The sequence below is a fragment of the Dama dama genome, chromosome 11 (assembly GCF_033118175.1).
Source record: "Dama dama isolate Ldn47 chromosome 11, ASM3311817v1, whole genome shotgun sequence".
Lineage (NCBI taxonomy): Eukaryota > Metazoa > Chordata > Mammalia > Artiodactyla > Cervidae > Dama > Dama dama.
Genome location: NC_083691.1, coordinates 102182710 through 102471067, shown reverse-complemented (window position 1 = coordinate 102471067; position 288358 = coordinate 102182710). Strand labels below are relative to the sequence as shown.

Sequence of the window (288358 nt, the reverse complement as noted above, 5' to 3'; positions counted from 1 at the left end):
CTTCTCAATCCTTGTCTCCAGGCTATCTATCTGTAACTCCATTTTGTTTTCAAGACTTTGGATGATTTTTATTAACATTATTCTAAATTCTTTTTCAGGTAGATTCCCTATCTCCTCCTCTTTTGTTTGAATTGGTGGGCATTTTTCATGTTCTTTTACCTGCTGGGTATTTCTCTGCCTTTTTGTCTTGTTTAGATTGCTGTGTTTGGATTGGCCTTTCTGTATTCTGGTGGTCTGTGGTTCCTTTTTATTGTGGAGGTTTCTCCCAGTGGGTGGGGTTGGACAATTGGCTTGTCAAGGTTTCCTGGTCAGGGAAGCTTGTGTTGGTGTTCTGGTGCGTGGAACTGGATTTCTTCTCTCTGGAGTGCAATGGAGTGCCCAGTAATGAGTTTTGAGATGGGTCTATGGATTTGGTGTGACTTTGGGCAGCCTGTATATTGACACTCAGGGCTATGTTCCTGCATTGCTGTAGAATTTGCATGGTGTGTCTTGCTCTGGAACTTATTGGCTCTTGGGTGGTGGTTGGTTTCAGTGTAGGTATGGAGGCTTTTGGATGATCTCTTATTACTTAATGTTCCCTGTAGTCAGGAGTTTTCTGGTGTTCTCAGGTTTTGGGCTTAAGTCTCCTGCCTTGTATTTCAGTCTTATTCTTCCAGTAGCCTCAAGACTTCTCCAACTATACAGCACTGATAATAAAACTTCTAGGTTAATGGTGAAAAGATTCTCCACAGTGAGGGACACCCAGAGAAGTTCACAGAGTTACATGAAGAAGAGGAGAGGGAGGAAGGAGACAGATGAGCAGGAGGAGAAAAAGAGGGACTCAAGAGGAGAGAGAGAGATCTACACAGTACTCTCTTCCCTAAGTGTTCTCCATAGACCAGAACACCCACAAAGATTCACAGAATTGGATTGAGAAGAGAAGGGGGGAGAAAATAGAGGTGATCTGGGGGAGAAAAAGGAGAGTCAAAGGGGGAGAGAGTAGTCATCACACTCCTGAGTAAAAATGGGTACTGAATATTGGATTCTTAAATGTCCAAAATTGATATCAAATTCTGAAAAACAAAGATTAAAAATCTAGAGTAGAGGTTTGACTGTTAAAAATACAATATTAAAAACAAAACAAAAACACAAAAAAATTAAGAAATATATATGAAGTTTGCTTTAAAAATAGGGTTTTGTTTTTTTTTTTTGCAAGGTTATAGTAAAATGAAAATGAAAAATAAGGGGTAATAGAGGAGTAATAGAGGACTTTAAAATAAAATGAAAGAAAAAATTTTTTAAAAATAAAAATAATTTTTTTTAATTAAAAAATAGTAAAAATACATGAAGATGAAATTAAGAAGTAATAGAGGGGTAATAGAGGACTTTAAAAGAAAATAAAAAGATTAAAATTTTTTTAATTAAAAAAGTAAAAATATACGAAAATGAAAATTAGCGAGTAATAGTGGAGTAATAGGAGACTTTAAAAGAAAGTAAAAGAAAATGAAAGTGAAGGAGTTATAGAGGAGTAATAGGGAATTTTAAAAGAAAATCAAAGAAAACATTAAAAAATAAAAATAAAAAAGAACACAATTTTTTTGTTTTGCTTCGTTTAAAAAAAAAAAAGTAAAAATATATCTAGGAATTTCTCTGGAGCTGTTGTGGGCAGTGTGGGTTCAGTTCAGTTTCAGATAGCTCCTTGTTCCAGCTTACACTTCTCAATATCTATAGACCCCTTCCGGTGTAGTCGGTATCAACTACAGGTATTTTAATCTGTTGCCCCTGTCACTTCTGAAGCACTTCCCTTTGTTTATTTGGCTTCTGTTTTCTGGTCTCTTCAGTGTCTAATTTCCACCCTGACACAAGCGAGTAGAGGTGGTCTCTTGTTTAGGTTCGTTTGTTCTGTGGGGAGGGAGGGGCCCTGCAGACAAATGTCACTGGCCTGTGTGGGGGGCACGCGCAGTGTTCCGGCCACAGGGGGTGTGCCCCGGCTCGCGGCATGTGTGTTTTCCCCGTCTACACTGCTCAGGCTCCAGGCTGCTCTATAGGGAGCAGGCCCTGCATTGCATGCGGTTCCAGTTTTTGGGTACTCCACAGAAGCGCAGACTCGGTTGGGCCTGCCTTTTGTGCCTTCCCCGGCCCAAGCAGCTCAGGCAGCCAGGAGCTTGACAAGCACACTCTCCTCCAGTGCAGTGCGCCTTATCCCCTCCGCGGTCCCAGCCTCAGTTTCCGTGGGCGCCGGTGGGGTGCGCCTTGTGTCTGTTCTGGGCAGCTGGTCTCTAGCCGTGACCCTCCTGGTGGATGTCAACCATCCAGAATCTCAGAGAGTCTTTGGTTAGAAACTGGAAGCCTGTTTGCAGTTTGGTAGGGGATGCTGTCTCTGGGGCCGCGTTTGCCCCTTTCCCCTCCCCCCTGCCTCCGGCGGGGGATGGGCTGGTCCGCAGCTGGCTAGCTCTTCTCTGGAATTGCTCAGTCCTTCCTTTGTTCCTAAGCAATGCCAACGGCTCCTCTCCATTCAGCCCCCACTTGTGGGTGGCAGATGCGAACGTCTGAAGTACTTTTCTGCTGGGAGTTGCTTTTAGGCAAGTAATCTGTGGGTTTTATTTCTTTTTCCTCCCAGTTAGGTTGCCCTCTGAGATTTGAAAACTTCCCCCAGATGCGTCAGTGAAAGGGTTTCCTGGTGTTTGGAAACTTCCTCTATTACTCCCTTCCCGGGATGGGTCTCCGTCCCTAACTCTTATGTCTCTCTTTTTATCTTTTATATTTTGTCCTACCTCCTTTCGAAGACAATGGGCTGCTTTTCTGGGCACCTGATGTCCTCTGCTAGCGATCAGAAGTTGTTTTGTGGAGTTTGCTCAGCGTTCAAATGTTCTTTCGATTAATTTGTAGGGAAGAAAGTGGTCTCCCCGTCCTATTCTTCCACCATCTTCTGATGTTATTCTTAACACTAATTATTTTTAATCCTAATTTAAATATGCATCAATAGGAAAAAAGCAAAATATCTTCATTTCTATATTGGTAGTATTGTAGTTGAGTCTACCTTTCTTGATATTTTGCATACTAAAAAGGGTGCCAATTTTCAGTTAAGTGTGGATAAGGCATGATTATATGATTTGCAAAACCCATTTAAACCTGAGTTTATATGTTTTCCTGAAAATAAAAATCTCACCTATAAATTTGTGTGCTATAGGTCCACAGAGCCCCAGGCAGCTGTTAGTTCATAAACAAAGAAGTTATATCATTAAAACTGTCTGTAAGTATCTTCATTTATTTATAAATTGCACCTTTCTGTAAGGTCTGTCTGTTGACTCTTAAAAGTACAATCAGATGTTCTATTTGTAGGTAAATTTTGTGAAGTTTCTTAACTCTGGCTAATTGGACCCCAAGGGTATTTCATCATCCTTAGCATACCATGCCAACAATTCAGTCATTTCATATAAATTAAATGGACTTTGGAGGATAACTTTTTTAGTACTCATCTTTAATTTTTAACTTCTTCTTAGGTCTACATGAAAACAAAACACTATGACAAGAGAACATAATAAGTTAACCATTCATGAATTTAGGCATTTGACAACAAATGAGATTAATACAGAGTCTGAATATCACTGTTATATAAATTAGTCACTTAAGTGGATAACTATCTGATGTAAATTTTTTTCATGATAATACTTAGTATTTTCCACCTATCTACCATTCATGCAAATCATAATTTTTACTGTTGTTTTCAGATATACCTTAAGTGACAATACAAACTTTATAACAGTATTTGCCACAAAGAGTTGGGCGTGACTTCGCAACTGAGCAACAGCAACAGTAACATTGGCACTTCAAAACAAACAAAGCTCACGATACTTTCTCAACATGGCTATATCTTTAATTTATTCTGGAATTAGATTAACGTGAACCTGATGAAAACAAGTCTATCAAATTATACTCAGAGATGGTAGGACACATATATTTCAGTCATTTAAATTTACCTCATAATAGTCCTGCAAAGAAGGGGGGAAAAGCATAATAAGTCCTACTAAATAGAAAAAAAAAAATAGCCACAATTAATAGCAAGGAAATACAGACACAGAATCAAAACACCATTTGCAAATTCAGAATAAGAAGCCAGGGCACTAAATGCAGGGACAAGATTTCTTTAAACTACTGTTTTTCAACCTAAGTGTCATGAGAAGCTCAGGTTGCCACCTCATGTAGGGTCTATGACAATTATCTACCAAAATAAATACTAATATTTGATATTATATTGAAAATGTATTTATTTCAATTTAATTGAGAAATTTTCTTACATAGAAACACACACTATGTTCAAATATGGTTGTATTAATAGAGGAAAAATAGGTTGTACTTAACTTTTAATTGGCTCCAGAATATGTGTCACTGTGAGCAGCATATGTCATGAAGGAAAAGAAAACTGAAACCACATGATTAAACCTAGTTTGACTAAACACTCCAATATTACAGGGCAGTAATAATTTGAGTGATAGCAGATACCAAAGACAGTCTGAATGAGGATTTGAGACTATCTAACAAACTATAGAAATATGGATTTTTCTGAATGTCACTCTGGAATGAAAGGCAGAATCCTATCAGAAAAACAGCATGTACTGACAAGGGCATCAATTCCAAGCTCATAAAGATTGAACTCCATTCACTATGCTCATTGAGTGGCCATTCAACTTTTACTTAAATAGCTATGGTACAGTGCAAAGAGATTGCTTTACAACTCCTACACCTGTCTAGTCCAGCTGTCTAAGCCCTAGAGTTGCACCAAAATGGAAACAGAGTTAGGTCTAAATCAGTGAAGAGTGTCCTTTGAAATATATTTTTTTAAAGGAGGTCCTGGAGCAATACCAGGAAAATGTGGTTTCAGATTACAAATCCAAGGACAGAATGGTTGAAAACCGCTAAGAAAGAGCCACACAGATTCTCAAGATTGAAGGCTAAAATAGAATGAAAGCAGAAGAAATTATATATGAATATTCTCATAGTTAATTGTAAAATAGTCGAGGTGTGGTTTGCCTTTTGATAGTTTCAGGGACTAATTTCACAAAAACCGGGCACCCGCCAAATTGTTCTTATGGGCAGTGTTGTGCATTTCCATGGGTAGAGAAGCACAATACCAAAGGCAGAAGGCACTCCAAAGTAGAGCTCATATTACGTTAGTCCAATCCCAAGATACTTTAATCACAGAAAGCATCTCCTAAACTGTTCAGAAATGGAACAGTTTGGGGAAGTATATTGTAGTCTCATAATTCTTCCAATTTTACTTCTAAATGAAGTAGAAGCAACTATGTTTATGGCAGTATCATACTGGCTTGGTCAGAATCACAGAAATTGGAAACAGTTTCCATTTACTTAAGTAAACTACTTGTAGAAATAGGGATGACTGGTTTAAAGTTACAGAAGATGATGACATAATGTGAAATAAAACTCATATCTCCTCATCCTAAAGATAGCGTTCTTACTCTCCATCATAATTTTATAGCAATAACATTTCCTAAAGATTGCTGCACTATAGTGTTGAGTGATTTTGTTTTTTCAATAAAACACATGGACCCTTGAAATTGCAGGCAGGATCTTCTGTCAAAAGAGAAAATGATAAACACATCTATGACATATACACACATTTTTATTTTGAATCAGACTTCATTTATGAAATATTCATATTTAAAAACAAAGTCTTATAATTTATTTGAGTTGTTTAGCTGAGAAATATTTTCTTTGGTCAATAGTGGACTAATGATTCCTGTTTTATTTTTGTATATCCCACTTAAATGATCTCTTAAAGCAGTTTTCAACAAAGATTCCAGATTCAAGGGGCTAAGTGTTAAGCCAACATTCTAATAGTGAATGTTTTCACAGATCTATTTTACTATGTGCCTTTGAAAAATACCTGCACTTTGTTGCTACTAACAGTTGATAATTTAATAATGGGTCACTTCCTTGACATGCAATCAAAAATATTTTTATATTCTAAACCATAATCAAATACCAGCTCCAAGGAATTCTATATAATGTAAAGTTTATAGGATGTGGAGTAAGAGTATTTGGGTTTAAATCTGACTTACCTGTTGTATGGTCTAGTTATTTAACTTTTCTAATCTTCCATTGTTTCTGTAAAATAAGAACAGTAAATTTTAATTTTGTAATGTCCTTCTGACCATTTGAGAACACTCAAAATATTCACATCAGTTTAAATGGAGGACAATTTTTTTTTAGAAGAACTGACAACTTCTTCTCAATGGACTAATAAACCCAACACAATTTTAAATGTTGGGTTTGTTGCATGTATGTCAAGAGAGTATTGGCAGGTGTCTTCTTTATGCTTTATATTCCACACCAACCTAGAACCAGCAGGCCACATAGCTTTCTGAGTGCCAACTTCTTATATACACAGGCACATTATATAACTCTGTAATCAGAAAGGAAAACATTTTGATTACTACAAAACAAGTGAGGCTTTAATGCAATGCTGTCTTTTATTCCAATATCATTTGAAGTGGTTGGAACAGTATCACAATTGGACTTAGAATAATAAAGATGCAAACACTAACTCTGTCTCTAACAATGGACAAATTACTTAACTTTTTTGAATTTCAGTGTTCTTCATTTGAAATATAAGAAGAAGAAGAAGAATAACATCTATCTCACAAATATGCTGTTAGTGCCTGGTGAGGTATGTGAGTGTTTCATAGTAATAAAATATGAAAATGTAAAGATTGTGATAGAAATAAAATCCTCTGACACTGCTCAGAGAATTCAAGTTCTTGGTAGTACAGGGTTGTGTCTGAAGTTACACCCACAGTGGCCACCTACTTTTACTATGGATGATGAGCCACAGCTTTTTATTTGATCATAAAGGCTCTTTTAAATTGGTTGTGCTGGAACTTTTCTTTAAAACCTCAGTCTCAGCTTCTAAAAGGCCTCTTTCTCAGGGCCAGGAAAGCCATGTCAAGTGCCTGTCACAGATTTCATGTTACAAATTTAGGTGAATTCCTCCCATTTTCAGGCCCTGAAATATCACCAGTCAGTCCATGGCCTTCCAGATTTACCTGATAAAGCTGATAGGAACCTAAGAACTTCCATTTCCTGAACAGATGACTTGAGAGAGAAAATAATAAATGTTCTAATTTTATTTACAAAGGTATAATTTACCAAGATATTGCAAATCATTATTTGTTTAAGGAGAAAGTTTCCTCACATCTAAAACAAACGTTAAGTCAGTAATATTTCAGACAGACCAAAAAAATACAACCGTATTTATCAGTTTATTCAATTCTATGTGATTCATATATGTAATATCTAGAATATCTCTACTAATATTTGTCCATGCTGCATAATCTGCAGAATTTATTATTTATTTGACAATGCTTCCTTTGTAATTTAATATACCAAATAATCCTAGTTGGTTTAATATTAATATTTATCTCCAACATCACTCAGGGATCCTCTGAAGCATTCCAGATTTAAGGAGTCAAGAGAGCTTTCATTAGAATTTGATAGGAAGTTTATTAAAAATATCAAGAAGTTTTTAAACCACTTGTTCAGATAGAATCAGGTGAATATTTATTCACTTAATCAAAGTGACAAAATATTTCGAAAGCAAATACAATTCACTTAAAGGCAAGAAAGTTCACATAAGCTTTATCAAAAGCCACATCAAAGTAAACTTGTTCTCTTTATCACGAGTAACCAAATTGAATCCTACACCTGCCTATTTTAATAACAAAATTCCTTTACCCAATTAAATTTAATCTATTCTCAATCCTCCCATACACAAAACTCCTTTTTCAGGGCTCACTTTCTAAAAACCTTTCATAAGTTTTTGAATCCATAATAGTTTGTTCCTTAATATTACTTCAAGAAAACCATTTTTGAGGAAAGAAATCTACCTTTTTGGGGGGATATAAGACATATATGGGACTTCCCTGGTAGCTCAGCTGGTAAAGAATCCACCTGCAATGCAGGAGATCTAGACTTGATTCCTTGGTTGAGAAGATCCCCTAAGAAGGGCTAGGCTACCCACTCCGGTGTTCTTGGATTTCCCTGGTGGTTCAAATGGCACAGAATCCTCCTGTGGTGTGGGAGATCTGGGTTCAGTCTCTGGGTTGGGAAGATCCCCTGAAGGCAGGCATGGCAACCCAGACTAGTGTTTCTGCCTGGAGAATCTCCATGAACAGAGGAGCCAGGTGGACTGCAGTCAGTGGGGTTACAAAGAGTCAGACACAACTGAGTGACTAAGCAAAGTACAGCACAATGCATATATATGTGTGTGTGTGTGTGTGTGTGTGTGTGTGTGCATATATACTATCTATATATAATATTTTCTTTATGTCTTCATCCATCAGTGGATATTTTGGTTGATTTTATGTTGATCATGGATGTTTGAATACCTCTTCAGAATCCTGGTGTCATATTTTTGAATATTTACATGAGCATTGAATTGCTGAATTGTACAGTAGTTTTGCTTTTAATATCTTCAGAAACCTCCATAATGTTCTCCATAGTCACTGAACAAACTTATAGTCCCACCAATAGTATAGTAGGCTTCCATTTTCACTATATCCTCATCAAAGCCTTTTGTTGGTGAATATTTGATATGCCATCCTTACAGGTGTGAGGTGATGATTCATTTGGGTTTTGATTGCATTTCCCTGTTGATTAGCAGTATGAGCACTTTCCAATTTCCTTTTGGCAATTTCTATGTCTTCTTTCAAAAAATATTCAGTTTCTTTGTCCATGTTTAAGTTTGGTTATTTGCAGGGGGGGTTCTTGCTATTTAGTTGTAGAAGTTCCTTATATATTTTATTTATTAACTCATTATGAGAGTCATGTGCTGTGTGTGTATATCCGCTTCAGTCATGTCTGACTTGTGGACTGCAGACCGCTAGGCTCCTCTGTTCATGGGATTCTCTAGGCAATAATACTGGAGTGGGTGTCCATGCCCTCCTCCAAAGGATTTTTCCAACCCAGGGATTGAACCTGAGTCTTCTGCATCTCCTGCACTGCAGGCGGATTCTTTACTGCTGAGCAACTGGAGAAACCCATGAGATACATAATTTGCCCATGTTTTCTCCCATCCCATAGGTTACCTTTTCATTTTGTTGATTGTTTCTTTTGATGAGTAAAAGCAGTCTGAATGTAGAAATTGAGATCCTGAACTTCAAACTGATGTCATGATGGGAAGAGAGTTAATTGACCCAATAGTTAATTTTTTTAATTAAGGTTAAATTTTATAAATGTATTGAAAGAGTATGGAATTTTCCAAGAATGTGTGATAGAATAAATAAAAAAGTAAAAGAATATTAAAAGAACATTTTATAATAAACACTCATAACTGAAACATAAATAACATAAATATTTAAAGCAAACATCAAAGAAGAGTAAATATTTGTAGCAAATATATACATATATTTAATGTAAAAAGCATTCATCAAAATTCATTAGTAGTAATTCTTAATAGGTGAAGAATTCAAGTAACTGACAATCTCTGCAGAGTGAAACTTACTGTCTATATGTTGTGCAAGAAACTGAGAGCACACAGACAATTAAGCAACTTTCTTTGACTTCAGGGTGATTACGGACCGGTAATCACAGACAATTAACAAAGACTTTTAAATCTTCACAGGAAATAGCTACACAAAGTTGAAAATTAACTAAGTTTCTCTCTCTTGGTCCATTTGGGCTATTATAACAGCACACCAGAATATCATTGGAGGGTTTAAACAATGAGCATTTATTTTTCAAAGGTTTTCTGTTTGGAAGTCAAATATTAAACTTCTAGTAGATTCCATGTCTGGTAGGTTCCATGTCTCTCCTAAGTTGATAGTCACCTTTTTCCTGTCTTCACATGGCTGAAAGACCAAGTGAGTTCTTGGGGGTCTCTTTATAAGGTTATTGATTCCATTCATGAGAACCACAACTTTATGATCTAGTCATTTCCTAGGGTCCACCTCCAAGTACCACCACATTATAAAGAAGTTAACTTATGATTTTGGAGAAAGGACACAAATTTCCAGTCTATCAGTTCAGTTCAGTCGCTCAGTCGTGTCCGACTCTTTGCAACTCCATGAATAGCAGCACACCAGGCCTCCCTGTCCATCACAAACTCCCGGAGTTTACTAAAACCCATGCCCATCAAGTCAGTGATGCCATCCAGCCATCTCATCCTCTGTCATCCCCTTCTCCTCCTGCCCCCAATCCCTCCCAGCATCAGGGTCTTTTCCAATGAGTCAACTCTTCGCATGAGGTAGCCAAAGTATTCAGCTTCAGCATCAGTCCTTCCAATGAACACCCAGGACTGATCTCCTTCAGGATGGACTGGTTGGATCTCCCTGCAGTCCAAGGGACTCTCAAGAGTCTTCTCCACCACCACAGTTCAAAAGCATCAATTTTTCAGCACTCAGCTTTCTTCACAGTCCAACTCTCACATCCATACATGACCACTGGAAAAACCATAGCCTTGACCAGATGGACCTTTGTTGGTAAAGTAATATCTCTGCTTTTTAATATGCTGTCTAGGTTGGTCATAACTTTCCTTCTAAGGAGCGTCTTAATTTTATGGCTGCAGTCATCATCTGCAGTGATTTTGGAGCCCAAAAAAAGAGTCTGTCACTGTTTCCATTGTTTCCCCATCTATTTACCATGAAGTGATGGGACCAGATGCCATGATCTTAGTTTTCTGAATGTTGACCTTTAAGCCAACTTTTTCACTCTCCTCTTTCACTTTCATCAAGAGGCTCTTTAGTTCTTCACTTTCTGCCATAAGGGTGGTGTCATCTGCATATCTGAGGTTATTGATATTTCTCCCGGCAATCTTGATTCCAGCTTGTGCTTCTTCCAGCCCAGTGTTTCTCATGATGAACTCTGCATATAAGTTAAATAAGCAGGGTGACAATATACAGCCTTGACATACTCCTTTTCCTATTTGGAACCAGTCTGTTGTTCCATGTCCAATTCTAACTGTTGCTTCCTGACCTGCATACAGGTTTCTCAAGAGGCAGGTCAGGTGGTCTGGTATTCCCATCTCTTTCAGAATTTTCCACAGTTTGTTATGATCCACATAGTCAAAGGCTTTGGCATAGTCAATAAAACAGAAATAGATGTTTTTCTGGAACGCTCTTGCTTTTTCGATGATCCAGCGGATGTTGGCAATTTGATCTCTGGTTCCTCTGCCTTTTCTAAATCCAGCTTGAACATCTATCTGGAAGTTCATGGTTCACGTATTGTTGGAGCCTGGCTTGGAGAATTTTGAGCATAACTTTCCCATGAATAGAAAAGTGCTAAATTTTTTAACTTGAGAGACTGCCTTTATGTTTGAAGTTAAATATTTCGAAGTCTACAAGTGTAAAGTAGGAACCTTTCCAAGAGGAACAAAGGAAAACAAGTCTCAACATTTAAAAACACCAGCACTGATGACAGGCACTCCCATCTGACAAGCAAAATGGCCCCCCTCCTCCCACAAGATGGTGGGATGGCCACTGAAAGTTTCCTCACTTGCCCCCTCATCTCTGATCCATAAAAGAACCTGGCAATCAGGCCCTGACAAGACGGTTATTTCGAGGCACGAGCCTGCCGTCTTCTTGGCCAGCGGGCTCCTCTATTAAAGTCTCTACCTTGCCTCAACCCCAGTTCATTGGCCTGTCTTGCAGTGAGTAGAGCAAGCCAGGACTCAGTAAAAGTTGTGCTGCCCTGTATGTCGGGTGCACGCCTTTTCATCTGTGGTTTTCTCGGCATATAGGCCAAGGTGTGGGGATGTCAGATCCTAGTTTTGATCTCTCTCAGAGTTTTTTCTTCAGGCATTCAGAGACTGTCCATTATGCTGACTGTTGCCAGTGTATATTCCCACAGACAGCTTAGGGGCATTCTTTTTCCTCCAGGCTCCCACCTGCGTTTATTGTTTGTAGATTTGTGCTGATGGTGATTGTGACTGATGGGATTTATTTCCCATTGTTTTGACTGGCATTCAGGCAGGAATTTGGGATCCTTAGTTAGCATCTTGTCCTGTTGTGAAGGTTGGGGTTTTTTTTCCCCTTACAGGGTGTCAGGACACTTTAACAACTGGGTTCCTGAAACTTGGATGTGTTTGGAATTTATTTCCCCAAAACACACCCCCAAGACATTTCCTGAGGGCATCTGTAATTAACAGATGTAACTCACCCTTGTGAACTGAGGTGCCAGTGAACCCGCGTTTTAGTTACAAAAACTGTCCACAAGGCGGCAACAGTGTTCAGTCTACCTTTAGTTCCTGGGATAAGCTGAAAGAAAGTGAAGTCGCTCAGTCGTGTCCAAGACTTTGGGATCCCATGGACTGTAGTCTACCAGGCTTCTCAGTCCGTGGGATTTTCCAGGCAAGAGTACTGGAGTGGGGTGCCATTTCCTTCTCCAGGGGATCTTCCTGACCCAGGGGTCGAACCCAGGTCTCCTGCATTGTAGGCAGACGCTTTACCCTCTGAGCTGCCAGGTTAAGCTGAGCCTTCCCTTATGGCTCAGCAGGTGAAGAATCTGCCTGCAATGCAGGAGACCTGGATTCCATCCCTGGGTTGGGAAGATCCCTCCAAAAAGGGAAAGGCTACCCACTCCAGTATTCTGGCCTAGAGAATTCTATAGACTAGTCCTTGGGGTCGTAAAGAGTCCCACTGAGCGACTTTCACTTTCACTTTAGGGAAAGCTGTGGCAGAAAGAGAAGAGGAACTAAAGAGCCTCTTGATGAAAGTGAAAGAGAGTGAAAAAGCTTGCTTAAAACTCAACATTCAAAAAACTAAGATCATGGCATCTGGTCCCATCACTTCATGGCAAAGAGAAGGGGAAACAATGGAAACCATGGCAGACTTTATTTTTGAGGGCTCCAAAATCACTGCAGATGGTGATTGCAGCCATAAACTGAAAAGATGCTTGTTCCTTGGAAGAAAAGCTATGACCAACCTAGACAGCATATTAAAAAGCAGAGATATTACTTTACCAACAAAGGTCTGTCTAGTCAAAGCTATGGTTTTTCCAGTAGTCATGTGAGATTTGGGCTATAAAGAAAGCTGAGCACCCAAGAATTGATGCCTTTGAGCTGTGGTGTTGGAGAAGACTCTTGAGAGTCCTCTGGACTGCAAGGAGGTCAAACCAGTCAATCCTAAAGGCAGTCAACCCTGAATATTCATTGGAAGGACTGATGCTGAAACTCCAATACTTTGGACACCTGATGCAAAGAACTGTCTCCTTAGAAAAGACCCTGATGCTGGGAAAGATTGAAGGCAGGAGGAGAAGATGACACAGGATGAGATGGCTGGATGGCATCACCGACTGGATGGTTTGAGCAAGCTCCGGGAGTTGGGGATGGACAGGGAAGCCGGGTGTGCTGCAGTCCATGAGGTCGCAAAGTGCTGGACACGACTGAGCGACTGAACTGAACTGAGCAACAGAAGGATACAATATTTTTATGGAATCCACTTTATTGAAATATTACCACAATGTGAGCTTTTTGTTGGTTTTGGAGATGAATTGCTTGTGGGTATCTTGGTTTGCAATATTTCTTTGCATTCCAAGTTGCCTTCTTCATTCCTCAAGGTTTCCTTTATCGGACACCTGCTTTGAAATTGAAGTAGGTCGCATTTTCCTGGTTTTGGTTTATTTCCCATTGCTCTAGGAAATGGATTCCAAAACACCTTGCAATGATGTCATCCAAACCCAAAAAGACCTTGTAGCTTGTAGCCTACGTGTCCTGCCTGTTTTCCTTAAGACTTTCATAGACTCCCTCCCAACCTTTAGATATTTATGATATGGTGTTAGAGAGTATTCTAACCTCATTCTCGTTTTCTTTGTTTTAATAAGCCTCACACAATCCTTCATAGTGTCTCTTACCAATGTCTGTTGCCAGCATCCAGGGAAGAATATTCCCTTTTCTCCACACCGTCTCCATCAGTGTTTGTCAGGTTTCTGACAATGGCCATTCTGAGTGCTCTGAGGTGAGTCCTTCCCGTGGTTTTGATTCGTATTCTCATGTTTAGCGAAACCGACCTCCTCTCGTGTGCTTTCAAGGGTGAGCTCCTCGTACCCCTTGATGCAGCGTCCTGTACCTTGGCCCTATATTAAGTTCTTTTCGGATGACCACCCCTCGGCGGTTTGGTGAGATCAGCTGCTTTTGACTTCCAGACTCTTTGGCCTTGAGAATACCCAATGCCCATCAGCATAGCTTTTCAAGCTGTTGTTACAGAAAATGGCCACAAGACAGCAGCATTACCCAGTCCCACACATTTTCACCCAAACCCTGTCCTTTCAGTGTGATTTTACATCGGAATAGATGTGACTTCTGATTTTATGTGTTTCAGGAATACAGAAACTTGATACATTCATGGATGAGCATTTATCTATTCTCTCCCAAGTTCTTGTTCCCATCTAGGTGATTTCAGGGTGTTCAGTAAGCTTCCACCTGCTATTCAGCAGGTCGTTTTTGGATCATCCATTGGATACATATATGTGTGCATACGTTAATTCAAATCTGTTCACTTACCTCCCCTGGACCGAAGACTGAGGGCTCCTGCAGAGGGCAAGAGGCACTCTAGGAACGTCACGGGGTCACACTGCCTGCCACATCCTCCCAGGACCCTGAGCCCCAAAACAGTCCAGCCTGAGACTCAAGCCTGCCCAGTCTCCAGAGAGATTATACCAGCCAAGGTAGCCATGGGATAAGGGAAATAGAGTCAGCATATATTTCTATATTTATTGTGTTTATCCAGTTATTTAAACTTGAGTATATAGGTGAATTACAAGGCAGTGAGTGGTTTTTTGTTTTTGTTTTTTTTTATTCATAGTCACTTGATTCACTCACACACTGATGTGTACATGCAGTATTTCAGGGACTGGTCCTGTATAGATTATGACAGAAAGTGGAGTATCATTCCTAGTGTTATGGAGTAGGTCCTTGGGGCTTATTTTCCAAATAGTAGTGTGCACATGTCAGACAAGTAGCTTATTTCTATGTGCCCAACACCTTTCTTCTCTGCTAACTGTAAGAGAGATGAGTTTTTTCTAAGTCTGTGAACTGTTTATCTTGGCTCAAAGAGCTCCTATGTATCCAGTTATAGATTCCACCTACAAGAGAGATCATATTCTATTTGTCACTCCCTGTCTCTTACTGCACTTGCTATGATCATCTCTACCTCTGGCCTGTGCCTGGACATGGCGTTGTCTCATTCTTCCTTGTGGCTGATTCACATACCATTATGTACACAGAACCCAGCAACTCGAGCAATCCTCTGGGGGCCTGGGTGCAGCTGCCCAGCGCTGTTAAGGTGGGGATGGCCCTCAGTACCCGGATGCACTTTTAACTGTAGCAAAACATGTGATCTCTTCAGCTCAGAGCATCCGAGAGGGGCTGGATGGGACTAACCACCCAGATATCCTCAGCCCCCTTCAGGACCAAGTCCAGAGGTTTGACATGGCTAAAAGACAGACTTATTTCATTCTCCTCAGCCTCTAGGTCAGCACAATTACTGGACTGAAACACCAAACAGAGCCTGGACTGGGGAAAAGTGACCCAGGTTCCTTTTATTCATCTAGAGACCATATTTTTTGCCCCTCGATTCTTAACACCAGTCCACAGAGTGGAGGTTGCCCACTCCCTGCCATCAGCAGCACCATCTTTGATGATGCAAGCAGGAGCCATCAGTGAAGGACCTCAGCTCCCACCATCCTGTAGGAATGGGATGGAGCTGTGGATGCAGCTCAAGAGGCCCTGGCTGGCAAGGGACCACTGGGGTCAGAGAGGATGACTGGCCTCCAAGAATTCCCATCACCAGCATCTTCTACCATTGCCCTGGGAAGGGAGAGAGAACATTCCACAACTGCTAGAACTGATAGGCTTCTGGAAGTGACTCTCCCAGGGTCTGGGAAAAGCAGAGAAACCAGGCAAGTTCTGACAGCCACAGCCGGTGACGTGTTCTCTGTGTCAACTGTTGTTTTGCAACAACCCTGACCTTCAAGAGAAGTAACAGTGCTCGTGAACCTTCAGCAGAATATAGCCTCAGTGGTTCAACTACCAGCCAAAAGTGGGCCCGTGGATTTGGGAAAAAAGGATTCTGTCTCAACTGGGCATCCAGAAGCAAGTTTACAAGCGTAAGTCAGATTGGAGGAGGCAGAGACCCATGCCAAACAGCTTTTGGACAAAGTCCTGGCCTCTGATGGTTTCCAGGCCCCCAGCTTATGGGAGGAAAGCATCAAGGACGGGTGCCTTCTGTGGTCAGTGGCCGTCCAACACCTGCTCCAGGGCCCAGAGAGGCTCAGCAGGAGACAAGGCCTGTTCCTCTGGCCCCTGAGACAGGCTGTGAAGGACCTGCAGGGGCTGCAAGAAGGGCTGGCTCAGGCAGCAGACGTTTCTCAAAGGCTACAAAAGGCTGCCAGGCTCTCTGGCCTCCTGTGTGCAGATGAGCAGGTCAAGGGCAAGACCTGCTTCCCGTGGGGGAAGTTCATGTGCTCACAGATACTCTGCTGAATGTGGCTCAGATCTTGGCTTTCTCCCCCAGACCATCTCCCAGCCTGGACACATGCTTTGAACTTCTCTGCCTGGAGCTCACCCTGCAAGCCAGGGTCCTGACCGGCCACCTCAGCAGCATCAACGCAGACTATGAACATGCCCTCTGAGATGCCCTCTGGCCAAAGCTCTCTGTCTGCAGAGACCCCCAGACCCAGCCAGAAAGCTCTCTGAAAAGAACGATGTCTGGTATCTAAGCTGTGCAGGGAATTGTGGCAGGAGGCCAGGAGTCGGGGCCCTGCCAGGAAGACTTTCTTATGACTCTGGAGGACACCCTCATCCTCACCAAGGAGGTGGCCCAGCAGGTCCCCGTGCTCCAAGGACACCCAGAGGACTGGTTTCAGCAAGAGTGGGCAGCCCAGGCCCACTATGCTGTGTCCCAGCTCTGGGCCTGGACAGGCAGCCACACCAAGGCCTGGAGATTCCTGGCCCAGTGCTGGAAGCCCAGTGATGAACAAGACCCCATCCAGGTCCATTTCTACCACAGGCCGGTGTGTCCGGAGGCGCTGAAGCCAGCAGTGTAGACTCTCCGGGAGCAGCACCAAGAGACACCACGGAGAGCTCTGCGGGGACCTGCGCTGCCCTTCCAGTCATCGCCAGCACAGTTACAGAGCTGGGCACGGCAGGAGGGTCAGCACATCCTCTCATCTCCCACCTCAGCCTTCGTTCCAGTCCCCAAAACTGCCTGTGCTGTGTGCTACGCTGAGTCGCCTCAGTCGTGTCCAACACTTTGTGACCCCCGTGGACTGCAGCCCGCCAGGCCCCTCTGCCCATGGGATCTCCCAGGCAAGAGTACTGGAGTGGGTTGCCATTTCCTGCTCCAGGGGATTTTCCTAACTCAGGGATCGAACCCATGTCTCTTATGTCTCCTCCATTGACAGGTGGGTTCTTTACCACTAGCACCACCTGGGAAGCCCCCCAAGTCCCCTGTCAAGTTCCAGAAAAAGCTCTCTTGGTGCCCAAGTGTGTAATTCACACCTGGAAGGCACACAGTCTTTGAGAATCCAAGATCAGGAACCAGATCACGGTCTAGGCTGCATCTGCCTCTCCCACCTCTGAGTTCTGAGATCTCACAGGAGCTTCTTAGCTCTTCTGGAAGATTCTAGTCTAGAAAATGGGCACATTGATACTTTCCCGGTGGAGGGCTGATAAAAGCATCACTGTAAATACTTGCCCTGGCCTGGCACATGGTTAGTGCCCTGTGGTATGGCCTAGAATGAGTGACTTGCGTGCAGTTTTTCCCACAGGTGGCTCAGACAGTAAAGAAAACACCTGCAGTGCAGCAGACCTGGGCTGGGTCCCTGGGTCAGGAATATCAACTGGAGAAGGGAATGGCAACCCTCTCCAGAATTCCTGCCTGGAGAATCCCACGGACAGAGGAGTCCCTGGGGTCACAAAGAGCCAGACATGACGAGTGACTAACACTTCCATTTTGCACGAGGGGGGGCCCCACTAGCTGTGACTGACAGCACTCCTCCTGTGGATCCCGACGCTAGGTGCCACCTTGACCTGCACGCTCTTACCTGCCTGCTCCCATAGGGTTCTTTGGTTTGCAAGTGGCAGGAATCCAGCTTGAATCCTCATAGGCAAACAGAAGCACTCGCTGAAAGCCTGCTGGGTCTCTGAACACGGTCCATGCATGGCCATTCCCTTCTGTGGCAGCAGACCGTGCCGGGCAGTGTGGAGCCCAGACATTCGATTCACCCTCACCAACACAGCAGGCGCCGTAGGTCGGCAGTGTCCACCTGAGAAGTTCCCAGGCAGACATGCTCAGCCCCTCATGCTAGACACAGCCTGATCTGCCCCCTTCCTGACCTCGTACTTGGCTGCACAGATGCCCCCACACCTTTCCCTGGGCTTTCTCCCAAGATAAAGCTGACCAGACCATGTGTTTCTCCACCCAATTATTCTCTACTTCATTTTTCTCATGAAAATGTCATTACCGTGCGCATGGCCCTACTCCCAGACCAGCTGGGAGGGTGGCAGGCACAGTTCCCTCACAGCCCACACCTCTTTGCTCACTCCAACTGTCTTCTCAGCTCCCCTGATCCACAGCTCCTGGTCTCACGAATTCAGACATCCTGTAGGCTCCTCCTGATCTGTTTTTCTGTTGAGTCTTTCTGACACGTGCTTTTTTCCCGGTTTCTTTGTACTTACCACTATTTTCTGAATTTAATATTTACATAAATGTCTTTATTGGAGTATAGTTGCTTTACAATATTGTGTTAGTTTCTACTTACAGCCAAGTGAATCAGCTATATGTATATCCCCTCGTTTTCAGATTTCCTTCCTACTTAGGTCGCCACAGAGCATTGAGTAGGGTTCTCTGTGCTATACAGCTGGTTCTCATTAGTCATCTATTTCATAGATAGTATCAGTAGTGCTGGGCTGGGGAAAGCATCATTCTCCTGCATTTTGTGAGGTGTAATCGTGAATTTGTTGTTGTTCAGTCGCTCAGTTGTGTCTGACTCTTTTGTGATTTCATGGACTGTAGCCAGACTGCTCTGTCCATGGGATTTCCCAGGCAAGAATACTGGAGTGGGCTGCCATTTCCTTCTCCAGGAGATCTTCCTCACCCAGAGATCAAACTGACACCTGCATTGGCAGGCGGATTCTTTACCACTGAACCACCTGGGAAGCCCATCGATTTTATACATAGTATCAGTAGTATATATGTCAATCCAAATCTCCCAGTTCCGCCCACTCCTGCTTTCATTACGTTTGTTCTCTATGTCTGTGTCTCTATTTCTACTCTGTGACTAAGATCATCTGTTCCATTTTTCTAGACCCCACATGTATGGGTTAATGTTCAATATCTGTTTTTCTCTTTCTGGCTTACTTCACTCTGTATGATAGTCTCTAACTCCATCCACATCTCTGCAAATGACCCAACTTAGTTCCTTTTTAGAATCTGCCTGCAATGCAGGAGACCAGGGTTTGACTCCTGGGTCGGGAAGATCCCCTGAAGAAGGAAATGGCAACCCACTTCAGTACTCTTGCCTGGAAAATCCCATGGACAGAAGAGCCTGGCAAGATACAATCCTTGGGTCACAAGAGTTGGACACAACTTAGCAACTACACCACCAGCACCAGTATTCCACTACATACATAAACCACATCTTCTTTATCCGTCCCTCTGTGTCACTCACTTCACTGATAACACGTTCTGTTTCTCTGAGTTCACCCGACACAACCCCCCTCTCATCACAGCCTCCGACACAAGCATTTCCCAGAACTGACCTCCCAGGTTGGCCAGCGTCAGACAGCGAGAAGAGCAGGCTCACTCGGCCCCTGTTACTGCTCCTGTCCTCTCTCCTGTTGCAGGCTGCTTTCCCCAGGGTGAAGAGCAAGGCCTCACACGCCACACACACACACACACACGCTCAGTGCATTGGAGACAGGGGCACAGAGGTCCTTCTGGAGAGCTACCCCTGGCAGGATGGCAACTGGAGAATGGAGAGTCACCATCCTTAAATTTCTGCTCCCCTGGCCACTCCCTAGGTCACAGACGCCCTCCACATGGCCCAGAGTATCACTTCAAACAGGGAGCCCCCGAGGCCTTGGAAATGAGCTCGTGCATCTTCTAGACACTTGTCACAACCCAGAAATTATTTTTTCCTTTTTAATTTATTTGGCTGTGCCAGGTCTTAGTTGCAGCACACAAGATCTTTAATGGCAGTGTGTGGAATCGCAGTTCCTCGACCAGGTACTGAACCTGGGCCCCTGCGCTGGAAGTGCAGAGACTTAGCCACTGGACTGCCGGGAGAGTTCCTAACCTGGAAATTCCTTATTCCCGCTGTGGGCTCTCCAACAGAGTCCTCGCCTTCACTCTCACGCAGCCTGGAGACACTTTTGTTTTGGATGCCTACGGTCCCTGAGAGTCGACTATGAGACATGAGTTGAATTTTCGTTTCCTATCCCTTAGCTCAAGGCCCGCGAAATTGCATACTTGCCATTTTTGCCCTTGCTTTTAGTCACGGTGGTTGACTCTTAGTTGCCTTCTCTCCTTTCTCTTTGTGTCACCTACTCTGGGACCCATCTGGGCAGCCTGCTGGCCCTCAGTGTATAGGTCTGTCTCCAGGAAGGGCTCTAGCTTGCCCCTCCCAGCATTCAGGGGCACCCCAATCTGTCTAAAACAAGGTCAACAGTTTTCAGAGGGTGGGGAAAGACGAAACACAAAAAAAGCCAGGTGACTTCCCAGTATGCACTGGCACAGAAAGTCTAAACTGTTAGCCATGCAAGTTCCAGGACTTCATCTTACTCATCTTTAGATCCTCAAGACAAGCACGGTGTTTGGGGCATCACAGGTGCACAGTAAGTGATTTAGATTGCTTGTTAAGATGCTAGAAAAGCCGAGAAGTGCTGGCAACATTCAAATTTGGGGTGAAATGGTCATGGGAAGGATGGAGCAAATATGCTAAAAATGTCCTGAAAGGAGTGTGGTCTTGAGTTGAGCTTCAAAGAAAGTTGGGATGTGCATTTTCCAGGAAGGATAGGAAAGACATTCCAGGCAATAATAGCTCCAAATGGCTCTGGTTTGCGTGAGTCTGAGGGTGGCGGGGTGGCAGGGGCAGCGGTGTGCATGCCTGTGCTCATCTTTGCTCTCAGTGTAGAAATTAATACTTAATCGTCGGAGAGGAAAACAGTCTATAGTTAATCCATCCCTATGGATACCCTGCACTGCCTCTAGCCATCCACCCACCTGGCTGGTTGCTTTTCTCGGCCTCTGGACAACTTCTGAGTTGAACCTGAGTGATCAGGACTCTCCCGCCATGCTTGGCAGCTGTTGCCTCTGCTTGCTCCAGGGCCAAGCTTGGGGACCCACGTCCCAGGCGGGTCACCGAGATCCCAGCCTCCATGGTCTCCTGGCCCCAGACTCACACATGTCCCCTCGTCTGTTACACGGCAAAAGCTCACATAAACACCCAACTGAGCTCTACAGCTAGAGCCATGGATGCAACTCACCCAACTCTTCTTGGGCCATTGGTCTCCTGATTCTGCACTGTTAGCCCAGTGACCTTCCCGCATGTTTGGCAGTGAGAAGAGCATGACGAAGACTGAACAGAGTGGCCAACAAGTTGGGGGTGAAGGGGGCGTACGCCTGGAGCAGTTACCCTTTGATTTCCATTCTCCTCCTGCTGAAATATTTGCTACATATACAGCCTCAGATCAATGGAATCATGAATGTGTATCTCCCAATTTAAATAGAATTTGCCATCACACTAGCACTTCTCCGACAATTACACTGTGGCCCTCCTGAGGTACTGGTGTGCTATGATGGGGTCTTGCAGGAGAAGCTGGGGCACAGGAAGGCCGAGGTTTTTTCCACCCCTATTCTCCTTCCCATCTGCATCCAGGAGCTCAGGATCTGGTGGCTGAGGCAGAGGGATGATCAAAGCCACTTGCTTTTGGATTTACCTTCCCTGGTGGCTCAGCGGTAAAGAACCCACCTGCCAATGCAGGAGATGCAAGTTCAGTCCCTGGATTGGGAAGATCCCCTGGAGAAGGGCATGGCAACCCACTCCCGTATTCTTATCTGGGTAATCCCATGGACAGAGCAGCCTGGTGGGCTATAGTCCATGGTCCCAAAGAGGTGGACACAGCTGAGGGACTAACATTTTACCTTCAAGTGCAGAACATCTCATCTCAATTCCAGAGTCTGGAAAAGGCTTAGGGGAGGCCCCACTCGGCATCCAAAAAAGAATAACACAGTCTCTTCCACTTCTGGAAGTTTTTCTCACTAGAAAATAACAAGCGAATCTAGAAAGATGGTAACGATAACCCTATATGCAAAACAGAAAAAGAGACACAGAAATACAGAACAGACTTTTGAACTCTATGGGAGAAGGTGAGGGTGGGATGTTTCAAAAGAATAGCATGTATATTATCTATGGTGAAACAGATCACCAGCCCAGGTGGGATGCATGAGACAAGTGCTCGGGCCTGGTGCACTGGGAAGACCCAGAGGAATCGGGTGGAGAGGGAGGTGGGAGGGGGGATCGGGATGGGGAATACGTGTAAATCTATGGCTGATTCATATCAATGTATGACAAAACCCACTGAAATGTTGTGAAGTAATTAGCCTCCAACTAATAATAAAAAAAGAAAAACAGAAAAAAAAAATCAAAAAAAGAAAATAACAAGCAAGTTAATGGGGGAAAAATAATTATTCATATCAGAACTGTAAAATCCTATCACATAGAATAAGTGACAGGAAACTGTCCCAAAGTTGGGACATTCAAGGGTTCCTGAATTTCTTCAAGAAGGTAGAGATTCTCCTTTCTCCCAGGTAAGGCCTGAAAATTCACTGAGGGAAAGAAAACGTGATGTTTTAACTATACTGGGATTCAGTCTGCTGGGTGGCAGTTGATGCAGATTCCAGATGCATGGAGCACAGAATTAATAGGGATTCACTGTTTCCTCTTCTCAGTATTTTCCTAAGTATTTGGAGGAGACTATCAAGAGCCACTGGCATGTGGGGATCAGGATACCCTCTTGATTCCCACTCTTAAAAATGGTGGAGAAGCAGACTTCCCTGGTGGTCCAGGGCTTAAGAATCCGCCTACCAATGCAGGGGTCATGGGTTCCATCCCTGGCCTGGGAAGATCCCGCATGCCAAGGGGCAATTAAGTCAGTGCCCCACTGACTGAGCCTCAGAGCCCTAGAGCCTTGGGCTCTGCAACAAGAGGGGCCACCGCAACGAGAAGCCCACACACTGAGCAGAGAGTAGCCCCTGCTCTTCACAAACAGAGAAAGCCTGAGCACAGCAACAAAGACCCAGCACCGCCAAAAAGTAAAATAACTTTTAAAAAGGATTAAAAGGCCATTAACACCCCCACTGCAGTCCAAAGGTCTGAGTGCCTGGAATGTCCTCAGTCCCACCCTGTCCTCTCTACAGCAGCAGCAGAGTGGCACCCCCGGCTGCCCAGCCTGGCTGCAGGCAGAAATGGACCCACCTCTCCCAGAGGACGGCCACAACCAACAGTGGAAACAGAATCACCCAGATCACCCAGGAGATGGCCAAAGAGGCGCTCCTGGTGGCTCAGAGTCTGAGGAGGAGAGGATGCATCTCAGTACTTGACCTTCAACGGGTGATGGGAGGATGGGGCACTCCTGGGGAGACAGGAGTCCCAGCTGCGGCCCCACAGGAGCCAGGACAGCCAGGCAGCTCCCAGGAAAGGGGGGCGGGCCATGCTCAGGGCTGTGGGGCACATAGCACTTTTAGATGCCATCTTATCTATCTGGGGGTATCATAGAGCTCCCCTCATTTCTCTCTTCCCTCCTCCTGTGGGCTCATTACTAAGACATTGTCTTGGTTCATCAGGGAAGATGATTTGCCAGGAGTTGCAACTTAGTAAAGTCAAGGACTCTTTCATATCCCAGAGGATGAACTGAAGGGACCATTCATGTCTATAAACATTCCCCCAACATAGTGGTAACAGGGCTGCAGGCTTCTGAAGGATGGCCATTCAGCCCAGCACATCCTGGAGGTCAGGGGCTGCTTTCCACCGGCCAACTTCAATCACAAGTCAGCTACTGTCATTCTCTTTAGCCCCCTCCCCCTTTATAAACTTTTTATCCTGTATTGGGGTACAGCTGTTAACAATGTTGTGATAGCTTCAGGTGGACAGCAAAGGGACTCAGTCATACACATACAAGTATTCATTTCCCCAAAAAAGGGCTTCTCAGGCAGCATTAGTGGTAAAGAACCAATCTGCTGATGCAGGAGACACAAAAGACGCAGGTTTGATCTCTAGGCCAGGAAGACCCTCTGGAGGAGGGCATGGCAGCCCGCTCCCATGGATAGAAGAGCATGGTGGGCTACAGTCCCTTGGACCACAAAGAGTCAGACACGAGTGAAGTGACTTAGCATGCACACACATTCTCCCCAAACTCCCCTCCCGTCCAGGCTGCCACATAACCCTGAGCAGAGCTCCCGTGCTGCACAGCAGGTCCTTGTTGGCTATCCACTTTAAATATAGCAGTGTGTGCCTGTCCATCCCAAACTCCCTAACTGTCCCTTCTCTCCATCCCTTTCCCACCGCCTGCAGCCGTAAGTTCACTCTGTAAGTCTGTGAGTCTCTTTCTGTTTTGTAAGTCAGTCCATTTGTATCCTTTCTTTTTAAATTCCACATGTAAGGCGTGTCATATGATATTTCTCCTTCTCAGGCTGACTTACTTCAGTGTGACGGTCTTTAGGTTCATCCATGTTGCTGCAAATGTCTTTAGCCCTTTTCTTGATTCAGTGTAGTTAAGCATCGTTTACCCACCAACAGTGAAAAAAAAAAAAAAGTCCATTTACTGAACGTGAGCACTAGAAGGGAAGAGATAGGATGGCATCAAGAGCCATTTACAAAATGCCTCCCAGCACAGGTCTGCCAGGTTAACTAGAGGTCCCAAAGCCACGGCCAGGCCCAAGGGGTAGAGGAGGGGGCACCTCCAGACTAGGTGACTGCAAAGTGAAACCCAGCAGCTCCCATCCCAGCCTCACCACCACAGACACTGCCCTCACCTTTCTCCAAACTCCTGTCCACCTCGGTTAGTTTCTCATGCGGACAGCTACCCTGAAGGCATTAGGTCAGAAGTGACAGCTGACAGCTTTCCAGCCCCACCCACTCCTCCTTCTCCTTGAGCTCCAAAAGGGCAAGTCAACAAAAAACCCCAGGCATGGTCCCCTTTGGTGCCAGCTGGACATTCAGACCACACGAGCCCTGACTGAGCGTGGAGACCCTCACCCTGGCCCCATCCCCTGCCCACAGCAAAGCCAGGTCAGTCTCCTCTCCTTGTTCTCTCAAGCCTTGTCAGGCTGGTTAGGAGCCTGCCCTTCTCACTCTCCCCTCAAACCTTCATCATCTGTGTAACAAGGCTTTTTTATACCTTCGTGCTTCATGTTTGGCATCATCCAAACCAAATTCTCAGAGGAAGGGTCCATCCTGTCTTTACAGAGTGGCTAAAACAGGACCTCTAACATTTCCTGGGTTTTCCTTTTCCAAGCTACATCTACTTTCCTATGGCTGCTTATCTGCTCATCCCAGACAAGCAGCTGAAGTTTTGGTTCGAGTTTCACATTTGCTGGAATAGCCCATCTTTTATCTGTATTAGTTGCCTCAACATTTACCGTTATACTTAAGATCTTTGTTAAAACCTTTTTAAAAGTATTTATTTACTTATTTTATTTATGTGGGATCTTTCGTTGTTGGTGCAGGGATTCTAGTTGTGGGCCATGGGCTCCGGAGCGCAAGGACCCAGTCATTGCTGCAGCGCATGGGCTTAGCTGCCCTGAGCCATGTGGGATCTTGGTTCCCCCACCAGGGATCAAACCTTCGTCCCCTGCATTACAAGGCAGATTCTTAATCCCTGGACCACCAGGGAAGTGCCTAAGATTTTATTTGAATAAAGTGTTCTGTTGTTGTTGTTGTTTTTTTAAGAAGATAAAGAAAGGAAACTGCTGATATTGTCCAAATTTCTCTTTTCAAGTGAAGAAAAATAAGGTCCAAAATGATCAAAATTTCGAATCAGGTAGGAGGTGGCTTCTGTCACCAACACATTATTTATCAATTCCCAGCTTTATGCATCACTGCTGTCCTTCGCCCCTCTGGTCAAGCCAAGATTTCCTTCGAGCTGCGTTTTCTCCACACCTGGCCTTTCTCAGGGGCCTCACTTCTGCCCTGGGCCTGCTGAGAGCTATCCCTGAGCTCACATAGGCCACAAGTCCTGTGGAGAAAGTCCAGATCAAGACCAGGGGGCTTGGCCAGGCTCCCTTCAGCAGCTCCCCACGGAGAGACGGGCCTGAACCACCTCATTCTGTGGTTTTCAGGAGAATAAGCTTCTTATTAACCCAGAGTGACTGGTCTTAAAAAGCCTGTGGCACAAGTTCAGGAGATCATGGTTATAGACCAAATGCAATATTGGATTGGCCAAGAAGTTCGTTCGGGTTTTCCCAAAACATCCCGTGGATGTTCACCAATGAACAACCCAGTATGTTCATTCTGGGGCTGAAGCCAGTTGTGCCAAGTGAGTTTTGGATGTTTACATTTGTCACCGATTTCTCAGGGAAGACCTGTGAAGGTGTTTACCCGCATTCGTGCTAAGTTACTTCCGTTGTGTCCGACTCTTTGCAACCCCTGGACTGTAGCCCACCAGCCTCCTCTCTCCATGGGTTTTTTCAGGCAAGAATGCTGGAAATGGGTTGTCATTTCCTCCTCCATGTATGGAGAATATACCTCAATTTTTAAAAAAATATGTATGATAAAGGTAGGTGGTGGACTGGCAATCAGAACTCTCTGCCCATACTGTCCTACACACGTTGAAACTCATGTAGGAAGATAGCATTTGGTGGTGTCTTATCTCTGTGTGTGTGTGAGCGCTAAGTCACTTCCATCCTGTCTAACTCTGTGTGATTCCATGGACTGTAGCCCACCAGGCTCCCCTGTCTATGGGATTCTCCAGGTAAGAATACTAGGGTGGGTTGCCACACCCTCCTCCAGCAGATCTTCCCCACCCAAGGATCGAACCCACACCTCTACCTACTTCTAATTCTTTCCCTTCTTTTGGTACAGACCAAAGATCAGCTCATTGCCTCTGCTAGAAAAATTGCAACTTTGGGGCAGACCTTTGCCAAACTTATCCATTTCGTTGCTAAGAACTGTGTAGACCACAGATGTCCCCAGGAGCTCCTGTGTGTGGTAGACCAGATTGAGACAATGAGCAGCCAGCTCCAGATCTTCTCCAGGTAGAAAATGGCTCTGGGGTGGTGGGGGGGGGGGGGGAGGGAGGGAACTGCCCAGGCTAATTAGGGTAAGGGAATAGTGGCCCTGGGGAGTGTAAGAGCTCCATAAAGAAGATGGTTGAGGGTGTGAGCTTGGGATCAATTGGTTTGCATGTTTAAGTGCACTTGTAGCCAAGTGGTTTACTACTTCTGAAAGTGTTAGTTGCTCAGTCATGTCTGACTCTTTGCAACCCCATGGACTGTATAGCCCGTCAGGCTCCTCTGTCCATGGGATTCTCCAGGCAAGAATACTGGAGTGGGTAGCTGTTCCCTTCTCCAGGGGATCTTCCTGACCCAGGGATTGAACCTGTGTGTCCCGCATTGCAGGCAGATTCTTTACTGTCTGAGCCACCTTGGCTAATGTAGAACATCAGAAATACAGAAAATAAAAAGGTGTGATTAACACAGGTATGTTTATCAAGCTCTCAGTACTCTAAAGGATCCGGAAGTTCTGAGATTTTTGCCAAAGCTAGTCGCTTACGTTTCACGACACCTTCATTCTCTTTTTAATTTTTTACTGAGATATAGTTGATTTACAATTTTGTGTGAGTTTCAGGTGTGCAGCAGTGACTCAGTCACATCCATCTATCTCTGTCATATTCTTTTCCACCACTGGTCATCGCAAGATATTGAGCACAGCTCCCTGTTATATAGTAGGTCCTGTTGTTTATATATTTTATAGATAGCATCTTCATTTTCATTGCTGAAAAATCATTTGTCTCACTAAATTTAGTTACACTCAGTTTAAAGCAAATATCACTGAAGTGTGTAATTCAATTAAGAAATAACAGTCTGGGACTTCCCTGGTGGTTCAGTGGTTAAGAGTCTGTGCTCACAATGCAGGGGGCCCTGGTTGGCCAGTTAGACCCTGCATGCTACAACTCAGAGCCCAAGGGCATCAACTAAGATCTGGCACAGTCAAATACATTTAAAAAAACAAGCACATGAAAAGATGCTCAACATCACTCATTATCAGAGAAATACAAATCAAAACCACAATGAGGCACCACTACACACCAGGCAGAATGGCTGCTATCCAAAAGTCTAAAAACAATAAATGCTGGAGACAGTGTGGAGAAAAGGGAACCCTCTTACACTGTTGGTGGGAATGCAAACTAGTACAGCCACTATGGAGAACAGTGTGGAGAGTCCTTAAAAAACGGGAAATAGAACTGCCATATGACCCAGCAATCCCACTCCTGGGCATACACACCGAGGAAACCAGATCTGAAAGAGACACGTGCACCCCAATGTTCATCGCAGCACTGTTTATAATAGCCACGACATGGAAGCAACCCAGATGCCCATCAGCAGACGAATGGATAAGGAAGCTGGGGTACATATACACCATGGAATATTACTCAGCCATTAAAAAGAATACATTTGAATCAGTTCTAATGAGATGGATGAAACTGGAGCCCATTATACAGAGTGAAGTAAGCCAGAAAGATAAAGACCAATACAGCATACTAACGCATATATATGGAATTTAGAAAGATGGTAACGATAACCCTATATGCAAAACAGAAAAAGAGTCACAGAAATACAGAACAGACTTTTGGACTCTGTGGGAGAAGGTGAGGGTGGGATGATCTGAGAGAACAGCATTGAAACATGTATATTATCTGGGGTGAAACAGATCACCAGCCCAGGTTGGATGTATGAGACAAGTGCTCGGGGCTGGTGCACTGGGATGACCCAGAGGGAGGGGATGGGGAGGGAGGTGAGGGGGGTTCAGGATGGGGACCACATGTAAATCCATGGCTGATTCATGTCAGTGTATGGCAAAAACCACTACAATATTGTAAAGTAATCATCCTCCAACTAATAAATGAAAAAAAAAAAAAATAGAACCACCAGGCTTATCTTTGATTACAACTTTTACTTTAAGTCCTGAACGCAATTCTAACAAAATTTCTTGTTCACTTTCATTACATATGGATGTTGGCATTTATTCTTCACATTCTCTTCAGTTATTTTCATTAAAAATACTTCTTAGCAGACACACAGATATAGAAAATAAACTAATGGTTACCAATGGGGAGAGGGAAGGAGGTAAGGGCAATATAAGGGTAGGGGAGTAGAGGTACAAACTATTATGTATAAAATAAACTACGAGGATATACTGTACAACAGGGGGACTCTAGCCAATGTTTTAGAATAACTATAAATGGAGTATAACCTTTAAAAATTATAAATCACTCTACTGTACACCTGTAACATAATACTGTGCATCAACTATACTTGAACAAAAACAAAAAAATACTTCTTGTTAACTTCAAGATATTATAAGTCATACTTTTTTTAGTGTCAAAATAAAAATGTGATGTTAAAATATTAAATCATACCTTTAGAACTTTCTCTGAATAGTCCCCACAAAGGCATCCTAGTCTCCTGAAGAGGCTTCACTTTGTAAATTCTGGTATTTATTTGAGATTATGCCTCTTACCTGGTGTCATGTTAACGCCTTTCCTCCTGCCAACTCCCAAGTGTAGAAGCCTCCCTGACAAGAAGCAAGTCCTCCGAAGAGCTCCTGGTGGAAAATGCACAGCAGCTCCTCTGTGCTGTCTCTAAGCCTGTGAGGGCTACAGAAGCCGCAAGTCTTTAGGTAGGTGGACGTTGGCATAGAGTACACATGCACAGGACCATGAATCAGCTCACAGGCTGAGAGGAACATGGTAAATTGCAGCATTCACTAGGAAACTCTACCAGCTTCCTAGCTACTAAATTCAACTTCATTTCTGACCGAAACCTGTGACCTGATTTCCTGTGTGCTTTAGTTTGGCTAATTTCTATCAACCTACCTTCAGTTTCACTGACTTTTTCTTCAGCTGTGTCCAGTCTACTGATGAGTTATCAAAGCATTCTTCCATTTGTTGCCATCTACTTTTTTTCATTTTAGCATTTCCATTTAATTATTTCTAGTAGTTTTGTGTCTCTGCTAAAATTCTCCATCTGTTTATGCATTTTGTCTACTTTTTCTGCCTAAGTCATTAATATATCAATCCTGTGAAAAGGACTTCCAACTTGTTCCACTGAAGTCATTAATACATTAATCATAGTTATTTTTAATTTCCTATCTGATGGTTTCAACATGTGGCTTATGTCTGAGTCTGATTTTTTTTATTGCTTTGTCTCTTTTTTTGTACCAATTAAAATTAAAGAGTACATAAAATAGACAGTGAAAAGCATTTGAAAAATGTGTTTGAACTACAATTTCCAGAATTTCTTGACTATAAAGAAGGCTGACAGAAAAGCTCAGGACTGGTCATGTGGATCCGTGTCTGTCCTGCCAGCAAGCCAGCACGGCCACAGCCACAGACTCCCACTGATCCAGCAGCATCACCCAGGGCAGGGCCAGACCCCAAGTTCCAGTGCCCACACCATCTGAGCGCAGAACCTGCGAGTGAGGCTGCATACCTGCAGTGTGCACCTGCATCCTGACTCTGCTTAGGCTGCTGGCCAAAGACCATGGATTGTTTGCATAAAGCAGAATGAATAAAGCAAGATCCAGAATGAGGCAGAATTTGGGTCACAGAGAATGTTTTTTAATTGACTACTGTCCCAGAACATTCTATTATGATAGACAAGATCCTTTGCTCTGTTGTGCTGCTGCGTTAAGAATGAGTGGGCTCCGATTCAGAGGACCTCTCCAGTCATGATTCCTTGCTCTCCATTAAATTAGGTCTAGAATATCAGAAAACCAGCCCCAACATCACTCCGAAAAATGGCCCAGGCACTCCAATCGGCCAACACCAGGAAAGAGTACACAGCGTCTCCTAGTACTTAACCATCTTTCTCTCCTCCAGGGTTTCAGACAAACTTCCCCAGACCCAGAGGAACCGGAAGTTGCTGCCTTCTGCGTGCAGTGGAGAAGAAAACTGCTAAGGCACAGACTTCAAGAAACCTCAAACCTGGTCTGTGATGAGCTGATCCTGCAAAAAACCAGCACTAAAGGGCCCCTGACACTCATAGCCCTGGTTTAAAAAGCATTGCAAAAGCTGAATGATATTCTCCAGCTTGTGTGCACTGGCCCCAGGACTCCAGGAGCCCCTGGGAAGTGCCTCTTAGGCCAAATCAGCCTGTAGGGACACAGGGTGACTGGGGGGTTGCGTGGGTGCAGGGTGGCCAGGACCAGGCCTTGAGCAGACCTGTCCAGACAGCACTCTCGGTTAAGGGGACAGCTCTGGGTTCCTGGTGAGACTGCTGTCCTCCTGGGAAGGATATTTAGCTTTCTGGGTTCAAAAGGAACCTCAAATGTAGATTGTGAAGGGATGTAGGAAAAAACATTCAGGCCCCATTATCTGAAGCCTTTATTAAGAAACTTCAATGCAAGAACAGCCACAGTATGTTCTTTAGGGGCCAGGAACTAAAAGATGTATGGATTAGCTTGGCAGTCAGTCAGAGCACACCTAGCTTGAGTAACTTGGCAGTGTTCAGATTCCCAAGGTATGGGAAAACTGAAGATGCGTTGCTTTAGAACAGGAGGCAAGAGCTGCAAATCTGAAGGCCCTGAGCTGTGATCTGGTGAATGTGGGTTTAGCATTTGGGGCAGAGAGGAGGAGCAGGGTGTTATGGTTTTGGACAGCCAGTGGGTATTTTCCAATTCTCAGCGTCTTTCACAAAACCTGTTTGGTAAAGGAGGGAGGAAAAGGAGAGTGAGGAGCCCAGCGACCTTCACCCCAGGGGCTGAGCCGCGCAGGCCAGGGGTGCAGAACCGAGTCTGGAGCAGGGGACCACAGACAGGGACTGCGGACGCAGAAGCAGGGGCGCCCTGGGGGCTGAGGTCCTGCTTGTCTGTGGGACATCATGCCAGCCTCTTAGATTCTGGTGCTGCCCACAGGGAGCAGGGCTAACACTAGATGAGGCTGAATTTCCCATAATCCAGTGGGATCATGGCTCAGATTTACAGTATATAAAGCGATTTCTTTCCATTAAAAAAAAATAGAATATGTTGAGTTTTGCCTTATGTACACCCATTCAACCATCACCACAGTCAGGATAATGAAAATATTTGTTGTTTGCTCAGTCATGTCTGACTCTTTTGCAACCCCATGGACTATAGCCCACCAGGCTCCTCTGTCCATGGGATTCTCCAGGCAAGGATACTGGAGTGGGATGCCATTTCCTTCTCCAGGGGATCTTCCCGACCCAGGGATCAAAGGCAGGTCTCCTGCATTGGCAGGCAGATTCTTTACCGCTGAACCACCAAGGAAGCTCTAATGAATATATCCATAACCCCAGAAATGTCCTTATTCTCTCCTACCCCTCGGTGTCCCCCCTCAGTGTCCCTATAATGACGGATCTGCCTTGTCACTTAAAGATGAGATGGACTGTGCTGTGCTGTGCCGAGTCACTTCAGTTGTGTCCGACTCTGCGACTCCATGGATTGTAGCCTGTCAGGCTCCTCTGTCCATGAAATTCTCCAGGGAAGAATGCTGGGGTGGGTAGCCATTCCCTTCTCCAGGGGACATTCCTGACCCAGGGACTGAAGCTGTGTCTCCTGCACTGCAGGCAGACTCTTTCATCTGAGCCACCAGAGAAGTCACCAAGAAACTATGAGAACTGACACATGAATTCAGTCATTTGCAGAATACAAAATTAATATAACAAATTTGTTGCATTTTCATACACTAACAACAATACATCTGATAAAGGGCTAATATCCAAAATCTACAAAGAACTTAAACAACTCAACATAAAAAAAAATTAAAATGGACAGAGGACCTGAACAGACATTTTTCCAAAGAAGACATATAGATGGCCAACAAGCACGCAAAAAGATGTTCAATATCACTAACTGTCAGGCAAATGCAACTCAAAACCACAAGGATATATATCACCTCCCACCTGTCAAATGGCTATTATCAAAAAAAACCAAAACAACAAATAAGTGTTGGTGAGGATGTGGTGAAAAGAGAACATTCATGCACTGTCAGTGGGAATGAAAGCTGGTACAGCCACTATGGAAAACAATATGGAGGTTCTTCAAAAAATTAAAAATAGAACTAGCAAATGTCCAGCAATTACACTTCTAGGTATTTTTCCAAAGAAAACAAAAACACCAATTTGCAAAGCTATATGCAGCCCTATGTTCACTGCAGTACTACTTACAACAGGCAAGATATGGAAGCAACCTAAGTGTCTATTAACAAATGAATGGATAAATATACGCACACAATGGAGTATTACTCAGTCATAAAAAAAGAATGAAATCTTGCCATTTGCAACAACATGGATGGACCCAGAGGGTATTATGCTAAGGGATATTGAGTCAGATAGAGAAAGATAAACACATACGGTTTCATTTATACATGGAGTCTAAAAAAAAAAAAAAAAACAGACAAATAAACAAAACAAACTGAAAGCAGACTCTCGTAGTTACGGAGAACAAATGGGTGAGGACCAGAGGGGAGGGGTGAGGAGATGAGCAAACCAGGTGATGGGGTCAAGAGGCATAAATTTCTACTGTAAAATAAGTAAACCACAGAGACTTAATGTGCATGATAAGGGATACAGTCCGTAATACTGTGATAACTTTGTATGGTGACAGGTGGACACTAGCCTTACTGTGGTCATCGTTTTGTAACGTATAAAGAAATCGAATCACTACATTGTACATCTGAAACTAATACAATATTATAAATCAATTATACTTCAATTAAAAAGATTAGTTTGCAGTATATAGGACTTGTGCAAAAATAGATTCATACAGTAGGTGTCCTTTTCCCCCCTCAGGCTTCTTTCATTCAGCATAACTATTTTGAGATATCCATAATACAATGTATATCATGATTCATTCTTTTTCATTGCCTAGTAGTATTTCATTATATGGATATAGGACAATTTTTCCATCCACTCACCTATTGATGGACATTTGTACTGCTTACAGTTTGGAGCTGTAACAAATAAACCTTCTATGCTTTCATTTCTTCAGGAAAATTTCTAATAGTTGAATAGTTGGATAGTAGTGTAAGTGAAACAGAAACAGAAACAGCAGTTTATTTAGGTCACTTCTCTCATTCCTGATACTGGTCATTTGTCTTCACTCTTCTTTCCCTGACAAGTCTATATAGAGATTTATCAATTTTATCTTTTTATATAACCAGTTTTTGATTTAGCTGACTTGGTCTAAGATTCATTCTCTATTTCATGAATTCCTTCTTTTTGATATTTCTTTTCTTCTGGTAACTTCTGTTTTAATTTTCTCTTCTTTTTCAAGTTTATGAATGTCAATGGTAAGATCATTATTTTCTGGCATTCTTTTCTAATATAGGCTTTTACTGCTATAGATTTCTAAGCTCTATTTTTGCTTCATCCCACCAATTTTTATTTTTTTCCTTTCTCATTATACACTCTAATTTTCTTATAAAATTGTTTGCTGACTCATGGATTATTTGGAACTGTACTTACTTAGTTTCAAAATATTTGTGTGTGGGGGGTGGAATTTCCAAAGATTTACTTTGTGGTCAAGAAGCATACGTTATAGTTCATAATCCTTTTAAATTTATTGAGCCTTGTGTTGTGGTCTGGATTATAGTCTATCATGACAAGTGTTCTACGTACACTAGAAAAGGAAGTACATTATGCTATTGATGGTTGGAGTGCTCTATAAAAACCAGTTAGGTCAACTTGACTGACACTGTTGCTCAAGTCTTTGAGGTCCTTAGATTTCCCTTCTACCTGTTCTATCAATTTTTAAAGTAGGATATTGAAATTTGCAATTGTAATTGTGAATTTTCTATGTTATAGTTCTATCAGAGTTGCTTCTTTTATTTTTAAAGGTGCATAAACATTTATATCACTTTGATGAATTAAATCTTTCATCATTAATAAAGCAATCTCTTCATTCCTGGAAATATTATTTGCTCTAAAATTTACTTTGGTTTTTAAAATATTTCCTAAGCTTTTACTTATGAATTCGTGGGATACAATTTTAATAATTTTTTAAATATCTTTGTCTCTACAAATTCTTATATCTGTGTCAGTTCTCGATTGCTTTCAATAGATTTCATTTGCCTCCTGACTTTGGGCAATAATTCCTGATTCTTTGCATGCCTGGTGACTTTTTACTGGGTGCCAGACACTTGTCTTGGTTTGCTGGCTATTTCTGTGTTCCTATAAATATTCTTGAATTGGTTCTGGGAGACAGTTACTTGGGAACAGTTTCCTATTTTCTGTCTTGCTTTTAAGATTTGTTAAGTGGGATGAGAGTAGGGTTCAGTCTAAGGTGAAACAGTTCCTTCTGAGGCAGGGCCCTTCTGTGTACTCTGTCCAACACTTTGTGAATCATGAGGTTTTCCATTCTGTCTGGTGAGAACAGGTGCTTTTCTTGGCCCTGTAGTAGCCCTAGACACAATTCTCTCCAACCTTTTCAGCTCCTGGCAGTTTTCTCACAGGTATACACTCATCAGTACTCCCTGAAACCTTTGCAGATCCCCCAAAGTTCTGTGCAGCTTTCTCCTCTCCAGTACTCTGTTCTGCAAAATCCTGTGGTTTCCCAGGTCTTTCAGCTTTGTCTTACTTAAGGAAGCTGCCAGACCCTTCCTGGCACTTCCTGTTTCTTTCCATGTCTGGTAATAGTGATTGGATGCCAGGCATTGTGACTTTTAACTTGAATACGTGCTGGGGGGTTTCATATCCCTGTAAGTATTCTTGAACTCTGGGATGCAGTTAATTTATCTATAAACAGTCTGGTTCTTTCAAGTCTTAATTTTAAGCCTTTTTTTTTTTTTTTTTTTTTGGATAGGATCAATGCTATATTTCTTCTAGGATTTATTTTGCCTCACTACTGAAGCAGTGTGTTTCTGAGTGCCTTATCCAATATCACTTTACTTACATGATTTATCCATTCTGGATGATGGCGAGAAACCTCTGTGGTAAGCTCTGGGGAGTGTCTCCTCTCATCCTCTTCATGACCTCAGGAAAGTTTTCTCATACATATGTGTTGATGAGTACATAGCTGAAGACGTGTGGCTTTCTGAGCTTTCTCTCTCTGTATCTCTCATCTTCTCATTCTCTGCCCTACAGACTAGAGCTCCATTGTGTTCCTTGGACTCCCAACTCGGTCTTCTCATGCTGAGACCGCTGGTTTCTCCCTGGATTCCCCCTCAGCTTACCACAGCTTGGAAACTCTCCAGGAATTAAGCTGGCTTAGTCAAGGGCTCATCTTTTTTGTTTTTCCTGTTAAGACTCGTTGCCCTAGAGAGTGGGACAAACTGAGAGAGTAGCATTGACATATATACACTACCGTGTGTAAAACAGCTAGCTCGTGGGAAGCTGCCGTATTACACAGGCAGCTCAACCTGGTGTTCTGTGACAACCTAGAGGGATGGGATGGGCTGGGGGTGGGTGGGGGGCGCAAGAGGGAGGGGACGTATGCATATTTATGGCTGATCCATGTTGTTGTGCAGCAGAAACCAACACAATATTGTAAAGTGATTGTGCTATGCTTAGTCGCTCACTCATGTCCGACTCTTTGCAACCCCATGGACTGTAACCCGCCAGGCTCCTCTGTCCATGGGGATTCTCCAGGCAAGAATACTGGAGTGGGTTGCCATTCTCTTCTCCAGGGGATCTTTCTAAAAACCCAAGGATCAAACCCAGGTCTCCTGCATTGCAGGCAGATTCTTGACCATCTGAGCCCATAAAGTTATTATCCTCCAATTAAAAAACAAAAATCATTGTCCTATGCTGCCTAATATCCAATATCTGAAGACCGATGTTTTGTATATTTTGTTCAGTCTTGGCCAGCAGAAGTACCTACTCTCTCCTTTTGGACTACCTTCCCTTTGGTTTATGTTCAATTCTCTTTTCTTGGGTAACATTCACTGGACTTTCTCCTTCCAGTTACAACTACGTTTCTATAAGTAGATTTAATCTATCTTTGCAGTTTTATTACCATCCATAAAGTCTTCAAAAATCTGGCTTAGTTTTTCATCTTTTTCCAACTTGTCAGATGAAAAGTGATCTCAGAATTCAGTCTCTTGAGAGTTCTTGACCCATGCAAACCTAATAATTACTCTCTTCTTGACACTCCGTTCTCCATTCGCCTCCCTTCTGCAGTTTTCATCTTTGTGGTTTATGACTTTTGACTCCCTTTTGCTTCATGCCACCTGCACTGCTTATCTCTTCCATGCTGTTGCCATTTTAACCACTCTGATTGGCAACTTTATTCATGCCTCCTTTTGGCTTCAAATCCTTCAGTGACCTTAACTGCATATGAGATACAGTCCAAAACCCTTTGCAGGACTTACCAGACTTGCCATAAAATATCTATGTTATCTACTCTCCATGCCTCCCAGACAGACAGACACACCATTCCACTTAATTTCCATCTGTGCTCTAGCCTTATGAGACCAGTAAGAAAAAGTCACTTGTAGCCATCTGAATAGATATTTCTATTTCATACTTCCATGTTTTTGCTCTCACCCTTTCCTCTTCATAAAATGTCCTGCTCCTTGCTCCAATCCATCTAACAAACTGATATTTATTTTACAGAAATCAGATTAACTGTATCCTTTTCTATTAGGCATTTTTTAAAAAGATACACAACATTTTAATGGGCTTCCCTGGTGGCTCAGCTGGTAAAGAATCCGCATGCAATGCAGGAGACCTGGGTTCAATGCCTGGGTTGGGAAGATCCCCTAGAGAAGAGAAAGGTTACCCACGCCAGTATTCTGGCCTGGAGAATTCCATGAACTGTATAGTCCCTGGGGTCGCAAAGAGTCAGACATGACTGAGCGACTTCCACTTCACTTCACTTCACTTCAACATTTTAATACAGTAGTGTTAAGAATCAAAATGAATGCAAAAATGCATGATGAAAAAGACATCAACATTTTTAATAAAGACAGGATCAGACTCCACCCTTGCATAGCCCTGACTGCTTGTGTCACTCCAATCCTGGCCTTTGTCCCAAAAAACTTTATTTACAAGACTAGGTGACCACTGTAGCTACCAGTTTCTTTCTTGATGATGGCTGCTTTTGCTAAGTGCCAACTGGGCACCCACAAAATGTAGGAATGTAGGAGGTATTTCTCTAACCCAGACACACATTAACGACCCTACTCAAATCAACAAGCCCCTCCTGTATGCTTCCTTTTCCTACACCAATTCCTCCAAATTCTCAACAATATCTGTGAGAAAACATGTTTGATCTCATTCTGGCCTCCTTCTCCACCTTCAGCCTTTCACACCCTTTTCTCTCTTATTCTGATCCAACCACACTAGCCTCATTTCACTTCCTCAGATACAGAAGTCCTGCCTCAGGGTCTTTGCACAAGCTGTTACCATTCCTTAGGATGCATCTCTTCCTGGCCCACGCAGACATCAGATTTCAGTTTAGAAATCACCTTAAATGTGCATATATAATTTACTTATTTGGCTGTCTTGGTGTTAGTTGTGGCACGCAGGACTTTCTGTTAACCCTGACGGGCTTTTCTCTAGTTGTGCTGCATGAGCTCGTGTGTGTGCTCAGCAGTGTAGTGCACGGGCTTAGCTGCCGCACAGCGCGTGGGGTCTTAATTACCCAACCAGGGATCAAGCCCACTTTCCCTGCATTGGAAGATGGATTCCTAACCAATGGACCACGATTCAGTTCAGTTCAGTCACTCAGTCGTGTCTGACTCTTTGGGACCCCATGGACTGCAGCACCCCAGGCTTCCCTGTCCATCACCAATTCCCAGTTTGCTCAAATTCATATCCATCAAGTCGGTGATGCCATTCAACCATCTCATTCTCTGTCATTCCCTTCTCCTGCCTTCAATCTTGCCCACCATCAGGGTCTTTTCCAATGAGTCAGTTCTTCGCATCAGGTGGCCAAAGTATTGGAGTGAACAGCTTCAGTGTCAGTTCTTCCAATGAATATTGAGGACTAATTTCCTTTAGGATGGACTGGTTGGATCTCCTTGCAGTCCAAGGGACTCTCAAGAGTCTTCTCAACACCACAGTTCAAAAGCATCAATTCTTCGGTGCTCAGCTTTCTTTATGGTCCAGCTCTCACATTCACACATGACTACTAGGAAAAACAGAACTTGGACTAGACAGACCTTTGTCAGTAATGTCTCTTCTTTTCAATATACTGTCTAGGTTGGGCATAGCTTTCCATGCAAAGAGCAAGCATCTTTTAATTTCATGGCTGCAGTCACCATCTGCAGTAATTTTAGAGCCCAAGAAAATAAAGTCTGTCACTATTTCCATTGTTTCCCCATCTATTTGTGATGAAGTGATGGGATCAGATGCCATGATCTTTGTTTTTTGAATGTTGAATTTTAAGCCACATTTTTCACGCTCCTCTTTTATCAAGAGGCTCTTTAGTTCCTCCTCGCTGTCTGTGGTGTCGTCTGTGTATCTGAAGTTATTGATATTTCTCCCGGGAATCTTGATTCCAGTTTGTGCTTCATCCAGGCCAGCATTTCGCATGATGTACTTGGCATAGAAGTTAAATAAGTAGGGTGACAACATACAGCCTTGACATACTCCTTTCCCAATTTGGAATGAATCTGTTGTTCCATGTCCAGTTCTAACCGTTGCTTCTTGACCTGCATACAGGTTTCTCAGGAGGCAGATAAGGTGGTCTGGTATTTCCATCTCTTTAAGAATTTTCCAGTTTGTTGTGATCTGCATAGTCAAAGGCTGTGGTGTAGTCAATAAAGCAGAAGTAGATGTTTTTCTGGAATTGTCTAGCTCTTTCAATGATCCAACGGATGTTGACAATTTTACCTCTGGTTCCTTGCCTTTTCTAAATCCAGCTTGAACATCTGGAAGTTCACTGTTGAAGCCTGGCTTAGAGAATTTTGAGCATTACTTTGCTAGCATGTGAGGTGAGTGCAACTGTACGGTAGTTTGAGCATTCTTTGGCATCGCCTTTCTTTGGGATTGGAATGAAAACTGACCTTTCCAGTCCTGTGGCCACTGCTGAGTTTTCCAAATTTGCTGGCATATTGACTGCAGCACTTTTCCAGCACATCATCTTTTAGGATTTGAAATAGCTCAAATGGAATTCCATCACCTCCACTAGCTTTGTTTGTAGTGAAGCTTCCTAAGGCCCACTTGACTTCTCATTCCAGGATGTCTGACTCTAGGTGGCTGATCACACCATGATGGTTATCTGAGTCATGAAAATCTTTTTAGTATAGTTCTTCTGTGTATTCTTGCCACCTCTTCTTAATACCTTCTGCTTCTGTTAGGTCCCTACCATTTCTGTCCTTTACTGTGCTCACCTTTGCATGAAATGTTCCCTTGGTATCTCTAATTTTCTTGAAGAGATCTCTAGTCTTTCCCATTCTATTACTTTCTTCTGTTTCTTTGTGTTGATCACTGAGGTAGGCTTTCTTATCACTTCACCACTAAACGTGGCACGAGGCTGAGGCACTCAGCATTTCCTGAAGATGCACGTGGAACGGCTGCTGGTACTTGGTATTCCATCTATGTCATGGATTCAACACGGTGTCCAGATGGCAGTCTGCAGCAGACAAACTCTCCATCTAGCCAAAGCAATGGTTTTTCTGGTAGTCACATACACATGTCAGAGTTGGACCATAAAGTAAGGCTAAGCACCAAAGTATCAATGCTTTCGAACTGTGGTGCTGGAGAACACTCTTGAGAGTCCCTTGGACTGCAAGGAGATCAAATCAGTCAATCCTAAAGGAATTCAACCCTGCCTGTGCATTAGAAGTACTGAAGCTGAAGTTCCAATACTTTAGCCCTGAGGTGAAGAGCTGACTCACTGGAAAAGCCCCTGATGCTGGGAAAGATTGAAGGCAGAAAGAGAAGGGGGCAACAGAGGATGAGACAGTTGGATGGCATCAGTGATTCAATGTACATGAACTTGGGCAAACTCTGGGAGAGGGTGTGGGACAGGGAAGCCTGGCATGCTTCAGTCCATGGGGTCGCAAAGAGTTAGACATGACTTGGCAACTGGACAACAACAACGAATCTACTTGATTCCCTTAATTCAGAGAGGGAGCCCTTGGCCATTGAACATGTTAGAACAGAAGTCAGAAAACATCTTTTAATGATGTTTCCTGGCCTTTGAGGCAAGTGTGACTAGCCACTTCTTTGTTGCTCCTGCTCTGGAGGGAGGAATGACCAGTTTACTGAGAAAACAATGAAATCCTATTTAGACCGTCAATTCAGTTCAACTCAGTCGTGTCAGCCCCAAAAGACAAAATCTACCACTGTTTCCACTGTTTCCCCATCTGTTTGCCATGAAGTGATGAGACCAGATGCCATGATCTTAGTTTTCTGAATGTTGACCTTTAAGCCAACTTGTTCATTCCCCTCTTTCACTTTCAGCAAGAGGCTCTTTAGTTTTTCTTCACTTTCTGCCATAAGGGTGGTGTCATCTGCATATCTGAGGTTATTGATATTTCTCCCGGCAATCTTGATTCCAGCTTGTGCTTCTTCCAGCCCAGCGTTTCTCATGATGTACTCTGCATATAAGTTAAATAAGCAGGGTGACAATATACAGCCTTGACGTACTCTTTTTCCTATTTGGAACCAGTCTGTAGTTCCATGTCCAATTCTAATTGTTGCTTCCTGACCTGCATACAGGTTTCTCAAGGGGCAGGTCAGGTGGTCTGGTATTCCCATCTCTTTCAGAATTTTCCACAGTTTATTGTGACCCACACAATCAAAGGCTTTGGCATAGTCAATAAAGCAGAAATAGATGTTTTTCTGGAATGCTCTTGCTTTTTCAATGATCCAGCTGAAGTTGGCAATTTGATCTCTGGTTCCTCTCCCTCTTCTAAAACCAGCTTGAACAACTGGAAGTTCATGGTTCACGTATTGCTGAAGCCTAGCTTGGAGAATTTTGAGCATTACTTTACTAACGTGTGAGATGAGTGCAACTGTGCGGTAGTTTGAGCATTCTTTGGCATTGCCTTTCTTTGGGATTGGAATGAAAACTGACCTTTCCAGTCCTGTGGCCACTGCTGAGTTTTCCAAATTTGCTGGCATATTGACTGCAGCACTTTCCCAGCATCATCTTTTAGGATTTGAAACAGCTCAACTGAAATTCCATCACCTCCACTAGCTTTGTTCGTAGTGAAGCTTCCTAAGGCCCACTTGACTTCTCATTCTAGGATGTCTGGCTCTAGGTGAGTGATCACACCATTGTGATTATCTGGGTCATGAAGATCTTTTTTGTACAGTTCTTCTGTGTATTCTTGTCACCTCTTCTTAATATCTTCTGCTTCCGTTAGGTCCATACCATTTCTGTCCTTTATTGAGCCCATCTTTGCATGAAATGTTCCCTTGGTATCTCTAATTTTCTTGAAGAGATCTCTAGTCTTACCCATTCTGTTGTTTTCCTCTTATTTCTTTGCATTGATCGCTGAGGAAGGCTTTCTTATCTCTCCGTGCTATTCTTTGGACCTCTGCAGTCAAATGGGTATATCTCTCCTTTTCTCCTTTGCTTTTTGCTTCTCTTCTTTTCACAGCTATTTTCACCCTAAAGAGTTCTTTTTCTACTCTGAGCATTATATTTGCTAGCAATCTCTCAGATTCAGATCTTTTTAACAGAAAATTAAATTAAGCTAGTGTAAGAGACACTTCCTTACATAGGAGAGGGCCTTAAATGCTGTTAATCTGTGTGATTAAGTAAAGTACAACCTCTGTGCACCAAGGATAAACTGTAGGATGGCTTACTGCTATGTTCTTCCAGGAAGGCCTGGAGGCTTTCCATTTAGAAACTCTCATGAGAACATGGATCCCGGACAGTCCACCTTTAACTACTGAATATTTATTAATATTAAAGCAAAGCAATGCACTGTGAGACAGATATTATTAGAAATATTTTTATTTAAAGTCAGACAATAGAAAGATGTCACAGAAGAAAACTACAGAAACTTGCAACAACAGAATGCAACTTGGAAAAGTTACTAGTAAATGAGAAGGGGGAAAATAAGATATTCCTGATGTTACCAAGGAATTTGTTAGTCCTGGTGTAGAATAATTTATCAGTTCAGCAAAGTATACCCTTTGCTGGTATCTTTTGAACAGACAACAGATTAATGATCTAGTTAATCTACTAAATTAATAGCTACTGAAATCCTCCAAAGTGAAACAGTCAAGAAAGCATTTCCCCAACATTTGAGATATGTGGGGAATTGAAATAATAACTGTAGGAAGTTTTTTTTTTTAATTAAAAAACACTACATCATACCAAATAGGTTTAATCTGGATTTCAGCTTACAGATGGTGCTTATAAATCTCATAGGAAAAGGGTGACCAGGGGTGGACACCCCTCACCAAACACACACTACATCCTTGGACACGAATGCCATCAATGCCCTCACCATGGGCAAGCACAGCAGCCTAGAAATGACAAAAAATGAAATGACCTGGGCACTGGAACCCGGGATCGATACTGAGCCCTTTCTGAATCCTTGGTGGGGGAGCAGTGGGTTTAAGATAAGAAACATAAAAATTTTTTTTAAACTTTGGCAAGTAAGCATAGAGATGACTACTTCTCGATTGTCACTTTTAAAGGAAATATTCTACCTCAGGAAAAGATATTCTCCTATCTTATTTGACTTCTCTCTCAAATATTTGGAGGGCAAATTCCTATAAAATAGAGGTGGACTAAAACCTCTTATCTGCAATAATTAATTTAATTTGTCACCTTCTCTATTTAAAAAGTATATAAAATGAAAAAATAATAAAAAGCATATAAAATGTAGAGTCTATCATTAATGACAAGTCCCCAAGACCATGCTTGTAATGGAAGTTTGGAATAGAGTCTATCATTAATGACAAATCTCCAAGACCTTACTTGTAATGGAAGTTTGGAAACAACGTGATTAATTTTTTAAAAATTGGGCCTCTGTGTATGTAATTCCTTTACAATAATCTATATATCAGATTCCTGACAAAATAATATTACCTAATGCAAATTTCATCACTCCTCTCAACCTTAACACCCTCATAAGTACTCTAAAATTAGTAGAGTACTGAGCCAAGGAGCAAGGAGCTTGATAATTTACAAGGTTTATTTTTTTTCTAAAATGCTATAACTAGCTATATAATAACCTTTTTGTCATAAATTCTAAGTTTAAAAAACAAGAGAGTCAATGATAAACCAAGCTATAATATATTATTTCAAGAACTCACAGTCATTGGGACAAACAGATTTTCTTTTTGCCCACAATGATTTTCCCAACTGTAACACATGACTGTTGTATTCCAAAGGGTAATGAAGGTCAAAACACAAGACTCAAATTTATTCATAGTGTTAGAATAAAATGCTATTGGAAATTCACTAGGTTAGGCATATCTTTGTAATTCTGGTTGAATTTTCAGGAGAATCGGAAGGGGAAAATTAGAGAAACATTTTAAAATGAAAACATGAGACTCTAGTATGCAGTTCTTTCAAAGTACAGAAAGAATCCTTCACAGATCTATGGCGATAAATTATTGATCTAGTCAAGCTTCCAAAATGAAGTAGTTAAATCATCTTGTAAAGCTTGGAGGACTCTTAGAATCATGAATTATTGTAGAAACATGTAACTCTTAATAAAAGCTGCCATAACCCTTCGTTCACATTGTTTGGGTGGGTGGTGGGAAGAAGAGACAAGAAAAGAGAAGGCTGGTGCCCTGTGTCTAATGAAAGAGGCATAATTTAGGACCATACTCTTTCTAATACAATCCAGAAGTCCGCCACATCTATTGTGGCAGATGAAGGCACCTGCAAAATCCAAACTCGGATGGACGCTGGGAAGCAACCAAGAAGCAGTTAACAAACACCTATCGTGTGCACAGAACTGGGCTTGTTCCCACGGGGAAACAGGAGAACAAGGAGACGCAGATGCGTTCAGCCTCAGAAGCATAAATTCTAAGACCTACTTTTCATTTCTTATTTTAAATTCAGAAATCCTCAATGTTATGTTGGCATTAACTTAAAGTCCTTTCTTAGGTCTGTATCCTTTCCATGAAAGCCAGGCTAAATTTGGGTTTTGTTAAAACTGGTAGGTCCTGCTGATAAAACATACTCAGAAACAAAACCCCAGCAGTACAGCACCTGGTAACTACTGAAGCTGGTTCTGCAAATCACAGTAAGTTACTTGGGGGAGAAGGCATTACATAAACACGAAGTCGTAACACATAAGTGAGGAAAACAACTTCAAACACTCAGACACTCCTCAGTTACATTTTGTCAAGGCTTACACTTCCTAAACTAAGCCTTATTTAAACTAAGCAAATTTACTAATGATTACTAAACTTTGAACATAATATTATCAAGTGCTCCCAAACCATTTCTGAAGAGATGATTATAACTCTTCATCCTAGAAATTCCCAGAAAGCCCGATACTGAAGGAGTCAGGGGCACTATCAGTGGACTGCTTGACTGCAGATCAGCCCTCCAAGGTACGGCCTTTCACACAGACAGCCCCTGCGAGGCACAGTCCTCAGCCCAGAAGAGTGAACTCAGGGAGAGTGTCTCTATCACGAGACTCTGTGCTGTGCAAATGGCAATATATTGACAAGCCCTAACATCCAAGTCGCTAGGAATTTCCAAAATTCAAGATGCCATTAACCAAAGGAAAAATGCATTTTTTCCCAACAAGTGATCACTAAGATCTCAATGTCGCAAGGTTGCAGAAATACACATTAAGAGGTGGGAGTAAATATCCTCATTGTTTCTAAAAGCCAACAGCCCCCCATTGAGTTGGCCACTTCACCCACACCACACATGCTATGACTTAAGCAAACACATCAGTCACAAAACACAAAGTCATAACACGTGAGGAAAGCACAACGCAGACCGTCACAGGATTTTCACCTTCTGTCAACATCCAACCTGTCTGAAGTGAGCACAGATGTCAGACCCTGAACAGACACTACAAGCCCACAGAGCTCTAAAGCAGAAAAGTCCTGTGACTCCCTGATACACAAAATGTTCAAGGAAACTGCTAACTTGATGGGTTAATACTCTCTGAAACAACTTCTCAGGCAATTCTACTGTGTCTTACTATCATCTGAAACTTCATAGAATTGATGAACCACACAAACCGTATTATGTTATTTTGGAAACTGTACAACTTAATGCAAACCCAGTGGGAATGTAACGATTATGTGTGTGAAAGTCACAAATCAATTTTATATTTACAAGTACTTTAAAATAATAATTCATTCACTCCTTACATCCAATCTGTGAACAGTCAAAATCATACCCATTTCACAGATAACAAACTAGACACTGAGATAAAACACCTATAAATCAGTTCAGAACAAGGATATGCATTCACTGTCATAAACCTCTAACCATCATAAGTTCTTTCCTCCCTCTCTCTCTTCTAATTAATTCAGCCAGTAGCTTATATGAACATTCATAAAGGATTTTTTTACTAATCAATTATCCTTCAACTTGCTTCCAAAGGACAGCAAGTCAGAAAATACTTTCTATAATAGCTGTAAATTTCGTTTTTTAACCATAAAATGTTATCTAGAACCATTTTAGGCAACAATGTAACCAAAGTATAAATAGTAGGAACTCACATTCCCTTGAACAACTGTCCTTCCACTTAGAACACAATGAACTTCTGAGGTAGACAGGCAGAGTTCTTGTTCACTTAACTGCAACCTCATTTCAGCATGGAATCAGAGCAAGAAAAGCAAAAAGTGAAGAAGGGAATAGGAAAGATATACATTAGTATTAAGCCATGTGCTGAGCTTTAGGTTCCCACATAAATATTTTGCTGTATATTTTAAAAATCACTTCTCAACTGCTGATTTCCTCTACTTCCATCACCTTTTACAATGAAATGCTCCTTTTAAATTACCTATTGGAGCTGTTACTAGCAAACACTGTCAGATACCTCTAGTTGAAGATATTAATATATACACTTAGCCTGAGACTTAAGTGTAATACTTAGTTTTAGTTATAAATAATATATGTATAAAGTAAGTAGGGTTGCCATTATTTATATACTGCAATAAATATACAAGAATGAATACAAATTATTTTTCATAAAAGTACAATTTCTAATCCATTGAGGAGGTTTCCAAACTATGAGGACATTAAATACATTAAAACACCAAGCAGTCTCCTCTGTTATAGAATGCCAGTCAGATGAGATCTGAAAGAGAGTCTTTATTGATAGCCATATACAGTTGACTATACCATCTCTGTGATTTTTCGCTATTTAAGAAAAAATATAGACCCTGCACACTTAAAACATTATCAATGCAATAAATCACTACAGACACACTGGATCTTTTAAAATTTTGTTAAAAACTGCCAAAGTCATGATGAATACAATTATTGCAGCTACACAATTTGAAAAAGTAATATAAATTATGCTGCTAAAGACAAAAGACATCAGAATGCATAAACATCATAACGTAACAGCAATAACTCATAACTATTATTATGAAAAATTAAATTTAAAAAGGTATGTTAGAGAATTTGGAAATTTTTTACTTTAGCAAAACATTCTATTTATATATCTCCAACTTCTATGATACAGTATACCATAAAATACATTTAAAAGATAATGACATTCAAATGCTTCATTTACACAAATAATATTGCCAGTAATAATAAAAGTGATGCCCTTAAACATGAACTGCTCTGCTAATAATGATTAAAAAAATGTTTTCTTTACTTCATTTAAAATTTAAGCTAGCAGTTAGCATTACATATTAGTCAGTTCTGTGTTGACAAATTGAGAGGATCCTAGTCAAAATACTGTTTCTGAAAAGTAATGTACATTATATTGCTTGAAACTAACAACCATATAAAAGTGGTGATCATTTATCTAAACACTGATTATGAAAGACAAGTGGCATATATTCAGGCAGAGTGTTGAGTTCATGATGGTTTATTTACAATAAAAGTACTTTTACTGAAACTAACATGATATATAGGCTTCTATGTCAATGACTACAGTCTCTTAAAATTATAAAAATACTATATAAAATACCACAGGCTTTGGAGGATATAACTTCGTGTGGTTCTGATACTAGCAGCTGAAAAGTGTTTATAATTTAAAAATAAATAAACTATAGAGGTAAAACAGTTACAAAACAGCAGGGGACTGCAACAGTCAGGAGAGAGAAAAGAACTGCTTGGTTACACAACAGCTAACAAAATGGTGAAGCTGTTGGGTCAAAAGTTTTAAAAACCTCCTTCAGAGATTTGTCATCCGTTTCTTTGCTGGGATCATCACCAGGGGTGGGGCTCACCTGTCCCAGATGCTTCGACTGCCTGGGATCGCTGTACTGGGGTCTGATTAAGCCTGTTAATGCCTGAATGGGAAGGCTGTGCACTGCTGGAACCTGAACGGTACCGGAACTCTGGCGAACATCCGTCTGTGGGTCAGCTGGGCGGTCAACAGGGATGTCCACATTCGGAGCGATTTTCTGTGGTAGGATTGCTTCTCCGGGAGGAGGCTCATTTTTGTCACTACATTTTAAACTCCCGCTTTTTTTCTGGTTCTCTGCATTTTCTGTTGCTAGCTCTGATGTAGAGGATGAACCTTGTTCCCTGGGGTCATACAAACTAATACCGCTAAGGACTGAACCCGGAGTGCCCAGGGGAAGGCCAGCTGAAGATGAGAGTTTGGGGGCATATGGAGGTAAAGCCCCAGGACCAGAACTGCTAGGTGCCGCCCCTGAGGGCTGTGATGAGCCTGGGTGTGACCTGGCCCCTGAAGGAGGGGCAGTCTTTGACATATGGGGGTCCTTCATAACTGCTTGATGAGGCTCTGTATTGTGCAGTCTGTGAAGTCTAGGATCAAAATTTTTTTGTAACCTAGGATCTCCTAATTTACTTCCTGAACTATGTGAGTCTCCAAATTGGTCTGGGTAGCCTTCTCTGTTTGCTGTGTTAATTTTGACTTTGGCTGCTAGTTTTGTATCAGTGGGCACTGTATTTTGACAAAGATCACTTTTTGTATTCCATAACCTACTGAGCCTCTGGTCAGCTATAAGAGGGGGCAGAGGTAAATTGATTGAAGAGACTGGATCAGGTTTAGGTAAAGGAACTGGTAGTAAGTCTTCTGGAGCCCACACGATGTGTTTGGCAAAGTTGGGTTTGGTTAGGGTAATATCCATTTTAATGTGACTAAACTGTCTCAGTTGTGACCTTGGGTCCTGCAGCATCGCACCAGGGGAAGAATCCAGAGGTATTAAGAAAGCCTTTTCTCTCAGTTCTCTTTCTGTATCTTCATCGTCATCATCTCCTCTTTTGTGTCTGATGTTAGGACCGGTGTTGCCATGATGTGAATCAAACTTGGCTCCACCAGCAGAAGAACTGACATGACCGCTTCCATTCCCTCTTAATTTCCTTGGATCCCATGCAAGTCTGAGATCCAGTGGGGCAGACTCAGAAGATTTTCTAATGTCTTGCCTTGAGATAGTCCTAAGTCTAGGGTCGACAACTTGGTTTCCCTTATTCTTCTCTCTAGCAAGTCTTGGGTCAGTAGGAGTGCCAAGTTCTGTGGAAGGCTGCTGCTGACTCCTCAAAGTCTCTGTTTGTTTCTGTAATGTTCTCAGTATTGACTTCACACTGCTCCCTTCTTCCTCTTCACTACTGGAGTACCAGTTAACTGTTTCATCTAAATGCAGACAAATACTATTATAAAGAGTGAAGCATTCATATTTGGCTTTAATTAAGATTAAAAAACACATAGACTATTTCTGAAATAAGGGTAGTTTAACTTCAAGACAATGCATCATAGAAATGACAGAGTTTCAACACTGGAACAAGATAAGATGTGATATAACAACCAACAGTTCAGTCACTGCACTCTATAAAGAAAGAAGTATGGCATCAGAACATGTAAAATGTCCTTCCAGTCAGAGCAGAGTCTGGACCTTTCATTCCAGCTGGCCAAAGGGAACTCAGAAATGTGTGGTAAGACAGGGCTGAGGGAAAAGGGAAAATACTCTAAAACAGAAATACCAAAATGTGTTGGCTCTCTTTAATTCAAGCAACCTCTTAAATTTCATACCTCTGGATTTATCAGGTAACAAGGGAGAGCTATTAAAAAAAAAAAAAAAAAAAAAAAAACCTGGAAAGCAAAACACTGACAACGATGGTTAAGAAAGCAAAGGGAACTGAGCATATATGGGCCCCAGGCTTTTCTGTCATATATTTTTAAACGTTTGACCTTGTGAATATATTACTCAAACACTAAATTAAAAGCAACAAATAAAACTAACACCCTAAAATTTACATACTTTAACTTTATGAGAACTTTGGGCCTTACTCTTAAAGCCTATGTAACTTCAGTGTGAGCCATAATGTTAAGAAGCTTAACCGTCAGAGGTCTTCTCTCTAGTAGAGAAGGAAATAAAAACTGATGCCTCCGGAGAGTGGGTCTCCTTCCTCTCCATTAAAACATACATAGATTATCTCTGAATTAGCTGTGTACGTGTATATATGTACACATGTACACACACACACTTATGTATATCATAGAATACCGTGAATCAATAGAACAGCACGCATATTCTCACTTTTATCTCACTGCTCACTGATGCGTTTCTGTCACATTGAAATTTAGCATTATACAGTTAGTTTGAACGAAGAATGCTTACAGAACAAGCACTCCTATTTAGGGGAGGATGTGGCTTTAAAATAGTATACACTGTATCACAACGGCAAAAACTTTAATTCATACCTCAGTGTCCAAAAAAACTACTTCTAGACATTGGATCTCTCTTTTTTCTCTCTGATGTCCAGAAAGTCTAGAGCTAGACCTGTGGTTCACTTTCAACTGTTGTAGTCATTTTAAACATTTCTGTGTAGGAGTTTCACTCCTCATAGAATTTGGTACTTAATCCAAATCCGATCCAAAGTTAAGGTGCTATTTAATTTTCACTTTAATTTCATTTAATCTTAATTTTCATTTTATTTCACATAAAATAAACATATTTTATAAGCAGTCTTAAATTCTTTTTGGAATAAGAATGAACATGGAGCAGAAAGAAAGTAGAACAGCAGAGAGGTGAGTGGAAAGCAGGTATTAGACAGAAAATGATTAAAAGGTTTCTATCAGCTTTTTATCAAAGGACAAATAAATTCACAAAGGCAATAAAATTTGTAAGAATGAACACAAACACAAAAAAATCTGTTTAAGATGTTTTCTGATTCTGAGAAAACAAGCCTTATAAAACATTATCAATTTTATAGTATTATATATAAAATTTTATATCATTTAGAAAAGTTTTAATTTTCTTCTTTATGAAAATATAAGGCTTTGTTACACTTTAAAGAAAGATTACCATTAAAATGATTATTTCTTAAAATTAGCACCTAAAGGAGTAAGTATAAATTATACAGGAAATTAACTTACTGGAAATTCCTCATTTCCCTGTCATGTTAAATAAATGAAGGTTTAAAACTATCTTCTTTGCAAATGTAACAATGTTTATATAATAACTTGTGGCTACTAGTGTTATCCAGTTTTACATAGTCATTCATAAATTTCATGTTTTGCTCATTTTTGGCCATGCCTCGCAGCATGTGAACTTCCCTGACCCCTGCAGTGGAAGTATGGATTCTTAACCACTGGACCACGAGGGAAGTCCTTAATTTCATGTTTAAGAGTGGCCAAACATATCAACTTATTAACTCATAATAACAACTGGTTGATTTCAAGTTTTCTCCCCTTAACTGAATTAACTAATTGCTGTATACTTATCAGCAATACTAAGGGAAATTTAAAATATAATCTTTTATATTAAAAATAATATCCTTTAATAGTATAGCAGAACCTGAAGGAAACAGCCTCTGCCCATAAAAATCTAATAACCAAATAATTTTGAACTTGAGTTACAAGTTAAAATCCCTAAACTCAAGGCTATCTTGTTTCTGCTCTATTTCTCTTCAAAAACAAAGCTTAATAGCAAGTCTGTTTTCAAGGCCTCACACTCCAGTCTGATTTATTGCTTCAGATCAAACCCTGTGCAATTAATTACTAATGCATCAATGGCACTGGAAATGACCATCAATCCCAAGAAGACAGTAGCTGTAAGAGAGCTGGAAATAGAACAGGTAGACCCAAACAGATACAATGCTATCATGACGCCTGACACACACCTTCTTCCTTGCTTGGTGCCCTCTGAGGCTGGGTGCTGCTTGGCTCTTCGTCGTCTTGGTATTTCTGAGTAAGTCTAACGAACAGAGCTCTCTGCACAGCAGGGAGGAGGCCCAGCGCAGGCAGGGGGCCACGGCCCGTCACGTTACCGCTGCTGTCTGACCCACTCCCGCGGTCAGGTGAGCCTGGAACAACTGGAGCCTGGTGCTGGGCAAAGTCGCCGTGCCACGCCCCGTCTACACACACAGCACAAAAAGACAAGACACTGACTGAGCGCACAACTCCAGGAGACAAGCACCACGATGCCTTGTGAGAAACTGAGTTACAATAATGTCCTATTTGATTATCAGATTACTATGTAACGGTAAGCACTGTTTAAAGTTATCTCAAGGTCTACTGTTACAAATATTCAGTTAAACTTAAAACACATTTTAATATTTCAATTTCATCATATTTTCCTTTATTTAAAATACACATGCCTTTCATGTTGCTAAAGAAACATAGGACTCCAGATATTTTAAGTTAGAAATGAGTTATTTAGAAAGGTAAACTTACCACCAGAGCTACTGGGTGGCTGAAAATTATGGACAGCATGCTGTGAATAGTAATGATCATAAAATTCAGCAGGGTTTTGTAAGGACTCATAGCTGGTACTGAGCTGCCTTTCACCAGGCGGGTGCGATGAGCCTGGAGAGCAGTGATTCTCTCGAGGTACTCTCATCGCGTGTTCTGGAAAGCCTGGGCAGTGGTAAGCACCACTCATACTTGGTGGTGTCAAAGGTGTATCCGGCTGACCAAGTACTCCGGCCTGACCGTGAGGGCCCACAGTTCCTGGGGGGGCAGGCAGCAAAGGTGGGCTCTGTGGCACTGGTGGGCCAGGACAGTGTCCGGGGGAGCCGGGGTGCATCACAGGACTGTTGTGTCCCTGAGACATGTTAGGGCCAGGACCTGGACTTGACCCAGAACTGTAGACATGTTGAGGACGTGGGCTGCTTTCCTGAAATTGTGGTCCTGGTGGCGAGGCACTGTTATAAAATGCTGGTGGCCTGTGGACAAAAGAATAATATTTCTTAGTACAAAGAAGAGGCAACCAAGAGCATTACATCTCTAAATAGATATTGGACCTTTGCTGACAAAGGTCCATCTAGTCAAGGCTATGGTTTTTCCAGTAGTCATGTATGGATGTGAGAGTTGGACCATAAAGAAAGCTGAGCACCATAGAACTGATGCCTTCGAACTGTGGTGCTGGAGAAGACTCTTGAGAGTCCCTTGAACAGCAAGGAGATCAAACCAATCAATCCTAAAGGAGATAAACCCTGAATATTCATTGGAAGGAATGAAAAATTTAACTTACTTCTTTCCAATTTTATGTGCTAAATCCACAGTAGGTTTTACAACTATTTCAAAAAGAGATGGAATTTTCTTAAAATCATCAGAGAGATCTGTCTGAAAACCATCTTCAGGATCAGAAAAGGGAAAATGCTCCAGTGGGGTTGGCAGAAGTCCAACTCCTGGAGGTGGTTTGGGAAGAGGAGTTATGCCATGCTTTCTAAGTTCTTCTAATTCTCTTTCGTCTTCATTTGCAGCTTCTTCAGTATTCAACACCTAAAGATAATTGGCCAAGATTTACTATTTCAAAACAAGCTTTCTTCCTCACATTTAAAACTGTGAAGACTTGAATAAACTAGTTTCGTTAACAGAAAAATATAATATTAAAGTTGAAATAGATCAGAGATAGTGAACTAATTTTTTATAAAGAATATGAGGTTCAAAGAGGTAAAGGATATTTCTCAAAGTAAATTAGCTTTTTTAGAGGTCACATTTTGTGGTTCCCAAAGGCAGAGGGTAGGAGGAGTAGGAACTGGATGAAGGTACTAAAAAGGTACAAACTTCAAGTTATAAGACAAGTAAGTACTAGGGATGTGAGGCACAACATGGCAAATATAATTAACAGCACTGTACCGTTATACACGAAATCTGTTAAGGGTGTTAAGTCCTAACAGTTGTCAACACGGAAAAAAAATCTTTTCTGTTTCTTTAATTTTGTATCTATTTGAGATAATGGATGTTTGCTAAGCTTGCGATAATTTCATGATGTATGTAAGTTGAATCATTATGTTGTACATCTTATTCAGTGTTGTATATCAATTATATCTAAATAAAACTGGAAAATAAATGACATTTGAACAAAAGCTCAACCAATAAAAATAAAATTTATGATGGACTGGTTGAAAAAATTTGTGATGGACTGTTTTTTAATGGCAGAACAATGATAAGAACAAAAGATTCTGGGTTTTTTTTTAAGGTTAAGGCAACTATATTATTTGCTATCATTAATAACTAAAGAACTATAATAGGTGCCACTAACTGAGCTTTTACTATTTACTAGGAGTGGCACGAAGTGTTTCCTGTACATCACAATTGAATCTTATAAGAACAAAATATTCTTAATTCTTGGTCCACTATTCCTGCTTTTCTAACATACTACATTAACAGAATAAAACATAAAATAATAAGTCCTTGCTTTCTCAGCAAGAAAGTGAAGTCACTCAGTTGTGTCCGACTCTTTGTGACCCCATGGATTGTAACCTGCCAGACTCCTCTGTCCATGAATTCTCCAGGCATAAAATAACTTATAAAACATAATTAAAGTCTAATGAATCTGTAATCAAGGTGCAAAAATATTACTCACTTTGTCCAAAAGTTTCTTTGTTTCTTTAGTCAGATCATCATGTGAAAATTTACAGTTGTCTCCTTGGTAACATTTTGCTCCACTGTGATAGAACTTACATGGAAATTCATGTAAATAAAAATATTAAGGAACAGACCAAGTAAAATCAAGCTCTCATATTTTTAAAACAAAAAATACAACTGTGAAATCAATATAACTTTATTACCATATAGTATACTAAATTTTCAACAGTAACAGATTATTTAATTTTTAAGATTAAATATTTTAAATGTGCTGTGGCAGATCATTCAAAAATTTTAAGTCTCTCCTACTCTATTAGAACTACAAAACAAGTTTTTTAAGAGCTTAATTTTTTTATTTTAAAAAACTTGACTGTACAAACTCTTATTATTTTTTGTCAGTGATAGACATTTATGTCTTCTATAACAGTAGAGTTAGTAATGTGGGTAATTAACAGAGACTTCCTTAAAAAGAGCTCTCGGTCAAGATTTACAAATCATCTCCCAAATCACCATTGTAAATAAATTATGTCTAAAATTTAGTGAAAAATCTAGCTGCTTTCACCACTGATCAAGAGAGTCATGTTAAGATTTCAATAGTTTGTTCAGAGTACCATGAGAGGAAAACGTTACATATAAACAGAACTTGGATAATCAGCTAACTCCACTAATAACGTATTTATTTATATTTATACTGGCTGCCCCGGGGGCTTCACTGCTGTGTGCAGGCTCCTCTAGCTGTGACTGGGGGCACAGGCTTCCCACTGCGCCGGCCTCTCCTGTGGCTGAGTGTGGGCTCCAGGCTGCGCAGACTTCAGCACTTGCAGAGCGTGGGGCGCAGCAGCCTGGCATACTGGCTTAGCTGCCCCCGCAGCCTGTGGGATCTTCCTGGACCAGGGATTGAACCTGTGTCCCCTGCTTTGGCTGGGGGATTCTTTTTTGTTAGTTACACCAATTTCATTTTTTCAACTGGAGGATAATTGGTTTACAGAACTGTGTTAGTTTCTGCCATACATGAGCATGAATCAGCCACAGGTACACAGTACGCCCCTTCCCTCTTGAGCCTCTCCCCCCACCTCCCCATCGCACCCTCTTGGTCGTCGCAGAGCCCCAGGTTTGAGCTCCCTGTGTCACAGAGCAAATTCCCACTGGCTATCTGTTTTACACATCGTAACGCATATGTTTCTGTGTTATTCTTTCAACTGTCCCTCCCTCTCCTTCCCCTGCTGTGTTTACAATCTGTTCTCTATGTCTGTGTCTCCACTGCCTGGTAAATAGGTTCATCAGTACCGTCTTTCTAGATTCAACAAACATACATATTTGTGTTTCTCTTTCTGATTTACTTTACTCTGTATTCATCCACCTCACTAGAACTGATTCGAATGACTCCCTGTTATGGCTGAGTTATACCCCACTGCATATACATATCACAGCCTCGTTATCCACTCATCTGTCGATGGACATCGGGGCTGCCTTCATGCCCTGGCTATTGTAAGTAGTGCTGCCATGGACACTGAGGTCTCTCCAATAACCATTTTTTAAAAGTTGAAGTATAGTTAATTTATAATGTTGTGTAAGTTTCAGGTATACAGCAAAGTGATTCAGTTATACATATATACATCTACTCTCTTTCAAGAAAACAATTTTTTAAAGTAAAAGTGGCTATAGCTATTTATAATGGCTATAGTGTAATTTAATTATGTAAACTCTGTTACTTTACACAATAAAACAAAATACAGAACAAATAAATTTTGAGCAAATGTTTATATCTGTGAAGAAAATAAAGGGGTCTGATATGTCATGTTAAAGTTAAATATCCCAAAAATCAAAACCACAGGCTAATCTTAAAAATTTGGAGACAAAGAGCTAAACAAAATATTAAATCTAGAAGTATAGTGAAAAATATACCATTTCAGCTGGTATATGTTCCGGGAACTTCTGAGTAGTTTTTGGAAATTTATTACTGAAATCATCACACTGATAAGGTCAAGAAAGAAAAATCATGTGATTACCTTAGCAGATACAAAAGACAACTGAAAAAATTCAAGATTTTTTAATATTACAACCTCTTAGTAAAATAAGGATATATACTAGATGTTGTTGTTTAGTCTCTAAGTCATGCTCAACTCTTTGCAACCCCATGGACTGTAGCCTGCTATGCTCCTCTGTCCATGGAATTTCCCAGGCAAGAATACTGGAGTGGGTTGCCATTTCCTTCTCCAGGAGATCTTCCTGACAGAGGGATCGAACCCCAGTCTCCTGTTTGGCAGGCATATTCTTTACTACTGAGACACGTAGGAAGTCAAAGGATTTACATACTTAACCTGATTTTTTTAAAAATCAATCTTAAAATTGCCAAAGCAAAAGGGCATTACCTTTGAAACATGCTTTATGCTCCACAATTCCTATCATTTAACATTTTTCTGGAAATGTAGCCAATACTATTAAAATTGTCATGCCAGAGATGGCATGACTATGGAGAAAAATATAAGAATAGATGGGAAGAATTCAGAAACAGTTCAATAAGGTGTCTGGTTTCTAAAGAAATACATCAAATCTCAAAAAAAAAAAAAAAACTTGTTTGAATAAGACAAATTTATTATAACATTTTTACACAAAAGGAGTATTTGCCCTTAGTGAGTATCAAACATACTACTGCACAGCAGAATGGTCAGACAGCACAATGTATAATGGTATAGTACAGAAACAAAACTATGCTCGATGAAAACTTAGCATATGGGCAGTGACCACAGATTTAAAATCTGTGAAGAGGAGACAACGAACTAACCATTTGGAAAATAATAAGGTCTTTACTGAAGGAAATGCTTTATATATATATATATTTAAATTAATTTATTTTTAACTGAAGGATAATTGCTTTACAAATTGGTTTTCATACATCAACACAAATCATATATATATATGGACTATATACAGTGAAATGCCACATGGGTAGAGGCAGGAATACAATTTAAATGCATCAGAAGTAGGGAAGAATATATCGGGTAGTACTTACCATTAGGTGGTAAGATTTGACAAGACTTGAATTTTATAATTTCCAACAATAATTTATTACTTATGAACCCAAGTAAATAATAATTAAGTCACAGAATAAATATGTTGTCAACTCCTTCACAAAGCACAGCCTCTTGAAATACTTACAAATATTATTTAAAGTACATTTATTTCAGATTTTTTTTCCAAAGGGAAGTTATTTCATTTCCCTAAAGAAAAAAACTCAGTTGACCTTCTGAAGTGCAAAGGCTGAAGAGATCTGGTTTACATAAAGTGCCATTTTAAATTTAAAACCAAACTAGGCTTTCCAGATTATACGTATCATTTTTAAAGCCTCAATGACACTTGAAAACTGCAATATTTTGGTTAACGTTTTTAATAAAGGATATTATGCATATAAATGCAGTTCTCTCCTTTGGTACAATATCCTTGTAAATAAAATTTGCAAATCTCTTTCCTCTTCTCCAACTCTGCATCATGATCAAATTTACATTGATCTCCCTGTTCACAAAAAAAGAAAAGAAGAGAAAAAAAGAAACCACTGAGTTGAATTTTCTCTGTGGTGTTTCATGGTAGAACCATGGTCATATCTCCAGTCTTTAAATAGTGAGCGTACAGTAATTCAAACAGTCCCTTAGAGTTCTCGCCCAGGACAGTGGATGTGGCTTTGGGTGGAGAGGCCGAACGGTGAGCATGACCTCAGAGGACACTGCTTGGCTCCAGCACTCACCATTTCTGGCTGAGCCGCTCTGCGGACTCACTTAACCTCTTGGTTTGACCATGATTAAAATGAGAATAACAACAGTAACTGAACTTCACTGCATCATTGTAAACATGAAAACATTTAATATTAGTAAGCCACTTTGAACAGTACTTGCCACATAGGATCATGTGTCAGTAAAATAAAATCTGATTTCAACAAGCTATATTATTGTCCCAGAATATAATTATATGAGTTCTGATATACAGTATTCAATGCAAGATCCATTTTGAAGAACTAGTTTTATTCCAACTATATGAGAAAACACTCACCACCCCCAAAAATGACCTTAAATTTTAAAGATTTCAGAAGTTAAAATGATTTATGATACCCCTATAAATGTACCTTAATACATCTCCCTTCCAGAAAGTATTTGCAGATTTGTTTTCCTTTATGTTCCACTGTATGTTGATTAATAAATTCCTGAGTCATAATCTTCCATTTTTTCCCTGGTTTACTATACTGCAAGAAAAAAATTTACTTAAATAAAACATATGAAGTATTAAAAAGACATTAAAATTCATACTCAAATGAATCTAGAAAGCACTACACATTGATTATTAAAAGTGGTGACGATGGAACATTATGATGCTATTTATTTATCTGGAGAGAGGCGATGCATGCAAGCATGCTTTCAGAAAACTGCTTGCTGATACTGGTAGTTGCAAAGAACCCTATCTCTAATTTAATGAAGACATCTAACTACATTTTTCAAAATAAAACTGTGAAAACTTTAAACTTAACAATACTCAGTTTTGGCAAAGACACAATAAAATACGCACTTTCATGTATAGTTGATAGAAAACTTAAAATATAGATATTGTTTGACACAAAATTTGTACTTTTCAGCACAAAATTCTGAAGGAATTATCAGGAAGGCACATGTAAACATGAAAACATTTAATATTAGTAAGCCACTTTGAACAGTGAAGATTTATTCACAAAAATAACCATTGCAGAATTATTTACAGGTAAAACAAACAAAATCTAGAAATACTCTACACATCTGAAACTAGAAGACAAATAAAACACATTATGGTACATTTAGAATATTATAAAGTCATTTAAAAAATCATGAGATGGAAAGACAAATCTGGGGACACAAAATGTTCACAATACCTTACCAAGCGAAAAAGTGATCTGAGTTTATAATAATAAAGACAAAGGAAAAAACAACTAAAAGAATATACCCCCTACCTTTAAGAGTGTGTATCTCTAGATGAATTTCTACAGTTATACATTGCTTGCATGTGTGGTTATTTTGTACTTTCGTTAGGGAAAAAAACTGAGGATATATTACCTTTAACTTTCAAATTTAAGAAAATTAAGAAAAACGAGTATATGATAGGAAACCTCACAGCCCTTCTTGCTTTCCTTAGTTCTCCTCAGGCCCCTATTCAACTTTTGCTTCAAGTATAAGAAGGCTGAGTAACAAGACAGTATGAGCTCTGTAAAACAGACTGCTTTTCAAGCTCCTAGCAGGCACAGTGCCTTGCACACAGTAGGAGGTTCATAACGATTTACTTTTCTGAATTGATATAAGTTTTCCCTTTTCCCTCAATTTGCAAGATGATGAAGAACAAAGCACAATCTACTGAAATCTCTCATAGCAAACACCTGAGAAAATAGGTAAAGTTAAATCTGATCCTCAGCGCTCACAACTGATGAATGCTATAATTCACCAGATTTCTGGGGGGAAAAAAAAGTATCAGAATACCAGGAAAACATAATCTTCGAATTTCTTTTTAAAAAGTATATATAGATACACACATATACACATATATACATATATATACATACATACACACACGCGTGCATCCCATGAAAATGCAAAGAAACATTATACTCCACTCTGATAGGATCGTTTTAAATGTCTTCAGTTCAGTTCAGTCGCTCAGTCATGTCCGACTCTTTGCGACCCCATGAACCGCAGCACGCCAGGCCTCCCTGTCCATCACCAACTCCCAGAGTCCACCTAAACCCATGTCCATTGAGTCGGTGATGCCACCAACCATCTCATCCTCTGTTGTCCCCTTCTCCTGCCCTCAATCTTTCCCAACATCAGGGTCTTTTCAAATGAGTCAGCTCTTCACATCAGGTGGCCAAAGTATGGGAGTTTCAGCTTCAGCATCAGTCCTTCCAATGAACACCCAGGACTGACCTCCTTTAGGATGGACTGGTTGGATCTCCTTGCAGTCCAAGGGACTCTCAAGAGTCTTCTCCAACACCACAGTTCAAGAGCATCAATTCTTCAGCGCTCAGCTTTCTTTATATTCCAACTCTCACATCCATACATGACCAGTGGAAAAACCATAGCCTTGACTAGATGGACCTTTGTTAACAAAGTAATGTCTCTGCTTTTTAATATGCTGTCTAGGTTGGTCATAACTTTCTTTCCAAGGAGTAAGTGTCTTTTCATTTCATGACTGCAATCACCATCTGCAGTGATTTTGGAGCCCAAAAAAATAAAGTCTGACACTGTTTCCACTGTTTCCCCATCTGTTTGCCACGAAGTGACGGGACCAGATGCCATGATCTTAGTTTGCTGAATATTGAGATTTAAGCCAACTTTTTGCTCTTTAGTTCTTCTTTGCTTTCTGTTATAAGGGTGGTGTCATCTGCATATCTGAGGTTATTGATATTTCTCCTGGCAATCTTGATTCCAGCTTGTGCTTCTTCCAGCCCAGCGTTTCTCAGGATGTACTTTGCATAGAAGTTAAATAAGCAGGGTGACAATATACAGCCTTGATGTACTCCTTTTCCTATCTGGACCCAGTCTGTTGTTCCATGTCCAGTTCTAACTGTTGCTTCCTGACCTGCATACAGGTTTTTCAAGAGGCAGGTCAGGTAGTCTGGTATTCCCATCTCTTTCAGAATTTTCCACAGTTTATTGTGATCCACACAGTCAAAGGCTTTAGCATAGTCAATAAAGCAGAAATACATGTCTTAAACCTATGTAAATTTTATTTACAAACATTCTCTATTTCCATAGGAAGCTTCCATTAGCCTCTTATCCTTATCCATCAGGGGGCAGACAGAATGAAAATCACAATCACAGAAAACTAACCAAAATGATCACATGGACCACAGCCTTGTCTAACTTGATGAAACTACAAGTCATGCCATGTAGGGCCTCCGAAGATGGATGGGTCATGGTGGAGAGTTCTGTCAAAACGTGGTCCACTGGAGGAGGGAATGGCAAACTCTTTCAGTATTCCTGCCTTGAGAACCCCATGAACGGTATGAAAAGGCAAAAAGATATGACACCAAAAGATGAACTCACCAGGTCGGCAGGTGCCCAATATGCTCCTGGAGAAGAATGGAGAAATAACTTCAAAAAGAATGAGGCAACGGAGCCAAAGCAAAAACAGTGCTCATTTGTGGATGTGACTGGTGATGGAAGTAAAGTCTGATGCTGTAAAGAACAATATTGCATAGGAACCTGGAATGTTAGGTCCATGAATCAAGGTAAATTGGAAGTGGTCAAACAGGCAATGGCAAGAGTGAACATTGACATTTTAGGAATCAGTGAACTAAAATGGACTGGAATGGGTGAATTTAATTGAGATGGCCATTATAACTAAAACTGTGGCCAAAGATCCCTTACAAGAAAAGGAGTAGCCCTTGTAGTCAAAAAAAAAAAGAGTCTGAAATGCAGTACTTGGATGCAATCTCAAAAACGACAGAATTATCTCTGTTCATTTCCAAGGCAGACCATTCAATATCACAGTAATCCAAGTCTATGCCCCAAACACTAATGCTGAAGAAGCTGAAGTAGAATGGTTCTATGAAGACCTACAAGACCTTCTAGAACTACCACCAAAAAAAAAGCTGTCCTTTCCATCATAGGGGACTGGAATGCAAAAGTAGGAAGTCAAGAGATGCAGGCAAGTTTGCAAAGCCTTAGAGTACAAAATGAAGCAGGGCAAAGGCTAATAGAGTTTTGCCAAGACAATGCACTGGTCATAGCAAACACCCTCTTCCAACAAAGAGAAGACTCTACACACGGACATCACCAGATGGTCAATACTGAAATCAGACTGATTATATTGTTTGCAGCCAAAGATAGAGAAGCTCTCTACAGTCAGCAAAAACAAGATCAGGAGCCGATGGTGGCTCAGATCATGGACTCCTTATTGCCAAATTCAGACTTTAATTGAAGAAAGTAGGGAAAACCACTAGAACATTCCGGTATGACCTAAATCAAATCCCTTATGACTATACAGTGGAAGTGAAAAATAGATTCAAGGAATTAGATCTGACAGAGTGTCTGAAGAACTATGGATGGAGGTTCGTGACACTGTACAGGAGGCAGTCATAAAGACCATCCCCAAAAAAAGAAATGCAAAAAGGCAAAATAGTTGCCTGAGAATGTCTTACAAATACCAGAGAAAAGAAGAGAAGCTAAAGGCAAAGGAGAAAAGGAGAGATATACCCATCTGACTGCAGAGTTCCCAAGAATAGCAAGGAGAGGTAAAAAAGCTGTCCTCAGTGATCAATGCAGAAAAACAGAGGAAAACAATGGAATGGGAAAGACTAGAGATCTCTTAAAGAAAATTAGAGATACCAAGGGAACATTTCATGCCAAGATGGGCTCAATAAAGGTCAGAAACAGTATGGACCTAACAGAAGCAGAAGATATTAAGAAGAGGTGGCAAGAATACACAGAAGAAGAACTATACGAAAAAGATCTTCATGACCCAGATAACCATGATGGCGTGATCACTCACCTAGAGCCACACATCCTAGAGTGTGAAGTCAAGTGGGCCTTAGGAAGCATCACTACGAACAAAGCGAGTGGAGGTGATGGAATTCCAGTTGAGCTATTTCAAATCCTAAAAGATGATGCTGTGAAAGTGCTGCACTCAATATGTCAGCAAATTTGGAAAACTCAGCAGTGGCCACAGGACTGGAAAGGTCAGTTTTCATTCCAGTCCCAAAGAAGGGCAATGCCAAAAATGTTCAAACTACTGCACAATTACACACTTCTCACACGCTAGCAAAGTGATGCTCAAAATTCTTCAAGCCAGGCTTCAACTGTACGTGAACCATGAACTTCCAGATGTTTAAGCTGGATTTAGAAAAGGCAAAGGAACCAGAGATCAAATTGCCAACATCCGTTGGATCATCAAATAAGCTACAGAGTTCCAAGAAAACATCTACCTCTGCTTTATTGACTATGTCAAAGCCTTTGACTGTGTGGATCACAACAAACTGTGGAAAATTCTTAAAGAGCTGGGGATACCAGACCACCTCACCTGCCTCCTGAGAAATGTGTATGCAGGTTAGGAAAAAACAGAACTAGACATGGAACAACAGACTGGTTCCAAATTGGGAAAGGAGTATGTCAAGGCTATATATTGTCACCCTGCTTATTTAACGTCTATGCAGAGTACATCATGAGAAACACTGGGCTGAATGAAGCTGGAATCAAGATTGTCGGGAGGAATATCAATAACCTCAGATACGCAGATGACACTACCCTTATGGAAGAAAGAGAAGAGGAATAAAGAGTCTCTTGATGAAAGTGACAGAGGAGAATGAAAAAGCTGGCTTAAAACTCAACATTTAAAAAACCAAGATCACAGCATCCGGTCCCATCACTTCATGGCAAACAGATGGGGAAACAATGGAAATAGTCACAGACTTTATTTTTGGGGGGCCCCAAAATCACTGCAGATGGTGACTGCAGCCATGAAATTAAAGGACGCTTGCTCCTTGAAGAAAAGCTATGACCAACCTGCAGCTGCTGCTAAGTCGTGTCAGTTGTGTCTTACTCTGTGCACCCCACAGACGGCAGCCCACCAGGCTCCGCCGTCCTGGGATTCTCCAGGCAAGAACACTGCAGTGGGTTGCCATTTCCTTCTCCAATGCTTGAAAGTGAAAAGTGAAAGTCAAGCCACTCAGTTGTGTCCAACTCTTAGTGACCCCATGGACTGCAGCCTACCAGGCCCCTCCATCCATGGGATTTTCCAGGCAAGAGTACTGGAGTGGGTTGCCACTGCCTTCTCCAATAACCAACCTAAACAGCATATTAAAAAGCAGAGACCTTCTTTGCTGACAAAGGTCTGTCTAGCCAAAGCTATGGTTTTGCCAGTAGTCATGTATGAATGTGAGATTTGGACCATAAAGAAAGCTGAGCCCTCTTGAGAGTCCCATGAACAGCAAGGAGATCCAACCAGTTAATCCTCAAGGAAAGTAGTCCTGAATAATCATTGGAAGGACTGATGCTGAAGCTGAAACTCCCAACTCTTTGGCAACCTGATGTGAAGAACTGACTCATTTCAAAAGACCTTGATGCTGGGAAAGATTGAAGGCAGGAGGAAAAGGGGATGACAGAGGAAGAGATGGTTGGATGGCATCACCAACTTGATGGACATGAGTTTGAGCAAGCTCCAGGAGTTGATGATGGACAGGGAATCCTGGCATGCTGCAGTAAGTGGGGTCACAAAGAGTCAGACACGACTGAGCAACTGAACTGAAAAATTTTATAAACATTTTCTATTTCTAGGCTCACTTAGAACAAGTAGATATAAATGACCAGTTCACATATGCCTTCTTAACAAGCACTGTGGCTGTAATGAAATAGGCAGCCAAAGAGAGCAGCATGCGAAGTCAAAGAGCCAACTTGAGGAATATAACTCTGAAATCAAAAAGTAAAAATAGTAGGTAGTGACCGCCCCCCCCCAATAAAACCCACTGAAAAATGTACCAAGTTGTACTCTGTAGCCCAGCAGGTTCCTCTGTCCATGAGATTCTCCAGGCAAGTATACTGGAGTGGGTTGCTGTGCCCTCCTTCAGGGGATCTTCCCGACCCAGGGGTCAAATCCAGGTCTCTTATGTCTACCTGCACTGCCGGGTACATTCTTCACCAGTAGTGGCAACCGGGAACCCCTTTAGTCGCTCAATCATGTTTGACTCTTTGTGACCCATGGACTATGGTCAGCTAGGCTCCCCTGTCTATGGGATATCCCAGGCAAGAATACTGGAGTGGGTTGCCATTTCCTTCTCCAGGGATCTTCCCGACCCAGGGACAGTACCCGTGTCTCCTGCTTGACAGGCAGGTTCTTTAGGAAAGGAAAAATGTCCTAAATATGATAAATGCACAAGAAAGAATTTATTCTGATTTTCTATTACAAGATTAAGAAATTTTTTAGTTGCAGGCTAGATCTGGAAACATCTAAAATGTCAGTGCTTGAAGGGGCCATTAGAGTTAATTTAACACTGTACTGTAATATTACAGGTTACGCAAACTGAAGCGCAGAGATAGGCAGTAACTCACTCAAAACCACACTTTCTTGGAAGCTAATTTTTTCTTCACATATAGGGTATAAGTACCGAATACAGGAGAAGGTTTACTCAGAAAGTATTCAGATTAATCTGGTCCAGTGAAAGCAGCACATCCTAGACAACCACAGGTGCCTAGAAAGATGGAGAGGCAGGTTATAGTTTCCCAGAGATTCTAAGCTTATTTGCACAGAATAGTGAGTTAAGAATTAAGAGTGAATGTTCTCATTATCAGAGAAATGCAAATCAAAACCACAACGAGGTACCATTACACACCAGTCAGGATGGCTGCTATCCAAAAGTCTACAAGCAATAAATGCTGGAGAGGGTGTGGAGAAAAGGGAACCCTCTTACACTGTTGGTGGGAATGCAAACTAGTACAGCCACTATGGAGAACAGTGTGGAGATTCCTTAAAAAACTGGAAATAGAACTGCCATATGACCCAGCAATACCACTCCTGGGCATACACACCGAGGAAACCAGATCTGAAAAGAGACACGTGCACCCCAATGTTCATCACAGCACTGTTTATAATAGCCAGGACATGGAAGCAACCCAAATGCCCATCAACAGATGAATGGATAAGGAAGCTATGGTACATATACACAATGGAATATTACTCAGCCATTAAAAAGAATACATTTGAATCAGTTCTAATGAGATGGATGAAACTGGAGCCCATTATACAGAGTGAAGTAGGCCAGAAAGATAAAGACCAATACAGTATACTAACGCATATATATGGAATTTAAAAAGATGGTAATGATAACCCTATATGCAAAACAGAAAAAGAGACACAGATGTACAGAACAGACTTTTGGACTCTGTGGGAGAAGGTGAGGGTGGGATGTTCTGAGAGAATAGCATTGAAACAAGTATATTATCAAGGGTGAAGCAGATTACCAGCCCAGGTTGGATGCATGAGACAAGTGCTCAGGGCTGGTGCACTGGGAAGACCCAGAGGGATGGGATGGGGAGGGAGGTGGGAAGAGGGATCGGGATGGAGAACACATGTAAATCCATGGCTGATTCATGTCAATGTATGGCAAAAACCACTACAATACTGTAAAGTAATTAGCCTCCAACTAATAAAAATAAATGAAAAAAAAATTGGATGAAAAGTAAAAAAAATAAATAAATCTTTAAAAAAAAGAATTAAGAGTGAATGTGTGTAGGTGTGTGGGGGGAAAGAAAGAGTTCATGGTCAAGTAAATTTTGGAAATGATGGGTTGAACAAAGTCAAACAGACTTCTTTCTGCCTCATCTGCTCAGAGCCTTCCAACATCCATGTTGACTGAGAATCACCAGCAGTAGAGTAGTATGTGCTGGGTTTCACAAGTTTATTTGGTCCTAAACTCTTTTTTTAAGGTCACACTTGTTAGCAACTCCCTAAACAGTAAACTAAGGAGTATATATTAAAAAAATCTTTGCCTGTTATCTTTAAACCCAGAGATTAGAAAACTGAGCATCTTCCAATTTCAATGTTACTATCCCTTTTCTATCAATCAGGGTTATAGCTATTCATAACTCACCAGTGCTCTGCATAATTCAATCAAATCTTACTGGAACAATGGCAGAATACAGAAATTGGATCACTCTTTGCGACCCCGTGGACTTTAGCCTACCAGGCTCCTCCCTCCATGGGATTCTCCAGGCAAGAGTACTGGAGTGGGTTGCCATTTCCTTCTCCAGGGGCTCTTCCCAACTCAAGGTTCGAACCCGGGTCTCTCACATTCCAGGCAGATGCTTTAACCTCTGAGCCACCAGGGAAGCCCACAATCTAGAAAGTCACTACAAGGTTGAAATGTATTTGTTCAGAGTTCAATTCAATTCAACATACATACATTCAGTCTCTACTATACACATGGTTCATAAGTTGATCTTTCCAAACATTAATACCTTCTTTCTTCTCTTTTAAGGATTTCAATTCTAATAAGTAAGAGAATTTACCACTGTTTCCCTTCTGGGTCCTGCCACGTATTGAGCTATCAAGCATTTTATTGCCATTTGCATCTATGGAAGATGACCCCTAGGAAGGAAAAGTACAACAGAGAACCTAGAGAACAAAAGTTTTTGCTTTCAGACATATCAATTTTATTCTGAAGTGCTTTCGAACTTAGCAATTTTATTTCAATGTCACCTAAATGTGCATCTGTACACTAGTATCATAACTAAGTAAAACAAAACTTTTTTTGGAATTCATCTATATTCATTTGATCTGAACTGGAAATTTTTCATTTACTAGGAAAGTAGCATTAAAATCACAATGCTTTCTTTGCAGCCAAGTAAGTTAAAAGGTAGAATCCTAAATATATATAAATTCTCATTACCTCATGATAGTCATCAGTTCCTGAAAACACATTTGGCCCTTTGTTGACCCTTCCGCCACGGTCTTTGCGTTTGATTTTTTTCAGCAAACCTCGTCCACGAGCAACATTAAAACTTTTAACCCTCTGCTCAGTACCTACAAAAATTAAAATGTACTCTAGATATTATAAATAAAACAGCACACCAACCTACTAGTTTACAGAGAATAGCATATTTTAAGTAGTTTACAATGTATAGTGCATTCTTTTTTCCCTCTAGATTCAATGAAAAAAACTAATTCCATCTTTACATTTTACTTTAAGGTACTGTTTCTTATTGTTTTGTTTCTCAAGTGATGTTAGCAACATAAGGAAGGCAAGGTACATGGCTGGAGAATTCAAATCTAGTTTTATCCTTCTCAATTCTCCTTAGAATACACAATTAAGGAGCTTTTCTGTTTTTTAAGAGAATTAAATATTACATTCCTCTCTAAGGAAGACAATGAAGTATTAGTGATTAATTTGTAGCAAATTGTTTCTACTGATAATTTTGGATATCACATATACTGCCAAGCAAAATTTATACTTGTCTTTTACTTTTGAAAAACTTGATGTTTAAAAGTATCTAAACAGATACTTAAATTACAAAAATTATATATTAGGGTAGTAAGTTACAATACAAAGTGATTTCTCATTTTACCAAAGTCATATTGAACTACTAAGTTTTGCAATGATCTTAAATCTACAAAACAGCCAATAACTGCATGAAAAAAAATTCCACTTCATTAAAAGAAATTAAAAATTAACATACCAATTTTCACCTCAAAGAATAACGGTGGTAGGGATTTGGAGAAACTGGCATTTTTGCACATTGGCAGAAGTGTTATAAATTGCTATATCATCTTTTTGGATATCAGCTTGGTATATGGGTCAAAAATCTTCAAATGCACCTATGCCTTTTGACTCAATTCTATATGTCAGCATTTATTATTAGGAAAAAAATGTTTGCCAAGATGAGATATATGTATAAATATGCAGGGTTAATCACAGAATTTTTAAAAAACGGGTGCAACGTAAACCTCAAATAATTACTAACATATTTAGCAATTTAATAGACAAATTACAGTGCATCTATTAGAATGCAGCCATTAGAATCTACTCATTAACGTAAGAATGACAGAAATACAATTCACAATTAAAGGGAAAAAAAAACAAGTTTTAACAGTGTATAGTTTTTTGTTAAAAATAATTCTCAAAACTTCTAGAAGAACGTTTGCCGAAAATATTAATGGTAATTGTCCCTGAGTGTAGAGATTCAAATTGTTTTTATCTTTGATCTTTGCTGCGTTATCGTTTTTTACACATAGAAAAAGTTTTCTGCATTTGACCATATATTACTTTCTTAATTCTGGGGGAAAAAATGAAATTCAGAATAAAATGCAATACTCAATTCATTAACAGAACGAAAAGAAGGAGTCTGAAAGGAAAAACCCCAGGGAGGAATGGATGAACAAGGACTCCACATTCTCTTTACTCCCCAAGTGGAATGATCCCGGACACCACGAGGCCTGGACTCCAGGAACGAACGTACTAATTACAATAGCACATGCAGAGACAAATTCCTTCCTCTTTAGTTCAACAAAGCCTCGGTTCACATTTTTCAAAGGAATTTTGCTAAGAAGTCAAGAAAAAATAAAGCCATAAAAATAACCAAATTTACTGTTAATGGATTCTTTTTTTCAGTGCTAATTAAAAGTAGTTTGTAGGGTTTGGGTTTCCCTGCTTCACCTCAGCCTCATCTTGCTCCAGTTTTCTTGAAGCAGATGTGCTAACTAGACAATTTTTAAGGCTGATTTGACCCTTATGTGACCCATAATTTCTATGGAATCTTGTCCTGGTTTCCCCGGGGATGATGTACCTCAATATAACAGATGAATAGGTTATCTTCCAGAAATTTCTTTAGATTTTGTTCTTATTTCTGATTCAGAAAAATGTGTATAGTCCTTGGTTGGGTGGATGAAAATATGTGCATGTATGCACTTCCATTTACCACACCACTCTGCTTGACTCCCCTCATTCAAACTGTAGTTAATTTATATTGTTAAGTTAATCCATTATGTTCCCATTGTTCCCATTATGGCTTGCAATTGTAATTCTTTTATTTTTTGTATGGCTATTGATTGTGAAAACTGATAAACATCTTTTACTCTTGTGATTATGTAACTATTACTCACTTAATACCACTGTATCATGATTGGTCAACAGAAAAATAATATAAGTCCATATCACCCAAACTAGGATCTAACAGAAAAACCTGTAATCACTTTTTAAATTCCAGATGCATATCAGAATTATCTTGAAACTTTTTGAAAATACAAATGCTCAGGTATTGATTTTTTTCTCCAGAGCTCCAGATAAGTTTCTAATGAGCAGTCATGACCCAGAGGGATGGGATGGAGAGGGAGGCAGGAGGGGGGATCGGGATGAGGGACACATGTAAATCCATGGCTGATTCATGTCAATGTAGGGCAAAAACCACTACAATATTGTAAAGTAATTAGCCTCCAACTAATAAAAATAAATGGGGAAAAAATAAATAAATAAATAAGTTCTGTTTTGCTATTGAAAAATAAATAAATAAATAAATAAAAACGATGCTCTTGAACTGTGGTGTTGGAGAAGACTCTTGAGAGTCCCTTGGACTACAAGGAGATCCAACCAGTCAATCCTAAAGGAAGTCAGTCCTGAATACTCACTGGAAGGACTGATGGTGAAGCTAAAACTCCAATACTTTGGCTACCTGATGTGAAGAATCAACTCATTGGGAAAGACCCTGATGCTTGGAAAGATTGAAGGCGGGAGGAGACGGGGACGACAGAAGATGAGATGGTTGGATGGCATCACCCATGAGACAGACATGAGTTTGAGTAGGCTCTGGGAGTTGGTGATGGACAGGGAGGCCTGGCATGCTGCAGTCCTCCTCTTTGGGGTCGCAAAGAGTTGGACACAACTGAGCGACTGAACTGACTAAACTGGACTATATGATGATCTTTTATTTTTATCTAGTTTGTTTCACTTTTTCTATTTCATATTCAGTGCTCCCATTTCATTTAGTTTATGTTTTCCAATTTCTTGATCTCTTCTTTTTTATTATTATTTTTTGATGTTCTTTCTCAAGACTTTATCAAGTATAGTAGAAAAGTTTTTGTGTACATATGTATAAACATGTATAATACATATATTTTAGAAAAATTATGAATTTTTACCTAACAAAAAAAATTATGACATTTTGATTACACTTGTTTGGCTTAGTATGAATAGAATGCTAGATTTCTAATTAAAAAATAGATACACAACAACAACAAAGGTTTACTGTATAGCATAGGGAACTATAATCAGTATCTTGTAATAACCTATGATGAAAAATAATTTCAAAAATAGTATTTGTGTATTTGTATAACTGAATTGTCTTGCTGTGTACCTGCAACATTTTAAGTCAACTATACTTCAATAAAATACATATATTTTTAAAAAGTCTATAGCATTGAGTATATTTAAACAGCAAAGATGATCACTACATTTTAAACTCTAATAAAAGAATAGCTTTCCAGGATTCTGTCTTTATAGGGTCTAAAATATAAAGTAATACACGGTAATAGTTGAAAAGGATAGGTAATTTTTTTTCAGTATACTGACACCATATAGAAGAGAGGGGAAAAGGCATAACAGGAAAGTTGTTCTACATTGTATACACTTTAAAAATATTAGAAAATCTATTAAATGCAAATTTTAAGATATCATGCAGATTGAAATATCTGTAGATTTTTGTCCTCAAGGTCTACAAAATAAAGAAAAACAAATTCAAGGAACCACAGGAATAAACTGACCATAACAAAGGGCTAAGAAATTTAAGTTTTTACTTCATAGCTACCTGTTTATCTTTAATAAAGTTTTCATAGTCAAAACCAGACAATTTCAAACTTACCTTGCTGAATTCCTTTCAATCTTTGTTTTTTCCCTGGTTCTTTAGAAAAAGACGATCCTAAAGAAGTATTCGAGGTTTCTTTAGCTTGCCTGTATTGTTTCAGCTGACTGGCAAAATCTTCCTCTGTTTCCTGACTGTAGCTACCAAAGTTGTCATCACTGTAGGTACTGTACTCATCATACTCTTTACTTCTAAATTTTCTGTTATGTTGACTCTTCTTTGATGCCATGTAGCTTCCTGACACATGTCCATGCTAAGTGAAAATGAATAACCACTGTCAGGATTCTTCAGTCACATACAGAGGAGTTGATAGTAGCACAGGACATCTTCCCCCACGCCCGCCCCCAGAAAGCTGGGAGAAAGAAGAGGAAAAGCGTTGTTCTGTCTGTGGTTAGAATTTATCTATGGAACTATTTAAAACTAAGTTCGAAAAGCTAAATGGTACTCTGATGTTATTAAACATTGTAATGTTTATAAAACCTTGCTGGTGAGTGTGTCTTGTTCACCTTGTTTTCCATGTCCATGTCTTACATTTCTCATGCTCCATACCTCAATATTTGTATCCACAAGAGTACTTTAAAATCCGTATCAACATACACGAATTCCTTCTCCAAAAAACCAAAGAGGTCTTTTTAAAAATAGAAAAAAATAGTAAAATAGCTTGGAGAAAGAGTAGAAAATATACGTCTCCTTAGGATTGAAAAATTCCCAAATGACATGTTTAAGCACATTATATTTAATAAAAAATATGTAAGGTCAAATTTGTAAAATGTTTGTATATGAGATTTAATAGAAAAAAAATAGAGATGTCCCTAATAATGAAAAACATCTAATGAAATTGCTCATTAGAAACTATTTATTGCATTTATCCATTATGAATTTTATTGCTTTTTATTAAAGCATGTAAAAATAAAAAATACATCGTAGTCCTAGAAGTTTATTTAGTGATAGTATTCAAGTACTTCTCTAATCACTGAAATATTTTCATTACTTCTATCATATCTTGTCAATCTTTTTATAAGAAAGCAAGAAAAAAATTGCACATAATTACAACTTGAGGATCTAGAAAAAGTCAGACCATGACTCATTTTCAGTTTAGTATATTTTAAATGATATAAAATACTACCCTGGCAGAATACCAATGTGAGACTGTGTTTTTAACAAAATACAGAGAAATATTAAGTCCTTTCTAGTAATTATAAAATAGAGAAAAAGCATATAACTGAAGCAATCAAGAAAATCAATTAACATTGATTTTGAATTTTGAAGACATTGTATTAGATTTCCAACATTCTTAAAGCAACGTTTTTAAAGTTTATCAACTGTTCTCAGTCTAGCACTTCAGAAATTCAGAAGGGGATTTAGGATTATAGCCAAAAGGCAGTGTTTCTTACATTTTTTAAAAAGCCACTACTAAAACAAAAAAAAAACTGCTTTGCTTAAGCTGAAGATTAATTCATTGAATGATACTTACATTTCCTTTTATTAAAAATGTGATTATATTAATTCTTCAATGATATATTTCAATGCTTAATGACTAAAGATTACTGTTAACGGGCAACTATGAATTTTTCTCTAGAAATTAGATGCTTTCCACAAAAGCTTTTAAGCGTTAATATTAATCCAGTTCTCTTGATTTTTCACAGCCTTTACAAAAATAATCTCCATAATTCCTACTTTTTCAAGCAGAATTACCCCTAAACTTTCAATTCATCCCTCCCTTGATTTCCCGACTGCAAATAGTCCTACTATCCCTCTAATGATGCAAATCTCCCATCTCAGGGCTGCTTCTGCAGAGACAGACTCTAATGGGCCTGCTGCAGTGCTTGGTGTTTACAGCCGGGCACCACCAAGCTCTCCTGGAAGCGCTGAACGCACTGAGGAGCTACAGAGCAGCCCCGGGTCTCCAGAAGAGAAGCTCCTCGCGCTTTACAAGCTCCTCATCTGGAAGGAGCAAAATGTACTCACCAGCAAGGGTCTAGCAAGTATTTTTAAAAGCCTTCCTAAAGATAAAAGAAACGAAAAAGACTACAAATTCCACCAAAAGATACAGTTTCTGCAGTCACTTTGCTTATTGATTATTAGGCTATACACCTGCTAGAATGTCCTTGGGGGCAGATCGGGTTTCTGTGACACAGACTGTCATTATAAACATGAGATAAGAGTACAGGGGACCCTGAACAAGGATGAGGGAGAAGGAAACACATTAAGTCCTTCAGTTTCATAGTTAGATGCTAATACTACATTCTATTATTGCCTTTTAGAGTAAAAGTTTCATATAGTACCTACTTGTTATCTCATTAAATGAGATTTTTAGGATATACTTTCTAATCTCAGTGAGTCAACCCGAAAGCTTATGTGAAGGAAATGATCCTGAACTTTCTTTTCTAATGCCAGATTAGGTAATTTAATTCAGATCAGCTCTTCTCCTAAAAAAAATGCAGAAAGGGTAGACAAAGTATTTTTTTTCAAACCACTGGAGACATCAGAGAGCTAACAAATTAGTGAAGGATTTCTGGACCATTATTCATGGAATAGATGAAAATCCCCAGAATTGAGCAGTTCTTGGAGCTGTTTCTGCTCTGAAAGCACTAGCCCATCATCAAAAATCATCTGACAGGTTCAACAATACTTTTGACTATCCTTTTAACCTTTGGGAACAAAAGGAGAAGTCCAGATTCTGGAAAAAGTGGAAACCTTCGTAATCCCCAGCTGCAAAAACTCAGAAAGTCTGGGTTTTTAAGGTATATGCACACTGACCTGAATACTCCTCAGGACTCCTGAGAGCGCCAGGATCTTTCCAGTATAAAGTAATATTTATACTGAAGTCTTGCTCATACAATGCAATATACTTAAGGAAGATATAAAGTATATCATGTTTTAATTTTTTTTCTGTTTAAAACACACCAAATAACATTTGCACTTGAAAAGGTAGATGGCACAAAATTCACATATTGAAGCCCTAATCCTCAATACCTCAACATGTGACAGTGTTTGGAGAAAGGGACTTTATTTTTCTTTTTCTTTTTTTTGGGGGGGGAAAGAGACTTTAAAGTGGTGATTAACTTGCCATGAAGATGTTAGGCTGAGTCCTGACCCAACTTGATTGCTCTCTGTCTAAGAGGAAACATGAACACACAGAGGAACCAAGGGCCCACGTGCACAGAGGGATGACCACACGAGGACAAAGCAGCAAGGAGGTCTACAAGCCTGCAAGCCTACAAGCCAAGGAGGAAAGCCAAACAGATCCTTCCTTTGTGGCCCTCAGAGAAAACCAACCCTGCCAGCACCTCAATCCTGGACTCAGATCTAGCCTCTGGACTGTGAGAAAAGTAAATTTCTGCTGTTTAAGCCACCAGTCTGTGGTGTGTTGTTATGGCAGCCCTAGCAAACAAATACATGACGTATTCATTATGTTCAAAGATTTGAAATTGTAGCAGATTTTATAGAATATTTTTTTAAATATCAGAAAGCAAAGAATGAAATTGAAAGCTTAACTTTTCTCTTTAAAAGGCAGTAATTCAAAAAATATCATTTCACAGCTATTAAGAAGGCTCTTGGGCTTTCCAGGCGGCTCAGTGGTAAAGAATCCACCTGCAATGCAGGAGATGTGGATTCAGTCCGTGGGTTGAGAAGGTCCCTTGGAGGAGGAAATGGCAATCTGCTCCAGTATTCCTGCCAGAAAAATCCCATGGAGAGAGAAGCCTGGTGGGCTATAGTTCATGGGGTTGCAAAGGATCAGACACAGCTTAGCAACTGCACACACACGCACAAGAAGGCTCTTATCCAAAACAAAACAAACAAAAAACAGAAAATAACAAGTTTGACAAGGATGTGGAGCAATTAGAAAAGTCTCAAGTATTTGTTGGTGGAAATGTAACACGGTGCAGCCTTTGTGGGAAACAATTGGTAGTTCCTCAGGAAGTTGAATGCAGAAATAACATATCATCAAGCAACTTCACTCCTAGGTCTACACCCCCAAAGACTTGACAGCAGAGTCTCAAAGAGATGCCTATACACCCACATTCACAGCAGCATTATTAACAATAGGCAAAAGGTGGAAGCAACCCAAGTAACCATCAGCAGAGGAGTAAATTAACAAAATGTGGTATATATCTATAATGGAATATTATCCAGCTTCGAAAAGGAAGGAAATTCTGATACATACTATTGCAACATAGATGGACCTTGAAAAAATTACACTAAGTAAAAAAAGTCAGACACAAAAGGACAGTGTATGAAGTGCCCAGAGAGACAAATTCACAGAGACGGAAAGAGTAGTGGTTACCAGGAGTCGGGGAGGCAGCAATGAGACTTTACTGTTTGGCAGACACTGCTTCTTTTTAGGATGACAAAAATGTTCTGGAAACAGATAGATGTGATCATTGCAAAACACGGTAAATACACTTAATGTCACTGAGTAACTGTCTATTTTAAAATGGTGAAAATAGTCAGTTTTTCCAAAGAAGATATACGAGTGGTCAACAGACACATGAAAAGATGCTCAATAGCACTATCACTAATCATCAGGAAAATGCAAATCAAAACCACAAGGATATATCACCTCACACCTGGCAGACTGGCCATCATCAATAAGATAAGAAATAACAGGTATTGGTGAAAATGTGGAGGAAAGGGAACACTTGTACACTGTTGGTGGGAATGTAAATTGGTGCAGCCACTACAGAAAACAGTACGAAGGTTTCTCAAAATATTAAAAAATAGAACTATCATGTGAAAAAAAAAAAAAAAAGAACTATCATATGATCCAGCATTCCACTTCTGGATATTTTACCAGAGAAAATAAAAACATTAATTTGAAAAGATAAATGCACCCCTATGTTCACTGCTGCATTATTTACAGTGGCCAAGATATGGAAACGACCTAAGTGTTCATTAATGGATGAATGGCTAAAGGTATGTAGCACATATACAATGGAATATTACTCGACCATAAAAAAAGAATGAAACCTTGCCATGTGCAACAACATGGATGGACCTAGAGGGCATCATGTTAAGTGAAATAAGTGAAAGTCTGGTAACCAGACTTGTCATGGTATAATTTTGTAATGTACAGAAATAATGAATGCTATTATTATAATACATTGTGTATCTGGAACTAACATAGTGTTGTAGGTCAATTCTACTTCAATTTTTAGAGAAAGAAAAATAGTTAAAACTGTACATTTTTATGCTATGCATATTTTATGACAATAAAAATAAAGAAATACCTGAGAAAATGGAATGTCATAATCTCTGTAGAAACCAGATCTTTTTCTGTGGGCAGTTTCTGTATGTTCGACCTCTGAATCAAGGCTATAGTCTGAACTATCATCACTGGATGGAGAATTATGCTAAAAGAAGGAAAAACCAAAACTGTTACATTTACAAAAGGAAGAAAATTTAACTAGTAACTGAATAAGCTTGTTTCAACCAGAGGGGCCAACCAATAGACGATATTATCCTAGTAGGTTCTGAAGTATTAACTGAAAAATTCTTGCTCCAAAGACCACCTCCACCCCAACTTCTCTAAAATTTTCTGAAGAGAAGTACATACTCCTCTTCTCTCAGAGATTTTACGGCAGTATTTTCTCCATCATCCCTTTGGCCCAAGGACTTCAGACAGAAAATACTGTACCTCTATATGCTCTAAAGGGATCTTAAATTTAAGTTAATCTTAGAGGAAATAAAATTGGTTCCTCATTCCCAAAAAGGTCCTAGAACATGAACTGAGTATGAATTATTATTTTTTTACCTAAAATGGCTTTAGAGTTCTTAATCTATTGTATAAGTACCCTAAATCTAAAAGATACCAAAACATTCCAAATTATAAATATAAAATAAATCCAATCCACAAAATTGAACAAAGATGAAATGCAAACCACAAGTAATTGATAGTGATTGACAAATATCATGAATAAGTTTTTTCAAGTATGAATGCAATTTCATTCATTCAGATCACCAGATCTCCTCCATCTAGTCAAAATAATTACCTTCCCAGGTTGAGCATCCTCTTCAAAAATATTTTTTAAAGTTCTTATCAACAAAGACACTGGCTCTGTATTTTATCGTCCTTGAATTTCCAGCATCAAGGTCTAGAACAAACTCAGTAAAAATGTGCCAAACTAAATTGAGCTCTTGATACTTTGACAGAAGGATCTGTTTTCCTCTATAGTGTTCTTAAATGCTCACTTAAGATGACTAACTGTCTTCCTCTACATTGTTCTCAAATGTTCTTGGGTTTAGTTTTGTGGTGCTGTTCTGTTTCTGTTGATTTGATAGGTGATATGAAGATCTTTTTTATAATTATGCTATGAAACACTTCAAGCTTAACTATCTAATCTTTTTGGGTAAGATTTGAAATAAATATTATTGATTTAAAAGCCAAATTTGCTGTGTTACTAGCAGAAGTCAGCTCTGGCTCAAAAGAACACTTTTCATTTGAAGAACACTAAGACGACTCGCCTAAGAAGTTCAAACAAGGGCCTTGCTTTAGGAAGAGCCATCAGAAAAGAGAAGATTCTGCTGAAAGAAGAAGATTCTTCAGGCTATCCCCCCAAAATGAGTCTAGAATACAGATTTAAGAAGCCATTAGGCAGGCTATTATAAAAAGAAAAAGAAAACATACCATGTGGCTCATATATAATAATAAGTAAGAATAATTATTAACCTGAAATTAGCAACTGGACTACATTAAAAATAGCTAGAAATAGAAGAGAGTAATTAAAATTATTACATTTTTAAGTGAAAAGGATAGTATACTTTTTATTTCAGAATTTTTGTGTTTCTTTTTTTGGGGTATTGTTTAGTATCTGTTTAGTGTTTGAAAGTGCTCCTTTAATTTTGTTATTTTACTTATAATACATTGGTGGATTATTTCTTTCAATCCACTTGGTTACTAAGTACTAAAGTTCAAGTCTAAATGATTATGTTTTCTGTGGAACTCTTTAACAACATGACAGCACATCGTGGTGAGTAAAGAGGGCAAAAGACAGATAGTCGAGAACTAATTAACAGGACGGCCACTTAGTGAACCCTTCAAATATTCAGTGACACAAAGAATTGAGAGACCTCAGTGACTTCCCTGAACACGGCAGCCTTTTCACACCTTTTTGCTTTCGTGTTCTTTGTGTCTCTTCGGTCAAACAACTAATTCCTACCTGTCCTTCAAAATCTACCACAAATGAGGAAAACAGTTTTCTCTTTCACTGTCTATTTTTCCATGTACCAGTATCACACTGCTTTAATGACAGAGGCGTTAATGTGCTTTAATATGTTAGGGTCACACCACATATTCCTCCTTTGGGGGTTTTCCTATCTATTCTTGGATGGTAGTTTGAAAGGTAAAGTCCAAAATTACTCCTGTCCTCAAGAGATAAAGATTAATTCTTCTCCCCGTGAGTGAGGCCTAAACTTAGGAGCTTGTTTCTAGTCTACAGAAGTTGTCCAAAGTGCTTAGGTTAAGAAGACTGTAGCTGTCGCCGTGGGTGCTCTCACTTGCTCTGGAGGAAGTGAGCCAAACCATGAGGACGCTGCTGTGACATGCAGAGGTTCACATGGTGAGGAGCTGAGGCTGCCAAGAGCCTCATGACTGAACTTGGAAGAGGAGATGACTGCAACCTCACAAGAAGTGCTGAGCCAGAATCACCAAGTTAAGACATACCCACGTTTCTGACCCACAGAAACAGAGAGGCAAACTTTCATTGTTTTAAGCTTCTAAGTTTGGAGTAGTCTGTGCAGCAATAGTTAGCTAATACAGATTCTGGAAATGTGGTGCTGCCAGTACAAACACCTAAAAGGCAGGACTGGTTTTGGAATCAGGCAAGGAATAGATACTGGAATGACATTAAGGAAGCACTAGTCAAAGCCTCAGTTCAGTTCAGTTCAGTCGCTCAGTCGTGTCCGACTCTTTGCGACCCCATGAATCGCAGCACGCCAGGCCTCCCTGTCCATCACCAACTCCCGGAGTTTACTCAAACTCATGTCCATCGAGTCGGTGATGCCATCCAGCCATCTCATCCTCTGTCGTTCCCTTCTCCTCCTGCCCCCAATCCCTCCCAACATCAGGGTCTTTCCAATGAGTCAACTCTTCACATGAGGTGGCCAAAGGATTGGAGTTTCAGCCTCAGCATCAGTCCTTCCAATGAACATCCAGGACTGATCTCCTTTAGGATGGACTGGTTGGCTCTCCTTGCAGTCCAAGGGACTCTCAAGAGTCTTCTCCAACTGGACATGGACCAACAGACTGGTTCCAAATCGGAAAAGAAGTACGTCAAGGCTGTATATTGTCACCCTGCTTATTTAACCTATATGTAGAGTACATCATGAGAAACGCTGGGCTAGAAGAAGCACAAGCTGGAATCAAGACTGCTGGGAGAAATATCAATAACCTCAGATATGCAGATGACACCACCCTTATGGCCAAAAGTGAAGAGGAATTAAAAAGCCTCTTGATGAAAGTGAAAGAGGAGAGTGCAAAAGTTGGCTTAATGCGCAGCATTCAGAAAACTAAGATCATGGCATCTGGTCCCATCACTTCATGGGAAATAGATGGGGAAACAGTGGAAACAGTGTCAGATTTTATTTTGGGGGGCTCCAAAATCACTGCAGATGGTGATTGCAGCCATGAAATTAAAAGACGCTTACTCCTTGGAAGGAAAGTTATGACCAACCTACACAGCATATTAAAAAGCAGAGACATTACTTTGCCAACAAAGGTCCGTCTAGTCAAGGCTATTGTTTTTCCAGTGGTCATGTATGGATGTGAGAGTGAAAGCCTAGATCACCCTTAATGATCATTAGTAAAATTTTGAACTTTGGGGTAACTTAAAGGAAAGAGAGAGATATCTTATTAAAAGTGGAGGGGTTTCCCTGGTGGCACAGGGGGTTTGATCCCTGGTCTGGGAAGACTCCACATGCTATAGGGCAATTAAACCGGAGTGCTACAAGTACTGAGCCTGTGCTCTAGAGCCTGGGGGCCACGACTGCTGAGACCGCGCACTCCGGAGCCTGTGCTCCACGAGAGAAGCCACTGCGATGAGAAGCCTGTGTCCTGCAGCCCCGGCCACCACTTGCCAGAACTACAGAAAGCCCACGCAGCCACAGACCCAGCACAGTCAGAAGTAAATAAAGGAGTGGCAAAAGGGAGATCTTCCTTCTACAGTGGCAGAAATCTAGCAACATCGTTACATTCAGTAAAATGCAAAGTAGAAAATAAGCTAATGAACTAGTTAAGACTTTCAAGCAAAATGTTGAAAGTACCTCTCTATGAGGGAAGATGGATAACTTAAAGGAAGAACTGTTAAAAAGGAACCAGGGCATGAAGGTTTTAAAAGTTCTTAGCCTCAAAATATCTAACTTTGTTTTTGCATCTCCTTTTTCTTGACTAGTTTGGCCAATAATTTATATATCTTGCTGATCTTTTTTGTAAAACTGACTTTACATTTTAATTTGTCAAATTCTGCTTGTAACTTTAAGCTCTTCCTTTTTGTTTCTCTCTTTGCTGTTTTCTAGATTTTAATACCATAATAATTTTTCTTCAGATAATTTTTTAGCTATCCTTCCTATGTCAAAGTTTTATCATTATATTCCTGAAATTCTGCAGTTTTCATCTGTGTTCAAAGGCATTTCTGGTTTCTGACTTTGTTATTAATGTCTTACTTTATTGCATTGTGGTTTGAGATTGCTCTTTATACTATTTCTACTCTACTGGATTAACTGGAGTTTGTTGCCTATGACATGGCCTGGTTTTTTTTTTCCCCACGGTTTGTTTTTATGAGTATTCCAAGTATACTTGAGAGGAAGATATATTCTCAGGATTCAGAGCTTAATATATATTTATAATATTTCTTTAATATCCTTATCATCTCTTCATCCATTTGATTGATATCTTTGGGATAAGAGAGGTTACTAGTGCATCTCCTATTATTACTATTCCTATTTCTTCTCATAGTTCCTATAGTTCCTACTTTATGAAAATTGATGTTTAAGGGAATATAAAATATTAACAACATAGCTTCATTGTGAATTATAATCCTTAACATTATAAAATGCCCTTCTTTGTTTCTTTCAATGCCTTTTTTAAAAAAATTTGTTTTTAGTTGGAGAATAAGTGCTTTACAATATTGTGTTGGCTTCTGCCATACAACGTGAATCAACCATTAAGTATACATGTGTCTCCTCCCTCTTGAATCCCCTCCCCTACCCACCTCAACACGGCACTCTGTTCAATGGCTTTTTGACCTAAATTTGACTCTTCTTTTGCCACACCCCTACAGCAGGCAGGATCTTAGTTTTCAGACCAGGGATCAAACCCATGCTCCCTGTATTGGAAGCATGGAGTCTTAACCACTGGACCGCCAGGGAAGTTCCTTGACTTTTTCATATATCAACACTGTGACTTCTGCCTTCTCTTTCTTTGCATTTGCCTGGTATTTCTTTACCCATTTTTAAAAATCTTTCTCTTTTACATAGCTAAGAGTTAGATTTTGCATTGTTGGGGAGTGTATCTTGTGGTATTTGGAAGATTATATTTTTGTTTCAATTACTTCTTTCAGACTGCCTTTTTCCAATAACCTGAGTCCCTATCCCTTCTTTGCATATTATTTGTTTACTAAAAGAACTAATGTGGAAATTAGGCAGTAACCTCTTCTCTTTCCTCTCTTTCATTCTCAGGATAATAATTTGAAGTATATTTTAAAACTCTCAGTTAATAACTATAAAGCTACAAATAAAGTTATCTTGCTTACCATATATTCTTCTGCTTTTCCTGACACCTTCTATAGCCGTAATGTTTCTATACATAATATTCTGCCCTGCTTATGTTCATTATTTATTTTTAGTTTTACAGACAAATATGTAGTGTATATAGATCACTCTTGCTTTATCACTCAGTCATTCTGGATATCTGAACTTGTTCTCTAGTAGATTTTATGCGAAGGTTTATGACACTATTTCCTGATTTCTATTATATACAGTTTTTCTGAGGACATTATATTTGAAATTTGGTATGTACCTGCATATAAAATGCTTGGCTCATATTTTATTCAAATATGTTGCCCCATGATCTTCTGGCACAAAATAGTGACATCAAAAATTTTTTTATAAATCTGGTTTTCCTTTCTTAGTAAGTGACTTGGTCTTTTTGCCTAAATGATCAAAGGATCCCCCTGCAAATTCTACTGATGCTATCTGATCATAGTTTGCATTATTTTCGTAATTTTTAAAAATCATTTTGAAATATTAGGTTACGTTTTTCATGCTTTGGGGGCACTCTTTCTTTTCTGGAAGAATGTTATTCTCTCCATTTTCCTTTTTTTTTTTAATAGTAACTTATATGGAATGTGATCATGGTCCAGTCTTGTTGCTCAGGTATCAAAGGAAGAACGGACCAGGAAAACTGTCCCAGCTTCACTCTCATGTTGTTAGCATGAAGCATGAAAAAATATGGCTGTGTATGTTCTGAGATAAGCCACCCCTGCTCTCTAACCCATTTTTCTTTCCTTAGCCCTATTATTCTCGTCCTCTCAAGCTAGATTCTACTCCCACCAGCTATCTCTTCAGGGTGGGACTCTGTTCTAGAAGAAATTTAGTTGATCAGCATTATGAGTTCATCAGACCCAGACCATTCCAGCACCATCCAATTTTACCTGGTCACCTTATACTCACACGTGAACTGGAAACTAATACAGTACCCTCTCAGTTTCCACTGATGTTCCTCAGTTTGGCCAACAGGCTCTCCACATTCACTGGGGACTCTCTGAGATGAATACCTGTTGGTAATCTGTTTTCTGGAAGGTTCTTTACCTTTTCTCTGCTTCATTTCACACAGCTGCTGATCCTACTCTAGTCTTGGTCTGTGCTTTGGCCTTATCCTTTTGTATTTCTGAGGTCTGTGGAGGTAACTTGTTACTTCATTTTCCAGTAGATGTTGCCAATCCATTCTTGGTTTTGCCATCCTAACTGCTCTGTTTTTATGGGGGAAATTCAGGGAGTTTAGAAAAATCACCCCACCACTACTGCCAACTTCAGTTCTCTGTCAGTACAAGGTCTCTCCGCTCAGCCCTGACCCACACCATGCTGTGTCCAGCACTCAGCTCTTCTCTGGGTAGCATTTGGCCTTCAGTTGTTTCACACCTCTCTCCTCCTCCTTTCAGTATAAGCTCTATAAGAGCAGAGACTGTTTCATTCATTACTGTAACCCCCAGCATACAGCACGAAGATTTCCACAGCAAGCGTGTCGTAATACTTATGAATGAATAAACAAATGAGTAAACAAGGCCGGTGCTGACAATCTACATCTGTGGAGAATGAAATTTTCTTTCCTCAAGCTTTTAGTATTCTTGCACACAATCTTCTATCAGTTTAAAAGGTTTATTCTAATTTGTATTAAAACTACCTTATTTTTAAATCTTTAAGATATTTTATATAATCTTTATATTCAGAAAATCTATTAAGCACATAAATCAAAAGATCTAACTCATATATTTTATAAGAAAATAGGCAATGCTTTATACTTTCTAATTTTCAGTGTAGTGTTTTACATTTCATAAAAATTTACCAAAGAAACAAAAAATAGATTATAACTAACCTTATGCTTCTCACGTTTTCTCCTTTTGGACTTTTTCTTCTCTTTTTCTTTCTTGTGTTTTTTCCTTGATTTTCGGTAGGCTTTCTCATTTTTCTGCTTTTCATCCTCTTTTGCTTCCTGTTCCTGTGTTTCTTCAAATCCTGCATCATCTATTTCACCATCTTCTAATTCACCATCTTCTCTGTAAAAGGCAATGAAAATGTCAATTTTCAAATGTCAACTCAAAAGGGAATATTATAGAAACATTTCCAAATGAAAGGAAAAGTGAGTCAAGATTTTAAGTTATACTCAGTAAGATCAGGGATTGGCCAATTTTCTATAAAGGGTTAGATAGTAAATATTTCAAATCTGCAGGCCACATATAGTTTCTGTTGCAAATCCTCCTTCTTTAAAAACACCCTTCAAGAATGTAAGCAGCAATTTCAGCAGCTATAGTTTGCCAAACTTTGATTTAGATTAAAAGCATTGACTCTCACCAAACAAATGAATGATTGCATAATGCAATACTGTCCAAAAGTAACACTGCAATAATTATTAGGTTGGTGCAAAAGCAATTGCGATTTTGCACTGTTGAAATTCGCCATTTGATATTGGAATACATTCTTAAGTAAATGTGGCTATGTTATACATAATTTTAATGTGCATTTCTCACTTTATGTTTCTTTGCTAATGACTTATTGCTGCTTATTTTATATTTATTTCAGACTATGGAAATGATGTTAGAGAAAAAGCAAATTTGAGTGATTTCCTTCTTTTAGTTCAAAATGGGTCACAAAGCAGCAGAGAAAAGTCGCAACATCAACAATGCATTTGGACCATGAGCTGCTAATGAACGTACATGAAGTGATGGTTCAAGAAGTTTTGCAAAGACGAGACCCTCAAAGATGAAGAGCATGGCCATTGGAAGTTGACTATGACCAACTGAGAGCAACCATCGAAGCTGATTCTCTTAAAACTAATCAAGAAGTTGCCAAAGAACTCAACATAGACCACTGTATGGTCATTTGGCATTTGAAGTAAGTTGGAAAAGTGAAAAAGCTTGATAAGTGGGTGACTCAAATAAAAAAAAAAAATTATCGTTTTGAAGTATCATCTTCTCTTCTTGTATGCAACAACAAACCATTTAAGTGTATTTTATATTACAATCGGCAACCAGTTTCATGGCTGGACCGAGAAGAAACTCCAAAGCATTTCCCAAAGCCAAACTTGCACCAAAAAAAAATGTGATGGTCACTGTTTGGTGGTCCACTACAGCTTTCTGAATCAGGGCAAAACCATTATATCTGAGAAGTATGCTCAGCAAATCGATGAGATGCACTGAAAACTGCAACACCTGCAGACGGCCTTGGTCAACAGAATGGGCCCAACTCTTCTCAGTGACAATGCCCAAACTGACTGCATGTTACACAACCAGCACTCCTAGAGTTAAATGAATTGGGCTATGAAGTTATGCCTCATCTGCCATATTCACCTGACCTCTCACCAACTGACTACCACTTCTTCAAGCACCTAGACAACTTTTTCCAGGGAAAATACCCACAACCAGCAGGATGCAGAAAATGCTTTCTAAGAGTTCATCAAATGCTGAAGCATGGATTTCTATGCTAAAGGAATAAGCAAACTCATTTCTCGTTGGCAAAAACATGTTGACTGTAATGGTTCCCTTTTTAATAAAGATGTGTTGAGTCTACTTATAATGATTTAAAAATCACGGTCCGAAACTGCAATTACATTTGCACCAACCAAATACCATCTACTAAGCTACCATAAAAAAGAAAAGGAAGGACAGAAGGGAGAAATTAAAATACTTTAGGAAGCAAACATTCTAGCTACCGGAAGGAATTTTTAATTTACTGGCCCACAGACAGCTATGTATATTAGTTCTCATCATAAGAGTAAACTTTAGTAAGAAAACAAATTTTAATAGTAGATAAGTAATAAAACCTGAACCACAAAAGCAGAATACCTCAACTTGAACCTGTAAAAGATATTCACAGCAAAAGCAAAAATCTACAAATTTTTATATTATGACATTTTTATAGTTATGGAAGCCCAAATGTTCAGTAACAACATTTTAAAATGCAAATTAATCAACTGACCTACATGGAAGACGCGTGTGTGCTTACTCACTCAGTCACATCTGACTCTTTGCAACCCCAGGGACTGTAGCCCGCCAGGCTCCTCTGTCCATGGAATTCTCCAGGCAAGAACACTGGAGATTGCCATTTCCTTCTCCAGGGGATCCTCCTAACCTGGGAATCGAACTCACCTCTGTGGCTCCTGTTTGCAGGCAGATTCTTTATCGCTGAGACACCGGGAAGCCCTCTATTTTAGGTACTCCCCAACAATTCTCAGTTGTTTATATCTGCACTCTATATATATTTGAATGACTCGCTTACTGTTTGGTGAAAGCAGAGTATGTGACTGTGTCTTTCATAGCTGTATCTCTAGGCTCTGGCACAGTGTCCTTCTGTTTACTGAATGGAAAATATCCATAACCCTTGCCATTTTAGAACAGGCACAAAATATCACCCTAAGATGATTGTGAAGTCAGTGTTATTCTTCCCCAGTTTCTATCATAAAATCAGAGGTATATGTCTAATTTAGGTTGATGCGAAAATTTCATGTGAGACAGGTTCAGCATACTGGCTATTTTAAAAAGTTTTGAGCTTTTATAATACTATAATATCTTATAGCCTAAGAAAAATGAGTGCATATATTCACCAAAGGACAAGTATAAGAAAGTTTTTAACAGTTTTAGTCATAATGGTAGAAAATTGTAAACCCAAATCTCCATGAACAAGCAAGTGGATAAATAGTGCTTTACTTATATAATGGAATACCATAAAGCAAAGAAAAACTTAACTATTGCACCACTAAACACAACATGATGAATCTTGCAGACATAAGCACAAGAAGCTACACCTAAGAGACTATTGGGTGATTCCATTTACATACACTTCAAGAACAGGCAAAACTAATCTATGGTGATGGAAGTTAGAATAGTAATTACCTCTTGGAGGCTTAGAACTAACAAAAAAAAGACTACCAAGGAGATGTTTAGTATGTTAAAATATTCTCTATAGATGGGTAAGGTGATTACTACATACATACGTGTAAAAATTCATCAAGTCTGAAAAATTCATTTAAGAACTGTGTATTTTACTGTCTGTATGTAAACTTCTAAATGCAAATAATAAAACCTAGAGTTGTGCATCCTTTCCTTTACCACTAGTCTCAACCAGCTTAAGCTCCTTAAAGTGTAAGACCTTTTATATCTTAAAACCACTCATTCATATTTAGAATTCTGACTAGAGCTATTGAAAGTATTGAAGAAAGCAGGGAAGAAGGTAGGGAAAACCACCAGACCATTCAGGTATGACCTAAATCAAATCCCTTATGATTATACAGTGGCAATGAAAAATAGTTTCAAGAAATTAGATCTGATAGACAGAGTGCCTGAAGAACTATGGATGGAGGTTCATGACATTGTATAGGAGGCAGTGATCAAGACCATCCCAAAGAAAAAGAAATGCAAAAAGGCAAAATGGTTGTCTGAGGAAGTCTTACAAATACCTGAGAAAAGAAGAGAAGCTAAAGGCAAAGGAGAAAAGGAGAGATATACCCATCTGAATTCAGAGTTCCCAAGAATAGCAAGGAGAGGTAAGAAAGCCTTCCTCAGTGATCAATGCAGAGAAATAGAGGAAAACAATAGCATGGGAAAGACTAGAGATCTCTTAAAGAAAATTAGAGATACCAAGGCAACGTTTCATGCCAAGATGGGCTCAATAAAGGTCAGAAACAGTATAGACCTAACAGAAGCATAAGATATGAAGAAGAGGTGGCAAGAATACACAGAAGAACTATACAAAAAAGATCTTCATGACCCAGATAACCATGATGGTGTGATCACTCACCTAGAGTCACACATCCTGGAATGCCAAGTCAAGTGGGCCTTAGGAAGCATCACTACGAACAAAGCGAGTGGAGGTGATGGAATTCCAGTTGAGCTATTTCAAATCCTAAAAGATGATGCTGTGAAAGTGCTGCACTCAATATGTCAGCAAATTTGGAAAACTCAGTAGTGGCCACAGGACTGGAAAGGTCGGTTTTCATTCCAATCCCAAAGAAAGGCAATGTCAAAAATGTTCAAACTACCACAAAATTACACTCATCTCATATGCTAGCAAAGTAATGATCAAAATTCTTTAAGCCAGGCTTCAACTGTACGTGAACCATGAACTTCCAGATGTTCAAGCTGGTTTTAGAAAAGGCAAAGGAACCAGAGATTAAATTGCCGACATCCATTGGATCATCGAAAAAGCTAGAGTTCCAGAAAAACATCTACTTCTGCTTTATTGACTATGCCAAAGCCTTTGACTGGATCACAACAAACTGTGGAAAATTGTTAAAGAGATGGGAATACCGGACCACCTGACCTACCTCCTGAGAAATCTATATGCAGGTCAGGAAAAAAACAGAACTAGACATGGAACAGACTGGTTCCAAATTGGGAAAGGAGTATGTCAAGGCTGTATATTGTCACCCTGCTTATTTAACTTATATGCACAGTACATCATGAAAAATGCTGGACTGGATGAAGCACAAGGTGGAATCAAGATTTCTGGGAGAAGTATCAGTAACCTCAGACATGCAGATGACACCACCCTGATGGCAGAAAACGAAGAAGAACTAAAGGGCCTCTTAATGAAATTGAAAGAGGAGAGTGAAAAAGCTGGCTTAAAACTCAACATTCAGAAAACTAAGATCATGGCATCTGGTCCCATCACTTCATGGCAAATAGATAGGGAAACAGTGCAAAACAGTGACAGACTTTATTTTGGGGGGCTCCAAAATCACTGCAGATGGTGACTGCAGCCATGAAATTAAAGGATGTTTGCTTCTTGACGAAAAGCTATGACCAACCTATACAGTTTATTAAAAGGCAGAGACACTACTTTGTCAACAAAGGTCCGTCTAGTCAAAGCTGCGGTTTTTCCAGTAGTCATGCATGGATGTGAGAGTTGGACTATAAAGAAAGCTGAGAACCGAAGAGTTGATGCTTTTGAACTGTGGTGTTGGAGAAGACTCTTGAAAGTCCCTTGGACTGCAAGGAGATCCAACAAGTCCATCCTAAAGGAAATCAGTCCTGAATACTCACTGGAAGGACTGATGTAGAAGCTGAAACTCCAATATTTTGGCCACCTGATGTGAAGAAGTGACTCATTTTTTAAAAGACCCTGATGCTGGGAAAGATTGAAGGCAGGAGAAGGGGATGACAGAGCATGAGATGGTTGGATGGCATCACCAACTCAATGGACACGAGTTTGAGTAAGCTCCGGGAGCTGGTGATGGACAGGGAGGCCTGGCATGCTGCAGTCCATGGGGTCGCGAAGAGTCGGACACGACTGAGCGACTAAACTGAACTGAAATGAAAGGTTCCTGCAACTAAGCAGACACACACACAAAGGATCCTGTTACAAGCTACAGGTTAGAAACTAAGTCTTCTGGAAGAAACACAAAAGCCTCAATAAAAGAGTATACAAGTACTCTGGAGGGATGATATGATAAAGATATTGCTCACAAACACAGCTTCTTGGGATAAGCTGTTCACAACAAAAGAGACATTTTTCAGAGTAGACAACTTGACAGAAGTAGACTGCTTATCCTATAACCAAGAGAACACAAATTCTAGACGCTTGAAAACTATTGCCTGCAGCACTTTTCCTGCGTCGTTCTAATTCATTCTGTCACCTCCTCCCTCACCATGGACGACAACGCAGGGAAACTGCTCTGCACCAGCGCCCCCCTGACCACCGTACATGTCTCCACACAGGCCACAGGCAAGGCTTAATCACAGGCTGACGTAAGCCTCAGCAGACGCCCTGTGGTCCTCCCAAGTATGAAAAGGAAAGTGCTGCTGCAAGGCTATTTCTCACCTGCCTCCTTATTTGAGGGGAGGCTGCTGTAAGGCAATTTCTCATCCTCCTTCCCTGGTTTCAGTGAGGGCCTAGATGTTCCACCTTGCCCACCTCTTAGCATACAGCTGTAGACTAAGAAACTGCAAAGCTCCACTACAGAAACTGCTCCTCAGTGACACAGTGCCCTGTCACCCACATTATCCACGCGTCTCTGTCCTCTTCGGTTTCAGCATTACCCTGTTAGACAAGGGAGGTGAGGAGCTGACCCCATGCTACCTGGCATGTGTCGTCTATGTATGAAATAAGCTATCTGAATCTTACTTGCTGAAGCTGTAGCAGGTGTCACAGAAAACTTACTTGAGTCTGGGATTTGCCTGTGCCTACACTGTTTCCTTCAACCTGTATAGCTTACACATGATCCTCTAATGATTAAGCTTTAACCAAAATCCCTACCTTAACCTCCAAAACTAGCTAATTTTCCCTTAGAGAAAATACTGGTTGGCTATACTGGTGTCATGGAAGAGCTCCCTGACCTCAGTTTTTGTGATTTTTTTTGTTTGTTTGTTTGTTTGTTTATAAACGGTTAAGGTCCCAAACTGGACCTTGAACATTTAAAAAATGTTTTAAACATTTAAAAAAACTAGATGGTTTATCTTATGTATTCCAGAAAAAGTTCCTCCTTACAAATTACCAGCGGTAAAATCTGGATATCTACAAACCTTCAAAATAACTTCTATGCTTCTCCTTTACCCAGTACATTCTTACATCCTCTAGAATGTATTTGGCTTGCAGAAACTAGCTTATTCCTTTATGACTATCTACAGCCATGACAATTTTCACTTGGTTTGTTTTTATCTCCAAGTCAGTCTTAGCACTTAGTCAGTCTCAACCAAAATACAAATTCCTTAAGGAATGGGACTTTATACAAACATATGGGCAAAATTACATATTTTAATTAGCCTAATATCCTTCATGGCAACATTTGCAAACTTGGTTTAATTCTATATATGTTATCTGTACTCCAGAGATAACTGAGAATTCCTTCCTTTTGTTATAAGTAACTGCTCTTTTGTTTTTAAAACTATATGTGGTCCTTCTAATCTTTATTTCCCGAATCAACAACATGCTTTATCATATTTACTACATCAAAATCTCACTTGCAGGACTTCCCTTGTGGTCCAGTGGTTAGACTGCACTTCCTGCAGGGAGCACAGGATCGATCCCTGGTTGGGGAACTAAGATCTCGCATGCCAGAGCAGCCAAAAAAAGAAAGAACGAACCTAACTTGTATATATAAATAAAAATATATTTGTAGATAACTGCATAGCCCTGAATTTCTTCCTGGCAAGCCAAGAAAAATATATAATATATAGCTAGCACTTCCTGCTTCTCATGGAATAATTCCATAGGGGAAGTTGATCAATCTATACTCAAACTAAAAGACAACTTGGCTGTCAAAAGTGGACTCAGAAGTGAGTTTTATCATCTGAACTGCTGGTCAAGAGACGCATCTTTGGGCATCATTCTAAAGCACCTTTCAGTTTCTCCTTATGACAGTCATGGCTATTCTTACTCTTCTTTCAGTGCCTTGTCTCCGGAGACAGATGTGCCACTGCACAGCTATTATTTCATCAGATGGTACGAAAATTAATTTTTATAACAGAAGGAAAACAAAGGAATTCAGTTAAACCAAGGCAGAGTTCCCACAAAGATCATAACCTACACAGCAAGAAACATGTAACTTGCTGTTTATCTGAGTAGGAGTAAGGGGAGATTTTTGTTAAAATTTTGCCAAGCTCCCAGCATGTATATACAGAAAAGCTAAACTGTATGCCCCTGAGCCTAACAGATACTTTCATAACCTTCCTAAGACATCTTCATAAAGTAATGCCTGTGCTTTTATGACATAAGGAGAAAAAAAATCAAAAGAACTTCCATTTCCCAAATGAACCAATTAGAACTTAATACCCAGAATTCCTCCCAACATGTAATAAACATTTTATATCCCCCTTTATCCCTTCCACTTTCAGCATGGAGAGACACATTGAACTTGTTTCCTACCCAGCAAGTGGATTAACAGATTAATTTCTCTTTTTAAATAAAGCTCTAATTAAAAAAAATTTTTTAATAAAAATAAAAAAAGAATTTTAAACACTTAGGGGAAAAAAAGAGAAATTCTCCTCTGAGTCCTTAAAAAGACAATATCATTGGATACAATAGGCAGTACTTGATGCAATGGACACTATCCTCAATAGTGTCCATACAACCAATACAACAGTTTATCATTTACAGCATACCCCAATTTGAACCAAGGTCATACTGCCAAAGTTCAACTGAGAAAAAGCAATTATGAGAGGAAATAAAGTAATAGTGTCCAAGTGTTCAAGCACACAACCATCTGATGTTCTGATTTAAGCCAGGGATGACAACTACAACACCTATAGCAACAATTCTCAAAAACTATATGTTTATAAGAATATTTTTCCAAAGAAGACATACAGATGGCTAACAAATACATGAAAAGATACTCAACATCACTCATTATCAGAGAAATGCAAATCAAACCCACAACGAGGTACCATTACACACCAGTGAGGATGGCTGCTATCCAAAAGTCTACAACCAATAAATGCTGGAGAGGGTGTGGAGAAAAGGGAGCCCTCTTACACTGTTGGTGGGAATGCAAACTAGTACAGCCACTGTGGAGAACAGTGCGGAGATTCCTTAAAAAACAGGAAATAAAACTGCCATGTGACCCAGCAATCCCACTCCTGGGCATACACACCAAGGAAACCAGATCTGAAAGAGACATGTGCACCCCAATGTTCATCGCAGCACTGTTTATAATTGCCAGGACATGGAAGTAACATAGATGCCCGTCAACAGACGAATGGATAAGAAAGCTATGGTGTATATATACACAATGGAATATTACTCAGCCATTAGAAAGAATACATTTGAATCAGTTCTAATGAGATGGATGAAACTGGAGCCCATTATACAGAGTGAAGTAAGCCAGAAAGATAAACACCAATACAGTATAGTAACACATATATATGGAATTTAGAAAGATGGTAACAATAACCCTATATGCAAGACAGAAAAAGAGACATAGATGTATAGAACAGACTTTTGGACTCTATGGGAGAAGGCGAGGGTGGGATGATCTGAGAGAACACCATCAAAACATGTATATTATTAAGTGTGAAACAGATCACCAGCTCAGGTTGGATGCATGAGACAAGTGCTCGGGGCTGGTGCACTGGGAAGACCCAGAGGGATGGGATGGGGAGGGAGGTGTAAGGGGGGTTCAGGATGGGGACCACATGTAAATCCATGGCTGATTCATGTCAATGTATGGCAAAAACCACTACAATAATGTAAAGTAATTAGCCTCCAACTAATAAAATTAAATGGAAAAAAAATCTTTTGTCCTCCTAGCAAAAAAAAAAAAAGCACCATTCATTCATTCAACATATTTATTGACTGCTAATTGGGGATACAGTGATAAACAAAAAAGATACGCTTTTCCTCTCTCATGAAGCTTTCAATCTAGTGATTGGGGAGCCAGACATCAATCAAAGAATCACACAAATAAACATAATAGCCAGATATTAACATGAAGGAGATAAAAGTGCTACCAGTAGACACAATAGGAGGAAATCCCTGAGGGAGCCATGAATGAATTGAAAGGAAGAGTCAGCCTAGGAGATAAAGGGTAGGGGAGGGTCTCTGGCTGACAAAGAAAACAGGATAAGCAACATTTCCTTGTAGAACTAAGATAGGAAGGGAGACAAAGCCAGTGTCCCTGGGTCATAGAGGAAAGGGCGGAAGCTGGTTCATTACACTGGAGTGATGGGGTAGCACTAGATCATGCAGGGCTTTGACCATGTTTGGAGTTTATCCTAGAGAAATGAAAACACACTTGGAAGTGCTTCTAGGAAAGGAGGCGATGTAACTAGATTTCTATTCTGAAATATACATTTAATTGAGAGTGAAAAACAGATCTAGAGGAGAGACAAAACAGGTGCAGGAAGAGCAGGATGCCACTGTGACAATCCAGCATAAGTCCAAAAGATTGGAACACATACGGGAATTCTAACACTAGATGCATTCCACTCAGGTATACTCACAGTTACTAATGGGAATGCTGTTTCTCCAACAGTCTTGAGGCCAAAAAAAAAAAAAAAATCACTGAAAACTACTCATATAGAGAAATGAAGAGATTATTATCCTTCAGGCAATCCTCTGTGAATATTGCAAACATTCCCATGAACTATACCTTCAAAATGTCATCTCAGGGAGGGAAGTGGGAGGGGGGTTCAGGATGGGGAATACATGTAAATCCATGGCTGATTCATGTCAGTGTATGGCAAAAACCACTACAATATTGTAGAGTAATTAGCCTCCAACTAATAAAAATAAATGGGAAAAAAAGTAAAATAAAATAAAATGTCATCTCATTATTGCTGAGCCCATTCCTTTGAATAGGATCAAGATTTCCCTTAAATATAGTAAAGGATACGAATAAATAATATGCTTATCTTCTCTATCACAGCAGCACATAATTCCAATCAGTTAAGCCTTAAATTATCCAGAGAAGACATAATTATCCAATGCAGTAATGAATATATCGGTAACATAATAAAGAAACACCTAAATTCAAGCAACTGCCCAGTATAAATTTATACTGTGTATACTACCATTTTACAGAGCATACCACCAAGTCATTAAATTTAAAAACCTGAGCAAAGAAAAGGAGTCCTTAGAGGGAGACTTATGCTTTTATTTAAATATGTTTTCAGGAAATAATAAAGATTAAAAACAAACAGACTCTACATTCAACTCAAGAACTAAAAAAGGGGAAAACTGAAAAGAATAAGAGCGAAAATAATAAATATGAGGACAGAAATCAAAATAGAGAAGAAAAACAATAGAAAATTCAAATAAAGCCTTCTTTAGTCCTGCAGTCTTTCAAATCTAGATATGAACAAACAGAAAATGTAAATGTTTCCATTTTAGCTGTAATAAGTTAACTTTGTTTCCCCTAAAGGCCAAAATATTGCTTAGAACCAGAACGCTTAAAAAGCTTGGGGCTATCAGAGTATAATGGATACATGACTTAAATAAAACTATCTCTCAGCAATTTTTAGTCTACACTTTCTATCATCTAATTATTTCACTATTTGCCTATCTTCAATTCCAGCTGTGTTCATAACAAACTAATATTAATTCTGAAGTAGAATAACATCTCAATCCAAATTTGTAGGAAAAAATAAAATTTTTATATCATCATGTATAATACGATAGTTAACAACCACCGAGCACTTACTAGGCTGCCAGGCATGCTGGATCCGTTCACTTCACCTTCGTATTAACTCTCTAAAGTTGACCCTTAACAACATGTGATTGACCGTCTGCACACAATTTACAGTCAGCCCTCTATATCAGAGGTTCCTTGAAACCTCAAGGTTCACAACTGCAGATTCAACCAACCTAGGTTTGCGTAGTAGTCAGTCTTTATTATTGAAAAAAAAGTAAAAATGTACCCTCACAGTTCAAACCAGGTTTGTTTAAGGTTCAATTGTAACTATTGTTATCCCCACATGAAGAAAGGAGACAAAGAGCTTAACTAACTCTGTTAATATTAAGTTGGCCAAATAAAATACTTAGGAGTGTATCTACCTAAAGAAACAAAGGACCTATACATAGAAAACTATAAAACACTGATGAAAGAAATCAAAGAGGACACAAACAGATGGAGAAACATACCGTGTTCATGGATTGGAAGAATTAATATTGTCAAAATGGCTATTCTACCCAAAGCAGTCTATAGATTCAATGCAATCCCTATCAAGCTACCAACGGTATTTTTCACAGAACTAGACCAAAGAATTTCACAATTTGTATGGAAATACAAAAAACCTCGAATAGCCAAAGTAATCTTGAGAAAGAAGAATGGAGCTGGAGGAATCAACCTGCCTGACTTCAGACTCTACTACAAAGCCACAGTCATCAAGACAGTATGGTACTGGCACAAAGACAGAAATATAGATCAATGGAACAGAATAGAAAGCCCAGAGATAAATCCACGAACCTATGGACACCTTATCTTTGACAAAGGAGGCAAGGATATACAATGGAAAAAAGACAACCTCTTTAACAAGTGGTGCTGGGAAAACTGGTCAACCACTTGTAAAAGAATGAAACTAGAACACTTTCTAACACCATACACAAAAATAAACTCAAAATGGATTAAAGATCTAAATGTAAGACCAGAAACTATAAAACTCCTAGAGGAGAACATAGGCAAAACACTCTCCGACATAAATCAAAGCAAGATCCTCTATGACCCACCTCCCAGAATATTGGAAATAAAAGCAAAACTAAACAAATGGGACCTAATGAAACTTAAAAGCTTTTGCACTACAAAGGAAACTAAAAGTAAGGTGAAAAGACAGCTCTCAGATTGGGAGAAAATAATAGCAAATGAAGAAACAGACAAAGGATTAATCTCAAAAATATACAAGCAACTCCTGCAGCTCAATTCCAGAAAAATAAAGGACCCAATCAAAAAATGGGCCAAAGAACTAAACAGACATTTCTCCAAAGAAGACATACAGATGGCTAACAAACACATGAAAAGATGCTCAACATCACTCATTATTAGAGAAATGCAAATCAAAACCACAATGAGGTACCATTACACGCCAGTCAGGATGGCTGCTATCCAAAACTCTACAAGCAATAAATGCTGGAGAGGGTGTGGAGAAAAGGGAACCCTCTTACACTGTTGGTGGGAATGCAAACTAGTACAGTCGCTATGGAAAACAGTGTGGAGATTCCTTAAAAAACTGGAAATAGAACTGCCATATGACCCAGCAATCCCACTTCTGGGCATACACACTGAGGAAACCAGATCTGAAAGAGACACGTGCACCCCAATGTTCATCGCAGCACTGTTTATAATAGCCAGGACATGGAAGCAACCTAGATGCCCATCAGCAGACAAATGGATAAGGAAGCTGTGGTACATATACACCATGGAATATTACTCAGCCATTAAAAAGAATTCATTTGAACCAGTCCTAATGAGATGGATGAAGCTGGAGCCCATTATACAGAGTGAAGTAAGCCAGAAAGATAAAGAACATTACAGCATACTGACACATGTATATGGAATTTAGAAAGGTGATAATGATAACCCTATATGCAGAACAGAAAAAGAGACACAGAAATACAGAACAGACTTTTGAACTTTGTGGGAGAATGTGAGGGTGGGATATTTCAAAAGAACAGCATGTATACTATCTATGGTGAAACAGATCACCAGCCCAGGTGGGATGCACGAGACAAGTGCTCCGGCCTGGTGCACTGGGAAGACCCAGAGGAATCGGGTGGAGAGGGAGGTGGGAGGGGGGATCGGGATTGGGAATACATGTAAATCCATGGCTGATTCATATCAATGTATGACAAAACCCACTGGAAAAATAATAATAATAATAATAAAAAAAAAAAAGAAAAAAAAAAAAATATTAAGTTGGCCAAAAGGTTTGTTTGGTTTTTTAGGTATGATGGCTCTAGTAATGCTGAGTTGTCATTAACTTCATGAGAAACAATTTCCTTGGACTGCATTGTGACAGCTGACATATCAGCATGCATTAAAAAAAATCAACACCGGTGAATTTTTGTGTAGCCACTTTAATATAGAAGAAAAAAAAGCAGCATTTTGGCATACTATGCTTTATTATTTTAAGAAAAGTAAAAATGCAAGTGAAACACAAAAAAAGGATTTATGCAGTGGATGGAGAAGGTGCTGTGATTCAGCAAACATGCCAAAAGTGGTTTACTAAGTTTCATGCTGGAGATTTCTTGCTGGACAATGTGTCATGGTCAGGCAGACCAGTTGAAGTTGATGATGATCAAATCAAGACATTAACTGAGAACAATCAACGTTATACCATGCAGAAGATAAATTTACATACCGAAAACATCCAAATCAAGTACTGAAAACCATTTGTGCCAGCTAGGTTATGCTAATCACTTTGATATTTGAGTTTCACATAAGTTAAGCAAAAAACACCTTTTTGACTGTATTTCTATTTGTGATTCTCTACTTAAACATAATGAAAATATTCCATTTTTAAAACAAACTGTGATAGGCAATGACAAATGGATACTGTACAATAATATGGAACAGAAGAGATCATGGGACAAGCAAAATAAACTACTACAACCACATCAAAGGCCAGTCTTCATTCAAAGATGATGATGGTGTATATATGGTAGGATTGGGAGCCCTCTGTTATGAGCTCCTTCCGGAAAACGAAATAATTAATTCCAAAAAGTACTGCTTCCAATTCGACCAACTGAAAGCAGCATTCAGCATGAAATGTCCAGAATTAGTCAACAGAAAATGCATAATCTTCCATCAGGATACCGCGAGACCACGTTTCTTTGATGACCAGGCAAAAACTGTTAACAGCTTGGCTGGGAAGTTCTGATTCATCAGCCACATTCACCAGACATTGCACCTCGAATTTCCATTTATTTTTGTCTTTACAAAATTCTCTTAATGGAAAAAACTTACCCTGACTATAAAAGGCACCTAGAACAGTTCTTTCCTCAAGAAATTAAAAACTTTTGGGAAGATGGAATTCTGAAGTCACCTGAAAAATGACAAGGACTCCCAAGTAGCACAGTGGTAAAGAATATGCCGGCCAACCCACAAGATGCAAGAGATGTAGGTTTGATCCCTGGGTTGGGAAGATTCTCTGGAGTTGGAAGTGACAACCCACTCCAGTATTCTTGCCTGGAAAATTCCATGGACAGAAGAGCCTGGTGGGCGATGGTCCACAGGGTTGCAAAGAGTAGGACACGACTGAGTGACTAAGCACTGCACAGCACAGTGGAACAAAACAGTGAATACGTTGTACAATAAAGTTCTTGGTGAAAATGAAAAATGTGTTTTTTATTTTACTTAAAAACTGAAGGAGCTTTTTGGCCGGCCCAACAGATGACAGAACTAGAATCCAGTCTAAGCCATCTGTTTCCCAGATAATATACCAGTTAATATCTTTCCTAACTTTGTTGTGCTAATAGCTACAAATAATGCATAGCATATGAAGGTGTTTACTGTAAAATTCTTTCAACAATTTTGTATGCTTGACATTTTTCATACTAAATTTTAGGAAAAAGAAACTTTATCAATACATGATTTAGGTGGTGTTTTAAGATATGATACAGAGAGACTATTGAGGTCCAGAAGTTGCATTTCTGATATATAAAAGTAAATGTGCTATATTCCAATAAAAATTAACTAAAAAACCAGTAAACATGAGTTACTTCAATTCCACAGGCGTTATTTTAACGGTTGTCAGGAAACAGAGGCACCATGCTATACCAGTCGGAGTGACAGAACAGAGCTTGGAGTTATGAGATGCTATAGGGTTTTCTTTTTATTGAATATTATGTTTTTAAGTGCTCTAAAGGTAACAGTAAAAAAACAAATTTATTGAAACGATTTTTAAAAAGAGGTAAAAAGACTTGATCAAATCATAAGCGCTGGAAAATGGTCTCCCTATTTCATTTCAGGGTCCTCAGCAAGTTGTTAAAAGGGGTGCAGTTCAGGTAACAGCCTCTACATCAGCCTCTACATCCTTTGTGATGTAGTGAAATCCTCTACATCAAAGTCACAAGAAGGGAAGAAAAGAGAGAGATGCTGGAAAAAAAGAAAACTGCTATGTTATTACCAAGGTTACACATTCAATTAAAACAAGAAGGGGCCCAGCACCAACATCCAGAAATGAACATGAAATACTTAAGGTAGTTGGCTTTGACCCAAACCAAAATCAAACAAACAAAAACCTCTCTTATTTAACGAGGACCCAGGACTCTGGCAAAGAGAGATCACCTAAACCTGGAAATTAAATTAGGAGTGTTAAACAAGAAAAATAACCACCAACAGACTTCTTAAAAGGACAATTGAATGCTTTAAATCTCTGGCATGTTAAAACCAAATACTCTAACAAACAAAAAATCATAGTAGTGGAGAAGAAAAGCTCTAGAGCCAGAAGGATGTGGGTTCAAATTCTGCTTCTCAGTTATACACTAGGTATATGAATTTGAACAAATTATCTCAACCCCTAATATTCGTTTCCTCATCATTGACTCAATTGACCTGAGTTTGGGCAAACTCCGAGAGACAGTGAAGGACAAGGAAGCCTAGCATGCTGCAATCCATGGGGTCACAAAGAATCAGACACCACTGAGTGACTGAACATCATCTACAAACTGGGATTAATCAGTTTACCACCAGAGTTAAGGATTAAGTGAGATAAAGTTAGGTAATGACTTACCATTGTACCTTTTAGACAGCCCTCAACACAAGTTCCATTTCTTCTGTGATCTACTTGAAATACAGGCATGTGAATAAAATGGGTATGCTAGACTACAGGTACTTCCACACAAATTGGGAAGGGTTATAAATCCCTGGAGCATGGATCCTAAGGGGACATTTCTTTTATTTTCCTTCAGAGAATAACAATGAAACACTATCCGAAACAAGCAAAAGGGGAAAGGAATCTAAGATAGACCAAGTTTTAAGTCTGTTCCTGAGGGTATTTCTATAATACTTATCCTATCATTAAGCAATAGGTAGCAACAACAGTCTGTGAGAAAGCTTCAGTATTTCCAAAGTCTCCTGAATTCAACAAGATACAAGATGGAGTAGAATACCTAGTATTCAAAGAGATAATGACGACAATACATGTTCATGCTAAGCAACCAAAAAAGAGTTAAATCAGTAACAGTCTGAGTAAGACAGGAAGGCATGCCATGTATTTTTTTAAGAGTTTTGTCAAAAAAAAGGGGGGGGGGGGGTTCCTTCAAAAAAATTCACAAATTTGGTTTCCTATAAAATCTTTATTAATCCTTAATTCCCTGCCCACATCCAGTGCCAGCCAGAAGAGGTACTGCAGTGTATTAATCTATGAAATTAAAATTTTTAACCCATCCTTAAACTTGTATAACTAATATCCTGAGACAAAAACACACCATTCCTCAAACATCCTTTATGCCATGAGCAGAGACTATTACATCATTAAAACTGAATTAGCTTGCCATAGTTTTTTTTTGAGACTGCATTTTTTTAATTCCCCTTTTATTTTTGGCCTTGTCTCGCAACTTCCAGTATCTCAGTTCCCCAACCAGGGATTGAACCTAGGCCACAACACTGAAAGCGTAGAATCCTAACCACTAGGCCTCTCTCTAAAATTTCTTTTTATATTTCATTTCTTATCTTGGCTACTTCACTAAGCTAAAATTCACTTACTTTCATTCCCTTTCAGTTTACCCTCTCTCTAATGTAGATCAGAGAAGCTACAGATTCAACAGAAACAAATCTCAGCAAATAAAATACCCTTAGAATTGGAGCGCCAGAAAACAATTTTCTCAGCATCATGTCAAAACAAAAAATTGAAGAAATTTGGATGAATCTGTAAGATGACCTAGGTAAAACTGCCTATGACCCAATAATATCCAAAAAGGGTACCTGGTGTGTAATTGTCCAATATCCCAAATTGATTGATAACCAGATTAACTATAGTATGGCGTACCAGGGCTCTGGGATTTGGTGAGTGTGGTGGGATCAGATTTTTTTTAAACCCAAAATTAGGCTTTACCTGAAGTATTTTTTCTTCTCTCTCCTTGCTCTTCTTTGGAACTCTGCATTCAAATGGGTATATCTTTCATTTTCTCCTTTGCCTTTCGCTTCTCTTCTTTTCATAGCTGTTTGTAAGGCCTCCTCAGACAATCATTTTGCCTTTTTGCATTTCTTGGGTATGGTCTTGTTCACTGCCTCCTGTACAATGTCACGAACCTTCATCCACAGTTCTTCAGGCACTCTACCAGATCTAATCCCTTGAATCTACTTGTCACTTACGCTGTATAGGCATAAGGGATTTGATTTAGGTCATACCTGAATGGAGTAGTGGTTTTCCCTATTTCTTCAATTTAAGTCTGAATTTGGCAATAAGGAGTTCATGATCTGAGCCACCATCAGCTCCCAGTCTTGTTTTTGCTGACTGTATAGGGCTTCTCCAGTGCTCAATGAGGAAAGCCTCCCTCAGTGATCAATGCAAAGAAATAGAGGAAAACAATAGAATGGGAAAGACTAGAGATCTCTTCAAAAGAAAATTACCAAGGGAATATTTCATGCAAAGATGGGCACAATAAAGGACACAAATTGTACAGACCTAACAGAAGATATTAAGAAGAGGTGGCAAGAATACACAGAAGAAGTATACAAAAAAAGATCTTCAAGAACCAGATAATCACGATGGTGAGATCACTCACCTAGAGCCAGACATCCTGGAGTGTGAAGTCAAGTAGGCCTTAGGAAGCATCACAACGAACAAAGCTAGTGGAAGTGATGGAATTCCAGTTCAGCTTTTTCAAATCCTAAAAGATGATGCTGTGAAAGTGCTGCACTCAATATGCCAGCAAATTTGGAAAACTCAGTAGTGGCCACAGGACTGAAAAGGTCAGTTTTCATTCCAATCCCAAAGAATTCTCAAACTACCGCACAACTGCACTCATCTCACATGCTAGCAAAGTAATGCTCAAAATTCTTCACTCCAGGCTTCAACAGTACATGAACCATGAACTTCCAGATGTTCAAGCTGGTTTTAGAAAAGGCAAAGGAACCAGAGATCAAATTGCCAACATCCGCTGGATCATCGAAAAAGCTAGAGTTCCAGAAAAACATCTACTTCTGCTTTATTGACTATGCCAAAGCCTTTGACTGTGTGGACCACAACAAACTGTGGAAAATTCTTAAAGAGATGGGAATACCGGACCACCTGACCCTCCTTATGAGAAATCTGCATGCAGGCCAAGAAGCAACAGTTAGAACTAGACATGGAACAGACTGGTTCCAAACTGGGAAAGGAGTACGTCAAGGCTGTATATTGTCACCCTGCTTATTTAACTGATATGCAGAGTACATCACAAGAAATGCTGGGCTGGATGAAACACAAGCTGGAATCAAGATTGCTGGGAGAAATATCAGTAACCTCTGATATGCAGATGACACCACCCTGATGGCAGAAAGCAAAGAACTCAAGAGCCTCTTGATGAAAGTTTCTGAAAGAGGAGAGTGAAAAAGTTGGCTTAAAACTCAATATTCAGAAAACTAAGATCATGGCATCTGGTCCCATCACTTCATGGCAAACAGATGGGGAAACAGTGGAAATAGTGACAGACTTTATTTTGAGGGGCTCCAAAATCACTGCAGATGGTGACTGCAGCCATGAAATTAAAAGATACTTGCTCCTTGGAAGAAAAGTTATGACCAACCTAGACAGCTTATTAAAAAGCACAGACAAAAAAAATTAAAAATAAAAAGCAGAGACATTACTTTGCCAACAAAGGTCCATCTAGTCAAAGCTATGGTTTTTCTAGTAGTCATGTATGGATGTGAGAGTTGGACTATAAAGAAAGCTGAGCGCCAAAGAAATGATGCTTTTAAACTGTGGTGTTGGAGAAGACTCTTGGGGTCCCTTGGACAGCAAGGAGATCCAACCAGTCCATCCTAAAGGAAGTCAGTCCTGAATACTCACTGGAAGGACTGATGTTGAAGCTGAAACTCCAATACTTTGGCCACCTGATGAGAAGAACTGACTCATTTGAAAAGACCCTGATGCTGGGAAAGATTGAAGGCGGGAGAAGGGGATGACACAGGATGAGATGGTTGGATGGTCATCACCGACTCAACAGATGAGTTTGAGTAAACTCCAAGAGTTGGTGATGGACAGGTAGGCCTGGCGTGCTGCAGTGCATGGGGTCACAAAGAGACACGACTGAACAACTGAAGTATTTTTTAGCTAAAGAACATTGCTCCATTCTGCCGTGGCCTACTTCAAGTCAGTTCTCATACCCGTGAATATGACATGATCAGGGATTATGGGATCATTAATGTACTAACATACAAGGTCATATACAAATATTAAAAGGCCATGTCAATTGAATTTACTCTTAATATCTGAATATTCATTTTTCAAGGTAAGAAGGTGTTTTAGGTATAGTTTATAATGAGAATCTCCTTGTGTGCTTTACCCACTGACATTTTATCAATTAGATAAAGTACAAATGTACATTAATGCAAGAGGAAAATGTCACAATTAATGATGATTATGAAACCCATTTTATGTACAAAAGAAATTAATTTTCAAAGTCAAATAGAAAAAATAGGATAATAATATTGTAAGAGTGAGTTAGCTGTTGACTTTAGGAAAAATATTACATCTTTTTGAACTGACAATTATAAAAATTTAAATGAAAACTGCAGAGTAGAACAAAATGGGCTTCCCTTGTGGCTCAGAAGATAAAGAATCTGCCTACATTGCGGGAAACCCAGGTTCGCTCCCTGGGTCAGGAAGATCCCCTGGAGAAGCACAAGGCTACCTACTACAGTCGTCTTGCCTGGAGAATTCCACAGAGGAGCTTGGCAGGCTACAGTTCATGTGACTGCAAACAGTTGGACATGACTGAGCAACTAACACTTTCGCTTCCTTTCACTATAATCAAAATTCTAACTTTGTTCAATTATTCAACATAGTAATATCCATAACATTCAACAGAATGACTTCTAAGCACTGTGTTTAATCTTTAATTATTTAATCCCATAAACCTTTCAATAAAAATATCCCATTTGGGGATTCATATCTTTTGTGGATGAAACAAAAACAGGATGTTAACTTTGCTACCTCATAATTTCATGAGGAGAAAAAACTCCAGTTATATGCAACATAATCAATCATGTTTGCCCCAGTTAAATATATATATATATAAAAGAAAATGTTAGAGGAAAATAAAGCTCCCTCAACTATTTTGTATTCCACTAATCTCAGTTGAAAATGATCCTCTATTCACTATCGCGCGCATTACAATAGCAGTCACAGGAGCAACCTAACAACAGGCAGTGCTGAAAATGATTGTTACTGTACTCTCATGTCCTATTTTAAAAGAGAGATCACCAAAATTTCTAATAACAAATTATAATAATTTAAGGGACAATATTTCAGATTTATCCACATATTCCTAAAGTTTAATCTATGGCTTCAGCCCTGCTGCTGCTAAGTCTCTTCAGTCGTGTCCGACTCTGTGCGACCCCATAGACGGCAGCCCACCAGGCTCCGCCGTCCCTGGGATTCTCCAGGCAAGAACACGGGAGTGGGTTGCCATTTCCTTCTCCAATGCATGAAAGTGAAAAGTGAAAGTGAAGCCACTCAGTCGTGTCCGACTCTTAGCGACCCCATGGACTGCAGCCTACCGGGCTCCTCCGTCCATGGGATTTTCTAGGCAAGAGTACTGGAGTGGGTTGCCATTGCCTTCTCCAGGCTTCAGCCCTAGCTTTAGTCAGATACTAGTTTTCGCACTTGAACATTTAGCAACAGAAAAAATAAATAATGTGTGTATGTGCATTTATACTGTCAAATATGTAGGTATTTCTAACTTACATGCATTATTCTACTTCTTTTTCATTTGCTTGCACAAAACATAATTTTAAAACAGACTCCCAAGTACTCCAGGAATACAGAAGTCAACCCGCAACTTCCTTTATAGGCCATGGAGGTTATAAAGACCTTAACCCCAGACACAAGCACCAGCAATCTAACATTTTACTGTTAGCTGCCAGTATCCAAGCAAAGAGGTGTTGGTTCTTCTGACCGCTTACGAATCTTCAATTAATTCCCAAATCTTTAATTAATTCCCTTAACAGTTTGAAACTTGTGTTTTCTAAAGTTAAAAATGTACAAGTTAGTTCATTTAACTGATTTCATAATCTCTTTAAAAATAAGGTGAAAAAACAGTATTCTTTATAAACTCCATTTTTAAAATGTAGAAAAACCCTTAGTTATGGAAGATGAATTTATAATGAACTCAGATGAAAATTATCCATGATCAACTAATACCTCAAAACAAAAACCCTTTTAAGTGTCCCAAACCCAACCCAGCATCTGATATTAGATTTCCTATCTTTATAAGAAAATGGAGGCAGCACAAAGAGTAGTGAGCTGAAAGCTATGAGACACAGGTTGTGCTTCTCATGCAGCTGCTCAGTCACGTGCCCAAGTTCTGTATCCTCTAAACCTGTTTCCTAAATTATAAAATGAAGACATGAATATATGTTCTGTCTATACAGTCCAAATGAATGTTCATTATGAACAGCAATATATGTATAAGATTGAGTAACATGAGTCCTAAATCTAGGTTTTTTATTTTTGTAACACTTTCATAAACAGATTGTTATTTTTATGTAGTTTTATAATTTTAATGATTAACTTGGGACTCCTTTTGTCTAATAGCTAACTGGCATTCTTTTATATATATACATATTTTCTTGTGGTGAAGATGTCTACTCAACCACAAAAGAGCAGGCTCTGGAGTCAGATTATTTGAGCTCCCAGTGATTTACTCTGCTTATTTGGGATATTTACCAATCTCTTGTTATCTGTTTCCTCATTTGTAAAAAGAGGGACTACTCCTCAAGGTTGTTGTGAAGATTAAATTCATGAAAAGCACACGGAACAGAATCTGTCACACAGTAAGCACCAAATAAATGCTGGCCACTGTTAATATTTTTGAGCATGAATTAACATCCCCACATCTAATGTGCTCTGAGACTCATCAATTTCTGAATCTGAAAACCTATAGCTGGGCCACAGTGTTATACACCTCCAAGGGGCATCTATGCACAAAAAAATATCCCGGCAGCCCCAGACTGAAGGACTGACCTGGCAAATTCAGATGCACCCACCCACCTCTTAAGTTTTGTGGTGGTTAGACCGCCAGTCTTTTCTGGTGAACATTTCACTGCATAACAAGGTCGCAAACGCAAATCTCTTACGCGGCCAGGCAGCTCACCAACTGAGGAAAGCAGACCTCATGTGCCGAGTACAAGTGATGCGACTATGCAGGGTGGAGAACAAGAGTCAAGCCTAACGAAATTTATCTCCAGTTCTGTCAACTCTTAAAAAATATCTCATGAATGTTGCCTTTTATCTGCTTTCTCATTGCCAATGATTTTGATCATGTCTTCATTGACCAATTCCTGAATTTCCACATTTTCATAGTAGCTTTGCCTTCTTTCTTCTTTCATGCTACACATCCATCCATCAGCAGATCCTATTGGTTCTACCTCCAAACCGTACCAAAATCCAACCATTTTCACCTCCCTGGCATCACTGCAGCAGCTTCTTTTTTTTTTTTTAAACCACTCTTTTACCACAGTGCTACCCTGTCCCTCTCTGCTCAAATCCTCTAGTGACCCCCAAACTATTTAGAGGGATGTCTAAGTTTCTTACAATGGTTTACAAGGCCCCACACAACTGCCCTTTTTGCCCATCTAGCTTTGTCTCTTATTACCCATGCTCAAGGGCTTCCCTGGTGGCTCAGTGGTAAAGAATCTGACTGCAAGGCAGGAGACCCAGGTTCAATCCCTGGGTCAAGAAGATCCCCTGGAGGAGGGCATAGCAACTCACTCCAGTATTCTTGCCTGAAGAATCCCATGGACAGAGGAGCCTGGTGGGCTACAGTCCAAGGGGTTGCAAAGAGCTGGACACAACCAATTCAGCACGCATGCTCAAAATTTCTCTAGCCACAATGCTCCCTTGATTTTTCCTTAATTACATGAAGCTCATTCCTGGCTCCAATCTCTGTTCCCTTTATCGGGAGGGTTCTTCCCCGAGATGTACTACACTTGGATTGCTTTAATTTGAAGGCTCTGCTCAAATGCTTCTTTTTTATTAAGTGCTTCCCTGAATACTCTATTTAAAATAGAAATATCCTTCCTAAATGCAAAGGATGCCCCATCTCCCTTTCTGCTTATCTAACACATTTGTTTTTCATGTTTAGTGTCTTTCTCTGTCTCCAAAGAAAATGTAAGCTCCACTAGGTAAAGAATTTTTTCTTTACTGTTGCTGTCCAGAATAATACATATTAAATACAGGGTGCTTAATATTTAATAAGAATGACTGAGAGCTACCTAACTTCTCCTTTTACTGATCTCCCCTTCCACACTTTCTTCTATCCCCCAGGTATCATATCATCTGATCATTTTCCTGCTTACAAAGCTGTGATGAGATCTTTACATCCCTGATGACCTGACTCCTAATCATTTCACCCTTTTCCTCATTCCCCAAAGTATGTTGTACACATTTCACATACTAACACTTTTACCATCCCCGACCCTACCATGCCATTTCATTTCTTCAAGCTTCTCTTGTATTTCTGCCTCCGCTTAGCCAAACTTTTACTCATCCTCCAGACCCAGGTATTTCATGCCTCCTGAAGCCCCATCTATGCCACCACTGCACTCAGTCTATACCTCCATTTTGGTGCTAAAAATAACTACGTATTTATCAATCTGTTTCTCCTACTAGATTATAAGATCCTGAAGAGCAAGATCAGGGATACTACATTCAGATTTTTTCCCACCAATGCTTAACACTATATTTGGCATAGAAGTCTTTTCAATGAAAATTTAATGAACAAAAAGTGAATTAAACAACTCATGAGGGGCTAGAAGAAAAATGTCTTCATAAAAGTCAAAGTGCTTTCCAACATCAAACCTGAATATGATGTATACCTTGAGTGCTTTACATTTGCTAAAGAAAAACTCACTCTGACAGTTTTGATGGTAAATTAGTAGATTCGGGAATCAAAAATAATAATAGTGTTTCAGTTTTGCAAGATGAACAGTTCTGGAAATTGGCTGTACCACAATGTGAATATACTTAACACTACTGAACAGTACACTTAAAAATGGTTAAGACGGTAAGTTTTATGTTGTATTTTTAACACAATTAAAAATAAACAGAAGAGAGAGGAGGAATTGGATGAAGGCAGGTATAAGATAAATAAGTACTAAGGCTGTTATGTAGGAAATGGCAACTCACTACAGTATTCCTGCCTGGGAAACCCCAGCGAAGCCTGACAGGCCACAGTCCATGGGGTCATAACGAGTCAGATACGACTGAATGACTGAGCATCCATGCACACGCACAGGGATGTAACGTACAATAAATGTAATTAACACTGCTGTATGTTATATAGGAAAGTTAAGGGTAAACTCTAAGAGTAAACTCGGAAGGAAAAGAACATTTTTTTCTATTTCTTTAACTTTGTATTTATATGATGGATGGTCACTGAACTTACTGCCATAATAACTTCATCATGTATATACAGTCAAATCATTACGCTGTGCTGCTTAAACTTATAGTGCTGCATGTCAATCACACTCAATAAAACTGGAAGAATTATAAATTAATTAATTGCCTGCTGAGGGGAGACATTTACTCCAGTAAACATATTTGCAAACCAGATGATGTGTAGGGCATCAAAGTGAATTCCAATGTAAGAAAGTGATGTTGCTCAGTCGTGTCCGACTCTGCGACCCCCTGGACTGTAGCCCACCAGGCTCCTCCCTCCATGGGATTCTCCAAGCAAGAATACTGGAGTGGGTTGCCATTTCCTTCTCCAGAATGTAAGAAAAGGCATCTGCAATTTTTTTTTAATTAAAATTACTGACAAAGTAGAAGGGAGTTTAGAAGTAATTCAGTTCAACCACCTTATTTCACAAACAAGAAAACTAATCATGGAAAAGAAAAGAGCATTAACCAAGCTAGAGGAAAAACTAGGGTCAAAACCAAGGTTTTATTCAGAATACAGGGCTGTCTTAAATATACCACATTACAATCCCAAACAATTCAAGAACTAAAGGCTAGAATTTATTGGATTAATTCCCCATGCTTAACTTAATGAAGAGTTAAAAATAACATTGCAAGTAGGAGTTTATAGTCCTGAATTCTCACCAGGGCTCTATCTGTGGGATCGCAGACAAATCACTGAGCATTGCAATACTGTATTACCTCATGGGATTGTGAGAATCAAAGGAAAGCCCAGTTACAAAAGAAAAGTGTAACCATCTTCACCCTCATCCCTTCACACTCTCTGATGTCAGGTTTCAATCTCTATGTGGGGGAGGGAAAGGAACAGTTAATATAAACTAGTACAGTTCTGACTAGCTGGAGTTTTGCTATTCTGGGTTTACATGAGGAAGGAAGGAAGGAAGGGAGAGAGTGGGAAGGTGGGAAGGTTGTTCCTAATGGGCAAATAACCCCCTTCCAAAGGAAAATACTGGTAATCCCTGGTGGCTCAGCAGTGAAGAAATCTGCCTGCAATGCAGGAGATGCAGGTTGGATCCCTGAGTCAGGAAGATCCCCTGGAGTAGGAAATGGCAACCCAGTCTTCTTGTCTGGAGAACCCATGGACAGAGGAGCCTGGCGGCCTACAGTTCATGGGGTCGAAGTCAGACACAACCCAGCACGAGAACAACGGAAAGTATTACCCATACCTCCTATCAACTAAAGACTCTCAGATGCACAAGCTTTCATACAATTCATGTTAAAATTATCTTTTTTCCCAGTGTAGGGCCAATAAAACTTTTTACCTTTAGCATATTTCAAAAAATTATGTAAGTTACTTGGGTGTATATTTTATCTTTCCTTCTCAACTGCAGATGTGTCAGCAGGGACTCACAGTATTAAGCCTTTAAGAGTTATTTCTGAGTAGTTTTGATTAGGTCAACATTCAGCTGAAATATAAAGATAGGCACCTGGAGTTGTGATTAAAAGAACTGGATGAAAGGGAAGACCCTGAATGCAAAGAGAGACAAGAACTTTATCTCCCTTTGTCTTGCGCAACTCCTTCTCAACCTCTATGATTTAATTCTAAGCAGACATCCTCTACTAACAGTCTACAGAGCCACAAGTTTATTTATAGGTATTTTTATATTCATAACACTTTATAAAAATACAATGTTTTCACTCCAGGAATGAAATTATTTAAAGGAAAGTACAAATGGGTATTTTTTAGTAAATTAACTCACTGGGCAAACAAATTTTATGTAAAATGTTTACCATATAAAACAATTTTTTAAAAGAAAAAAATTGCACATTCTGTGAATTTCCACTTACATGTAGAATCTCATGTAAACTATCAGTAATATTTTAATTTGTATAATTATAGCAATTGAAAATAAAAATCACAGATTTAACATTTTTCCTGGCACTCACACAATATACCTTCATTTTCAAAATATCAGAAAAAGAACATCCTTGAGACAAAAGCCAAGCTCCAAATACCAGAATTCATATATCTTTTCCAAACTAACTCATGGAAATTTTTACTACAGTATAAAGTAACTATAACATGGAAACAGAGAATATTTGGGGATTCCACAGATTAGTCCATTTTTTCCACAAATTTCTTAAGTACTACCCAGGGAGCTTATAAAAACTGCAGATTACCACAATCCTTCCCTAGAGATTCTGATTCAGTTGCTCTGGACAGGACAAAAATTTTTATTTCTCAAAGTGATTCGGAAGATTAGCTAAGGTTAATATTGATCTCATAGACTGGTTTTCAATTTGGTACATACTACACCTACCTGAGAAGCTTTAAGAAATCTTAAAGCTCAGACGAATGGAAATGACTTCAATACTTTTTAAAAAGCTCCCCAGAGAAGGATGAGAACCTCTAACCCTTCTGCACAATTAAGAAACTAAGCTTGCTCAAGTTCACAAAGCCAATGATAGCAAAGTTGGAAGTTAGAACCATTTCTCCCAACTGCTAGTTCCCTTTGTTTTCAGATAGTTATTCTTCATACCCGTTGACCAAAACAGGTGTGAAAAAGAAAAATCTATCTTCTTGCCTCAGAAAAATACTATCACTTAACAAATGGATAAATTAAAACTGAGCTAATCTTACTGCTTCAGAAATCACCAGAAAATAGTTTTCTTAATCCTAATATAAAGCAATAAAAAAAAAAAAGACTACACTACTGCTTAATCTTTAGTTCCTACTACTAATCTAGTTACATATATCTTACAAAGAACTGTTTAAAATTTAATTTTTAACTTCTGATTCAGTAATTTATTTTTTTGATTCGTATTTTAAAACAAATTACTTTTAAACTCTGGCATCACAGGTCCTTACTAGCAAATTAAATCAAGATCTGTAAATTTGGCAACATGACTTCTTCCTTATGTAGAATACATAACTCTACATTATATTAAAGTTGCTCTGTGAACTAACAGAGAACAGCGTTCCTTCTTCCACACACAAGAATGAATTTTAGGCTGCATTAGCAAAACTCCCATCATCGGTTTGTCCACAGATCCTCGGAGTGGAAAACTTCTGAAAGTATTAGTTAACCCCTTTCAAGAATTTTCTCATTTTAGTAACAGGATAATGGAAAATAATTATGAAAAATGTGTCAAGTGCAAGCTTACCTGCCCATAATTTTTCTAAGAGCATTCTGACTTGCTAAAAATTACATGTTTACTTGACTTGCTTTCTGGTGACCTACATTGATTATTACAGCACCAAAACTGTTAAAATAACATTTTTATCCCTCTCAAAGTTGTCAAATGTTTTGATATTTCAAACTTCAGGATTGTTTGTGATTTCTGCTTTTAGATTTAAAAGTGTTTGGTATACTTTACCAAAAGCAGGTCACATTACTCCACAGGTAAAATTTCAGCAATTTGTATAGAGCCTAGAGCACAATGTACACTTTTGATTAATTCATTCGCAAAGGAGTAATTTGCCAGGTTCTGGATCTTTTAAATATTCTAAACAAGAATCAGATGCAATGGATTTTGTTCCAGCAGTTTTAATGAATGAAAGTACACCCTTTCTTTTTTATTAAGTTGGATAGCAACAGAAATTAAAAACCTAACCAAAAGTTAAGTACGCTATTTAAAATATGTAAACACCCCCCAAACCGTTCCTTGGAACCAAGAATGGGTCTCTTAAGTCATAGTAAAAACTAAAAAAACACCAAAAGCTCAGATAAATGTTCAAATGATACATAGTATTTAGAAAATTGGGCTAGACTGGACGATCCATGGAGCTCGCACAGTAGGAGAAAACTGTGCTACAAGAGCAGGTTTGCAAAATCTGAACTGTTTTGTATTAAACGTCTGAAACTCGCCATGTCCGATTGCGAAAGCTAAGCCTGTAACAGATACACGGCTTTAGGGATTGCTTAAAATTTTTCCTAAAAAGAGACCAAAAAAAAAAAAAAAAACACCCACGCATGTTTATTTTCAGGAGCTAGGGTCGAAGTCAAAAGAAATCACCAGTTACTGACAATTCTTGACGGGTCCTCGTTGCGCAGGGAGGCCGGACCCCCACCGGGTGCCGCCTCCTCCGAGCGCGGGCTGGACCGCAGCCCCGAGCCGCGCGCAGCAGCCGCCCGGCGCCGCCGCCGAGCCCGCCCGGGGGCGGGGGGCTCGCACGTGCGACCGGGGGCGGGGCCGGCCGGGAAGGCCCCCGCGCGGGAAGGCGGGCGCGGCCGGGCCGGCCTCCCCGCGGCCGCGAGCCCGGGCTTTCCGTCCGGGCGCATGTCACGGGAACGGATGGAGCCACACAGAGACGTCTAAGTCATGCAGGAGGCGCGCGGCCCCGGCCCGCTCCCGCCGCCCCAGACCCCTCCTCTCCGCCGACAGAAAGACAGACAAGAAGGGTTCCCGACCTGTCGTGCCCTGCATGTTCAGAGTCTGTCATGTTTGGTCAAGAACGGGGCGGGGCTGGAGGGCAGGTCTGCGAGGCCGGCGGCGGCGGGGCGCGGGGAGAATCCCTGCGCCTCCTGCGGGTGCCTGTCCCCGGCCGCCGCCGGGAGGTGACGAAGTGGTAAAAACTCACGGTTACTAGTGAGCGACACAGACACAGACTTTCCAGTCTATTAACAACCACGCCAGAGAGGTGGGGCTCTAACTGCCAACACTGGGCCACGGCCCCGCGCTGCCGGCGCTGCCGCTTTAGTCTCTATTCGCCGCCGGTGGCTGAGGCTTGGGAGCGGGCGGGCGGCGCGCAGCGACGCGGGGATTTGGACAGTGGCCGTAACGGTGATTTCTCCTCACCAACATGGCGGCACCCGAGACAGGCGGCTCGATAAAATGGCGCCTGCCGCAACACCTAGCCCGGGACTAAAGGGCAGGAGAGATTCCTCCGCGTGCCGCGGCCCTTGCCCAGCCCGCCGGGGCCGAGCGCGCCGGCCATTGGAGGACGCGTCCCGTCAATCACCTTCGAGAGCGAACTCTCCCGCTTCCCCGGCGAAGTGGCGGAGGAGGCAGTCTCTTATGGCGGGGCCGGGCGGCGCCTGGAGTAGTCAGGCTGGGGGAGGCGTCCCGGAGGATCCGCTGTCCTTCCGCGCCTCCCGGGCCGTTCCGCGGCGATTCGCGGTTTTCTCTGCGAGACTTCGCCTGCAGAAGACGGGGAGTTACAGACGTGCCCTACCAAACGGGCCCCATAAAGCCATTATCCGCCGTAGGCTAATAACACGCGGCTGCCGAGTCGTCATTAAAAAAAGAAAAACCTTCGTTGCTAAGTAATGGGGAAATGTACTTTCTCCTTCAGGGTTGTAATGAATATCTCTTCTGGTACAACAACAACGATTCCTGGGTCGGGAAGATCCCCTGGAGAAGGGCATGGCACCCACTCCAGTGTTCTTGCCTGGAGAACCCCATGGGCAGAGGAGCCTGGCCGGCAGAGTCTGACAACCAGAACACAACCGCAACAACGTTTAATACGCAGAATCAAAAGGAAAGACGAAATTTAAATAAAAAATAATCATTTTTTGAGGAAAAAATAGCTTGACATGTAGCTTTTTCTGATATTTAATTCTAAATTTACCTCTCCGGTTATTAGTTAATAATGACAGAACTGTCGCTAAAAGAATCAAAACCATTACTATTTCATATGCAAAACACATACGAATAGTTTATAAATAAAACAGCTATCATATTTCTTTACACTTCCGAACGGACAGTTAATGAAATTCTCTAGGCCAGAATACTGGAGTGTGCATCCTTTCCCTTCAGGGGATCTTCCCGACCCAGAAATCCAACTGGGGTCTCCTGAATTGCAGGGGGATTCTTTACCAACTGAGCTATCAGGGAAGTCCCCATCTTTAGAAAAGGAATTTTTAAATGACCATATTTTGGCCTAGTTAGTGTGCTACTTAGTTTTGAGGGAATGTCCTTGGTTTTTTTATTAACATGATGGATTGCTAGATCCTCTCAGATATCTGACTTCCTTTGGGTTAAATGTGTTTTGTAATGCACTTAGAAGTAATTTCAATTAGATTTTAAAATTTGAAATGTGAATGTACATATTGAAAAATAAATCACATTTCTTTTTTTCTAAATTGAATGAAGCCATGATCAGGAGTTGTACTGGTGGGTTATTCTGCAGGCACTCCCCATCTTTGGATGGGATACGTTTCTAGGAATCTTTAAAAAGCAGATACATTTTGTCTGGAGTAACAATAATTAGCATTGTAGAGTTACATTAGAATCCGTTTGAGTGCTCAGTCCAGCAGTCCTGTCTGACTCTTCTGTGACCCCATGGACTCTAGCCCACCAGGCTCATCTGTCCATGGAATTCTCCAGGCAAGAATACTGGAGTGGGTTGCCATGCCTTCTCCAGAGGATCTTCATCTTTTCCAGGGATTAACCTCTTGTCTCTTGGGTCTCCTGCATTGGCAGGCAAATTCATTACCCCTGGCCGGGCTGGAAATCCCTTAGAATCTCTACTTTGTCTCTATTCTAACGTTGTTATTTAGATCTTGTGCTGTGCTGTGCTTAGTCGCTCAGTCATGTCCAATTCTGTGTGACCCCATGAGCTGTAGCCTGCCAGGCTCCTCTGTCCATGGGGTTTCTCCAGGAAGAATACTGGAGTGGGTTGCTATGCCGTCCTCCAGGTGCTCTTCCTGACCCAGGGATGGAACCCAGGTCTCCTGCATTGCAGGTAGATGCCTTGCCACCTTAGATCTTACTGTAGCTAAAGGGAGTGACCATGTGGGTGGTAGGCAGGGTAGGAGGCATGCTCCTTTAAGCTCTGTGTTTGGAATCTAGAGGCGCTCAGAGATGTCAGATAAAGTATTTAAGTTGAAGGCTAAACCAAGCTCAGCTTTCCTTCCTCTTTTTTTAAAAAATTGTTTATTCGTGGCTGTGCTTGGGGTCTTCGTTGCTGCGCAGGCTTTTCTCTAGTCACGGTGAGTGGGAGCTACTTTCTGACCCCTGTTCCTTTGGTTCTCCCACAATATAAGTGTGTCTTTCTCAGGGACCTAAAAGCCATTCATTTGAAATGTAATCATCAGGAAAATAAGCCTTTGCTACCGAGTCTCTGTAGGAAGAGAGGTCTAACCTCCATCATGGCCAGCAGGCAGATACAGCTAGATTAAAAGAATTGACACTGCCCAACCCAATCACTGTAGATGGTGACTGCAGCCATGGAACTAAAAGACACTTGCTCCTTGGAAGAAAAGTTATGACCAACCTAGACAGCATATTAAAAAGTAGAGACATTACTTTGCCAACAAAGGTCCATCTAGTCAAGGGTATGGTTTTTCCAGTAGTCATGTGTGGATGTGAGAGTTGGACTATAAAGACAGCTGAGCACCGAAGAATTGATGCCTTTGAACTGTGGTGTTGGAGAAGACTCTTGAGAGTCCCTTGGACAGCAAGGAGATCCAACCAGTCCATCCTGAAGGAGATCAGTCCTGGGTGTTCATTGGAAGGACTGATGCTGAAGCTAAAACTCTTAATACTTTGGCCACCTGATGTGAAGAGCTGACTTATTTGAAAAGACCCTGATGTTGGGAAAGATTGAGGGTGGGAGAAGAAGGGGACGACAGAGGATGAGAATGGTTGGATGGCATCACCGACTCAATGGACATGAGTTTAAGTAAGCTCCAGGAGTTGGTGATAGACGAGGAGGCCTGGCATGCTGCAGTCCATCGGGTCGCAAAGAGTCGGACACAACTGAGCGACTGAACTGAACCCTTTGTAATTTTGCACTTTTGCCTTGCCCCTGCCGCTGCCACTTAGTTTTGTTTTCTTTAAAAAAAAAAAAAAACAGCTTTCTGGATGGGTAAAGTATATACCATAAAATCCACCCATTCTTAAATGTACAATTAAGTGATTTTCAGTAAATTTACCAAGTTGTGCAGCCATTTCGAGCATTCAGTTTTAGAACATTCCATCAACCCAAGTGCCTATGTACTGTCTTGCCACCCCTGCCCCCAGGCAGACACTACTCTACTTTCTGTCTCCACAGATTTGCCTTTTCTAAACATTCAATCTAAATTGAATTATACAATATATGTTTCTTCAGCCTACATTCTTCCTTTAACGTGCCCAGTCCCTTCTGCACAAGTTGAAATGGAGCTCATTTCTTTCCTCTCTGGTCAGTAGTTACTGAATAAAGTCTGTTTTCACTGCTTTAACTAGTATCTGGCTTTGTTTATTTTTTACAATAATGCCCATCACCAATACACACACACACACACACACACACACACACACAGACGAAAATGGTAATTGACTTAAAGGGGTCAATATTTTGCCAAATAAAGACTTTAACAAACCTTATTATGGTTATTTTGTAAAGGAAAGGACATTTTAACACCAAGAATATGTTTAAGAAAAATTCAGTTTGTCTTTGTTTTGCCCCAGGGCAGTAAGAACAAGCTCTGTAAACCATATTCCCAATTATGGCAAAAATTTCAGTTGTCTAATGTGACCTGGGCTTCCCAAGTGCTCAGTGGTAAAGAATCTGCCTGCCAATACAAGAGACCTGGGTTTGATCCCTAGGTTTGGAAGATTCCCTGGAGGAGGAAATGGCAACCCACTCCAGTATTCTTGCCTTGAGAATCCCATGGATAGAGGAGCCTGGTGGGCTACAGTTCATGGGGTTGCGAAAGATTCAGACACGACTTAGATTCCATAACAAAAATGATATGACTGAAAGAGACTAGTCAACCTTGGACAAAAATGATCTCCGAGGTCATCATTCTAGGTGGAGGATTAGGGGGCCTTTTCCTCAGTCTTCCTGTGAGCTTGTAAAGTTCCTAACTGTTTGTGGGGCTCAAGGTAATGGTGGGGGGGACCCCATTACAACTATGATTGTTGCCTATCTAGCAGGATGGGGACTTCACGTTAGAGTTAATTTGGGGGTGGGGAGATTTCCTATACAGTACACTTTGAGGTTAGAAATAAATACCTGTTTTATTCACATTCTGTGGAAATTTTCCCAAAAAAACCCCCAAGCACCTGGATATCAGCTCGAGCTTTGCAGAAGTGCTTTCAAAATGTTGCTTCCAAGTGAGAAGAAGATACTGATGCACACGGCAGGCTCCGTCTTCTCTGGTTCATGCTCTCTGACAGCCTCAGATGGTAAAGGTTGGGATTGGTCCATAGTACACTTCAGGTGTATGTCTCAAAGGTAGAATTCAGAAGTCGCTAAGTCATATTAGAGGAGTTCCCTGGTGGCCCAGTGATTAGGACTCTGTGCTTTCACTGCCAAGAACAAGGGTTCAACCCCTGGTCAGGGGACTAAGATCACTATGCTCCACAGGGCGGCCAAAAAAAAAAAAAAAGTCATTTCAGAATATCAGATCTTCCTTACACCTGCTTAACTATTTTTGTTGTTTAGTCACTAAGTCATGTGACCCCCCATGGCCTGTAGCCCACCAGGCTCCTCTATCCATGGATTTCCCAGGCAAGAATACTGGAGGGGTTGCCATTTCCTTCTGCAGGGGATCTTTCTGACCTGAGGATAGAACCCTCATCTGCTGCACTGGCAGGCAGATTCTTTACTACTGAGCCACCAGGGAAGCCTGTTCCTTAAATACTTTTCTCCAAATTCTTTATTATTATTCTGCAAAGATAAAGAACTCAATGGCAGCTCTCAACAGTTATGAAAGCATTTTCTGATGCAAAAAACCCCAAAATAGTCTTTATTTTAAGATATCACTTATGTTTATCTGCACTAGAAATGTGATGTTTATTTTTCCAGTAGTGAAAGTATGTACTGAGCTCTATCTATCCCCACCCCCAGCATCTTAATCTTGGGAGCATTGATTCACTCATTTGTTTATTCAGGAAAGATTTATGATCGTGATGCTTGACATATCATGCTATCTTCTGAGCAGAGTTATAGATATACTACCTGGGATGTCTATTCTCATGGATCTTAGAGTCTAATAATGTGTACTTGTGAAGCCTGCACTTATCAAAATGCTAAGTGGGGTCAAGGATACCTACTCCGTTGAAATTGAATTTGACTGCATGTAATGAAAACTCAACTATACGGCTTAACTAAAAACAGATTTTAAGTTTCTTTAATAACGAGATAGCTGTTAGTAGGGGTCCAAGACTAAACACAGGCTCTGGTTAGCTTCTTGCTCTGCAATTCAGTCTGAAGTTTCCATCCTTAACTTCTTGCTCAACTACCATGTGATCTAGGCCATGGTCTGCATAATATCTGTCTTTAAAATTTGTTGATGCTTTATATACATGATTAATTTTTATAAATATTCCATGTGTGCTTAAGAAAATAAAATTTTCTCATTGTTGGATGCAGAACTTTAATACCTGTCCATTAGGTCTAGTCTATTAACTTCAAAATGTTTATCAGCTATATCCTTGCCAATTTTTCTCTGTCCACTTAATAAATCAATCAAGTAAAAGATGTTAAAATTCCTTACTATGATGTTGGGATTACCAGTTCTTCTACTTCATATACTATAAGGATATTTTATTAGGTACATAGACATTGTTTTCCTAGTTAATTATTGAGTAACATTCCATCAAGCCATCTAGGTTTTGGACACATTTACTTCTTTTTCTGTGGCTACTTTAAAACTTTTCTCTGCTTTTCTGCAGTTTTATTGTGATGTGGCTGGGTGTAAATTTCATTTAGTTATCTCGCTTGGTATTTGTTGAGTGATGTATACACATTTCTTGATGTAAAAATTGATGTGTTTCATCAATTCTTAAAAATGTTAGCCTTTTCTCTTGAAATATTTCATCCACCTTTTTCTCTTTCTCTTCTTGTCTTGTGGTTAAAGTTAATTATATTTTGACATTTTGACTTATTGTTTTTATTTCTAATAGTCTCTTTTGTAGATTCCTTTCTTAAAGGAGGAGTATCTCGGGATAATTTCTTCTGACTTGTCTTCTGCTTCACCCACTTTCCCCTTCAGTCCTGTCTAGTTTTCTACAGAAGACCATCTTCTTAACCAAGTTTCTCTCAGAGAAGCAGAATCACTAGGAGACAGATTTACAGGCAATTGAGCATATGCAATTGTAGGAGCTGTTAAAAATAATCTGTGTAAAGCTTTTCTCTGAGTCTAGAACTTAGGATCTTCAAGGCAAGGACTAAGGAAGGGGAGTTGGATGTAAAGAGGGAGAGTAGAAATGAGCTAGAATCCCTAGGAGACAAACCAGAACCTATCTTCATCTCTTACCACACCCAACTTTTGTGATGTGGGTGCTCTGAAGAAAAATCTTGTGCCCTTTATTTTGAAGTTAAACATACCTTGCCCAGAATTTGGAGAAGCTGAAGGAAGATCTGTGGCAAGGTGAGTCAGCTAAAGGTCTGGTTGTTGCCCCATAGCAAGAAGGTGAACTAGCAGATAAATGATAATGTGCATGTATTGCACCAACATCTGTCACCCCGTCACTGACTTTCTTAACATAAAAACAATATGACTGCTATTTCACTTCCACCTTCCGAATTTTGTGCAAAATCTCTCTTATAGCCCACTCTAACTGGAGATATGCAAGAATAGGAATCCTGCACAACATATAGCAGCCCAGCCAAGACAAAACACTTTTCAACTAGGCACCCACGTGTACCTCTTTCACTGGTACTTAACTTCCATCCAGAATAAAGACAATAGCGGGGACTTCCTTGGTGGTCCAGTGGTTAAGAATCTGCTGTCTATGTATACTATCTATGGTGAAACAGATCACCAGCCCAGGTGGGATGCATGAGACAAGTGCTCGGGCCTGGTGCACTGGGAAGACCCAGAGGAATCGGGTGGAGAGGGAGGTGGGAGGGGGGATCGGGATGGGGAATACGTGTAAATCTATGGCTGATTCATATCAATGTGTGACAAAACCCACTGAAATGTTGTGAAGTAATTAGCCTCCAACTAATAAAAAAAAGAAAAAAAAAAAGAATCCGCTGTCTTCCAGTGCAACGAACACAGGTTTGATCCCTGGTTGGGGAACTAGGAGTAGGAAATGGCAACCCGCTCACTCATTGGCAACCCGAAACATGGACAGAGGAGCCTGGTGGGCTACAGTCCATGGGGTTGAATAAAGTCTGACACAACTGAGCGACTGAACATGAATGGATAGATGGGAAACTAAGATTCCCCCATGCCATGGGGCAACTAAGCTTGCCTGCCACAGCTACTGAGCCCTCACATCACAACTAGAGAGAAGCCCAGTTGCCACAGCAAAGACCCAGTATGGCCAAAAAAAGAAAAGACAAGAGCAAAATCATGCTTTGACCTACTATGGTCCTATTACACGATGTTCAGCCAAGAACATGTTAACCCTCTTCCCTAAAAAAGATAAAAAGTCTCTTTTCTTTCTGTGGGTTATGTTTATTCTTCCAATTTTTCTTTTAGTTCAGTCACACTCCTCCTTTCATATCAAATAACTTGAGTAAAGAGATATAAAGTTGACTACTATTAAAACATTATGTGTTAGTAGGGAAATGGGAGGGGGAAGATTTCATATATTTTTTATAATTATATTTATAATTATATTTCACATTTATGTGTACACATGCACATTTATCCCTGGAGAAAGAACTGGCAACCACTCCAGTATTATCTCCTGGAGAATCCCATGGACAGAGGAGCCTAGTGGGCTACCGTTCATGGGGTCACAAAGAGTCAGACACGACTGAGCGACTAACACTATACACATTTATATGACATCGAGGATGAAATATCCATAACCATTACAACCATTTTTGCTACTGGTCACGCGATTGTGTTGTTTAATAACTACCTTCTCCCTTTACTTTTTGTTGCATTCCCTTTGCCCTGAGCTGTTGTTCTTGGCTCCTTCTTGGTGAATAACTCAGATCTTCATCCCTAAAGGGTTTGGGCCATTAATAGTACTGCTTATGGGTTTTTGTTTTCTACTGACTTTAATAATAGGACATAGAATTAATTAGAATACCTCCAAGAATTCTCCTGAGTTTCTTTAACCTCATTGTACAAACAGGATGACTTGATCATTACAATTAATCACCCCAGCCAGTATAATAAGCTCTTTATCTGTTGATTCACTGGCCTAAGAAGTTCTAAGTGGCCAAATGGCTGTCTCAAGTTTAATTAAACTATCATCATGTCCCTTGAGGTAGCCTTCCTGCTTTGGGAATTAATCACTCTAGACCAGTGGTTCTCAACATGGGGATGATTTGCCTTCCAGAGGACATTTGGTGATGTCTGGACACATTTTTGGTTTCACAGCTGTGGAAGGAGTGCTACTGGCATCTACTGGGGAGAGGCCAGGCATGTTGCTAAACACCTTATTATGCACAAGACTGTTCCTCACAACAAGGGATTTATTGCCCAGTGCAAAATTCCCTATACAGTACATTATAAACCTGTGACTTACCTATTTTTGAACTGGAAGTTTGTACGTCTTTTTCCTTCCCTTACTTCACTCCCTTCCCCTCTGGCAACCACCTATTTGTTCTTTGTATCTATGAGTATGTTTCTGTTTTGTTATGTTTGTTCATTTCTTTTGTTTTTCTAGTTTCCACATATAAATAAAACCAGGTGGTATTTGTCTTTCTCTGTCTAACACTTCATTTAGTGTGATACTTTTAGGCCCATCTATGTTGCTGCAAATGACATTTCTTCATTCTTTTTAATGACTGAGTAGTATTCCATTGTATATGTACCCCATCTTCTTTTTTTTTTTTTAATGTTTCTTTTTTTTTTTTCATTTATTTTTATTAGTTGGAGGCTAATTACTTTACAATATTGTAGTAGTTTTTGCCATACTTTGACATGAATCAGCCATGGATTTACATGTGTTCCCCATCCCGATCCTCCCTCCCGCCTCCCTCCCCATCCCATCCCTCTGGGTCTTCCCAGTGCACCAGCCCTGAGCACTTGTCTCATGCATTCAACCTGGGCTGGTGATCTGCTTCACCCTTGATAGTATACTTGTTTCAATGCTATTCTCTCAGAACATCCCACCCTCACCTTCTCCCACAGAGTCCAAAAGTCTGTTCTGTACATCTGTGTCTCTTTTTCTGTTTTGCATATAGGGTTATCGTTACCATCTTTCTAAATTCCATATATATGCATTAGTATACTGCATTGGTCTTTATCTTTCTGGCTTACTTCACTCTGTATAATGGGCTCCAGTTTCATCCATCTCATTAGAGCTGATTTAAATGAATTCTTTTTAATGTCTGAGTAATATTCCATGGTGTATATGTACCACAGCTTCCTTATCCATTTGTCTGCTGATGGGCATCTAGGTTGCTTCCATGTCCTGGCTATTATAAACAGTGCTGCGATGAACATTGGGGTGCATGTGTCTCTTTCAGATCTGGTTTCCTCAGTGTGTATGCCCGGGAGTGGGATTGCTGGGTCCTATGGCAGTTCTATTTCCAATTTTTTAAGAAATCTCCACACTGTTCTCCATAGTGGCTGTACTAGTTTGCATTCCCACCAACAGTGTAAGAGGGTTCCCTTTTCTCCACACCCTCTCCAGCATTTATTGCTTGTAGACTTTTGGATAGCAGTCATCCTGACTGGCGTGTAATGGTGCCTCATTGTGGTTTTGATTTGCATTTCTCTGATAATGAGTGATGTTGAGCATCTTTTCACGTGTTTGTTAGCCATCTGTATGTCTTCTTTGGAGAAATGTCTGTTTAGTTCTTTGGCCCATTTTTTGATTGGGTCATTTATTTTTCTGGAATTGAGCTGCAGGAGTTGCTTGTATATTTTTGAGATTAATCCTTTGCCTTTTGCTTCATTTGCTATTATTTTTTCCCATTCTGAAGGCTGTCTTTTCACCTTGCTTATAGTTTCCTTTGTTGTGCAAAAGCTTTGAAGTTTAATTAGGTTCCATTTGTTTATTTTTTATTTTATTTCCAATATTCTGGGAGGTTACCCGATCTTCTTTATTCATCCATCTGTCATTGGACATTTAGGTTGTTTCCATGTCTTGGCTATTGTAAGTAGTGCCACTATGAACATAGGGGTGCGTGTATCTTTTCAAATTACAGCTTTCATCTTTTCCAAATATCTTCCCTGGAGTGGGATTTCTGGATCATAGGGTAACTCTAGTTTTAGCTTTTAAGGGACCTCCATCATGTTTTTCATAGTGTGGCATGCTATTTTTGCTGCACACTATTAGTTAGTCTTAAGTCCAACTCAGATTAAGGAGGATTAAATAAGAAATGAAATACAGTCCATTTCTGGATGGGAGGAGCAGCATAGTCATATTGTAAAGGATGCAGATATAGGGAAAGGTAGAGAATGGGGGCCGTTGGGGGAAATCGACCTACCACAAACATATGTAGCCTTTTATAGTCTTTATCTGAAAAAACTAGTATCTGATAACTTTTCAGGTCAGTTTTTCCTGTTTCCTGATTTTGCTAATTTCTTTTTGGCCATGCCCTGAGGCATGTGGGATCTTAGTTCCCCCACCAGAGATCAAACCCACACCCCCTGCATTGGAAGCTTGGAGTCTTAATCACTGCACTGCCAGGGAAGTCCCTTATCTATCATTTTAATTTCCTTTTGCTCCCTGATTATCTTTTGCTATACACTGGACATTTTATGTGAAAAAGTATGCATGGTAATACTTTGAGTTTTGTAAGAGCAGCCCTTTCCTCCAATGAAAGGTTACCATCTTAATTCAATTTTCCCCTTAGTAATGCTTCATGTGTAAAAGAAAGTGACTGCCAACAGCATGACCAACAGGGGAAGGTACAACTTCCCTGGGAAAATGTCTGGCTTCAGAGAACTTCCCTTGGCTTGTCTGTGAAGTAGACCCTGATTTGGGCCAGGAGTCAAACAGTCCTTCCCTAAAAGAAGAAGCAAGCGAGGCTATCGTAGGGTGGGCCAATCTACCTTTTGAGATTTCTTTTTCATGATTAACCTTATACTGGCATCATATTAAGCAAAACTAAAAAATTTCCAGTTCCCTGTTTTTCAAGTGTGCTTTATTTTCCTGACTTGATACATTTCTGTCTGCATATGATGCCCGTTTACCTCTAACTTCATCTGTTCCAGTGGAAATTACCTCAAGACAAAGCTCAAATAATACCCCTTTCCAGAAGTCTTCCCAACCAATGTGCTTTTTTCTCTTCTGTATCCTCTTAGCACTTAATACCCACCCCTTTTTTCCCCTCCAACTAACCCTGGGCATCTTCATTTCACAAAAGCCCCCTATCAACAGTCTTTTTAAAATAGACTTTGTTTTAGAGCAGTTTTAGGTCTACACAAAAACTAGGAAGTACGAATTGCCCTTGCCCCCCAACACGGTTTACCCCATTCTTTACATCTTAGGTTAGTGTGGTACATTTGTTATACCTGATGAACCAATACCAACACATCAACATCCATAGTTTACATTGGATTCACTCTGTGTTGTATTCAATGGGACAAATATACAATAGTATGTGTCCCTCATCACTGTGAACAGAATAGTTTCACTACCCTAAAAATCTGCTGTGCTCTACCTAATCATTCTTCCTTCCCTACCCCACCCCCAGCCCCACCCTTGACAATTGCTGATTCCAAATAATTGACCAAAAATCCTGGAACTAACAAACAATTAAAGCAAAGTTGCAGCAATACAAGGTTAATATACAAAAATCAATTGCTTTCATACATACTAGTCATGAATAATTGAAATTTGAAATTTAAAAAGTTACATGAAGACCAAAAAAAAAAAAAAACCTCAGGTATAAATCTAACAAAATATGTACATGAATCTGTATGAGGAAAGCTACAAACCTCTGATGAAAGAAAATTAAATAAATGGGCATTCTTTCATTTTTTTAAATTTTAAAAGCCAACTCTCCACTTGTTGAGAATCAGTGACCAGCAGAACAGAGGGGCAACCATTCATTATAGCCTTTGATAGACTTGGGCTGGCTACATAAGACCCCCCCCCCGCCCCCGCCTTTCAAATCAGAGATTCAGAAACTCCTTCCTTCTCAATCATGGTTAACAAAAAATTCTTCAAAACAAAGGTAGCCCCACAGATATGCAGTTACAGATGAAAAGCTCAGGGCCCCAATCCCTGTCCGCTGAAGCAAGAAAAGGTGCCAAAATAAAATATAAATAAGTGTTTAGTATATGTAGTTCCTAAATATTGCATGGGATGTGCTTGAGTTTGTGCTTAGTCGCTGAGTCGTGTCTGACTGACTCTTTGCGACCCAGTGGACTGTAACCCGCCAGGCTCCTCTGTCCATGGTATTCTCCAGGCAAGAATATTGGAGTGGGTTGCCATTCCCTTCTCCAGAGGATCTTCCTGACCCCAGGATCAAACCCAGGTGGCCTACGTTGCAGGGGGATTCTTTACTGTCCGAGCCACCAAGGAAGTCTGCTGTAGAATCTACCAGTCACAAAATCTGTCCACAGCTGTTTACTCAAGTGTGGAAGGTAACAGTATATTCCTTAGAGGGCTGTTTTGAGGATGAGGTGATCGAAAATGTGAACTGATGCTTGGTACAAAGTGAGTACTCAAATAAATATCAGCTAGAAGCGCGGAAGCAATTTTGCCTCTCCTACCATCTTGCTAGGGCTTCTCCTTTGCCCTTGGACGTGGGGTATCTCCTTAAAGTCGCTCCAGCGCCATACAGCCTCAGCTCCAGCTGGGAATACCAGACCACCTGACCTGCCTCCTGAGAAATATGTATGCGGGTCAAGAAGCAACAGTTAGAACTGGACATGGAACAACCGGTTCCTAATCAGGAAAGGAGTACATCAAGGCTGCATATTGTCACCCTGCTTATTTAACTTATACGCAGAGTATATCATGAGAAACACTGGGCTGGGAGAAGCACAAGGTGGAATCAAGATTGCCGGGAGAAATATCAATAACCTCAGGTATGCAGATGATACCACCCTGATGGCAGAAAGTGAAGAACTAAAAAGCCTCTTGATGAAGGTGAAAGAGGACAGTGAAAAAGTTGGTTTAAAACTCAACATTCAGAAAACTAAGATCATGGCATCTGGTCCCATTGCTTCATGGTAAACAGATGGGAAAACAGTGGAAATAGTGATAGACTTTATTTTGGGGGGCTCCAAAATCACTGCAGATGGTGACTGCAGCCATGAAATAAAAAGACACTTACCCCTTGGAAGAAAAGTTATGACCAACCTAGACAGCATATTAAAAAGCAGAGACATTGCTTTGCCAACAAAGGTCTGTCTAGTCAAAGCTATGGTTTTTCCAGTAGTCATGTACAAATGGGAGAGTTGAACTATAAAGAAAGCTGAGCGCTGAAGACTTGATGTTTTGAACTGTGGTGTTGGAGAAGACCCTTGAGAGTCCCTTGGACTGCAAGGAGATCCAACCAGTCCATCCTAAAGGAGATCAGTCCTGGGTGTTCATTGGAAGGACTGATGCTGAAGCTGAAACTCCAATACTTTGGACACCTGAGGGGAAGAACTGACTGCTTTGAAAAGACCCTGATGCTGGGAAAGATTGGGGGCAGGAGGAGAAGGGGACGACAGAGGATGAGATGGCTGGATGGCTTCACTCACTCAATGGACATGAGTTTGAGTAAACTCCGGGAGCTGGTGATGGACAGGGAGGCCTCGCGTGCCGCGGTTCATGGGATCGCCAAGAGTTGGACACGGCTGAGCAACTGAACTGACTGAGGAGCGCGCACGCATAATTGGTATCATTCCTTAGAAACACTGTGACTTGGGTCGAACAGTTTACACCAACGTAGAGTCTCAAGGACTAAGTTTTAAAATTCTACTAACGATTTGAGATAACGTATTTTTTAAATACGTTTTTAATACCTGTTAGTACAGGTAACTGAACAGAATGAGCACAGCGCCTGCGCAGAGCGGCGGGGGCGGGGAGAGCCGGCTTGCGCAGCGCGGAGATTGAACGGCGCATGCGCGGTGTGACCTACGGCGGCGAGCAGCGTGGTGTGGGACCTCCTCGCGCCGGGCTTGTTTCTCTGTAGCTCCCCTGCGCCGGCGCCGAAGAGAATGATGGACTTTGAGAATCTTTTCTCCAAACCCCCAAACCCGGCTCTTGGCAAGAAGTCCGCCACGGATTCTGACCAAAGGTGACGTCTAGTCTTTTCATGCTTTGAACGCAGGGGCTGCAGCCGGGTTCCGCCTCTTAGTTGCTCCAGGAGTCCGCGGGGGCGGCGCCGTGAGGTCCGGCGTGGAGCGCGTGGGTCGACCCGGCGCCCAGAGGTCGTTCGGGGGCAGGAGTTAAAGCCGGGGTTGGGTCCCGATTCGCAGACCGCCGCGGCCAGAGGCGCGGGGAACCTGGGCCCGGGGAGCGGCGGGGTTCAGGCGGCGAGCGGGGTGGGGGTGGGGGAGGGTCAGGATGCTCCCCTTTCTCCGCGCCCAGGTCTTCCTGGCTGGGAGGGAGCCCGCCTGCGGTCCCAGTAGCCTTCCAGACCGTCAGCTCCCGGAGGGACAGAGATCATTTGTGGTTCTCACTACACGTGCTGGGCGTTCTTCGGTAGAAAGAAATGAGTCGTGAAGGATAAACAGCGAGTAGTCATTGAAAAAGCCTAAGTGAAGTGAAGTTGCTCAGTCGTGTCCGACTCTTTGCGACCCCATGGACTGTAGCCCACCAGGCTCCTCTGTTCATGGAGTTTTCCAGGCAAGAGTACTTGAGAGGGTTGCCATTTCCTTCTCCAGGTGATCTTCCCAACCCAGGGATCGAACCTGGGTCTCCCGCACTGCAGGCAGACGCTTTAACATCTGAGCTACCAGGGAAGCCCGAAAAAGCCTAAAGACCATAATAAAGCAGCGAACTCCATTGGGGTGTATTATTTCCTTTATGTTTAAAGAGGTAGAGACTGCCATGGAGAAAGTGAAAGCTGGGTAGTGGGTAAGGGAGGATGAGATGGTAGGGAAGATGTAGGTCTTTTAAAGAAGGTAGTTAAGGAACGTTTACTAATAACATTGATGAGGAATATTTGAGTAGGGGCTGGAAGGAGGCGAGAGAGGTTGATCATATAGTGGGAAGAGTATTCATGTAAAGGTCCTGAGCTGGAGTAGGCTTGCTGTGATGGAAGCAGAGTGGCCAGAATGACAACTGCAGTGGTGAGGAAGAATGGTGGGACTGGAAGAGAAGAACCTGAGAGGTACTGGAATGGAGGGCGGATGGGGAGGGACAAATTGTGTAGGGACTTGCAGTTACCATAATGAGAACTTTGGCTTTTACCTGGAGTGAGGTGAGAAGTAAGTATAGGAGGGTTTTTAGCTGAGACCTACACATTAGCAGGACCATCTGGTTGTTGAGAGTAGACTGCAGTGGCCAGGAGTAGTTGGGATCGTAGAGTTCGTAGCAAGAAGTGGTCAGGTCTGGGGCGTCTCTGGTGATCCAGTGGTTAGGAGTCTGCCTTGTAATGTGTGGGAAACCGGTTCAATCCCTGGTCAGGGAAGATCCCACATGCCCCAGAGCAACTTTCTGTGCACCACAGTTACTGAAGCCTTTGTGTCCTTCAGCCCATGCTCCGCAGCCAGAGAAGTCACTGCAGTGAGATCCTGGAGCTCCAAAACTAGAGAAAGCATATGCTGTAGCAAGGGAGACCCAGCAAAGCCAAAAATAATTAAAAATAAATAAATAAATTTTTCAAGTGCGTGTTCAGTCGCTCAGTTATGTCCAACTCTTTGAAACCCCATGGACTGTAGCCCTCCAGGCTCCGCTGTCCGTGGAATTTTCCAGGCAAGAGTACTGGAGTGGGTTGCCATTTCCTTCTCCAGGATCTTCCTTGACCCAGAGATTGAACCCGGGGTCTCCTGCATTGTCAGGTGAATTCTTTACTACTGAGCAATTGGGGCAAAGCTCAATAAAGGGCACATGGCTAGATTTTTTTAAAAAAGTGATCAGGTAAGGATGTATTTTGAAGACTGGATGGGGAATATGAGAGAGGAATTATGGTCGACTTCAAGATTTTTGGTTTGTATCATTAGGTTAGAGTTGCTGTTTTAAGATTGCAGGGGGATTGTATCAAGAGTTCAGTTTTGGATATAAGATTTTGTCTAGTAGATACTTCGGGCTTCCCTGGTGGCTCGCATGGTAAAAAATCTGCCTGCAATGCAGGAGACCTGTGTTCAGTCCCTGGGTCAGGAAGATCCCCTGGAGAAGGGAATGGCTACCCACTCCAGTATTTTTGCCTGGAGAATCCCATAGACAGAGGAGCCTGGTGAGCTACAATCCATGGGGTCGTAAAGAGTCGGGCCTGACTGAGTGACTAACACTGCTACTGCTAGTAAATATTTTAATTGCCTCTTCTTTTTTCTTTTGGCCAAGTGACATTCAAGATCTTAATTCCTTGACCAGACCAGGGATGGAACCCGTGCCCCCCACAGAGGCAGTGTGAAGTCTTAACCACTGGACTGCCAGGAAAGTCCCTAGTAGATGTTTTGAATAGGAAGTTGGTTCTGCCTGCCTGAACTCAAATCTCAGTTCTGCTCTGCTAGATTTCTGATATGTTTTGTAAACATTCCGTATTCAGTTTTCTCATCTGTAAAATGGGCTTTTTAACAGCAGTATGTATGTGGAGGGCTGTTGTGGTGTGTCTAATGTGCATGGAACAGCACCCGGCACAGAGTAGGCATAAAGCGTGTCAGATGCTTTGCCTAAGGAGAGTTTGCTTCCTAAAAAATACAGTTCATGACTAGAAACTACACCAGTGCTAGTCCACAGCATTTGGTTTATTGGCTCTCGTAACAATGGGCTTGGGCCCTCATGTGATGGATGTGACGCAGGACAGATGAGTGTAGTAACTGTTGGACTGGATGAAACTAACGTCCCAGCTCCTCCTGTAACTCTGAAAGAGGTGCAGAGTCACTATTCACAGTTCTGTGCTGGCAGTACTTTCTACTTGCAGCATGTTCTTTTGAAATTTTCTAGTCTTTGCCCTTGTAACTCAGACCTTAAGCTTTTATCACATGGTCACTACTTGGCTTCAGCCCCCTGTGTCTATGTGTGTGTTAATCGTTTAGTCGTGTCTGATTCCTTGCAACCCCATGGACTGTAGCCCACTAGTCTCCTCTGTCCATGGAGTTCTCCAGGCAAGAATACTGGAGTGGGTTGCCATTCCCTTCTCCACTCTGTGTCTACAGCATCTACCATTATTTAGGTTTACCTGTATATTTTATTGGCCTCTTTGTTTCTTATAGTTCCCATTTTCATCTTTCTTAGGTTTGTTTTTAGTTTTGTTGGCATATCCTCTAGTAGTCATCTAAGACGGTCTCTGCTTGTTCATCTTCTCAGTTCTAGTGACCCTGAGAACAACTTTTCTTTCTTTTTTTAAAAAATATATTCTTAGCCATGCCACACAGCATATGGGATCATAGTTCCCCAGCCAGGGATCCAACTGCATTGAAAGCAGAGTCTTAACCACCAGACCGCTGGGGAAGTCCCAACAACATTCCTTTTTGATCTTCTCGCTTGAATATAAGTTTGGCTCTCTTCTGACCTCAGAAGGTACCCTGAATTCTACCTGAAATATTCTTCTCCCTGACATTCTTCTTTGTTTTCAATTCTTACATATCTTTTAGGTTCAGAAAACCTTTGGTCCCCATGCTAAGTCACTTCAGTCATGTCTGACTCTGTGTGACCCTATAGATGGCAGCCCATTAGGCTCTGCCGTCCCTGGGATTCTCCAGGCAAAAACACTGGAGTGGGTTGCCATTTCCTTCTCCAATGCGTGAAAGTGAAGTCGCTCAATCGTATATGATTGTTAGCGACCCCATGAACCGCAGCCTACCAGGCTCCTCCATGGGATTTTCCAGGCAAGAGTACTGGAGTGGGGTGCCATTGCCTTCTCCGTTGGTCCCCATATCTTAGGTTTAAAAATGTTCCTCATATATACACCAGTTCTTTTTTTTTTTTTTCCCATTTATTTTTATTAGTTGGAAGCTAATTACTTTACAATATTGTGGTTTTTGCCATACATCGACATGAATCAGCCATGGATTTACATGTGTTCCCCATACTGATCCCCCCTCCCACCTCCCTCGCCATCCCATCCCTCTGGGTCTTCTCAGTGCACCAGCCCTGAGCACTTGTCTCATGCATCCAACCTGGGCTGGCAATCTGTTTCACACTTGATAATATACATGTTTTGATGCTATTCTCTCAGATCATCCCACCCTCGCCTTCTCCCAGAGTCCAAAAGTCTGTTCTATACATCTGTGTCTTTTTTTCTGTCCTGCATATAGGGTTATCATTACCATCTTTTTAAATCCCATATATATGCGTTACCATACTGTATTGGTCTTTTTCTTTCTGGCTTACTTCACTCTGTATAATGGGCTCCAGTTTCATCCATCTCATTAGAACTGATTCAGATGTATTCTTTTTAATGGCTGAGTAATATTCCATTGTATACACCAGTTGTTATCACCCCACATCGAAATGTCTTTCTTTCTTTCTCCCAAGTAGATAGAAAGTTCTCAGTTCTCAGACCTTGGGAACAAGGTCTTTTTCATTGTTATATCCCAGGATTTAAGACCCAGAGCCTGGTATATAGTGGATTCTCAGTATTTTTTGAAAGAATAGATGATTTATTTAGCTGCTAATAGTTGACTATTAAGGTTATGTAATTTAAAGTTTACGCTTTGCAGTTTACTTATAAACATATGTTGACATTTACTGCTTATCATAATTTTGTACATTGCCCTGAAATATTTGGAGTAGAATCTGATTTTGGAATTTCTTTGAGGGCAAGTTGAAGGTAAACCAAAGCAGTGGATATTAATGCTGTGGTATGAGCCCTTTTCAGGTTGAAAACCCTTTTGTGTTAGTTGATATTTTTGCTACAGAATCAGTGGTGAAATAGATGATACAGAAGTTGAAGAAACACAAGAATAGAAAATAAAATGGAAAATAAAACTGGAATGTGAGCAAATTCCCGAAAAAGTAAGATTAAGTTGGTGTATTGGAAAAAACAGACAGGAAAGGGTGTGAGAAATTAATTAGAGATTCTGTTTGTCTCATTTTAGTCAGCATTTGAGACAAGGTTACTTATATCAAAAGGAAACTGGTTACACTTTTTAAAGAGTTAATCATTTAAGAACTTTTTTGTCATTTAACATGAACTGATTTTAGTGCATTGCTTTTACTTTTGTTTTCTCTATCTCTGAAGTGGTTGTAAACAATTTCAAAAGCTTCTTTCTTTCCAAATTAAAGTTTTGATTTACTACCTTAGCTAGCCTTAGTGACTTACAGCTTAAAAATTGTATTAGTTTGCTAGGACTGCCATAACAAAGTACCACATACTGAGTGGTGACTTAAACAACAGAAATTTATTGTCTTGTGGTTCTTGAGGTTGGAAGTCCAAGACCACGCTGTTAGGAGGGTTGGTTCCTTGTTCCTTCATAAGGCTGTGAGGAAGAGTCGGTTCCGTGCCTCTCCCCTAGCTTCTGGTTGGCTTGCTGGTAGTCTTTGGTCCCCCTTGGCTTGGCTTCCAGAAGCATCATCTTGATTTTTACCTTCATGCTCCGAAAAGCTTTCTCCCTGTGTGAATAGGTCTATGTCTAAATTCCCCCCTCTTATAAAGACACAAGACATATTGGATTAAAGCCTATCCTAAAGCCATCTTTAATTATACATATAATGACCCTGTTTCCAAATGTGGTCATGTTCTAAGGTACTGGGCGGTTAGGACTTCAATTTGGGGAGGACACAGCCAACCCACAGCAAAGCCAGTATCTGCTTCTCTCTTGCTTTTTCTCTTTTGGAACTTTTGTTATTGTGAACTTTTAACACACTACAAAAGAATGAGTTCAAATTGGCGGTGAGATCTGCAAGACACACAGGGCTTTTAATATGATACTGTTATACTCAGCTTTATAAAAGGATACAGGGCGGAAAGTTCAGCATTTTCATCTCAGAAAGCCTCTCAGCTACCCAAGTACATAACTTCTTTTGCCCTTTGGGGCATATATGGCTGCTGTAGACAAGAGCCCTAATTGAAACTGAGAAATGATAACTTGAATTTCCCAGACCTTTTTAGTACTTAAAAAAAAATTTTTTTTTGGACTTCCTTGGTGGTGCAATGGATAAGAATCCGCCCACCAAGGCAGAGGACACAGGTTCGATCCCTCCTCAAGGAAGATTCCATATGCTGCAGAGCAACTAAGGCTGTGCTCCACAACCGCTGAGCCTGTGCTGTAGAGCTGGGGAGCTGCAGCTACTGAGCCCCCGCTCCACAACAGGGGAAGCCACTGCACTGAGAAGCCTAAAACTAGAGAAAGGCCTGTGTGGCAACAAAGACACAGCACAGCAAAAAAAGCAAAACACCTCTTTGTGCACCGCCCCTACTGCACCCACGCGCTAGAGCCCACAAGCCACCAGCCGCTGCAGTGAGACGCGCACGCTCTGCAGATGACCCCCACGCGCTGCAGATGACCCCCACGCACTGCAGGTGACCCCCACGCGCCGCAGATGACCCCCACGCGCCGCAGATGACCCCCACGCGCCGCAGATGACCCCCACGCGCCGCAGATGACCCCCACGCACTGCAGGTGACCCCCACGCGCCTCAGATGACCCCCACGCGCCGCAGATGACCCCCACGCGCCGCAGATGACCCCCACGCGCCGCAGATGACCCCCACGCGCTGCAGATGACCCCCCACGCGCTGCAGATAACCCCCACGCACCGCAGGTGACCCCCACGCGCCTCAGATGACCCCCACGCGCCGCAGATGACCCCCACGTGCTGCAGATGACCCCCACGCACCGCAGATGACCCCCACGCACCGCAGATGACCCCCACGCGCCGCAGCTGGAGAGAGCCTGCGCACAGCAGTGAAGACCCAGCACAGCTAAAATAAGTAAATTATATTACTTAAAAAATTTTAATATTAATCACATAAGGCCACTTAAAGGTCCCCACTACATATATAACCCCATACAGGATACAGGCAGATACAACCTTCTATGGTTATCTTAAGGAGTTTCTCAGAAACAATACTGTGAGAGTGTAGACACCTGGATTAGTTGTAACTAGGCTTACTTCAGGCCAGGCTCTTTCCTTACAAGTGTATAAAACCTAAGTGCATCACAGTTAATTAAAAAGTGAACTCAGGTAAACACTGAGTCCAAGAAAGCTCTACCCACAGCGCTTCTCATGCCTCCTTTTCTCAGTCATGTTCCTTTTTTTCCTTCCAGAGATGAGTCCTATCCCAACTTGTGTACTAATCACTTGCTTGTTCTTTGCAGTTTTCCTGCTAATGCTGTCCTCCTTAAGAGTGCCGTTTGCTTGTAGCTGTTTTTTCACTTGATAGAATAGTGTTGTATGTGTCCTTTTGTGTTGTATGTGTCCTTTTTCTTAACGTTATATTTTTAAGACTCATAGTATGCATAATGTATACTTACAGAATATGCATAGTGCACACAAGTGGTGTGTGCATTTGTTCATTTTCTTCACTGTGTAGCACTCCGTCACTGGGTGCTGACGTTTGGCCTCACCTCCAGCTTTGGAGGCTGTGACCAGCGCTGCTCCATCTCAGTCGCCTCCTGCTGTACTTCTCCTCTGCATTACCTTGGAGTAGCACCGCTGGGTCTTAGAGCATGAGCATCTTTCCCTTTGCCATGATGCCAAGCTGTATTCCAAAGTCGTTCTACTGATCTTTATTGCCAAAGGCAGTATATGAGAGTCTGTATTTCTACACAGATATCTCCACACTTTCTTAAATTTTGCCCTCTGGTGAGATACCTTCATTGTCATTTAGTTTGCATTTTATTGGTTACTGTTAAGATGGAGCATCTTAAAAAAAAAAAAGATGGAGTATCTTTTCATATTTGTCCAATTTCGATTTCCCTTTTTTGTGTGTCAGTTTAAGTCTTTTTGCATTTTTTTCTTTTTCCTTTATTCTGGATATAGGGGATTTTTTTTTCCCCCTGTGTGGATTATGTGTTGCAAGTATCAGCTCATATTGTAGCTTTTTTCCCAAGTTAATAGCAATTTTTGATAACAGGTTAATGATTTTAATGTATTCAAATTTATTCATCTTTTCTTCATAGTTAATGCTTTATGTGTTTTTTTTTTTTTACGTATCCTGAGATAATAAAAATATTCCCATACAGTGTCATCTAAAAGTTTTGTTGTTTTTCCTTTTCCATTTAAGTTTAGAATCACAATTAATTTTTGTGTTTAAAAAAAATTTTTTTGTGTTTACTAAGAGGTAGAGGGGACAGATTGTGGATTACTTTTTTTTCCATTATCCTACCCAGTTGTTCCAACACGATTCATTGGGGGGAAAGGCGGTTCTTTTCCCCCCATGAATCTTCAGTGTCACTGTTGTCAAAAATCAAGTGTTTGGGGAAAAAACGTGCTTGTGTTCTGATGGATCTGTTTCTAGAGTCTCTGTTCTCATCAGCTGGTGTATGTGTCTGCCCCTCCCCTCGAGGCCTCCATGCATTGATCAGTGTAGCTCAATGATGATGGTTTGGGTGTCAGGCAAGCACGTCGTCGCACACTGTTTTCTTCTTCAACTGTCTCGGCTGTTCTCAGCCCTTCGTATTTCCATATAACGTTTAGAAATAGTTTGTCAAGTTCCACTGAAAACCCTGGTGGGACTTTCACTTGGGAATGCATTGAGACTGTAGATCATTTGGGAGAGAATTGACATCTTTAGAGTATTGGATTGTCCAGTCTTTAGGTTCTCTTTTAATTGTCTTAGCAGTGTTTTATAAATTTCTTTGTAGATATCTTATATACCTTTTGTTAGACTTAATGCTGGGTGTCTGATGAGGCTTTTGTGAATTACGTCTTTTTTTTTTTAAGCACGATTTCTAACTTATTTTCATTTAGCTGGCATGCTCTGTTATATAGGGAATGCCTGGGATAAAGCTTTTGAGTTCTTGTGAACGTTTCCGAAAATACTGACTTTATCCACATAGCTGATAAGGTATTTTGGCTGAAATAGAATTAAGCTTGAAGTTATTCTCCGCATTTTCTTCTACTGTCCTTGTCGCCAGTGTGACGTCTTGCCAGTCTGGTTCTAGTCATTTTGTAAGCATCCTGTTCTGGGAGCTTTTAGACTCTTCTCTTTATTCTCAGTACTGTTAGAGACTGTGAATCTTCTCATTCATTGTGCTTAAGTATTAGGTGAGACTTCATACCCTTCATACACAGGGAATGTGTTTTATTTTTATTCTTTGTCTTTTATCTTTATATTCTAAGAAACTTCCTCTTTCTGTTTATATTCATTTTCTGAGTCATAATTTAATGATTCAAGGGTTCTTTCTTGTTCTGCTGTCTTGTTATAACTTTCTAGCGTTTAAAGAAAAAATACCATCTTGATATCTTTGTGTATTTGTTTAAAATTTTTGTGTTCTTTTCTTTTCCTGGAATTGTATTTCTTCTTCTGGGCCCGATTTTCTTTTTCCTGCTTTTTTGTTTTCTGCTCTCGATCTCATTTGCTTTGCTCTCAGACTTCTCGTTGCAGTGGCCTCTGTTCAGAGCGTGGGCTCTGGAGCACAGGTCGACAGTTGTGGCTATGGGCCTAGTTGCTCTGTAGCACGTAGGATCTTCCTGGATCAGGGATGCAACCTGTGTCTCCTGCACTGTCTTCACCACTGAGCCACCAGGGAAGCCCTGCTTTTGTTTTTCTTTGTGTCCTTTGAATTAAGAAAGGTCTGGAAAGTCGATGAAAATCCTTTGCTGGTCTGTTGGTGAGTCTCCATAGGCATTTCTTCTCAATGGGAAGCCTGATTGGACGCTTGATGCCTGAGTGGGCTGTGCGCATCTGTAGGCTTCCAGCAACATAGTAGTTCTTAACCCTTTATCTGTCATGTATCCCCTTTGGCAGTCTGGCAAAGCTCTTGGGCCCCTTCTCAGAATAATATTTTTAAGTGAATGAAATAAAATATGTTGGGTTATAATGGAAGTTTATTCTATTGAAACACAGTTATCAAAATATTAAGAAATGAGGTAAGAGTAATATATTCTTTGTTCATGTACTAAATAATTAGATCCAGCAGTAGGTCTCATTATTGTGTTGTAGGTCTAAATATTATGTTGACAGAGTGATGAACATAAAACATAACTTTGAGATCTGCAGTAAGTATAATGTGTAAAAGTCTCTGTGATTTCTGTTAGTGACAGTTGCAGCTACTGCTGATAGTACTGTGGTTTGCAGCCAGTGTTCAAAACAGAAGAAAATGCTAAATGTCAGTTTAAAGGTTGATGAAAATAATATGTGATTTTTATTCCCATCCAAGTCCATTGAATTCTTGTCATTCTGTCCATAGACCCTTGGCCAGGGGCAGGCGGGAGGGGGGCATGCATCTCTGGACAGCAGGTTACGAACCCCTGATAGAGGATAGAGGATGAAGTGTTTTTCTGATGGAAGTTGTTCCCACATGTCGGAATGTGGAGGATTTCATTCTGGGGTCTTAGTACTCATAAAGAAGACTTGGCACTTATCAAACATTTTAATAAATTTCTTTAGAGAATACCCTCTTTTTTGCATGGGGTAAATTTTTGTTTGATTATATTCTGGGTTGAGAGGGGGTGGTCAGAAATAATTTGTTACAATAGCTTTTTTTTTTTTAATGTAGCATTTTAGTTCATTCTTGTTTATAGCCCTATTTCTCACACTGCAACCTAAGCCCAACCTCCAAATTATACCTTGCTTTATGTTTGTCAAAAATTTGCCAGGAATTTGTTGAACCCTTCTTAATTCCTTCCTGACGAATTGTACTTCATTTTCCCGCTCCCTATGCACACACTCTTGAGACTATTAATTTTTACATTTCTATACTTTTATTTCTGTGGAATTTCAGGAGGCCATACTAGTTCTATAAACCATTCTGAATCAAGCACAAGAAAATCTTTTACTTAAAAGAAGAGAAAAATACTTCAGACTTTGTTATGAAACGGGGATAAGTTGTAATATTGTGTTCTTACAGTTTCTAAGTTATATACAGAACAACAGACATCAGAGCAGTGAGTTTATAGCAGCTGCATGAGGACATATTTAAGCAATCCTTGTGTTAATATGTTGTATATCTCAGTGCCCTCTGAAATGAATCATGTCCATTAGAAATGCTTCTCTAATGTATGGGCTTCCCTGGTGGCTCAGATGGTAAAGAACGCACCTGCGAATGCCAGAGATACATAAGAGACGTTGGTTCAATCCCTGGGTCAGGAGGATCCCCTGGAGGAGGGCATGGCAACCCACTCCAGTATTCTTGCCTGGAGAATCCCATGGACAGAGGAGCACATTGGGCTACAGTCCATGGGGTGGCAGAGAGTCGAACACGACTGAGTGACGAGCACTCTCACTTTCCCCAATGTATAATGAAGCGGCATAGCTGATGATTGTCCTGGCTTTATAATGTTACCAAGTCATCTTGTCTGTTCATTTAACACAAGTAAGTCACTTCTGTTGCTGCTTGTAGAGAAAAGGGCTGCTTTGGGACTGCAGGCCCGTGGGTCTTGGAGGGTGGGGTGAGGTGGGGGACATGTGACAGTGCTCACCTGGGTCCTTGTAATGCTTTGATTCAGAGGCACTGACTGGAGCCCCATGGTTGTGCTAAACTTCATGTCCACTGTTGCTCGCTGAATGACTCTTTTTGGTTCTCCCTGTGCCTGCTTCCCTGGTGGCTCAGAGGGTAAAGCATCTGCCTGCAATGTGGGGGACCTGGGTTCAATCCCTGGGTTAGGAAGATCCCCTGGAGAAGGAAATGGTAACCCAGTCCAGTATTCCTGCCTGGAGAATCTCATGGATGGAGGAGCCTGCTGGGCTACAGTCCATAGGGTCGCAAAGGGTCAGACACGACTGAGTGACTTCACTTTCTTAGCCTGCTAAACTATGTGAAAGGCTGAAACCAAGGTAAATTTAGTTATCCTCACAGCCCCACCCATCAACAGATATTTGGATTAAAGACGAACTGAGCATGGCCCTGCCCATCAGAACAGACCCAGATTCCCCCACAGTTGGTCTCTCCCGTCAGGAAGTTTCCACAAACCTCTTGTCCTTCTCCATCAGAGAGCAGACAGAAATGAAAACCACAATCACAGAAAACTAACCAAACTGATCACATGGATCACAGCCTTGTCTAACTCAATGAAACTATGAGCCATGCCGTGTAGGGCCACCCAAGGTCATGGTGGAGAGGTCTGACAGAATGTGGTCCACTGGAGAAGGGAATGGCAAACCACTTCAGTATTCTTGCCTTGAGAACCCCATGAACAGTATGAAAAGGCAAAAAAGACACTGAAAGATGAACTCCCCAGGTCGGTAGGTGCCCAATATGCTACTGGAGAAGAGTGGAGAAATAACTCCAGAAAGAATGAGGCAACAGACCCAAAGTGAAAACAACATGCAGTTGTGGATGTGACTGGTGATGGAAGTAAAACCTGATGCTTTAAAGAAAATATTGCATAGGAACCTGGAATATTAGGTCCATAAATCAAGATAAATTGGAAGTGGTCACACAGGAGATGGCAAGAGTGAACATTGACATTTTAGGAATTGGCGAGTTTAATTCAGATGACCATTATATCTAGTACTGTGGGCAAGAATCCCTTAGAAGAAATGGAGTAGCCCTCATAGTCAACAGAAGAGCCCAAAATGGGTTCAGCACAGTCGCTCCGTCGTGCCCAACGCTTTGTGGGACCCTGTAGGCTGCAGCACGCCAGGCTGCCCTGTCCATCACCAACTCCCGCAGTTTACACAAACTTGATGGACTGGTTGGATCTCCTTGCAGTCTTTCAAGAGTCTTCTCCACACCACAGTTCAAAAGCATCAATTCTTCTCTACTCAGCTTTCTTTATAGTCCAACTCTTAGATCCATACATGACTATTAGAAAAACCATAGCCTTGACTAGATGGACCTTTGTTGGCAGAGTAATGTCTCTGCTTTTTAATATGCTGTCTAGGATGGTCATAACTTTTCTTCCAAGGAGTAAGTGTTTTAATTTCATGGCTGCAGTCACCATCTGCAGTGATTTTGGAGCCCAATAAAAGTCAGCCACTGTTTCCCCATCTGTTTGCCATAAAGTGATGGGACTGGATGCCATGATCTTTGTTTTATGAATGTTGAGTTTTAAGCCAACTTTCTCACTCTCCTCTTTCACTTTCATCAAGAGGTTCTTTAGTTCTTCTTCACTTTCTGCCATAAGGGTGGTGTCATCTGCATATCTGAGATTGTTGATATTTCTCCCGGCAATCTTGATTCCACGTTGTGCTTCCTCCAGCCCAGCATTTCTCATGATGCACTCTGCATATAAGTTAGATAAGCAGGGTGACAGTATACAGCCTTGATGAACTCCTTTTCCTATTTGGAACCAGTCTGTTGTTCCATGTCTAGTTGTAACCGGTGCTTCCTGACCTGCTTACATATTTCTCAAGAGTCAGGTCAGGTGGTCTGGTATTCCCATCTTTTCAGAATTTTCCAGTTTATTGTGATAAACGTGCAGTCTCAAAAATGACAGAATGATATCTGTTAGTTTCCAAGGCAAACCATTCAATATCACAGTAATCCAAGTCTATGCCCCAACCACTAATGCGAAAGAAGCTGAAGTTCAATGGTTCTATGAACACCTACAAGACCTTCTAGAACTAACATCCAAAAAAGATGTCCTTTCACCATAGGGGACTGGAATGCAAAAGTAGGAAGTCAAGAGATACCTGGAGTAACAGGCAAGTTTGGCCTTGGAGTATAAAATGAAGCAGGGCAAAGGCTAACAGTTTTGCCAAGACAGTGCACTGGTCATAGCAAACACCCTCTTCCAACAAACAAGAGACGACTCTACACGCGGACATCACCAGATGGTCGATACTGAAATCAGACTGATTATATTCTTTGCAGCCAAAGATGGAGAGGCTCTATACAGTCAGCAAAAACAAGACCAGGAGCTGATGGTGGCTCAGATCATGAACTCCTTTATTGCAAAATCAGACTTAAATTGAAGAAAGTAGGGAAAACCACTAGACCATTCAGGTATGACCTAAATCAAATCCCTTACAATTAGACAGTGGACATGATAATAGATTCAAGGGATTAGATTTGATAAGAGTGCTTGAAGAACTATGGATGGAGGTTTGTGACATGGTACAGGAGGCTGTGATCAAGACCATCTCCAAGAAGAAGAAATGCAAAAAAAAGGCAAAATGGTTGCCTGAGACCTTACAAATAGCTGAGAAAAGAAGAAAAGTAAAAGGCAAAGGAGAAAAGGAAAGATACACCCATCTGAATGCAGAGTTCCAAAGAATGGCAAGGAGAGATAAGAAAGCCTTCCTCAGTGATCAGTGCAAAGAAATAGAGGAAATCAGTAGAATGGGAAAGACTAGAGATCTCTTCAAGAAAATTAGAGATATGAAGGGAACATTTCATGTAAAAATGGGCACAATAAAGGACAGAAATGGTATGGACCTAACAGAAGCATAAGATATGAAGAAGAAGTGGCAAGAGTACACAGAAGAACTATACAGAAAAGGTCTTCATGACCCAGATAACCACATGGTGTGATCACTCACCTAGAGCCAGACATCCTGGAGTGTGAAGTCAAGTGGACCTTAGGGAATATCACTATGAACAAAGCTAGTGGAGGTGATGGAATTCCAGTTGAGATATTTCAAATCCTAAAAGATGATGTGCTGTGAAAGTGCTGCACTCAATATGCCAGCAAATTTGGAAAACTCAGCAGTGGCCACAGGACTGGAAAAGGTCGTTTTTCATTCCAATCCCAAAGAAAGGCAATGCCAAAGAATGTTCAAACTACCGCACAATTGCACTGATCTCACATGCTCGTAAAGTAGTGCTCAAAATTCTCCAAGCCAGGCTTCAACGGTACGTGAACTATGAACTTCCAGATGTTCAAGCTGGATTGCAAAAAGGCAGAGGAACCAGATATCAAATTGCCAACATCCATTGGAGCATAGAAAACGCAGGAGAATTCCCGAAAAACATGTATTTCTGCTTTATTTACTATGCCACAGCCTTTGACCATGTGGATCACAATAAACTGTGGAAAAGAGATGGGAATACCAGACCACCTTATCTCCCTCCTGAGAAATCTGTGTGCAGGTCAAGAAGCAACAGAACCAGACATGGAACAATGGAGTGGTTCCAAATTGGGAAAGGAGTACGTCAAGGCTATATGTTGTCACCCTGCTTATTTAACTTATATGCAGAGTAGTACATCATGCGAAATGCTGGGCTGGGTGAAACACAAGCTGGAATCAAGTTTGCTGGGAGAAATACCAATAACTTCAGATATGCAGATGACACCACCCTTACGGCAGAAAGAGAAGAGGAACTAAAGAGCCTCCTGGTGAAAGTGAAAAAGCTGGCTTAATACTCAACATTCAGAAAACAAAGATCGTGGCATCTGGTCCCATCACTCATGGCAAATAGATGGGGAAACAATGGAAACAGAGACTTTATTTTCTTGGGCTCTGAAATCACTGCAGATGGTAACTGCAGCCATGGAATTAAAAGATACTTGCTCCTTGGAAGAAAAATCATGACAAACCTAGACAGCATATTAATAAGCAGAGTCATTACTTTGCCAACAAAGGTCCATCTAGTCAAAGCTATGGTCTTCCCAGTAGTCGTGTATGGATGTGAGAGTTAGAGCATAAAGAAAGCTGAACGCCAAAGAATTGATTCTTTTAAACTGTGGTGCTGGAGAAGACTCTTGAGAGTCCCTTGTACCGCAAGAAGATCCAACCAGTCCTTCCTAGAGGAGATCCATCTTGGGTGTTCATTGGAAGGACTGATTCTGAAGCTGAAAGTCCAATACTTTGGCCACCTGATGCAGAGCTGACTCATTGAAGAAGATGGTGATGCTGGGCAGGATTGAAGGCAGAAGGAGAAGGGGATGACAGAGGATGAGATTGTTGGATGACATCACGGACTCGATGGACATGTTTTGAGCAAGCTCCGGGAGTTGGTGATGGACAGGAAAGCCTGGCGTGCTGCAGTCCTTGGTGTTGCAAAGAGTTGGACACAACTGAGCAACTGAACTGAACTTGACAACTGGGCTTTTTACAAATAAACTGTTTAATTGAAACATATCATCCATACCGGTTGTAATAATAAATCTTGATTAACCCTGGTGTCTCCAAGTATAGACACCCGTGTAACCCGTCCTTGGGAGTGTTTCTACACCGAGTGCTGGAAGGTGTCTGCTGCTTGGGCTGCTTGGCGGTTTCTTGTCATTATTGCTGCCGCATCCCCTGCCACCAGTATTCCGGGTTAACGGGAGGAAGTAGACTTTGGTAGCTGGCGTAGTGGATTTCCAGTTGGGCCACTTTAGTTTACTTGCACTTGATGACAAGTTACTGAATTAAACCATGTGAAAGGATAGTCGATGCAAAGGGAGAAATAAAATGTGGACTATAATACTGTAGTTCTTTAATAGCAAATAATTCAGTTGTGGGGCTTTAGTCTTTTAATCTAGTAAAGTACACACAGTGAACAGATTGAGACTTCCCTCAAAACATCTTTTAAGTCTGGATGCATGTGTTTTGTTTTTTTAATTCCAGAAAATTTCATATGCATACAAGCAGAAAGAATAGCATATGAAACTCTTGTGTTCCCATCAGTCAACTTCAACAATGATCAGTTCACAGTCTTTATTTCTCCTTCATGGCCAGATTGTTTCAAATCATACTAGGTTTTTAAATTTTGAAAATTTTAATTTTTACTTAGTTTAGGCACTCTGGAAGCTCTACATCTCCAAAGAATTTGCAACATAGGAAATCAAGAAGTAAGGACTATGATGCATATAGTGATGATGACATATGCAGTCAGGAGCCAGAAGATAATTTCGCTAAGGAGCTTCAGCAGTACATACAAGCTAAAGAGATGGCAAGTGTCACTCAGTCCTTACTGTGTCCTGAAGCATCTGTGAAGAAAGAGACAGCAAAGGGGACCCAGAAAGGTAAGGGTCAAACTGTTTGATCATTTAAAGTTACCTGGAGGCGTAGTCACCGTTGTCCATGGATGGAGTTGGGGGTGGGGTCTGCATTTTATCTCATGATAAGATCAGATTTTCTTGGATCTTGACACCAAATGAGCTGGTCACTTGGTGTACAAATGCTCAGTTTGCAAGAGGAGTGGAGAGTGCAGCAGAGTTTTCAAAGGATGACCACTTTGGGACTCCCCTTGTGGTCCAGTAGCTAAGACTCTGAACTCCCAATACAGGGTGCCCAGGTTCTATCCCTGGGTAGGGAACTAGATCCTATATGTGGCACCTAAAAATCCCCTGTGCACAACAAAGACCTGTAAGGCCATACAAATAAATAAATAATTTTCAAAGGAAAAAAAAAAGCAGAGGACACGACAACTTTGCAGTGCTAGATCCCTGGCCTCAGAGTATGTGAAGGACAGGAAATACCTTCTCGGGTTGCTTTCCTTTGAAGAAGAATAGACTGGGATAATAGTGTATGAGACTAAACTCAGGAATATATTCCTTTTTATAAATATTTATTTTATTTATTTATGTTTGGCTGCTTCAAGTGTTAGTTGCTTCGTGGCATGTGGGATCTTAGTTCCATGACCAAGGGTCAGACCCATGTGCCCCACATTGCAAGGCAGACTCTTAACCACTGGACCACCAGGGAAGTCCCCCAGGAATATATTCTTTTAGATTACTAAAATTAAGCCACAGATATGACAATAAGGGACAATTGTAAGTAAAATTCTTAGTCCTCTCCTTTTTTTCCCTGTTCAAATGTTTTTCTATTTAAAATGGATCTATAGATCAACTTAATCTATGTAAAGTGTTTTCAGTGAATAATCTGGTAGCCATATATGAGGTCCTTTGAAGCTTTTACTATGGTGGCACTATAGCAATTCCTAATGAGATCCATCGTACTTTGAACACTTAAAAAGAATCGGGGCTGGTGGCTCGCAAGAATAATTTTGTTAATTATCTTGCTTTTTTCCTGGCAATGCCTTATATATTTTCACAAGGAATGAATTTGGGATCTAGAGTATATTAATCCCAGAGCTGCTGGAAAGACAGGTCCACATCATCCCAGTTTTTACTTTTTGAATAGTGGAGAACTTCTGCATTATTATAGAATATCCCTCTTAAGAGTAAATTGCTAGTGTCATTTTATATTGTCTTTAAGTTAAATTTTTGTTGTTGTTGTTGTTTTTAGCTGTTAAGCAAAAAAATAAAAACCTTAAAGCGGCTCACAAGAATGGTAAAAAGAAGAAAATGAAGCGAGAGGGGCCTGGCCCTGGAGACAGAGGAGATGCTGCCCTGAGGACCAGTGGTGCACAGGGCCAGGTACGAGAGTCCACGTGTGTCGGAAGGCCCTGCACCTCACGCCTCGGTGGGGTCGCCTCACCCGCAGCGGGCTCCCCACGTGCTTCCTTCTCCCTGTCAGGCGCCCTTCCTCACACTCAAGGCAGTGTTGTACCTGCCGCCCCTGAATACATGCACACAAGCCCCTGATTTCTGAGCTGTGCTGTCTGTGACTGTGGAAGAACAGGTGTGGGAAGCAGGGAAAAGAGAAGATAGCCACGTGTGCATGTGTGCTCAGTCATGTCCAGCTCTTTGTGACCCCATGGGCTGCAGCCTGCCAGCCTCCTCTGTCCATGGGATTTCCCAGGCAAAGATACTGGGCTGGGTGCCATTTCCTTCTCCAGGGAATCTTCCCAACCCAGGGACTGAACCCACATCTCTTGTGTTTCCTACACTGGCAGGTGGACTCTTTACCACTACGCCACCTGGGAAGCCCAAACCACTGGATTGCCAGGAACGTCCCTAGATAGCTGTGAGGGCATTCCAAAGGCCGTTGGTCTATTGGTTTTTGACTCCCCCTGGAAATTAAAAATGAATATTTTTGAGACACCCCCTACCAGATACCAGACCTCCCCACCCCCTGTGGTATTTTTATTTTGCTCTCTAGAAGTTCTTCTTGTTCTGCAGATGTAATCACAGTAGAGCAGTAAGTGACTCCTTTGGACTCTACTTTTCTGAGGGCTTCTGAGCTGGATGGCAGCCATTTGTTAAGCTTGGTTCAGGACACAAGAGTTAGAGCTTGGTAAAATATTACAAGCACCAAATATTATAGACTGAAATGTATTTATATAAAATTTGTTTTACAAAAGGCGAATGTGAAGCCATAGGGTTTAGGTGACTAACTGTCTGTGGTCACCCAGGGCCAGGCAGGGCTGGACTCAGGCGGTGTTCCCTTTCCTTTGGTTTGGATTGACCCAAGCGATTATTCCACCACAACTGACAGCTCTTCTACATGAGGAACACATTGTAAACATGTTTGTTAGAATTTAATCACACGGTCAAATAAAACCGAGAGTTAAAACTGGCATACTTGTTAGGCACATAGTTTTGATAGTGCTGAGTGGAGTTTTGACATTGTTACAGAGCAGCTCACATAAGCATACAGTCAGCTCCCTTCTTTGTACCTGTGGAATTCCTAAGGCCTTACGGAGGAGTACCACACGTAGATGCTGTAAGTTGTACCACAAGTTAACATGCTGAAAAGTGATTTATATTTCTAAAGACCTATAATAAAATTCCCCTTTCGTTTTTATATGAAAGTCCCCTTTTGTTTTCATACCTTTATCATCATCTTTGAGGGTCTGTTTCTAATTATGTGTATTAATTTGAGCTCATCAGTATACTCAGCTCACACCTAGTGAGCCTGTCATTGAAATGAAAGATTACACTACTTTCGGTTTACCTTTTGATTTTGAGGTTTGTCCCCAGTGTTCTAAAGAGCCTTGTTCTTAGACTTCACTGTTTATCACAATGAATGGAACTTACCTTTTAAAAATTTTTTAATTTTTTAAGTGAGGGCATGTACATTATAATCTCAGGTGGTACAGTAAGAAAGAATTGATAGGTAAAGAATGCACCTACCAATATCAGGAGCTGTAGGAAACTCAGGTTCAGTCCCTGGGTGGGGAAGACCCCCTGGAGGAAGAAATGGCACCCCACTCCAGTACTCTTGCCTGGAGAGTCCCATTGACAGAGGAGCTGGCGTGCTGCAGTCCATGGGGTCTCAAAGAGCCAGACACGGTTAGCATGCAGTCAAGATACAATAAAAATTCAGATTGCACAAACACTAATGTTCAGTGACGGAATGATACTGAAACTGACAATCAGTCATTTGTTTTCAAATGATGTATAAAAATCCAAGTCTTACCTGAAGGGCAATTCAGAAGAGTTACTTTTTAGTGTTTTAAAAGGTGGGTTAAGATAATTTTGTACAATGGAATAAAATGTTTAATCTCCTATTTCTCACATTTAGTTTTTTGTTTTTGTTTTCATAGAATGGGAAACCTAAAGAGCAGCAGCAGCCTGTGAGAATGAGTCAGGGGTTCATCAACCAACATACGGTGCAACGCCAGGGAAAGCAAATTTGTAAATATTTTCTTGAAAGGAAGTGTATTAAGGTATAGTGTAAGCAAAAGTACATTAAGATGTAAGGTATAGCAAAAACGTTCTAAAACTAGCTCCTGTTTCTATTAGACACTCCAAAAGCATACTTGTATAATTTTAGAACTGTTTTTCTTTCTGGAAAGGTTTCAAGTAGAAAATTTTACTGAAATATTCTTTTGCATTTAAGAAAGTAGTAATGTAATTCCACAGTGATAAGAGAACAGACTCTGTATGATTTTAATACCTTTAGACCATGAAATTTTTGTACCTTGTTTTATGTCTCTGAAAATAGATAATTTTTTTAAATGCTTTGTGTTAAAAATGCTAAGGACTTGACAAATGGCAAGCCAATGTATGTAATACAATGCGGTTACAATAGCTCTTTAAAAATCAGACTATACTGCTTCTAACTAAGGCTTTGTTTTCTTCTGGAATCATTTGCTTATTCAGAATTAAGTAGGAATTATAATGGCTTAACTGTGAGAAATGGCTTTTCCTTGTTTCTTCCTTTGGCCCAGGGAGATCAATGTAAATTTGATCATGATGCAGAGATAGAGAAGAAAAAGGAAATGTGTAAGTTTTACGTACAAGGATATTGTACCAGAGGGGAAAACTGCCTATATTTGCATAATATCCTTTATCACAAGATACAGTAAATTTAATTTTCATAAATGTTTACATGAATGTAAAATTTTGAATGAAACCAATGTTTTAACCATGGCAAAATTATATTATCTAAGCTCAGCTTGGTATTGAAGTGATTAAATTGTTCACAGATTCCCTCCCCCACCCCCCTGCCCCAAGAAAGAGTCTTTAGAAGTTCTCTCAAATGTACATCCTCTCTAACTGGGTAGTGTAACAGGGTCATGAGACCTTTCTTTCTAGGTCCCAGAAAAACTTTCTCAGAATTTCTGCTGTGACATCCATGAATTGAATCTATATTTATGAAATCTACTTCATAAAAGAGGCAGGAATCACATAATTTGGGAGAACTTCTTTTCTTTTATACTCTGTGCTGTATAGAGATTAATTGTCCCTTAATTGAAGAGTAACCCTTAGTAACTTTGAGTATAAATATAAATTGGTCCAGACATACTGTGAAAACATGGAACATAGCATTTTAGGGTAACTGCATGTTTGGTTACCACAAAAGTTGTTTTCCTTTAAGACATTCAATATAAGGAATCTCAAACCCTAACTTGAGAAATTTTTCCTGAAAAATAATATCAGAGTTGTATATATGGATCCCATTTTAAACAAGCCTAATATATGAAGGATCCAGATTTGCAAGACACATCATTGTTATTGACTTTAATTCCCTTACCCCAAAAGAATGCTTTAAAAATAGTCAAATTTCTCAAAGTACTTAAAATGCACCTCTTTCGTCTTATCAGTGAAACATACCTGTAGTTTAAGAATGATTATGAGGGAGAAATTTGTCCTGTGATAGCCAATAAACTTCATGTATATAATCACCCTAAAGTTCATTTTCTTATAACCCAGTTAATAATTTATTTTCTCATACTTTATTTTATTAAGAATGGATCTTTTTATTTCTAATTCATTAATTTATTTGGCTGTCCTGGATCTTAGTAGCAACACGTGGGATCTTTAGCATGTGGGCTCTAGTTCCCTGACCAGGGATCGAACCCGGGACCTCTGCGTCGGGAGTGCTGAGTCTCAGCCACTGGCCCACCAGGGAAGTCAGTCCTGTCATCTCATATTTTACATAGAGAATTTAATGTTTCTACTAGTGGAAAAGAACTTCATGTAGGAAAAATAAAGTTATTAGATTAATAATAAGCTATTTTAGCAGCATTAAAATTTTTTTCTTCCTTAACATTTGAGTTACATGAATATCCTTGCAAGTTTTACCATACAGGAGCAAAATGTTATCAGGGAGAATATTGCAAGTTTTCACATGCTCCATTGACTGATGAGACACAAGAGCTGTTGGCTAAAGTAAGTACAATTTTAATTTTTGTTTTTCTTTTTTAAAGAATACATTTGAACCTAAGGGTGGGAATTTAAAAAGACACTTATTTAAGCAGAGTGCTTCATGGGTTAGCATATGGGTTATATTAGGACTGATAATTTAACAACTTACTTCAGTATAGAAAATTATTATTCATTTGTATGTTTTTCCTTGTAGCTTAAAGGAAAATTTATACCTGTTGCTGGTATAAATTGGAGTGTTCTTAAAAACTTCAGTGTATTTAGCGACCTTAGTAGCTAAGTCAACCAATGGAAAACAAAGCAAATAGGAGAAATAGTACTTCTGATATACTCTTTGAAGGAAAGTTAAGAATCATTGGTTGATAAATATTTTAGAGTTACATCAAAGCATACTCAAGTGATTATTTCAAAGTTTTATTCAAAAGCTCTTTCAGATTGTAAGAAAAGATAGATGAAAAATAATAGTCATTTATGTCCTTTCATTTCCATGTGTGAGTTGGAGCAAATCTCTTCAAAATTAAATTGAAATGTGAGTGAAAAGAAAAGATTCTTTTGAAACCAAACCATTTAATCTTGTGGCAAAAACTCCCTTGAGCATATGCAAATATTGAAAAGTCAAAGGTCCTCACTTCTGGATGCTTTCAGTTTTGAAATAGGAAGAGTTATCCTAGAATTACAAATTATACCAAATATTTGGTGGTTTATTACCATGAAGCATATATAGGAAAAAATGATGTATGTAGAAGTCATTTTCCAATTCCCCTTCTAGTAAATATTATTAGGTGATTACCAGGATTAATGATGTAGGAATCTTTAGAAAATTACAAAAAGAAAAAAAGAAAATTACAAGAGTATGATGATGTACCTGAATTAGATAGTATGTGAAAATGATTGTGTGAATTTTTTTCCCTCTATATTAGATTTTGGATCCTGAAAGGAAGTCATCATGAAAATAAAATAGATGAAAAAGGTAAAATTAAAATTTAGCACTTTTTTTCCCCTCTGAAATGTCTCTAGGAATTGGCAGGGGAACATATATTTTCTCAAATAGAAGTCTTTTTCTCGCTCCTATCCCACTTAAAAAAATTATAAAATATTTGATACATCTAAGTAGATATATATGTGGGTATCTGTGGATCTACTTCCCACTCTGGATTTGTCACTATCTTTTTGTATTTTTATTCTCTTGTTTTATTCTTTGTAGATTTACAAAACGTGTAAGGTTAACAATATTATGCTTGGGTTTGGATATTATTTTAAACAGTATCATATTCGACATTTATTGGTGACTTGCTATTTTTACTCATTATGCTTCTAAGATTCATTCATGTACATGCATGCAACTGTCATTCATTTGTACTCTTGTATAGCATTTTTTCCTATGAGTGTTATAGTTTATTAAGACATTCTGCTGTTGATGGACATTGAGGTTATTTTCAATTTTTAAAATACAAACTCTAAATAACTGTTTTACCTGTCTTCTGATGGAAATGTGTGTGAGTTGTCCTGAGTATGAATCAGGAAGTAGAATTGTTGTATCATCTTAAAACTTAAGATAATTGTGTATACTTACGGCTGATTCACATTGTGGTACAGCAGAAACCAATACAACATTGTAAAGCAATTTTTCTCCAATTAAAAAAAAAACTTAGGTTAATGCCAGTCTTTTCTAAAGTAGTTCTTACAGTTTTTATTCCCACCAACTGTGTAAAAGAAATTCCATTGCTCCACCTTCAGAAATGGTGTGAACCTGACAGAAGCAGAAGATATTAAGAGGAGATGGCAAGAAGACACAGAAGAACTGTACAGAAAAGATCTTCACAACCCAGATAATCAAGATGGTGTGATCACTCACCTAGAGCCAGACATCCTGGAATGTGAAGTCAGGTGGGCCTTAGGAAGCATCACTACGAACAAAGCTAGTGGAGGTGATGGAATTCCAGTTGAGCTATTTCAAATCCTGAAAGATGATGCTGTGAAAGTGCTGCACTCAATATGCCTGCAAACTTGGAAAACTCAGCAGTGGCCACAGGACTGGAAAAGGTCAGTTTTCATTCCATTCCCTAAGAAAGGCAATGCCAAAGTATATTCAAACTACCACACAATTGCACTCATCTCACACGCTAGTAAAGTAATGCTCAAAATTCTCCAAGCCAGGCTGCAGCAATATGTGAACCGTGAACTTCCAGATGTTCAAGCTGGTTTTAGAAAAGGCAGAAGAACCAGAGATCAAATTGCCAACATGCCATGGATCATCGAAAAAGCAAGAGCATACCAGAAAAACATCTATTTCTGCTTTATTGACTATGCCAAAGCCTTTGACTGTGGATCACAATAAACTGTGGAAAATTCTGAAAGAGATGGGGATACCAGACCACCTGACCTGCCTCTTGAGAAACCTGTATGCAGGTCAGGAAGCAACAGTTAGAACTGGACTTGGAACAACAGACTGGGTCCAGATAGGAAAAGGAATACGTCAAGGCTATATATTGTCACCCTGCTTATTTAACTTATATGCAGAGTACATCATGAGAAACACTGGGCTGGATGAAGCACAAACTGGAATCAAGATTGCCAGGAGAAATATCAGTAACCTCAGATATGCAGATGACACCACCCTTATGGCAGAAAGTGAAGAAGAACTAAAGAGCCTCTTGATGAAAGTGAAAGAGGAGAGTGAAAAAGTTGGCTTAATGCGCAGCATTCAGAAAACTAAGATCATGGCATCCGGTCCCTTCACTTCATGGGAAATAGATGGGGAAACAGTGGAAACAGTGACAGACTTTGTCTTTTGGGGCTCCAGAATCACCGCAGATGGTGATTGCAGCCGTGAAATGAAAAGACGCTTACTCCTTGGAAGGAAAGTTATGACCAACCTAGACAGCATATTAAAAAGCAGAGACATTACTTTGCCAACAAAGGTCCGTCTGGTCAAGGCTATGGTTTTTCCAGTGGCAGTGTATGGATGTGCGAGTTGGACTGTAAAGAAAGCTGAGTGCCGAAGAATTGATGCTTTTGAACTGTGGTGTTGGAGAAGACTCTTGAGAGTCCCTTGGACTGCAAGGAGGTCCAACCAGTCCATCCTGAAGGAGATCAGTCCTGGGTGTTCATTGGAGGGACTGATGCTGAAGCTGAAACTCCAGTACTTTGGCCACCTGATGTGAAGAGTTGAGTCATTTGAAAAGACCCTGATGCTGGGAAAGATTGAGGGCAGGAGGAGGAGGGGACGACAGAGGATGAGATGGCTGGATGGCATCACCGACTCTGTGGACATGAGTTTGGGTGAACTCTGGGAGTTGGTGATAGACAGGGAGGCCTGGCGTGCTGTGGTTCATGGGGTCGCAAAGAGTCAGACATGACTGAGCCACTGAACTGAACTGACCTTCAGCAATGCTTTAATTGTCAGGATTTTACATTTTTGACCAATTTACTGGATGTAGAAATGGTGTCATGTAGCTTTATTTTCATAAAGTTGTACATCTTTTCTTATGCTTACTAGCTTTTGAGCTTCAGCTTTGGTGAAATGCTGTTAATCTCTTTTGCCTGTATTTGTATATTGGACTGATTGCATGAAAAAGAGAGTGGCTATTGGGTATAGGGAAAACGGAAGAATTAAGGCTACTTGATTTTTTTTTTTAAACAGGGTGTGATAAAGACTTGATTTTCTTTTTTCCCCATATGGAAAACCAGTCTCCCAGAACCATTCAACAGAAAAGACTGCTTTTCCCCACTGATTTGTAATAGCCTCTGTGTTGTATATTGAGTTTCTTCAAATGGAGGTCTATTTCTGGGACCTCTGTCTGCTCCTTTTGTCTGTTTCTCTAATACTCTACTGCTTTAATTACTGGAGCTTTACTGGATTTTGATGTAGTTTGATAGAGAATCTGTTCTCAGTGCAGGAGACGAGAGGCGTGGGCTTAATCGCTGGTTGGGAGGATCCCCTGGAGTAGGAAATGGCAACCTGCTCCAGTATTCTTGCCTGGAAAATTCCATTTACAGAGAAGTCTGGTGGGCTACAGTCCATGGAGTGGCAATGAGTCCAACATGATTGAGCACCACACCACATGGTTTGATAATTTTTCTAATGTTGTTCTTCAGGAGCATCTTGATGATTTTGGACTCTTTTACTTTGTTAGTTTAGTTCAGTTTTTTTTAGTAGCTTTAGAGGTCGGGTGTGTGGCTAGGTTGATCATTTTTACCAGCTGATGTGTTTGGTTTTTTGTGTTTTTTTTTTTTTTGTCTTGGTCTTTTTGGCTACACTGCCTGACATTGGGATCTTAGTTCCCCAACCAGGGATCAAACCTGTGCCCCCTGTGTTGGAAGCGCAGGGTCTTAACCACTGGACCACCAGGGAAATACCCAGCTAATGTGTTTTTTCTGTTTTCTTCTGTAGCTTCGTATGGATGAAGAGTGCTTGTGTCTGTCTGTGCCCGTTGAAGACTGTTCAAGACTTGATTTGGAGTGGTTTACAAGATTCCTGGTTTAGAGCGCCCCCTTGTGTCATTACATTGAAGTGCAACTCTTCTGTGGACAGTGCAGAGGGATAGAATGGTGTCTAAAAAGTGAAGGATTGGTCTCCACCAAGGTGGTTCCAGCCATTGAAACAGAGGAGTGTACATGACAGAGATGCCAGGTGGTGGGCAGATGTTACGGTAGTAGCTTGCAGAGGTCTCTTCTGAGTGATTGCATGTTCTCAATAAAATAGGAAGCAAGGTTGGACTGAGTAAGGATGGATGAAGAGGTATAGGAGTTTGAAGAGAGAAAACCATCAGGTTTCTCATAGAAGACTTCCGGATAGTAGACGGTAGATACACAGCTCTTTTCATGTCATTAAACACATTCACATGTTGTTAATGGTTGCTCATAGTTTTGTTTTAAATTATGGTTTGATGATGTTTTAAAACCCATTTCCTGTTGTTGGACAAAAAAGTTGTTTCCAGTTTCCTACTGTTATAAATAAAATGGAACAGTGTCTCTTGCTATACCATTCTTTTTTTTTTTTTTAATGGAAATTCCACTGATGACATTTCATTCCCTGGCTGCCTCACAGCCTCGCGCTGTGCCCTCTCGCTCAGGGGGCACGGCGTGTCCCCGCGGAAGCCTGACCCGCGCGCGGGCCGGGCCGGGCTGGAGCTTGCAGGCCACGGGGTGCTGATCGCCAGCGGGCAGAGCGGGCGGGGAGCGCGCCGTGGGGCGACGGCCGGGGCTTCTCCTGTACCGTTCTCAAGCCTGGAGTTCCTAAATCTTTTGTCGATAAGACAGAAGAATGGTTATCTTTCCATTGGTTCATAAACTGCAGTAGAATGTAAAGTTTAGGAGTGTGGTGATATCTTAATATTCAAATACAGAATTTTTCAAGCACAAATAATAAGCTTCTAGGCATGTACTTTTGTTTAGTAGTACGGATGATGATTAGAAAAATACAATGAAACTGAAACTATCATCATCACATATAATAGGATCACTAACTGTGTACAGTAGAGGCCAGCATCAGTGGCACTTCTTAGCAAAGCCGTGTTTGAAAATATGAGTCAGAATTATTTTGGTTGTAACCTAGCCCCATAAAAGCCAGAAAGGAAATTGAATATACTCAAGCAGAGGTGTGTCAGACAAGACCTGGGAAAGGAAGAAACAAGGATGATCCTGGGCCCTTAGCATGGGGAGTCTGTGAGCTGAGAGCAAGTCGTCTCTCAGCATCCATGGCTGTGATGGGGAAGAGGGAAAGAGAATGCGCTGGAATCGTCCACAGGAAGCCACATGGGAGAGACACTTGAGTGGATGCTTTAACAAGGTTCATTATAAGAACCTTCTATAATTTAATGACATTGTTCAGGGGAGTGGTTATGTTACTTACAGAGCTGATACTTTATATCTTCTTTAAAGATCACACACAATTGAAAGGAATTCAAGATCTTGTCTTGGGCAGTGGTAGAAGGTACATTTTATGGCCAACCTGTATGTAAGCTAACATTGGCTACTGTACAGTAAGCTAACATTAGCACATACTTAGCATGTGCAGGCGCTGAGCTAGTTTATTCAATACTGTTTGACTTTTTATAATTTAAGCCTCAAAACCTTTGGAGGTGGATAATGGGATCCACTGCTTAGAAAAGAAATAAAAATATTTACCTTATACTTTCTTTTCATGAGCTTTGAAAATACTCGTATTTAATCTTCTATGACAGTTTTTAACAGTTTTTTCCTTATGTAATGTAAAGTTTAAATACACATATAAAGTTTATGTATACAAAAAAAGTATTTGTTTTCCAAGAGGCAGTACCCACCTCACCTGTGAACTTAGAAGACCAAGCAGAGGTTGAAGGGACCGAGAGGGAGATTTAAATAGCTGCAACGATTATTATTTTGAAGAGGCCAGCATCTCTGTGTCAGGGAACTCTCTTGCCTTGTGGCGTTAAGTCAGCTTGAAGGAGAAACGCATTCTCAGATGTGCCCTGCACCCAAGCCAGCCCTTAGGTGGTGGGTCACATGCTACGTGGGTCATTGGAGCCGTTTTCAGCTGATCTCCAGCCTCCAGTGTCCCCTTGCTTCTCTGCAGTTCACTTTCTCTTTCTCAGTTAGAGCAGGTTTTCCAAGGTACTGCCTCAGTCAGGCCTCTGCTCTGTTCTGCCTTGAACCAGGGTCTGTCTGCCGGTTTCAAGCACTCTGAAGCCTGGGCATTACCAGGGCGCAGTGCCTCTGCTGCTCCCCATAGTTTCCTCCTGTGAATTATTGATAAATCTCACCCTTGAGGCACTTGCAAGCAAGTACGTGTATAATAAAACCATAGCCATAGATCTTCCTGACTCAGGTATCGAACCCAGGTCTCCTGTGTTGCAGGCAGATTCTTTACCACCAGAGCCACCAGGAAGGCCCATAATAATACCATGGTTTTAAAAAAAAAAATCTGAACCAGGGGAAATATAAACAAAAAAGTTTATGTAATGGGGAAAGCTGTACATGGATTTACACGTCATTACACTGCATGCTTATGGCTGTATTAAATGTATCTTTGGGGGTGGGGGGGCAGGGCATGTTACGCAGCATGCAGAACTTTAGTTCCCTGACCAGGAATCAAACCGGTGCCCCCTGCAGTAGGGGCATGAAATCTTACCCACTAGATCACCAGGACAACCCTATCACTGATCTTTTTTTAGAGCCCAAACAAAAACGATGAAGTGATTATCTGTTTACCTTTTATTTTCAGGAAGGAGATAAGATATAAGACCTAACTGTTCTAATAATAGTTTCATAGAAACAGTTCTTACATAGGTCTTCATTATGGAAATCGCTGAGTGGAATGTGAACAAATTTCTCATTTCTAAGATTCTTTGTGACGTTTCATAGAACTTTTTTGCAGTCAGTTACTAAAAGACATGACAGCAAAACTCAGTTTGTCAGCTGGTGAGAGAATATAAGTCAAGTATGTAGCCTTCCAGCCATGAAATTAAAAGATGCTTGCTCCTTGGAAGAAAAGCTATGACAAACCTAGACAGCATATTAAAAAGCAGTGACATCCCTTTGCTGGCCAACGTCCATATAGTCAAAGCTGTGGTTTTTCCTGTAATCATGTACGGATGTGAGAGTCGGACCATAAAGAAGGCTAAGCGCCGAAGAATTGATGCTTTCGAACTGTGGTGCTGGCCACGACTCTTTAAGAGTCCCTTGGACTGCAGGGAGATCAAACCAGTCCATCCTAAAGGAATTCAACCCTGAATATTCATTGGAAGGACTGATGCTGAAGCTGAAGCTCCAATACTTTGGCCACCTGATGCGAAGAGCCGACTCATTGGAAAAGACCCTGATGCTGGGAAAGATTGAAGGCAGGAAGAGAAGGGGATGACAGAGGATGAGATGGTTGGATGGCATCACAGACTCCATGGACATGAGTTTCAGCAAACTCAGGTAGATAGTAAAGGACAGGGAATCCTGGCATGCTGCGGTCCATAGGGTCACAAAGAGTTGGACATGACTTAGTAACTGAATGACTATGTAGTCTTCTAGTGTGCTAACTTGACCCAATTGTAGAATTTCAGTAATTCAGGTGAATTACCTGCCCCCCGGTCTTAATAGGATTCCTGACATCCAGCACGGTTACCTCAGTTCACTGAGTAGTTTTATTAAATATAACCATTCAGGGGTTAAAAAAGTACTGACGCGTGGGGCCCACTCCAGGCAGAGATTGTGATTTTGGAGTTTCGGAGGGAAGCCTGGGATGTGTGAACCTGAGGGTTTTTAAGTAGCTCTCAGATGACTCAACAGCATAGCCAAGGTTGAATACTGCTGGTCTCAACAACTAATGGAAAAGTCATTCTTGCCATTAGTTGGCTTAAGCTTGAAATACAAATTCAGGTCCTCTGCTGCACTCCTGGAAAAGCGAACATTTCTTGAGATACATGGTAAGGAACTAGATGTTGCCATGTCTAAACAGACACCCAGAATGGATGTAGCTGTCTTAAGACCTCAAGGGGAGCCGACTAGCCAGTGGAAGATGACAGAGAAGAGAGTTGGGAAGAACCTGGGTCCTTGAGAACAACTGAGCCATGGAATTCACGACCCTTAAGAGAGGAGACAGCCAGCATTCAGATCTCGTTATGCCACGTGAAATCATATATTCTCTTTAGATCATTTTGATTTAAGCTTTATGTTACCTGCAGTCAAAGGCAAGCTAATCCACGTGACCCAAAAATAAACTATTTGTTGATCCAGAGGCCACGAGTCCTCACCCACCACTGTCCTCACCTAGACTCTGTTCACCACACCAGCTCCTGTAGGCGGCACAGTAAGAAACAGTAAGAAACAAGAGTGCTTTCTTTCACAATCAACCTCTCTGAAATTGGGATGTACTTTACAGCTGATGGAATATCACATTTTCATTGACCGTTTTTTTTTTTTTCTTACTGGTACATTAAAAATGGTGGCTTTTATTAAGTTACTGACATTTCAATTTGGAAATGGGGGAGACAATATTCTAAGGTGGCTCCCAAAACTTTTGACCCAAGTGAAAACAGCCTGCATAACCCTCTCCCTCTGAGAGTGAGTAGGACGGATTTCCCTGCCATAGTTAACTTACACGTCAAAGGTAAGTGGTTTTTACCTTTGGTGTAATTAAGGTCTCCGATCAGTTGGTTCTGAGTTCATTGAAAGGAAGATGATTCCAGGTGGGCTGTAACTAATCAGATGAATCCTTTAAAAGGCTAGGCCCTTCCCTGGTGGTCCTGGTGGTAAAGAACCTGCCTGCTAATACAGGAGACATAAGAGGCGTGGGTTCAATCCCTGGGTCAGGAAGATCCCCTGGAGGAGGGCATGACAGCCCACTTCAGTATTCTTGCCTGGAGAATCCCATGGAAGAGGAGTCTGGCAGGCTACAGTCCATGGGGTCACAGAGAGCTGGACACGACAGCATGCATGCACCATCTCTGCCTGGTCTTGGGACTGCACACTGGATTTCAGTTGTCATTTTGGGAGCTCTCGATCTTCAAGGCTACTGGGGGGAGAAGAGTGAGATTAGGGCAAGTCATTGCCACAAGACATTTTACCCAGATTCAGCTATTTTTTCTTTTTTTGGCTGTGCCATATGACATGTGGGATCTTAGTTCCCCAACCAGTGATCGAACCTATATCTCCTGCATTGGAAGCATGGAGTCTCAACTACCAGACTTCTGGGGAAGTCCTTTCAGCTGTTTTCTTGAGTAAAATTCTCTTTGAATTGTTGTAAGCCTTTAATTTCCAGAATTCTGAAAAAAAATTTTAATTTTCACTGTTTTGGTCATTGTCCTCTCATACTTTTTATGAAGCAGTAGATTTCAGAGATCCTTTGTCTGTCCTTTCAGAACTGATGACAACACTTCACTTTTAAGTATTGTTTGACATCTTTTTTCCCCCATGTCTGCACTTTGGAAATGCTTATCTTTGCCGGGTATGAAGACTGCAGGTGTCCCATCTTCTAGTCTTTATTTCAGAGTCCCCCTTTCCTGCCTGGCGGTACAGGAACTCATCTTTCCAGCCTGATGTTCCTCATTTCTGAGTGGGTGCGGCCTTCACTCCTGCTCCAGATATTTAAACTGCCTTTTTCAGGGGTTCCACAGAAGTGGCCTTATTTACCATTCACACAAGTCTTAAGTAAATACAAGTTTTGAATCCCAGCTGTATCCTGCACAAAAATATTTTAAATTTATTTGCCTGGATGTGTTGCTTGGCAGGTAAGCTTGTTACATAATAACATAAACTGGACTTAATCTTGGACTTCCTGAACAAATTCGTGATTCAGCCCATATCTGCTGACACACCAGCCTTTCTGTGCACCCGAGGACTATAAGCCAATTTCAACTTCCTCATGTCGCGGAGCTCAGTTTGGTGAATCCAGATCCAACAGAAACGCTCCTTTTTCAGCCAAAGACATATGAAATGGTCACATCGGCGTGAAAAGAAGGAAAACCTGGTCCCAGTGAATTCCTGATTGTCTCAGGGGCTGAATGGCTGTCCTTGTGTGGCCGTGAAGGGTTCTATGTTCTCCCCAAGCTGTGGAGGTGATGTGAGCTGCCCCTCAGGAAACAGAAAGCTGCCCAGCCTCCTGCAAGACTACCAGCAGCTCTGCTGCGCTGAATTCTTGGGGATGTGCCCTCCAGCTAAATCTGCACCTAAAAAAAAAGAGATAGAAGTGACCTTGACTTTTGGATGGGATATGCAGGCCCCTCCAGGTGGGGGACTAGAGACCAAGATGGGGAAGGGGGCACCCGGGAACAGATTGGGAGGCAGCTGCTCCCCGTGGCCTCAGTTCTGGCAGATCTCAGCAAGAGGGCTTCCCTGGCGGCTCAGTGGCCAAGAATCTGCTTGCCAGTGCAGGAGGCGTGGGTTCAGTCCTGACCCAGGGAGATCCCACAGGCCAGGGAGCAACTAAGCCCATGCGCCACCACTACTGAGCCTGTGCTCTAGAGAAGCCCAAGCACCCTAGAGCCTGCGCTCTGCAACAAGAGAAGCCACCACAATGAAAAATCTGCACTCCACAATCAGAGTGTAGCCCCCGCTCACTGCATCCAAAGAAAAACTCGTGCAGCAACGGAGACCCAGCATGGCCAAAAATGAATAAATTAAAAAAAAAACACCACAAACTCACAAGCTACCGTGGCTGCAACAAGATTGAGCTGCACGAAGGACCCTCTCCTCTGGGGCCTCACCCAAATTTTCTCTGGTGTCAGGGTGCCCTCCCTGATATTCTGAAATTGGCACATATTGACTTAGCTGCCCCAAGGCATGTGGGATCTTCCCAGACCAGGGATCGAATCTGTGTCCCCCACATTTGCAGGTGGATCCTTAACCACTGGACCATCAGGGAAGCCCAATAGAGTTCTTGAGTCAGTCCTGGGGTGGGGCAGAGTTTGTCAAGTACAGAGTTGGTGGACAAGCTGGTGATCTGGTCCCTGGGAATGAGCAGGTGCTGGAAGTTTATGCTTAGGCAGTTTGTGATGCTCACATCTGAATGGGTGCAGTTTCTGGGTAGTGTAAGTCCCGGAGCAGCCTGTTCTGAAAAGCCACAGAGGCTGTGGCTTCTGTTTCCATTCTCGGTTTCCCCACAAGGCTGGCTGACAGCCAGGCAGTTTTTCTCTCTTACCAAGGAGAAACTGTGGCGAATGAGAGGTGGACCAGTCCTAGGAAGTGACCTGTCTGCAGCCAGTAGGTGCTGTGTGCAGTGATGCCCGTGGACTTGGCGAGGTTGTTTCTCAGATTCAAGGAAGGCCCTGACTTTCCAGGAACCCTCTGCAGAATTCCCATCCATTTGTCTTTTGATTCACACACACATATATATATTGGCCATGCCCCACTTTATGGGGGATCTTAGTTCTCTGACTAGGGCTCTAACCTGTCTCCCCCACACTGGAAGCATGGAGTTGCTGAGTCTTAACCACTGGACCACTAGGGAAGTCCCTCTCACTTTTGATCAAGATTATAAATTGTGTTCCCCTTCTGTGTGTATCTGAGGAAAAGGAAATGCAGGCCTTGCAGTCCAGTTTTTAGGGCAGAACCCAACTTGATCTGTCCTTCACTTGCTCCATGAAGTCCCCTGATGTGAGTGAAAGCAGTTTCGTTCACTGTAGACCACAGAGGAAGGGGTTTCTGAGACTGTACTGTAAGGGGAAGGGCTTCTTCGCCTTCTGCTGCAGGAATCTTTTTTTTTTTTAATAACTTTATTTATTTACTTGCAGCTGTGCTGGGTCTTCGTAGCTGCACAGGCTTTTCACTAGCTGTGGTGCAGAGGCACATCTTCTCTTGTTGAGCGTGAGCTCTAGGGCATGTGGGCTTCAGCAGTTGCAGCTCCTGGTCTCTAGAGCCCAGGCTCAGTAATTGTGGCCCGCAGGCTTAGTTGTTCTGTGACGGCGGATCTCCCCCGATCAAGGATTGAACCCATGTCCCCTGCATTGGCAGGCAGATTCTTTACCCCTGAGCCACCAGAGAGGTCCTTCTGTAGGAATCTTGCTGGAGAGATGGTGGGGGTGGGGGGGCTGGGTAGGGACTGTGGGGAAGGGGGTGGTGAGGGTCCGGAGAGGAACTATTTGGTCCTGCAGACCCTGAGGGGAGAATGGTTTTGATTTCGTGTCCAGTCTTCTAGCCTAATAATCCAGGGTTGAGATTAAGAGTCCAAATTCCTTCCATATCCCTAGAGTCAATGAATTTATGAAATATTTATGAAATATGCTGATTGGGCTGCTTGTTTCAGCTCTGACTGCTGAAATAAGTAGAATTATGTCACTGCTAGTTATAAAATCAACCAAATTCTCTTTTGTAAAAAGAGAAAAGGCAACAGTGTTTTGAAATTAGCCTCCTGAATGTCCTCAGCATGACTCTGCATTCACTGCAAAATGGTCTTCTCTGACTCTCAGTTTAGCAGGAATTACATGAAGAAGGTGATTGTTTTTATCACTTTTTTTTAAAAAAAGGAATTTCATCTTGGTACCGTGGACTCCAGACACCTGAGGGCTTTCTTTTTTTTTTAAGATTTTAAAATTTATTTTATTTGTGACTGTGGTGGGTCTTCACTGCTGCATGCAGGCTTTCTCTAATTGCAGCAAGCAGGGGGCTACTGTCTGTTGAGGTGTGCAGACTCTTCCTTGCAGTTTCCTCCATGTTGCTGGGAAACCTACCCCAAACTTTGAGACCTACCATTCTAGCCCAGTTTTGCAATGTAAGATATCACTTGTGCGTGTGGTTTTTCTGTTTGGTGTAAAGCAGGTATAAGGAGTTGAGTGCATGCCACCCTTCAACCCATAGCGTGATCTCATTGTCAGTGATGGAGGGATTCCTCCTTATTTTTTTCTCACTTTGCATTGGCAGGATGGTTATGCTGGAGTAACCACTCTAAAATCTCTGTGGGACTTCCCTGGTGGTACAGTGGGTAGGAATCCGCCTGCCAATGCACGGGACACGGGTTTGGTTTCGGGTCTGGGAAGATCCCATATGCAGCAGAGCAACTGCTGAGCTCGCATGCCTAGAGCCTGTGATCTGCAGCAAGTGAAGCCACCACTGGCCGCAACTAGAGGAAACTGGCATATAGCAACGGAGACCCAATGCGACCAAAAATAGATAAATAAAATTTAAAATAAACTCTCTGTGGCTTGGGACCATGTTTTGCTCATGCCACACACTTTATGTGCCAGCAGTTCACCTTCGCTGTCGGGGGGCCTCCACCTGAGTGGAGATGCCATCTCGGAGGGGGAAGAACGCTGTAATACTGAGGCCCAGCCGCAAGGGGGCAGAAGTGCACAGAGGTGGGCGAATAGGCGCCTGCCTGTGCCTGTTGTGTGCTCATCTGTGTCCGACTGAGACCCCAGGCGCCGTGGCCCGCCAGGCTCCTCTGTTCATGGGATTTTCCAGGCACGAATACTGGGGTGGGTTGCCATTTCCTTCTCCAGAGGATCTTCCTGACCCAGGGATCGAATCCGTGTCTCCTGCGTTGGCAGGTGCATTCTTTACCACTGCACCACCAGGGAAACCGGCCCTAGACATACAAAGGCGAAAATGCACAAAGACAAGCAGGTATTGCTGAAGGATTTTAACAGCAACGGACTAGATACAAGCCAAATGTCAATCAAGGGTGACTGGTTGAATAAATAATAATATGTCTTCATAAAGCAGCATTTTATAGAAGAACATTCTCTCTGGTTCTATGGATTCATATTCAATATATCATTAAGGGGGAAAAAACCAAGATCAGGGAAAGTGTTAAATAAATTAGTACGCTATCATTTATCATGTGTTTATATGTTTTTAAATGGAAGGGTAAAATGGAAAAAACTTGATTATCTGTGATAGAAGGAAGAAATAGGGTGAATGGGACGATGTTAGGATATAGACGTCTTTGATTACAGCTCATTTTGTGGATTTGACTTTATAACCATGTAAATAATTTACACAACTTTTAAAAATTAAAATGAAAAAAATCTAAAAATGGAAGCAAAACAAAGTGAATAATCCTAACCCTGATTCACGCTTGGGCCATAACCACAGAGAGAGGAACTATTCCAAGTTATTTGATTGTACATCCTCAATATCATAAACCCTAAGGACAAAAAAAAAAAAAAACTGCAAAATAAAAATCTTAACTTTTTCAGTAATTTTTTCATGATAATTTTGGCATTGTTATCCTGAGGGTTTTAAAAGTCCCTGATGCTGGGAAAGACTGAGGGTAGAAGGAGAAGAGTGAGTCAGAGGATGGCACCACCGATGCAATGGACATAAACTTGGGCAAACTCTGGGAGATGGTGAGGGACTGGGAAGCCTGGCGGGCTGCAGCCCATGGGTTGCAAAGAGTCAGACAGGACTGAGTGACTGAACAACAACATAATTATTTTGGTCATTTCTGAGAAGGAGGTCTTCAGAATGACAGAAAGAAGAGCAGATGTAAGATCAACGAAGCTACATTAAAAACCCTGCAGTCTTGAGTTGAACTGGAAGTATCAGTATAAACTAATGTAGAGTTTCTTCTTTAAAAAAATGGATAGTACCTATTTCCCAGCTCTATTCGTTAAAACCAAGAAACAATGACTAAACTACTACCAATGAGCTCTCCTTTCACTCAGATTTTGATCTAATCACCATGCCCCACTGAAAGAACATGGATGGATCCCTTGGTGGGGCGGGAGGGGAAATGAATGACTTCAGGCTGGAGCATAAAATAAATGAGACAAGCTTGAAACATCTTGTCATGCAAGATAACTACAAAATTACCAAAGACCAGTGTGTGTGTTAGTCCTTCAGTCCTGTCTGACTCTGTGATCCCATGGACTGTAGCCCGCTAGGCTCCTCTGTCCATGCGATTCTCCAGGCAAGAATACTGGAGTGGATTAGACCAGTAGAGTCATGTCAAAAAGAATGTCAGCTTGAAGTAGTTCCCAAAAGCCAAATGGGACAATTTGAGTGACAGTAAAGATAATAACATCTATAGATTGAAGCATATGTCAAATATGTCTAAGCCATGAGTTCATAACATAGACAATAAGAAAACAACACTCACTGGAAAGCTTAGAAAGACGCCAGGGAACCACTTTGGAAACTGACAAGGGGGGAAAAGTCAGAAATTCATCGTCTTGGGCTTCCCTGGCAGTCCAGTGTTTAAGACTCTGCTTCCACTGCAGGGGACGCGGGTTTGATTCCTGGTTGGGGTAGTTCTGCATGCCTTGAGGTGCAGCCAAATAAAAAAGGAAGAAAAAGAAAAGGGGAAAAAAACATTAAGAAAATTCTATCCAATCTTTCCTGTACAAACCAAGCCTCAGGGTAGCCAAATAACCAAAGAAAGGAAGTTTCTCCTTAGAAGGTATGCCACTAATAAACGAAGGAACAATAGCACTAGAATATTATTTGCAACTCCTAAGGAAGTAGTGAATCTATGCAGTAATCATCCAGAGCTGCTGACATCAGAAAAGAGAGGCAACCAGAGATAATACAGCTCCCACTGGAAATACCTGTCATCACCAATAGAGCAGTCCTGTGACAATAAACCTAGATGCACTCTTAATTGAATTTCTAGCTATAACTACTGACATATAAAAAATGGAGAGGACAGAAAAGTCAAAGTGTAAGTCACTCAGTCACATCTGACTCTTTGCAACCCCATGGACTGTAGCGCACCAGGCTCGTCTGTCCAGGGGATTCTCCAGGCAAGAATACTGGTCAGTAGCCATTCCCTTCTCCAGGGGACCTTCCCAACTCAGGGACTGAACCCGGGTCTCCTGCATTGGAAGTAGCTTCTTTACTGTCTGAGCCAGCAGGGAAGAGAGGACAGAGGGCCATGTTAAAAGAAGCTACAGAGACACACTCAAGAAAACCTAGACTGTGAGGAATGCTCGGGACAAAGGACCCAGTACTCTGGGTATTGGTTTGTTTTTAACACAACAGGGGTTTTAGAGTTGTTGCTTGTTTTTGGCCGTGCTGTGTCCTCGTTGCGGCACTGGCTCTTCTCGAGTTGCAGCGCGTGGGAGCTCCTCGTCGTTGCAGCACACGGCTCCTCACTGCACGTGGCTTCTTGCGGGCAGCACGACTGTGGGCTCTGGGTGTGCGGGCCCCAGCAGCTGCAGCACGCAGTCCCAGTAGCTGTGGCTCCCGGGCTCCAGAGCGCAGGCTCAATAGCTGTGACTCACGGGCTTAGTTGGTCTGAGGCATGTGGCATCTTCCTGGACCAGGGATCAACCCTGTCTCTTCTACACTGGCAGGTGGATTCTTTACCACTGAGCCGCCAGGGAAGCCTCAGTTCTCTCTCTGTCTTTTAACAAGATTCCAAGTTATTCCAATACATGCTAAAGTTTGAGAACCACTGCTATATGGATTAGAGAGTTAAGAAGTTAACCAGCAAATTACAGAGAATGGACCTAATTCAAACAAACAAACAAAAAATATGATGAGCCACTCAGAAACGTGAACAATGACTAAATATTAAAGGTGTTATGGAATTATTGCTGATTTTTTATTTTTTATTTATTTATTTATTTTTTTTTTTGCTGATTTTTTAGATTGGATTGTGATCCAGGTCATGGGTTTTTTTAAGTTCATATGGTTATACATAAGAACATTTAGATATACATGCTGAAATATTTACTGATGAAATGTGAAGTCCATGATCTGCTTCAAAATTGTCATGGCATGGGGTGAGAGCAGAGATGAAACAAGATTGGCTGTGAGACTATTGTTCAAGCTGCTGATTTGGACATGGAGTTTATTCTATTATCTGTACTTTTGTCTATGTTTGCAACGGTGTCTAATAAAAAGCTTTAGAAGCCCCCAGTCAAATCATATGAAACTGTATTACTATAGTATGTGAAAAGGGCTGCAAATTAATACCTGTTCTTAGGTTAGTCACTTAGTCATGTCCAACTCTTTGTGACCCCATGGACTGTAGCCCGCCACAGTCCTCTGTCCATAGGATTTCCCAGGCAAGAATGCTGGAGTGGGTTGCCATTTCCTTCTCCGGGGGGACCATCCCCACCCAGGGATCGAACCCAGGTCTCCTACGTTGCAGGTAGATTTTGGCCATCTGAGCCACCAGGGAAGCCTCCTAGCTATTCTGACCTAGCGCAGATTGGAGCAATGAATGGGCAAGGGAGAAACTGGTTTCCATAGGGGAAAGCTGAGGGAGGCGAAGAGCAGGATGTCACCCGGGGAGGAAGGTCCAGGCATAATTCACAAGACAGTGGGTGCAGGCAGGCATTAATAGGTAGGCGCTGGGGCTCAGCACGGCACTTCATAAATGGGAAACAGGTTTGATGATGGTGGGTTGTGATGATGGAAATTTTTGGCTTGGATCTGGCCTGTGTCATCATCCCACACAAGTTAGGGAGGGCATCTGCTCTGTAGTCCCCCAAATCACTCCTTACCTGCTGGGAGGCAAGAAGCTTGCCCTCTGGCACCACTCACCCTCCCCCCAGCAGGAAGGGAGGTCCACACACCTGTCACATTGTACTCCCAGGAGCATGGCCACACCTTGGTCCCTCCCACCTGGCGTCCCAGGGACCGGTGGACGGGTAGGCGTCTGACCCATCACAGCACTATTTGGAGACACAAAACCATGGATGACAGTTTTCTTTTTTAATCTTTTTATTTTTTGGCCACAGGGCACATGGAATCTTAGTTCCCCAACCGGGACTGAGCCCATACTCCCTGCACTGGAAGTGTGGAGCCTCAATCACTGGACCACCAGAGAAGTACTCTTTTTTTTTTTTTCCTGGAATGATAGGGTTTTTTCCTTTTGAACTTTTTATTTTGTATTGGGGTATAGCCAATTAACAATGCTGTGATAGTTCCAGGTGAACAGTCAAGGGACTCAGCCATATGTATATATGTATTCATCCTCCCCTAAGCTCCCTCCCACTTGGATGACAGTTTTAATAACGACCTGTAACAACACAGGGAAGCAGAGTTGCAGGCCCTAAGTTCTGTTGCTGGAGAAATCACAGCTGATCCCAGGAGAGTCAGAAGGAACTCTCGACTGTTTCACTCTCTGATGTAGGACAAAGAGAGGCGTCCTAGGAGCCACCTTGGTGAAGGGCTTGATCACTAAACTGGCAACACACTCCGTCACGCGCCACCTCACAGCAAGGGCAATACAAGGCGTTTTCCAATAGGACACCCGAGATGAAATCTCCCCTGGATGAACGAGATTTCCCGATGACTCAGCTAGCATCTAAGCTGTCTTTTGAACTGTCACCCACCCCCCCCAACTCCCAGCACCAGAGAGAGTGTTCGAAACTCAGTCACTGGAGGGTGTCACCACTGGGCTCCTCCATCAGGAGTAGAAGGCCCTGGAATCAATGGTTTGCAATGCATGTGCACTCAGTCGTGTCCAACTCTGTGACCCCATGGACTGTAGACCACCAGTCTCCTCTGTCCATGAGATTCTCCAGGCGAGAATCTGGTTGGGGGGGTGTTGCCATTTCCTTCTCCAGGGGATCTTCCCAACCTAGGGATGGAACCCGTGTCTCTTTTGTCTCACTGGCCGGCAGATTTTTTCCCAGCTGAGCAACCAGGGAAGCCGGGACCCAACGACGACTCAAGTGTTTTCTTAAACTCTCCATGGGCAGATGTTGCCTTACCAATCTCCCACATAGCCAAGACAAGTTCCTATTGATGGAGCAATCCTACATCACTTCTGTGTTTTCTTTTTCATTTTAGCCTAGACAGGAGAGGACTGGGTACCCCCTCCTGGGAAGAACTGGGCTAGCGCATGGTCAGGGAGAGGCCAGATGGACAGGGACGAGCAACAGATTTTATTTTTTCAGTTATAATACCAGGTTACGTTTTGAGATATGGTTTCTCAAAAGGGAATTCATTCAGGCAGAATCTGCACATAAACTCTGGCTCCTTGGTCCGGAAGAATCTGCGTGGGGGTCCAGGCCCTGACGGGGCTCTCTGGTGAGAAGGCCAGCCATGGGACACAAAGGGAAGTGCAGACAGAAGAGCGTGCCGAGTCGTGGCAGGAACCCGCCCCCACACCACAAGTACAGGGGCGTGATTCACCCTCAGCATGTCCGGAACCCCTGCAATAATGAGGCCTGACTCTAACAACACAGAAGGCTCGACCGTAATCTCAGACCCAGGCCATAAGCTCCTCCCTCCCCAGCTAGTTCAAACTCACAATGCCACTCATGCAGCATTTTGACAAGCTGCCCATTCCCCTGTTAAAAAGAAAACAAAGATTTGAGAAAGTGCATCATCTAATGGGAGGCCTTAAAGCAGAAAAACATATGATGGCAATAGTTTGGGCTTTGGGTTTGCACTTCAGCATCATGGGACAGCGTGCGGTGCTGCCCTGGGAAGCCACGGGGACAGGTAGGTGGGGAGACATGTCTGCTGCAGCCCAAGCCCGCAGCTATGTCTCTGCGGAAGAGAAACAAGCCCAGGCTCCTACACCCCGTGACCCCATGACCCCCTCAGAAGTCATAAGGGGACACAAAGATGGTGACCTTGGACACGTGGCTGGCCTGGAAAGAGCGGTCCAGGTATTCGGACATGTCGACATCCACCTCCAGCGTCTGAGGCCCCTCCAAGGTCTGGACCAGAATCAGCTCCCCAGTCTGGCGGTCTGAGCGCTGCATCACGAAGTGGCCGCGGCTGTTACCACCCACGATCCCGAAGCGCAGGCTGTTGGGCCCTGGCCGACCAGGGGCTGAGGCTGTGGCCATGCGGAAGAGCGTGATGGGCGTCTTTAGGTTGGAGGGCAGAGACAGGTAGTGGAAGGAGATTGTCTTGGGCATGTGGCGGCAGGGCCTGCTGTCCATGGGGCAGGGGTTCCGCTCACACTGGCTGGAACAGAGGGCAAAACGTAGGGGATGCTCAGCCTTGGGGAAAGTCAGCAGTGGCTGCTCTGACCAGGCTGGTCTGTCCCACCTGCCTTCCTAAAGAGGCACCAGACTGACCCCTCCAGATATGTGCTCCTTGACCTGGGCACTCCAGAACCACAGGCCAGTGAGCGTGGCTGGTATCAGGCCAGGAAAAGGTGCTTCCCTGACCCAGCTGTCCATGTATGTCTGGGTGTGCATGTATGTTTATATATGCTATTACTACCATTTACATACTATGCTATGACTACTAGTATATGCTATTACTACTGTTTCCGACTCTCTGCAAAACCCTCTGGACTGTAGCCCGCCAGGCTCCTCTGTCCATGGAATTCTCCAGGCCAGAACTGGAGTGGGTAGCCATTCCCTTCTCCAAGGGATCTTCCCAACCCAGGGATCGAACTCAGATCTCCTGCATTGCAGGCGGATTCTTTACCGTCTGAGCCACCAGCCCTTTTTCTTTCACCGTTTCTGTAGAAAAATAAAGCCGGGGAAGGTTCAATAACGATGGTGCTAGCATTCAAACCAGGTGTCCCTTCTAACGTGCTGAGACCCCAGCAGTTAGCTGGTGACCTCCTGGAGTGTGGTTCTCCACATGTGGTGAGCTGACTAAACACCCAGTGTTCTTTCTTTCTTTTTGACAGTGTCCCATGGCTTAAGGGATCTTAGCTTCCCCCACCAGGGATTGAACCCGGGCCACAGCTGGGAAAGTGCTGAGTTCAAACTGCTGAACCAACAGGGAATTCCCCCAGGGTTCATTCTTAAGCAGGACACTCTGCCTTCCTTAGGTATGTGGAGTCAAGGTCCTGCGAAAGTGCTTTGATAGTTGTTGTTGTTTTTTGTCTTTTTTTTCTTCACCTCATTCAACACAAGCGTGAGTGCTAAGTTGATTCAGTTGTGTCTGACTCTTTGCAACCCTGGGGACTGTAGCCTGCTAGGCTCCTCTGTCCATGGAATTCTGCAGGCAAGAATACTGGAGTGAGTTGTCATGCCCTCCTCCAGGGGATCTTCCAGACCCAGGGATCGAGCCCATGTCTCTTAAGTCTCCTGCATTGGCAGGTGGGTTCTTTACCACTAGCGCCATCCAACACGAGAGAGATGCAATTTACTGATTCTGGTGACTCAGATCAGCCCCATTAAGGAGGTCACACAGCACTTCTGCTGTTCATCAGGGAGGTCTGCCAAGGCCTGACATGCGGTCCCTCCTCCCTTCACTATGTGACACTGGAGGAAGACCCCGGTGTCTTCACTCTCGGTGAGTAACTGCCACCAACTTTCTTGATGCTTCTAACCTGCTGTAACCCCCACAGCTATTCGAGGAGCTGCTTCACTGGGTCAGTGCATTCTAAAGACAATGCTAAGGCCCTTGTGATCTCTCTCTCAGAGAAAATACATGTCTTTGTGATAGCTGCAGTTATTCTCTTTAAAAGCCTGTCTTCACCTTTTGAAGAAAAAAGAAAAAGTCTGTGAGGGGCTGAGGTTACTAGAAATCAAAACTCCTAATAGCAGCAGAAAAGAAGAGAGATATAATGCAAAGTGTACAGGTACCCTGTGAACACAGGAAATGAACCTCTTCCAAATCTGTGTACCATACATACCTCCTGGCAGCCCCACCACTGCCCTCTGCCCCCCAGTGGCCTCCCTGTCCTCAGGGGAGCACTCAGGAACATCATTCCTACCACCCAGGGCAGCATCACATTCAATGCAAACCCTCAAAGGAGAGAGATGGAAGCTCCAAGAAGCCAGACAGCGCCGTGCCTTTCATCAGACATACCTGTACCTTCTCCTGAGAACATCTAGGAAGAATGCAGCCCAAGCCTGGGGAGGCCTGGGTGAAGGGTGAAGGCACGCAGCTGAGGGTGGCCCTAGTCATACTCACAACGGAGATGTCTTCACATAGCTCACGTTGCTGCTGCCCTCGGGGCACTCCGGGCTGACGCACTGGAAGCCTCCGCCCGTGTTGATGCACACAGTCCCCCGGGGGCACACAGGCTGTGGGCTCACACATTCATCAACATCTGAAATACCAGACGAGGGCAGGGCGGGGTAAATGGGAGCTTGGGATCAACATATGCACAATCCTGTCTACACAGCAGACAACTAGTAAGAGCCTTCTGCGAGGGAGCGCTCCTCAATACTCGGTCATGATCTACCCGGGAAAAGAATCTAAAAAAGAGCTGCTCTTCAGTCACCAAGGCATGTCTCTTTGTGACCCCACGGACTGCAGCACGCCAGGCTTCCCTGTCCTTCACCATCTCCCTGAGTTTGCTCAAACTCATGTCCACTGAGTTGGTGATGCCATCCAACCATCTCATCCTCTGTCGCCCCCTTCTCCTCCTGCCTTCAGTCTTTCCCAGCTTCAGGGTCTTTTCCAACGAGTCAGCTCTTTGCATCAGGTGGCCAAAGTGTTGGAGCTTCAGCTTCAGCATCAGTCCTTCCAATGAATATTCAGGGTTGGTTTCCTTTAGGATTGACTGGTTTGATCTCCTTGCTGTCCAAAGGACTCTCAAGTGTCTTCTCTAACACCGCAGTTGGAAAACGTCAATTCTTTGGCACTCAGCCTTCTTTATGGTTCTCCTCTCACATCTGTACATGACCACTGGAAAAACCATAGCTTTGACTCTCCGAACCTTTGTCTGCAAAGTGATGTCTCTGCTTTTTGATATAGTGTCTAGGTTTGTCATAGCTTTCTTTCCAAGAAGCAAGTGTCTTTTAATTTCATGGCTGTGGTTACCATCCGCAGTGATTTTGGAGCCCTAGAAAATAAATTTGCCATTGTTTTCCCTTTTTCTTCTTCTCCTTGCCATGAAGTGATGGGACAGGAGGCCGTGATCCTAGTTTTTTGGATGTTGAGTTTCAAGTCAGCTTTCAGACATATATGTATAACTAAATCACTTTGCTGTACAGTAGAAACTAACATAACATTATAAAAATAATTTGCTTTACAATGTTATTAAAGCAACTAAACTCCAATAAAAATTAAAAATAAAATAAAATCCATGGGTGTAAAAAAAAAAAAGAAGAAATAGTGGGCACCCAGTGAGGGAGAAGATCTCCTGCCACCCCTCCATCACTGATGAGCCCACATGAATGGCAAAAGCAGGCACTGCAAAAGGCGCTCCACACGCAGTGAACTTTCCAAGATGTCCAACGCTGGTTCTTGTAACTGGAAGCCCGGTCGTTCTTAACTATTAGAAATCTAGGTCTGATGGCAGATCCCGTCCTCCCCCTCCAGACATGACAGGCTACAGGGGTGCTGGAGGGCACGAATGAGTGTCACTGGTCACAACACTTCTCTCAACCTGCCTCCCCCTCAGTTAGCGAGACATGGAATCTGCCCTCCATGGCTAATATCATGCCCTTTATATGTTCTCTGTTCTTTACATATTCAATGAGCTCCTGGCCTGGAGGCTAGGTTTCTTTTCAAACCCTACACAATCCTACAGGGGCCTTCTATCATAGGATAGAAGGAAAGGTGGAGAGATGATGGATAGATGGAAGGATGGTGGATGGATGGATGATGGATGAATGAATGATGAATGGGTGGACCATGGAAGAATGATGGCTATCTGGATGCCTTCTTTCTGTAGTCCCAGGTTACCACTCCTCTGAGCCCAGCCATGGGGCCCCACTAGGACGTCACTGGGAGTCTCCCTTTTCGCTTGGGTTGCATGTCAGTCATAGAGGAGCCCTCTGCCCTCCCCTCCTCCCCAGGTCGTTCCGAGCCACAGTCTGGGACCACCTTCCTCTGCAGCAGCCTCACTCACCCTCACAGCTCTTTCCATCAGCCAGAGTCCGGTATCCACTGGGGCAGACACAGCGGTAGGAGCCGGGGGTGTTCACGCAGGCGTGCATGCAGAGCCGGGGGCGCCCCTCCTGTCCATAGAGCTCGCATTCGTTCACATCTGGGGACAGAAGTGCCCAGTATGACTCCCGGAGCCACCAGTGGGCGGCCACCAGCCGTGACCCAGGATGGCTGCTGCGTCACCATCGCTGGCAACTGTGGCTAACGGGCGGGGTCTTCAGTGGCCGCCAAGCCCGATCCCCTGCAGAGGACTCAGAAGGGAAGCAGGAGTGCTCCCCGTTCTCCCAAACCAAGGACCTGGAGGGCCGAAGGGAGGAGGTGAGGGAGCTGATACGGGGACCCAGGGGCGCTCCTCTAAGACTGATGACTGCCCGGGCAGGCCCTGTGAGGCTGCCAAGTCCAACCTGCTCCCCAGGGAGCAAAGCGTGGGGCGGCGGACCCAGACTTCCGTCCTGGTTCCCCGCCCCGCCTTAATCCTTCTCATCTTTGGGAACGGGTGTAAGACGGCTTCTGTGCCTGTAAAATGAGGCCGTTAGCAACAACTAGGCAACTCTTAGGTTGGAACCGCTGGTTTGAGTCGTTTTCAGATGGAAGTCTGATAATCAGGAAGTGGGCCAGTCAGTAAGACTAAGCAGAGAGGGGCCCAGAGAATGAGCCCAAGCCCCTGCACAGCTCTGGGGTCAGGGACGGGGTATGGTGAAGGGCTGTCATTCTAGCTCCGCCCTGCCACCTGCCTTGCAATCCTGGCCGGGAGGGAGCGCCTCTTCTAGACGAGTGCGCATGACTAGGGGTAGACCGGGGACCCCTGGATGCTTTCTCTAGTCTGGTTTTCTCAGAACCGCCCCCGAGGTCTCCGCGCTAGCTGTGTCCTAGCAGCCATCAGGTCCACACCTACTTACCTAAGCGGCAAGGTGCGGGGCTTCCCGAGACCACGCCCAGGAAGCCACCCGCCCACTCGCACCTACACCTGGGCGCGGCGCACCCCCGGGAGGGCGGCAAGTAGGAGCCCCTCTCCCCACGACCCCCGCGTCCCCTCCCGGGAAAGAGCCCGCGCCTACCCTGGCAAACGCTGTCTGCGGCCGCGCCGCTCAGGTGGAATCCGGCTTCGCAGCTGCAGTGCTGCGTCCGCTCCACCTGCGCGCATCGCGGCGCGCGGCTGAAGGCGGCGTCCGCGGCCTCGCTGCCCTCGGGGGCTGCTGCGGGAAGAAGACATCCTCAGGGCCGGGCCTGGCGCACCTGGGCCTGACCTTGGGGGGGGGCGGGTCCCGAGATCGGGGCGCGGCCCCTTCTCAGAGCTTCCTCTGGAGTAGGGAGAGGAAAGACACAGGATAAACCGAAACTCAGCCGGTGATCCAGCGCCCGCACCAAAGGGGCAGAAGACAAGCGGAGGCGTCCGAAAAGAACGATGCACGCACGACACAACTGCACCCAGAGGACTGCAGTGAGGTGAAGTCCGCGTTTCACTTTCAAAGGCTGAAAGCAGCAGGACCCTAGCAGTGACCACTGGAGTTTAAAACTATGGAGTTTATCGAAATGCCACTTGCAGCCAGCCACATGGATGGCCCTAGAGATTGTCATTCTGAGTGAGATCAAAGACAGACATCATATGATCTCACTCATTTGTGGAACCTAAAGCCAATGGTACAAGTGAACCTGTTCACAAAACAGAAATAGAGTCAGAGCTGCAGGAAACAAACGTATGCTTACCATGGGGTCAGGAGGGGAGGGGCAAACTGGGAGAACGGGATTGGCTGTTCACCCTATGCTACTATATATAGTAGTTATATGTGTATGTGGACATGTATGTTTCCCTGCTGGCTCAGTGGTAAAGAATCCACCTGCCAATGCAAGAGATATGGGTTCAATCCTAGGGTCAGGAAAATCCCCTGGAGAAGGATTCTCGCCTGGAGAATTCCATAGACAGAGGAGCCTGGCAGGCTACAGTCCGTGGGGCCGCAAAAGAGTTGGACACAACTGAGTGACTAAGTAATAACATCAACAACTATATATATATATATATATATATATATATATATATATATATATAAAATATATCGGGCTTCCCCGGTGGCTCAGACAGTAAAGAGTCTGCCTGCAGTGCAGGAGACCCAAGTTCATTCCCTGGGTTGGGAAGATCCCCTGGAGAAGGAAACGGCAACCCTCTTCAGTATTTTTGCCTGGAAAATCCCATGGATGGAGGAGCCTGGCAGACTATCGTCCATGGGGTCCCAAAGAGTCAGACACCACTGAGCAAACATGTCAATCCATATAATATATATATTTTAGAAAAGAATCTAAAAAAGAGTGGATATATGTATATGTATACCTGATTCACTTTGTGTAGAGCAGAAACTAAATCAACTATACCCCAATAAATATTAATTTTAAAACACTTTTAAAAAATCTATGGAGAGACTTCCCTGTCAGTCCAGTGGTTAAGACTCTATACTTCCCATGCAGAGGGTGCAGGTTTGAAACCACGCTGCATGGCATTATAAAAAGTAAAAATTCAAGAAAAAAAAAATCTACATAGCTAAAAACACTACCTTTTTTCTGGGTTCTTTTTTTGTGTTTTTAAAATATTTTCCTAAAGTGTTGAAGGTTTTTGTTTGTTTCAACCAAGAATATAAATTAATGTTCTAATCAGTAAAAAAAAAAAAAAAATTTAATTTTTGAAAGCTTTCAAAGGATTTCAGACTCTCCATGGTTAGAGGGATTGGTGTAAATGTTATCTGATGCACAAGAGGACACTTAGTCATCCCACTGGAGTCATCAAATTCATCCAGACAGAGAACAGAATGATTGCTGGGGAGATGGGAAGAAGTTGTTTCATGGGCACAGAGTTTCAATTTTGCAAGGTGAAAAAACTTCTAGAGGTGGATGGTGGTGATGGTGAACATAGTTAATGCCATTGAACTACACACTTAAAATGGTAAATTTTGTTATAGATATTTTACAATGTGAACAAAAACAGTGAATGTGTTTTGTTTTTTTTTTAAAGTAATCAAACAGAGGCTCCCCCTGGGAGCCAGAAAGACTGGCGCAGAGCTGATGAGAAGGAAGGCTGTAGGCTGGCGGACCAGGTGAGCAAAAAGACAGGGGTGTGCTGGGCTGTTGCTCACATTGTTCACAGGGATCCTGTGAGGACATAAACTAGCTTCAGATGCGCCTGCTCGTTCCCTCCTTCCACTTCCTCGCAGAGATTCCTGCCCTGGGAATAATTTCTATATTAACTGTGGCCTGGACCTGAGGATCCAGGAGCCTGAGGATCTGTGCCCTGGAGCCTGAAGGTTCCAACAGTGGATGCCCAGACAGGTGGGGCTTAGCTCCAGTGTCCAGGATCAGCACAGTTGGGTTGAAATGTAGCTATTTCTTTCTCCTTCCTGGTACTAAGTAGGAGGAGGAGTGGGGCTGTTTCCACGTAGGGCAACTCCAGGGACAGGCACTGTCAGGGGACCTCAGGCTCTCCCTGAGAAAGCCCCCAGAAGGGTGACTCAGCTAAACGGAATCAAGACACAGTAAGCAGCAAATCTCTGGGGACAAAACTTAAACTGGACCTTGAGCTGGGTCCAATGGAAAGATATCAAGTATTGACAAAGCTTGTTCTCTGCTAACCACCAATTCCTCCCCCTATACTGAGATTCCACTCAGAAGACAACCACACAGACACCCCAGGCTTTCCTGGCAGAGGAACAGGACATCAGGGTTTGACTTTCTTATATGAGAAATGTTGACTCAGGGAATCCCCTGGTGGCCCAGTGGTTAGGACTCAGCTTTCACTGCCGTGGGCATGGGTTCAATTCAATCCTTGGTCGGGGAAGTAAGATCCTACAAGCTACACATAGGGGAAGCCAAAAACAAAAAGATGGTTGCAGCACAGCATGGCACCACCCCCCATGTCCCACAGACTCCTTATCATCAGATCTTCTTTGCCCCTGCAAAAACAGCCACCATGTGGCACCTAGACCTCTGGCTACAGCAATGCTGGGACTCAAGTGTCGACCATAACCTTGTCACCGGTTGAACATCTAGTTTACCCAGCTCTGAAAATACTACATTGGTAACTATGAACTTTGCAGGAAGCATTTGCAGGAGAAGCTGTTCTGCTGATGTGCAGGGGAAAGTCAACCACGTGAAGCTTCCTTGCTTCTCAGGCCAAGTTCCAAATCTGGAGGGTTTTAGGGTGGGACTCAGTCCTTCCACTTGCATCTTCTTCTGTGTGTGGGTGTGTGTGCTCAGTCATGTCTGACTCTTTGCAACCTCATGGACTGTAGCCCACCAGGCTCTTCTGTCCATGGAATTCTCCAGGCAAAAACACTGGATTGGGTTGCCATTTCCTCCTCCAGGGGCTCTTCCCGACCCAGGGATTGAACCCACTTCTCCTGCATTAGCAGGTAGGTTCTTTACCACTGAGCCACCTCGGAAGGACCAAAACTCTGGTTCCACAAGTTAACTAAGCGCCATCCCAAATAACCATCTCAGGGAACCAGAGGGATCTATGATGTAAACTAGAGAGAACATCCCACTGGTCTGCCTTTGGTGACCTGTGACTAGGGTCCTCCCTTCTCCATAACAGACTGTCCTCCCCGGCCCCATACCTGCTACGTACCAGTCTGGGCCTGATGCTGACAGCGGCTCCCAGTCCTTCCAGGAGGACAAATGCATTTGTACTGGTTGACACCTTCCACACACGTGCCACCATTCTGACAAGGCTGGCTGGAGCATTCACTGATATCTAGGAAAACAAATAAATTTCGGATATAGGCATGAGTTCTCATTCTAAAACAAGACACAAAGCTGGGGTCACTTTCTTTTCATGACACGATGACTCCAGCTGGTGACCACTCCCCACCCCACTCTGTCCTTGCCTCAGCCCCTTCCAGCAAGAACAAGACCTGGGACGGAGCCAGTGGGGCTGAGATGTAGCCCACCAAGCATGCAATAAGCCACTGACCCTGGCACACACTATGCCTACCTGGAGCTCTGCCTGCGAGGGTTGCCCATCTTTCAGCCCGGGTCCACCCAGAGCCGCCGTTTCATAATTTGCAGCATAGACACTGCAGCTGGGCGGAAGGAACCAGCGTTGTCCTGGGCCCGCACTGCCTTTGGGTAGAGTTAACTGCCTCTCATCTCCGCCCCATCAGCCAGCACCCAGGTAGAACCCTCTTTGAAAAGGAACTCAATTCAAGGGGTTATAAGAGGGAGAGATGGCCCATAAGAATGGAGAGATGGAGAAAAATAACTCTTTCCAAATTCTCACCCTGTGGGAACAGGGAGGAGTTAACCTTGACGCTTAATTTTCCCTTTTCCTGAAAAGGAAAACGTTCCTTGTTTATACACACAACAGTCCTGTGAAAAACATATGAAAGTGAAAGTGAAACTCAGTCATGTCCAGCTCTTTGTGACCCCGTGGACTATACAGTCCATGGAATTCTCCAGGCCAGAATACTGGAGTTAGTAACCTTTCCCTTCTCTGGGGGATCTTCCCAACCCAGGGATCAAACCCAGGTCTCCTGCATCGCAGGCAGATTCTTTACCAGCTGAACCATAAGGGAAGCCCAAGAATATTGGAGTGGGTAGCCTATCCCTTCTCCAGTGGATTTTCCTGACCCAGGAATTAAATCAGGGCCTCCTGCATTGCAGGCGGATTCTTTACCAACTGAGCTATCGGAGAGATATATTAAACGTGTTCAACAATTTAATAGGCTTAGTGAATTCCCTGGCAGTCCAGTGGTTAAGATTCTGTGCTTTCATTGCTGAGGGTCCAGGTTCAATTCCTGATTAGGAAACTAAGATCCTGCAAGCTGCATAGAGCAGCCATAAAATAAAATAAATATGTAATTGGTTTAATATGCTTTAATAGATTTTTCTCTGTGTGGTAAATTATGGGTAATTTTTCTTTGTTTACTGACAATTATTTTATTTGTTGTTGTTCAGTCGATAAGTCATGTCCAACTCTTTGTGACCCTGTGGACTGCAGAATGCCAGGCTTCCTTGTCCTTTACTATCTCCCAGAGCTTGCTCAGACTCATGTCCTTTGAGTCGGTGATGCCATCCAACCATCTCATTCTCTGTCACCCCCTTCTCCTCCTTTCCCAGCATCAGGGTTTTTTCCAATGAGTCGGCTCTTCCCACAGGGTTGCCAAAGCATTGGAGCTTCAGCATCAGTCCTTCCAATGAATATTCAGGGTTGATTTCCTTTAGGATTGACTGGTTTGAGCTCCTTGCAGTCCAAGGGACTCTCAAGAGTCTTCTCCAGCACCACAGTTCAAAAGCATTTTTTTAACAATCTTCCATTTTTCCACAGTGAACATTTCTAAATTTTCTAATGAGGAAAAAATGATTTTTTAAAACCCTCAGGCCACATCCGCTTGCTCTGAGTTCCTTAAGCCCAGTTTTAGTGCACAGGCCATTTCCACCAAAGAGGAACAATCTGTCAGTTCACTGACCTGACCACAGCATCTTGGGAAAGAAATTGGAAGCACTTCCTTGTTGGCCTCAGAGCATCCTTTCCTGCTGTGTCTATCAGGAGGCAGAAAAAGGTGCTTTGCTCCTGATGAGAACAACAGCCTTCCTGTGGGTGGGTTGGCAGGGACTCTGGCTTTCCTCAGCCTCCTTGTAATTGGGAAGTTATGCAGACAATTACATGGATTCTGTTCATTGTGAAAGGACCCAGACCATCCGAAATGCTGCTTCTCCCTAGGGAAGGAGCCATTCCAATTTCTCTGTGAGCTCAGCCTGGGGAGGGGAACCTCAGCTTCCTGCCTCCGCCCACTCCCCCCCACCCCGACCCCGCCCATATGTTCTCTCTGCTGATGACCGGTTTTCAGGAATGTGTCTGAAACAACACAAACGCCCCAGAGCATGGGATTCCTGTTTCTGCCATCTTGCTCCCCAGCATAGTCTGAAAGTCACTAGGCTGAGAGCCAAAGAGTGTGAACCTGAGAATCTTTCAGTTTGGCCCCGTGGGGGGTGGGGACCAGCAGCAGCCTGGCTGTACCTGGCTGGTGCGGGTGTGGATAGGGCGGGGTGGGGTGGAGTTGTTGACGCGATAGAGGAATGAAGAGATGCCCCATGACCCTGTGTGCTAGCGCTGCCTGGATCTTGTCACCCAGGATTTTCATTGCTTAGAAATGAAAGTTTCTCCATTCAGACTCTCATTTCTTATCTTGATACACTGTCAGGCATTCCATGGCCCGGTGCCCAGTTCTGGCACACCCTGTGTATCCTGACTGAAGTAGAGCTGTCATCGCATTCAAGTCTGTCCAAGCTGTGGCGTTTGGTTGAGTGCATGGCGACTTCAGAACTATAAAGAGGGCCGACTTAAATAGACATTTCTCTGAAGAAGACACAGATGGCCTACAGGAAACTGAAAAGATGCTTGACATCACTAGTTATCAGAGAAACGCAAACCAAAACTACAGTGAGGTACCACTTCACACAGGTCGGAACAGCCATCATCAAGAAGTCTACAAATAGCAAATGCTGGAGAGGGTGTGGAGAAAAGGGAGCCCTCCTACCCTGCTGGTAGGAATGTAAGCTGGTTCAGCCACTATGGAGACCAGTGTGGAGACTCTTCAAAAAACTAAAAATAGAACTACCGTATGATCCAATAAACCCACTCCTGGGCATATATCCAGAAAAGATGGAAACTCTAATTCAAAAAGATACATACACCCCAGTGTTCATAGTGGCACTATAGCATCCATCGACAGACAAATGGATAAAGAAGATGTGGTACGTGTATACAGCGGAATATTATTCAACTGTAAAGAAGAATGAAATATGGCCAGTTGCAGCAACGTGGATGGACCTAGAGATTATCATACTAAATGACGTCACACAGAGAAAAACACCATACGATATCACTTACACGTGGAATCTAACAAAATAATACAGATCAACTCATTTACAAAACAGACACAGGCTCACAGACATAGGAAACAAAATTATGGTTACTAAAGGGGAAAGGCGGGATAAATCAGGAGCATGGGATTAACAGATACTACTTAGTATACAGGGCTTCCCTGGGGGCTCAGAGGGTAAAGAATCAGCCTGCAATGCAGGAGACCTGGGTTCAATCCCTGGGTCAGGAAGATCCCCTGGAGAATGAAATGGCAACCCACTGTAGCACTCTTCGCCTGGAGAATCCCATGAATAGACGAGCCTGGCGGGCTACAGTCCAGTTAGTATATAAAATAGATAAACAACAAGGTCCTGTGGTATAGCACAGGGACCTCTACCCAATATCTTATTTTAACTGACAACAGAAAAGAGTCTGAAAACTTTCAGATTCCAAATCACGTCGCCGCACACCTGAAACTAAGACAATATTATAAATCAACTACATTCAATTTATAAAAGAGAGGACACTCACAGAGGCTGTGGAGAGGCTGGCAAGCCAGAAGCGTGGATTATGATTCTCTTTTAATCTGTTTACTGAGCACTTGCTATTTTCCCAGAACTGAGCTAAATGTTCCACATGCATGATCTGATTTTTTTCTTTTTTCTTTTTGTTTCCTGTGTTTTGTCATCTTGCTTCAAATTTTCCATTTCTTCAATCACCTCATTTCTAAGGTTTTCTGATTTTTATTTATGTTGTCCTTTCATAGTTTTTATATTTTTAAAATTTCTTTCCACTTGTCCGGAAGTACTAGGTCATAGTTTTCATCTTTTGTATGGGCATGTCTTTCTGGGGTTTCTTCATTGACTATAGAGGGTTTACTTTGTTTTCTTATAATAATTTGGACAGGATTTGGCAACAGTCCTTTTCTGTTACTCATATTTAGGGGAAATAAGTTTTCCCATATAGCCTTTCTAACTTTCTGACTATTCATTGGGAGGACTGATGCTGAAGCTGAAGCTCCAATATTTGGCCACCTGATGTGAAGAGCCAACTTATTGGGAAAGACTCCGATGCTGGAAAAGATTGAGGGCAGGAGGAGAAGAGGGTGACAGGGGATGCGATGGTTGGGTAGAATCACCGAGGCAATGGACATGAGTTTGAGCAAACTCAGGGAGATAGTAAAGGACGAGGAAGCCTGGTGTGCTGCAGCCCATGGGGTTGCAAAGAGCTGGATATGACTCAGCAACTGAACACCACCTTCCTGACAGCCTCTCCCGTTAGTTGTTTTCTCAGGCAGCTCTTGCCTTCTCCACTCCACTCTGTCCTCTCCTCTCTCTCTTTCATCTGGACCATCTCTTTCATTTGCACCAACTTTCCTTGTCGGACTTAATTGGATTCTCCGCCCATTAGAGAATGGACCTTTAAAGGTCTTGGGAAGTTCAAGAGATCCTTGGGGCAAGACTGTTCAGCCACTGAAACTTCCTGTTGCAAAGATAAACCCCACATCTGAGACAACTAACCCAGGAATGCCAGTACTGATCCATATCCCAATACAATTACTGGATTTTCAAGAAAAAGGAAAAGCATTCTTTGGGCATCCTTATGATAGCAGTAACAGTTAAAACAGGAGATGTGGGAGAATATATTTAAGATAGTCAAGAAAAGAAAATGTGAGACAGGTGTTTTATGTCCAGTCGAACAGTCATTGTTGGAAATGCTGCGTATGTTTTGAAAGTGTAAGAACTCAGGAACTGCCCTGTGAGTTCCTCTTGAGAAGTCTACTGAACAGAGGTCACGGTGAAGAGGGTGGTGATGCTCACCAAGGCTCAGCATCACAAAAAGAGAGACAATGGACCACAGGGACTTCTTGGCAGAAGTATGTACTGCTGTCCTGCCCAAACGATAGAAAAATCTCACTGGAATCTGATCAAGCCTCTGGAGTAAGCTACCAGTTTAAAAGAAATACAGAGATCAAAAACTTACAGACTTCCAGTCATAAGTACTAGGCATGTAATGTACAATATGAAGATTATGGTTAACACTGCTATGTAGTATATCTGAAAGTTGTTAAGGGACTAAATCCCAAAGAAAAAAAAACTATTTTTTTTTTTTGTATTTGTATGAGATGATGGACATTAACTGAACTTACTGTGGTTATCTTTTCACAGTATATGAAAATCAAGCCATTATGCTGTACACCTTAAACTTACACAGTGCTATATGTCATTTTATTTCAGTCAAGTTGGACCCCCAAAAAGAGAGATGCAGATCATGTTAAATAACCTCACAGGGATGCAGTGAGCAAAATCAAGGCTGTGGGAGGCTTCCCGGGTGGTCCAGTGGTTAAGAATCCACCTGTCAATGCAGGGGACACGGGCTTGATTCTAGTCCGGGAAGATCCTACGTGCTACAAGCAGCTAAGCCTGTGCACCTAGAGCCCATGGTCTGCAACAAGAGAAGCCGCCGCAATGAGAAGCCTGCGCACTGCAACTAGGGAGTGACCCCTGCTCGCTGCAACTAGAGAAAGTCTGAGTGCAGCCACGAAGACCCAATGCAACTAAAAAGTTAATAAATAATTTTTTAAAAATTCAAGGTTGTGGGAAACAACACATTTTCTTCAACAGATAAACTTCAAAGGAATGGCAAACAGAAAGAAGGAGCAGTCTTCTTCAAGATGACTATGGATTAAAAAGGTGTAGGAGACATAGCAACCAACTGTGTATTTGAATTTTTCCATAATGGAAAATGTATTAAGATTACTTGTCTTAATGAATGGATAAAGAAGATATGGTATATGGTATATATATGTGTGTGTATGTGTGTGTGTGTGTGTATATGTATATATACATATATATGCTGTGCAGTACTAAGCGGCTTCAAATTGTGTCTGACTCTTTGTGACCCTATGGACTGTAGCCCATCAGGCTCCTCTGTCCCTGGGATTCTCCAGGGAAGAATACTATAATGGGTTGCCATGCCCTCCTCCAGGTGATCTTCCCAATCCAGGGATCAAACCTGCATCTCATCTCCTGCTAGTGGGTTCTTTACCACTAGTGCCACCTGGGAAGCCCATATATATATATATATATATATATATATATAAATATATATATACACACACAATGTATATATGTATACACACATATACAATGGAATACTGAAAGTAAGTGAAAAGTGTGTATATGTATACATACAATGGAATAGTGTGTGTGTGTGTGTGTGTGTGTGTGTGTGTGTGTGTGTTCAGTTCAGTTCAGTTCAGTCGCTCAGTCGTGTCTGACTCTTTGCAGCCCCATGAACCTCAGCATGCCAGGCCTCCCTGTCCATCACCAACCCCCAGACTTTACCCAAACCCATGTTCATTGAGTCGGTGATGCCATCCAACCATCTCATCCTCTGTCGTCCCCTTCTCCTCCTGCCCTCAATCTTTCCCAGCATCAGGGTCTTCTCAAATGAGTCAGCTCTTCACATCAGGTGGTCAAAGTATTGGAGTTTCAGCTTCAGCATCAGTCCTTCCAATGAACACCCAGGACTGATCTCCTTTAGGATGGACTGGTTGGATCTCCTTGCAGTCCAAGGGACTCTGAAGAGTCTTCTCCAACACCACAGTCAAAAGCATCAATTCTTCAGCGCTCAGCTTTCTTTGTAGTCCAACTCTCATATCCATATATGACTACTCGAAAAACCATAGCCTTGACTAGATGGACCTTTGTTGGCAAAGTAATGCCAACATTACTTATGCTGTCTAGGTTGGTCATAACTTTCTTTCCAAAGAGTAAGCATCTTTTAATTTCATGGCTGCAATCACCATTTGCAGTGATTTTGGAGCTCCCCAAAATAAAGTCAGCCACTGTTTCCACTGTTTCCCCATCTATTTGCCATGAAGTGATGGGACTGGATGCCATGATCTTAGTTTTCTGAATGCTGCACATTAAGCCAACTTTTTCACTCTCCTCTTTCACTTTCATCAAGAGGCCTTTAGTTCTTCTTCACTTTCTGCCACAAGGGTGGTGTCATCTGCATATCTGAGGTTATTGATATTTCTCCTGGCAATCTTGATTCCAGCTTGTGCTTCTTCCAGCCCAGCATTTCTCATGATGTACTCTGCATATAAGTTAAATAAGCAGGGTGACAATATACAGCCTTGACGTACTCCTTTTCCTATCTGGAACCAGTCTGTTGTTCCATGTCCAGTTCTAACTGTTGCTTCCTGACCTGCATACAGGTTTCTCAAGAGGCAGGTCAGGTGGTCTGGTATTCCCATCTCCTTTAGAATTTTCCACAGTTTATTGTGATCCACATAGTCAAAAGCTTTAGCATACTCAATAAAGCAGAAATAGATGTTTTTCTGGAACTCTCTTGCTTTTTTGATGATCCAGCAGATGTTGGCAATTTGATCTCTGGTTCTTCTGCCTTTTCTAAAACCAGCTTGAACATCTGAAAGTTCACGGTTCACGTACTGCTGAAGCCTGGCTTGGAGAATTTTGAGCATTACTTTACTGAAGTGTGAGATGAGTGCAATCGTGCAGTAGTTTGAGCATTCTTTGGCATTGCCTTTCTTAGGGATTGGAATGAAAACTGACCTTTTCCAGTCCTGTGGCCACTGCTGAGTTTTCCAAATTTGTGTGTGTGTGTGTGTCTGTGTGTGTATTCTACTCAGATAAAAGTCAGAAGGAAATTGTTTTAAAATATAATCCACCATTCATTCATTCAATCATTCAAGCATTTGATAAATCAGCCAGCCAGTTGGTTTCACAGTAACCAAATATCAAGGGGCTACTTTATCAAAGGCAGGTATTTCAGATGTTGTTTAAAGGTCTCTGAGGAAAGCCTCATGATCCAAAAATAAGCGAACCAAAGCTTTGCTCTATTCTGACTTCAAGATAACCTTCCAGATACCAAATCTGGTGCACTGCAATTTCTGCAGTCTCCCTGCGGCTTGCCTCTGCAGGCTCTGCCTGCCTCCTCCACCCTCCTTTGTCTGGATTCTGAGCTGCTTCTTTTCTCTCTCTGCCCTCTCCTCTGGGTGCTCTGATCACTGTCCTGGATTTAAGCACCATGTGGGAGTGCTCAGTCGCTAAGTTGTGTCTGACTCTTGTGCGACCCCATGGGACTGTAATCCACAGGCTCCTAGTCAATGGGATTTCCCAGGCAAGAATACAGGAGCGGGTTGCCATTTCCTTCTCCAGTGATCTTCATGGACCAGGGATCCAACCCACATCTTCTGCATTGGCCGGCGGATTCTTAACCACTGAGCCACCAGGGGACCCCATTTAAATGGGCTCCATCATCACACTAATATAATTACTCCAAACTGCGTCTCTGCAACCCTCCTTTGCCCTTGACTCCAACTGTTCACTTGGCTCTATTGGGAAAGGAAGTCATTGGCCCCCCACTGGGCCTGGCACCTGCCCTCAACATGAGATGAAGCATTCCTAGGGCCTGTGCTGGGTTTACCACCTCATGTGGCCGTATATTTCCCTTCTTCCTGCTCCACAAGTGCTGTTCAGTTCTGCTGAGGTTGTATGCTGATGGCTGCCAGGCTCACCTGAAGCTCCAGTGTTTCAGATTCCTTGGTGAAGTGGGGAATCCTTCCACTGCACATGAGCAAGCTGCCCTGGGCAATCGCTGCTGAGAGAACTGCCCACCCTGGGGGATGGACGCCCTTGGCTGGAACTGATCTTGCACTGTCCAGAAGCATGGGGACAGCGCTGCTTCATCCAGGGCCCAACCGCCTTGTATTTTCCTTGGTGACTCCGATATTAAGATGCAGTGGGCAGAAGTGCTTAAAGCCTCCCTGGGACTGGTAACCAGGGCACGGTGCTGGGTGTGATGGTCCCTGTGGGTTGAATGAATGGATCTCCGCTGCAATGTCACACAGACACATTAATGTAACCAAAATGGTATTCTGATTAATGACCCACACACCGGTTTTAAAAAAGAAAACATCCCCACCATTTACATCCCCATCAACAGGAAAAAGAATGAAATAATGCCATTTGCAGTAACATGGATGCACCAAGAGATGATCATACTAAGTGAAGTCAGTCACTTAGTCACACAAGGACAAATATTACTTGATAACACTTAATGTGGAATCTAACTAAATATTAATAATACAAGTTAACTCACCAAAACAGAAACTGACTCAGACGTCGAAAACAAAATTATGGTTACCAAAGGGGAGAGGTGTGGGGGCGGCGAACGAGCTTGGAATTAGCAGATACACACTACTAAACACGGGCACCTCCAGTGGTTCAGGGGTAAAGAACCCGCCTGCCAGTGCAGGAGACGCAGGTTCGATCCCTGGGTCAAGAAGATCCCCTGGAGAAGGAAGTGGCAACCCACTCCAGAATTCTTGTCTGGGAAATCCCATGAACAGAGGAGCCTGGCAGGCTACAGTCCATGGGGTCGCAAAGAGTTGGGCATGACTCAAGAGACTAAACAAGAACAACTGCTACTATATATATATATATAAAATAAACAACAAAAATTTACTGTGTAGCACAGGAAACTCTATTCAGTATCTTATAATAACCTACAATGGAAAAGAATCTGAAGCAGTACATCTGAAGCTAACATACTATTATAAATCAACTATAGTGAAATAAAAACAAGAACAACCAAAAGTAAACCTCCATCTGTTGCTGGGTCTTCATTGTTTCTGTCCATGGCGCCATGCACCCTGTCACCCAAGATGGAGTCTGGGAACCTTGTCTTCTTTTCCTGCTCACAATCCTAGTGCGATAAGTTCCATGAGGCCGTCTCCCAGTTCACTTTCAATTTTCCCTGTCCCCTGTTCAATCTGGCCCCTGAACCTGCTAAGAGCCGCCTAAGTGGTTTCCCAGCGTCCATCTCTCCTAGTCATCTCCAGTTCACGTGCCCATCCAATCAGTACAGTCTTCTTCTTAAACCTGGCTTATTTTCTCAGAACTACAACCCCCACCACCCACCCAGTCCTCAGGACTATAAGAGCTGGCTCGGGAATCTCTCTGCCCAACCTCACACGTTCTCAGCTCACACGCTGCTCCAGCAACAAGGTTCTATGTTTTATGTTGTCATTTCCTCAAACATGCCAAATTCTTCCCTTCCTAAGCCTTTGCATGTGTTCCTCCCTCTTTCTGGAATGGCATCCTTCCCATGCCACCCACTGATGCCCATCTTTACCTGGTTGGATCCTGCTCATCCTTTCAATCCCAGCATCCTTGTCACTGCCTCAGAGAGGCCCTCAGCTGTCCTCGCCCCATAGGAGGTTTTGTTCCCAGTCCCTTGCTGTTGTCGCCAAGTTATGTCTCTTTGGCTCTTTGCAACCCTGTGGACTGCAGCACCCCAGGCTTCCCTGTCCTTCACTGTGTCCAAGAGTTTGCTCAAACTCATGTCCATTGAGTCGGTGATGCCATCCAACCATCTCATCCTCTGTCGTCCCCTTCTCCTCCTGCCCTCAGTCTTTTCCAGCACCAGGGTCTTTTCCAATGAGTTGGTTCTTCACATCAGGTGGCCAAAGTATTGGAGCTTCAACTTCAGCATCAGTCCTTCCAGTGAATATTCAAGGTTGATGTCAGTCCTTTCAAAGCACTGCCCACAAATGCTGATTTGTTTACTTTTGTGCTCAGTGACCTCTGAGCCCTACTCACACTCCAAGTTGGGCAGCATCTGTTAGATTCAGCGTTGAATCCCTAACATGATGCTTGGTGCACAGCTGGTACCCAGTGAGAACTGGTTGAATGAATGAAGGTTTAAAAAGAGGAGGATGGGGATGAAAAAAATGAATTGTTTCCCAGCATGGTGGACAAGGGTGTGTATTCCTCTCGTGCTGTTTTTCGGTTACCCATTATTGTCAAAGGGACAAGGTCTGTGGTTATGATTTTCTCAGTTCATGAAGCTTCAAATCTTAAAAATATGCTCTTCTGACTAAGAGGGGAAACAGGGAACTAATCCAGGAAGCTAAATGGCTGCTTTCCATTCTGGAGCTCTGGAGCCTACCTCTGCATTTTTAATGTGTAATTATGTGTCATCTCCTCTCATGCCAAGTTGGGTTCATCACCTTCCTTCAAGCAGTTGACTGGATGGGAGGGGGGGCAATTATGAAAGCACTCCCAAATTTTTCAGCGACACTGAGGTTTGGCATCTTGAGATTAGTTCCCTGTAAGTAAGAAGATGATCTCCCCACTGTGGTCACACACAGAGTGACTGCAAGACTCCTGAGAAGGTAAATGAAGTGGACAAGCAGAGCCACTGGTGGGAGTCTAGGGCCACTCTGAGGTGGGGAGAAGGGGCCATTGGATTGTTGAACTCCAGCCTGTGTCCTGTCCCCCGTCAATGCTGTCCCACCAAATAGCGGGTAGAAGCACTATTTCTCCTTTTTGACAGGCTTGGGTGGCACCCTTTTGAGGCTTTTACTGGAAATAGCATCCATGAGACAAACTCCTGCGTAGAACAGAAGTGTCAGTCGGGCACCGTCCACTCTCTCGGGAAAGGGTAATGTCCAGCGGCTGATGGGGCACTTTGGTCATGACACCAGTGTTTCTGTTTCATCACCACCCAAGGGGGAGCTCCATGTCCAGTTTACACTTAAACCATAAGATGAAAGTGTTGACTGCTCAGTTGTGTCCGACTTTTTGTGACCCCATGGACTGTAGCCCACCAGGCTCCTCTGTCTGTGGAATTCTCCAGGCAAGAACACTGAAGTGGGCAGCCATTCCCTTCTCCAAGGGATCTTCCTGACCCAGGGATCAAACCCAGGTCTCCTCCGTTGCAGGTGGACTCTTTACCATCTAAGCCACCAGGGAAACATATAAGATGGAAAACATCCCTCTAAGATCTCAGCATGGACTCCTGCCACCTCATTCCCCGAGCCAGTTCGCAGGCTTTTAGATAATAAATGTGGCCCTCGTAGAAGTCCAGGATGGGCTGCCGCAAGCCATCCTCAGGCATGGGGGTCAGGGAAGAAGGACTGGTGGTTAGGCAGGAGGCTGGGAAGATAGGGGAGACCAAGAACACACGGCGAGTCTGCAATGAGCTGGGAAGCTCAAGGTGGAGAATGAGAAGCACCATGTTGGACAATGGGAAAGGCCAGCAGACTTGTTGGCCATGCTTGGCAGTGGTCCTCCAGGGAAGATGACCTCCACATCTCAGGAGAGGGGCCTGCTCAGTGGGACTGGGTGCCCTGATGTTTGCCACGGCTGCCTCAGCCTTCCCAAAACATCAGTGCAGGTGGAGGTGAGCATACCTAGTATGTCTCACCTGGTCATACCCTACTGCTGGCTTATAGCTTGCGGTCCTGATTGGTGAGGGTCCAATTGCATCAGTGCTTCAAAATGTTCAATATCCTTCCTGCTTCTGGCAGTGGCAAAAACCAGCGTTGTTAGTGTTTTTTAAAATTCAGTTAACATCACAATCACATGAAAAATGCGGATTTCCCAAGTCCTAGCCATAAAGATCTCATCCAACTCAGTAGACTGTTGGGGCATCAGAACTTATGTTTTATAAGCTTTCTGGGTGATTCTGGAGCACCTGAAAGTTTGGGATCCACAGCACACAGGCCATGATACAGTAAGACTCCATTTTCCACTAAGGGGGTTGGTCCTGCTGCAGTGAGGTGAGGTGCTAATATATAATTAATAGGTGTAAGCTCAGGAGGGCAGCTGGCAGACACACCCAGGATCCTCTGAGAAGGCACTATTTACAACAGCTAGGCCATGGAAGCAACCTAGATGCCCATCGACAAATGAATGGATAAAGAGGCTGTGGTACATATATACAATGGAATATTACTCAGCCATAAAAAAGAATTTGAGTCAGTTCTAGTGAGGTGGATGAATCTAGAGCCTGTTATACAGACTGAAGTAAATCAGAAAGAGAAAAACACATTTCATACATTAATGCACATATACATTAATATATATGCATAATATATGACGCATACTTACACTAAGATGACATTGGGCTTCTCTGGGTCCCAACTTTGTCAAACAACAATGGATTCCTCTGCTCAAGCCACTTATGACTACACTCCTGAACCTCCAGTGTTTCTTATTTATCTGCCTAAATATGCATTTTTTTCAGCTCTCTTCTCTTATGAACCCATCTTTCCACTCAAACCAGATGATGCTCACTGTAAATGTGTATCACAACTGAGGGCCAAATATGGATAAGACCTGAACAAGAAAGAAAAATTTGCACAAGGGTAAAATGTGCTTCTGTCCACAGAATTACCGGGAGAGCACGGCTGGTGTTGCTCTTGTGAAGAACAACATGACAGCACTTGGTCCAAAGGAAGTGAGCATATAACCAACTGCCCCCCAAATTCAGCCCCAGATACATGGCAGAGACAAAGATGTGGGGAAAAGACTTCATCAGCACTGTTGGTGGTGATGGGGAGGGGACTGTCCGTGACAAGGGCACCAAGTGGTGAGAGGCCCACACGCCTCATGGAAGATGAAATGGCCATCAGAGACGCCCAGCGCTCAGAGAAAGAAACCAACTGAGGCCTGTAACTCAATGCTAGTCCAACTCTTTGTGACCCCATGGACTATACAGACCATGGAATTCTCCAGGCCAGAAAACTGGAGTGGGTAGCCATTCCCTTCTCCAGGGGATCTTCCCAACCCAGGGATCGAACCCAGGTCTCCTGCATTGCAGGCAGATTCTTTACCAGCTGAGCCAGCAGGGAAGCCTTAAGTTAGAAGTTCAGTTCAGTTCAGTCACTCAGTCGTGTCCCACTCTTTGCGACCCCATGGACCGCAGCACGCCTCCCTGTCCATCACCAACTCCTGGACTTTACCCAAACTCATGTCTATTGAGTCAGTGATGCCATCCAGCCATCTCATCCTCTGTCGTCCCCTTCTCCTCCTGCCCCCAATCCCCCCCAGCATCAGGGTCTTTTCAAATGAATCAGCTCTTCACATCAGGTGGCCAAAGTATGGGAGTTTCAGCTTCAGCATCAGTCCTTCCAGTGAACACCCAGGACTGATCTCCTTCAGGACGGACTGGTTGGATCTCCTTGCAGTCCAAGGGACTCTCAAGAGTCTTCTCCAACACCACAGTTCAAAAGCATCAATTCTTCAGCGCTCAGCTTTCTTTGTGGTCCATCTGTACATGACTACTGGAAAAACCACAGCCTTGACTAGACAGACCTTTGTTGGCAAAGTAATGTCTCTACTTTTTAATATGCTATCTAGGTTGGCCAAAACTTCCCTTCCAAAGAGTCTTTTAATTCCATGGCTGCAATCACCATCTTCAGTGATTTTGGAGACCAAAAAAATAAAGTCAGCCACTGTTTACACTGTTTCCCCATCTATTTGCCATGAAGTGATGGGACTGGATGCCATGATCTTAGTTTTCTGAATGTTGAGCTTTAGCCAACTTTTTCACTCTCCTCTTTCACTTTCATCAAGAGTTTAGTTCTTCTTCACTTTCTGCCATAAGGGTGGTGTCATCTGCATATCTGAGGTTATTGATATTTCTCCTAGCAATCTTGATTCCAGCTTGTGCTTCTTCCAGCCCAGCGTTTCTCATGATGTACTCTGCATATAAGTTAAATAAGCAGGGTGACAATATACAGCCTTGACGTACTCCTTTTCCAATTTGGAACCAGTCTGTTGTTCCATGTCCAGTTCTAACTGTTGCTTCCTGACCTGCATACAGGTTTCTCAAGAGGCAGGTCAGGTGGTCTGGTATTTCCATCTCTTTCCGAATTTTCCACAGTTTATTGTGATCCACACAGTCAAAGGCTTTGACATAGTCAATAAAGCAAAACCAGATGTTTTTCTGGAACTCTCTTGCTTTTTCGATGATCCAGCAGATGTTGGCAATTTAATCTCTGGTACCTCTGCCTTTTCTAAAACCAGCTTGAACATCTGAAAGTTCACGGTTCACGTACTGCTGAAGCCTGGCTTGGAGAATTAGAAGTTAGAAGTACAGACACCCAAAGCAATGACAATGAAATGCTGCTGTAGTCCCACATCTGCTGCCATAGTTTAGTACACATCAGGTGCTGATCCTGGATGGAGAGCTTTCAAGGTCAAGGCCAAGTTCAGATATTGGTATTTTCAGTGTTTGCAGGTCACATGGCTTGATTTCCTGGGTGGTTCCAAGATAACTCTGAGAGCTGGTACCTATCATCAACCTTCGAACCATGGTTCTTCCCAGAATATGGGAAATGGAAGTCTAGGTCCATGAATATGATTCCAGTTGCCCAGAGCTTCTCATATCAACCCACTTTTGTCTTTAGAGATGGCCTGTTTTCCTGATGTTCCTTTATATTTTCAAGTTATTCATGCACTAGAAGTCCTCTCCAAGCTACTCTTCACAATAAACTTACTGATATTTATGTAACATTTGCATTTTCCCCTTCAAAGCTTGGGCAAGTCCTGGACATTCTGCCCCAGCAGAAGTCCCATGAATCTTGTTCTGAAAATGACTGGTATCCATGATATTTTGATCATATACTTTTTTTCATTGACCATGCCAGTTGGCATGTGGGATCTCAGTTCCTCTTCCAGGGATTGAACCCATGCCCTGTGCGGTGGAATCATGGAGTCTCAATCACTGGATGGCCAGGGAAGTCCTTGGCCATATACTTTTGAAAAGCCAACAAATTATGTGTGCCATGGCTGATTTTCCTCTACCTCAAGAAAGTACTGTTTTCCACAAAAAGATGCTCAACATAATTCATTATTAGAGAAACGCAAATCAAAACTGCAGTGAGGTATCACGTCACACCTTCAGAAAGGCCATCATCAAAAAATCCACAAGCAATAGATGCTGGAGAGGGTGTGAAGAAAAGGGCACCCTCTTGCACTGGTGGTGGGAATGTAAATTGATACTGCCACTCGAAGAACAGTATGGAAATTATTTTCAAACACTACGAATAAAACTACATTATGACCCAGAAACCCTGCTACTGGACATACAGGCTGAGAAAGCCATCATTGAAAAAGACATGTACCCCAATATTCATAGGAGCACTATTTCCAGTAGCTAGAACATGGAAGCAACCTAGATGTCCATCAACAGATGAGTGGATAAAGAAGTTGCGGTGCATATACACAATGGAATGTTACTCAGCCATAAAAAGGAATGCATTTGAGTCAGTTCCAATGAGACGGATGAACCTAGGGCTTGTATACAGAGTGAAGTAAGTCAGAAAGAGAAAAACACAATTCGTATATTAAAGCATAAATATGGAATCTAGAACATTGGTACTGATGAACCTATCTGCAGGACAGGAGTGGAAATGAGGATTTACAGAGCAGACTTTGGACACAGCAGGGAAGGAGAGGGTGGGATGCCCTGAGAGAGTAGCACTGACGCATATACACCACACGTGTAAAGCAGAGGGCCAGTGGGGAGCTGCTCTGTAGCTCAGGAAGCTCAGCCTGGTGCTCTGTGACGACCGTGAGGGGTGGGACGGCGTGAGGGGCAGCAGGGAGGCTCAGGAGGCGAGGGACATATGTGTACTTGTGGCTGATTCATGTTGTTGTGTGGAAGAAGCCAACACAACATTGTAAAGCAATTATCCTCCAATTAAAAAAAAAAGTACTGTTTTCAAGGTTAGCACAGAGAAAAAAGAAGCCTTTCATGCCGCCTTCTCATCTAAATGGTTTATCCTGCAGCCTGTCTACTCCAAGCCCCAACGCAGTCACAAAGGACATCTGAGAAATTTCCTCAGTGTTATAGATCACCCAGAACCTCACCATCAAACTTCAGCCTCAGAGCAAAGCAGTCCAAATAAGGAACATCTCCCCGCAGTATCTCCCCTGGCCCCTCCCCAACCCACAGAAGGCTTCTTGCCCCAACTCTGGGATAAAAGTGCAAACGTCAGTCAGTTCAGCCTGTCCTCTAGCTGTGTGACCTTGGGCAAGTTCCTTCACCTCTCTATGCGTCCATTTCCCTTTAGGTAAAACAAGACGAAATCGTTGAGAGGGTCTGGCAAGGGATTCTGGAGATAGAGGCCAGCCCAGGCCAGGCATGGAGTGAGTCATCAGACAGGCTGGCTGCAGCTCTGCGTTGAGAAATCAGGGAGAAAGTGTCCCCTGGAATGACCCCTCCCATCCAGCAGGCCCCGGGAAGGAGGGACCGTACCTTTACAGCGGGGTTGCTCCCCCGTCCAGGTGCCGTTGGGAAGACACACCACACTGCTGGGCCCAACCAGCCGGAAGCCGGGATTGCAAGTAAAATGGACTTCGTGATCCATTAAGTACTTGCTTCCAAACTTCTGGCCATCCAGAGGGGCATTCAGAGCAGGGCAGGAAACTGTAAGGAAGAAAGGAAGGCCAACAAGCATTTAGACATCATTCTGGATTACGATCCATAAAGAAGGCTGAGTGCAGAAGAATTGATGCTTTTGAATTACGGTGCTAGAGAAGACTCTTGAGAGTCCTTGGCCAGCAAGGAGATCAAACCAGTCAGTCCTAAAGGAACTCAACCCTGAATATTCATTGATGCTGAAGCCGAAGCTCCAGGCCTTTGGCCATTTGATGCGAAGAGCCGACTCATTGTAAAAGACCCTGATGCTGGGAAAGATTGAGGGTAGGAGGACAAGGGGGCAACAGGGGATGAGATGGTTGGATGGCATCACTGACTCAATGGATATGAATTTGAGCAAACTTCGGCAGATAGTGAAGGACAGGGAAGCCTGGCATGCTGCAGTCCATGGGGTCGCAAAAAGTCGGACACGGCTGAGTGACTGAAGAGCAACACTGGATTACAGTGGGCTTCCCCAGTGGCTCAGCAGAAAGAATCTGCCTGCCAACGCAGGAGGTGCGGGTTCGATCCTGGGTTGGGAAGATCCTCTGAAGAAGGAGATGGCAACACACTCTAGTATTCTTGCCTGGGAAATCCCACAGACAGAGAAGCCTGGTGGGCTACAGACATGGTGTCATGAAAGAATCAGACATGACTTAGTGACTAAACAACAACAAACTGGATCACAAAGCTTCTCACACTCAGTACCCTCGGGCTGAGCGCCTGCTGCACTGGGCTCCACATCTTATTTTGTATTAAACTTTCTGGCTGCACCACAAAGCTTGCAGGGTCTCAGTTCCCTGATAAAGATCTAACTCAAGCCCTCGGCAATGACAGCTCGGAGGCCTAGCCACTAGAGTGGCAGGGAAGTCCTTGGACTGCACATTCAAAACACTGCGTGTCACTGAATCCTCAGAGCACTCTTGGGCACAGGTAATGCATGCCCAGGTGGTGATGGATGAGGAGATCGTGGCTCAGACACACTGCCGTGGGCAGGGCCTGGCAACGTGGGAGGGTGGGAGCTGGGACCCCTGCAGGGCCTACCCGCTTGTTCTGCTCTCTTAGAGCCCCAGCTTCCCCAGAGTGTCCTTGGTTCTCTCGGACAGACCATACTCAGCCCCATCTCCAGGCCCTGGTTTTTGCCCTTTTCCCTGCCTAGAATGTTCTCTCCCCCAGGACTGCCCATCTCTGGTGGCTTCTCACTATCTAGGTCTTGACTTGAATGCCCACTGCCTTCCAGGGTGTTCTCTGACTGTCATGTTCCACTAAGATCCCTCCCCTGCCCGTGAGCTCATTTGGCTTCCTTCTATTGTTTGTAACTGTTGGCATTATCTTATCGACGTGTTTGTTTGTACATTTAATGTCAGTCTACCCCTCAGAAGTTCCAGGGGGGCAGAGACCTCTGTATCCCCGTCACCAGCCTGTAGTGAAAGCCTGGTAAATAATTCTTGACCGAATGAATGAATGAAAAATTGTTTATTGTATTCTTACTGTCTGCCAGGCATCCAATTAAGAGTTTGAGACAATTAGTGAACAAACAGATGAAGCTCAGCTCTCAGGAAGCCTCCTTCCATCAGGGAAGACACTCGACAAGCAAGATCCACAAGCAAATGGCAGAGTGTGACAAGAGGTGACAACAGCCATGTAGAAAATTAGGTAGGGAGTAGCATAGGGAAGCCAGAGGAGGGGTGTATTTGGGGTATAGTGGTCAGGGGAGGCCTCCTTGGAGACAAAGGGCTGAATGAAGAAGCCAAAGGTATGACCATGCAGGTATCCGGGGAGGGCAGAGGGATCAAGTCGGTGCAAAGGCCCTGAGCTAGGCCTGTGCCTGGCAAGTCTGAGGAATGTCCAGGAGACCACGACTGCAGTGGGGTGGACCAGCTGGACAGCAGCTGGGCATGAAGACAGAGAGGCGACAGGTAGCAAGAGACAGCGGCGTCACGCGGCATCCTAGAGGAAAGAAAAGGCCGCGCAACTTGCTATTGGTGTGCAGAGGGGCCACTGGAGAGTTTGAGGAAAGGCTGGAAGTGTGACCCCCTTGTGAAGAGCATCACTCTGTTTGAGGCTTGAGCGCACTGTCCAACGTGAGAGAGGATGAAAGGGAGGCAGAGCCGGGGGCAGGATGAAGGTGGCTCAGCTCAGGGTGAGAGTGGGGAGCTAAGAAAGCAGGCAGAACCAACCAGATTTCCTGAAAGGCCATCATGGGCTGGAGAGGAGAGACGGTCCCTGCTCCTCCCCAACCTGCAGCCAAGCTCCACTTGTGGTCCATGCTGGTCTAAAGGAAGGCTGCCCCAAGTTGGACCAGCTTGGGTTTGGATTTGTCTTAGCTAGAAATTCAGAGTCACTTCTAACTCATTTTTAAGGTAAGATCCAAATGTCATTTGTAAAAACACTTCCAGGGTTTTAGACAGACGAAAACAAAGCCGTTGCTTCGGCCATGTGGGCTGTAGGTTGTGATGGAGAACAGCTCGGCACCTACTCGGAGGGCGGCATCTGCCCACACATCGCTCCGGGGGCGGGGCAGCAGCCACGTGCATCTCTGCCCCATGTCCCCACCCCCGTGTCCTGGGAGAAGAGTAGGAGCCGCTTCCCTCCCTGACGACTCTCAGTGCCCTTTGGGTTCTGGGGAACGTTTGACAACTGACACGTCACCTTCTGTTAGTGAACTTCCAAGTGAGCACCCACGGTAACGACCCTGTGAGCAGAAAGCCAAGCGAACCCACATCCCAGCACTTGGGCACCCCCAGCTCGCTGCCTCAGTCCCTGCAAATACATGACTTTATATCTCTGTTTGAAAAATCTCCTACTGCATTGTGCTGAAAAGGATTTAAAATGCTTTGGGAGAAAGGAGTAGGGTCTCTAAGGGGAAGAGACATCTTTAAAACCCTCAAAGAAAGAAAACTAGCCCGCTGGAGCAACTTGCAGGCAAACGGCATGAGAGTGGATGGAATCGTATCTCCACATGGCTCCATGAGGCAGGGATCAAACCTGGCTTTCCTGCAGGCAGATTCTTTGCCATCTGACTTAGCTGAGCAGGCCCCCATTCATGTCAGCAGACTTGGCGAACAGATGTGCATGCATGCGTACGAAGTTGCTTCAGCCGTGTCCGACTCTTTGTGACCCCATGGACTATAGCACCGCACGTTCCTCTGTCCATGGGAATCTTTAGGCAAGAATACTGCAGTGGGTTGCTGTACCCTCCTCCAAGGGGTCTTCCCAACCCTGGGATCGAATCCACGTCTCTTGTGCCTCCTGCATTGACAGGTGGGTTCTTTACCAAGAGCGCCACCTGGGAAGTCCCAGTGAATGGATACAGATTCAATAAAATCAATTTTCAGGCATTTCCCAAACGGTAGCCAAAGGATTCTGTTGGGTTGGGAAGACATGCCCCTTGGCTGGTTCATTTCATCATGGTCATCTCTTGGTGAGCCTACAGGGCTGCAAGGAAGCTGCCCACAGCACTCCGGAGGATGTAACATGTAGGAAAGAGCTCAGCAGGGAATCAATCCTGGCGATTTGGGGACGTTATTGGCATGAGGCTGCGGAGATAAGTCCTAAAGCTGATGGACTGTGAAGTTTTCAGGAAAGAAAGGCTGGGAAAATAGGATGGAGATAGAAACAAGCCAGAAAGAAGGCCAAGAATTCTCCGGGACTGGAAATTATTCTTCCCAACCCCCAGGCAAATGCCCTTTTTAAAAAAAGGAAAGATAATTTTCCCTCTCCCTGCAGTTTGATCTGGGGCAAGCTTCTGGCTTCCCCTAGGCACCTTTCCCCTGCAAGGTGGTCCTGACAGCTGCCTGCCCCCATGTTCAACACACGAGGGAGACAAAATACATGGCAGCAAGTCTTTAAAAAGAGATTTGGCCACTGTTTTTTTTTTAAAGGCATGTCCTGTGGGATCCCGGTTCCCTGATCCCCAACCCATGACCCTAGTGCAGTGTCTTAACCACTAGACCACCAGGAATGTCCCAAGAATTGGGCACTTAAAAAGGTCTCGCATGGCTCAGGAAAGAAAGACCTTGAACCCAGCAGCAAGAGGATTAGTAATTTAACCACAGTGCGTTTCTTTTTAAAATATATATAAAAAAAATAAATAAATAAAATAAAAATAAATAAATAAATATATATATATATATGTATTTATTTGGCTGTGCTGGGTCTTAGTTGCAGTACATAGGATCTTCAGTCTTGGCTACGGCCTGAAGGATCTTTTTTTCAGTTGTGGGATCCAGTTCCCTGACCAGGGATCAACCCCTGGTCCCCCTGCGTTGGAAACACAGTCTTAGTCACTGGACTACCAGGGAAAACCCCTACCTTTTTTTTTCTGTATTCATGGACAGGGACCTCAAAGATGGGCAGGGCAGTTGTAGAAATTCCCTTCTGCAGGTGTTTCTTGGAAACTCCCAGAAACGCGCAGGCACTCTGACCCCAAGAAAACAGGAAGGCCCAGTGCGGCTGAGCCTCCAGCAGTGAACAAAACCCTCAGAACAGAACCCACTATCACTAACTCATGTCTCTTGGCCTCAGTTTCCACATCTGCAGCCCAAAGGAAGGATGCCACGCCTCTCCCTCGGAGTCCGGCTGGTGACAAGCCCCAGCGAAGGCTGCGGCCTCTGGGCACCTGGGAAAGTGTGAGGCGTTTGACCACCAGGTCTAGCTCTGCACCCGTGGAGCCAAAGAAAACAGGACTTGACTCAGGGCTGTGGAGACTAGATTTGCTACCAGAGTCTACAAAGGTAGAAAATCCAACCCAGGAAATTCACCTCACACCACCAAGGAGGCCCTTGAGAAAAGCATCTTAAGTGAGTAAAGACATCAGATATTCCTCAGGCTGATGACTTAAACAAATATATGGCAACCCGCTGCCCCACCCAACCCCCATCACCCTGTGTGCATGCGAGCAAAAGTGTTAGTCCATCGATCATGTCTGACTCTTTGAGACCCCATGTTTTGCGACCCCATGTATTGCAGCCCACCAGGCTCCTCTGTCCATGGAATTCTCCAGGCAAGAATACTGGAGACGGTTGCCATGCCCTCCTCCAGAGGATCTTCCCGACCCAGGGATCGAACCAGGTCTCCCAAATTGCAGGCAGATTCTTGACTGCCTGAGCCACCAGGGAAGGCAAGAATATTGGAGCGGGTAGCCATGCCCTTCTCCAGGGGAATCTTCCCAACCCAGGGATTGTACCCAGGTCTCCCATATTGCAGGCAGATTCTTTACTGCCTGAGCCACCAGAGTTTGTCATGACTTAAACAAACATACAACAGGCTCCCTGACCCCTGTCACCCCGAGGAGAGGCCAGAAGAAATGCAGCCACCCACGCCAGGACTTGACAGTGTGCAATCCATTACTCGGACAACCAGTAAAAGGCCCAGTGTCTGCAGAGTCCTACCCCAGGGGAAGGGGTCTGGGGGCAGGGGGGAGGGCAGCAGAGACACATGCAAATTGCCCTCAACAGCCTCTCCAACCCAACCCACTGCACTAACAGGGGGCTCGTGGAAAAGGACTAATTTTCACGCCTGGAAAGCCTCAGAGGCCAGGGCTGGTCCATGGGCTGTTCCCGGCGGGCCACAGGAGTGCGAGATATTAATGGTGGGGAAGCCATGAGTGTTCGGGGAGAGTGTCCATGGGACCCCTCTTCGCTTTTCATTCAGTTTTGCCATGAAATGACAACTGCTCTCAAAAAGTCTATTAAACGACAAAACAAGAAAAATGAACCAACTAGGGTCTCTCCTGGGGATGCAGGCTCTGAAAGTTGTGCCTTTCAACCATTCTCTGGAGAAGCTATGCAGACGTGAGGGTTGCTGAGTCTGGAATGGAAAGGTCTAAGAGGAAATGGGGTAACGCTCAGATGATGGGGGAGGCTATGCTACATGCTTGCTGAGTGACTAAGTCGAGTCTGACTCTGCGACCCGCCAGGCTCCTCTGTCCATGGGGTTCTCCAGGCAAGAACACTGGAGTGGGTTGCCGTTTCGTCCTCCAGGGGGTCTTTCCGACCTAGAGATCAAACCCGAGTCTCTTACGTTTGCTGCATTGGCAGGCGGGCCCTTTACCACTGGTGTCACCTGGGAAGCCCCCGATGGTCGGGGAGGAAGCTGGACATGCCTTCCTGCCACCCAGCCCCAGACAGAAGGCGAGGCTGGGGAAGGCCCGGGAATCAATCCAGCCACGGGAGATAGGGGCAGGGAGAGGACCCCCCGGGCTCGGGGTGCTGACCTGGGGACCCACCTGGGGGCGTATCTGGGCCCGCCTTGCTCACAGAGCTCTGCAGCGCCGCCAGCCGGCTCTTCATGTGACGGATGCCCTCGGCGAAGCGTGTCTCCTGGCCTTTCAGCAACTGCTGCAGGTGGCGGATAGCCGTGAGGAACTGCTGTTTGTTGAGGCAGTTCTGGGGAGAGGAAAAAATACTCATCACCACCACTAGCACAGGGGGCCAGCAGTCATCGGGACCCTGGGCTCCGACACCCTGGGGGTCACTGAGTATAGTGCAACAGACAACACATCGGGTGAGGTCCCCAGAAAGCAGGCCCCAGCCCCTCCCTCAATGAAAACAAACCTCCGATTTTCAGAGTGCAGGGCAGAAGTGACGACTCTAAGTGACTGGGTGGTAGAATTATTTGAACACAGTGTGCCTTATATGAGTGGTCTTACTTCAAAGACCGCCCCCCCCCCACCGCTGCCCCCAATAATTCTTCACTCCAAGTTAATGCTCTGAAATCTGGGCCTCGAGGAACTTTTTCTTTCTTTATCCTTTGGCTTTTTTATTCTACCTTGGACATTTTTAAGCAGATGGATGATATAACATAAAACAGGCAAACAGGGAAGCCCAGTGGTTCCCATACTTTTAAAAATGTAACAGGAAAAAAATAAATAAATAAATAAAAATGTAACAGGGCACAGGGCTTCCCTGGTTAAGAATCTACCGTGCAATTCAGGGAATGCAGGTTCTATCCCTGGATGGGGAACTAAGATCCCACAGGCCTTGGCGCAACTGAGCCCCCGAGCAACAGCAAAAGATTCCACATGACTCAAGGAAACCCCATGGGCCACAACGAAACATCTGACACAGCCAAATAAATAATTAAGTATTTTAAAAAATATAACAGGGCAAGTTCAGTTCAGTTCAGTCGCTCAGTTGTGTCCAACTCTTTGCAATCCCATGGAGCGCAGCACGCCAGGCTTCCCTGTCCATCACCAACTCCCAAAACTTGCTCAAACTCAGGTCCATTGAGTTGGTGATGCCATCCAACCATCTCATCCTCTATCGTTCCCTTCTCCTCCTGCCTTCGATCTTTCCCAGCATTGGAAAATGCTGGAGAAGGGAATGGCACACCACTTCAGTATTCTTGCCTTGGGAATCCCATGAACAGTATGAAAAGGCAACAGGGCAAGTAAGAAGAATTAAAGAAGCATTCAGTTAAAAGTTAATGCTAAGTTCTAACACTTTTTGAAAAGCTCAGAAAACAGAAGGAAGCATGTGCTTATCACGATAGAGACTAACTTTAAGCAACACTTGGTATCATGCCTAGTGATAAAAATCTCAAGGTTTCTGATCCTAATGGGGGCTTCCCAGGTGGTGCTAAGTGGTAAAGAACCCACCTGCCAATGCAGGAAATGTAACAGACGTGGGTGCAATCCCTGGGTCGGGTAGATTCCCTGGAGGAGGAAACAGAAACCCACTCCAGTATTCTTGCCTGGAAAATCCCATGGACAGAGGAGCCTGGCAGGCTACAGTCTATGGGGTTGCAAAGAGTTGGACACGACTGAAGTGACTGAGCGTGCACTGATCCTAATTGCCCTTAAGAGCCAGGACGTGAACAGGAGGAAGGGAGAGGTGAGGACTTCCCTAGTGGTCCCATGGTAAAGACTGTGCTTCCAACGCAGAGGGCATAGGTTCAATCGTTGATCGGGGAACTAAGGTCCCCCATGCCAAGGTGGGGAGGGTGCAAAAAAATAAACAAATAAGGACATTGCCTCACTGGGGAAAAAAAAGAAGAAAGGAGAGATGAGTACAGCGGGCAGAGATAGGACAGGCCCTGGGTCACATGTTGCACATTACCTCCGCACAGCCTAGTCCAACCTGACTCACATGACCTGCATGGAACAAAGGAGAGTGGGATGATGGCAACCTCTGGGGATAGGCTTGCGAATCTGCTTTTATTTTTTATACTTTTTTTTTTTCCTACAATGATTATTAGCTTTACAATTAGAAAAAAAAATGTCTCAAAGGCGGCCAGCGGCCGGCAGCTGGGAGGCACATGGCCTCTGCAGCCTGGATGGCTTCCAGTATCGTCAGTGGAGCGCTGCCCCTGCAGGGGAGACGGAGCCGCAGGCTCTCTCCCAGGGCGGGTGCCAGGCCCCTGCACCTTGGAGATCTCACCAAACACATGGCTCACTGCTCCGGGCCAATGGATGCTTTTGACAAAGCTGAATCCCCAGTTGCCCCTGGAGCTCGTTAATCCATGGGGGCTCCTTGGCCTCCACCCTAAAACCAGGGCCTGACTGGGCCTGGCCCCAAACACAACCATTGGGAAGTGAACTGTTGTTTGCTTTCCTTCTCCCTCCCTCCTTGTGGTCCTTCCCACGCAGGCCCTGGGCACCCGGGCAGTGACCTCCTGCAGTCCCTGACCTGCCCGGCATGGTGCAGCCATCCACCCAGATCGGACTTCCCACACCCGCCTCCCTTCCCTTTAAAAATACATAATAATAATAAGGAGCTGCTTTCAGAGATGCTGCTCCATATCATGTGTGATTCACACTTGGGAAGTTCCTCATAGTGTACCATGCTATATGCTACTCCTAAGAGGACAGAGGAGTCTGGCGGGCTACAGTCCATAGGGTTGAAAAGAATTTGACAAGACTGAAGCGACCGAGCGCACAAAAGGACTCCTGGCTGGCAGCAGCCCTGTGAAGAAAGCCTGGGACTGTCTCTATTTTACAGTCAAGACACAGAGGCCGGAAGTCAAGCGACTTGTCGCGAACCATGTGGCCTGTGAGCGGCAGCGCCAGGCTGGGGACCTGCTGACCCCAATCCATTGCCCCCCAACAAGTCGTGCCCCCACGGCTGCCTTATGCCCCAGTGTGCTCAGTCGCTCAGTCGTGTCTGACTCTTTGCAACCCCATGGACTGTAGCCCGCCAGGCTTCTTTATCCTTGGGACTCTCCAGGCCAGAACACTGGAGTGGGTTGCCATTTCCTCTTCCAGGGGATCTTCCTGACCTAGGGATCGAGCTCAAGCCTCCTGCATTGAAGGCAGACTCTTTACCACTGTTTCACAAACGCCTCCGTGTGGTGAATGTTCTTGATTAGTCTGCACAAGGGATTGATCACTCTGTGACCCAAGCTAAATGTCGCACAGGAGTGGATTTCTAACTCCTGTGTGGATTCCAGGTTGCAAGCATGGGCAGTGGAGACAGGAAGTGGGGTGGGTGGAGTGGAAGAGAGCCAGGCCAGCAGCTGCCTCCAGGGCGTGGCAGCTGGGGAAGGGCGGTTCCAGGGGACAGGGAAGGGCTAAGTTCTGAAGTAGGAGACGTGAGATCAATGCCAAGGCTTCTGCCGGGAACCTGGCATGGAGGACATGGGACTCCAGTCAGTACAGAAGGAAGGACAGTGGGAGTGGAGATGAAGGGGCCTCTGGGAAGCCAAGTAAGTTGAATGTCATTGCTCCCAGGTCCAGTCACGCTGTGCTCTGCCTGTGGTAGCACTGCCCTGGACTGGAACCCTCCCCACCTATGCTCCGTGAGCGGCAGGTACCACCGGCTTTGCCTCGAGGTGCTCACCGCAGGTGAGGTGAGCTTCCCAGGGGGCGCGAGTGTAAAGGACCCGCCTGCCAATGCAGGAGATGCAAGAGACAGGGGTTCTATGGCTTCATCCCTGGGTTGGGAAGATCCCCTGGGGGAGAGCACGGCAACGAACTCATATAATTCAAGAGCAAAAAACAAGAAAAAAACAAAATACTTTGGCTACCTGATGCAAAGAACCGACTCCTTAGAAAAGACCCTGATGCTAGGAAAGATTGAAGGAATGAAGAGAAGAGGGCAACAGAGAATGAGATGGTTGGATGGCATCACCGACTCAACGGACATGAGTTTGAGCAAGCTCCAAATCAAGTTGGTGAAGGACAGGGAAGCCTGGCATGCTGCAGTCCATGGAGTCTCAAGGAGTCAGACACAACTGAGCCACTGTACTAAACTGAAACAAAAATCTGATTTTAACATGGACAGAGGTTCTGAATAGTTTTTTCAAAGAAGACATTCCAAAGATGGCCAACAGGTACATAATAAGATGCTCAACATGACTAACCATCAGAAAAATGCAAATCAAAACCACAGTAAGTATCACCACATTCCTTTTGAATGGCTATTATAGAAGAAACAAGAAATAACAAGCATTGGTGAAGATGTGGAGAAATGTGAACCCTCGTTCCCTGTTTGTGGCAAAGTAAATTGGTGCAGCCACAATGGAAAACAGATTGGATTTTACTTAAAAAATTAAAAATAGAACTACCATATGATCTAGCAAGGAAATCCAACCAGCTCATCCTAAAGGAAATCAGCCCTGAATATTCATTGGAAGGACTGATGCTGAAGCTGAAAGTCCAATACTTTGGCCACCTGATGTGAAGAACTGACTCATGTGAAAAGACCCTGATGCTGGGAAAGATTGAGAGCAGGAGGAGAAGGGGACGACAGAGGATGAGATGGCTGGATGGCATCACCGACACAATGGACATGAGTTTGGGTAAACTCCAGGAGTTGGTGATGGACAGGGAGGCCTGGCGTGCTGCAGTCCATGGGGTCGCAAAGAGTTGGACACAACTGAGCAACTGAACTGAACTGATGATCTAGCAGTTCCAAAGGAAACAAAGTTGTATCTTGAAAAGATATACACACCCCCATGCCCACTGCAGTGTTATTTTCAATAGCTAAGACATGCAAACAACTTGAATGTCCACTAGCAACGAAGACCCAGGACAGCCAAAGGTAAATAAATTAATGAATTTTTTAAAAGTTGATGAGAGTAGATTTTTTTTTTGGCCACACAGCCTGTGGGACCTGCATTGGAAGTACAGAGTCTTAACCACCAGACTGTCAGGAAAGTCCCTTAAAAGAATAGATCTCAAAAGCTCCCATCATGAGAAAAAAACTGCGACTATGTGAGGTGTTGGATTTTAATTAAATTTACTGTGGTGATCATTTCACAATATATATGTATATGAAATCATTATTTTGTATCTACCTTGGACTGTGCGGTGTGCATGTGTGCCGATTCACGTCTGACTCTGCGGCCCCATGGACTGTAACCCACCCAGTTCCTCTGTTCATGGGATTTTCCAGACAAGAATACTGGAGTGGGTTGCCATTTCCTCCTCCAGGAGACCTTCCTGACCCAGGGATTGAAACTGGGTCCCCTGCATCTCTTACCCTGGCAGGCAGATTCCTTACCGCTGGAGCCGCCGGGGAAGCCCCATACCTTGGACTAATACAATGCTATCACACATTTATGTTATATTATATGATTTTATCTCAATAAAGCTGGGAGAAGGAGGAAAAATAAAGTTCACAAGGGGAAAAAAGGGAGATCCGTGTCCTCTTGGCAAGCTAGCTCGGCAGGGGCGGCACCAGGGTGCCAGAGCAGTGGAAAGAGTGATTGCCTGAGGTTTGATGGGTTTATGCAGCAGCTACTACTAGCGGGCCAGCTCCTTGATCCCAAATTGCTAGAAATGGAGCCCATGGGCACCATGCTCAGAATCTGTCGCCTGTAGGGACCTCAGCAATGGCATAACTGAATTCATCTGCAGAGCAGAGGGACAGACTAGAAACCTTCAGACTGAGTCAAGAGTTCAAGAGGTCCACATTATATGGACATACGGGGACAAATGAGGTCACTAGGCGGGGGCTGAGAACCTAAGCATCTCCCCTTTGCAAGCTGAGAAAGCTCTGTCAGTTTGCTTGGTCAGAAAAATAAAGCATGCTTTCTGCAAAACCACTCTAAATCCAGAAGAACGCATCAGAACAAAGGACAAGTCCCATGACCACAGACCAGCACTGTTCCTGTTTGGTGTGGTTTTAACATTTGGATCAGACACACCCTCGCACATGCACAGGCGTCCCCTGACAGCTGCCGGACCGCGGCTGCAGGTCCTGCGTTGGCGCTTACCCTTGGCTCCAAGTTGTGGCGTTGTTTCCACACCAGTGAGCAGAGCAGAAGTCAGACCCCGCGCCTCAGTCTGCTTCTTTTCCTCTGTGTTCTCTTCAGTCCACTTCCGTTTGTCTGCCCGCGTCCCCTCCCACGCCTGCCAGTATGTGCTTTCGGCCAAGAGAAGCCACACAAGGGAACAGACCATTTCCTTCTTTGTAAACGTAGACAAGGGGGCTTTGAGGGGCTTCAAGGGCCTGCAAGGCTGGGGGACAAGGAACAGGCTGGACCATCTGGTGTCACCCACGTGCATTTCAGCCTGTCCCCACCATGGTGACTGCTGGCTTCCCATCTCAGGCTCCCAGACCCTAACTGTAAAAAAGAACCTCCTACTTAGGTGGGAAGGCTCAGCAAGGCTATGACTGGGAGAAGGTCAAGTCTGGATGGGAGGTCAAGTCTGACAAGAAGAGGGGTCCGCACCAGGGAAGGAAGGCCTATCTTAGGGCCCCCACTTTCCCAGGTCTCTTCCAGGACCTCACTTTTTAAAATTTTAACTGTTTGGCCACACCGTGCACATACGGGATCTTAGTTCCCGGACCAGGGATCAAATACGCACCCCCTGCACTGGCAGCCCAGTCTTAACCACTGGACCACCAGGGAAGTCCCCAGGACCCTCACTTTTAATATTTTTCTAAAAGAGCTCCTCAAATGGCCTAAATCTGCATCCTTTCAATACTGGTCTCCATCCATGCTTGGCATAGGCCGTTGACAATAAATAATGAAAATTAGTTTTCATTTCTTTGAATTAATAACTTATTTGTAATGGGACCAAGAAAAGACATTCAGTGAAACTCTCCCATCCTTGAGGAGAAAAAGGTCAAGATTTCCCATTTCAAGCTCTCCTTCAGAGCACTGGGCCTTCCTGTGAATTTAAACACCAAGAGTGATGTTTGCAGAGAAGACCAGAAGCAGAGAGAGTATAAACAGCAAGCATTCTACCTGCTCTTTCCAAGCTGGGGTGGAGGTGGCAGAGATGGTTCCAGAACACACCAGCCAATGTTGACAGCCAGGTGGTAGGGGACTGGGTCTAAGGCTTCTGGGAACAAGGAGGTCACAGAACTGTACTCCATCCACCCCACGCCACATCTGGGGAAAGTCTTGCCTATCTTCTTTCCAACTCATCCTCTTACAATATTAATTCTGATGGAGCTGGTGGGGACACTTCAGAGGTTAAACACTCCTCTTCCTGGGAGACCAAGCTGCTCAGAGACCCCACCTGCTGGCCCAGGGTTGGACAGAGACAAAGACAGTTTGTGTCCTCAGCTCACTGCAACCCTGAGCCAGAACTTGGTGGGTGGACCCTCCCGCCCCATCCAGGCCTCCCTGCCGTCTGGGCTCAGTTTACAGATGAAGCCCAGTTCTCCAAGCACTGAAGTGCCAGGGCATGCCGGACTGGTGGGTGGAGGTGTCCTCGAGGCTCTCTTCTCACGTGACCTGGCTTGATGGCCATCCTCACAACAGTCTTGGCAAAGAGACTATTTCTAAGAGCCACCTCAGTGACAACAGAACCCCAGGTCCCTGCAGATGACCAGGCTGCAGATGACCCCTTGGACCTCGGATGGGCCGTCTTGCATTAGTTTCCTCAGCCACAGCTATGCATCACGTCAGCATGTTGTTAATGGGAACACAGATGTTTTGATGACTTTAGGTCTATGAAAGGATAGAGCACACTTGCCAAGCGTGTGCCTGCTAGCCAAGGCTTGAGGCCCTCTGCATGTGAGTCATGTAGAATTCACACATGTTTTTTTTCTCTGAAAGATTTTTTTTTTTAAACTTTAGACCAAATCAGAAGCAGTTATAACTCCCTGACTTCTCTCATCCCAGTGACCTTGACCCAGCAACCACACTGAAGGGAAAAGAAAGGACACTTCTGGGAGAAGTGGGGGAATTTTGGGGGGCAGCTGCCCAAGGCCATTGTCTTAGGGTTCTCCAGGAAAACAGAATCAAGGAGAACCAATTGTATTGGGTTGGCCCCAAAGTTCATTCAGATTTTTCCATAACATCTTACAGAAAAACCCTAATGAATTTTTTTGGCCAACTCAATATATGCACATCTCCTGTAGTGAATGAGAAGAAGAGAGATTTAAGGAATTGGCTCATGCAGTGTGGGGGTTGGAGACCTGGAAAGAGCTGGTGTTGCATATCCAAAGGCTGTCTGAAGGCAGAACGCCGTTCTTCTCCCAGGACCTCAGTCTTTGGGATGAAGTCCACCCTCTTTATGAAAGGTAACTTGCTTTACTCAAAGTCTACAATTTAACACTCATCACATCTAAAAAATAGCTTCACTGGGACTAGTGTTTCACCAAATATCTGGGCACCACGGCCTAGCCATTTCACACCTTAGAGAAACTGAGGCTCAGGGTATCTGGCTGATAGATGGTGGGGCTACCTTCCCTGCCACATCGCATCCAGTACCCTTTGAAGAGCACATTCTGCCCATTTCTTCAGCCCAAAAGAACCAGGACGAGGGGCTCAGAGGAGGCCCCAGTTTGCCAGTGGACCCTCTCAGTGCCCCAGCAGCCCCTCCCAACACACATGCACAGACCCTTCTGGGAACGTCGGCCCAGGTGTGTGCACATTCACACGTGACCCCAGCTTTCTGAGACCTGTGAAAGTGAATTATCCGGATCTGACCTGGTCTCCTGGGGCTATGCAAAGAGGTGGAGGAAGACGGGGCCTGGTCTTGGCCAGCAGCACAGGCAGAAGGGAAGGGAAGGATGTGCTGGCCGCGGTGGGCGTGGCCCCGCGTGAGAGGAGGCGCTTCGGAAGTCCCGCCCTTAGAGAAACTCACCTGCACGGTTGTGAAGGGCTGAATAACAGACGTGGTGTACTTTCAGATCTTTCTACCCTCCCTAGCGAAAAACCCCAAGCATTTCTGGGTGAGCAGGTAGACGTGAGATGGAAACCATCCTGTCCTGGACCTGTGCCCCACCTGCCAATGGCTCCCCACCCATGAAAATAAAGGCAAACTCCTCTCCACGTCACTGACAGGGTGGATTCTTTTCCTGTTGCTGCTCTAACAAATCAGCACAAACCCGGCCGCTTAAAACAACACATTTATTATCTTACAGTCTGGTAGAACTCCAACACTAAAATCAGGGTAAGATTCTTAGATTTCCTGGATAAGAACATAGATATCTTGGGAGGTGGGGGGAGCATTATTCTGCTTCCAAAGCTGTGTGGTCAAGCCCTGCCACCTTCAACCGTGTCCAGATCGGACACCTCCTGGGCTCCAACATTCAGACCTCTGTGTTTCCCCACACACCTTCTGCTGCATGCTGAGTCACTTTAGTCGTGTCCAACTCCTCGCTACACTATGAACTGCAGCCCGCCAGGCTCCTCTGTCCTTGGAATTCTCCAGGCAAGAACACTGCAGTGGGTTGCCATCTCCTTCTCCAGGGGATCACCCCCATCGACCCAGGGATCGAACCAGTGTCTCTTATGTTTCCGACACTGGCAGGCAGGTTCTTCACCACTAGTGCCACCTGGGAAGCCCTTAGCTTCCGTGTAGCTTAGCAAGTTTATTTCGACCGCAGGGCCTGTGAACCGGGCCTGTGCTCTGTCCAGATTCTGCCCCCGGTCCTTGAAAGTCAGTCTTTCCACTTTCACCAGAAGCGCCCTTCTCAGAGAGCCCTTACCTGCCCGCTGAGTGTAGGGCAGCCTCCTGGCCACCCTCCAATACAACTCCCCATTTCCACTGTCTGCCTCTGGACACTTTCCGGCCTGTCCTGTTTTTCTCCGCATGCTTGGCGAGCCACGTGAGAGCAGGGTCTGTGTCACACACTAAGACCCGTTCTCTGAGTGTCATTCACTTCGTCCTCCTATGGCCCCATGAGACAGGGTCTCAGAGGGGACCACTGACTCACAAGAGGCAGGCACTTGCCCCAGGTCGCTCAGCCAGGAAGAGCGGGAGCCAGAACACAGACAGGCTGCTCCCCAGACCCAGGACAGCACCTGGCAGGACAGGCTCTCAGGACATACTTGTTGAATGAGCACATTATCTTACTACTTAGATTCCTTCTGGGAAAGTAAAACCTCTAATTACGCAGAGAAAGCGCTCCAAGCTGATACTGACAAGTCTGTATGTTTTCACACCACGGTGTAAATGGCTGAAGGTGTCTGATGTTTTTCTGAACGTAGTTTTGTGTTTTGTCTTCTTTTACCTACAGGTACTCATGTGTTAGAGGTTTCCCTGGTGACTCAGACAGTAAAGAATCTGCTGGCAGTGCAGGAGACCCTGATCCCTGGGTCGGGAAGATCCCCTGGAGAAGGAAATGGCAACCGACTCCAGTATTCTTGTCTGGAATATTCATTCCATGGACAGAGGAGCCTGGGGGGTCACAGCCCATGGGGTCGCAAAGAGTCAGACATGATTGAGCAACTAAATGACAACAATTTTCTTTTAAATGAAAAAGTCTGTGATGTCCTTATTTTAAGTTTCAGGCAGTCCCAAAGAAGCAGGGATGACTCGGGTGGAGACTTTGAAAGGACAAAGAAAGTTCTATCCACCCAGGGAGTCTGCCCTGTGGCCCCAGGGCTGCACAAGCCTGGGGAAGGTTTGTAGAACCCTAGCAGTCCCACCACTGTCCCTACTGATGAGGGGCATCATCCAGTCTCTGTCCACACGCAATAGACAGACACTCCTCCTGGGGCAGCTGATGAGGAGGCCGGTCAGGGTGGCTGTGTGTAAGGAGGACTGGTGCCCCAGTGGCGGGGGGAGCGCTCCACGGGCACTGGCTGGTCTGCCAAGAACCAAGGCAGGTGTCCAACAGGACTGCCAGGGTGAGCAGGCCTAGGAGGGCATCAGCTCCTACCTGGAAGAGTCCAGCCCAGCCCAAGGGCCCAGTGCACTGTCCCCTTCCCCAGCTGGTCCCCTCCGGTCCACACCCTCAGCCTGCACTGACCAATGCCCCTGAGGGCTAGAAACTGCCCCAGTGGAGCAAAGGGATCTCTGCTCTTCACTGCAATCAGGGCAGTCCTTGACAGGACTGGGAAAGAGTCACACTGCTGAAGGTGCCAAGGAAAGATGGAGGCTGCTGGAGAAAGGGGAAGATGCCAGGACGGCCTTCTGGTCAACCATCCTCACCCTGAGCCCACCCGTTTGTCTAAACACTGTGCCTGTGGGGAGTGAATCCATGGGTCAGTACTGATGAAGGTATGCAGAATGGCGATCTCGCCCTCCCCGCAAGAGGCTCTGCTGGTCTTCCCATCCAGGGGGCCGTCTGTTTTCCCATCTCCGGATACAGGCAGGTCTGGTGACTTGCTTTGGCCGGCAGAACACACTGGCAGCGATAGACCAGTTCCAAGGCTGGCTCTGGATTAACCTCACTGTCTAGTTTCTGAATCTGATGTTTTGACATCTGGGGCTGTGCTGAATTGGCATGGACTGTCCCTCTGGTGGGGAGGGGCTAGCAAATTCCTAGAGGCAGCAAACAACACAAGACCCTCCTTGCCCATGCCCAGCACACCTTAGGTGGCAAACCAACCAAACCTGAGCCCATCCCCCTGATTATCTGGTCTGACACTTGTGAGACACTAACATCCCACCCTAACCACGCCCCACCAACAACCCCAGGGTCCAGCAACATACAACCAGCAACAGCCCTATACTACCATCTCACTCACATTATTTCAACTAGCCAGTCCTAACTCGGTTAGTGTCCTTACCCCGTCTCACCCATTCCTTTCCTCAAGACCCCCAGTACAGGCTTTCCCGAAGTTTCCATCCCTCTCTCTGTCTGATGTTTTCTCTGTGACCCCCTTCTCTCGAGAACTCTAAGTATTAATAACATGCTATCTTTTCCCCAGCACTGTCTCCTGATCTGTTGGCCCCACCCCACCTGACTGAAACCGAAATCTTAGCTTCATGGCAGACCAGCATCTCAGGAAGACTGGTGCATTCTGCTAGGCTTAGCCCTCGACTACTCTCTAACGTGCGGAAAGCCCAGGCCAGCCTGCTGGAGGACCGGGCACTGCATGGAGCAGAGGCACCCTGGACCACCCAGCTGTGGCTACCCCGGCATCTGTCCACAGACCCAGAGGAGCCCAGGCCTAGCGAGTGGAGCCTGGAGCCCGTGAGCAGAATAGCTGAGCTGAGTCCTGCTCAAACTGGTGACCTGATCAGCCAATTCCAGACCCAGAGTAGCTTGATCAGAACCAAATGCAGGATCCTTGTCTGTTTGGTTCTCGGTGAGTGGGCCATGAAAGTGAAAGTGTTAGTCACTCAGTTGTGTCTGACTCTTTGCAACAACACAGACTGTAGCCCACCAGGCTCCTCTGTCCATGGGATTTCCCAGGCGAGAATACTGAAGTGAGTAGCCATGCCCTCCTTCAGTTGGATCTTTCTGACCAAGAATCGAACCCGGGTCTCGCACATATCAATCACATGATTTTTTACCATGTGCGCCACCAGGAAGCCCATGGGCCGTGGCAGGCATCAAATATGAGTTTTATGAAATAACTCATCTTTGATTTGAATGATTCACACATCCTGGTAGCTGTGGTTCATCTCCACGTATCCTTCTAAAACAGGGTGATCAGTCGCTTCAGTTGTGTCTGACTCTTTGTGACCCCGTGGACTGTAGCCCACCAGGCTCCTCTGTCCATGGGATTCTTCAGGCGTGAATACTGGGGTGGGTTGCCATTTCCTCATCCAGGGGATCTTCCAGACCCAGGGATCGAACCCAAGTCTCTTGCATCTCCTGCATTGGCACTCAGATTCTTTACCACTAGCACCACCTGGGAAGCCCTCTAATAAAAGGACTGGTTATAAAACCCTGCAGCAGGGTTGGCAAATACTCTTGGTGCTACGAGCATGGCAGATACCTCTCTAATCAAGCATGGTGTTCTTTCACATTGAGCTCTGAAGTGAACAACAATCCATCCCAACCTAGGCTCCAGACAGCCCCAGGCGATCCGTCTAAACTGGCAACAGAATTGACATTGATAAACTGACCACAACTGAGACGGGCTGGGACCTGGGACCCTGCAGCGCTGGACACAACTCTTCTCAAGTAGGGAAATGCAAAGAAACTGTATGAGACTAAGAATAACTGCGTGCGTGCACAGTTGGGGCAAATTCTGGGTATAGAGACCAAAAGGCCCAACTCCACTTTTGAGGAGCCTGGAGCAAAAGCAGGGTACCTTGCACGCCCTCTGCACTCTGCACCACCAGGGGGGCGGACAAAGTACCTAAGCCACCCTTCCCACCGACCGCTGGTCACACTCCTACCCACCTACACCCCCAGATAAGGAACAAGCTTTCCCATTCCCTTGGGGAGCGAGTGAGCAAGGGAAATTGTTACCTGTTCTTGACCCCACCTGCTGCAGCAGAGGCCCCAAAAAGCCTTGTCTGAACTTGCCTGGTCTCTAGTCAATCTCTATGGATTGGGGAAGGCCAAGAACCCTGGTTGGTAACAACACTACACCAGGATGGAACGTGCTCAGATTTTCATATTTCCACCCTTTTTCATCTCATTCGCTCTCAGACCAGGGAATAGGTATCGAACCCTCACCACCTCCCTTCCCTCCGTCTCAGTCAGTGGGGTACCGGGGATGGGGCATCTTTTCCCCCTCTCGCTCCTCCCGCGGGCTTTGATCCTAATACAAGGATTCAGTTGCTACTGTCTCGGGTGCCTCAGGCTCCCCGTCTACAGCGTGGGGATAATGGTGCTACCATTGTCCGCTTTAAAGTTTCAAAGAAGGACAAGTGTAACATCTACAGTGGGAAAGTGACTCGGGAAGGACAAGGATAGTGAATTAAAACATCATTTTCCTGACAATGTGTTCAACAAAACTAGGGAAGAAGCCAAGAAAGAGGAAGGCATATGATCCAGAAAACGTAAACTCCAGTCCAGGCCAAAGTCCCTGGGTAGCCGCAGGACTATGAGCCAAGAGAAGGTTCAGCAAAACTGGAATCCAGGGGCAAGGAGCCCGGCAGAATAGGGACCAGGAAAGAAATTTTTGGAAACTACTGTGCTTATGTAGAGGACGGATAGGGCAAAGGAGAAAAACTTTGAGGGAAACCAAAAAGTTACACAAGAAAGAAAATTAATCGTGGTAGGTTATTTAGCTCTGTAGCGAACAATGGAACAAAGTACTCCTCTGTCATTACAGGAGATCAATTATTTAGAAATGTGGAATAATTTCCAGGGCATTTGAAAACAGTTGCCCCAAGAGAAAGAGAGAGATGACTATGGAACAATTTCTTGAAAGCCACAAACTACCAAAAATCACCCCCAAGGAAAAAAAAAAAAGCTACCCTAAGTAGTTTTGTATCTGTCAAAGAAAATCCATAGTTAAGAATCTTCCAGAAAAGAAATCTCCAAGCCCACAATGGTTTCATTAGTCAATTCTATCAAACACTGCAAGGGGAACTGACACCACCTCTATGGAGTCTCTTCCAGAAAACAGAAGAGAAGGGGACAACTCACAATTCATTTTAGGAAGCCAGTATTATCATGGTAATACACCCAGGCAAAGACAGTAGAAGAAATACACAGATGAGGGGTCAGCAAATTGTCTGTAGAAACAGGGCCAGAGAGTCAAATTTTCCAACTTTGCAGCCCATAGAGTCTCTGTTGCAACTCCTCACCTGTACAGTTGTAGTGCAAAAACCAGCGATGGTGACATGTAAGGGAATCAGCGTGGCCAGATGTGAGCACCAGTGGGCTGGATATGGTTCATATGGATATGGGCTATAGTTTGCTGACCCCTGCTATATACCAATATCCCTCATCAACAAGATGCAAGAATTCTCACAAAATATTAGCAAGCAAAATCCAGAAATATATACAATGTATAAGATGACATGATCCAATTAGGGTTTACCTGGGAGTGCAAGGCTGGTTTCAAAATTAGAAAATCACATGACATTGTAAATCAATTATACTACAATTAACGTTCTTTTAATTAAAGTAAATTTTAAAAAGTCAATCAATGTTATCCACTTTAATAACAGACTGAAGAATAACCATGAGATCATATCAGTTGAGGGAGAAAAGCATGTGATACGGCTCAGCATCCATTTATAATAAAAGATGCTGTGATGATGCTATAATATCATCACAGTAATAAAAGATGATGCTGTGAAAGTGCTGCACTCAATATGCCAGCAAATCTGGAAAACTCAGCAGTGGCCACAGGACTGGAAAAGGTCAGTTTTCATTCCAATCCCAAAGAAAGGCAATGCCAAGGAATTTCAAGCTACTGCACAATTGCACTCATCTCACACGCTAGCAAAGTAACGCTCAAAATTCTCCAAGCCAGGCTTCAACAGTACATGAACCGTGGACTTCCAGATGATCAAGCTGGATTTAGAAAAGGCAGAGGAACCAAGGGTCAAATTGCCAACCTCCGTTTATCCGATTATTGAAAAAGCAAGAGAGTTCCAGAAAAACATCTACTTCTGCTTTATTGACTATGCCAAAGCCTTTGACTGTGTGGATCACAACAAACTGAAAAATTCTTAAAAGAGATGGGAATACCAGACCACCTGACCTGCCTCCTGAGAAATCTGTATGTAGGTCAGGAAGCAACAGTTAGAACTGGACTTGGAACGATGGACTGGTTCCAAATCAGAAAAGGAGTACATCAAGGCCATATACTGTCACCCTGCTTATTTAACTTATATGCAAAGTACATCATGCAAAATGCTGGGGTGGGTGAAGCACAAGCTGGAATCAAGATTGCTGGGAGAAATATCAATAACCTCAGATATGTAAATGACACCACCCTGATGGCAGAAAGTAAAGAACTAAAGAGCCTTTTGATGAAATTGAAAGAGGAGAGTGAAAAAGCTGGCTTAAAGCTCAACATTCAGAAAACGAAGATCATGGCATCCGGTCCCGTCACTTCATGGCAAACCGATGGGGAAACAGTGGAAGCAGTGTCAGACTTTATTTTTGGGGGCTCCAAAAATGGTGATGAACAGGGAAGCCTGGTGTGCTGCAGTCCATGGGGTTGCAAGGAGTAGGACATGACTGAGCTACTGAACTGAACTGAACTATAATAAAAACTCTATTAAGCTATGGCTAGAAAACCTTAACCTGACAAATGGCTTCTACAAAGACCTACAGCCTAGCATCCCACTTAACATTAAAAAACTAAATGCGGGACTTCCCTGGTGGTCCAGTGGCTAAGACATTGCACTCCGAAGGCAGGGGGCCCAGGTTCCATCCCTCGTCAGGGAACTAGAGCCCACATGTTGCAGTGCAAATAAATAAATAAAATAAATATTTAAAAAACAGACAAAAACGCTGAACGCATCCTTCCCACAGCAAGGCTGTCCACTCTGTTACTCAACATAGTACTGGAAGTTTAATAAGTGTAATCAGGCTAAATAAATGGCACGTGCATAAAAAAGGGAGAAATAAAATTGCCCCTATTTACAGACAACCTGATTGTTTATGTAAAAAATCTGAGGGAATCTACAAAAAGAAATCCCTATAACTAATAAATGAGTTCCACAAAGTCAAAGGATACCATGTCAACACAGAAAAGCCCATTGAATTTCCACAGTCTAAGAATATAGCATTGGAAATGAAAAAACCTTAAAACGAATACTACTTAAAATAGCTCCGAAAATTAAATACTTAGATTTTAAATCTAACAAAGCATATTCACATTGAAAATTTTGAAATACTGATGAAAAAAATCAAGGAAGATCTAAATAAATGGAAAGACATGTCATTTTCATGTCACTGGAAGACTGAATACTAAAATGCCACATATGTACATGTGTACGTTCTTGGTCATGTCCAACTCTTTGAGACCCCAGGGACTGTAGCCCACCAGCCTCCTCTGTCCATGGGATGCTCCAGGCAAGAATACTGGAGTGGGTTACCACTTCCTCCTCCAGGGGATCTTCCTGACCCAGGGATCAAACCCGCATCTCTTACATCTCCTGCATTCACAGGCAGGTTCTTTATCTCCTGGGAAGCCCCTACAATTGAGAATTGCCTTTAAAAACATGTATCTTAACATAAACTTCACACTTTATATAAAAATTAACTCAAAACAGATCATAGAATAAAATGTAAAAAAGCAAAACTATAAAAATTTTAGAAAAAAACATACAAGAAAACTTTAATGATCTGGAGTCAAAGAGTTCTTAGACTTAAAACCAAAAGCAAAATCTATAAAAATAAAAAAAATTAATCAGTTGGACTTCATCAACATTACAAACCTTTGCTCTGGAAAAGACACTGTTAAGACAAGCTGCAGTGAATGAAATAATGCCATTTGTAGCAACATGGATGAATCTAGAGATTATCATCCTAAATGAAGTGAAGTCAGAGAAATACCATATGATATTACTTACAGGTACAATCTAAAAATAAAAATGATACAAATGAACTTATTTACAAAACAGAAACAAACTCAAAGACTTAGAAAACAAATTTATGGTTACCAAAGGGGAAAAGGGAGGGAGGAGGGATAAAGTAGAAGCTTGGGGTTAACATACACATACTATTCTGTATAAAATAGATAGCCAACAAGGACCTACTATAGAGCACAGAGAACTGCACTCAATATTCTGTTAGAGCCCATATGGGGCAAGAATCTGAAAAAGAACAGATATACGAATATGTATGATTAAATCACTTTGCTGTGTACCTGAAACTAACACAGCTTGTAAATCAGCTCTCAGTTCAGTTCAGCTCAGTCGCTCAGTCGTGTCCGGCTCTTTGCGACCCCACAAATCACAGCACGCCAGGCCTCCCTGTCCATCACCAACTCCCGGAGTTTACTCAAACTCATGCCCATCGAGTCGGTGATGCCATCCAGCCATCTCATCCTCTGTCGCCCCCTTCTCCTCCTGCCCCCAATCCCTCCCAGCATCAGGGTCTTTTCCAATGCGTCAGCTCTTCGTATCAGGTGGCCAACGTACTGGAGTTTCAGCTTCAGCATCAGTCTTTCCAATGAACACCCAGGACTGATCTCCTTTAGGATGGACTGGTTGGATCTCCTTGCAGTCAAAGGGACTCTACTCTAACATAAAATTTAAAAATAAAAAAAGACAAGCTGCAGACAGGAAGAAAATATTAGCAACTCACACACCTGAAAAAAGGATTTCTAATTAAAATAGATAAAGAATATGTAAAACTTAACCATAAGAAAACAAACCACCCATTTGGAAAATGAGCAGAGTGCCTGAATAGACACTTCACCCAGTAGATGATTCAAATGTCAAATAAGCACATGAAGAGATGCCAATATTATCAGTCATTAGAGAAATGGCATTTAAACCAAAATGAGATATCATTCCACACCCATTAGAGTGACTTGGAGACAAATAAACAAACCTAATAATATTAAGTGCTGGTGAAGATGCAGGGTAACTAGGCTTTTTATGCATTGCAGGTAGGAACGTAAAATGATAAAACCAGATGGAATATAGCCTAGCTGCTTCTTAGAAAGTTAAAGATAAATTTACCAAATGACCCAGCAATCCCACTGTTAGATATTTACCCAAGAGAAATGAGTGTTCACTTTCCACAAAAAGCTGTGTGGGGAATGTTTACCGCAGCTTTAGTTACAGTCACCCAAAATTGGAATTGACAGCATGGGAGTCATTAAGTTCAATGGCTGAGCTGACAGACTGTGGTATGTCCACACGATGGAATACAACCCAGCAACAGGAAGGAACTGTGAATTCCCAGAATGACATGGAAGAATCTTAAATGCATTATGCTAAGTTAAAGAAGTCAGAATCAAAAGCCTATGTACTTTTTGCTTCCATTTATATGACACTATGAAGATGAAAAACTATAATGATGAAGAACAGATCAGTGAGGCCAGGGGCTGCGGTGGGCAGACATGTGCCTACACAGGGCATCATGATGTCGTTTCGGAGTGGTGGAACCGTTCTCTCTCCTGACTGTGGTGGAGATGGCCAAACATAGAGCATAGATCTATGGTTAAAATCATGGAAATGTACACTAAAGACATTTTTTTCCCAACAAACCCTAAAAAGCAATGTATCCAATGGCAGTAGACAGTCAAAAGAATGAATCTCTAACAGTGGATTTTGGAACCCTGTGACAACTGATCTCAAGGAGAGGTTTTGGAGAGAGTGAAGTATTCTGAAATACTACAGCACCTGCATCCCACAGCCGACGAGGAGGTTGAGAGCCACCACGGGGGAGAAGAGTGAGGCATGGGGCTTCGTTAAGCGTCTTTCGTTTCTTGTCTCCCCAGCAAGGTTGTTCTCTTCCCAGGGCGAGACCACAGAGTGGGCAGCAGTGTTGAAAAAGGGCCCCCACTTATGGGATCCCCACACTGCTCAACCTCCCCTCCTTCACCAGGACCACCGGTTCTCCAACAGCACATCTCAAAAGTCTTTCAAAGTGACTCAGGACAGACATGAGGAAAAGCCAGACAGGGACTGGGGGTGAGATTCCCCAACCTACACAGGGCTTTGGGCAAGGGACAGTTTCACTAGAATTTTTAAACCAACTTCCATGGAGAATCCCTTCTGCGTCCTTTCCCTCTCACCAAGCCCAGTGAGGCAGGTGCTTCTGCAGGTAAAGAAATCAAGGTTTAGAGGATAAGGAACTTGAGGAAGCCTGGGTGTGGCAGGGCAGGGATGGGACCCAGGTCTCCCCCGAGAACACAGCCTGAAAGAGCTTACTTCCCTGTCTGAAAAGTGGATGCAAACCTCTGAGAACTGCCAAGGTCTCACCTTGTCCAGGTAACCTTGAGAGAGCAAGAGCAGGACAGAGCCCCCCAGCATCCTGTCTCCCCTGCGCCCTCTGCTGGCCCGGGGTGGGGGCCGACTAAGGGACTGTGCACTCCGGGCCTGAGGCTCTGTTTTGTAATCTGCAGTGGGCAACCCCATTGTTCTGCTAGGTGGGTTCCTTGTGGGGACCTTCTGCGGCTTGGTGGCCGAGTGACTCCCTGCGGTGGCAACTCACCCCTTTCCACGCTACCATGGACCAAGTTTGGTCTAAACTAAATTCTCCCTTCCTGCATCCCAAGGGCTTCTAAGTGGCCACCGCTATGCCTGCTTGGTTCAGATATTCAGTTCGTGGGTGAGAGTCTGTAGAGAAGGGAAAAGGCTTGGAGCCAAAGAGAGAGAGATGAGGTTGTGTGACCCTGAGTAAGTCACAATCTCCCTGGACCTCAGCTCCCTCATCTGCAAAATGGGGGTAGTGACAGTTCCCAACTCACAAGGCTGCTCTGAGAATAAAGAGCCTGGGAGATGCTTAGCAAAGAAACGCGTTCATCCGTCACTCGGCAAGCTTTCCTTCTGAACGGCAACCCACTCCAGGAGTCTTGCCTGGGAAATCCCAGTGACAGAGGAACCTGGCGGGCTACAGTCCATGGGGTCGCAGACTCAGACAGGACTGAGCGACTGAACACACACACACACACTGCCGTCACTGTTATTGCCGTGGATGGTGTTGCTGGGGTAGCTGCCCTACAACTCAGAGAACACGTGGTCACAGAGGGAGGGGTCTCCGGTTTTCAGAACCAGTCTGGTGATAGCTGGCTTGGAATTCAGCAGGTCCAATCTCACCTTTGAAAGCGCACTTTTAACTGAATTCTTTTTTCTTTTTCTACAGCACTGCTGCAGCATGTGGGATCTTAGTTCCCTGACCAGGGATCCAACCAGCTCCCCCTGCTTTGGAAGTGAGGAGTCTTAACCTTAACTGGACTGTCAAGGAAGTCCCTTTAATCTGCATTTTTATCTTAATTTTTACTAACTATCAATCCTTGCTGCTTGATGTAAAAATGAATCTGTTCAAGTACATAAATCCATCTGGATTCCAATAGCCACAAGTCAGGGAGAGAAAACCTAAGGGCAAGCTGCCTGTAAGTTTGGGAAAGAAACTTAGTCCCAAATCTAAGGTCCCCCAGGCTCAGAGTGAAGCTGCTTCAGACACCTCCCTGCCCACCCCTGCCTGGGAAGTGCTGTGAACTGCTAAGAAAGTTGGTGGTGGGAGCCACAGGCTTAAATTGGCTGTTATGATGTTAGTTGCTCAGTCCTGTCAGACTCTTTGTGACCCCATGGACTGTAGCCCACCAGGCTCCTCTGTCCATGGGATTCTCCAGGCAAGAATACTGGAGTGGAGGGTTGCTATGCCCTCCTCCAGGGGATCGTCCCCACCCAGGGATCAAGCCTGGGGCTCCCACATAGAAGAAGGCAGATTCTTTACCATCTGAGCCACCGGGGCTATATCCCCAGTACAAAATGTTTTTGGTGTTAAAAAAAATTTTTTTTTTAAGTTGGTGGGAAGAATGATATTTCCGTTAGAAATTTAAGTGTTGGACGTTGGAGGCAGGGGACATCCTCCACTCTAATCGGGTGAGCGGCGAGCTTTTCTGGAGACCCGAGGAGGACCACCGTCTCAGGAGTTCTTCTCAGGCAGAGCCTTCTGTCTCTGTCTCTGTCTCTGTCTCTCTTTCTCTCTCTCCCCCTCCCCGCAGCGGACCGAGGCTTTCGCATCAACTGCTCAGACCAGCCCGGGTCCTCCCTGACGCCCGGCCCGCGATGCATCCGATGACAAGCGGGAACGGAACCCCAGCCCCAGCCTGGCTCCAAGCCCCCGGCCCGAGCATTCCGGTGGAATGTGGCGAGCCAGATCCTTCGGCCTCGGCGTGGCCTCCCCTGCAAGCAGGATCAGGGAACTGGCGGGAGGGACACTGACCTGGGAAGCCCGCGATTCGGGGCAGGCGAGGAAGAGCAGCAGAAGGAAGAGCGCCCGGGGACACTTGGGCACCATCTTTGCCAACCGGAACCTTTCTGTTTGGGAAGGGGAGATAACTTGGTCTGCCGCCCCCGCCGAGGCTGTCCCAACCGATGCCGCGGCCGCCCCTGTCGGCCCGGATCGGCTCGGGTAGGGAGGGAAGCCGGAGCCCGGGAGCGCAGCTCGGCCCGCCGCGCTCGGGAGGCGCAGTCCCGGATCCAGGTGCGCCGCGCGCGGACCTGGAGCTCCCGCGGCCACGAGCGTCCGCTGCCGCCCGCACGAGACAGTCCCGGCGAGGCGGGGAGGCGCCGGCCCCTTGGCCAAAGCCGAGGAGGAGGGGCTGCCCGGCCAGGAATGCGCCTGGGAGCGCGCCCAACCCGCGCGGCTCCCGGAGGAGGCCCGGCGCGACGCAGAGGACGAGCGCCGGCATCCTGATCGCCCTCGCGGGGGAGGCCGCCGAGGCGGCGCACACGTGCCTGCGGGGCCCGCGAGCCCGTCCCCGCGCCGGGCCGCTCCTGACCCGCCCCTTTCCAGCCCGGGGACACTGAGGCTGACCTCATCCAGCGGCAAGTGAGATTCAGATCCAGGTCTGTCCAACTTCAGAGCGCGCGCGCGCGCGCGGACGTCTTCCTCCACGGCACTCGGAAAACAGGACTAGTGTGGGCGCGAGATGGACTTCGTGAACTTAGACCGAGCTCTCCACCCGAGAACTGCTATCGGAGTACAAGAACACTCACGCACAGTGACTCAGAACCAACAGCCCTCCTCATCTGCCGCCCTCCACTCCCCAGTGGAAGGAGAAACAGTTTGAACTGGGAGGCAGGGTTATGGGAACACCGGATGCTTTGCTGAGGCTCGGTGGGACACGCCGCTGGGAAGGACAGACATTAGCAGTCTGCGTCCCCCTTCGTCCAAGGGCTGTGGGAGGATCCAGATGGCCTCAGCTCCAAGCTCCTGGAAAACACTGTTTAAGTTCTTACTGGAAGAATGTTTTCAGAAGGCAACACTGCAGATGTCATGGTGCACACCAAGTCTGGCCAAGCCTCAAATCTGTTTTTCCTTTTTCCAAATTTCATTTAGCAGAGCCCACTCAGGGCTCAAGGCACGGAGCTCAGAAGGCTATGTAGCCTTAGAGCCGAACTGTTTTCTTTTGGAAGGCAGAGGGGAAAATTGGAGTCCCGTGGAAAACGAGGGGCCTGCTGCAGGCTGGCCACCTGGGCAGACATTACCCAGGAAATCCGGCTGGGCTGCCCCTCCACCTTCCTGCGGGAGGAAGGAGAGCGTGCCTGTGTACTATTACCTGCATTCCTGGGGAGGCGGCTTGAGGAGACACTGGGAGCACACTGCTCCTCCCTGCCCAGGTAGAGGGGGCCAAGGAGCCTGGGGCGGACCCCCCACAGCCTGTGGAAACTGGTATTTCTGCCTCCATCGCTCATGTCTGCTGACTTTGCCAAAGCTCAGTGTCCCCATCTTTGTATTCGCCCCTCCTCCACCCCCAGAGAAGAATTTCTTCTGGTCAATGAGGCTGTGTTTATTTTGTATTTTATCCCACTTATGTTTACATGGCAACTGCCACCCCCAAAACCAAGGTTTCTCAGCCGGTGCCTGCTGTGCGCTGGAGCCAGGCAGAAGTGCCTGAGAAGTTTTCTCCTGCCGTGCCCTCTGAATGGATGCACGGACTTGGAAGACACTGCTGAGTTCACCAATGAAGAAACAAAAGCTGGGAGTGGCTGAGTGACTGGCCTATGGTTTGCAGACTCAAGGGTCTCCAGAGCAGGGCTGTTTCCAGAACAGGCTACCTTCAACCTTCATCCCACATTTTAAATACTTAAATATTCAGTCATAGGATTTCAGAAACTTCGCTTACAGGAACAGAGGTTTTCCTGGTTTCTGGCTTCCTTCATTGCTTTCTCTCACTTTTTCTCCCTTGTTCCCCCATTCTCTTTCTCTTCTTCCACCTCCTTTTCGTCTTCTCATTCCCCTTCTTCTTCTCCTTTTTCTTCCTCTACTTCTTTACTTTTCAAGCATTCCTAAGTTTCAACACAGATTTTTTTTTTGTACTTACCAATTTGTTTCCCTTGTCCTATGGCTGACTTCTCTCCAGTGCCCTCGCGTCTGGTCGGGATTAACCTTCTGCCCCCGCAGTACTGCCCCTTGTCTCTCTGTCCTCAACAGCCCATGACCTGTGGTCATCAACAGCCCCTCCGCAGCCCATACCTGCCAAGGCTGCTAAGAGCAAACAGACTGTGAAAATAAGCCATGGGCTACTCAGGGTTCCACAAACTAACCTTTGCATAAATTGACTTTGATGGTCCTGCATGGGGACAACATAAGAAGGGAACCAACATTTCTTGAGCACCTGCTGTATGCCATATCCTCTATTAAGCATTTCATGAATATTCTAGTTTATCCCCTCACAACCCAGAAAAATGGGTCCTATTATTATTTCCATTTGGCAGATTGGGAAACTGAGGCTTAGCATGCTTAGTTGCCCAAGATCAAACATCAGGTTAGTAATCGGGAGAAACAGGATTTACACTTGAATGTGTCTGGTCCCAAGGAGCACGCTTTCTGCTGCAGTTGAAACTAAACACAAGAATTTGCTCATTATTCTTGTTGGCCAGTGTTTGATATTTTCAAAGGCAAGTATATAAAAATTAGCTTTAGGACAGTTCTGCCAGGTGACACTCAGTTTGCCCCTCCGGATGCATTCTGCCCTGGAGGGCAACCTGAAGGGATGGCATCAAACCCCTGGGTGCTGTCTGTCCTCTGGTTGTGTTTGGAGTCTGGGAATGTGCAGTGGGAGATCCGATGGAGAAGGGTGAGGTCCTGAGGCTGAGTCAAGCTGGCTGTGTCCCTTGACAGAAAATCACTGTTCTTTACAAGGCAATCTCTTCTCCATCCCTCTCTTCCCTTGGCATTCCCACAGCCCCTCCCCCTGTCCTGGGCCAAGGGATACCAACAATGCCTTCATTAGTGGCCCTGGCATAGGGCAGTCCTCTGGTTGGCATTTGTACATCCTGTCCATATCCTGTAAATAAATTGTCCACAAATTATCCTAATTTGAGCAAGCCATTTCTTGGCTTTTGACTGATAGAGTGACCATTGTCAATAAATTAAAAATATTTTTTCCCTTTAGACTGTCCTCTAACAGGAAATGAGGTGAATAGACACATGATGAAGCTTGTGCACACACACAGTCGGGCCGAGGCACTAAGAGGACACTCTTAATCTTTTCCCTTACTAATCAATCCTGCCTTGGCCTAGGGCTGTGATATACCCAGTTAAAAATACCCCCAGCACTACCTCTTTAGACTCCCTTGGCTGTGCGACCCAGTTTTGACTAATGAGATGTAAGTAAAGCTTAGCAGACGGGCCCAGTTTCTTGATAAACAGAAACAGTCTCAAAGATGTGTGTCCTTCTTCCTCTTGCTTAGAGCGTGGACCCAATGCTTGAAATTGCAGCAGCAACTCCATGACTGTGAGATTATAGTCAAGTGCTTAGAACGCAGGTTTAGAGAGAGAAAAGGCATATGTTCATAGCAGCACTAGTCACAGTTTGCAAGTCAGGGAAACAACCCATATGTCCATTGAAAGATGAGTGGAAAAAGAAGATGTGGTACATATATGCAATGGAATACTACTCAGTCATAAAAAAGAATGAAATAATGCAGCAACATGGATGGGCCTAGAGAGTATCATACTAAGTGAAATCAGAAAGCAAAAGACAAATACCATGTGATATCACTTATATATGGAATCTAAAATATGATACAAATGAATTTATCTACAAAACAGACTCACAAAGAACAGACCTGTGGTTGCCAAGTGGGGAGGGGTGTGGGGGAGGGATGGATTGAGAGTTTGGAATTAGCAGATGCGAGTGTTACATAGAGAATGGATAAATGACAGTGTCCTACTATATAGCACAGAGAACTATATTCAATATCCTGTGATAATGGAAAAGAATGTGAAAAAGAATGCATATATACATTTGTGTATATATATGGATGTATAACTGAGTCACAAATACAGCAAAAACTAACACAACATTGTAAATCAAATATACTTCAATAATCTTTTTTAAAAAAAGAAAGCAGAGGGAGCTTGCTTCCTTAATGATTTCTTTGAGACATGACAGTACTGGGCCTCTCCCGGATGTCTTGTTACCTAAGAAACATTAAACCCCTGTTGGGTTAAGTCACTGGTATTTGGGTTTCTGTTTCATGAAGTAGAACCAAATCTATGAGCCCATGAGGATATAAATACATAGCTGAATAAAAATAAAGGGAGGAGAAACAACTCTTCTTTATAGAAAAATTACAATCAGTAAATATAGAAAAAAAGTGTGAAAGTTAGAAAAGTACCATTCAAGCACTGCAGTAATAACTGCTGCAGGCATGATCCACCAATGGATACTGAAATCAGTGAGTAAGTATTTAAGCAGAAACAGGAATTTTGCATCGGCTCAAAGTATCTTCCCCCAAGTATCTACATATATTAGAAAGGGAAAATTTTAAATTTACAGTAGATCAATGAGGCAATATCCTGTACCCCCTGATCTGAGGCACAAACATGTGTGGCTTCTATGACATTCTTTTGCCAAAAATGGGTAACTTCAATCTAATCATGAGAAAAAAAAATTAGATAAATGCAGATGGAGGTACACACTGCAATGCAAAATTGGCAGAATTTCATTCTTCTTTATGTCTGAGTGATACCCCTCTATCTGCTCACCTGTTGGTAGACACTTAGGTTGCTTCCACATCTTGGCTATTGTAAATAATGCTGCTACGAACACTGGAATGCATGTATCTTTTAAAATTATTGTTTTCATTTTCTTCCTATATATATCCAGGAGTGGAATAGCTGGATCATATGACAGATTGAAGGCAGGAGGAGAAGGGGACGATAAAAGATGAGATGGTTGGATGGCATCACCAATTTGATGGACATGAGTTTGAGCAAGCTCCAGGAGTTGGTGATGGACAGGGAAGCCTGGCATGCTGCAGTCCATGGGGTCAATAGGAGTCGAACACGACTGAGTGACTGAACTGACTGACTGATGACAGTTCTATTTGTAGTTTTTTGAGGAACCTCCGTACTATTTTCTATAGTGATTGCACCCATTCACATCCCCACCAACAGTGTGCTCATGCTGGCCAACATTTACTTGTGGTACGCATGATGATGACCATTCTGACAGGTGTGAGGTGATAGCTCATTGTGGTTGTGATTTGTATTTCTCTGATGATCAGTGACGCTGAGCATCTGTTCGTGTGCCTGCTGGCCATCTGTGCTTTAGCCTAGAGTCTGCACCATAAAGCGCAGTTCAGGGCGAGCCCGTGGTTTGGGAAGTTTGAACACAGAATGTGGGCTTCCCTGGTGCCTCAGTGGTAAAGAATCTGCCTGCACTGCAGGAGACCTGGGCTGGATCCCTGGGTTGGGAGGAGCCCCTGGAGAAGGGCACGGCAACCTGTTCTAGTATGTTGTCTGGAGAATCCCCAGGGACAGAGGAGCCGACAGGCCGCAGTCCCTGGGGTTGCAGAGTCAGACACGACTGAGCGGCTAAGCAGAGCGCAGCACACACAGAAGGGGTGCTTGCTTCCTTCGGTTCTCTCGTTCAACAATCCTCTCCCTTTCTAGCTACTGTGGTTCTTCTAATTGCTATCTTCCAATTCAACAGGAAGATTCAGGCTTTATAACTGGGTTTAATCTCCACGTGACACGCTGTGGCCTGCTCCGAGTGTAAAAGCCATAAAAACGGGAAATGCACAGCGCGATTCCCTTTATTGAATAGCATTTCCAGTATGTCCCTGCTCCTCCCTCTCTCTGATGTCGCCAACACAGTTATTTTAATTGTATCTAGAGTTGTTGTCTGGGCAGTCAAAAGGAGGTACTTCCCCATTATCAGAACTTGAAATCTACACATGCATTTTATAATCATAAATGCATTATTTAAAAAGTAATTTCTTAGTGAAAAGTCCAGCTTCTTCATGCTCCATTTAATTTTTTAAAAAAGCAAATTAAAACTTAAGGATTGAATATTTTATCAGTATGTTCAGTAGTGTTACAAATAAAATATCCAATTAAAAATAAATTTAAATTTAAAAAACCAAAACAAAATAAAATAGACACTGTCTTTTCTGGACTCTACTATGCCTCAAGGAAATGTCCACTTATCAAATGAATAAGCAGAGAATCAGAATTATGACTTCATGTTGAGATAAGAATTTGGAGGCTAGAGTGAAAGATAATACAGTAATATAAAATGAGGAAGCAAGGGATAAGCAAATCATAGAAAGTATATTTTGAGTTTTGATGTGCAGTTCAACCCTCCTGTGACACTTCTCTCCCTCTGACCCTGAGGATCCAGAGCTGAGAAAAGCAAAATCTGGCCAGAGGGACCTGGAGTCAATTGTTCCTCATTTTCTCATCTGTAAAATGCACAGAGGCCCCTTCCAAGCTTTCAAGTTCTAATTCTGAAAGAGACTAGAAACACCAAAATGAGAAGGGGTTTTAGTTTTTAGGGGGAGGTTTGCTTGTTTCTTGGTCCCTTTTTTTTTGTCATGGTGGTGGCACTCAGTGTACATTTTTTAAAACTAAAATTTGCCTCTCTGTTGGCATTTGGTAAGTAAAAGTGAATTTACAGATTTTTTAAAGGCAAGAATTAGAGACCAAAAATGTTGAGGTTAGACCTCTTCAGAGACATAGTTTGGCACATTCTGCTGGGTAGGGTTAAAAGTATTCGTGTACAGAAACTTGCATTGCAGTTTCTTATTTTGTTGTTGTTTAGTTGCTAAGTCATGTCCAACTCTTTGCAACCCAATGGACTGTAGCACGCCAGGGTTCTTGAGCAGCTTCTTATTATGTTCCCAAAATGATTTAAAGGAATTGTTGTCAAAATTATTTACATCTGAATTCAGTACCATACCAGGTGATGTTAGTAGGAATTTAGCTGTCAATCCACTGTCATTGAAGGGGCATAGGACGTGCCTTGGGTAATGTCATTTTTTTAAACTTTTTAAATTTTTGACTGTGCCGGCTTATCTCTAACTATGGCAAGTGGGGGGCTTCTCTTTGCGGTGGCCTCTCTGGTTGTGAAGCAGAGGCTCTAGGTGCACGGGCTGGGGTAGTTGCAGCTCACGGGCTCAGTAGTTGTGGCTCCTGGGCTCTGGAGCTCAGGTTCAGTATTTAGGGGCTGCTAACCCTAAACCCTGAACTCAGGTTCAGTAGTTTCAGGGGCTTAGTTTCCTGTACGAGGGACTGAGCCCAGGTCTCCCGCAATGGCTGGTAGATTCTTTGCCAATGAGCCACCAGTGAAGCCCAGGTAACTTCATTTTAGCACACATAAATAAACCTCAGAATGTGTCTGCATTTTGTATGGAGGAGTCTCTGTTTGAGCTGTCTCTGTAACGTGTACAACAATCACCGTTGAATTTTTTAGAATAACCTTAGCTGTCTTGAGAAGGCCTGGGCACTAGGCACTTTCTTTCCTCCCTCTCCCTCCCTTCATTTTGGGTCACAAAAGGTGGAATGTTTATTTACATTTTGATACATATATGTGATGATCCAGGGCTTCCCAGGTGGCTCAGTGAAAAAGAATCCGCCTGCCAACCCAGGAGACACAGTTTCCATCCTTGATCCGGGAAGATCCCACATGCCTCGAAGCAAGTAAACCGGTGAGCCACGACTATTAAGGCTGTGCTCTGGAGGCCCTGGAGCTGGTGCCCAAGAGAAGCCGCCACAGGGAGAAAGCCAAACGCTGCAGCTAGAGAGCGGCCCCCACTCACTGCCGCCAGGGAAGCAGACAAAAAATAAACAGATCATTAGAAAAAAAAATAGCAAACAGGCATTCGGCTCACGCTATTTTCCAGTCCACCTGGCGGTTTGGTGTGGCTTTGTGACCCGAGTTTTGCTGATGAAATGTGCTCAGTGACGGGCACCACTCTTTTGCCCTACAAAACCCCGGGCCTGGAGCAGCTCTCCCCTTCTGCTGGCTGGATGCAGATGGCAGGCCCAGGAGATGGTGGGCCCACAGGATGAAAATACACCTTGGGCCCCCGGAGGATCGTGTGGAGCAGGATTGCCCTGCTCACCTCTGCAGCTATCCTACAAGTTAGGAAAAATTAACTTTTTGTCTTAGCCTCTTGAAATGTAACTGAATAATTATTTACAGCCTAGCTGAACCTAAACACTCTAAGCACCCCTGTGATTTGTTGTCACTCAGTCTTTTCTCTACTTGGTGTTTACATGAGTTCACATGTAACTTTATATTTTTGAAAATTTCTGCTGTGGACGGGTTTTCAGCTCGGGTGCGCGAGGCCCACTCTAGCTGTGCTGCCGGGCTCCTCACAGCGGGGGCTTCTCTTGCTGCGGCTCACGGGCTCAGTAGTTGTGGAGCGTGGGCTTAGTTGCTCCATGGCATGTAGGATCTTCCTGGACCAGGGATCAAACTCATGTCCCTTGCATTGGCAGGCAGATTCTTAACCACTGCCATAAGGGAAGTGCCCTATCTCTTGTAAGTACATTTCTATGTTATTATATAGTCTTCTTAATGTAATGGTTGCAGAGTAGCTGGTTAAACTATAATTCCTTAACCATTCTATTGTGATGTTTAGTTTGCTTATTTTTTCTTCTACTTTAAATAATGCTAAACATTTTTATGCAGAAGCCAGGCTTCCCTGGTGGCTCAGAATGTAATGAACCAGCCTGCAATGCAGGAGACAGGAGACATGGGTTTGATCCCTGGGTCAGGGAGATCTTTTGGAGAAGGGAATAGCTACCCACTCCAGTATTCTTGCCTGGGAAATCCCATGAACAGAGGAGCCTGGAACTATTGATGTGCTCATTTCCTTAAACACTGAAAGCAAAACAATTGTTACAAATTCTTAGTAGTATAAACATATCAATTTGAGTTTTTAAAAATTTCTCCTTTCATTTCACGTTTGTCACTACTGAGGTTGAACACTTGTCCATGTTTGTTTGTTAGTTGTTCCTCCTCTTTTGAGAAGTTTATGTCCTACTATCTATCAGAGTCTACATTTCCTGTAGATTTTAATAATTTTAGTACTCATAGATATTACCAAGAATCAATCATCCAAAATCTCAGAAAGCATTTTATTGTCAGAACAAATATTAAGGCACAAAAATACATCAGTTTTTTTCAAATAAAAATCTTTGAAATAGTTTTGTGCTACATTCAAAGCAACGTCTTCCAAATTATACAATAATTTAATTTCTTAAATAAAAAATATACAACTTTAGCCCCTAAATTTTCTTCCCAAATACATGCTTTCCTAGTTCTAAAGAAGTTTCTTCTTGAGCTCCTATGTTATAATATACATGTCTTTAAATCTCCTTTTGTCACTTAAATACATTCTTTAGTACTTTGACCAATACATTAAACTTCTTTCTTATAAGGCTTGGTGTTTTGCATTGCTTATCACACATTGTTGATCATACCAAGACACAAGTTCCAACACTAGGGGCTTATAAAGCTAGTATAACATGTCTCATAAACCAGTTATGTATAGTCTAGTGCAGCAGACTCAAACCCCCTTTTTAAAAAAGATATAAAAACCAATCACATGTACATCTTTTACAATCTTCAGTCTTCACATTTCAGTAGTGCAAATATACTGTGTTAGAGTGGGGAAGTCTAGTACTCTGTATAGGATATGTGAAAGATTTTAAATATTTTCTTCACAGGAAAAGTGTAGGAACATCTTATCTCTTGGGCTCAAAAAATTCACACATTCATCTATTTTTCCTTATTTTTGAAATGAACTTTCCTTGAAAGCAGATACTAATATTCCTCTAACTTAAAACATGAAAATTCCCTTTTAGGCCAACTTCATACATCACAGAAATCTAACACAAATGGCACAGTAAGAACACGTAGGCATTTTGCCTAGAAACACAAAGAATTGGACTCTTACCCTCAGATCCATGCAATCACAGGGAGACCCACCCTGATGGCATCCTAAGAATAAATTGGTGTGGCAGCCTCAAAGACCCTGGCCACCAGTTTCTGCGATCTTTGAGCAGAAGCAACGGTGATGAGCTGTAACAGTGTTCCCGAGTGTGACTTCTCCCCGGGGTCCTTCACAAGATCTAAGGCTACAGTTCTGGGGCGCCCCCTCCCGGCCACGTGAGGGGGCCAAGAAGGCCCTCTGATACCTGCTTCAGGCTGTGAGTCATCAGTGGACAACACACTGACCGCTGAGGGTGACAGACACAGTGTACCTCCTTCGGAAAACACTTCTGAGGAGGCTATCAGGAGAAAAGACTGCCTTCTGAGATGATGAGGGAAGTCCACATGCTGGTGCGCAGCTGAGCCACACAGGCACAGCATTGCTTGTCTTGCCAGATGCAGAGAGAAGTGTTTTCATCAGCACCGTCCAGGTTACGTCGGAGGCGTTTACCCCATCCCGGCACACTTCCCCCTGACTCCCTCCTCACACCCCATCACCTCTGCGGCTGGGAGCCCAGGGCTCTGCATTTCAGAATCCAGCTGGAGCCATGTGAGTTGGGGATCAATCTGCTTCAAAATCTGGGGAGTGGTATCAGATACAAATGTCAGGAACAAGACGGAAATGGCCACCTCCAGCTCGGAAACAACTGGGCTGAGGGCAAAATATACACCGCGCTCAAATGGACATAAACGCTGGGAAGCACCTCAGGTGGAGTCCATTATCGTGGCAGAAACAGAAATAAGGAAGGGAACCTACATTGTTAGACATTCTTTTCTTGGGAAGGATATCCCAAAGCAAAAGCATGATGAAAGCCACGCCTTTCTCCCTACAACAGGGTCCAATATTCACTATTGAAAATACAGCTGAAAGTACCTTTCAAGAGGCATTACTACTAGAAATCTTTTTTTTTTTTTTTTTAAACTAACCCCTATGAAATGAGTAAATGAGAAACCAATTCAAAAGTTAGGCTTTTGAAAAAAACCATTTTGTTTTGTGGCTTCACTATGGGAAAGAAAAAAATAAAGGAAGGTTATAATTCAAGTGTTTGTACTGGTTAAGACTTTGATGCTTCTTCATCAAAAACTCTGAAGTCATCCTCAACTCCACAAGGTTAGAACTCCTTCAAAGAAAGACACAGAAGATTCTAACTTTAATTCCTATTCTAAATATCCACTAGCCTTGTATCTTTGGTCAGGAAAGCAGCAAAACAGCTACCATTTCCGTCACACTGTTTCCAATGGCTTTTCAAGTTTAGCATGCTCTGCATTAAAAAAATTTTTTTTCTAAACTTTCAAATCACACATTACATATATAATAAAATAATGTATAAAAGGTCATTTAAGGTTAAAAAATTAATTACAAGATTAATAGTGATATACTTACTATACAGTTAAATACATGTATTATTACAAAACCAAACATGCTAGGATGATATAGAAGGTTCTAGTTTCCTCAGGGCTCACTGGTAATGAGCCTCCCAGCTTGCTTGGGAGGAAGTGCTCCAGTGGAACCACGTGGCCAGGTGACCCCACCTGTCCCATTGCAGATTCAGCAGCAGTACGTTCACACCTGGCCTAAGGGAGGGGACAGGTGGAGCAGATTTTCATAAGGGACCTCTCTCTCCGTGAACTGTGTTCCCCTGAGCTCAGAGATCAACGATTTGATGTGCATGGTGTGAGCTGCACCCAAGGCCTTTGCACAGACCTGTGCACACACACACATCACACCCAGAGCAAGACTACCCATATATACATCCTTATGTTCCAACATTAATCGAGTTTCACTTACTGGGTTGGCAAAAGAGTTCGTTCAGGTTTTCCTGTAACGTCTCATGGAACAAATGAACTTTTTGGCCAACTCAATATTACCAAATCACTTCAGCATGAAAGTCAAAGAGAATTATTATTGTAACTTATAACTATAAACCCAATAGATGGAGACACTGCTTTAACCACATCTCAGAAGAATCATATCACTGTTTTGAAGCTCAGCAGAACAATAGGAACATTGATGTAATGTAAGTTATTTTAAATTGTCATATTTTTCAGGAAAAAAAAAAAAAGAGAACCCACATGCCCAAATCCACATGTCTGCCACCCATCAGCTAAGGGTAGTTGGGAATCTATCTTTATTACAATACTTCTCTCAGATCATTGCCAAGTAGGCAATTTAATGGACATGAAACTGGCACTCAAGGGTCAGTTTAAAAAGGGTTACAGAACCCTTCTACCATCTGAATTCTTAATTTTCATACATAGATTTCCAAGATGATGCAATAAAAACTTGTTGCACTATATCAAAACAAAGCTCTCTTTTAGTCTTGAGGAAATCCTTCATCATTACATAGGTTTCATTTATATGGGTTCCATCACATTATTTTTTCGGAAGAGAACATTTTTTCTGCCATTTCAGATCTGGTCATAATTTCCTTTAAAAAAAAAGGGGGGGGGGGGAGATATTCATCAAAATGTTGATGCTTCTTCCAAGACCTAACACAATTCTCTACAGAGTCACTATAAAGTAGTCACAATTTTGTGCCTTCCATGCCACAATATACATAGAAATATTAGATACAAAAAATAAAAACCATATAATCCAGACTTCTACTTATGGTGTATAATCATCCAGGTATTTGTCTGACTTTACCAGTTTATGTATTTTTGAAATTAGAAATCAATCATTTATCAAATGAATACCACAAATGCCCCTTTAAGAGTAATTCCATGGTATATATGTCTGTAGTTATAAATCCTGGAGTCCAAAGGTCTTTTTTTTGGGGGGGGGGGGCATAATTATTGACTGTTTTTTTTATTGGAAGACAGTTGCTTTACAATGTTGTGTTGGTTTCTGCCATACATCAACATGAATCAAGCACAGGGATACGTATGTGCCCTCCCTCGTGACCCCCCAACTGCCCCCGCACCCCCGCTCCATCCCCCACTCCAGGTTGTCAACAGAGCACCAGGGTGAACTCCTTGTGCTACACAGCAAACTCCCACTGGCTGTCTGTCTCACATATGGCAATATACGCTTCAGTGCTGCTCCCTCAATGCATCCCACCCTCCCCTTTGCCCACTGTGTCCTCAAGTCTGCTCTCTATGTCTGCGTCTTTGCTGCTACTTGATTCTGCAAATAGGTCGAGTGCAATGGTTTTGTAGCAAGGTTTATGTACACAGCAGCCTTCTTAGAAGTTCCCATCCTACTATGGTCAAATCCCCAGCCAGAGAATAGACTTATGGACACAGGGGTGGGCGGGGTGGGAGAAGGAGAAGGTGGGGGTATACGGAGAGAGTAAGGAAACATATACACTAACATATGTAAAATAGCCAGTGGGAATTTGCTGTATGTGAGAGTACTGAAGTATCCAGGTGACCCATAACTAACTCCCCCCCTCAAAAAACCTTCCTAAACCCCCATCGTCTGTTCACATTTCCTACTTTGTAAATGTACATCAGTTAGAAACTCTATTTACTGCAGGAAAATATCTATAAGTATAAGGGATTAATTTGGACAAACTGCCATCTTGAAGTCTTCTAAACTCTTGTATCTTAAGATGTTAAAAAATCAGACTCAAAACTTAATAGAATTCTTCCCTCCTCTTATACCAGTAAGCATTTATTATATATTAATATCATTATTACATGTTAGTATCTTGCTCCTGTTTTAAATGAGGATCTAGTTCCTCAAAACCTCACCCATAACTCAAAGCAGAGTCTTTCAGTCTGCTTAATTTGTAATCATATAAAAAAGTAACTTTCAGAATTTCTTTCTGAGATTCATTTCTACTTTGTGAAAATAATAGCTCCAAGACACAAGCAAAAATATTTTACCTCATCTGAATCCACCAACACTGGAAGAGCTCTGAAATAAAAGAAAAAAAGTCGACAAAGTTATTGAAAGGCCAGTGAATCTACAGAAGCTGAATATAAGCATACCCCACGATCCACCAATTCCCATTCCTGGGAAACACAGTTGAAAGAAATGACTACTGGTGTCACCAGCAGACACACTTAACATGCTCCAAATCAGTGGGCTGGAACACTGCAGAGCCCTCCAACAGGAGGTATGAAGTTCTGAGGGATCAAGTTGTAAAAACCAACACCAGTAATCTACAGTTACAGACACCAGCAGGGCACTCGCTTTGGGAGAGTGGGGTCATGATTTGGGAGGAAAACAAGAGAGTTTTTAGGGTGCTAGTGATGTTCCAGCTTTTGATCTGGTATCTGGGTGCTGGTTACATGAGTGTGCTTATATTAAAAATGTATTGAGCTATACACTTGGGCAACCAATTATATTTTTATTTTTAAGCCCCTGTAATTTTTACCTTTGAATAGCTGGACAAATGTCTTGATTAGTGATGTGCTATCTAATCTGAAAACCCACGTGTCATGTCCTTTTTTGAGAATGAAAGAGGGGTCAACAGGCTTGAGTGAATCATCCTCTCACTATGAACCTGTATGTCACATCATCATGTGCACGTTAAACAGACACCATTATAATTAAAGTCACAAATATTTTTAAAAAGATGGATGAGTGAACATTTACAAAAGGTGGCACTTGTATAATCAAGCAGTTAATTCCTATGTCACTGGTGTTCTTGACTGGACACAAATCTGTGAAGGGCACCGGAAACAGAAAGAACTACACAACGTAACTGTTCAGAAAGAGAACACTGCAGATAAAAAGAAAAGACAAATGCAGGCCTCGGCGTGCGCTGGAGCAGCGAGAGAGAGCGCCCACAGGTCTCAACATGAAAGTCTCATCAATGCACAACCCAAACGGCGCTATTGGCAGTGCATCTCGTGCTAGAGACGGAAGGCGAAGTGGGGGCCTCGGAGACGTGCGGGAGGAGCCGCTGAGACGGCTCAGAATGGTACCGTTAAGGAAAACCCCGAGGAGACGACTACCTCTGGGAAATGTGAGCCAGAACCCTGGAGGCCAAGGAGAGAGCCCACCGGGCGCTCGGCACCTCATTTAGAGAAACACTAGCAGTCTCCAGAACGGTTCCTGCGGTGAGGGAAATGACCATCTAGAACTTACTAAGATGGGATCAGTGCACTGAAACGGAAGGTGAACTATGCTAAGCTGACCTTTCTCATTTATCAGAGATACAGAAAAGTCATAACATACATTATGTGAATGTCAGATAACACATTAGGTCATATGGGTTATTCATGATCTGTTTAAATTGTCCTATAACTTGCAAAACTTTTGTTCCACTCCTACAGAAGCATATAAAAGGACTTCACATACACCTGGACGTGAAGTCCAGTTTCTTAACTTCCTATGTAAACAGCACATGCACTTTGGGTAGCACTGAGCTAAACTTCTTATTAGACAGAATGGTCTAAATAGGAAGTAAATGGGAGCCGGGAAAGGAACAAACAGTATGTGGAGACATCCTCTCTGGCCATCCTGTTGTCTACTGTGGAAACAGCTACCTGGAATTCATGTGTCACATAGCAGCGGTCCCCAATCTTTTTGGTCCCAGGGACAGGTTTTGGGGAAGACAATTTTTCCATGGACCGGGGTGGGGACTGGGTTGGGTGGGGATGGTTTTGGGATGATTCAAGCATATTATATTTATTATGCCGCCACTGATCTGATAGGAGGCAGAGCTCAGAAGGCAATGTGAGTGATGGGGAGCAGCTGTAAATATAGACAAAGCGTCTCATAGTTGCCCATCACTCACCTCCTGCCATGTGGCTAACAGGCCACAGACCAATACCAGTCCATGGCCCGAGGACTGCAGTTAGATACAGACAGTAGTCCGTGGCCGGGGACCGTGGCCAGATATAGACACCGATAAAGAGGAACCCAAAGAGGCTTCCTCTGCACTCTGGTTTTCCTAAGCTCACGTTTCTCCTCCAAAAGCATTCCCACTCTACATGTTATTATGGTTACATGTGTTTAAATAAAAAACAGTTTGAACTTTTCCATATTATAAAATGAAAACAAAACAAAATGACTCTGATCCTGATAAACTTATATTAAAAAAAGGAGTTGGTTATGGGCAGGAGTATTAAGAGTTGTTGTACACTAAAAGGGAAGGAGACAGACAGACCAAGGCAGGGCAATGTTTTCTTTGCATTTCAACATGAAGTTGATCTGTCCATCACTAGTGAGGACACTAGTGGAGGCCTATAGAAACATACAGAGGAGAGAGGCTTAAAAACACATAAAAAAGTACGAAAATTATCCCTTTATAGGACAGCCTAAATGTTAGATTCAAACTTTAACAGAGGATATTTACACATCTGTGAATGAAGAGGGAATATTTTCCTCCACCCACTTCAAATCTTCACCCTGTAGAAATAAACATTTACATATTAGCACTTGCTGAATAACGCCTGGAAGCAGAATTCTGAAATATTACATATATGTATAATTTAAGCATTTACATTTAAATGCACGACATTCTTTTAGTTTCTACATAGCCTAAGAACTTCACTCATGCCACACAGAAACTATGCCAGAATTTTCTTAAATAGTCAAACAAACATTTGGACTTTGGATTTTTGTACTTCTCTGGTTTTAGTTAGATGCAAAGGTATTATTTTTTGTCTCGAAAAATCACAGTAAAAATAAAGAGTTGATTTATAAGATAAGAAACAGCATGAATACTGATTTGTATTCATTGTTTTGCTTTCAGCATTCATCACGCCTAATGTGCTCATTTTATATCATGAGTTTATAATTTTTCAAAAGTAAAAGATGATGGTAGAGCTATTCTAACTTTATAAAGAATCTGCCTGCAGTGCAGGAGACCGAGGTTTGATCCCTGGCTCTGGAAGAGCCCCTGGAGAAAGGAATGGTTGCCCACTCCAGTATTCTTGCCTAGAGAATTCCACGGACAGAGGAGCCTAGTGGGCTACAGCCCATGGGGTTGCAAAGAGTCAGACATGACTGAGCAACTGACACTTTCACTTAGGGTACCTACATTTTTTTCCTACAGAAAACATGCTCATAGTCATTTTATTGAGAGTAAGAAAAATAAAAGGTATACTGAATATTTTGGTTTACAATGTAAAATAAATCAAATTGGCTATATGGAATCCTCTGGTTCTAGCAGTAAAGATATTTTGCTTACCTAGAGAAAAAGAAAAAGCAACTGAGCCAGTACTAATAGGAACCCAATTCTCTGAGTGAATCTCAGTGAGCAATAAGTTGATCAAGAAAAGACAAGGTTCCAAACTTCTGATCAAGGGCTGGCTACATAATTTTGAGAAATGAAAGCATTTTCCCTTGCTATACGTGCAAAAATTGAGCTTCAAAATAAACTGAGACAAATCCCTAAAATAAGAGGAAAATTTCTTAGCAAGCTGAAGGTTTAACAGTTCTAACAGCAGATAACTAAAACTGTTGTACTTTATTTTCACTTGTTTGACCATGCAGCAAGTGGGATCTTAGTTCCCTGACCAGGGATAGAACCTGTGCCCCCTACAGTGGAGGCACAGTCAACCACTGGATTGCCAGGGAAGTCCCAAAGCTCTTGTACTTTTAAAGTTTAGTTAAATTACCATAAAACTATTCAAAGAACACACTTTAAAGAATTACTAATTACCAAAAATAAAAATTAAGAGAAGTTACCAAATCCAACAAATGAAACTGTTGCATACACCATCCTTCCTGTCAGAACTTAGGTGTGTACATAAATTTTTACACTTTATTAACCACAACAGAGGTAAAAAGCCAAATATAAAACTGCATGATAGGCATTTCCATTTTGTTTGATTACTTTCATAACTACCACTTTATGCATAAATAATATGCATTAAACATTTTAAAACTCATTTTCCCTACATTGTACCATTTTATTCAAGCTTATGTGGTTTAACAGTCCTTCTCCAACAGATACACATCATCTGAAATGGCTTCAAAGATCACTTAAAAATGCTGAAAAATTAACACAAACTTTTACTGTAACAAAGCATCTCGAGCTTTAATATGCATGTGACTCATCAATGGAATCCTGTTAAAAAGCAGATTTAGATTCAATAGGTCTGGTATACGCGTAAAATTCTGGTCCAAAGACAACACATGAAAAGCAAGGGGCTTCCCTGGTGGCACAGAGGTAAAGAATCCACCGGCCAGTGCAGGAGACACAGGGTTAATCCATGATCCAGGCAAATCCCACATGTCATGGAGCAACTAAGCCCATGTACCACAAGTATTAAGCCTGCCCTCTGGAGACCCAGAGCCCGGAGACTACCGAAGCCCATGTGCCTAGAGCTCATGCTCTGCAACAAGAGAAGCCTGGACACCGAAACCACTGCAATTAGAGAAAAGTCTGAGCAGCAACCAAGACCCAGTACAGTCAAAAACAAATAAATAAAATTATGTAAAGAAAAGTTTACAGCAGTTGTCAGACTTAACTAGTACCACTACTTGGTAACATTTACTTTCATACAAAAAAACCTAGTAAAAAATGTTCTCTGAAAGGTCGATGAATGTGACATTCATACAGATTTCTAAAGTATTAAAGACTATTAAATATATATTATACTCACAAAATTATCAGAAGTAGCAGGTTTAGCTGTTCCATTGGAAACTGTTTTTGAGGCTCTTAATTTTATTCCTTCAGCTGTAATGAGAAACATTATAGAAATACATAAAATTATAAAATAATAACATTTTCCTCTGTAGCCTCACATTTAATAACTCTATAAAGAGACTTCTAATTTCAAAAACCTATTATATTGGAATTAATTTGGCACTAGTAAAAGACAACAAACTGGTTCCAAATCAGGAAAGGAATATGTCAAGGGTGTATATTGTCACCCTGTTTATTTAACTTATATGCAGAGTACATCATGAGAAATGCTCAACTGGAGGAAGCACAAGCTGGAATCAAGATTGCCGGGAGAAATATCAATAACCTCAGATATGCAGATGACACCACCCTTACGACAGAAAGTGAAGAGGAACAAAGAGCCTCTTGATGAAAGTGAAGGAGGACAGTGAAAAAGTTGGCTTACAGCTCAACATTCAGAAAACAAAGATCATGGCATCCAGTCCCATTACTTCATGGCAAATAGATGGGGAAACAGAAGAAACAGTGACAGACTTTATTTTGGGGGGCTCCAAAATCACTGCAGCCATGAAATTAAAAGACGCTTGCTCCTTGGAAGAAAAGTTATGACCAACCTAGACAGCATATTAAAAAGCAGAGACATTACTTTGCCAACAAAGGTCCATCTAGTCAAGGCTATGGTTTTTCCAGTAGTCATGTATGGATATGAGAATTGGACCATAAAGAAAGCTGAGCGCTGAAGGATTGATGCTTTTGAACTGTGGTGTTGGAGAAGACTCTTGAGAGTCCCTTGGACTGCAAGGAGATCCAGCCAGTCCGTCCTAAAGATCAGTCCTGGGTGTTCATTGGAAGGACTGATGCTGAAGCTGAAACTCCAATACTTTGGCCACCTGATGTGAAGAGCTGACTCACTGGAAAAGACCCTGATGCTGGGAAAGATTGAGGGCAGGAGGAGAATGGGATGACAGAAGATGAGATGGTTGGATGGCATCACCAACTCAACGGACAGAGTTTGAGTAAACTCCGGGAGTTGGTTGAGGACAGGGAGGCCTGGCATGCTGCAGTCCATGGGTCACAAAGAATTGGACACGACTGAACTGATTGAAAAGTACATTCTTCAAAGTGTTATTGCATTGGTAAAACAATCCGAAGCAACAACAAAATCCACTGAACAATATGTGCTGATTTATTTCTGGACTCTTAAGTTTTCTGAAATTTAATTTTCTAATTTATTAATTTATTTCTTGGACTTTATTTTGATACTCTGATACATCTCTATCCTTCTGCCAATACCACACTGTCTTGATTAGTATAACTTGAAATTTTTGTCTTGAAATCAGAGTAAGTCCATTAATTTCATTTTATTTAGACGTAATTCCCACACCATAAAATGTACCATTTTGAAGGATACACATCTGTGGATTTCAGGACAGTTACAGAATTATGCAATCATCACCACTATTAATTTCAGAAGCTTTACATCACCATCTCCCATACCCATTAGCAGTCACTCTCAACTCACTCCTTCCACCAGCCCCTAGCAGACACTAATCTATTTTCCATCTCCATGGATTGATCTATTCTGGACTTTTCACGTAAATAGCATCATATAACATACAATCCTTCATAATTTGTTTCTTTCACTTAGCATACTGATTCAAGATCTACGCTGTAACTACAAGCACGGTTAGGCTCTTCCAGATCTTTTGTATTTCCATATATATTTTAAAGGGCTTCTGTGGTGGCTCAGTGGTAAAGAATCCGCCTGCCAGTGCAGGAGACACAGGTTCAATCCTTGGGTCGGGAAGATTCCCTGGAAAAGGAAATGGCAACCTACTCCAGCATTCTTGCCAGGGAAATCCCATGAATAGAGGAGCCTGGCAGGCTACAGGCCAAGAGGTTGCAGAGTTAGACATGACAACAAAAACATATTTTAAATCTGCTTAACCATTTTTTTTAAAGTTAGCTAGACTTACAATTGGGATTGTACTGAATCTATTACACATATCAATTAGGGAAGGGATGGGTTAATAATATTGAGCTACAATTCATAAGCATGTTAAAGCTCTACATTTACCTATTCTATAATTTCTCTTGGCGTTGTTTTGTATTCTTCAGTGCAGTTTTGCACATTTTTTCCATTAAATTTATTCTTAAATATTTTATTTTTGAAGCTATTGTAAATCATATTTTAAATTTCATTTTAAAATTATTTCCAGTTGGTATGCAAAAAAAAACAACTAATTTCTGTGTATTGGACATACATCTTATGACTCTGTTTTATTCAGTTATTAGTTCTACCGTGTTTTTTCTTTTTCTATAGATTTCTTAGGATTTTCTACATACATAAACTTGCTGTCTACCAATACAAACCGATTTCCTTCTTTCCACACTTTATGCCTTTTGTATTCTTCGGGCTGGTTTGTGGGCTTTGCCTTTCTGCACCAGCTGGGACCTCCTGTTCTGAAGCTGAGTCAAAGTGATGAGCAGTTATCTTTGTACCTGGTTTCCAGTCTTGGGAGAAAATTCACCATTTCACCACTAAGTATGATTTCAGGTGTGGAGTTTTTTCATACTGTTCTGTAATTTGTTTGCTAAATGGGTTGCTTTTATATAAAAAAAAAAAATGAATAGGTATCACTGAACTCTGTGATACGTCTTTCTGTACCTATTGAGATAATTATGTCATTTTACTTCCTTATTCTTTACATGAATTACACTGATTGATTTCCAAATGTTAAAACAGCCTTGCAACTCTGGAGTAAAATCCACTTGACAATAGTGACCTTTCAATACTGTGCTAGATTTTATTTACTCATTTTTTTTTTTTATCTGTGACTTTGTTTTTTAATTCTTAAGCCTTATGATCAGAGAGTTTACAAATTTGAGCTAATGATATAGCCCCTCTAATCCTCCTAATGAGTTGGCAAAAGCACGATTACCAATCACCAATATACAAGTAGTTCTACAGTTGCATTTCTGAATTCCTGTTAAAAAGACAACCCTGAATTATAACTTAGTCTGACTTTGTGAAGAATTAACAAGCAAAGTTCGTTAACATATCCTGTCACAGTGAATTTTAAAAGCATCTGATCTTAAAGATCATCTACAAAATGTGAGGTGCTAAATACTCTTTATTTGATGCTATACATAAACCACACTAAAATGCCTTTCATTAAATAAAAGGCTAAATTTTAGATAGAGAATTTTAATTAAATTGGCATAGTTTATAAAACCAAAAAGATAAAGTGAAATTTGTCAGTGTATTTTCAATTCTTGCCTTAACAGGCTAATGAACACAACTTCAAACACATCTGAATCCTCCTCTGTTCTATGAGACAGTGAAGGGACCTTTTCAGTATTTAAATATATTAATATAACCAGTTATAGAAATCTAAATATAAAAACAATCTCTTATAGGGTTTGAGAAGGAATGCACCATCTCCCTAAGAAGTTTAATATTCCTTATTCAAGTTCAATCTTCTCTTTAGAATGGGAAAAGTGATAGTACTTGTTGAACCGGAATTACTATCAAAATTAAAAAAGCTGACCATATTTGTTTAGCCACAAACCAATCTTATTTAAATCAGGACTGTCCAACAGAATTATTCCATCAGCCGTTCATGATCTGAATTCTAGTGTGTGAGATCAATTTAAATATGGTACACATAAAAAGTCATGAGACACTTCTGTTTCATAATAAATAAGGCAGTGGCCAACTATTACTCATCGGTAGCTTTTTTGAGATAAGCTATCAAGTCCTCCCTCTCTCCCTTCTTCTTAATGCCAGCAAAGATCATCTTTGTTCCAGGGATGTACTTCTTGGGATTCTCCAAGTACTCCATCAGCGTCTCCTCTCCCCAGGTGATACCTTTGTTCTTGTTGGCATCTGTGTAAGAGAATCCAGCAGCCTGACCCGTCTTTCGTCCAAACAGACCATGGAGGTTTGGCCCAGTCTTGTGCTTGCCTCCCTTTTCCACAGTATGGCACTGGGCACACTTCTGAACAAAAATCTTCTTGCCCTTCTCAACATCACCCATTTTTAAATCGTTCTTTCTCTGGATGCGACCGAGAAGTTCCCGCTCGCAAGCCGAACGCCCCGCTTTCTACTCATGTTTTTAAAGAAATATTATGTCTCTACTCATGAGTGATATTGGTCTGTAACTTTTTCTTTTTTGTCTTTGTTAGATTTTGGCATTTGAGTTGTGCCGGCCTCATAAAATACATTAGGAAGTATTCCTACTGTCTCTATATTCTGAAAAATTTGTGTAAGATTAGAATGTTTCTTCCTTAAGTATCTGAAGGTTAGTTAAGTCATTTGGGTCTGGTGCTTTATGGGAAGATTTTAAACTTCAATCCAGTTTCCTTAAGAGATAAACGGCTATTTCAATTTAGTGGCATAGGGTTAGATTAGGGTAGTTTCTTAAGTGTATTTTTCAAGGAATTTGTTCATTTTATCCAAATGCCCAATTTCTTCATAATATCCCCTTACCTACTTTCTTACTGTAATAATGTCTTATCTATTTTTCCAATGTTGGAAATTTGTCTTGCTATATTGTTGGTCTCTATTTCTGGTTTAGATCACCTAGAGGCGAATCCATTTTTATTAATCTTTTCTAAAAGAAACTACATTTGGCTTTGTTGATTTTCTCTCTTTCCCTGTTTTCTATTTCACTGATGTAGACAGTTAACTTTATTATTTCCTTCCTTCTAACTACTCCAGTTTAATTTATCACTGTTTTACTAGCTTCTCAAGATGGAAACATATCATCACTGATTTTATATGTTGTTTTTTTCCCTTGGTAATATAGACACTTAGAGCTATTAATTTTCTACCAATTGGTTTAGTTGCATCCTATAAAATGTGATGTTATGCTTTTATTATTTATTATGAAATACTTTTTATTATTCCTTCGATCCATGAGTTATTTAGAAATGTATTATTTAATTTCTAAACATTTGATTATTTTGTAGATATACTGTTATGCATCTAACTTAATCACTGTGACCATAAACACACTCTGTGACTGCAACCACTGAAATATGTGGAGACATTTTTAACAGTCACTTACATGGGTTATTTTATGTAATGCAGACTTGAACACTTATTCTTCAGTTGCTAAATGTAATGGTCTATAAATATCAATCAAATCAATAAGGTCAATGGCCTTATTCAGTTCTTGTACATTGTTACACATATGTCTTCATGTCTTATTAATCACTGAAGAGAAAGTGTTAAAATATCAACTGATTTGTATCTTTCTTTAGAGCTTCAAAATTCATGAACCAAAATTTGATAGAACTGTCATTGGATATATATACATTTAGGACTACCATGTCTCCTTGATAAATTCATCGTTTTATCATAAAGAAGTGACACCACACAGCCACACTAGCTTTCCAATGCTTAGTGTTTCCATGGTTTATCTTTTTCCATACTTTCAACCTTTCTGTGACATTTTTGAGGTGTCTCTTGTAAACATCACACAGCTGAGTTTCATATAGTTTTTTAAACAATCTGACAATCTCTTCCTATTGAGTATTTAGTCCACTTGCATTTAATTATCAAAATAGGTGACTTAAGTCTATTTTGCTTTACTATTCAAATTGCACTTTGCTTTACTACTTTACTAAGAACTATAATACAATACTGATTTCATTTACTTCATGTCTACTATGTTATAAATCTCACGTTATTACTTTTGCTACAAAAAGCTAGCTGACTTTTAAAGACTTTAAAAAAATAGTGACTTTTCATGCTCCTCCACGCACGTACTATCTTCAGTGCTCTGCCTTCAGTCAGTTTCATTTTTGTCTCTTGATCAATTTTGGAAATTTTCCGGCCAATATTTTTTCAAATATTCTTTATGCCTCATTCTCTCTTCCTCTTCTAGAGCTCAATTATGTACCTGTTAGACTGCTTAATACTGTCTTTCTGGTCAGAGAAGTCAGTTCACTTTGTTTCTAGCCTTTTGTCTCTGGTTTTCAGCTTGAAAAATTTCTTTTGCTTTGTCTACAAATGCTATTACTTGGTTGTATCCAATTTACTGGTCTACTGTTAATCCTATTTCATGAATTTACTTCAGATATTCTGCTTCCCTGGTGGCTCAGAGGGTAAAGCGTCTGCCTGCAACACGGGAGACCCGGGTTCAATCCCTGGGTTGGGAGGATCCCCTGGAGAAGGAAATGGCAACCCACTCCAGTATTCTTGCCTGGAGAATCCCATGGACAGAGGAGCCTGGTAGGCTACAGTCCACAGGGTCACAAAGAGTTGGACACAACTGAGTGACTTCACTTCCACTTTCTTTCCAATATTCTATAGTTAGTATTTTTATTTGGTTCCTGTTCTTTTCTCCTGAAATTTCTCTTGCCTTCATCAATCTATTCCTATAGATTCTTTGTTGCTGTTGTTCAGTCGATAAGTTGTGTCCGACTCTTTGTGACCCCATAGACTGTAGCATGCCATGCTTCCCTATCCTTCACCATCTGCCAGAGTTTTATCTAACTCACGTCCATTGAAACAGTGATGCCTTCCAACCATCTAATCTTCTGTCACCCCCTTCTCCTCTTGCCCTCAATCTTTTCCAGCATCAGGGTCTTTTCCAATGAGTCAGCTCTTTGCATCAGCTGGCCAAAGTACTGGACCTTCAGCTTCAGCGTCAGTCCTTCCAATGAATATTCAGAGTTGATTTCCTTTAGGATGGACTGGTTTGATCTCTTTGCTATCCAAGGAACTCTCAATAGTCTTCACCAGCACCACAGTTTGAAAGCACCACAGATTCTTTAACATATTTATAACAATTATTTTTAAAGTCTTTCTTGTTTTTTTTTTTTTTTTTTTAAGTCTTTCTTGTTAATTGTAACATCTGGGCCATTTCTAGATCACTATTGACTGATTTTTCCCTTAACGATGGGTCACAGTTTCCAGTTTCATTCCCTGTCTAGTAATTTATCATTGTATATGGGATATTGAGAATGGTATCTTATAGATTCTGGACTCCCTTATCTCTGAGAAGTGTTTTCTCCCAGAAGGCATTCAGATTATGGCTGGATCACTTTAATCTTTGGGGGACATGCTTTCAGATTTTATTGGGGTTTATTTCAGTTTAGCTCTAGTCCTAGGGTAAATTTCAGTGGCCCCAGACTGTGTGGTCTTTATTTCTAAGGAGTAGCCCTTCTGGGGTTTTAATGGAAAGCCCAAGGGGTTTACCCAAGCACTTTAACTTGTTGATATTTGAATTTCAAACTGCAGTGGGCATGTGCTGAAATTTCTGTTCTGCTTCTTAGCCAAACAGCTATTGTTTTCCCCCTTGCCTTTTGGAGTCTCAATGCCCCTTTCAGGCATCAGACAAGATTAGAGAGACTTTTTAAAGACTGTGGAATTTCTTCCTTTGTGGCTCTCTTTTCTGGATTTCTTCTCTCAATTTCCAGGCATTCTTACAGCCCCAAGCTTTACTCCCCAACTCCTTGCATCAGTGAGATTACGCCTATCAGCTTGAGCTCTAGCCTGTCTCATTGACTGGTCACACACTCTGGACAAAAGCTCTATAAATGTGGAACTTATTAAGTGCGGCTCTTTTCTTTCAACAGTCAAAGTTCCTCCAGTTTCTGCCTGCCTTTCATTGCTCTCCAGTGCCTTTAAACAATTAATTAAAAAAAAATTCTGTCCAGAGTTTATTCTAGCTATCAGCAGGAAGACTATCCAATACAATTCATTCCATCATTATTGGAGCCAGAACCAACACACTGAATTTTAATATCTCTGCTGTGAAAAATTTAGCAATCATCATTAAGAAGATCAATATTATTTGGGAGCTAAGTACAGTACATACCAAATCAGTCTTGTGGAAAACAAGTGTACCGACTTCAATACTTAGACATGAAGAGCAAACAAAAGCTCCAACTACATTAACAATCTGGAAAATTTCATCACTGACTCTTCTTCTTGTGACTGTCTACTGTAACAGAGCTTTCCTCAGATACAGTCTTAAAAATATTTTACAGGAAAAAAAGTGTTGCTGACCTTTCATCACAGGTAGAGACACAATATTTCTTTGTTACAACAGATACAGTGGTTATTTAGTAAGGAAACATATTACTCACTTAAATTTTCAGATGTTACCATGAATTCTTCAATTTCATCATCAGAATCATCTATTAAAGGCATGAAGGCATATCTAAATAAAAAACAAGGAGTAGTTTTACTAGTGTATTTAAACCTGTTCAATGTTCAGTTTACACCCAAAACAGTCATTCCAGGGACCCCTCTTCCCTCTTCCTGCAGGGAGACCCCTTTCTTCCCCCTTATATCTCTCTTCTTTTACTGTCTTCCTTTTGTTATATTTGTCTCCCCACCTGACTGTATACCTCTTAACAGCAATGACTACTTCTCTTGTTGCTATAAATGCTTTTCTAACATTGTAGCAGAAGATGAACAAAATCCTTGCCCAACTATGTAAGGTACCTCTGATTATTTGCTGATGGTCTCCACAAAAACATTATTACAATAAGAATAAGTGAGAAAAGGAAGCTCCAAAATGCATCATCAACCCAGCGTTCCATCCAATCCTATAACAAGGATGATTCAAACAGGAAAAGTTAATTTTTGATAAACAGATTTCCCACTGAAATAGTATATAATGACAAGTATAATGAAATCTTTCCAACCAGTAAGTCTTCCAAAAAAATGAGCAGATGTTTTTTCAAGAAACCTAAAAACTAAGAAATTCTATCTTAAAATCCATATTAAAGCTTAGTTGAGCCTTATAATCAATCCAATGAATAAAACCTTAACAAATTAAACAGCATCATGAAAAGAATTAGAGCTGAAAAGGGCTTCAAAGGTCAATTAATTTATTTTCTAAACAAGAAGAGTTTCTTCTCTCCTGAAATTTTCCTTAAGGCAGCAAAAGTTCAGGGTTTTCACAGGGCTCTTTATAATTATATAGAACCAGCAAGATCAAACCAGTCAATCCTAAAGGAAATCAACCCTGAATATTCATTGGAAGGACTCATGCTGAAGCTGAAGCTCCCATACTTGGGCCACCTGATTGGAAGAGGTGACTCATTGGAAAAGACCCTGAGGCTGGGAAAGAATGAGGGCAGGAGAAGGGGAGCACCGGAAGATGAGATGGTTGGAAGGCAGCATCGACTCAAAGGGCATGAGTTTGGGCAAACTCTGAAAGATGGTGAAGGACAGGGAAGCCGGGCATGCTGCAGTCCATGGGGTCGCAGAGTCAGACTTGGCGACTGAACAACAACCAATGTAGAACTAGAGGCTATTTCCAAATCAAGAAATCCCCAAAAGGGACTTTTATATTTTCAGTCCAAGAAATATATCTTCTAACTAGAGAATCCAAGGAGAATACTCCTGAATGTTCATGATGAGTATACTATAAACATGTATAAAATCCTAGAAATATGTCAAGCTTAAGATTTAGAATCTCACTTAGATACAAAGCAACCCAATCACACTATGTGTTAAGATTTAGAATCTCACTTAGATACAAAGCAACCCAATCACACTATGTGCTGGAAGAAAACGATTTCCTGTTACCTTGGACTATTCAGGGAGAGGATTCCTTTTCAGAATACAACAAAAGAAGCTGAGAAAAGGGTGTAATTGGAAATGGAGATTTAGGAGGAACTTTGTTTCAGACTCGTTTAAAGGAGACAAATGTTTTTCTAATCCTGCACAAAATAATTCCAAGTAAATGGAATATCTCTACTACACTTATCTTGGTCTACAAACACAAACTAAACTCTTCAAACTTATACAAAATAGAACAGTACAGTTAAAAATGAAAATTATTTACACAGGAAGATTATACTTACTGATTGACATTTTGCAAACCTAAATGTCTTAGTTGTCCACACCATAAACACTACAGATGCTGAAACACACCAAAAAAAAAAAAAAGTCAACCTCTGAAGGAACATATACAATACTAAAATAATTTATTATAAAAGAAAAATCAGATAACTTACCCAGTATGGCAAAGATCAGGGTATTTGTAAAGTGCCTGTATAAAGAAAATTTTACTGTGTTCTTTCTTAGCCTGAGTGTCTTCATAGTTTGTGCCAAACTTATAAAAATGTGAAAAAGAGTTAAGGAAAAAATTTTAAATAAAAATACATAGTTAAGATTAAAAAACAAAATAAGAATCTTCTGCTACATTTCCAAAACTACTGCTACACAGAGTTCCTATAATTTAAAACTAATAAAAACACAGAAAATGTCTTTTCCACTAATGTATAATCACGATAGTAATTTTATTAAAGATTTTGTTGAACAATTTACCACTGTCTAAACTAAGTAAACAAACTTCAAGGAAAAAGAATGTAAGGGACAAGACCTGTGCTGTGTTCCTTCAATGCCAAGTTCTCGAAACACAGGACAGAGCAGGACACAGACTAAACGCTAGGTCCCCCTTGGGCCAGACGCACTTCTCAGATGCCATCAGGACAAACCACTTGGCTTGTGGTTTTCTGTCTCCGTTTCTTTCTTATTTTTTTGTTTCTGGTCTATTCTCATTCTACCCTCTGAATGATCATAATTAAGAAGTTAAGTCAAGAAGTCAAGAAGTTTTTTTATAAATTAAAAAAAAAATGAAATGTATCAAGTAAAACAAATCTGGACTTAGGTAAGGACTTTATTCAAGAGATTACTGCAATATGGAGAATATTCTGACTGTAAGATCTGTGGGCGTCCCAAAGGTCAGGCAGGGAAGAGCTTTGCTTCTTTTACTGTTGTTGTTGCTTAGTTGCCAAGTCGTGTCCGACTCTTATGCGATCCCATGGACTATAGCCGGCCAGGCTCCTCTGCCCATGGGGTTTTCCAGGAAAGAATGCTGGAGTGGGTTGCCATTTCCTTTTCCAGGGGATCTTCCGGACCCAGGGATCAAACCTGCATCTCTGGCATTGGCAGGCGGGTTCTTCACCACTAAGCCACCAGGGAAGCCCTCTGCTTTTGTAAGGAGGTGTAAATAGGACTCGAGAGTGGCAGGTGTGGGAAGGGGGTGGCCTGACGGGCCAGTTGCTTAGGGTTATGACTTTCCTTGAGGCCTGTAGGTTATCAGGAAGGGCTGTGAAAGAGGGCTGTGGGTGGATGAAAGCTCAGGGACCTGGGGGAAGAAGGCTTAGTCAGTCTGGTGCAGTCTGACATTTTGTCCAGATTAGCCAATAGGTACATACACAGGTTTGTGTCTGGCTTTGTTGTAAGTAAACAAGGGAACACCTGGGAATCTCACTGAAGTCCCATGGGGAAAGGCAGCTTTTGGTGTTAATAGTAAATAAGCCTTTTCCCAAACACGAACGGGTGGAGGCTGTCTCAAGCATGGCTATCTTCCAGGAGCACAGGACTCAGGTAAAAAGCGACATCGTCAGATACGAAGAAGCAGAGAGGCCTGTCCACTGGCTCCTTGGCAGTGAGGCTGTGATCAAGCCAGAGCTCTGCAAACATGAGCAGCTTTCTCTGCAGCCCGCCAAGCCCTGTGCAGGGATGACCCACTGAACATACATCACAGAGCTGAGCAAAGGGGCATGGAAGTGCCACATTTTAGATTTATTTATGCCTCCTCTTTAAATTCCCGATACTTCATTAATCAAAAAATTCATTTTAGCCTTTTCAATTTTTCTGTGTTCCGTCGCTTCAGTCATGTCTGACTCTTTGCGATCTCAAGGACCCATAACCTGCCAGGCTCCTCTGTCCATGGGATTCTCCCAACAGGAATACTAGAGTGGGTTGCCATGCCTTCCTCCAGGGGATCTTCCTGACCCAGGGATTAAACCTGTGTCTCCTGCATTGCAGGCAAGTTCTTTACCACTGATGCGAAGAGCTGACTCATTGGAAAAGACCCTGATATTGGGAAAGACTGAGGGCAGGAGGAGACGAGGGAGACAGAGGATGAGATGGTTGGATGGCATCACCAATTCAATGGACATGAATTTGAGCAAACTCTGGGAGATGGTGAAGGATGGGAAGTCTGGTGTGCTGCAGTCCATGGGGTCACAAAGAGTTGGACACAATTTAGCGAATGAATAACCACAAATGACCCATTAAGTTGCAACAGAAGATCAATTTCTATCAGAACACAATTCAACCAATTAAGGTTGCTGTCAGGACTTACAGAGATGGAAATACACATTATTCAATAAACACGATCAAGACCGAATACTTTTAAAGCAGTAATGAAAGCACGCAGGCCCCACCATCCTGACAGGAGAGTCACCTTGCTGCTGCCGTGGTTGGAAAAGGATATCCACCAGCACAAGCCAGAGTCAAGGAGAGACAGAGGGAGGCTGGCCAGAAGCACAAGGTCAGAGTCATTTGCCTGCAGCAAAAGAGCAAAACAAAAGAAATAAAACAAGCAGGAAGAGAGAGGCAGGAGGCAACAGCTTTTTAGCATTTTCAGGCTACTTTTTCTATTACTGTAGGTAAAATCAGATTCTTACAGAAGCAGCTAGATTAGGTTCATCGAAAGCAAAGGAAGCATGGTCATGATTCCAGCACTTGATTCTATCAGGACATGGTCCTGCTTCTTTGCTTGCCATTGGTAATCATTTAGGAAACCCACTACCTCTGTGTACAGAGAAAGTGGACTTTTCTTCTTAGTAATGAAAACTACTAAACAGCAATCTAAGAGCAGACATCAGAAATTCAGGTTGAACTTCCTTTTCTCTCACCATAAAATGCAAACCAAGAGAATTTCAATTTCTGGATTATCTTTACAACTTTGATCTCTAACATCTTTATTAAAAATATCAATAACTGAGCAAGCTAAATCTTTCCCCTTATTTTCTGTATCTCCCCGCCTGAATCTGGCTCATGACGTGTTGGACCAAAGCCAAAGTTGTCCATAAAGGTGGCAAGTTACCCTCATTCAAATCCAGATGGAATTAAAGTGTTTATAGCCACTTTTCTCTGGAATTTTTTGCCAATTTGCATGACTGTGTGTTTTTCCCAATGAACTACCTTGTGGGTGGCTAAGAGCAAGAATTCTTTGAAACACACATCTGTAAATGACCAGTAGAAAAGATAACATAGGTTTTTAAAATGCAAAGTCTGTAGCTCAAGTAGTTGATGGAGGAACATATGCTCCCTCACATAAGCATACCCAAGCTTAGAAATAAGACAATTCCAAACCAAACAGATATCTTAAGCTCATTTTCTAAACATGCAATGACAGCAGAGAAGACACGAAGGTTAGCGATGGTAATGCTGAGCCCCACTAGCAGCTAGTTTGCGTGTGTGCTCAGTTGCTCAGTCGTGTCCAACTCTCAGTGACCCCATGGACTCTACCCTACCAGACTCCTCTGTCCACGGGATCCTCCGGGCAAGAATACTGGAGCAGCTTGTCATTTCCTCCTCCACGGGATCTTCCTGCCCCAGGGATCAAGCCCGAGTCTCCTGCATTGGCAGGCGGATTCTTTACCACTGAGCCACCAGGGAAACCCAGTAGCTAGTTCACCTCCCCTGCAGTTCTGCTTGTCCAGGTCCCAGGGTAAAGTCTTAGTCTCTGGACCGCAGGTCCTCTGACGCTTTATTTGAAAAGTCATCTTGAGTTCTCTCTTAGAAGATTTCATCATGCCATTCACCTGTGCTGCTTCAACTCCTTGATATTTTCTGCCTTCGGAGAACTCTAAACTCTTAAGCATGTCCTTCTCTCTTTCCCTTCTGGCCCCACCTTCTAAGATTCTCCCACACAAGGCGCTTACAGGCAAGCTGGTTTGAGGTATTCTGCCACTGTCTCTATATTTTCTTGCTCCCAACGATTTGGTCCCCTCATATCTTCTCAGAATGCTTTCCCCCCAGTTCTTTTCCTGTGCATGCATGTCATTCGTGTCTGACTCTTTGCGATCCTACGGACTGTAGCCCACCAGCCTCCTCTGTCCACAGGATTTCCCAGGCAAGAATACTGGAGTGGGTTGCCATGCCCTCCCCCAGGGGATCTTCCCAACTCAAGGATCGAACCTGCATCTCTTACGTCTCCTGCACTGGCAGGCGGGTTCTTTACCACTAGTGCCCCCTGGGAAACCCTAATTCTTTTCCTAGTAAATTCCCATTTGTCCATGCAGTCTCAATTTAAATGTCACCATCTCCCTGAAATCTTTCTGGACTGTCAGGCTGCAATTAATTCCTCTTTCCTGTTTGCACAGCACCTCTGTAAAATGGCAATTACTATTGTATGTTGCTTCCTAGTTAAGTATTTGTCTCCTCTACCTGATTCCTCAGTATGTTCATTTAAGTTTGCTAAACTAATAGAAAAAAATAAAGATATTTTTTAATTGAGGAATTGTTACTTTTTCATCTTCAACTACATTCCTATAACGCATAACTATATTTCTCTCTGGTATTATTACAAATTAAAAATAATATGATTTTGATGACACAACAATTTTAGGACACAGTAAAGGATATGAACCATACAAAAATGGAGTCAATAACTGCTAAAATAATGTCACCAAGGACAACAGCTAAATGGTTAGAACCCTGAAAGAGAAAAATAAGGAAAAAATCTGAACGTAAAAGTTTCATTATAATAATTATCATCTGATGAAGAAAAACAGTTTATCTCCTCATCATTTTACAAAAGGCTATATAAAAGATTTTTTTGCCTAACAGAATTGTATTTGAGCACATGGTATTTATCTGTTTCAGCAGCTACAAATGTTAGTTTGTCATCAGCCTGTCTAGTGATAATGTAAAAATGCTATTATGGAGTGGCAAATAAAACACAGCATGTCCCACCCAACTCAGGTCAACCATTTCTCTCTCTGCCCTCTTCTGACCAAACCTGCAGCCACGGCTCCTAAAGCAATGGGCTCCTCCTCTTCCCCCCGCAAGTGAAAGGATGTGAAAAAGGTAAAATAAGGAAAAGGAACTGCAACCACAGACTGGATGCATACTCTACTCAAGAGCTGACAGAGAATCACACCCAAAACTGTCACATATAAGATACTGACCATGTCAAATTTTAAAGAAACACATCATCTATCCGTGGAATGTTTATCCTCCTTTCTATTTTCTTCCCAGCAAAGATAAGCTTTTATGAATTATATATGTAAATAGAAAGTTCTTCACTATTATGTAAAAGTAATAATAAATGCACCTTTCAAGGAGTCAGAGATGAAGAGAACAGGTGTCTCTACCCAGAATGCGCGTATGTCAAAGACACTGGAAGAAGGGTGAGGTTTTTAACATTACTGGACAAATGCCCGGCTTTAAAACATCAGATCAAGCTATGTGAAGTAAGCGTATGTGGCAACATACAGATTATTCACTCTGTGCACAACGGTCTGATTTCAGTATCTAACCCAAAAGACGTTTTGAGTAAAAATTACACAGTTCTCTGGATCAAACAAAAATATAAAAAGCTCCTTAATCACTAAGTCATCAAACATATTACTAAGGAAAACCAAGAGCTAGACATCTAGGGGTCTTTGCAGATACAAACACTCGCTCTTCTCTGGGGTAAACTACTGCTGCCCTGGCTGCCAGAGCCATTTCTTCCTAGAACACTGCCTCGTCCTGGTTCCTCCAGAAGTGGGGCCACTGAGTGCCCTCAATACTGAGCCCACCAGAGTCAGGGAAATGGACAACTACCTGACACTTAAAGGAGCGATGACACGTAATGTCTGCACACACAGAAGGTAAAATTAACTTTCTGCTCACTTACACATGTTTAAACGAAGGGTTAAGGAAGAAATGAACGTGTTCAGACTGTGTAATGATAAAGATGAACATTTTTCAATAAAGAATAGCCATGAACACTTTTGAGATGGGACTATTAATAATTCCTAGGATGATACCAGGTGGTGCCTTCATAATCATATCATTTTAAAAAGTGCTCTGGTTAGCCTTTTACTTTCAGGACATATAAAAAAAAAGAAATAGTCCACAGGGTGCGGGAGGGGGTACTCAAAATTGGGCCTTTTTCACAAATTTCCTATCTTTAAAAATTCATCTCAGGAGATAAGAAAGTAAAATCGAATTTCACAGCAACAACAAAAAAAGTGCAAGTGGAATGATGCAGTTTTTACCCCAATGACTCTCATCACGCCTTCAACAGCCGCAAAGATAAAATAAAGAACCCCTAATCCAATGACCCGGTGCATGACGGTTCCTAGACGAGGCCTAGAATGAGGAGGAGGAAACAGGAAAAAAGAAAAAGATAAGTAAAACGCATCTGAGTACAGTAACTGGCCCCGTTTCCAACACCAAGGACGTCACCATCCAATCACATCAGTCAGCTCCTACCATAGAGGGATTCTGTTTAAAACAGGATTAATCCCCGGGAACAAGGCAGAAACAGGCTCAGGAAAAATAGGCCTCCTTCTCTAGGACTTGAAACTGTATCGATGCCTGTGAAACAACATTTAAAACAAAACCTGTTTGTTTATGGCTGCACTGGGTCTTTGTTGCTGAGCGTGGCTTTCTCTCGCTGCAGAGAGCAGGGGCTCCCCCTAGTGGCGTGCGGGCTTCTCCCGTTGCAGAGCACAGACTCCAGGGCGTGCGGGCTCCAGCAGGTGCAGAGTGAGGGCTCCGCAGCCGCAGCTCCCGGCCCGAGCACACAGGGGCAGGAGTTGTGGGGCACGGGCTTAGCTGCGCTGCGTCACATGCAATCTTCCTGGACCAGGGATTGAACTGGTGTCCCCTGCATTGCAAGGCAGATTCTTAACCATTGAACCACCAGAGGCAACATTTCTGAGACCAGAAGATTTTGCTGCTGAAATCCAAGCAGTATAATTAACATAACCCAAGTACGATGTCTACAGAATGGATGAGAAGATTGATGAAACCTAGTAAGTGCCAACTTCGAAGGGTCACTGGCAGAACTAATCCTTTAAGTCTTTCACGAAGATACACTGTAAACCGTTCTGAGATATGTTTTGTCAGAGATAATCCACTGATTGATTCTATGAGGTGGGCAGAGAAAGAGCAGGATGTCAGGAAATCAAATCCCACCGCTTTCTCTCTCAATACCTCCAAACAAGAGTCCTAACAGACTTCAGTTTTCATTCTTCAAATTAAAAAGAATTAAAATAACAGCTTGGATTCTTTGAAAGTATAACTGAGTCAGAAATATGCAAAGATGATGGTTTTTAGCAATTGGCAATTTGAAAATAGAACTGAAATTTCTGGAATTCCCTGGTGTCTAGTGGTTAGGACTCAGCGCATGCAATGCCAAGGCCCAGGTTTGATCCCTGGTCAGGGAACTAGATCTCACATGCTGCAACTAAGAGTTCACAGGCCACAACTAAAGACCCTGCATGCCACAACTAAGACCCACCCTAGCCAATTAAATAAATAAATATTAAAAAAAAAAAAAAGATGTAACTGTGGTTCAGTGTGAAGGTTTGAGCTTCTGGGAATCAGAGTCTTAGAGAACAGACTCCTCCATGTTCACAACCAGGGAGTCAAAGATAAGAGGGAGAAAAGATCTTGATAGGATCTGCAGGGGATAGCCAGGCTTCAGACAAAAACTCTGCTGACCTGGTGTTTAATCAGAGCATGCTCTCTTACAATATCTCAAACACAATCATAATACCCAACTGTGCTGCCTAGGAAACCAGAAAATGACCTGAGCCTCAAGAATCATTTAAAATTTTCCATTATCCTTAAAGTTGATTATTCATCTAATTATAAAGTTACTGGAACTTAGGGTCTTTATTTGAGGAAAGTATAAAACAGCTGGGCTTCCCAGGTGGCACTAGTGGTAAAGAATTTGCCTGCCAATGCAGGAGAGTGGAGAGATAAGAGATGTGCTTTAGATCCCTGGGTTGGGAAGATCCCCGGAGGAGGAAATGGCAACCCGCTCCAGTATTCCTGCCTGGAGAATCCCATGGAGAGAGGAGCCTGGCAGGCTACAGTCCATGGGCTCGCAAAGAGTCAGACACGACTGAAACAACTGAGCATGCACGCATGAAACAGCCAGTGCACGGAAATCCATTAAAGGCACTTCCCTGGTGGTCCAGTGGGTAAAAATCCACTTTTCAATGCAGGGGGGCACAAGTTCAATCCCAGGCCAGGGGAACTAAGGTCCTACATGCCTCGGGCAACTAAGCCTGTGCCGCACCTAGAGAGCCCGTGCGTTCTGGAGCCCTCACCTAGAGAAGCCCACGATGCAACAAAGACCCCAAGTGCCACAACTAGGGCCTGACGCACCCAAATAATTAATTGATGAAAAAAGTTTAAGTCCCTTAAAAAACACATCCTGGCAGGTATTTCCCTCTGGGATTTTTGTTTCGATACTGAGAGGTGTCCAGCTTCACAGGGGCTATCATGGAGACGGACGCGATCACAGGGTAGAGGTGCGGGGTCTTTCCCACTTACTTTACGATGCCGTATCCCAAGCTCACGATGATCACCAGGAGGCGAGCCAGAGTCCTCTTAATCGCAGATATCAACTCCGCAAATATCAGTAACCCTTGGGCTGATGGGGAAGAAGGAAAACCATTTGCTCTGGGTCCACCTGGACGCCTGTTGCCAAGTCTACACATGTACTACGTACAACTATATTCTGACCTCAGACGAGTTAGCCACATTTAAATTTAAAGGTCATTTAAAATTAAAGGTCATCTAATCTAATGCTGTTTGCAACCTCAGTGAAGAATTCGCTCTGAATCTGATCGGCTCTATGGGGCAAGGTTTTCTCAAGCCCACCTGAAACCTGTCTCCTCGAGGCTATAAAGAACTAGACCTCTTTAGTTGTAGCAGTCACTCACTTTTGTCTGACTCTGCAACCCCATGGACTGCCAGGCTCGCTCCTCTATCCACGGAATTGTCGAGGCAAGAATACTGGAGTGAGTTGCCATTCCCTTCTCCAGCGGATCTTCCTGACCCAGGGATGGAACCCAGGTCTCCTGGGTTCTTGCAGATTCTTAACCGTCTGAACCAGCAGGGAAGCCCAGAGTCCTTTCCTGTCCTGTAAATACTTGAAAACCATAATGTTCTCAAGAGCTCTCTTTTCTCCAGGTTGCCCCCATCATTTACTGATTTCCGCTCCTACTGTGTGGTTGTCACAGGAAAAGAAACACCATGCTCCCTGCCCTTGTGAGGCCTGGACTCTGGGCAGGACAGAATGCAGCAAGAGCTGGAGGAAACACAGTCTGTGTCTCAGGACGGCAAGAACAGCGACCTACACCTCACGGGGCAGGAAAAGCTTCTCAGAAGTGACACCTACAGCAGGGTTTGAGGCTGTTGTCGCTGCTGTTTAGCTGCTCAGTTGTGTCCAACTCTCTGCAACCCCATGGACTGCAGCACGCCAGGCTTCCCTCTTCTTGACTGTCTCCCCGAGCTTGCTCGAACTCATGTCTGCTGAGTCAGTGATGCCATCCAACCATCCCATCCTCTGTCAACCTCCTTCTCCTCCTGCCTTCACTCTTTTCCAGCTTCAGGGTCTTCTACAAATGAGTCGGCTCTTCGAATCAGCTGGCCAAAGTATTGTCGCTTCAGCTTCAGTATCAGTCCTTCCAATGAATGTGCAGGGTTGATTTCCTTTAGGATGGACTGGTTTGATCTCCGTGCAGTCCAAGGGACTTGATGGAGGTGAAGGCTGAGTAGGAGTTAACTGTTCAGAGGAGGGGAAGGGGAAAAGCAAAAGAAATGGCACATGCAGAGGCATGAAGGAAGAAAGAGAAAAAGCAAAATATGCTCCAAGATGGAACCTCCCTGGCGGCTCAGTGGTTAAGATTCTGCGCTTCCACTGCAGAAGGTGTGGGTTAGATCCCTGGTCAGGGAAGTGAGATCCTGCATGCCTCACAGCATGGCTAAAAAAAATGCTGCAAGATGTGAAAGTTTGGCAGGTCTGCAGCAAGGCATGTAATAAAGAGAGGTCAAAATGAGACTGGGACAGAGGCATGGCCCATTCACCTGGGTTTTATGCCAGGCCATGAGTCCGGTCTTGCTGCTAAGGTCAATGGGAAGTCAACAACAATAAAAAAATAAGAGTGGGACTTTACTGGTGCTCCAGTAGCTAAAACTCCTCGTTCCCCAATACAGGTGGCCCAGGTTCAACCAATGGTCAGGAAACTAGATCATACAAGGAACAACTACAAGTTTGCATGCCACAGTTAAAGATCCCCACATGTTGTACAACTAAGACCCAGAGCAGCCAAATAAATAAATAAAAATAAGTCAAAAAAAAAAAAAAGAGTGAAAAATGCATTGACAAACTACAGCCTATAGGCCAAATCTGGCCTGACATGTGCTTTGTAAATAAAGTTTTATTGCAGAATGTAGCCATATCCAATTGTTGTCTGTGGCATCTTTCAGCTCCTAAGACAGTAGTTGAGAAGTTGCAACAGAGCCAACAAAGTCAAAAATATTTCCTGTGTAGGTTTTGCAGGAAGAGCTTGCTGACCCTTAGAATAAAATGGACACCTTTATTTTATCAAGATTGCTCTACTTAATGGCTTGGAAAGGAATAGACTATAGGACAGGAAAATGCTTAGGAGGCGACTCCAGAATCCAGCCAAGACATGATGAGAGCTCTGGCAGTGAAGACAGAAAGGAGGAAAAAGACACTCAGAAACCAGCTGTTAATCCACCTAATTATTCTTTTCAGCTCACATTTCTCCATCCTGTCCAGAAGAAACCACAGGAGACCTCGTCCAGTACCGTGAAGAAGTTCAGATACACTGTGGAGTAAGTTTGTTACATGTGCCTAACTGCCCAACTGCAGCACAAGTCAAGGGACCTATCCCTAATGTGTCCTTGTTGGGTCCTAACAATCACTGTTTCTTCACTGCTTGATTTTTCCAGATTCTGTCCTTCCAGGACCAATGTTAAGCAAGACAGCCTGGCTTACAGAGTGCACACTTGGGGAAATCAGGAACATCAGCCCAGGCTCCGTCGAGTACCTCTCTTTTCCACAGGACTCCTCAAAGACAAGGACAGCTGCCTGGGCTTTCTCTTCCGAGTCATCTCAGAGGGCTTGATGGCCCTGAGGATGGCAGGTGGGCTCTCCTTCTCTTCATGGATCTCAGGCTTTTGCTGCCCCTCACCCAAGTTCACACCACCTTCTCTAGACAGAGACCCCCTCACCACTGGCAGCAAAGAAGCTGACCTACCTCCTCTGACACTCAAGAATGCTTTAACACCCAGTCATAAGCGGCAACTTACCCTTTCTTCCTCATTTGGTTTAGCGCGGGCATGCGCACACACACACACACGTGCTTATACATCACTAAAACTCCTTAGAGAGTAATAACACCCCCAACATGCCTCCCTAGATGTATGTCTTTGCTTTATTGTTTTGCATATTGTCCTTTTAAACTTTTCATTTTTGAGAAACTACAATACAGTTTTCTCTCTCTCCAACAGAGAAAGCAATATAATGAACTCCCAGGTACTATCACTTGGCATCAATACTTATCAACATTATGTTGTATTTATCTCATCTACATACCAACTCACCCTTTCTTCCCCAGAGGATTTTAAAATAAAGAACCATATAACTACACCCTTTGAAAATCTGCACCATGACCATTTGTAACTGACTATTTGAGTACATCCTGAGTGCTTTCTATCCTTTTGAGCGATCTCTCTTTCAAAGGTGCAATGATGAAATTAATTATATCTTTACTTTTCTGGCCACCTCCCACTTTTTTTTTACCAGCCACACTGCGAGGCATACGGGATCTTAGTTCCCTAAGCAGGGATCAAACCTGTGCTCCCTGTACTGGAAGCACAGAGTCTTAACCACTGCAAGGGAAGTCCCTCTGTACAGAGAGTCCACTCTATCTTTAAGCAGTCTGGGGCACACATCTGAAGATGCCCAACTGAATGCCCGGCTGGTGTCCCCCGTCCCACGTTCTGCTGTGTGAACTGGGACGGTGCCTCCCACGGTCACATGAAGTTCTTTGTAAAAGGCTGCAGGCACCATCCATCCTAACCTGCTCATCTGACTCCTGTGCCAAACTTTTTTTGTTGGGGAAAGGAGAAGAAAGAGGATGGATGAAAAAAAGAGAAATATGTTAAAAGGACTGGTAGCACCCAAGTCCCCAGGCCAGAATTTTGTACTGCTTTAAGCCAGTCACTGGCAGCTGAACCTTAGGGAATTTTCTTCTCCCCAGGAGGGAAGTAAGGGAAAGTCAGCAAGAATACAGAAAGCAAAGACCATACACACATTATCCTAGTTCAAAGGCCTACTTTGACACTCTTCTTGGCTCTGTCCTTTTCATCTATACTATGGTTGTTCCCAAGCCACAGGACGAAGGTGAGGGGGAGTCCCCTCTGCTCTGCTCACAAATGCCAGGAGACCCTTGGGTTACACCATGTTCATGGACACAGTCACCACTTACTTGATAGCCCACTGCTATTGATGTTTTGGTATTCAGCATAAAAAACTGCTTTTTCAAGCATTCCCAGGAAAATAACAGCTGCAATCCAGAACTGGATTCTTAATATATCTTTCCAGTAACAGGCAGACCACATCAGCCACAGAACACCATATAAGATATAAACAATACACATCACCATGTAGAACTGTGGGAAGAGAAGCAATTTTAGTCCGTTAAACCTTCTGATCATTTGAAAACTGAGATTCCTAGGAAACACAGAAGACCCTGAATAGCCAAGGAAAGGAAAACAAAGCTGGAGAGATCAGGCTCCCTAACTTCAAACTGTACTACAAGGTCACAACTGCACAGTACGGCACCGGCACAAAGCGGAAAACGGGCAATTCTACATTCAAGTGTGCAACCCTTTACTTTCCAGTGACCAGGGAACCGGAAACAGAGGGCATGTCAGTGTTAGCTACCAAGGAATCACTGCCACTGATCTCTTAAAATGTTTGAATAGTCTAATGAGGATACAAAGCTCATTTTTAAAAAAAGGAAAAAAATTATCAGAGATACTCACAATCATTAGAGGCCAATCTGATGCAGAGATATATCCATAAGGTCCCAACATAGAAAGAGAAACTAGAGAAGGCAGGATGGGGATAAAGAAATTAAGGTATTAAAATTAATAGGTTTTTTTTAAGTTTTTCAACGTAAGCTCACTCTAAGGCTCCAAGAATATAAACCAAGTGAACAAACACTAAATTTTCACCTAGCACACACAAAGTACTGGGTAATTACTAGCTGTTTGATTATGTGACCTTATCAAGATATCTTTACTTATAGAAATGCTGTTATACAGCATGGGCTAAGTTGACGCTTAGGCAGACAGCAAAGTAGTCCTGGTCGGAGACTGGCCCTGGCTGAGTCCCTGACCTCACTGAGGACTCTGTCTTTCGTAACGTAACCTGGACAAATTACTGAACTCCAGAATCTAGTTTGGGTTGTTGTCTGAGACAGCAATAACAGAGTGGCAGACACAGTCCAAGACTTGCAGGGCTCAGGGGCTGCACCATTCACCATTCAGCAGCAGCTTAAAACCGCCTACTGGTATCAAGGAAAGAAAGGCGGTGGGGAGCAGGCTGGCAGCGGGGCCCCGCCACCTGTGTGGCATGGGCTGGCCCATTACAGCACCTCCAGGAGGAAGCCCTGCTTTGCCTTCTCCAGAGCAGCCTCTTTACCAGCTTCAGCAGGAAGAACAGCTCTGGGCCTCCTCCGCAGCCATGCCTGTCTCATCTTACTGCTTTCTCCCTCCGCCTTGGACTGGGTGCCCCTCAGAGACAGACTGTGGCTTCACCTGTGTCCCAGTGGGTGAATCAGAGCAGTTTGCAAACTCCCAAGATGCTTACATGCTGTTTGGCTACTGTCAGCCCAGCAGACTCCCAGCCTAGAAAGTGAGTGACAAGGCAATTCCAGGACCTCTGAGAGCATCTGCCCCCTTGAAAACTGCCTGATGCAAGCCTGGGTTCCCACCAGGCACCAGGGGCCACAGCTCCGCGTGCCAGAGGGCCTACCTTACTGGGCAGGCAGGGGGCTCGGGGCACAAGGCCACTGCTGCCAGAGAGGCTACTTCTGCGGCCCACCTCACTGGGCAGGCGGGGGCTCAGGGCACAAGGCCACTGCTGCCAGAGAGGCTACTTCTGCTCCGAGGCGACCAACACGTGTTTTTTATTTCCTTTCTAGACTTTCTAAAGAACAAAATTTTAAACCCCTGATGACGGCCATTTTCAAGAAACAGAATATAATCTATTTCAACTACAATTACGGTGTTGCCCACCCATTTCTACATGCTAGAAACTTTTTTCTTTTAATCTGGAGAATTTTGTACCCCTCCATGAAGTTAAAAATTTTTTCAATTTAGCTTAAATTAATTTTAAATTTCTAGTCTCTTAAAAAAAAAATAAATAAGCATAAAGTTTTAAGATAAGCATAAAGTTTTAAGTCCCAGAAATAAACAGATTATTCATTTTTGTGATTAAAGATATTTCTTTTTGAATAATGTATTTTAACAGAGAATGTAGAATTAGAGACAAAAATACAGAGTTAAAGACAAAAATACAGAATACAGTAAAAACAGACTGTAAACATGCATACTGTTTAACTATACCGTTCAAATTCCAGCTTGCATCTGTTTTTTCTGTTTTAACAGAAACAATAAAGATATGAAACCCATCTCTTTGTGTTTTGGCTACAACATCCTGAAACAGGAAAAAAAAATCTTTTAAGTTATTTTTTAAAATTGCTTTACAAGATATAGCTAAACAACTGTTCACCATGTTTTAAATCAACTGTTAAGAATCGAACTGGGGGGACTTCCCTGGTGGTCCAGTGGTTAAGAATCCACCTTTCGATGCAGGGGATACGGGTTTGATCCCTGGTCGGGGAACTAAGATTCCACATGCCAGCGGCAACCAAGCCTCTGTGCTGCAACTACTGAGTCTCTGCACTCTAGCGCCTGTGCTCCGAAACAAGAGAAGCCTAAGTACCAAACTAGAAAAAGACTGCATGTTGCAGCAAAGAACCCTAGCACCATAAGGCAGACCCAATGCAGCTAAAAAAAAAAGGAACTGGGCTCCTTCCACACACACACACACACACACAGATAAAAGGAGAGGCAGGTTGTAGGAGAGTGGGGAGTAGAAGCATTTCCTCCATTTTTTTTTAACCACCATCCTTCCAGACCCAAAGGATGGAGGAGGGAAAAAGCCTTTCCACTTGCCAATATTTTCTGGTTGTATTTCTACAGGTTTCCTCTTAAAGCTACCATTCTATATTTAGTATTACCTTTCAAGTAGTTTTTCTAATATCATCAAGCATTTGATTTTTAAATGTGTGTGTTTTAAAATTGAACAGGGGAAGAAAGATGTCATATAACATGATTGAAAATGACTCAGATACAGTATATAGGCTAAAACAGGGGTCCTCAACCCCCCGGGCCACAGAGCAGTACCAGTCTGTGGGCTGTTAGGACTGGGCCACACAGTAGGAGGTAAGCGGTGGGCGAGTGAGCAAAGCTTTCTGTATTTATAGCTGTTCCCCATCGCTGACATTACTGCCTGAGCTCTGACTGGCAGATCAGTGGTGGCATATAAATGCAATGTCCTTGGGTCATCCTGAAACCATGCCCCTCCCCAGGTCCATGGACAAATTGTCTTCCACGAAACCAGTCCCTGGTACCAAAAAGGTTAGGGACTGCTGGGCTAAGCTATTTAAATTAAATGCCTGCTGGGCACTCTGTTGCTAGAGTCCAGACTCACTGAGAAGCTGAACCCCCCTGCCTGGGAACTGCCTGGGAACCCTCCAACACCCCCATGTAGTTGGACCAAACTTTTCACACTCCTCCTTCCTGAGTACTTCCTAGTCTTCCCTGTCGTTTCCTCCTCCTCCACCTGTGACAGCATGTGTACAAAGCAGAGCTGGCTCAGCACCACTGCAGACTGAACGCCTTTCCACCATCAGACTGTTCTGTAAGATGGCTGCAGAAGACCATAAAAGTAGACAGTCCCAGTCTAAAAGCAAGCCTCAAGCTCTCCTAAGTCTGCGTTCGGTCCCTACACTCAACTCTCTGTAACCCTCTCAACTTCTTAGTCTTCTGACTTTAATAATGCCCCCCAATTCTAAATTTTCCCTCCACCTGGTGCTACATCGTAGTTTCTGTCTCTTTATTTCCCTAAAGACGATACCGACTAGCCCACTGCTGCGCTAAGGCATGTGACAGGGGGATTTTATTTTTTAAAGTAAAGGAAGACTACATAGAAGTTACCCTTAAATTACGGCTTTAAACAGATTTTTTTAAACAAAGAAACAAGTATGTACAAAATTCACACAGACATGTGTAACAAAATACACTGTTTTAAATTACATTTCTTTTTTTCTTTCCTAATTTTACTCACCCTACTTAAGATCATGAGTATCTATCCATCAGCAGATTCTGCTCAATCTTACTCTAACTTGTATACATTTGATTTAAAGGCAAAGAAAGTGACTTACTGTTGATCCTTCCTGGTTTGAAACATTTCCGGTATTTGATATTAGTTGTTTATTCTGGAAAAAAGAACAAAATAATTCCATTTTATACTGTTGCATTTCCTGAGGAAAAATAGTTCTAACAAGTTGAGGGCAAAAAAAAAAAGCTGTTAGAAAAAAAGTAAAGATTTGAAGGCCAAACACCAGAGAACAAATCTCACTGTACCCTAAACACTACACTTGTAACAAAACCCTACACTTGAAAAATGACTTCCTTCTTCAGGGCAGTGGCTTCTATTGGCAGGGAGGGTGTTAGGAACCCAAAAGTGCTCTGATGGTCTATACTTGATCTGGGTCAATGGGGGCAGGTTTAGGCTGTGAAAAATCATTAAGCCCTACACTTCTGATATGCATGCTTTATTTTATGTTTATTATACCTCAACACAAATTTTTAAAAGAAACCTTTGAAAAAACTTTTTAGATTTTTAAAAAAATATTTATTTGGCTGCGCCAGGTCTTAGTCACGGCGCTTGGGATCTTCAGTCTTCACTGAGGCAAGCGGGGTCTCAGCTATGGCACAGGGGAGCTTGTTTCCTGACCGGGGACTGAACCCAGGTCCCCACATCAAGAGCACATCAAGAGTATTAGCCTCTGGACCATCGCGCAAGTCCCCAAAATTTTTATTAAAGACATTTTCACTTCAGAATTTACAGGACCAAAAAAATCACTTAAAATGACCCATAGCCTCACTACCCAGGGATGATCACTATTACATTGTGGAGTCTAGTCTCCAGGTTTAGTGCACAGAGGAGAGAGTTCAGGTGTGTTAAATGCTGGTAAGCTGACAGACCTTCAGTAAGAGCAACAGACGTGGGGTCTAATGACATGGAGGTCACTGATCGCCTTGACTAGAGCTATTCTGACGGGGTGAGGCTGGCAAAGACCCGACTGGGGTGGGCAGAAGAGAGAGGGATGCAGTGACAGCAGATCATGAAAGGATGATAAAAAGATCCTCTTTCAAGGATGCTGCTGCAAGGGTACAAAGGCATGAAACAGTGGTACCAATATCTCACTTACTATGCCACACACAGAGAACTAAACCTAAAAACTGATGAATTAAGACCTTTCTTTATCACAATACTGGTGAGACAGAAGTTAAATAGATACTTATATTCACTGGGAAACAAATACATCTGATCTCAACACAGAGAGACAGATACTCACATTCAATGGGGGAAACACCTGTAAATCACTGCTGCACTCTACATTTTCATTTTTTGTTGTCCAGCACTCACTGTTCTTGAAATAATGACCACAAAAGTCTTCAGTGACCTGAAGTTCATGTTTCTGTGACAGCTCCTACGCAAGGTAAAGTTCTATGTCATAATTTATTTTCACTTAGTATCTAAACAATGCCCAAAATTTACTTTGTTTGGAACACTTGAAGCATTCAGTAGAACAAAATACCAAAAAGAAAAAAAGCTTTGCATATAATTTTGCGTATAATACTTCGTCCTGAGATTACTTTCATTCTACTCCATGTATAAAGGATTTTAGAGAAAGAAGCAGTATTCAATTACAAGGAAAGATAAACCAAACACATAGTAACATAAAGCAAAGATGGCAAAACCCAAGTGAGTGCAGGGGAAATTTCATTTACACATCAACTAACAATGAGGTTCCAGGCTCCTGGGTGGATAAATAAAACCAGGCTCCTAAAGGCAGCTCCCGGGTATCAAGAAAAGATTAAGAGGCTTTCACTGGCCAAATGGAAGGCCATGGACATGAGTTTAAACAGACTCTGGGAGATGGTGACGAACAGGGAGGCCTGGCGTTCTGCAGATGATGGGGTCACAAAGAGTCGGACACGACTGAGCAACGACAACTGGCCAAATATGGGACAACATGAGCAAAATACATAAAAACAGTTAGAGATCATAACCCACCCGACAAACTAAGCATCAGCGAGTCCATCTTGACAACTGACTGACTGACAGAGAAGGTAAAGGAAAAGAGAGAGTGCATTCTGATAGCAGGCTGCTAGTAAATGTGGAAGAAAACATGGAATTAAGAGAATCACCATTTAGCAGTCATCCTGTGTGTGAGGGCTAAGCCGATTCGGTCATGTCTGACTCTTTGTGACCCTATGAACTGGAGCCCACCAGACTCCTCCGTCCATGGGATTCTCCAGGCAAGAACACTGGACGGGGCTGCCCTTCCCTTCTCCAGGGAACCCTCCTGACCCAGGGTTCGAACCTGCATCTCTTACATCTGCCCGCACTGTCCACTGGGCTATTTACCGCCAGCACCGCCTGGGAAGCCCCAGCAATCACCACAGTAACAACTAATCAATCAGGCAAGAACCAAAGAGCATTAAAGCAAGGACTGGTGGAAAAAACAGGATATTTACACGTAAATACAAAAGTATTTCTTCACAAATTATTGTTAACAACAGAGAGAAAAGTAGCAGCTTTACAGTGGAAAACTGACACAAACTTCCTTAACTGACTGAGCAAATTAACATTATCAAAAATGGAACAAAACAGTATATTTTCTAGTGTGTGCATGCTAAGTCACTTCAGCCGTATCTGACTCTTTGGGATCCCATGGACAGTAGCCTGCCAGGCTCCTCTATCCATGAGATTCTCCAGGCAAGAATACTGGAGTGGGTTGCCATTTCCTTCTCCAGGGTATGGTATGTCTGACAAAAATATAACCTGAATTTATTCATGAGAAAATGTGAGAAACACTCAAATTGAGGGACATTTTATAAAAATAAATCAGTTGTACATATCAATGTCATGTCATGAATGACAGCTGCCCCCTCCCCCGCCCCCCAAAAAAAAAACCCTGCAGAAATACAATGTGATCCTGGATTGGATTCTGTATCAGAAAAAAGAAAAAAAAAAAAAAAAGCTGCTAAAAAGGACATTCTTGGGACACTGGCAAAATCTGAATAAGATCTGTTTATCAGCTAATAGGGTGGCATCAACATCAGATGTCCTAAATCTGATGTCTATGCAATCTAAGTGAGTATTTTTGTGATTTCCTTAGGAAGCACACACTGACCTTGGCTGGCCTCTGTTCCCTCCTTTCACACCCTCCCGTCTCCCTCCTCACTTCTTGATGAGATCTACTCATACTCATGACATCTGCTCGTCTGCACTAAAGCCCTAGGTCCCCTGCTACTCATTTTCTGAATGGATGAAATTTTTACACTTCTTCTTTAAATTAACTTGGTTTTTATTTATGTATGATTCACAATCCCTTTATCAATGGTTCCTATAACTCTGATTTAAATAATTACTAATGTTTTTCATAAGATACAAGGAAACTGATAGATTTGTATACTTAGAAAGCATATATTTTGACATATTTAAAGCATTTATTGTTAAGTCCCAAAATAAATCTGTGGCACTTCTAAAACTACAGTCTCTATTTCTAGACTCCTCACTTAATGAGCAAATAAATCTTTATACTCTGTAATTTTTCCCTCATAGCTTTACACTCATTTAAAATTTGTGTTTTACTTACTTCCAACTCAGAATACTCATTGTGACAGGTATGATGCTCCAAATGCCACTCGATGGTAAACTTCATAGGCCCAGGACAGCTGAATGACTTCACTGTTGAGAAAAAGACAGTCTCATTTTATAGTAACAATATTGTAAATAATATTATATACCCTAATTTAAATTCCAGGTTTCAAGAATTCAATTTAAAATAGGCTACCTTAAGGAAACAATGAGTAAAGTATTACCTAATTCCTCCAAAAGTCACCGCAAAATGAGACAGATAAGTTCATTACACTAAATTATCACAGTGAACCAAATGTTGCTGTAAGACTAGTCATTTCATCTGTATGTTAAGTCCAGTGTTAAATAAACTGAGTGCCCGATATGCTCAGTCACTGTTTATTTCACTCTGAAATGTTCTCTTCACTGACTTATCCACCCAAGAAGTACTGAGTAAGCAGTCCTTGTGTGCCAGGAAGAAACATAATGGTAAACTAGAATAATCCCTGGATGCCTGACAAAAGAGGAATTAGGGGAAAGGAGGGTTAACAGTTAAACAGGCACCTTTCGACGGTGGAAGAGGCTGAGAACAGGGGATCAAGCGAGCCCTGGGCAAGGTGCCTGAGACAGTCACGCGGGCGTGAAGAATGGGGCCCCAGCAGGCTCATGAACAAAGAACAGAAGTCTGCCCAGTGAAGAGGAGGGTGGACAGACAGGAGAAGCAAAGGCCCAGGAGGTGTGAGGGCAAGGCAGAAGCATGACTGCCTGAGGCAGTTTGCTAAGGAGTGCGGGGTCACCTAAGGGAAAGCCTGATGTCTGACCCACCAAACAGCATAGACACATACCCAAGGGACCAATGCTTAACTTTGCAGGCACTAAAATTTCGCTTTGTGAGAACTCAGAGATGCTGTCTCCTCTTTCGCACTACAGCTGTACATGTATAAACCCAAATACCCAATTGCTCACTTAAAATAAATAGTTAACTATAAAGCAGACATGTCATGATCGGCTAACTCTTCAACAAGCCTTCCTGGACGCCCAGTGTGGTGAGAAGGTTGCCTGGTGAGCACGGCAGCAGAACAAGGAGGCTCAGGTGCCGCATCCACCCCTGCCAGCCACGTCAGAGCCTCGCTCGCGGCTCCAGAAAGACCTCTCACCCACCGGCGCTGAGGCACTGCCGGCCTTCACCCGACTGAACTCCCACTTTCTAAAAGTGCTTCTGTCCCTGACTCCCTCCTGCTGCCTCACTCCTTCCCCGGTTGGGTGTGTGCACACTGGACTGTGGGGCTGCTCTCGCACGTTCACACTCTGCTGCACGCTCGCTCAGGCACATCACTCCCTGCGCCCCCACGGACTGCAGCCCGCCAGGCTCCCCTGCCCGTGGGGTCTCCAGGCAAGAACCCTGGAGTGGGTGGCCATTTCCTCCCCCAGGGGGTCTTCTCGACCCAGGGACTGAACCCGTGTCTCCTGTGTCTCCTGCACTGCAGGCGATTCTTCACCGCTTGAGCCATAAAAACCAAATTCTCTGTTTCACTGGTCCATATAACCTTTTACTCCCCCCCAGAGTTGTTGTTTTTTTGTCTGCACCAGTGTTTTAAATCTTGACAAGACACTGTAACATGAATTTATTAAAGCACTGAGATGCCAAAATCTTTTCCTCACCCACCGTGGGCTTTGATTTATTCTTACCAAGTTCTTATCACCAACTGAAGATCTATGATCTCAGGCAGCTGCTTTGAAGCCACCTCTGCTTTCTAGCTGATGACTCGCCTACTTCCATCAGCAGAGACCACACAGGGCAGAACAGTCCAACAGATGATCAGAGGATGGTGTGAGAGAGAAAATGGGCATGGCTGTGGAGTCCATGAAGCCAAGTGGCTCTACCCGACAAAAAAAACTGCTCCTTATCCCCAAACTTTAGCCCTGGCAACCAACTGATCTAGTCAACTTCCTGGAAACACTAAGAGGAGTGAGAGCACAGTAAACCCACTGAGTTTACCATAAAACACTGAGATCCAGTGTAAACCACTTGCTGTTATTTAGTCGCTAAGTCGTCTCTGACTCTGCAACTCCATGGACTGTAGCCCACCAGGCTCCTCTGTCCACAGGATTCTCCAGGCAAGAATAGTGGAGTGGGTTGCCATTTCCACCTCCAGGGGATCTTCACGACCCAGAGATCAAAGCCGCATCTCCTGCATTGATAGGCAGGTTCTTCACTGCTGAGCCACTAGGGAAGGCTGAAAACCCACTAACCATACTGAAAACCTCCCCCTCTATGACTTGTTAGTCATGACATACCGGTATTTAAACAGACAGAGTCCAGAGCAGTATTTTCGCTTTCATAAGCCCTAAAATCCTAATTAAAATATCAGTGTCTAATAATTTTTATTTCATACTATAATCACGTATATTTAGACAGATTTCAGAGGCACAAAGGTTTCATCACAATCATGGCATTTCCTATATCCATAAAAAAAATTTTTTTTTTAATTTTATTTATTTATTTTTATTAGTTGGAGGCTAATTACTTCACAACATTTCAGTGGGTTTTGTCATACATTGATATGAATCAGCCATAGATTTACACGTATTTCCCCATCCCGATCCTCCCTCCCACCTCCCTCTCCACCCGATTCCTCTGGGTCTTCCCAGTGCACCAGGCCCGAGCACTTGTCTCATGCATCCCACCTGGGCTGGTGATCTGTTTCACCATAGATAGTATACATGCTGTTCTCTTGAAACATCCCACCCTCACCTTCTCCCACAGAGTTCAAAAGTCTGTTCTGTATTTTTGTGTCTTTCTGTTTTGCATATAGGGTTATCGTTACCATCTTTCTAAATTCCATATATATGTGTTAGTATGCTGTAATGTTCTTTATCTTTCTGGCTTACTTCACTCTGTATAATGGGCTCCAGTTTCATCCATCTCATTAGGACTGATTCAAATGAATTCTTTTTAACGGCTGAGTAATATTCCATGGTGTATATGTACCACAGCTTCCTTATCCATTCATCTGCTGATGGGCATCTAGGTTGCTTCCATGTCCTGGCTATTATAAACAGTGCTGCGATGGACATTGGGGTACATGTGTCTCTTTCAGATCTGGTTTCCTCAGTGTGTATGCCCAGAAGTGGGATTGCTGGGTCATATGGCAGTTCTATTTCCAGTTTTTTAAGAAATCTCCACACTGTTTTCCATAGCGGCTGTACTAGTTTGCATTCCCACCAACAGTGTAAGAGGGTTCCCTTTTTTCCACACCCTCTCCAGCATTTATTGCTTGTAGACTTTTGGATAGCAGCCATCCTGACTGGCGTGTAATGGTACCTCATTGTGGTTTTGATTTGCATTTCTCTAATAATGAGTGATGTTGAGCATCTTTTCATGTGTTTGTTAGCCATCTGTATGTCTTCTTTGGAGAAATGTCTGTTTAGTTCTTTGGCCCATTTTTTGATTGGGTCATTTATTTTTCTGGAATTGAGCTGCAGGAGTTGCTTGTATATTTTTGAGATTAATCCTTTGTCTGTTTCTTCATTTGCTATTATTTTCTCCCAATCTGAGGGCTGTCTTTTCACCTTACTTATAGTTTCCTTTGTAGTGCAAAAGCTTTTAAGTTTCATTAGGTCCCATTTGTTTAGTTTTGCTTTTATTTCCAATATTCTGGGAGGTGGGTCATAGAGGATCTTGCTGTGATTTATGTCGGAGAGTGTTTTGCCTATGTTCTCCTCTAGGAGTTTTATAGTTTCTGGTCTTACATTTAGATCTTTAATCCATTTTGAGCTTATTTTTGTGTATGGTGTTAGAAAGTGTTCTAGTTTCATTCTTTTACAAGTGGTTGACCAGTTTTCCCAGTACCACTTGTTAAAGAGGTTGTCTTTTTTCCACTGTATGTCCTTGCCTCCTTTGTCAAAGATAAGGTGTCCATAGGTTCGTGGATTTATCTCTGGGCTCTCTATTCTGTTCCATTGATCTATATTTCTGTCTTTGTGCCAGTACCATACTGTCTTGATGACTGTGGCTTTGTAGTAGAGTCTGAAGTCAGGCAGGTTGATTCCTCCAGTTCCATTCTTCTTTCTCAAGATCACTTTGGCTATTCGAGGTTTTTTTGTATTTCCATACAAATTGTGAAATTCTTTGGTCTAGTTCTGTGAAAAATACCGTTGGTAGCTTGATAGGGATTGCACTGAATCTATAGATTGCTTTGGGTAGAATAGCCATTTTGACAATATTGATTCTTCCAATCCATGAACACGGTATATTTCTCCATCTGTTTGTGTCCTCTTTGATTTCTTTCATCAGTGTTTTATAGTTTTCTATGTATAGGTCTTTTGTTTCTTTAGGTAGATATACTCCTTAAGTATTTTATTCTTTTTTTTTGCAATGGTGAATGGTATTGTTTCCTTAATTTCTCTTTCTGTTTTTTCATTGTTAGTATATAGGAATGCAAGGGATTTCTGTGTGTTAATTTTATATCCTGCAACTTTACTATATTCATTGATTAGCTCTAGTAATTTTCTGGAAGAGTCTTTAGGGTTTTCTATGTAGAGAATCATGTCATCTGCAAACAGTGAGAGTTTCACTTCTTCTTTTCCTATCTGGATTCCTTTTACTTCTTTTTCTGCTCTGATTGCTGTGGCCAAAACTTCCAACACTATGTTGAATAGTAGTGGTGAGAGTGGGCACCCTTGTCTTGTTCCTGATTTCAGGGGAAATGCTTTCAATTTTTCACCATTGAGGGTGATGCTTGCTGTGGGTTTGTCATATATAGCTTTTATTATGTTGAGGTATGTTCCTTCTATTCCTGCTTTTTGGAGAGTTTTAATCATAAATGAGTGTTGAATTTTGTCAAAGGCTTTCTCTGCATCTATTGAGATAATCATATGGTTTTTATCTTTCAATTTGTTAATGTGGTGTATTACATTGATTGATTTGCAGATATTAAAGAATCCTTGCATTCCTGGGATAAAGCCCACTTGGTCATGGTGTATGATTTTTTTAATATGTTGTTGGATTCTGTTTGCTAGAATTTTGTTAAGGATTTTTGCATCTATGTTCATCAGTGATATTGGCCTGTAGTTTTCTTTTTTTGTGGCATCTTTGTCTGGTTTTGGAATTAGGGTGATGGTGGCCTCATAGAATGAGTTTGGAAGCTTATCTTCATCTGCAATTTTCTGGAAGAGTTTGAGTAAGATAGGTGTTAGCGCTTCTCTAAATTTTTGGTAGAATTCAGCTGTGAAGCCATCTGGTCCTGGGCTTTTGTTTGCTGGAAGATTTTTGATTACAGTTTCGATTTCCTTGCTTGTGATGGGTCTGTTAAGATCTTCTATTTCTTCCTGGTTCAGTTTGGGAAAGTTATACTTTTCTAAGAATTTGTCCATTTCATCCAAGTTGTCCATTTTATTGGCATAGAGCTGCTGGTAGTAGTCTCTTATGATCCTTTGTATTTCAGTGTTGTCTGTTGTGATCTCTCCATTTTCATTTCTAATTTTGTTAATTTGGTTCTTCTCTCTTTGTTTCTTAATGAGTCTTGCTAATGGTTTGTCAATTTTGTTTATTTTTTCAAAAAACCAGCTTTTAGCTTTGTTGATTTTTGCTATGGTCTCTTTAGTTTCTATTGCATTTATTTCTGCCCTGATTTTTAAGATTTCTTTCCTTTTGCTAACCCTGGGGTTCTTCATTTCTTCCTTCTCTAATTGCTTTAGGTGTAGAGTTAGGTTATTTATTTGGCTTTTTTCTTGTTTCTTGATGTAAGCCTGTAACGCTATGAACCTTCCCCTTAGCACTGCTTTTACAGTGTCCCATAGGTTTTGGGTTGTTGTGTTTTCATTTTCATTCATTTCTATACATATTTTGATTTCTTTTTTGATTTCTTCTATGATTTGTTGGTTATTCAGAAGTGTGTTATTTAGCCTCCATATGTTTGAATTTTTAACAATTTTTTTCCTGTAATTGAGATCTAATCTTACTGCACTGTGGTCAGAAAAGATGACTGGAATGATTTCAATTTTTTTGAATTTTCCAAGACCAGATTTATGGCCCAGGATGTGATCTATTCTGGAGAAGGTTCCGTGTGCACTTGAGAAAAAGGTGAAGTTGATTGTTTTGGGGTGAAATGTCCTATAGATATCAATTAGGTCTAGCTGATCCATTGTGTCATTTAAGGTTTGTGTTTCCTTGTTAATTTTCTGTTTAGTTGATCTATCCATAGTTGTGAGTGGGGTATTAAAGTCTCCCACTATTATTGTGTTACTATTAATTTCCTCTTTCATACTCGTTAGTGTTTGCCGTACATATTGCGGTGCTCCTATGTTGGGTGCATATATATTTATAATTGTTATATCTTCTTCTTGGATTGATCCTTTGATCATTATGTAGTGATCATTATGTAGTGTTTTGATCATTATGTAGTATTTTCGCTTTCATAAGCCCTAAAATCCTAATTAAAATATCAGTGTCTAATAATTTTTATTTCATACTATAACCACGTATATTTAGACAGATTTCAGAGGCACAAAGGTTTCATCACAATCATGGCATTTCCTATATCCATAAAAAAATTTATTATACTTTAAAAGGGATTCAAAGTCAAATTTCACAGAAGTGAAATACTTTTTTGCTGAAGATTCCTTTATTAGGCTGTAACTATAATTTTTAAAGAATGATTCATATTTCATTTTCTGAGACAAGATTAGAAAAATCCATTCTTGAAAATAACTACAATTTGACTAGATCAAAATAGACTCTTAAAATGTTATAATCACCTAAAAACATCTGCCTAGTTTAAAATACATAATGTTATAATGTGTCATGTTAGTTTATATTATGCTAATATATTAGCTTATATTATATGTTGCTTACTTATAATTTATTGTTACTTCAGTATTATATTAGCTTATTATACTTACCAGAAAACTTGATCTCAGTAGAGTTAAACATGGTTTTCCTAAATATCAAAGGTCCTGATTTCTGTAATGAGAAACAAAGAAATACAGAAAGATCTTGTTAGGGACTTCCCTATGGTCCAGTGGCTAGGATTCCCTGCTCCCCAAGCTGGGGGCCAGGTTTGATCCCTGGTCAGAAAACTAGATCCCACATCTAACTAGTAACTAGCTAACTAGCCACAACTAATATCCAGTGCAACCAAATTAAGAAATAAATATACTGGACTTCCCTGGTGGTAAGTGGATAAGAACCCAGCTGCCAATGCAGGAGCCCTGGTTTGATCCCTGATCTGGGAAGACTGCACATGCCGCAGGACCACTAGGCCCGGCTGCCACTGGCGCCCACTCGCCCAGAGCCCACGCTCTGCAACGAGAAGCCACCACAATGAGAAGCCCACGCTCTGCAACGAGAAGCCGCCGCAATGAGAAGCCCACGCGCTGCAACTGGAGAGTAGCCCCTGCTCGCTGCAACTGGAGAAAACTCTTGCATAGCAACGAAGATTCACCGCAGCCAAAATATATATATATAAATACGTGTTTTAAAAAACTAATAAAGAAAATCTTGTTAAAACATTTCTCTCTACTGTTTAAAAGTACTGCTGTATTCTGGAAAATAGGCTAAGCACCAAAGAACTGATGTTTTTGAATTGTGCTGCTGGAGAATATTCTTGAGAGTCCCTTGGACTGCAAGATTGAACCATGAATCCTAAAGGAAATCAACCCTGAGTATTCATTGGGAGGACTGATGCTAAAGCTGAAGTTCCAGTCCTTTGGCCCTCTGATGAGAAGAGCCAATTCACTGGAAGAGACCCTGATGTTGGGAAAGATTGAAGGCAAAAGAAGAAGAGGATGACAAAGGATGAGATGGTTGGATGGCATCACTGACTCAATGGACATGAATCTGAGCAAACTCTGGGAGATGGTGAAGGATAGAGAAGCCTGGTATGCTGCAGTCCGTGGGGTCACAAAGAGTCGGACACAACTTAGTGACTGAACAACAATCCTTTCATTCCTCCCTATGGCCAAATCTATTATTATTATTTTTTTTTAATGTAAGTCTGGGACTTTCCTGGTGGTTCAGTGGTTAAGACAACATGCTTCCAATGCAGACAGCACAGGTTTGACCCCTGGTGAGGGAACTAAGATCCCACATGCTGTGTGGTCAAAAGAGGAAAAACAAAGCAACCCATAAACCTGGTCCCATCACTGCCTGGCTTAGAGCCTTGTCCCACGTGACCTACTCCCTGCAGCGGACGTGAGGCCCCACAAGGCTCACAGGCTGAGGCCAGCAGGACACAGGAGCTGAGGGAGGGCTGCGTGTGTGTGCGTCTGCGCCTGCTCTCCTGGCATCAACATAAACACACCCTTGATGAAACAGCTGGCCTCTCTCTGAGCTGTGGTGTACCACCCTCTCTGTGTGCGCTCAGTCATGTCTGACTCTTCCAGGCTCCATGGACGGTGGGCCACCAGGCCCCTCTGTCTATGGGATTTCCCACCCAATAAGGAAGCGGGTTGCCATTTCCTTCTCCAGGACTTCCCGATCCAGGGATCGAACTTGCGTTTCTTGCATCTCCTGTACTGGCAGGCAGATTCTTTACCACTGCGCTATACCACAAGACAGGTGGGCTGACCACCTGTCTTGTACCTTTCCCTCCGGTCCTCAAAAACATAATACTCCTTCCAGCCCTCAGGACCTTAGTGGTCAACCTGAAAACTTACATGAAAATTTACTCTTCCTCTAGTTATTTCCTTCTGACCCCTGAATGCCCAGTTCAAAATCCCCTTCCTCAGGGCATCTTCCACCAGGGCCCATACCAGGCCGGCCCCCCCTTCCCAGGTTCGTGGGACTCATTCCTCACATCCCTTACCACAACTAAGATGAGATCTTGTACTAGCTAGTATTTCATGTCTGCCCTCAGTCAGTTCAGTCACTCAGTCATGTCCAACTCATTGCAACCCCATGGACTGCAGCACGCCAGGCTTCCCAGTCCATCACCAAATCCTGGAGTTTGCTCAAACTCATGTCCATTGAGTCGATGATGCCATTCAACCATCTCATCCTCTGTCGTCCCCCTCTCCTCCTGCCTTCAATCTTTCCCAGCATCAGGTTCTTCACATCAGGTAGCCAAAGTACTGGTGTTTCAGCTTCAGTATCAGTCCTTCCAATGAATATTCAGGACTAATTTCCTTTAGGATTGACTGGTTTGATCCATGTCTGCCCTCCCCAAGAATAAAAATTCTGTGAGAGGAGATTAAATTAAGCAAACAAGTGGTTAGGAATTACAGGAAAACCCTGATAGAAGAAATGGTTCTTTCTTGATAACCCTTTTCCCTCCCTGACGGTTTTTTTCAAGATTTTTTTTTTTTAAATGCAGATCATTCTTTTTAAAGTCTTTATTGAATTTGCTACAATATTGCTTCTGTTTTATCTTTTGGGTTTTTGTCCTTGAGGCATGTAGGATCTTAACTCCCCAACCAGGAATCAAACCTACATCCCCTGCATTAGAAGGTTCACTCTTAACCACTGGACCACCAAGGAAATCCCATCCCTCCTCAACAGTTTCAACATCAATAAATCCCTGGTCCAGATCCCTCCTCTGAGTTGCACGTCCACATACCCAATTACCTAAAGGTCATGCCCTCTGGGATGTCCACTACTGTCCACAGTCACCTGCATAAATCAAACGCCTCCCCCTCTGCTCCTCATCAGCTATTCCTGTGCTGACCAGCTTGGCTGTACGTAGGTTATGCCATCCCCTATCACTCAAGCCATGGTTCCTTCTGTTCTCTCACCTCCATCACCCCATCTCCAAGGCACGCCTACTTCATCTCACAGACACTTCTCAGATTTACCCCTTTCTCTCCATCCCTGAAGGGCTTCCCTGGTGGCTCAGTGGTAAAGAATCCACCTGCCAATGCAGGAGATGTGGGTTCAGTCCCTGCGTTGGGAAGGCCCCCCAGGGGAGGAAATGGCAACCCACTCCAGTATTCTTGCCTCAAAAACCCCATGGACAGAGGAGCCTGAAAGGCTTTAGTCCATGGGGGCCACAAAGAGTCAGTCATGGCTGAGTGACAAAGCAAATACCCACTCCATTCCTGCCACCACTGGCCTGATTCAAGCCTACACTTCTGCAGTTACTGGTGCCTCCGCTCAGACTGGAGCCTACAATTCATCCTCAGATAACAGCCACTGTGATTAGCAGGAATGTCTAAAACTCTTCCATGGCTTGCTCTCATTCACACTCCCAAGTTGCTACTGGTGGCCAACATATAAATTCAACCTACAAAATGGGTTATGTTGGGCCCACAAGGAGCCTTTTAAAACTTTTCTGAATTAGTTGACATAGTAAAAATATACGAACTTCCCTGGAGGTCCAGAGGTTAAGATTCTGCACTTTCCCTGCAGGGGGTGAGGGTCTGACACCTGGTTGGGGAACTAAGACCCCACATGCTGTGCGGTGCAGCCAAAAAAGATAAAAATGTGTCGACCACCCTATAGCATCCACAGCCAGAGCCGAATGGCAAGTGCCCTCTTCAGCAGTGGCACGTCATCTGCAGTTCACAGCATTACCCACCAGCCCCAGACCTACCTTGCTTCACTCACGACAGGACTTGCCTCAGCCCCCACAGGTCCTTGAGTTTGAGATCCCTGGCCATAGGCTCAAGGCCAAGCTCAGGGATGGAAGGCTTATGGTGGTCCAATCCCAACTAACACTCCTGCCTTCAGTCAGCAGACTCACCAAGAGTTTCTCCACGGCTGCTGTTATACTCGCCGCCTCCTTCTTCATCTACGCATCCTTTCAGAGTCAGCCGGGCACCAACTCCAAAAAGTGGGGTTAGGTGATTTCCTCAGTGCTCCAGTAATATCCCAAGAATGCCACCATGTGTGTATTTACTACCCACGCATCTGCTCTCCCTACCACTGTGTGAGCTTCTTGAGAGAGGCGGCTGTGTCTAAAATACATCCTTCCAACAGCGATGGACAATGTAGTGCATGGCACATGGTAGGCAGGCACTTAAACTGCTGACCTTTACAATCGAAAGAACCACTTCTGGATGAATTTGCAGGACAAATGAAAGAAAATTACACTTTCCTTTCCAGTTCTCCATAACAAGTCGTGACAAACTTAAATAGTGGAAGTGAAGAAAAATCAGCCTACCCTTTGCAAAGAGCTTTATGGCTTGCTACTGTTCTGAATGACACAGGGCTAAAGATCACCTGGGGCTTCCCTAGTGGCTCAGCGGTAAAAAATCCACCTGCCAATGCAAGAGACATGGGTTCGATCCCTGGGTCAGGAAGATCCCCTGGAGAAGAGAATGATAATACACTCTAGCATCCTTGCCTGGGAAACCCCATGGACAGGGGAGCCTAGGGGGTTACAGTCCATGGGATCACAAAAGAGTCAGACATGACTTAGCGACTAAACAACAAAAATAAAGATTATGTGGGATCCAAAGAAAAATTTTCTTTCTCACACAAGAAGCAAAGTTATTTTCTCCCCATGGCTTTAGGAATCTCCCTATCCAAAGTGTACTTGGCAAAGATCTTGACAGATATGATGAAGGAGTCTGTTTGCAGCCAATTTACTTCCAATTAATTCTGACTTAGTTTATGCTATTGCCCATTCACTACAGAAGCAGCAGGAAACCTTAAGTGTGGTTCTCTGTGAAGGAAAGTTACTTGGCTCAAAATAGCCAAGTAACCTGGAGTTAAAACTCCCCTCTAGGTCCTCCCCACCGTTCTATGCAAAACAAAGAACTCTCTCACCTGAAGAAAAAAAAATGGACATTAAGGTTGATTCCGCCCAGCTCCCAGCTGGTCCAGCCTCTGGCTGATCTCCAGAATTCCTTGCCCCAGCCATTTAAGAGATAACTACTCTGAAAAACCTCGGAGAAGAACAGGCCCCCTTAAGACAGTAGCTTTTCACATACATGCCTACATATGCTTACTCTTGGGTTAGTGCAGCAGCTCACTAATCTGACTGCTGCCCCTTCTCGCCTCATTGAAGGTGATCTATTCCTGTAAAGTGCAGGTCTCCTTCTTTTTCTGAACCTCGCCTTCCCTAACTCCCTTACCTTACAGTCTGAATTTTGCTTTTACTGTTCAGAGAAATTCAATAATGGAGATACGCAGGGCCTATGATTGGTACACAAAATAGGGCACCAACCCAGGAGAATCCTGGAAGAAATGGTTGCACTGGGTCTTAAAGATTCAGAAAGATAAGCACTCTAGCCTCTATGTAGCTTTTGTGCTATAGGAGGAATTTGTAGTCTCCTACACTACTTTCTTTTTCTGATTGAAGAAATCAAAATGTAAGTTTTGCCTTTGGAATTCGGACATCCAGACTTCCCAGGTGGTCCAGAGATTAACAATCTGCCTGCCAACGCAGGGGACATGGGTTGGATCCCTGTTCCGGGAAAATCCCATACGCTGCAGGCTCACCATACTACTGAGGCTCCAGTCCTAGAGACCCTGCTCTATAGCAAGAGAAGCCTCTGCAATGAGAGGCCTGAGCACCTCAACTAGAAGCAGTCCCCTCTCACAGCAAACAGAGAAAACCCACAGGCAGCAAGGAAGACTCAGCGCAGCCAGAAAAAATAATAAGAATTCAGACATCGCTTCTATACATGTGGAAAATATTCATCTCAAACAGAGATGGATGAATCATCTGAGTCTAGAAAAGCGGTAGGTAAGGCCTTTTCGATTTCCTGTCCCTCTTTAGCAAATCTTTCCAAAATTCTACCCCGGCATTCATCCCACAACATGAGACATGAAACTACCGGATGTCAAGTTCTCAAATGGCCTGCCCTGGAAAGGAAGACACGGGCTCAAGCCTCCGGACTAGCCTTGCAAATGTCCTTTAATTACACATACTCCCAGAACTGTGATAGGAGCCCGAGAGAAATTCAGAAACCCAGAAAGAGGGAAAGGCAGCGGCATGACTATGGCCTGTTCCCTTCTGGAAGGAAGGAAGAAGGAAGAAAAAGGGAGGGAGGGAGGAAGAGAAAGAGAGGAATAAAGACGAACACGCTTTATAAATGTATACGGAAACTGAAATCCTGTAAAGTCCTTCCTGTGGCCACGCGGATGTGGCCCTGTGGCTGCACCCCGGCATGAGGAGGGGTCAAATCCAAAGATGCCGCTAGGAGTGCCGAGGGGTTCAGGGCTCAGTTCAGTCGCTCAGTCGTGTCCGACTCAGGGCTCAGGTCTGAATAAAGAAGGGCCTGATCTAGCCAGAGCCTGTCCGAGCAGAGCGAGGGGCCAGGACTTCGGGAAAGGTGATTTTTACTAACAGGGTTCAGAAGGGAGAGCCGCCCCCCTGCACAGAAGTCTGCCTCATCTTTCCCAAAGGCCAGGTCTGCCCGAAGGAGGGGGCGCTCCCTGCCCACAGCGGACAAAAGGCCCAGGAAACGCATCGGGCGCCCAGACTTGGCCAGATGAACAAGCCCGGGAGTGGCTCCCAGCGGGCCCCAGAGAACCCCGCGGGCCTGAGATGCGCCTCGCCTCGGTCCCGACATTCCGCTTACGTCACTGATCGTCGCGGTCCAGAGCCCGACCTCGGGGACGGCGCCCACAGCCGCCGGGCCGCAGCACAGGAGGCAGAGGGCGAAGCGCAGCAGCGGGCGCCCGGCGGTAAAGCGGCGGCGGGGCGGGAGCCAGACCCCGTCGCGGCGGACGGCAGCCATCTCTACGCGGAAGCCGCACCTGGCGCTCCGCCACACCGCGAGCCCGCACCTGGTGCAGGCCCGCCCCGGGAGGCGGTTCGGGCCCAGGAAGTAGGGATAGGACGTGGAGGCGGGGCTCAGGGCCGGCCGGGGCGGAGAGTGGGGGGGGAGGGGAGCCAGAGCGCGAAATGTGAGGGGGAGGGGCGGGGGCGGGGGGAAATCCGAGCGTGGAGGTGGGGCCAGGCGGGGAGGCGGGGCCCGGAGAGGAGGCGAGGGGCGGGGCTCAGGGCCGGCCGGGGCGGAGAGTGGGGGGGGAGGGAGGTGGGCCAGAGCGGAGAGTGGGGGAGGGGAGCCAGAGCGTGAAATGTGAGGGGGAGGGGCGGGGGGAAATCCGAGCGTGGAGGTGGGGCCAGGCGGGGAGGCGGGGCCCGGAGAGGAGGCGAGGGGCGGGGCTCAGGGCCGGCCGGGGCGGAGAGTGGGGGGGGGGGGAGGTGGGCCAGAGCGGAGAGTGGGGGAGGGGAGCCAGAGCGTGAAATGTGAGGGGGAGGGGCGGGGGGAAATCCGAGCGTGGAGGTGGGGCCAGGCGGGGAGGCGGGGCCCGGAGAGGAGGTGAGGGGCGGGGCTCAGGGCCGGCCGGGGCGGAGAGTGGGGGAGGGGGGTGGCCAGAGCGTGAAATGTGAGGGGGAGGGGCGGGGGCGGGGGGAAATCCGAGCGTGGAGATGGGGCCAGGCGGGGAGGCGGGGCCCGGAGAGGAGGCGAGGGGCGGGGCTCAGGGCCGGCCGGGGCGGAGAGTGGGGGAGGGGGGTGGCCAGAGCGTGAAATGTGAGGGGGAGGGGCGGGGGCGGGGGGAAATCCGAGCGTGGAGGTGGGGCCAGGCGGGGAGGCGGGGCCCGGAGAGGAGGTGAGGGGCGGGGCTCAGGGCCGGCCGGGGCGGAGAGTGGGGGAGGGGGGTGGCCAGAGC

The 288358-nt window shown here is 42.7% G+C and overlaps 5 protein-coding genes across 14 annotated transcripts; 1 reads left to right on the top strand and 4 right to left on the bottom strand.

Annotated features, from left to right (window-relative positions):
• Positions 1-47353: 47353 nt before the first annotated feature.
• ZC3H6 (zinc finger CCCH-type containing 6) lies at positions 47354-114890 on the bottom strand. Of its 3 annotated transcripts, none has more exons than XM_061156064.1 (12): positions 114485-114890; positions 84962-85142; positions 77604-77726; positions 72373-72625; positions 68412-68545; positions 59139-59255; positions 58423-58534; positions 55020-55129; positions 53682-53932; positions 52883-53373; positions 52330-52563; positions 47354-49840 (listed from the first exon to the last, which is right to left on the bottom strand). In XM_061156064.1, the coding sequence occupies exons 1-12, from the start codon at positions 114514-114516 to the stop codon at positions 48366-48368; spliced, it is 3513 nt and encodes a 1170-aa protein (XP_061012047.1). In that variant the 5' UTR covers positions 114517-114890; the 3' UTR covers positions 47354-48365. The 3 variants fall into 3 exon arrangements, with proteins under 3 accessions (XP_061012047.1, XP_061012046.1, XP_061012048.1); XM_061156063.1 differs by lacking the exon at positions 114485-114890 and adding an exon at positions 102564-103003; XM_061156065.1 differs by lacking the exons at positions 77604-77726; positions 114485-114890 and adding an exon at positions 102564-103727.
• A 14053-nt stretch (positions 114891-128943) lies between these two features.
• On the top strand, positions 128944-156333 carry ZC3H8 (zinc finger CCCH-type containing 8). Of its 2 annotated transcripts, XR_009694876.1 has the most exons (9): positions 128944-129105; positions 145692-145918; positions 147144-147274; positions 149287-149409; positions 149914-150027; positions 151250-151357; positions 152272-152321; positions 153089-153394; positions 155745-156333. XR_009694876.1 is itself a non-coding variant. In XM_061156062.1 (8 exons), exons 1-7 carry the CDS (start codon positions 129026-129028, stop codon positions 152299-152301), a joined length of 813 nt encoding a protein of 270 aa, XP_061012045.1. In that variant the 5' UTR covers positions 128944-129025; the 3' UTR covers positions 152302-152321; positions 155745-156333. The 2 variants fall into 2 exon arrangements, 1 of the variants encoding a protein (XP_061012045.1); XM_061156062.1 differs by lacking the exon at positions 153089-153394.
• A 14244-nt stretch (positions 156334-170577) lies between these two features.
• FBLN7 (fibulin 7) lies at positions 170578-226170 on the bottom strand. Of its 4 annotated transcripts, XM_061156340.1 has the most exons (9): positions 226013-226170; positions 225419-225513; positions 203797-203956; positions 197406-197576; positions 180084-180209; positions 176533-176670; positions 175437-175574; positions 173549-173687; positions 170578-171634 (listed from the first exon to the last, which is right to left on the bottom strand). In XM_061156340.1, exons 2-9 carry the CDS (start codon positions 225491-225493, stop codon positions 171262-171264), a joined length of 1320 nt encoding a protein of 439 aa, XP_061012323.1. In that variant the 5' UTR covers positions 225494-225513; positions 226013-226170; the 3' UTR covers positions 170578-171261. The 4 variants fall into 4 exon arrangements, with proteins under 4 accessions (XP_061012323.1, XP_061012325.1, XP_061012322.1 ...); XM_061156342.1 differs by lacking the exon at positions 225419-225513; XM_061156339.1 differs by lacking the exon at positions 226013-226170 and having other exon boundaries at positions 225419-225633.
• An 8393-nt stretch (positions 226171-234563) lies between these two features.
• On the bottom strand, positions 234564-287458 carry TMEM87B (transmembrane protein 87B). 4 transcript variants are annotated; one of them, XM_061156057.1, is made up of 19 exons: positions 287260-287458; positions 280696-280756; positions 273812-273903; positions 271502-271636; positions 270302-270355; positions 268419-268509; positions 266832-266893; positions 266273-266456; positions 262302-262401; positions 260009-260102; positions 256228-256299; positions 253955-254063; positions 253802-253860; positions 252432-252535; positions 252071-252144; positions 243945-244018; positions 241688-241740; positions 239265-239295; positions 234564-237862 (listed from the first exon to the last, which is right to left on the bottom strand). In XM_061156057.1, the coding sequence occupies exons 1-19, from the start codon at positions 287416-287418 to the stop codon at positions 237803-237805; spliced, it is 1668 nt and encodes a 555-aa protein (XP_061012040.1). In that variant the 5' UTR covers positions 287419-287458; the 3' UTR covers positions 234564-237802. The 4 variants fall into 4 exon arrangements, with proteins under 4 accessions (XP_061012040.1, XP_061012041.1, XP_061012042.1 ...); XM_061156058.1 differs by lacking the exon at positions 256228-256299 and adding an exon at positions 258388-258458 and having other exon boundaries at positions 253955-254064; positions 287260-287453; XM_061156059.1 differs by lacking the exons at positions 256228-256299; positions 287260-287458 and adding exons at positions 258388-258458; positions 284472-284534 and having other exon boundaries at positions 253955-254064.
• Positions 247264-248056, bottom strand: LOC133065236 (cytochrome c-like). The gene has a single exon (XM_061156061.1). The coding sequence runs from the start codon at positions 248005-248007 to the stop codon at positions 247690-247692; it is 318 nt and encodes a 105-aa protein (XP_061012044.1). The 5' UTR covers positions 248008-248056; the 3' UTR covers positions 247264-247689.
• Positions 287459-288358: the final 900 nt, after the last annotated feature.

Coding starts and splice junctions, on each gene's coding strand:
- FBLN7 (XM_061156340.1), bottom strand. CDS start 225,493: ATGGTGCCCAAGTGTCCCCGGGCGCTCTTCCTTCTGCTGCTCTTCCTC. Junction 180,210..197,405: donor GGAGCAACCCCGCTGTAAAG/GTACGGTCCCTC, acceptor TTGTTTTCCTAG/ATATCAGTGAATGCTCCAGC. Junction 175,575..176,532: donor CGCAGACAGCGTTTGCCAGG/GTAGGCGCGGGC, acceptor TTCTGTCCCCAG/ATGTGAACGAATGCGAGCTC.
- LOC133065236 (XM_061156061.1), bottom strand. CDS start 248,007: ATGGGTGATGTTGAGAAGGGCAAGAAGATTTTTGTTCAGAAGTGTGCC.
- ZC3H6 (XM_061156063.1), bottom strand. CDS start 102,667: ATGAAAAGAAGAGAAGCGAAAGGCAAAGGAGAAAATGAAAGATATACC. Junction 85,143..102,563: donor GAGAAGAAAAAATACTTCAG/GTAAAGCCTAAT, acceptor TGCCTTTTACAG/AGAAGATGGTGAATTAGAAG. Junction 68,546..72,372: donor ATTGAAAGGAATTCAGCAAG/GTAAGTTTGAAA, acceptor TAATTTTTGTAG/GTACTGAGCAGAGGGTTAAA.
- TMEM87B (XM_061156057.1), bottom strand. CDS start 287,418: ATGGCTGCCGTCCGCCGCGACGGGGTCTGGCTCCCGCCCCGCCGCCGC. Junction 280,757..287,259: donor GGACCGCGACGATCAGTGAC/GTAAGCGGAATG, acceptor TTCTCATTACAG/AAATCAGGACCTTTGATATT. Junction 241,741..243,944: donor CTGCTACTTCTGATAATTTT/GTGAGTATAATA, acceptor TTATTTCTACAG/GGTGAAGATTTGAAGTGGGT.
- ZC3H8 (XM_061156062.1), top strand. CDS start 129,026: ATGATGGACTTTGAGAATCTTTTCTCCAAACCCCCAAACCCGGCTCTT. Junction 149,410..149,913: donor TTGAAAGGAAGTGTATTAAG/GTATAGTGTAAG, acceptor CCTTTGGCCCAG/GGAGATCAATGTAAATTTGA. Junction 150,028..151,249: donor ACTGCCTATATTTGCATAAT/ATCCTTTATCAC, acceptor TTTGAGTTACAT/GAATATCCTTGCAAGTTTTA.